Source organism: Mytilus edulis, chromosome 8 (assembly GCF_963676685.1).
Source record: "Mytilus edulis chromosome 8, xbMytEdul2.2, whole genome shotgun sequence".
NCBI classification, from domain to species: Eukaryota; Metazoa; Mollusca; class Bivalvia; order Mytilida; family Mytilidae; genus Mytilus; species Mytilus edulis.
In genome coordinates, this window is record NC_092351.1 from 74,733,070 (window position 1) to 75,021,427 (window position 288,358).

The 288,358-nt window shown below is 32.4% G+C and overlaps 6 protein-coding genes across 15 annotated transcripts in view; 4 read left to right on the forward strand and 2 right to left on the reverse strand.

Moving 5' to 3' along the window:
- The first annotated feature begins 1,192 nt into the window (after positions 1–1,192).
- On the forward strand, positions 1,193–32,870 carry LOC139484353 (E3 ubiquitin-protein ligase TRIM45-like). Its single transcript, XM_071268091.1, has 6 exons — positions 1,193–1,198; positions 1,591–1,650; positions 9,659–9,745; positions 16,428–16,502; positions 31,141–31,203; positions 32,061–32,870. Exons 1-6 carry the CDS (start codon positions 1,193–1,195, stop codon positions 32,868–32,870), a joined length of 1,101 nt encoding a protein of 366 aa, XP_071124192.1.
- Positions 32,871–44,377: 11,507 nt separating this feature from the next.
- LOC139486261 (uncharacterized) lies at positions 44,378–136,331 on the forward strand. Of its 10 annotated transcripts, none has more exons than XM_071271056.1 (11): positions 44,378–44,536; positions 48,050–48,220; positions 48,728–48,919; positions 93,744–93,890; positions 96,196–96,441; positions 97,674–97,892; positions 98,126–98,319; positions 99,077–99,287; positions 102,615–102,719; positions 103,457–103,555; positions 105,066–105,511. In XM_071271056.1, exons 1-11 carry the CDS (start codon positions 44,522–44,524, stop codon positions 105,345–105,347), a joined length of 1,881 nt encoding a protein of 626 aa, XP_071127157.1. In that variant the 5' UTR covers positions 44,378–44,521; the 3' UTR covers positions 105,348–105,511. The 10 variants fall into 10 exon arrangements, with proteins under 10 accessions (XP_071127157.1, XP_071127154.1, XP_071127152.1 ...); XM_071271053.1 differs by lacking the exons at positions 102,615–102,719; positions 103,457–103,555; positions 105,066–105,511 and adding exons at positions 133,955–134,062; positions 134,792–134,890; positions 135,887–136,331 and having other exon boundaries at positions 44,399–44,536; XM_071271051.1 differs by lacking the exons at positions 99,077–99,287; positions 102,615–102,719; positions 103,457–103,555; positions 105,066–105,511 and adding exons at positions 132,897–133,107; positions 133,955–134,062; positions 134,792–134,890; positions 135,887–136,331 and having other exon boundaries at positions 44,401–44,536.
- On the forward strand, positions 63,062–68,953 carry LOC139486653 (uncharacterized). The gene is made up of 5 exons (XM_071271578.1): positions 63,062–63,283; positions 65,425–65,488; positions 66,283–66,470; positions 67,203–67,993; positions 68,840–68,953. The coding sequence occupies exons 1-5, from the start codon at positions 63,062–63,064 to the stop codon at positions 68,847–68,849; spliced, it is 1,275 nt and encodes a 424-aa protein (XP_071127679.1). The 3' UTR covers positions 68,850–68,953.
- A 6,146-nt stretch (positions 136,332–142,477) lies between the features above and the next one.
- Positions 142,478–160,227, forward strand: LOC139486262 (uncharacterized). The gene is made up of 12 exons (XM_071271059.1): positions 142,478–143,299; positions 144,992–145,063; positions 146,248–146,385; positions 147,661–147,798; positions 148,364–148,501; positions 149,139–149,213; positions 151,686–151,805; positions 153,143–153,280; positions 154,376–154,408; positions 155,074–155,190; positions 156,226–156,259; positions 159,916–160,227. Exons 1-12 carry the CDS (start codon positions 142,488–142,490, stop codon positions 159,922–159,924), a joined length of 1,824 nt encoding a protein of 607 aa, XP_071127160.1. The 5' UTR covers positions 142,478–142,487; the 3' UTR covers positions 159,925–160,227.
- A 100,149-nt stretch (positions 160,228–260,376) lies between these two features.
- Positions 260,377–269,450, reverse strand: LOC139487104 (transcription intermediary factor 1-alpha-like). Its single transcript, XM_071272103.1, has 3 exons — positions 268,615–269,450; positions 262,934–263,002; positions 260,377–260,499 (listed from the first exon to the last, which is right to left on the reverse strand). Exons 1-3 carry the CDS (start codon positions 269,313–269,315, stop codon positions 260,475–260,477), a joined length of 795 nt encoding a protein of 264 aa, XP_071128204.1. The 5' UTR covers positions 269,316–269,450; the 3' UTR covers positions 260,377–260,474.
- Positions 269,451–284,360: 14,910 nt separating this feature from the next.
- The window catches only part of LOC139484354 (clathrin heavy chain 1-like), a 40,858-nt gene continuing 36,860 nt past the window's right edge, over positions 284,361–288,358 (reverse strand). The window contains exons 6-7 of the mRNA XM_071268092.1: positions 285,720–285,877; positions 284,361–284,561 (exon numbers count right to left, since the gene is read on the reverse strand). Of these exons, the coding sequence (XP_071124193.1) occupies positions 284,361–284,561; positions 285,720–285,877 (359 nt within the window). The remainder of the gene's footprint in view (positions 284,562–285,719; positions 285,878–288,358) is intronic.

The following is a 288,358-nucleotide window of genomic DNA, read 5'->3' on the forward strand; positions in this document are numbered from 1 at the left end:
AGACTGTCTTTTTATAAAGCAATTTTATAGGGTAGATGCCTAATTCAGATCGAACAGCTATATTAAAAGAACTTTTTTTTACGTCTAAAGTTAACTTATTAAATTTATCTAATACTTTTTCAGGTGGACTTTTGTCAATGAAATTAAGAGTATCTACTTTTTTTATTATTTTTATCTCCTCTAATTGAACCTTTATAAAAGTATGACTCCATATACCATATTTCACTGTTAATAATTTAATTTGCGATGTAACGCGTCTTCCGATTTGCTTCGTTTTGTTTATCAGACCATAGACACAATTTTGTCATGTGACCATGACGTCATCAACGTTTTTTTCATGAATTACGACGGTTTAAAATCGAATTTAGAATTAAACTATTAGAAATAACTGTAATATTTTGTCAGTCTATTCAAAATAACATAAAAAAATGTGGTGCATACTGTTAAGTAACCCGCTACGCGCGTTATTCAGTGTGCACCAAATTTTATTTCTTCATAGACAGAAAAAATATACAGTCATTCATTATTGGTCTAACCAGTGAGTTAAATAAATGGTTTGACAAAGTCACAGAGTCTGATGAATTAAATTACAATATGTTTTTACAGAATACAGCACTATCATAGATTTTTTGGCTAATTCTTGTGATGAATGAATAAGATTTCCATTCTGACTAATGATATTCCCAAGAAATTTAAACTTTTGCATTTGCTCTAATTTATCACATTACAATCAAAATAATGGTTAAGTTTTTTCCTACTTTTTTTTTTTTTTTTTTTTACAATTTACACTTAACTGCCATATATCACAGTATTTGGGACAAATGGTTTAAACTTGACTGAAGACACTCTTTAGTTTCAGACATTATCAAAATAACATCGGCAAATATGAGACTTCCAATATTTGTGTGTTATATTTTAGTAATCCTGTTTAAAAATTTGAGGTAGATCATATTTGTCGATCTGATCATAACCAGAAGGACTCGGTTAGCAGATTAAAAATACAATTTTGATAATCAAATGTTTTGTATCAATTGTTTTAAAGTTTTTCCTGTCTATTTGTCTTTATTAACGTATTTGACGATGGCACCAGCATTTCTTTTGTTTATATAGCAATGTGTAATTTACTATCCATATCCTTATGCTGAAAAATTAAGGTCATCATACATATTCAAATTTGTTTCTGGATATTATAATGGAAGTACTTCAGTTAACTCTTTAAGTAGAACCTTGGGCAATGTTTGAAAGTTGTGAAATTCTAAAAAAGGCTAAAAATTGCGGATAATGACTTGATGTATATGATGCTTAACATAAATATCAAAGGTACAAGTATGCTTTGTGTTCATCCTGCTTGTGTCTTGGTTGTTATTTTTTTTATTGTTCAATTTACTTTTACAAAAATAGATTTATATAGGCAAACGAGTACATGTAAGGTATGTGCACAACACATTTCTTTTCTGAAATTACTATCGACTTCTTAACAAAATTTATTCTATATTACCGTAGTGAGATCGTTTTAAAGTCTCATGCAGGTGATGTATTTACTTTTTGTCAGAACGAACTTGTTTAAAAACTATATATTTTTGTTTTCAGTTTAGACGATTTCTAGAAGAAAAGATACAATTAATAAAAGAATCGCAACCCACAACAGAAGTAAGACTAATCTGATTTTGCTTGTTATACATAGTGAGAATACGCCTCGACTTTTTTTTTTTTTTTTTTTTTATAGTTTCTGTCATGTTCATAAACGAATATGTTAGATAAACATTTTATTATCATTGAAAAGTAAAGAATACGAGTCTACAGCAAAAAAGGAAATAAAGAGATTGAATATGGAACGCCACAGCTGTCTTATGTGGAACTCCGATATTACGTTATGTTGTTCTATTATTACTTGATGATAGTTTGTCTTTACATAATATGGTTTTGACATGTATACGTCATGATGTTTTGATATAACTCAATATGGAATAGTCATTACATCATGCTATTTCGATATTACATGATATGGTTTCGTATTGACTTTATATAGTTTGGTCATTACTGAATATGTCATTACTCGATTTGGTTTCACCATTATTTAATGTGGTTATATCATAAGGCAATGTGGTTTTAACATTACTTGATGTGTATGTGAAATAACTTAATGTAGTTGTTTCATTACAAGATATGGTTTTGTTATTTCGTAATGATGATTTGTCAATTCTTCCTACGGCCTTAAAATTAAGTAATGATGTTTCAAAATTTGACGATTTTACACTACATGACGTGTTTGTTTCAGTATTTGATATGGTCATGTCATTCTTTGATGTGGTTATCCAATTACTACTGCGAGGTAAAACCACGTGACCATATATTTTTAGACCGATTTCTATATGTCGTTTGTGTAAATTACGCGTGCATTATGCGCTTTGGATGAGTACCGCTAACCATAAGGTTAAAGTTCAAATTAAAGTTCAAGTTGTTGTTCATAGTTATTTGGTATGAAAAAGGGGACAGACAAAATTATGAAAAAAGTACTAAAACATTTACAATAATCCAGACATAAGGGGGATATTCCAAAACCACTTGCCGGTTTTTCCTTAGGCAGCAACCATTTGATTTTCTAGGGGGGGGGCTATGTTTTTTTTTCTGGACAAATTATCAACAATCTATTTTTTTTCGCGACAAGTCGAAAACAATTTTTTTCTTTCAATTTTAGCATTACATATAGTGGCAGCTGAGGGTGAAACAAACCATTTTTTTTTTCTCAGAATCAAAAACAAATTATTTTTTTCTCCAAAATCTGGAAACAAACTTTTTTTTCCAAAAAAAACCATAGCCCCCCCCCCCCCCCCCCCTCGAAAATCAAATGGTTGCTGCCTTAGTTCTCAAATGGAAGCGCGTCATTATAATAAGTTCGTAAATGATTCCAAGGAACACTACTTTATATTGGTCTTGAAGAATAACTGCTATACAAGTTTTAAAAACAGAAGTAAGACTAATCTTGATTTTAATCTGATTTTGTTTGTTATACATAGTGAGAATACGCCTCGACTTTTAATACGACCGCAATAATTGATTTTTTTTTTGGTCGTATATTGGTATAACGTTGGCGACGTCGTCTGCGTCGTCGTCTGCGTCGTCGTCGTCGTCGTCGTCGTCCGAAGACATTTGTTTTTCGCACTATAACTTTAGTATAAGTGAATAGAAATCTATGAAATTTTAACATAAGGTTTATGACCACAAAAGGAAGGTTGGGATTGATTTTGGGAGTTTTGGTCCCAGCAGTTTACGAATTAGGGGCCAAAAAGGGCCCAAATAAGCATTTTCTTGGTTTTCGCACTATAATTTTAGTTTAAGTAAATAGAAATCTATGAAATTTTGACACAAGGTCTATGACCACTAAAGGAATGTTGGGATTGTTTTTTGGAGTTTTGGTTCCTACAGTTTAGGAATGAGGGGCCAAAATAGGGCCCAAATAAGCATTATTTTTGGTTTTCGCACAATAACTTTAGTACCAGTAAATACAAATCTATGAAATTTAAACACAAGGTTTTAAGGAAAGGTTGGGATTGATTTTGGGAGTTTTGGTCCCAACAGTTTAGGAGTAAGGGGCCCAAAGGGTAAAAAATTAAACTGATTTCGTCAAAAATTGAATAATTGGGGTTCTTTGATATGCCGAATCTAACTGTGTATGTAAATTCTTAATTTTTGGTCCCGTTTTCAAATTGGTCTGGATCTACATTAAGGTCCAAAGGGTCCAAAATTAAACTTAGTTTGAATTTAACAAAAATTGAATCCTTTGGGTTCTTTGATATGCTGAATCTAAAAATGTACTTAGATTTTTAGCTCACCTTTCCTAAAAGGAAATGTGAGCTTTTGCCATCACTTGGCGTCCGTCGTCGTCCGTCCGTCGTCGTCGTCCGTCCGTCGTCGTCGTCGTCCGTCCGTCCGTCCGTCCGTCGTCGTCGTCGTCGTCGTAAACTATTTCGAAGATCTTCTCCTCTGAAACTACTGAACCAATTCAAACCAAACTTCATCTGATTGATTCCTAGGGTATTTAGAATAAAGTTTGTGTTTTAATTCCCATTTCATCAAAAAACATGGCCGCCATGGCTAAAAATAGAACATAGTGGTAAAATGCAGTTTTTGGCTTATAACTCAAAAACCAAAGCATTTAGAGCAAATCTGACAGGAGTAAAATTGTTGATCAGGTCAAGATCTAACTGATTTTTAGATGAATTGGACAACCCGTTGTTATGTTGCTGCCCCTGAATTGGTAATTTTAAGGAAATTTTTGCTATTTTTGGTTATTATCTTGAATATTATTATAGCTAGAGATAAACTGTAAATAGAAAAAATGTTCAGCAAAGTAAGATTTACAAATAAGTCAACACGTCCAAAATGGTCAGTTGACCCCTTTAGGAGTTATTACCCTTTATAGTCAATTTTTAACCATTTTTCGTAAATCTTAGTTATCTTTTACAAAAATCTTCTCCTCTGAAACTACTGGGCCAAATAAAGTTGCCCACAATCATCATTGGGGTATTTAGTTTAACAATTGTGTCCAGTGACTCGGCCAACCAACCAAGGTGGCCGCCATGGCTAAAAATAGAACATAGGGGTAAAATGCAGTTTTGGGCTTATAACATAAAAACCAAAGCATTTAGAGCAAATCTGACAGTGGGAGAAATTGTTTATCAAGTCCAGATCTATCTGCTCTAAACTTTTCAGATGAATTGGACAACTGGTTGTTAGGTTGCTGCCCCTGAATTGGTAATTTTAAGGAAATTTTGCTGTTTTTGGTTATTATCTTGAATACTATAATTATCGATAGAGATAACCTGTAAACAGCAATAATGTTCAGAAAAGTCAGATTTACAAATAAGTCAAACATGACTGAAATGGTCAATTGACCCCCTAAGGAGTTATTGTCCTTTATAGTCAATTTTTAAAAATTTTCATAAAATTTGTAAATTTTTACTAACATTTTCCACTGAAACTATTTGGCCAAGTTCATTATAGATAGAGATAATTGTAAGCAGCAAGAATGTTCAGTAAAGTAAGATGTACAAACACATCACCATCACCAAAACACAATTTTGTCATGAATCTATCTGCTTCCTTTGTTTAATATTCACATATACCAAGGTGAGCGAAACAGGCTCTTTAGAGCCTCTAGTTGAATATTGGCCCAGTTTTCAAGTTGGTCCAAATCGGGGATAAAACTAAACTTTGTTCGATTTCATCAAAAATTGAATAATTTGGGTGTTTTGATATGCCAAATCTAACTGTGTATGTAGATTCTTAATTTTTGGTCCCGTTTTCAAATTGGTCTACATTAAAGTCCAAATGGTCCAAAATTAAACTAAGTTTGATTTTAACAAAAAATGAATTCTTGGGCTTCTTTGATATGCTGAATCTATTATTATTATATTAAGTATTGTGCAATAGCAAGAAATTTTAATTGCACAGTATTCAGCAAAAGCAAGAAATCTTCAATTGCACAGTATTGTGCAATAGCAAGAAATTTTCAATTCACAGTATTGCACAATAGCAAGAAATCTTCAATTGCACAGTATTGTGCAATAGCAAGTATTTTCAATTGCACAGTATTGCGCAATAGCAAGACATATATAATTGCACAATATTGCACAATAGCAAGAAATTTTCAATTGGAGTTATCTTTCTTTGTCCAGAATAGTAGTTGAATCAACTTAAATCATTGTTTTATGACTCTTTTATACAATATACAATGTATACTCACTTTTACTACCAACTGATAAATTAAAACAATCTTTACCATTCAGTGATAACAAGCACTTATTTTACATTTTAATATTTTATGATGTATTTAAATGAGTAGTTATTGTTGCATACTCTATTAGAAATTTGAATTGAGATCAGTTTTGGAATAAGGGAAAGGGGAATGTGAAAACAAATTGGGGGGGGGGGGGGTCATTTTTTTTTCATTTCAGATTTCATAAATAAAAAGAAAATTTTTTCAAACATTTTTTTGAGAGGATTAATTTTCAACAGCATAGTGGATTGCTCAAAAAAAAAATTTAAGTTCATTAGACCACATTCATTCTGTGTCAGAAACCTATGCTGTGTCAACTATTTAATCACAATCCAAATTTAGAGCTGAATCAAGCTTTAATGTTGTGTCCATACTTGCCCCAACCGTTCAGGGTTCAACCTCTGCGGTCGTATAAAGCTGCGCCCTGCGGAGCATCAGGTTTCAAATGTTTTGAACAATTGGGTATAAGTCCATGCTTACTCTTCGTTTTTTAAGAAAAGGTTACTTGTAACATATTGTATTTGATCATTTTAAAAAGATGACGTTTTGATGACGTCGCATGGTGACGTTTCAGCAGATTTTGCTTTTTCAGTAAACACTTCATCTGTTGATAAATAGAGAATAATACATTGCAAAATTCGTATCATATGTCGTATCATCCCGAGACACCAATATCAGCCCAAGGGCCTTTAGGCCCGAGGGATGATATTGGTCGAGGGTGATACGGCATGTGATACGGATTTTGCCATGTTTTATAAATACGATTTATGTCCTTTATCATATATTTCAACAGGAGAGTATTATATTATATGAACTGTTTTCTGATCCATAGCACTGGGTTACCTTCAGTTCTTCTTTTGTCTTGTTTTAAAAGCCTTAAAAGAAATGCTCAATTACTTATCCAAAGCACCTGGGTTACCTCACAATTTGCGTGCTGAATTAAAAATATTTTGTTTGTTATTGTATGATCTTGTATTCTTATGTGTGTTTTGTATTTTTTTATAGTTGCATTTAGTGTGCCAAAAAATATGAAAACTTGACGTTCGTGACGTCACATGTACTTACCAAACAATGACGTCATTCAATAAATTGCGTTCTATTGGACCTATTTTGAGGAAAAATATTTCTTAAGCTAAAATAAATAAAAACTGACTATGTAAATGAAAAAAAAAGTAGGGGTGTGATAAACATGACAAAGGGTATGCGATAAAGGGTGCGCATCAAAGTTGCTCAATATGGATTAAACAGCAGTCTATTTATCAAATATTCAAAACTACTGTATTTACCACTAAACATATGATAAATACTATGAACAATTTGTGCATATCTATCTTTTTACCTATGTTGAAAGATGTGCATAGACTTAGTATCAAATTATAAAAATACAAATTGTTTAGTCTCTTGGAAATCTTGTAAGATTTCCGCTACTATTTTCGCTAAAATGGTGCAATTTGGGTACCGTTACGTTATATATGTATATATATATATATATATGATAAATTGACTTGTTCTAGACATGTAAAAAAAAGTCTGCCAATGCATATTACCAATAAAATTTCTGGATCCCAACAGATGTAACTATGTTTAAACAAACCATACAGAATGTAATAATTTAATAATTTACATATATATACATGATATATTTAACATGCAAATTGACAATTGCATTTTATTGCCTATCTGCAAAGCAGATGTCTGAAAATATAGGATTTCAATTTTATTCTTTAAATATGTTATTGGTATTCAAAATTATATGACGATTAATATAAATTAAGCTGAAATTTTCTATAACTGTTACAACAGCTTTAAAACAGACCTTATTTCCTGTATATCATGTATATTTTTAGCTTAATTCATATATATCATCATGGACATCTTTTACAATGACACCAAACATGTCTCACAGTGACATAAGTCATATGAAACAAACTGTATCAGAGTTAGTTATGCTTTGTGATATGAATGAAATCAATTATGCTATATGTACTCCACTCCTTTTTATTCGATTAATTCGAAAGAAATAGAACATTTGAAAGGTTTATTAGCGGTAACAGGACTTTTGTATTAAATCAATTAAACATCAAATCCAAGATATATAGTTACATATAGAGATAAATTGCTTTTTTCATTGCTATTTTTAGGGATTTAAACATTTTACAAATTGAAATTTTTTTTTTAATCGTCTTCTAAAACGAAATGAATTAATGATTGGCGAGGATTTGAGATTGAAGTTAAAAAAAAATGTCCCATAATCAATATTGGATCATGCTAGTTGATTGATATTGAGTGATTGCTATTTTAGAATGATTGCCTAATTAAGGGCACAGGACGTTTTCGCTTTATTACCTGTAAAACGATAGGACATTTGCGCTGCAAATACTATGGACATTTGCGCTTTTAGTTTAGAATCACCAGTATTAAATTGACCGGACATTTGCGTTTTTTACCTATAGTCGACTACCTGTAATCTTAATGAGAAGTAATCATTACGTAAATAAATTTAACCTATATTTGTCATTAGTTTGTTCACATTTACACAGTCTTGAACATGGATTTTAAAGTTATAGAGACTAGTAAAGGAAAAAAAAAATGTATATGTCTTGATGAATTTTTATATCGTTTCGACCAAACCCTAAAATTGGAGACCTTTCATGGATATGTACCGTTAAAAATTTTAATGCAAGAATTAAAACGGACAATGGGACTTCTAATATTTTGAGTCAGAAAAATGATCATAATCATCAACAATGTGATGACAGAAAAAATGTGCGCCATCAGCTAAGAGTGTATGCAAAACAAAAGGCTGTACATACACTTTTAAACATATATCAACAGTGTGCTATGAGATGAATGTGCTATGAAATGATTTTTAAACTTTTAAACATCAATGATAAAGAATGACTTTAACTCTGCAAAGGTCAAACCTGCCGGTCCAAAGCCCTGATAAAAGAGGGAAGTCATAAATATCAAAAATGGCAAAGGCGCAAATGTCCCATGTAAAAAGCGCAAATGTCCATTTTTGAAAAGTGCGCAAATGTCCTATGTCTTGAAGCGCAAGTGTCCACAAAAAAGCGCAAATGTCCTATGAAAAAGCGCAAACGTCCCGTGCCGCTAATTAACTTTCATTTTATCAAACTACAGTGAAACCTACATCATGTACATTGTATACATGTAATAATAACTGGAACAGCTAAATCACTTGCATTTCATCAAACTACAGTTAAACCTACATAATGATTGTAAACTACATACAACAATAACAAGAACAGCCCACTAAACTTGCTTTTCTTTAAACGTCAGTGAAATATGTGTTATCACTGTGTTGAAGACCCATTGGTGGCTTTCGCCTGTTTTCTGCCTTTTTGTCAGGTTGTTGTCTCTTTAACACATTCCCCATTTCCATTCTCAATCTTTTTGTATATATTTGACAATAATATCTGGAACAGCCTTACTTACTTGCATTTCATCAAACAAACTACAGTGAAACCTACATTGTATATATATACAAACAATGATAACTGGAACCAGTTCTTTAGGAAATTATCTTGAATAAGCTCGGCTCTTTTTTCCTCACAAAATATTCAATCCTGCAGAGGTATTAGTTAATCTGGTTTCTATATGCTGTACTGTATCAAATTAAATAATTTGCATTAAACATTCGCATTAAAAATCTGTTTTTGATGATATGACCTAGTTAATTTTGCTTTAATTCAAATTAAACTGTGTTGAGGAAATTTTCTAAATTAAATTAGAATTTAAAAGATTTCCGAACGTTGACTATAACTGTGGATCAAATTTTAATTATGTTAAAGAGTTACTTCTGGTTCTTCTGCTTTCTTCTACTAAATAGTTTTGATATCAATGTTTTTCTATTTTCAGGTAAAAGTTTTATATGATTTTGATGGGGATCCAGATAATGGAGAGCTGTCTGTCAGAGCAGGAGAAGAATTAACAGTTACAGCACAGGTACGTCGATTGAAAAAAAAGGCACGTGAAAATGTATACTTGTCAAAGGTGAGGTTTTCTCTTGGTACTCTTGCTTTATCAACTAAATAAAAGTTGTTATTTTGATATAAAGATCATGTAATGAGATGCTTGAGATATTAAATTTCAGTCTTCTTCTAAGTTTCCAATTCTAAGTTTTACCATGAAACTTTCAAAGCTCAGCTTTTTTTGTCAACCCTTCCCCTCCAAAAAAGAAATAGAAGCCTATTTTGCTTCCAGAAATACAGTTTATAATTATTATCAAAATCGCAGTAGTTTACAGATGCACGTAGTCAATATTAGTACATGTATATATTTTTTATCTAGTAAACATGGTATACATGTGTTCTCATTGACTTATACCCCACATTTCCTTCGATGTATATCTATATATATTGATTTTATATATCATATAGACCTTTTGCCCAAGGAACAGTTATATTTTTGATACCAAGAAAAGTACTTTTAAAATGATATAACAGGAAGCTGGCTAATCCTTTGTTTTTTTTTAAAGTAAATATATAAACAATTGGATGAAAAAAATAGAACATTCAATAACCTAGAAATGCAATAATCGAAAAAAATCTAAAATTAAAAAATCTATTTTTTCGATCTTTTATTCTTTATGATCTTACATCACCCAGTTGTACCTATCCCCTGAATGTATTTACCAGATTTTGATATAAAAAAAATTAAGATCACAAAATACTGAATACCAATGAAAATTCAAAATGGAAAGTCCCTAATCATGCTAATCAAATAGCTGAAATGTAAATTAAAAGAAATACTGAACTCTGATGAAAACTCAAACATTGTCAAAAGGAAAAATCAATTGTCAGTTACCAGTCATTGTCTATTTTAAGAATAAGATAATAAAATGCATTCACTATGTTATAGTTATTGACCAAGCAAGTCGGTATATAGAATTTAATCTGCACAGCTCAGGTGACCCTTATTAACCCGAACGACGTTGGAGTTCGGGTTAAAGGGTCATCCTGAGCGCGTGCTGATTAAATTCTATATACCGATTTGATTGGCCAATAACTGTTTTAACACATGACGTCATTAATTTACGTGAACGTTTTAGATGTGGACGATGTTCCGCAATCCACGGATCCTAGGAAAGTTTATTGTAGGGTAAAGAAAGGGGAAAATACGACTTTCATTGGTAAGTTTCAAATTGATAACTTTTTTGGGGGTTTAGACTTATTGTAAAATTGCGATTTAATGGTAGATTTTTTTTAATGTTTCTGTTAAATCTATTCCCATTTTTATTTAATAAGTGACGTTTAAGACTTTGACAAATTGAGTACTTTCAAATCGTTGTATGAAAAAAAAATATAACCGGAAGGGTTATTGAGTTTAGATTAATTGCTTTTGAATTTCTTTCCATCAATGATATGCTTGAATAGAGAAAGATAAACCGAGGAAGATGTTAGTTATATTACCTAAATTTTTAATGTTGAATAAACGGAAAACACGTTTCTCTTTCCAATGTTTTACTCCCCCCTTCCCCAAATTTCTTTGTATTTACTGTATTAATTTTTAAGACACGTCCATTTAAATGAAGTCTGATTGATCTCCAGCTAATCTCCCTGTTTTCAAACAAACTTAAATATGATCCCCTTTAAATTCGATCCAAAAATATGGGGAATAGATATTCAAAAAGTCGTTATAAATTCCATTGAGTCTAAAACTAATCCAAATCAGATTTCTTTTATTCGGATATTCTTAGATACATTTCTTTTTTGGCGGAAATTACCAAAATTCTATCTTTCTGACTTTAAAACACTGATTTAAGATTTATGTTGTACGCAAAATATAATAAAACATTTTATGTTCAAGTTAAGAAGTAAAAAAAGAATGAGAAACCTTTCTTTTTTCCTATTTTGAAACTACGATGTTTGTACAAAGTTCAATTGTGTCGTAATTTCAAGGCAGATGGCGGATTCGGGGTGGGGACGAACATGTCGTTCACCCTAGGATTGGACAAAGTATCGTGTTTTGCCTTAAAATCGTCAATATTGTTTTTAGTCTCGCTACACTCGGTGATATATTTTTTTAATTTGATAGAATAACGCCCCTTTCAAATTCTAGGAACCGCTCCTAAAGGTAAAAATAGATTTGAACTGTGCAGTATATCTGAGTTAGTTAATGCACACCTTTGCTGTGCATTATCCAGATTATAGCACAGTAAAAACAAAGAGATTTTACCCATGTCATGTGTTAAAATTAGATGAAGATTTCTTTTGTACTTTAAAGCACCAAATTTCAACACATTAAACAAAAAATGAAAAGGTTAGAATTTATTTCATATACATGCGTATTGAATTAAAATCTTGGCTAAAAACAGAGTGCGATATTAGGGTTTTTTATGAGTTAAAGCTTTATAAGTTTAAGTTCCTTATTTCACGGAAAATAAATTTATCAATATGTTTACCAAGTTTAATATATATATGTCATTATAGAGTGTTTGAATTATATCTTTCTAGATAAGTAGCAGTACAGATTCGTAATTTCCTTTTCAGAACAGGAATAAAACACTTTTGTTCTGATTAAGTATATACTGAAGTACTTGAAATATTGAAGATGACAATTGACAGTCTCTTAGTACATGTACTGGTACTATCCACGCTTATTAATCTTTCCACTTAAACCATGTTTTATTTCTTATTTTTTTTAGTTCTCCTGGCCTAAATGGCAAAGTTAACTTCACTCTTAGGAGTTATTTCCCTTAAATTTTACCTTTTTTATCCTTTGCCTATTATCTTAAACAATAAAGTCTCATGATCGAAATAATCAGTAGAACCCTTATAAGAGTTACTGCCCTTTGATGACGATTTTTACCATTTTTTTTTATGTTTTTGCCTTTTATCATTGTTTATTCTTAAAATTATAATAGCCTTCTTATAATCGTCAACATATTGCCAGTGAGACAACTATGCACTAAAGTTCAAATGAAGTGGATGTTATTGTTTTATAATTGATGTTAATAGCTTTATTATTTACTAAAATTTTATTGAAATAGGGATTTAATTTTCCAATATTTGGAAGGGTCAAATTAAAGGATGACACTTAACAGACTTAATAGATATTATCTTCAAGTGATTTGTATTGGCCTTTATCAGGATTATCAATAAATCAAACATTGAATCAATGAAATCTAAAATAATAGTGAAAAGAGAGTGAAATAATATCCTGAAGATAAAGAACATGAAGAAAAATGTATTTGAAATGATATACAGCTTACAAATTTCATTTGAAAATAAACTATTTATAGAATAAAAAGTGTTTCCTAAAAAGGAATATAAAATTCAGCCCAAAATTTGATAGTGTTACTATAAAATTGCTACATGTAACTTTACTTACTTAATTATATTGTTTCTAAAGTCTAAATCAGATAAAACACAGACTGTCTACTTTGAAACATTTCAATCTCAGAAATGATTATGAGGTTATTATAAATGCAAATAATGTGACAGTGTATCGCAGTGATAAGAACTCACATTTTGATATTAGATACAAATATCTGTTAGCAAATTTTCAGGTTATGGCAATAATTAAAATTGCGAGATTTTCTCATTTCTCCAAATATTGCAATTATAAATGCTGACAATAATTTCTGAATTTACAGTACAAATCCATGGATCCATTAAAACGTTTAATCCCGCTGCAAATGTTTGCACCTGTCCTAAGTCAGGAATCTGATGTACAGTAGTTGTCGTTTGTTTATGTAATATATACGTGTTTCTCGTTTCTCGTTTTGTTTATATAGATTAGACCGTTGGTTTTCCCGTTTGAATGGTTTTACACTAGTAATTTTGGGGCCCTTTATAGCTTGTTGTTCGGTGTGAGCCAAGGCTCCGTGTTGAAGGCCGTACTTTAACCTATAATGGTTTACTTTTTAAATTGTTATTTGTATGGAGAGTTGTCTCATTGGCACTCACACCACATCTTCCTATATCTATTAACACCTGCATGGGTTGAAAATATCTCAAAACATAGCAACCATGTTAAAGATGACAGTTACCATGGTTATAGGGTGAAATAACTATGTCATGTCATGTCAGTCCTGATCACCAAAAGTCTCCCAACAAGATTGTTGTTTACAACTGAATGTTTGTGGTGGTTTTATTCCTTGTTTGTGGTCTCTGGTTGCTGGTTATTAATAAAACTCATAATTTTACAATGACAGTTTTTATATTAATTTTTGAAATTATAATTTAGATTTGCATAATCTTATTTTCTACTATAAATATATGGAAAATATAAATAGCAACAAATTTCTTCAAATATGAGACCACCAAATTTATTTGAGACCACCTGATTTGTATTCTTGGTGGTCCAAATAAAATATTTTCAAGAACTTTGTCATGCAATAGGACATTTCAGAATATAAAGGATTATGGGTTATTTGATTGTTCATACCCAAAAATGAAATTTCATGTCATGTCATTGGTTGAAATTCAATTGTTTACTAAGGACTAACCACAGCACTTTTGAAAAAAATACCCAGAATGCATTTGACTCTAAAACAGCCAATGAGCTTGAGAGGCCACTGGGGTCAGTTTAATTGGCATAGAAACTTTTCCATTTTGCACCTTCTTGACCTTTAATGACTTTGGATTTGGGTTTTGAAAAAATGTAAATTATTTAAATTATAGCTTGTTAATACAGTATGCAAATGATCTGTTTCTTCAAGCTATATATGTTACTGCGTAGAAATCAAATGACAACTTTTCATAGTTTTCTAAGTTTTGCAAAATTATGCATTGATGTGATCGTGATAGGATGGGAGGTATTAGCATTGATTTGCATTTCAAAGGGGTTCTGAAAATGCTACAAACATGAAAAGAATTCAAGAAAATTACCAGTTTATAAAAATAGAAACAGGACATATATTTTTATCTATGTTGGAAAGTTTGTTTCTTTTGTTGACATCTCAGGACCCACACACACATGATTGGATAAAAACAACATATTAAGTGTGAGAAAAGCCAGATTCAGTGTCTGGGGCCCAACATCAAACCAGATATCATTGTAAAGGTCATTTATTGGAATGTTGTTATGATTAAATGTGTTGTTAAACTTGACATGAATTAATATTACCAAAAAAGAACATGAAATATGTTAATTTAATTTTTTTCCCTAAATTTGACAAATTTTTATTAAAATTGAAATTTCAGGCTATTGTTTCTTACATGTCAGGCAATACATATTTAAGAGTTTTAGTTTTGGGTTTACAGAATAGAGGATAGATATATTGGACAAAAAGTTCAAAATACATGTAAGGTAAAACAAGAGAAAGTAGAAAAATGATTAAGACTAAGAGAAATATGGGGTGCTCAAATATAAGGAATAGCGAGAAATGGGCAAAATAATTAATAAGTAGAGAAAAATAGATAAAATTAAGAAAACAGAAATGAAGGACCCTAATGGTGAACCTGCAGTATTACAATTAAGAATGTTTTATAGAATATCAAATTAAAAGTTACTCAAAAAAGGCCATATTAACATGCACCTTTTAAAAAAAATGTTGAACTTAACTTTTTAGAGATTCTAGATCCTCATACATGTAGTTACATAATGATTATTACATGGTTTCCTAAATAAATTCTTTTCTTGACAATGATATAGAAGTTTTTATTCACCTATAGAACATTCATGACATAAGGAAAATAAAGAATCATTTTTTAAAGACTAAAACCTTTTATCATGTGTATTGATTTTGTCTGGAGAGGAAAGAAAAAAATCAATTTTATGTTTTTGAATTAAAAGCTTTCAAGTAATTATAAACATTTTTAATGAAGTGTTTTATGATTTTTATTGGACTAATTAATGCTAGGGTCAAGAATGAGCTGTTTTATGTTTTCTATACACGACAAAATCATCAGAAAACAGTTAATATATTTTGCCTCTAATTGAATTGATTATAAGCTTGATTTAACTTATAATAGTTGCTCTTACTTGACCAATACCAGAATATCCTACCACAAAGTAGAAAATCTATTGAAAATCTATATTCTTTAGATAGGTAAAGACTATAGGATACTACAATGAATGGTTTCTTTTCCACTCCTCCTTTCCTGTTTTTAAATGACCACTTTACATGCTTTCTTCAAATTTTAAGTGCATGAACTTTTACTTAGAACTACGTGAAAAACCCTCCTAATAATAATTTGCTATAGAAAATTCTGTTACAAAATGATATTGTAAATTATAAATTAATGCATTCTTTTCATCATTTGTTCATTATGTGTTTTTATTAATGCCAAAAAATTACCAGTAATTAGTCACAATAATAAATGCACCCATTAATTTTGTAATTTACAGTACATATCTAAAACTTATGTTCAACCCAATGCACCAGATAAATATATATATAAACCCAAACTATATTTTGTCTGATTTATTAACACATTGACTTTTTATACGGAAATATATTGTTTTTTTTAAGGATATTGAAGATTGTTGTAATTTACAATATACTAAAACTTATTTTCAACCGGATACAACAGTTATATATATATCAACCAATTGATCTATATTTTGTCTGATTTATTAGTGCATTGACTTTTTATACATGGTCTATATATGTAAATATTATAAGCACATCGACTTTTTATACCTGGTCTATATAAATAAATGTTCCTTCTTTTTTTAGGATATTGGAGATGGCTGGTGGGAAGTAAGAAATAGCCTAGGACACCAAGGAATTGTACCCGAGGCATACGTACAGGTGAGAATGACATCAAAGGTCACTGACCTCTTGACATGGATGTATTATGAGGACGATAATGATAACAAGATTTTGTAAATGTGTACTAATAACATTAACAGGCACTATACAAAATAAACATAAAAAAACACGTAATTTTTGGTAAAAGATGGAATTTACCATGATTAATTCTATTGCCCCCTGCCGCTCCCCCATTTTTAAATAACCATAAAAAACCACATAATTCTTGGTTAAATATTGTATTTATCAAAGATCATGAATATGTCACTATGTATTGCATATACATGTATACACTGCCATGATTGTGTCAAGTTTGAAATTTTTGTGACGATTTTTTAATTGCAAAAATTAGACAAAATAAAACCAGAAGTCAGATTTTAATTTTTATACGACCGCAAAATTTTTTTTCGTTCGTATAATGGTATGATGTCATCTGCATCTGCGTCTGCGTCCGAAGACACATTTGGTGTCCAGACTATAACTTAAGTTTAAGTCAATGGATCTCTATGAAATTTTATAAAAAGGTTCAATACCTCAAAAGGAAGGTTGGGATTGATTTTGGGGGTTATGGTTCATACCGTTTTGGAATTAGGGGCCCAAATGGGGCCAAAAACAAGCAATTTTCTACTTTCAGGATATGAACTTGTGTATAAGCTTTTCAATTGCTCTGTACTTGTGCCATCAATGTTTAAAACCACAGGTAGACTAGGTTTGGATTGATTTTTTGGGTTATGGTCCCATATGTGTGTAGGAATTTGGGGCCAAAAAAGCATTTTTTTAGTTTTCAGTCAATAACTTGTGTTTAAGTGTATTAATCTCTCTGAAATTATACCACACGTTTCCATACTATAAAGGGGTGGTTATGGTTCAAATCATCAAGCAACTATGGCAAAAAAGGGGGAAAACAAGGTTTTTTTAGCTTACAGAACAATTTAGAAAATTTAAAGCAGTGAAGGGGAGTAAGTCCAATTAAAATTTAAAAACACTGTTATATATATGTTTGATAACTTGATTACCTCCCTTACACTGCTTGAAAATTATGTATTAAGAAATAATCATTGTTTTGAGATATGTAGCTGTAAATTTATTTTTAGAAGTAGAAATGTGAATTGAGATTATTTCTTTTGATAATTAAACGGGGGAGGTGAAAAAAAATGTGGGAGGGGGTGGGGGGTAAGGGTGTAAAATTTTTCTCATTTCAGATTTCAGAATTCACAAAGAATTTTTCTACTAATATCTTTTTTTGAGGGGATTAATATTCAACAGCATAGTGTATTGCTCAATAGCAACTAGATGTGTCAAAGCGACACGAATGGCCCCGTCTCAAAAAGTTGAAAAATCTGCAAATTCAATAAAACATGTAGACACAAACATGATGGAAGTCTCACACATCAAAAATCAACTCAAAATCTGGATGCTTATAGTAAAAAAGTCTGTATAACTGTGATTTCAACAATTTTCAAAGTTGTAAAGCCTTAATTTTGGCAAAAATTAGTGGAGCGGAACGAAACTAAAACTTGATCTGTAACTCATCATTGTTAACTCACATGCCAAAACTCAGCCCAATGTGTGAAGGCGTTTAGAAAAAAAGTCCGCATAACTGTGATTTTCAACAATTTACCAAAGTCCAAAGCCCGTAATTTCACAAAAATTAGCGGAGGGGAACGAAACTTAAACTTGATCTGTATCTCATCATGGTCAACTCACATTCCAAAAATCACCCCAATATCTGAAGGCGTTTAGAAAAAAAACTTCGTATAATAGTTTGTTGCGGAATGACGGAATGACGGAATAACGGAATTTTGGAATTACGAAATTTCGGAATTACAGACAAGGGAAAAACTATATGACACCGACAACTTCGTTGCGGGGCCATACAAAATAATTTTAAAGTTCATTTGACCATATTCATTCTGTGTCAGAAACATATGATGTGTCTACTACTTAATCACAATCCAAATTCAGAGCTGTATTACGCTTGAATGTTGTGTCCATACTTGTCCCACCAGTTCAGGGTCTCGACCACTGCGGTCGTATCAAGCTTCGCCCTGCGCAGCATCTGTTTTTTTTTATAGTTTCTGTCAGTTTCATAAACAAATATGTTAGATAAACATTTTATTATCATTGAAAAGTAAAGAATACGAGTCTACAGCAAAAACGGATTTGTTTTGTATCAATTGTTTTAAAGTTTTTCCTGTCTATTTGTCTTTATTAACGTATTTGACGATGGCACCAGCATTTCTTCTGTTTATATAGCAATGTGTAATTTATTATCCATATCCGTATGCTGAAAAAATCGATTTAAGGTCATCATACATATTCAAATTTGTTTCTTGATATTATAATGGAAGTACTTCAGTTAACTCTTTAAGTAGAACCTTGGGCAATGTTAGAAAGTTGTAAAAAGGCTAAAAAAGGCTAAAAATTGCGGATAATGACTTGTTGTATATGATGCTTAACATAAATATCAAAGCACAAGTATGCTTTGTGTTCATCCTGCTTGTGTCTTGGTTGTTATTTTTTTTATTGCTCAATTTACTTTTACAAAAATAGATTTATATAGGCAAAATAGTACATGTAAGGTATGTGCACAACACATTTCTTTTCTGAAATTACTATCGACTTCTTAACAAAATTTATTCTTTATTACCGTAGTGAGATCGTTTTAAAGTTTCTTTATTCCTTCTTATGCAGGTGATGTATTTACTTTTTGTAGAACGAACTTGTATTTTTGTTTCCAGTTAAGACCACCAACTCCTCCACCATTAAGGAGACAATTAATAAAAGAATCGCCATCCACAACAGTGGACTAATCTTGATTTTAATCTGATTTTGTTTGTTATACATAGTGAGAATACGCCTTGACCTTTTTTTTTTTTTATAGTTTCTGTCATGTTCATAAACGAATATGTTAGATAAACATTTTATTATCATTGAAAAGTAAAGAATACGAGTCTACAGCAAAAAAGGAAATAAAGAGATTGAATATGGAACGCCACAGCTGTCTTATGTGGAACTCCGATATTACGTTATGTTGTTCTATTATTACTTGATTATAGTTTGTCTTTACATAATATGGTTTTGACATTTATACGTCATGATGTTTTGATATAACTCAATATGGAATAGTCATTACATCATGCTATTTCGATATTACATGATATGGTTTCGTATTGACTTTATATAGTTTGGTTATATGTCATTACTCGATTTGGTTTCACCATTATTTCATGTGGTTATATCATTAGCAATGTGGTTTTAACATTACTTGATGTGTATGTGAAATAACGTAATGTAGTTGTTTCATTACAAGATATGGTTTTGTTATTTCGTAATGATGATTTGTCAATTCTTTATATGACTTTAATATTATGTAATGATGTTTCAAAATTTGACGATTTTACACTACATGATGTGTTTGTTCCAGTATTTGATGTGGTTATCCACTTACTACTACGAGGTAAAACCACGTGACCATTTTAGAAAAAATATGTCCTATTTTTAGACCGATTTTCATATGTCGTTTGTGTAATGCGCTTTGGATGAGTACTCATCATGTTGGATGAGTATGAACAACAACTTGAACTTGAGTTCAAGTTGTTGTTCATAGTTATTTGGTATGAAAAAGGGGACAGACAAAAGTAAGAAAAAAGTACTAAAACATTTACAGTAATTCGGACATAAGGGGGTATCCCAAAACCACTTGCCGGTTTTTCCTTAGTCTCAAATGGAAGCGCGGTATTATAATAAGTTCGTAAATGATTCCAAGGAACACGGCTTTTTATTGCTCTTGAAGAATAAACAAAAAAACCCTTATATAGAAATAAAAAAAATGTGGTATGATTGCCAATGAGACAAATCTCAATCACATACCAAATGACGTAGAAGTTAATATATATGTGTGACTGTATGGTCCATAAGAATGAGCAAACACATAGTAAGCTTAAAAAGGTCCCGAAATGAAAAATATAAAAACAATTCAAACTAGAAAACGTACGATCTAAATGATGAAGACGCCGACGATACTACCGATAACGGCATATAGGTTTGTTGTAGGTACGACACAAATTAAAAGACTTGTACTGCATTTTCAACAAATGAGACACTTTAAAGTGAAGTGAAAAGGAAATGGGGGGGGAGGGGGGGGACTAAGCGACAAAGCATCAATTCTATAAAAAAAAAAAGAATTCTCCGTTTTTTTTAGCTTGTATGTTCATTGGAACATATGCATATTAAACTTTAATTTTTATTAATTGCAGTTTCTGATATACCACGCACTAATTAAATAAAAACTTTTTGAAATATCTGTTTCACAGGTGACGACGGATAGGTTCCAGTTGTCGTAAACACAATCCCGTCATCTTTTCCTCGAATGTAAACTACCAAATAACACCAAATCACTGGGTTTGTACTTTCACGAATAACACAACGGGTGTCACAATTTGATCAGAATCCGCTTACCGTTCCGAAGCACCCGAGATCACGCTGATGGATTGCTTCACATTTTCAGGTGGTGGTATTTTGTGGCCGACTATACGGTGTGTTGAAGGCTGTCCCGGCTGCCTATGATTGCTTGCATCCAATGAATTTTAACAATGGTGGATACTTTTCTCATTGACAATCACAACACATCTAACTTTATTTCAATTTCTATTTCGAGCAAAAGCCCTTGATCCGCGATAAAAAAATAATAGAACTCATATTAGATAACTCGAATTTCAACTCTTAATCTTAATCTAAATGAGACTCAAATAAGGGTTTACCTCGAACTCTACGTCAAAAGGTGATAATTTTTTATAAATTATTTTTGTAAGTTTTTTGCTTTATTGTTCTACTTTTGTTGTATTCACGATAGAGTTTGTAAAACTGTTTTTATACGACCCCAAAAATTTTTTGGGATCGTATAATGGTATGATGTCGTCGTCTGCGTCGTCTGCGTCGTCGTCCGAAGACACATTGGTTTCCGGATAATAACTTTAGTTTAAGTGAATAGATCTTCATGAAATTTTTTCAGAAGGTTCATTACCACAAAAGGAAGGTTGGGATTGATTTTGGGGATGATGGTCCAAACCGATTAGGAATTAGGGGCCCAAAAGGGGCCCAAAACAAGCAATTTTCTAGTTTCAGGATAATAACTTGTGTAGAAGTATTTCAATTGCTCTGAAATCATACCGCAATGTTTAAAACCACAAGTAGAAGGTTTGGATTCATTTTAGAGGTTATGGGGCCAAAGTTTAGGAATTAAGGGCCAACAAGGGGTCAAAACAAGCACTTTTCTAGTTTTAAGACAATAACTTATGTGTATATGTATGGATCTCTCTGAAATTGTACCACAATGTACCATATAACAAAGGGGAGGCTGGGATTAAGTTTTGGATTAATTGCCCAAAATATGTAGGAATTAGGGGCAAAAAAAGGGCCAAAAAGAAGCATGTTTCTAGTTTCCAAACAAACATGACAATAACTTGTAATGAAGTGTATGGATCTCTCTGAAATTGTACTACAAGGTTCAATACTACAATGGAAAGCATGGGATTTAGTTTAAGGGTTATTGCTCCAAGGGGGTTTCAAAAAGTTGGAGGGGAGGGGGAATTTTTTGTTTACCATTTTTTGAAGGGCTTCCTTTTTTTCAAAATTTTTCAAATTTCGAAGTTTGAAAAGTTTCAAGAAGAAATCTTCAATTGCACAGTATTGTGCAATAGATTTGTTAGATCTTTGACCACATTAATTTTGTGACAAAAACCTATATTATGTCAAAAATTTGATCACAATCCAAATTCAGACAGAATCAAGCTTGAAAATTGTGACCAAATTTGCCCCAACTGTTCAGGGTTCAACCACTGGGGTCGTATAAAGCTCCTGCGGAGCACCTGGTTTTACATATGGATCTTTGGGATATTTTGTAAAAACTTTTCCATAAATCATCAAATTTTGTCTCATAGTTTGCAGATCCTTATCAAACCATTTTTTGTACATAGCTGTATTTTTTTTTTTATTTTTTATAGCTTTTTTTAAATGAAATATCTGCTTCATGAGTAAAAATATAAGCCAATCTAGTGGACGCAGCATTAATATTTGTGATTGTATTTACTATAGGTTTATCTAAAAAATGAGTAATGTCTGTTTGTAATGATAATAATGCTTCTTGAAATAAAAAAGCTCAGAATCTTCTGACCAAAAATACCTTAATTGCATTGGAGAAACATTACAATGCTCCTGTGAAATAGGAGTTTCTATACAATAATTAGCAGACAATGCCCATGCTATATTACAAGAACATTTTTTTACTCCTAAAGTTAACTCATTAAATTTATTTAGTACTTTATCAGGTGGACTTTTGTCAATGAAATTAATAGTATCTAATTTTTTATCATTTTTATCTCCTCTAATTGAAGCTTTATAAAAGGATGTATCCCAGTATTTGGGACTCCATATACCATATTTCATTGTTATAAGTTAATAATTTAATTTTCGATGTAACGCGTCTTCTGATTGGCTGACATCGTTTTGTTTATCATATCATACACACAATTTTATCTTGTGACCATGACGTCATCAACGATTTTTCATGATATACGCCGGTTTAAAATCGAATTTAGAATTAAATTATTAGAAATAACTGTAATATTTTGTCAGTATATTCAAAATAACATAAGAAATGTGGTGCACACTGTTAAATAACCCTCTACGCGCGTTATTCAGTGTGCACCACATTTTATTTCTTCATAGACAGAAAAATATACAATCATTCCCAACATATCTAATCGAGTGAGTTAAATGGTTTGACAAAGTCACAGGAGTCTGAATTGAATTACAATATGTATTTACAGAATACATTACTTTCATAGATTTTTTGGCTAATTCTTGTGCTGAATGTATAAGATTTCCATTCTGACTAATGATATTCCCAAGAAATTTAAACTTTTGCATTTGCTCTAATGTATCACAATTACAATCAAAAGAATGGTTAAGATTTTTCCTATTTTTGTATTTTTTTTTACAATTTACAGTTAACTGCCATTTATCACAGTATTTGGGACAAATGGTTTAAACTTGACTGAAGAAACTCTTTAGTTTCAGACATTATCAAAATATCATCGGCAAATATGAGATTTCCAATATTTGTGTGTTCTATTTTAGTAATTCTGTTTAAAAATTTGAAGTAGATCATATTTGTCGATCTGATCATAACCAGAGGGACTCGGTTAGCAGATTAAAAATACAATTTTGATGATATACAAATGTTTTTAACCGGATTTTTATCGGTTACTGATTTGGGGATGTACGGCGGGCGGCCGGGCGGGCGGGCGGGCGACAATCAAATGTTGTCCGTGCATTAACTCATGAACCGTTCAACCAAAGCTTTTAAAATTTTAATATGTTATTCCTGACAACTATACGACGGTCAAGTTCAATAATGGCGATTTTGACTTTTACCATTCAGGAGTTATGGTTCTTGAAAGATTGAAAAATGGAGTTGTCCGTGCATTTACGCATGAACTGTTCTACCAAAGCTTCCCAAATTTCAATATGCTGTTTCTGATGACAAAATGGAGGTCAAGTTCAATAATGACGATTTTGACTTTTACCGTTCAGGAGTTTTGGTTCTTGAAAGATTGAAAAATGGAGTTTCCCGTCGTGTCCGTGCATTTTCTCATGAACCATTCAACCAAAGCTTTTGAAATTTTAATATGTTGTTACTGATGACAAAATAGAGGTCAAGTTCAATAATGACGATTTTGACTTTTACCGTTCAGGAGATATGGTTCTTGAAAGATCGTAAAATGGCGTTTCCATTCAGGTTGTTGCATGTACTGATGAACCATTCAATCTAAGCTTTTCAAATTTTAATATGTTGATACTGATGACAAAATGGAGGTCAAATTTGATATTGACGATTTTCACTTTCACCATTCATCAGTAATGGTTCTTGTGATATTGCCAGGACACAAATAAATGTTAATAAATCCGGTTTGCTGTCGTTGTGACAGCCTCTTGTGTATAAATTGTTTTAAAGTTTGTCCTGTCTATTTGTATAGCAAGCCGTTCTCGTCAAAACTATATTTAAAACATTTTTCGAAAATTTTACACACTGAGAATTAAAAAAAAACCCGCTGAGATTAAAAACCTAAAAACACACACTGAGAATAAGAAATTACACACTGAGATTTCATAAAGACGCACTGAGATTACGAAAAATGAAAAACACACACTGATAATTGAAAACTACACACTGAGATGAAATAAACTGAAAAACACACCTTGATAATTTGAAATTACACACTGAGAATTTAAAATTACACACTGAGGTTTGTGCGCACTTTTTATGCGCACATATTTGATTAGCATACGTAATCTTAATCTATTACAAGCTTTAAACAACTAGAGGACATAACTCGTTAGTCCTTCAATCTGGTGTCAAATGTTTTATAAGATACATTAACAATATAACGTTAAAGACAGATAGAACAAGAAAAATACCCACTTAATCTCATTACAAAATATAACTAGAGACATGTATTATATGTCTCTGATATAACCAAATTGTGAAAACTTTATTAAAATTATAAGAAATCATTGGAACAATCTACAAAAAGACAAACAATGCAATGACATGTTCACCCAAGTCACGGTGGGTATGGTTGTCCTGCGAGAGAATGTTCTGTGCTGGTGATTCGGTCCTGACGGGTGCTGGTGATCAATGAAAAAATGTAAACAAAGACGAAAATGATGATTTTTGACGTTTTCACTCATAAAAAAATGAAAAAAACAGTTGAGATTTTTCAATTTTGTTTCTTATGGGTTCATATGTAAAGCATTAAAAAGTTGACCCTCTAAACTGTTTCAGTAAGCGTAAATCAAAAATGCTCATTTTCAGAAAATCTCGAACTGAAAAAATAAAACAAAAATGCTCATAGAGTCCGCTTTTTATACCGCAATCCACACGACAAAACTATTTTGTGAAAAAAACATTGCAATTTATTAAAATTTAGCATTTTTTCAATTTATTCATGTCCTGATACTGTGCTGGTGGGTCCTGTCATTGTGCTGGTGGGTCCTGATACGGTGCTGGTGATTTTGGATAAGAAGTTGGTCATATTTAAAACAAATGATACAAAATCAATAAAATTGGGCAGATAATTATTGTCAATAGGATCTATGACTCCTATTTTAGCTCTTGTGCATCCATTTGGCTGTTTAATATGTGTTTTCAAATGATCGTTACTTATATTACACAATTACATAACAGGGCAACCTCTTTCGTCCAATATCAGATAACAATATATACTATCGGAAATAAAAATAGTTTTATTAAGATATTAAATGCCCCTTACATTGATGCTTCAACAATGATCAAAGCCCATGCTGCATAGACATGTTTGTTAGCGCTCCGCATACCCCTCCCCACTTACTCAACCCCCCCCCCCCCCCCCCATTTCCTCCTTCATTGTTACAGTGGTGTAGCAACACAACAATTTATCACAAAAATAATAACACAAAGACACACATTATTGAACAACAAATGCTCACAGGTACTGAAAGTTAGTTCAAAGCCGCATTTTCAACTAATAGATAAAACATGTTCTCATATGCAAAAATCCCAATCGTGTCGATTAAAAAAGTCTCAAAACTTAAGTTCACATTTTAATGTTTGATTAAGCAGAACTTTAATTAAAAGTGTGCAGTGAATCTTGTGCTCACAAAAGTTATTGTCATAATTATGTTTACATAAGACTTATAAAGGAATTAAGAAAGTACCAAGAAATATTTTACAGTTCAATTTAATGATCATGAATGGAAGGAACTGGTACGGAAGTTTACATAGGACAAAAAGAAATTGATAGTATTTTTTGGCGAAAGACTTAAACGCTTCTTTGCATTATATAGTAAAACTCTTCTTTAAAAGCATGCAAAAAATAACTGTGATTGACTTGCTTGCTATGTTTGCTCCAAGGATATTTTCAAACAATAGGTAGGCGGAGTTTCAATACATACTGGGATTTGATTGGACAAATACAAACTGACAGGAATTGAAGTTAATGTTTATTGTCCAAACAAATTCTAGTATATAGTAAACATACTACTTACCTGTCGTTTACAACCATCCAAACAATCATAGCAAGCAATTTAAACAAGGTTTGCTTTGCATGTATTTATAGAAGAGCTGTAAATTCTAAAAAAAAAATCTTGTTGTCGTGGATGGTTAAATCCTCAACAAAATATCATTAACTTTGTTGGAACGAATAAAGGTTTTAAATCAAATTTTCGTGGACTTTTTAGCTTCCACCCTGACGAGGCATGTTAGCTGTTCGTATGCTGTTGCACCTGACGCACCGAAACTTTCACATTTCCTTCTTCTTTTCTGAAATATTTTACCCAGCTCATACTTGACAGGATTGTTATTCTAGTAAAAGGTGTAACCAATGAATTGAACACAAGTTAAAAATTCCACAATACTATATAATTCATTTTATGTGTCAATTTGTTCGAAAAAAATCGAAAAGAAGAGAGTTTTTTAATGTCATGGTTATCTGTCGCTATCTAGATATATGCTTCATAGGCGGATCCAGGGGGGGGGGGCCTGGCGGGCCCGCCCCCCCTTTCGTGGGAAAAATTTGGTTGATTATATAGGGAATCATTGAAGCATGACTGGAGCGGCCCCCCCCTTAGGTCAGTCAGCGGGCCCCCCCTTAGGAAAAGTTCTGGATCCGCCACTGTGCTTAGCATTTATTTCAGATGACATGGACTCCTCACCCAGGTGACCCTGCTGCCTTTCATATCTTTATCCGTATACAATTATTTTAAAATAGATAACCAAAGGCTGCAACTCGTATTTTTGTATTTAAATGATTCGTTGTAACGAGAATATTTGTGGTGAATGGAAACTGTGAGGGTCAAAATCTTAAATTGCTTATAAATGTTGCTGGACCCAGTTTCGTTATCTGATCTGAATTTTCTAAAATGTGCAAGGTAGATAGACATTTAAATATTAAAATAATACAAGACTAACAAAGGCCAGAGGCTCCTGACTTGGGACAGGCGCAAAAATGCGGCGGGGTTAAACATGTTTGTGAGATCTCAAACCTCCCCCTATACCTCTAACCAATGTAGTAAAGTAAACGCATAACAATACGCACATTAAAATTCAATTCAAGAGAAATCCGAGTCTGATGTCAGAAGATGTAACCAAAGAAAATAAACAAAATGACAATAATACATAAATAACAACAGACTACTAGCAGTTAACTGACATGCCAGCTCCAGACTTCAACTAAACTGACTGAAAGATTATGATTTCATCATATGAACATCAGGCACAATCCTTCCCGTTAGGGGTTTAGTATCATACCATCATAACATATATGAGAAGAACATAACCCGTGTCATGCCAACAACTGTTTTTAGAATAAATGTGTTTAGTTCCGATGCAAAGACCTTATCAATGACTCAATATTAACGCCAAAATATGCAATCTTTAATGACTTGACAACAGTATCGTAATTATATCCCTTCTTAATAAGTCTATTCAAAGGTTTTGTAAGTTTCTGAGGTGAATACTGACACCTTTGTGCTTTATAAAGGATATTACCATAAAAAATTGGATGTGAAATACCTGAACGTATTAAAAGTCTGCATGTTGAGCTATATTTACGAATAATGTCTTTATACCGATGATAAAATTTAGTAAATTTAGTAGAAGCTTGTTTATGATCATAAGAAAGTATCCAAAGTATCCAGAAGTAAATTTTGTAAAAATAAAAATTCCATTTTTTCCGTATTTTACTTATAAATGGACTTAGTTTTTCTGCGAGGAAACATTACATTCACTCTGTGATTAAAGTTTTAAAAATTTTAATAACTTTCATAAACTATCCTTGATTTGTACCAAACTTGGACAGAAGCTTGTTTGTGATCATAAGATAGTATCAAGAAGAATATTTTGTAAAAATAAATTTCCACTTTTCCGTATTTTACTTATAAATGGACTTAGTTTTTCTGCGAGGAAACATTACATTCACTCTGTGGTGAAAGTTTTTGAAATTTTAATAACTTTCTTAAACTCAATCTTATTAAAATAAGTTCTCATCACTTGCTCCTCGATTTTTTATATGTCGCCGTGTGAGTTAAAGTTTTTAAAATTTTTATAATGTTCTTAAACTATCCTGGATTTCTACCAAACTTAGACAGAAGCTTGTTTCTGATCATAAGATATTATTCAGAAGTAAATTTTGTAAAAAAAAAAATTCACTTTTTCCGTATTTTACTTACCAATGGACTTAGTTTTTCTTCCAGTTAACATTAAATACAGTCTGCAGTTAAAGTTTATAAAACATTTATTACATTCATAAACTATCCTGGATTTTTTACCAAACTTGGAAGCTTCTTTCAATCAAAAGACAGTATCGAGAGGGACATTTTTATTGATGTTTTTCCTCATTTTGTTGAGTCTGCGATTAACAGCAAAAGTAGGCGAGACACTGGGTTCCGCGGAACCCTTACGAATTTTTCTTTTAAAATACAACTTTTAAATCTTACGGGAAACTATTCCAAGCTTAAAACTTTCACTGTAATCTCGCTTTAACTTATCCCCCCCCACCCCCCGAAAAAAAACCCAAAAACAAGCAAACCCGCAATACTAATGTCTTTCTTATAGTCAGCACTCAATTGTTCACAAACAAATGTGTTTAAAGCTGCTAAAGACATATGATTCAAACGCTCAGTAAGTCCTTTGTTCTATATTTTTGCTCTCCATTTTTATGCAAAACCTTTTACATTTTTATTTTATCGGTTATTGTTGAAGGTCGTACGATGACGTATGGTTGTTAACACATACTTTCTTTGGTATCTTACGGAAATTTTTCCATTGACAACAAACATACCACATCATCTGCATTATATAAGTATTGTATAAATTACAACGTATTTTGGTAATCTTGCAAAATGATCGTAATCCCGAAAATCGTTAACATATTTTTTTATCTTAAAAGGGACAAGAAGGGTTCCATCAACAGGCCAATAAATAAAATTACAGTTAATTTAAAAAAAAAAATTTAAAAAAATAGGTGTATTTTTTCTCTCATAATAACAGTAAACAGATTCACAACAATGTCAATTTCAAGAAAGCAGACAACAGTTAATAAGTCAATAACAATGCAGCATCAATGATCTTGAATATATGCTTCTTTTAACTAAAATATAAAGGCACAGAACCAGGACATTGGAGCACAGTACCAGGACCGTTTTTCTTATCACCAGCACAGCGTCAGGACAATTCCGTTTAACGAACTTGTACGACTTTTGCAATATAATATTGTTGTAATATACTTTGCATAGTACTTATGACGCATCAGAGAAAAATTAAGCAACAAAACAGTCGTTTTACTGCCGTTCTGATACAATGTAAACAAACCCACCAGCACCTGACAGGACCAAATCACCAGCACAGTACGTTCTCTCGCAGGACAACCATACCCACCGTGCAAGTGTCTATTATAACATATAAACGTAACAACAAAAATATAAAAGATTGCCTTGCGAAATCAGGGTAACAGTTGAAAGACTTTTGAAAAAGGACCTATGCTTAAACAGTTTTAAGCAAACATTCCCGATACACCGTTGGCAATAATATTAATCTGAATTATATTGACAAATAACTTATGAATATGAGTTAGCAAAAAACGATGTTAAGTCTTGAAATTTATTATGAACGTTGGTTGAAGGAACCGCATTTCATTATAATGACAAGAGTTATAGAGACCAAGATATTGATCTGTTGAATTATTCATCTCATGAATATTCATTAGTAATTTGCATATTAATCTCAATGTGTATTTTTGAAATCTCAATGTGTAATTAACAATTCTCAGTGTGTGTTTTTTCAATTTATTTAATCTCAGTGTGTCTTTTTAAAATCTCAGTGTGTAATTTTAATTTCTCAGTGTGTGTTTTTCATTTTTTTTAATCTCAGTGTGTAATTTCGATTTCTAAGTGTGTTATTTTAGGTTTTTTAATCTCATTGTGTAATTTTTTCGAATAAATTAAGGGTCTAAACATAGTTTTGACGAGAACGGCTTGCCATATATTTGTCTTTATTAACGTATTTGACGATGACACCAGCATTTCGTCTGTTTATATATGTATATAGCAATGTGTAATTTAATTTCCATATCCGTATGCTGAAAAATCGATTTAAGGTCATCATACATATTCAAATTTGTTTCTGGATATTGAAATGGAAGTACTTCAGTTAACTCTTTAAGTAGGACCTTGGGCAATGTTAGAAAGTTGTGAAAATTCTAAATAAGGCTGCAGATAATGACTTGTTGTATATATATGATGCTTAACATAAACATCAAAGCTGCAAGTAAGCAAATTTGTGGTCATCCTGTTTGTGTATGTTTTTTTTTATTGTGTAATTTACTTTCACAAAAAATGATTTATATAGGCAAGGAGAACATGTATGGTATGTGCACAACGCATTTCTTTTCTGAAACTACCAGTGACTTCTTAACAAAATTTATTCTTTATTATCGTAGTGTGATTATTTTTAAGTTTCTTTATTCCTTCTTACGCAGGTGATGTATTTACTTTTTGTCAGAACGTACTTGTTTAAAAACTTTACATTTTTTGTTTTCAGAAATATTCACGTTTTGAAGAATTTCCTCCAGGACCTCTACCAGAATCACCATCCACAACAGAAGTAAGACTAATCTTTATTTTAATCTGATTTTGTTGGCTATACATAGTGAGAAGACGCCTTGAATTTTTTGATAGTTTCTGTCATGTTCATAAACGAATATGTAAGATAACATTTATATTATCATTGAATAGTAAGACAACGAGTCTACAGCAAAAAAGGAAATACAGGGATTGAACATCTTCCCGAATATTCTTTTGAAAGTCTTCCCTAGTTGGACGAAATCGATACACTACGTTAAGTAGTCTCAAAATTCTGATGGATTTGATTTACGAATTGGCGAATTTCAGAGATGGACAGTTATGAATTACAAAAATTTATAAACTTTATTATCTATTTTTCCCCTCTCAATGTGAAATGAGCAGTTAAATGTACAAAACGTTACTAGGATACAATTTACACTATAGGTTTGGGCAACATTAGCTTTTACATAGTTGTTCTGCTTTTCTACAGATACACCTGTGTGTTTGCCATCTTCACATTGTAGATTAAGAACTTTATACCGTGTCACCAAAGAGGGTTATTCAAACTCATAAGGCAGCAACCATTTGATTTAATTGGGGGGGGGGGGGGGGGGGGGGGGGGGCTATGGTTTTTTTTTTGGAAAAAAAAGTTTGTTTCCAGTTTTTGGAAAAAAAAACAATTTGTTTTTGATTCTGAGAAAAAAAAATTGTTTGTTTCACCCTCAGCTGCCACTATATGTAATGCTAAAATTGAAATAAAAAAATTGCTTTCGACTTGTCGCGAAAAAAATAGATTGTTTCGTATCCTAAATAACACTTTCAATTTTTTGACTGTTTCACTCCCGGTGCGACATCGATTTCAACATAATTCACCTTTTAATATTTCTCTTTGTTTAGATATCCTCTACACTGACTTTTTCACCGCAGACGTCAATAGAAAAATGTGTTTTCTGTGGAAACAAAGGTATTTACTTTTGCTATGACTGCAAATCATCATTTTGTAAACCTTGTAGAGACACTCATGATAAACCACTACCTTCAAAAAAGCACACTGTAACCGATTTGAAAAGCGTTAATCCATCAGCAGTAAAATTAATGTGTGAGTTACACAAATCTGAGTATACATTTTACTGCATTCCATGCAACATTCTGGTATGCAATACATGCATAACATCTGATCACAAGGAACATGGCTTGTCTGGTATCATAGAAAAATCCGACGAAATTAAAAGACTCGCGAAATCCAAATTATCAGATATGAAAGATAAACTTCAGAGGATATCAAAATTGGCTGAGAAAACAAAGATGGTCAACATACCGGAGTTGGACGAGGAATCGGGAGCTGCTATTGCTAGAATCCGACATGTTAGTAAAGATCTGCAGAAATTAATTGAGACAAAGACTGATATCAAAGTCAATGAAGTAGGGGATGCAACTAAGTGGAAGAAGGAGGAGCTACAAAGTGCTTGGAAAAATAAAGAAAGAATTCACAGAAAACAAACAGCTGTGTATGAAAGTCTTAAAACACTTTTGTCAGAAGAGCACGCTGTTTCGTTTTTGGTATCATATCAGACCCTGAAGAGGGATATGTGCGATTTGACCAGTGAGGCAAAGGATGTTATAGAACCATATCACATTGAGGCGCCAGATCTAAAAGGATTTATCGATGAAACCATTCATTCCTTGCAGGAGTACAGAACAAAGTAAGATTCACAGTTGATATAGAAATCAAAACATTCATGTTATTAAATAACACGAATTTTATGATTACAAAATCCGTCTCACCTGTAAAATCTGGCTTTAAAAACTTTTCAAGATAATGAAAATGGTGTTACATTTTTTGAAGGAAAATATCTTATTATTGTGTGAAAATGACGTAAATAAACGTTGATTTTTACCTTCGCAATGGACCTGGGCACTATAAGGGATCAATCATTTAACTTTAAACGGGGGGGGGGGGGGGGGGGGGGGGGGTATGTTTTTTGTAAGAAAATGTAACACTATAAGGTATGGGGAAAATCTTAATTAAGATTTTGATTTTGTCATATTATGCTTGACCATAATTTTTCCTCATCAAATTAGGGATCAGAATATTTTTTTAGGTAAAAAAATAACCCCCCTTAAAGGGAAATAATCGTTCCCCAAATAACCAATGAAACAAAATGTAATAGGACTACAGACCAGTCACTATCAGACGATAAAATGCAATATGGAATTTCAAACTCAGCAGTCGAAAACAAAATGGTAACATCATGGCAAAAAAATAACCAGTCTACCACACATTGTTAACTAATAAATGAGCAAGATCTTGAGTTTGTATGAAAACAAGACGACGTAAACAAATTAAAACTGAACTCGATTGGAATTTGGAAATAGTTTTAAGATCAAAACTTATTCTAAGAAATCACTAACCATAGAATATTGGCCGTGCAACATTTGAACTATTGCGAGTCTCATTACCATACATCTGCATACACAATCACAATGACTATATGCTTACAACAAGTTACATGATATAATTGATTTGTCTTTTGTTAATATTAATTCTTATATTCAACAGATTAGAATAGAAGAAATGCCGGGAATGTGCAGCATACTTTGCAATGGATAGAAGACAGAATATTTGCGTCTAAAGTTGCTTTTTATATTTACTTTTAATTAGTTGTATATTTTTGGAGATTTAGTATTATTTGTTAATTTGATTTTATTGATTTAGTTATAGTAATTGTTATTTATACATTTTCTTATGTTTATTGACATTTTTAAAATTAGACTTGTTTTTAGTAGTATACACCTATTGACTGGTTGTGAGGGTAATAGCATGTTGGTATGCGGAGGGACAACAGTCTAGCTATTACCCACACAACCAGTCATTAGGTGTTTTATTATACTGAACAACACAGTCATTAAGTATTTTAAATACCAAATTAAATTTTCTAAAAGTACATATATCATCTGAAAGAAAAGAAAAATGTCACTTGACATGCACAAGATAAACTATACGTTTTTTTTATAGTTCGTGTTGTATTTATAAATATATCATTAATTGCATAAAGACTAGAAATACTTGTGGTAAAATTTCTGTGCATACAATAATTTCTAGCTAAAGTACACCAAACGCAAATACAATTTTAGAATACGGTTCTATATTTTAGATCATAAACAAATGCAAGAGAGGATTTTCTTTCTCTTTCATAATGCTTCTTGTACGTGAAATTACAATCAGATTATACCGTTTACGACATTAGAGTTTGCCGTTGCCAAGCACACAAATCCAAGCAGAATAGTTAATGACATCATTTTTGTCCAATGAAAAATAAAGCATGAAAAAGTACTGGAAATATGATTATTAAACTATTAAACAGCACAGTTATTTCATTATCTTTTATATAGAAAAAACATACTGAGGTATAACAATTTGTTATATTTGTCTTAGCGTCATTGTTTTCCTCAAATAATAACAACAGTACGTTTATATCAAAGCTATAATTATATGGATAAATATATAAATGGTTGATATTATAAAGTTTGTATAACACTTACATCGGCATTGTTTGGACATACTATTCCATATGCATGTAAATGGTTTAGTTTGTTTTGCTATAATCTAAACTTTTAAAGATTTGTAAAAGATTATTTGTCATCATCATATATATAAACAGATTTATATTTTGCATAATTTTCTATGATCAGTAGTGCTAGATTTTGCAATTGTCATACAATTTATTGTTTATGTTATATACACAAATGAACCAATTAAATATATTTTATTCTCGCATGGCGTAGTCACATAAGTGTCTGTTTGACCGATTCATCCATTACACGTTATCAAGATACTATGATCGTAGCTTCATGTGTGACCGTCTGTTAGCCTACGTACATTTTTATTGTTGATTTGTCGTCTTGACATAACTATGTGCTAATGTATGAGCAGTGGTGTCTGTTGTTCTAAGACTGTCTGTCTGTTATCTTTTTCACATTATGATTTACTTTCGACAACAATTAGGTGTTAACGTCTGCATATTAGAAATATATGAACTGACTTTTAATTTAAGATAGAAATTTACCACACTGGAAATAACATTGCTTTTTGTTCATAGTCTTCCAAATTGACGCTTGGTTTAGAAAGGGATTAGGGTAAACTTAAACTTAAGGCAGCAACTCAAAATATATTGTATAATATAATCATTAGATGTTTTGCTGGTAACACTTGTCTGTTATGGTTTGTTAGTGTTTATGTTCCTATGGTTGAATTCCTCTCTAGATCATTGTATTCGACCTGGGAACACTATATGTTCCTGATTCGACTAATAAATTAAATGAAAAATTCCCGTAGTGGATAAAAAAAGTAAAGTAACAAAAATACCAAACTCCGAGGGAAATTCAAAAAGGAAATTTCATGATCAAATGGCAAAATAAAAAGCTCAAAACACTTCAAAACTAATGGATAACAACTGCCATATTCATGACTTCGTTCATGTATTTTCTAATGTAGAAAATGGTTTTAAAGCTAACTTAACCTCTCACATGTATGACAGTCGCATTAAATTCTATTAGTTTATTGTTTGTTATGGTTTTTTTTATAAAGATATTCCGAATTTAAAATACATTGATTAATATTCTATGTATACAATAGTAAGTTTCGGAATTTAATTTCATGTGAACAGAGTTTTAATGTTAAGGTAGAAGTTAAGTGGGAAGGTTCAGTTGACAAAAGTAAAAATGACTTTGAGTGAAGCTGCCAAAATGAGTAATTAACGATTTGCTTAACATAACATTGTTATTACTTTGAGTAACAGCGAGTAGACTTTTTCTATAATTTTGTCCCAACAATAATACGCCACACTGTGATAATGTTAATTGACAAAGCGCAGGTCAGATTTTTTTCATGAAATGTATTGATTCAAAGAAATGTACTACAACTTAACTGTCAGACCGTATATATTAGACTTCCGCAAGGTCAATTTCATTATATTATATTATCAGATTGTTTCGTGACAATGAAGTCGGTACAAATAAAAAACTATAAAAAAATAAATGATGCTTTTTGTTTTGTTTGTGTGGTTTCCTTAGAGATCGTTTTTCACCAAAAACTAAATTTAATTTCAATCTATATTACCGAAGAGAAAAAGCTTAAATTCAACCACCGAAAGCCACGGCGGGTGGTCTAGGGCGGTTCGAATCGCGCTGGAGGGAAGAACAAAGAGTTCTAATGCAACTTGAAAATAGAACATTGTAGGGCAGAATTTGAGACAAATTGTATATAGTTTATGGTGTATATATCAGCTATTACATCTATCAGCTATTGTTCGAGAAGGGAATAAGACTTCTGCCCAATTCTAGGCGGTGTTGTAGTCGAGTTTTTAGGTTAAAAATATAAGTTCCAGCACCTGTTGAGCAGGAAGTAAAGAATCAGATCTACTGTAACATTGTTATGTTGATCCTCTCTGCACTGTATATATATTTATATGTAGAAAAAAAGGGGTACGTTCCTTCTCGCGGGGGGGGGGGGGGGGTCCACCTGCTATGTTTACAAGGGGATAGGACGTGCTTCTGGAATAGGTCACATTTTCAAGCTTGAAAATATGTGAATAGGTCTGGGAACCTTCAGAAATATATGAATAGGTCAATCAAGTTCCCATAACTTTTTCGTCTGTCATCTTTCGTGATGTTTCCGGCTGTTTTATTAACAACCATTTTTTTTCTCTTTTGGCACTTTGGTATTCCACTCTTAAATTACAGGCCATTACAAACCACACGACATCTAAACGATATGGGAGAAAGGGTTACATTTTTGCCTACGACACAATCCGTATCAATTAAGTATTGACGTAGTACCCCCCCCTTTCCGAACGTTCCTTATTATATTTGAGAGTTTGGATTTGATAGATTTTTTTATGAACTCTAAGTATTTAACAGAACTGCTACCCTGAATACATTTGAATCTGTTATTGGGAAATAAAAAAAAACCCTAAGAAATAGAACTTGGAAAGACATATTTTTTAATTATGGTGCCCAATGATATGACACACTTTGAATAAATGCTTGTTTCATCAGAAATAAAGGAAAGATAAATACCACCACCTTCGACTCAGAAAAGGAACAGACATACACATCTTTAATTTATTCAGACCATCACACAAATATCATGTTAAAGTTCTGAAGGCGGACACTACAAATTAGTAGACGTAGAAATATATAAGTACCAGTCATGGATAATGACTCTCTTTTTCAAGATGATATGAAAATACTTGCTTTTTTCAAAATATTAGGAACAAAGAACACTATTTACGGTGATAGTATACACAAAGGTTGCGTGGGGAGGGGCCTTAAACTTCTGTGATCTTTAAATTTCATTTACTTTTTTTTTTTTTTATCTTTGAGAGCTTATTCTTAAAACTTCATGAACATGCTTTCACTATCATTTTTTCTTCTGTATGAGTTAGATGTATTCTTTATAATGTACATTATTCATTTCTTTTATCGGTATTTTAATGCCTTAATGTTTTCAACACTTATTCGAGTCATCATTCTTTAATTTATATCTCTGCACCGGCTGTTGCTAAACGGCGGAAACGGAAAACGGAACGGACACGGAAACGGAAACGGAAAGAAATATTTATATAGACGGAATTTAAGGGGAGGGAAAAAAGAACTACGAACCTGCATAGATCTTGCTGGTAATTTTTGCTATTAAAAGTTTCTATCTATTTATCATATATTTCAATATAACAGGCGAACATGTAAGTGAGAAAATTCGTCAAATAAGGTCGATATCTCCTATAATTTGACCGACTTGACGTGAATGGACATAAGGTAGAGCTCAACATTCTTATAAAATTGACAATGAAAAATGTCAAAGAAGCAACAACCCGATGAAAGACCAGACAACATCAGAAGGCCACCAATTGGTCTTCAACGCAGCGAGAAAATATCGCACCCGGAGGTGGTATCAGCTGGCCCCTAAATAAAATTGTGTACTAGTTCAGTGAAAATGGGCGTCACACTAAACTCCAAAACATATAAACTAGACTAACAAAGGTCAGAGATTCCTGAAATTGGGACAGGTGAAAAAATGCGGAAAGGGGGGGGGGGGGGAGGGGTTAAACATATTTTGTGAGATCCCAACCCTCCCCGTATACCTCTAGCCAATGTAGAATTAAGAAACACATATGAAGCAATACACAGTAAACCTAATTTTAAAAGAATTCCGAGTCCGATGACAGATTAGACATGTTTTTCACACAGTTTTTAAACTAGATACACCGATGATAATTGTTGCAAAGTTTAACCAAAACTATGGGGCGACTCCTTAAAAGACATATATTCAATAACATTTGTTCTAGTAGTTTCAGAGATTGAGACATTTTGTAAAAGTTAACAAAGACGAAAATCGGACGACGAACGCCAAGTGATGAGAAAAGCTCACTTAGCAGGGCCAGGTCAGTTAAACAAGAACTCTCAAAGTATACCACTAAAGACTAAAGCAGGTCTTAGTACTAGCAGAAAACGACCATGACAGAGCAAAAATATTGAATGAATATATCACTATAATTGTATCAACTAAGAAGACATCAACTAAATACAAAATGTATGTACCACTAAATAAACCGTTACATCCAAATTGGAAAGACATGATAACTTAAGTATGAACGAACACAAATTTAGAATATTGATTCAATACATAAAAAGTGTGAGGGCCAGACGAAATAGGTTATATAGAATGTTAAAAAAAAATATAAAATGAATTAGCAGCTATCATATTATTATTCACCATTTTTTCAACAATCAGCAATTCCAGCATGATACGTGATGAATGGACAACAGGAGACATTTGTGCATTTTCGCTATTCAAGTATCTCAAACATGCATTCACTGCAGGATGCTGCAACATATAGTATGCTCTAACATAATGCGTTATCGTCAAGATTATTATAGTACCATCAATGGTTACGTCTTAGATGCATGATTTTTTTGTTTGTTGTTAATGGCTTTGAACTAGCTGTCAGTTAACTGCGAGTACTACCTAGTGTATTTTTGCTGTTGGGATGTACAAGTACCCGGCCACGTCCACTTCAAGTGTATTTGTGTCCATCTGGTGAGTTAAGCCTTTTCAACTGATTTTTATAGTTCGTTCTTATGTTGTAATGTTATACCACTGTCCCAGATTAGGGGGAGGGTTGGGATTCTACTAACATGTTTAACCCCACCACATTCTGTATGAATGTGCCTGTCCAAAGTCAGGAGCCTGTAATTCAGTGGTTGTTGTTTGTTTATGTGTTACATATTTGTTTTCCGTTCATTTTTTGTACATAAATAAGGCCGTTAGTTTTCTCGTTTGAATTGTTTTACATTTTCATTTGGAAGCCATTTATAGCTGACTATGCGGTATGGGCTTTGCTCATTGTTGAAGGCCGTACGGTGACCTATAGTTGTTAATTACTGTGTCATTTTGGTCTCTTGTGGAGAGTTGTCTCATTGGCAGTCATACCACATCTTCTTTTTATATATTTACATAAATGTCGCAGTTGTAATTACATGTATTGCGACAAAAAATCGTTAAGATATAACAGAGCTTTTTCTATAAAAATGGGAATCGTAGATACAATTTTCTCGTTTTGGGTTACAATAATTCATATTTTGTGAAGAATCACACTGAATCTTCCAGAAAATATACTGAAGATGATATTATCAAAATGCTGGACTTTTTGATCGACAATATATTTGTTGAGTTTGGAGGATTTATATTTCAACAGACAATCGGTATTCCAATGGGTACTAATTGTGCACCCCTGCTGGCTGATTTGTTTTTGTACTCGTATGAAGCAGAGTTCATTCAAAACCTTCTAAAAGACAAAAAGAAAAAGCACCTTGCGAAATTCTTTAATTTTACTTTCCAATATATTGATGATGTTCTATCATTGAATAACCCATACTTCAGCCAATACTTATATCTCATATATCCCAGTGAACTTGAAATTAAGGATACTACTGATACCAGAAGGACTGCTTCATACCTTGATCTTTTCCTCAATATTGACGTAGATGGACGACTTCACACGAAAATCTATGACTAACGGGACGATTTCAACTTCCCAATTATCAATTTCCCATTTCTCAGCAGTAACATACCATCTGCCCCTTCGTATGGTGTTAACATATCACAATTGATACGTTATTCACGTGCTTGTTCACACTATACGGACTTCATATACAGGAGTGTGCTACTTACGCAGAAACTTCTCCAACAAAGTTATGAAGAGGACAGATTAAAATTGACACTCCGTAAATTTTATGGACACCATCACGAATTGGTGGATCCATACGATGTGTGTTTAACCAAACTATCTAAGGACATTTTTACCACATGGTAGATTGTGGTTTGTCATTATGTCGTCTAATCTTTTAATTACCAAACGTGACTTATTCCCGATTGTGACTGTTTTGCTGAGTGTGAATTCGCATTACTATAAGACGTGTTACGGTACTTGTCTATCCCAAACTCATGTATTTAGTTTAAATGTTTAATGTTATATTTGTAATTCTCATCGGATTTGTCAAATGTGTTGACGTCTTTTCTATTATATTTATGTGTTATGGAAACAAAAATTAATCACCGCCGTCATTTATTAGATTTAATTTTGGTCAACATAATCTGTACGATAATTTAAGTTTGAAGTTGGATTCATAACAAACTGCACATATACATATTATAGTTAATTGCTATTAATAAGTATTGCAATATGCATTGTGTATTTAGTTCTATTTTAATCTTTAATCAATCCTAATTCTATCTTACTTTTGAGATATAGTTTTTCTTATGTGACGTAATTTTTCTGCTGTTTCAGAAATTTCATATGTTCAAATTTTTAATGCCTTTTCACCATCGTATGTGACGTAATTTTTAATGCCTTTTCACCGTCGTATGTGACGTCATTTTCATATTTTACTGCGTTGAGGCCTGGACTGAGTCGGGTGTGTCTATTCTGTGTTGGTCAATCATTATGTATTTGTGTTTGTTTTATGTAATGAGTTAATACTTCAGTTGCATTATGTATATCTGTTATATTCATTTGATAAAATTTACTGTTTGAAATAGCATTAATTGTTCTAAATAATTAGGATGCTCTTATCCCAAGCATACAAACTTAGCCGTATTTGACACAACCTTTTTCAACTTTTGATCTTCAGTGCTGTACAACTTTGTACTTTTTTTCGCTTTCGATCTTTTATATCTGGGCGTCACTGGTGAGTCTTGTGTGGACGAGGAGCGTTTTTGGCGTATTAAATTTTAAACCTGATGCTTTTTGTTATTCATTAATCATGAGTTTCTTTGTCTAATACGTTTTCCTATTTATTTGTATTGTAGTCCTGTAATATTATGTTGTCATTTCTATGTTATATTTAACATTGCCATTAAAGTGCGAAGTTTGGCATGCCACAAAACCAGGTTAAACCCACCATTTTTTCCTTTAAAAATGTCCTGTACCAAGTCAGGAATATGGCCATTGTTATATTATAGTTCGTTTCTGTGTGTGTTACAATTTAACGTTGCGTCGTTTGTTTTCTCTTATTTGTGAGTGTAAATTGACATTGCGATAAGACGTGTCACGGTACTTGTCTATCCCAAATTCATGTATTTGGTTTTGATGTTATATTTGTTATTCTCGTGGGATTTTGTCTGATAATTGGTCCGTTTCTGTGTGTTTTAGTTACACTGTAGTGTTGTGTCGTTGTTCTCCTCTTATATTTATGCGTTTCCGTCAGTTTTAGTTTGTTACCCCGATTTTGTTTTTTGTCCATGGATGTATGAGTTTGAACAGCGGTATACTACTGTTGCCTTTAATTATTAAGAACACCTTACAGATATATTTATTTCATATTTTGAAAACGCCTCATATAAACTATTAAATCAAAATTAAACAGCTACAGAAAACCAGGTAAAACACATGCAATGTTGGATTTACTTAAGAATTGAATGCTTCTTTTTGTAAATTTATTGGGGTGTAAAAGCGTTGACCGAAGTACATTTTTTATGAAGCGCGGATGCGCTTCATTCTAAAAATGTACGCACGGTCAACGCTTTTACAACCCTATAAAGTTACAAAAAGAAGCATTCAATACTTATAATTACATTTTTTAGCTATGATCATGAAAACACGAATTTCATATATTTTATTATTTAATTCACCTGTGCACTTTATTGTTGGAGCACGTGTTATCATGAGTGAAAAGTTGTATGGAGCAATGCAACTGCTTACGGAATAACACGTGATGTGCAGTTAGCCAATCAGAATAAAATATTATAATGAAACATACATCTAATGTAATTATTCATTCCTATGCTTCTGCAAGCAAAGAGTCGTGGTAAATTGAACAACATCAAACAGGTCCAACAGACCGTTGATTCTGGGGTATCTCAAGGAACTGTTCTGGTCAAGTAAACGATATCAGTGATATCTTGACAAAAATCGGGTGTATGGCCAAAAGAAACATCAAAATGATCAGATGCGTAGTGTGAAATAAAGTATCATTTCCGTCATAAAAAAGAACAGAGCAGAATGAGTTTTCAGTTGTCTTGACATAGCACCAAAATCTTTAAAAACTACCAAAATTAAAAGTAACTTTCAAATTTCAATATTTCTCTTGTGTGAATGAATATGTCTATGTTAACGGGTGTAACATGTGCAGCTGAATAAATTTACCCTTCCGGAGCAGCTGAGATCACTCCCAGTTTTTGGTAGGGTTCGTGTTGCTCAGCCTTTAGTTTATATGTTGTGTTTTGTGTACAATTGTTTGTCTTTTGGTCTTTTTTAGTAATGGCGTTGACGGTGTGTTTTCGACTTCTGGGTTTGAATAACCCTTTGGTATTTTCCACCTATCTTTCTACACGTTTTCTTCTATAAATATAGTAAAACAGAATACTGAATTTGTGACACTATTTTCACTTAAATTAATCTTATGAAACAAAATTAACGGCTACTTGAGAGATATTGAATTCTCAGAGAAGAATTAAGCAAGATATTTAAAAAGTAGCGTGAACAATTTGTTTTTGAAAAACTTGAAACATGACTACGAAAAACTTCGTGAGGGCACTGTGCAAATAGTATATATCCATGTAGGCTACTAATTGTTCGCCACGTTTTGCACATCAATTCGTATTAATTGATTTAAATTCTAGGAGATATAATGCTTTTCCTATGTTAATACCAAACACTGAACATACATCAGTATTGTAAGGATTTACTATACAAATCCTTGAGTATTGTAAATGTTGAGAAAGGCTTTGTATAGTGAGAGATTTTGTCATTTTTTTCTTCATAAAACTAAAGTATATACAAGTTTCTATTGTAGTTTCCATGTCGGATTTTGTCCATACACCATTGTCCTATTAGGTTTCTTTTAGGTTTTCTTTCCATTATACAAGAAAAGATACAACGAAAATCACCAATGAATGCAGAACAACGCAACAAGATACACCACATCACTAATTTTGTTTCAAGGCAATTAAAAAAAAAACAAAGAAGAAAACCGATACAAAGGATTTCCCCCTAGTTTATTACTTCACATTCGATTTTTAGAATCAAGGCCGATGTCAATCTTTTATAGGCCCATAGAGATTTGTTTCGTGTTGGGTTGCTATCTTATTGACATTGATCAAAATTTTAAAAAGAAAAGAAAAGTCGAACAGACAATCCTGAATCGCATGAACTATGTACACATGACTTTATCAAATATTTCAAAAACATAGTCTCATCATCTCCTGGTAATTATTTCAATACTTTATGCTTTGAAATCTTGTATTTTAAATTCATAATGGCGTTGACGGTGTGTTGTGGTTTTTTTTTCTTGTGAACATGTGAAATACTATATAAAGCATGCCTATGTAGATAAAATTAACAAAAAGAAAAGATGTAAATTCTTTCTGTTTCCGTTGACTGTTTCCGTTCCGTATTCCGTTACCGTTTCCCATTTCCGCCGTTTAGCAACACCCCTCTGCACCTCATTACTAGCTCTAACTAGTATTCTCTTTTCTTTTCTCAGTTTACTGAAATTGGTCAGTATGCTATTTTTTGACAAATAGTAGTTTTCATAAATGGGACATATGAAAGCAATAGAATAGTACGATTAAAATCTGGAAGAATAAAAACTGTTCCCCTCACCCTCTGTCCTGTGCAACACTAGAAAATAGGACAAAGGGAGATAATACTGCCAGAATATTGTTTGTTGATTCTTTATGGGAAATAACTATGTATGACAATCTTCAATATGAACTGTGTATAGACTTGGAACAACAAATTAGTTGAATATTGTCAGTGTTATAAAAGAAGCGGTCACTAAAAATTGCAGACGGAAAAATGGCAACTCAAAAAGTAAGATGGGCTAATTTTCTTTGGAAAACTACCCAAAATGAAAGTTTTATCCAAAAAATTAATAGATTTTTCAAGGAAGTAAATTAACGAAATCGAAAGTAGGAAAACATCAATGTTCGTAAGCAGTATGAAACAAAAGCCGAAATTGAGATTTTGAAATATAATTAAAGAATCTGCTACAATATAACTGTAGTTTGATAAAAAAAGAAAAAGAAAAAAAAGGACTGTCAGAGTTAAACAAAAAAGATGATTTATATACATGATATATATTCAAAAAATTTAACTAATAAATCTTCAGATTTATTAATGTTTAGGTGTACTAAGTTATTGGCTCCATGCAGAGTAGTTGTGAGTGGTTATGCAAGGGAAGCTCTTCTGTATCTCAACCTAGCTGACCTTTGTCAGCAAACACAGAGCTGAAGGGTTTGGTACTGGGATTTGGAATAAAAGGGGGGATTGCACACCAATGTATTCTTAGAAATGGACTTATCAAAAATCATCTATGCATTAACCTTATAAGAAACTCCATTAGGATCCTTCCCATTTCACCATTTCACATCTTATATGTCATTTTACTACTTGTTTCATAATTTGAATCCACTCTAGTTTAATTACATGATTACAACTGCATGACTGTGGGAAGAGGAAAAAGTTGTAGTAAGTATAAAATGGGTGATACATAAAGTGAGTCTCACTTTGGTGTGATTTCCATTTTCATTGAAATAGTACACATTTTGTTATGGCATTTGTATGGGGCCTTGTTTAGCATTTTAGGGGCCAGCTGAAGCCAGCCTCATTATTATTTTATGTGTGAGATGTTCATTAGACAAATAATCTTATCAGGTACATGCATGTTTGAGCAAAATATTTTTGATTTTGTTTTGCATACATGTATATTTTTGTATTTATGATATTATGAAAAAAAGGGGAATTGGACCTTTTGTTATTTTTGGGGCCCTTAATAGTTTGTTGTTTGGTGTGAGCCAAGGCTCCGTGTTTACGGCCGGATGTACGACCTATAACATTGTATAATGGTTTACTTTTATAAACTGTTACTTGGATGGAGAGTTGTCTCATTTGCACTCATACCACATCTTCCTATATCTATATACCAACAAGAAAAAAACATCTAAAGAAAAGCATACAATCATTGCATTCTTCAACAATAGATAGACCTGTGTTTATGGTTACAATGTACAAAATAAAATTACATGGGCGCAGCCATTTTATGAAGGGAACATGACATAGAGATAAAAATAGATGGCTCTCTGTGATTGGTTGTTATATCATTTATATACTTTTCTTCTGGAAAGCATTATGAATTAATTTTCATGCAAGCACAAATTTGTCCTTAAATGTATATGATGAAGGGCCGGAAATATTTTTTTTATGTTGATCAAAATTAGGGAAAATTTTCTGCGAAATCGTAAGGTATTGTGAAAAACCCCAAAATTCACCAAGAAAAGCCATGGGACCATATATATATTTGAGTGCGGTAAAATCACAAATAGATATCGAGCTTCAATTAGACAACAGCAGTTTTTCCATAATTAGTTTATTAAAAACGCCTTTTAAGGAGATAATTGCTAAAAATAGCATTGCCGGCAATGGGGCCACCATTTAGTACTTTATATTCTATATTCAATATATATACGTAAAGCTCTAAACTGTTCTGAATTAAAAAAGTTTAGTATTCAACCGTCTATCATTTACTACAAACATGACAAAACTGAAAGATTGCTGATATAGTCATATTTTTCGATCGGATCATTTTACTGATTATAATTATAAGCCACGGTCTAACCAAAAAAGGTATCCTGGAATGAGATGTCTTGAACAAGATAACTATAGGGTTAACATTTTTTGGAAAGGTCTTGGCTCATATCTTTATTTGTCAAAACCAATGTGAAATTGCCCATTTTATTTTAATTTTGACATGTTCATTGACATAACACTAACATCACAAGAGATATTTTTGCACTAAAATGTCTAGATCATATCAATTTTTTTCATTTATTAATTAGATTAACATAGTTTTTAAAGGCTTGCATAATTTATCTATATTTCTGTAGTTTAAAGGGCAAATGGCTCTCATATTTCTTTCTCTGCATTTGAAATTGTTTTCTAACATTTGAGTTTATTTAAAAAATCACTAGCATATTTTCTTCAAGGACCACCAGGGAAAAACTGATTTGTGAACTGTTCAGGTATTTACTAATTCCTTAAGCCATGATCTTACATGAGGAGATATATTTTGTAATAATCATGATAATGATTTTTAAATCAAGGGCAGATAATTTAGCTGGATATCAATTAATATTTGTTTTTCTTTTTTTGTTTGTACATAAATCTTTCTTTTATGTTTTTTTTGTGTGAATTGCTTTACATTTGCCATTTGGGGGCTTCATACTTTCTATTAAGTATTGGTTTTGCTTATTGTGAAGGGTTGTACAGTGACTTATACTGTATAGATTCATTAATATTTTTTGAATACCTGTTATCATGGGTTTCGTAGGTACAGGTGAACGACCAATTCAAATATTCTGTAATAATATACATGTGTAGGTGTACTATGCGAAATTTACAAACTATGAAGTGTTATATCTTTCTATAGTTAAGTCTACATAAAGACAATAGTTCAATCGATAGAACTTGTATACAGATGGTGTACATTTTAACTATATTGTTCCTTTGAAACATGTAACATACATGTGTTATCACTATTCTTTGATTTTTTAGTCCACAATAACAAATTTATGTTATTATTCTGTAATAACCCTATAGACTAAGAGTTATAACCGTGACTGACAAAAATTGATACCCCTAAAATATAATAAAATGAATCAACAGTAGTTGCCAACATATTCTCTATCATTTTTTCTTTGGTGGTCAGTTGTCTCATTTGCAATTATATGCAACATCATCTTATTATTATATAAAATATGCCCATGATATTGCGGTACAATTGGAAAAGTGTTGAAGTTTTAAAATTTTGTGGGCAAAACATTGAATGAGCATGCGCATAAGCATAAATATGTTTCTCGTTTCTCGTTTTTTTTATTTTATATAGATTAAACCGTTGGTTTTCCCGTTTGAATGGTTTTACACTAGTAATTTTGGGGCCCTTTATAGCTTGTTGTTCGGTGTGTGCCAAGGGCCGTACATTGACCTATAATGTTTTACTTTTTTTTTTAAATTGTTATTTGGATGGAGAGTTGTCTCATTGGCACTCACACCATATCTTCCTATATCTATGGATAAATACTAGTGGTCTCTGAATTTGGATATCTTCTCCTAAATTGACTTTTTCTGTGGAAAAAAGTTGTTTCAAAGACAAATTTAGGAAGTACAAAACACTACATTTATATTTATGTTACATATCACGTATATGTGTGACTTTGTATGGATAAAGAGAAGTTGCAGCTCAATGAAATTAATCTTTTTCTTTAGAAGTATAGATATGTATTTATATTTTCATGAACAATATCATTTTGCAGTACTTTAAAATTTTAGGTCATACCCACTATACCAGAATCATTGAAGGAACATGTCCGAGATAATTTATATCAATTTGTCAGTAACCTTGCAAACTTTGCAAGTAAAGCTGAACTTGATGAAGCCCAAAGACTTTACATAATAATGTTGAGTGCCGAGAAAGACCTGAAAGGCATAGTAAAGGAGAAGGTACCATTGTTTTCTTTCGTAATGAATTTATACTTAAAATAAAAAATAGCAAAAAAATCAGAATTTTCTAAATTTCTAATAATTCTATGTCTCTAGCTTGTACTTGTTCCAGTTATTATTAACTAGTCAAAGAGTTTATTATTTAATTATGTATACAAGTTCTTGTATTAAATAAGTTCATGCTCTTTTTTGAAATTCATTTTAAGTCCTAGGAATTAAGTTATACATGTGATAAAAAAGTGCAAACAATATTAACACGTTTCCATGTCCACTCTAGTTGTTAACCAACAAAAGGCAGGAAATAATTCCACAATATCTCTACCAAAAAAGGTGACCTCAATTATTCTTTAACCTGATTTTACTGAAACTCAATTTTATTGAGTTGTTTAAATGACAGCATGGGCAACAGCTTATCAATGCACATTTATTTTTGTTTCTCATAATTTTAATATTTCACTACAAGTGACTATATTTTATGGTAAAAATCCCATTTGTTTTTCATTACAGTTCGCACGATTACCTCTAGATCCTGTTGACAAATTATTTAACATGGAGCTGTTTAAAAAGACTGCTGATGATAATGTTCTGTCACGAGCAATACTAAATCAGTTAAACAAGGGTTCAATTACTTTAAAAGCATGCTGGGACTACTACGTATTAAAACAAGCACAGACGAAATTGGAGGTTTTGCAAGGAAAGGTAGATTAGCTACTTTGGCTATTTGATTCCCCATATAATGCTTGCTCATTTAACCATTTCTTCTGCTTCTGCATCAGACCTGTTTCTGATGTTAGATGGCTGCCATCATTTCTGATTATTTAAAAAAAGAATCAAAACGTGTAAGTAAAAACAACGGATTTATATTAATCAAATAACTCAGTCTTAAAAGAATCAAGACTCTCAGACATGGCAGTATAAGTGGGTAGAGCATTCAAATCTTTAATAGTCCTTGGATAGAGTAATCATCCCCTTTGGGCATTTGTACTGCAAGATGGTACTTGAAAGGCTCTACTATGCATATTTCGACTAAATTGTGTTGATGTAAATTTCATTTATTCTCACTTTTGTAACATTCCAGCAGCACCTGCATACGGGGTATATATCTCCCAATTGATACGATATTCCCGTGCTTGCATTTCCTATCATGATATTCTTGATAGAGGGTTACTGCTCACAAGGAAGCTATTGAACCAAGAGTTCCAAATGATGAAGTTGAAATCATCCCTTCGTAAATTTTACGGCCGCCATCACGAGTTGGTTGACCGTTATGAAATAACCGTTTCACAAATGATATCGGATATGTTCCTTACGTCGTAACTACAATCCCCTTCCCTTTCATGAATGTGACCTACCGAATTAGACTATTTACCGGATTTGAAATCACATAAGCAACACGACGGGTGCCACATGTGGAACAGGACCTGCTTACCCTTCCGGAGCACCTGAGATCATCCCTAGTTTTTGGTGGGGTTCGTGTTGTTTATTCTTTAGTTTTCTATGTTGTGTCATGTGTACTATTGTTTTTCTGTTTGTCTTTTTCATTTTTAGCCATGGCGTTGTCAGTTTGTTTTAGATTTATGAGTTTGACTGTCCCTTTGGTATCTTTCGTCCCTCTTTTGTAACAAAATATATGAATTAAATGGAATTACTTATTTTTGGAATGGAAATATTTCTATGGCTGTTTTTAGATATTTAAGATAGATTGCGTGCTTTTTGGTTATCCTTTTAATTCTGTTGACAGTTTTGACTTTTCTACTCGACACTAAAGTTGAGTGTTGGATGTATACTTATTAGTATTTTCGTCTTAGTTGAGTAATTCTTTTACGAAATCAAAAATCAAAGCGCTGTTAGCGCCGAAGAAAGTTAACCAAAAACCAAGGCAAACGTAGTTATGAAAACTGTGGCAATGTTGCTTCAACACTAAACATTCATGTATTGTACATTTATGTTTATCTAATTATTAATTATTAAGGCAAATAATTTATATGTTATCAAGGTTTCAAAAGCAATGCATATATCAATGTATATTTTTATGGTGAGTCTGCAGTGGTACAAGTTCGCAATAATTGCAGTTGTACTAGTTGGTAGTAAAATGGTTTTAAATGACTGTTAGTAGTACAAGTTGACTAAGTACAAACATGTAATAGTATGAATGGACTGGTTTCCCTGGAAAAAAACTGAGTTTGTGTTCTATAGTACAAAAGTTACGAGACACAAATCAGACAAATGTTCACTACTACAGGGATCAAAGGTGAGTTCTGACTGACCTGCCCATAGTAAATGTAGATGATTTGTTATTTTGTCCCATACATGAAAATATATCGTTTAGAGGTGGGGATCTCGACGGTTTTCAAGTTCTCAAACAGGACGGGGTAAAGTGACCCTAGGGACTTCCCCTATATTTGATTTGATTTTTTATATTGTCCCACACATGAATATATATGGTTTAGGGTGGGGATCTCATCGGTTTTCAAGTTCTCAAACAGGAGGGGATAGGGTGACCCCAGGGACTCCCACTATATTTCAATTTGTTTATCATATTGTCCAATACATGTATATATATAGTTTAGGGTGGGGTGGGGATCTCATCCGTTTCCAAGTTATCAAACAGGAGGGGGTATGCTGACCACAGGGACTTCCCCTATATTTCATTTCATTTGTTAAATTGTCCCATACATGAGTATGTATGGTTTAGGAGTTGGGATCTCATCCTTTTTGAAGTTATCAAACAGGAGGGGGTAGGGTGAATACAGGCACTCTTCCTATATTTCATTTTTTATATAGTACAGTACATGAGTATATATGGTTTAAGTGTGGGGATCTCGACCATTTCCAAGTTCCCAAATATGAGGGTGTACAGTGACCACAAGGACTCCCCCTATATTGCATTTGATTTATCATAATGTCCCATACTTGAATACATAGTTTAGGGGTGGGGATCTCCACCGTTTCAAAGTTCCCAAACAGGAGGGGGTAGGTTGACCCTAGGGACTCCCTCTATATTTCATTTGATTATTTATACCGTCACATACTTGAATATATATGGTTAAGGGGTGGGGATCTCAATCGATTCAAAGTCATCAAACAGGAGGGGGTATAGTGGCCCAAAGGACGCCACCTGCATATCATATGATTTGCTTACATCCAGGTATTATATAATGGGTCTATAATATAGTTGCATTATTTGAGGAAATAAAGTAAGAAACTTCAAGCTACTTTAACTGACCCTTCAAAATTGAGAAAAAAATACCCCTTCAAAATTGCAGTAATATGTTTACTTCGTACTTTATTTGGCCTTTTAAACATTTTTTTATTCGAGCGTCACTGATGAGTCTTTTGTAGACGAAACGCGCGTCTGGCGTAAATATCAAATTTTTTGGTCCTGGTATCTATGATGAGTTTATTTACATTTTAAAAGCATCTTACATGCATTATTATCATTTATCACTGATAAAGAATATGTATACTGTGACCAGGAACATATATACTGTTCCCAGCTGTCATATTGTATTGGATTTTGACATTAAAATTTGTCAGTAAGTAATTTTGAGTTTCTGTATAAAATATTTTCTGCTTTTTCTTTCTTTTACATCTTAATGGTTTTCAATTCTAGTGTTTATATTCATTTACCATGCATAGATGTATTTTGTCACCTGCCTGGATTTTGTAGTTGATCGCCAAAACCCGGAATTATCCTTATCCGCTTCCGGAATCGAATCCGATATTTTAATTGTCTTCTTCACGACAGCCATTGTTATTGTTGTTTTTGTCAGTCAGATACGCTTATTTGAACCCCTGCCTCCAAATTGTAAAGATACCAAAATTTCTTCTTCTAGTTTGAAATTGCCGCCAACAGCATGAACAGTTGAACTTATTATATAATAGATTACTGATGTAGTTGTACTACGTATTGACGACAAACAATATTCCTACGACTTTTGCCACTGCTTGTTCTAACAGATTTTCGGTGATTAAATATTTCATACAATTGTTCTTTGTGTTCAATTAGTTATATATAACATAGTAGCCAGCTAGATAATAGCAATGGCAAGTATTTCAGCATTTATTGGGAAAACAAATCTAGGATGCTCGCATAGTGCAGCTTAACTGCATAAAAATTGCTTGCGCATTTTTCTTGCTTCCAGTCAATAACTTGTAGAATGGTGTAAGAATCGCAAAAAGGGGAGAAAACATAAGTTTCCTAGTAAATGGACAATTGTAAAAAAGTACAAATTATATGTTTGGATACCTTCCTTACACTGATATTTACTTGATATTTAAAGAAATGTTATATTGTCTTGAGGTGATTAGCTGTTTTAAAAAAATGATTTTTTAGAAGCTACTATTAAAATTTAATGCTGATTAAGGAATATTAGTCTTAGCAATGATTTTGTATGTCATTTTCTATTAAGACTTTTATTATGTGTTTAAATAGCTTAATATAGTTGCAAACTCCATTGGAAAATTTTAATTGAGATTATGACCATATCTTGATGGAAAAGAGTTTTTGTTTTTTTGAAAAATTGGGGTGAAAAAATATATAAGAAGGGGGTGAGTAAAACTGAAATTAAGGGGGGAGGGGGCATTTCTTTCTCATTTCAGATTTCAGAAATTAAAAAGAAAATTTCTTCAAATATTTTTTTCCTAAAAAAAGGGGGTTAGGAAAGAGAATTTTATCTTTTGTGATGGGGATGATGGAAGTTCAACGAAATGAATGCGATAGTGTCTTGATCTGAAGATAAATAATATTGCCAAAAACAAATTTCTGTACATTTAGATGCACATTGAAAACTATTTAAAATACAAAAACAGTGTGTATGCAATGAAAAAATGTTCGACGAACAATATGAAATAATCAAGCCTTATAAGTTATAACGAGTGAAAATGAATATATTGTCTGTGCATAACTTCTTTGCTCGAAAGGCCAACTCCAAACCAAAATAAACTGGTCAATCTCTTAGCAGTTATATTCCTTTTCTCTTCTTCTTGTAGATATAAATAATTTGCCTTTAATTAACATTTGGTTGTCTTCTGGAGAGTTGTCTCATCAGACGACATCTTTTAAACTTTTGTATATATGTGTAATCAGTCTCATGAAATTAAATTTGCGATATTATTTACTTTTCCGGATTAGACATGTGTTTTTTATAAAAAAAAAATGTGTTCCAATGAAATCTAAAATAAATTGTTGCTGTTCAGTTTTTCTAAATAATTTATCGGTTGCTATGCACTTTTTCAATATAAATCTATGGTTGCTAGGCATTTTCCTAATATAAATAAATGGTTGCTAGGCAGTTTTACACTTTAAATGAATGATTGTTGACAACTTATGTGATGAGACCCTCTACACCTTTGAAGTTAGGTCTATGTAATAGTTTATATAGTCCTGAATGAAATCATGTATGGTTGCTAGGTACATTTTTTATCAAATAAGGGTGGTTGCTTAGCACTTTTGACATGACCTTGACTCTTTATTTTTAATATGTTGATAAAAAGTGGCTTCAAACATCCTGATAATTTTCTCCATGTATAGTAGTAGCCGCTTTCTATTATATTTCCTTTCAAAATTCAATAGATATTTATAAGGTCAAAGGTCAAGGTCATCAATGACCTTTGACCTTTGGACAAGTTATTGCTAATTTAATTGCCAATAGTTTGCACCTCATAGTCATTCAATAATATTTACTTTTTGTGGATTATTTAAAAAAAAAATGGCTAAATTTTAGAGGTAAAAAGGCAAAAATGACACATTTCTGTTTCCATAGCAACCATCCTAGAACCTAATTTTCCAAACATTTTGTTTTAATTTTTGGATGAGAAACATCGATACTTTTCATTCATAACCACAGGTTAAATGGAGGTGGATGCAAAAATGTCTATTTTCTTCATACAAAATGTGTAAAATTTGTATTCTGAACTATATTGAAAAATGACCTCTGCTTCTGCAGTTGTGACAATATTCAGCCGAAATATTTTTGTATATATGACATTGCTATTTTGTTTGTTAAGTTTCATGTTTCTAAAAAATATTTACAAATATCATTAAATAAAACCTAGTTTTGATTACGAATGACTGCAAATTAGTTGTTTTTTCGATGCTAAATTCCTCAAAATTTGCGGGAAATCTCATTCACTTGGTTGCCATGGCAACCATGACCTAGCAACATTTGGGTGGGCATTTTCTTACTTTTTTACATGATCACATGTTTTGGCTAAGTTTCATGAAAATCGGTGACTATGCGTGCCGGACCCCCTATATAAAAAGGTTGGTGGTTACAGAGAATTGCTCTTAATACATTCATATATCTGGTACTGGCATAACATAAATGATAACGTAACAACTGTTTAAAATTTAAAGTCTATTTAACCTTTTTATTGGGTCTAAATATAATATGAAACTCTTTTATATATAATATAGGCACTTTACAAATACAACTTTATCTTTTTCTTTCAAAGGGTCAGAAGACTGAGCATATTAATAAATTTTAATCATAACAACAAAAACCATCATACTTCTAATAATTTTAAGAGGGAAACTTAAATCACTGATTCAGCCTAATACCCTCACCATAAATCGTGTAGTCGTATAATTATGATATTGGTATGGTGTTGTTGTCTTTGTCGTCAACGTCGTCAGAAGTATTTGGATCTCTTTGAAATTGTACCACAAGGTTCAATTCCACAAAATAAAGCTAGATATTGATTAAGGGGTTATTGTCATATAACTATTAAGGAATAAGGACCAAAAAGAAGATTGTTCTTGTTTCCGGATAATTACTTGTGCATGAGTGTATGCATCGCTATGAATTTTTTCCAGAATGTTCCTGTCCTCAAAAAGAAGGTCAGGATTAAAATTTGGGGTAATGGCACAAACCGTTTAGTAATTTGTAGTAAAAAAAGGGCCAAAATACAAGGATTTCTGGTTTCGGGACAATAACTTGAGTATTTAAACCTGTGGATCTCTTAACGAAATTGTACCATAAGGTTTTATAAGAAAAAAGATAGGTTGAAATTGATTTCAGTAGTTATTGCCCTAACCGGTAAGAACAAAAAAGTCAAAAGCGATGTTTCTAATCCTTTAATACTTTGTCTGAATTGCTTCATTCTGGACCAATTCCAATGGAGTATAGTTTTAAGTCGTTCTTTAGAATGCTGTTTATAACCGTATATTAAGAATTTGGTTTTGAGGCCTTATTTTTGAATTGATCCACATGGAGGTCCAAATTATAGGTCCAAAATCAAGCTTTGTTTGTTTTTATTAAAAATCGAAAAATTTGGGTTATGTGATATGGCAATTCTAACCATGTATTGAGATTTTAAATAATTGGTGGTTTTCAAATTAACGCCCATATGGTTCAAAATTAAACTTCAGAATGAATTATTGCGGTTCTTTGATATACTATCGTATGGTGGCCTATAGCTGTTAATTTCTGTGTCATTTAGTCTCTTGTGGAGAGTTGTAGAGTGGTCATCATACCACATCTGCTTATAGGAAGTACACCACTAATTAATGGCCCCATTGCTTTCTATGTTAAATTCCTTAATTTCGAGTGGTCACAGCTCTTTTATCTTAAGTTCAAATAAAATGACAATCATTGCATGTCAAAGCAACACCTTCTGGTGTCCTGTACTGAAAAAATCAACATAACTTACATTGCATATAAGAAAGAACTGGTTCCCGGAACTTCGGATGTACCAAAACAGGTACTTCGGATCTGACAAAAAGGCAAAATGTACCCTCCTTTTTAAATTTCATGCCATTTTTTTATTATTCAAATTTATCAGTCAAAAATTGTTCTGAAATGATCACCAGTCATGCAGCTTTCATTTGATACCAAAATTAATAAAATATTCTAAATATATTGAAAGTTATGTCCATGCGTAGGAACTATTTTGTGTTAAATATGTACTACTTTCTGGTATGTGCTTTCTGGCCGGGCCTGAATTAGTGGTGTTACACCTATAATCATATTGACAGACTTTAAAGAGGCAACGCACATTTGGTTAATTTTTTGTTCATGATTGATTCTCATATATTTACTATTCATGCTTACCATACTTCATGATGTCTAGAAACATTCAATACAAGATTTTCCTGATGTTATTGGACATACCGGATGATTAAAGTCGCAGGAATTTCTCAAAGCCAAATTTTAAAACAACGAAAACATTTTCGTCGCTTGTTTTATTCATTAGTCAATTCTTTAAATCCATGCCCACATCATCTACTCTAGCCATTGGTTACGATCCACTTCCCTCCTCTCCACCCTAAGCAGATTAAGCCAACATTGTTTATAACAATGTTGAGCCATCTATCGGTAGATTAAAGTCACGCCCATTCCGAATACATTATTCTTGACCAATGGTAGCACTTGAACTCTTCAATTTGGAGGTAAAAACACGGTAGCGTCTAGATTCTACACACTTGGTAAAGCAGGAAACGAAAATATACGTTGACATTCATGCATTTGTGCAAGAAACATACATAGGAACTTCTATTAGTCGATAAAAAACAATCAAATTGTCACTAAATATAGTCGTATGTTTAGGGATGTAAAGACTTGTTGCACAATAAGCACTTGGCAATTGTTTACATACACTTTCTACATTTACACGTGATCATGTTATATGCGCTTTTTGATTGGATGCAGCGAGTTTCGACTGCAACAATGAAAATCATTACCTTATGTCTCCGAAATTCTATCCCAAGCCGCCAAGGGTGGAGAGGAGGGAAGTGGGTCGTAAGCCTTGGCTAGCGAAGATGTGCCCACACTTATTTCATTAAAAATGTTGCATTTCTATATTGCCGAGGTTGAGCTATGCAAACCTGAATCAGGCTATACAAATATTGCAAACATGAATGCGTAAACATGCTGTTACCAAACAATTGTTTAGTGAGAAACACGTCATCCTTGCAACAACAGCACAGGCAGAATAAGGTGTTTGTAATTGACCATCCATGACCAGATCAATATGAAGTGACAAAGCCACGTCAATACAATTTGATTATGCTACACCATTGTGAAACATGTTAACGGCCGTAACGAAAATTGCCAATCAAGTCTTTGTATGGCCATATACTGAAATACAAAATAATCAATTGCCAAAATACGTTTTAAGCCCTATCATATTTTAGCAAAAACTTATTGTAATGGATGGGAAAGACGCCGATAAAAAATAAAAACCAGAACTAAACACCTGCCCAACAGAATTGGTTTATTTGTTTGTCAATCATTTAAGCATTGGTCACAGACATTCAGTGCCTTCGACAGTACACATCCATTGACCAGGGGAGAACCACGGTTTTAGTACACACCACATAATTTTAATATCAAACAAGACGTAATCAATTCAACTTTCAAATAACAAACTTTAAGTAATAAATGAAATTTGATCGAGTTAAATGTCATCAGTTGCTGAACCAAATTACCAGATAGATCTAAAAATTTTGTAATACTCAGAATGTTAAAGCCTTCTAAAACACTGTGTGGTCCAGAAAAGCGTGAAGAATTACTGAACCAAAAGATCACTTAGGTGCAAAATAACCTGAAAGTCTGAGAATATGAAAGAGTAAAATGATATACAAATGATTTAGACAGTCAATGTTAGTAATTATTAACAGCTATTTTGTTTTTAATAAATTTATAGGAAAAATAAAAAGAAATGAGGTATTTTCTTTATCACTGTATCATTTCACCAAAGCTTTGAAAGTTTGAAATATGATGGCAAATTATATGGAGGCATATTATTTACCAGAAAGCCTTGATCCAAGCTTTTCAACTTTTTGCAACTGACATGACTGAAATTATTGTCCCATATTCATTTTCCATTGTTTTACCATTCTTTCGCAGCATCCAATTTGCTCTTAAGTGCAGTCCATGGCGATCTCTTTACCCAAACATCAAGACAGTAAGGAAAAACAATTACATCTCTGTTTCATTCAGTCTCTGCTCTTGGGTTATACCCCTTTATAAACATAAACATTGCTAATTTTTTCGCTTCTGTTCTCTAACTTTAGTATTCCTAAACCAAATGTTATGAAACTAATACACAATGCTTATATACAACATAATTGATATGAATTTTGGTGGTGTCTCTTTCACCATTCTAGAGCTATTACCCTTTATAAATGGAAAAAATCCTGAATTTTTCGTTTCTGTTCTCTAACTTAAGTTAGTCTCAATCAAATGTCATGAGAATTATACACAATACTTATTACGATAAAACTCAGATCAATTTATATGTTTGGTAGCTTCAATTTTACCGTTCTTTAGCTATGTACCTTCATAACTTATATGATAAGCAAGCGGGGGCATCATATGTGTCCCATGGACACCGAACCCATTTTTGTATACAACGTTTACCTAGACGATAGGAGAGACTTGTCTGTGTTAATAAAGTATTTAAATCATATATACATATATATAGTAGGCATGTATAAAAGGGTACAATATCACAAAAGAAAGAACTAAAGCCGCTAGTAGGGTCATGGTCAAGCTTTTCTGGTAGTATTACATATCCATTGTTAATGATAAACTGAGTGGAACAATCATTATGATAAACAAATGAACATACACATATATAAATTATATACATGAATATAAGCCAACGATAAATTTTACGGGTCGATAGGTCATATAATTATGATACAGTACATAGCAAAATATAATATACAATAAGCAAGTATAAAAGAGTGCGACATCACAAAAACAAAATAAGTGAAATCATGACCAATTGTTAAATATTTCGGATTACTAATATTCTTCATAAAAAAAATGTCAAATAATTTTAATCTTGACATGTGGTAGTCAAACTGAAATAACAATCTTGATCGTTGTACAAATTCACACGAATCAACACGCTGATAATTTTTTTCAATATTGATGTTTGGGAAGAGGAATATATTCCTCAAAACTGCAAGAGTCCTATACTGAAAGCTGTCGTGAGTTACTAGACTCAATTAAGTAATGGCGGGGACTCATTCTAGAAATCATGTATTTTCATTATGTCTTTTTGGGAAACTTTCCTTAACTTTCTTATCTAAAAACTTTCCCGAGCAAGTGTGTGGCAGCCTTTGACAAACCTCCGTTGTGGTCTATGTTAGTGATGGTAAGGTTTTTGAGATCAGCCTGGGCGTGTCTTGCAGTTCTAGTCACTTCGATGACCATTCTTGCGTTTTAAAAACGTTTCAAATTTAGAAACGTACAATGATCAAGGAAACGACTCCGACAGTTCGGACTCGGAGGAAGAAATAAGAATTCCGCGTTTTTAAAAGAAGAGTTTATGGATTCTAAAACCAAGCAAATCTGCTACACTGGAAAAAGTTATCGATAAAATAAATCGGATGTTGTTTATTTAGCAAACGACAAGTACTCGTCGTTTTACCTCTTCTGACGAGATTCTTCGCTGAGCAACCGAGATGATATTGTGATTAAACCAACAGACAAGGTAAGAGCTGTTGTGATAATGGACTAAGCTAACTACATCGCGGGGCAGAGTGTCAGCTCTCTGATGCGAGATTAATAAGAAGCCTGACCATGATCCTTCTTTCGAGTTTAGTTAAACTGTTTTGAAGATGTTGTACCCTTTTAGACTTGCTGATTAAATACATATATATGATTTTAATACTTTGTAAAATTGATAATCATGTTCATATTTCAGTCAAATTAGTGTTATGTTCTAGTATTTTAACTCATTACATTATTTTTTTAAATCAGGATATGCATGATATATATTTTTATGCTTTGTATTGAATTTACAAAAGCATTTACAGATTCTTATTAAAGATGACAATCGCTGACCATGCATAACGTTATGATGGGTATTTCCTGATTGGGGAATTTAAACAGTCCTTTGATGGATATTCCAATAGTTTGATCCAGAGTTGAGAAAATACACCCTTAAAAACTTGTCATCGCTAAGAGACATGGTAATTTTTTTTATTAATTTCCTTTTAAATTTATTTCTAGTACATTTGTATTTATAAAGCTGAGCTTTTTGCCTTTTAGATTAGTATTATAGTGTTGCCTGAAGCTCAAAAGGATCACCACAGACCCAATCTATCAAAGTTTGTTGGTAATTCTATAAATTTCGGTGGAAATGAAGATGAAAGAAAGGCTGCAGAATATATATACAGGGATCTTGTTGCAACAAAGGAATCATTGAAAAAAAAGCAACTGAGGTATCCATCATTAATAAAGTTATATAGTTATATTAGTATCAAAGAACAAAAGCGGTTTTATTCTGCAATGTAATATTCAGTATACCCTTTTTAATGATAGGTGGAAAGTATTGTGCTGTTATAATTATCAAAAATAAGATTTCTGCCTTAACTATTATAGCTAGGCAGATCACTGAAATTTTTGATTCCTATTTTATTTACATTTAAAATCATATTCCTTTAAACGTCTTAACTGTATTTATAAATATAGATTCAACATTCACTGTTTTCACTTCAACATTAATTTTGAAACAGTAAAAGTGTGGTCGAAAACTTATGTTTTTTATTGTCTCACCTGCGATTGATTTTGAGCAATACAATGAGACATATCAGGTATTTTGTTTCTTCTTCTCTTGAATTGTATCACAATTTGTCATGCATTTGCTATCTACATGGAAATCTACAGTAAAAAGGTTTTATTACTTTTTTTTTGGCCAATAAAATATAATTTGCAATTGCTGTTTTACTTATCTAATTAAACTTCAAAGTTTAAAACAGGCAGTTTATCTTTCAATTTCCGATAATTGGTAATTATTCAGAAGTTAAAATGGGTAAACACAGAAAATATAGCTACAGACCATTTATAGGTTTTTTTTTAATTTTTAATTTTAGTAAATGGATGATGTGTACTGCTTTTTCTTAAATGTAAATTGGAGTCAACTTAAAGATATCACTTGTCCCTAAAAACCAATTATACAAATAATCATAAGAATGTTAGAAATAATTATTATGATGAACAACTATCCAAATTTAAACAAATTAAACCCTGAAATAAAACATTATAATTATATTCAATTATATACTTGTTTGTACAATATTGACCTTATTTTCATGGTTAACTGAACAGAGCTAAGTTTTCGTGTTCAAGTCAGCTTCACAGTCACTATCAACATTACGATTTGGGAGAAGTGAATTGTATCAGGTTTACAGAATCATTGTGTGATACATATATTAGTCTTGTATAAACTATCTGACATTTACCTTATTTTAGTGGACTATTGGTAATAATAAGGTTTTTTATACTGTCAGTCAGAAATATTTTACAATCATTAGTATGTGAGACATATAATTTTTTTTGGTTTAAAGGTAGCTTTAGAGTTTCAATTTTAGGACTCCAACCAACAGTCTTTAAAGATAAATTTCTCCAAAACTACTCAATGGATTTAAAAAATCTTTAACTCATTTTAGAGCTGAAATATTACTCTTTCCTAATCTGATTTATATCAAAATATAGCTCATTTATTGCTAAAAAAATGGTCTTCCAACTTGGATGAAAATGGCACATTCAGGTCAAATGGTAGTAAAAAAGTGTTTTCATCCCTTTAATCAACTATACACCAGCTGCAAAACCGTGTCTCAGATTTTTGATATATGCCTTCAGTAAGATATATTGATTTAATTGCTGGTTGCCAAACCTCGTTTCGACTTTCATATTTGGAGACATATAATTCATTTAGAAACAAATTATCCAAAAACCGGGACATGGTATTGTAGAAAATACTCCCTTTAATCACATATATCAATGTCAAGTCAAAGGGGGTATCCGTATAGTTTTAATTTTCATTTTTTCCTAACAATATTTCATCAAAGAACCCCTATAAATGCAATATAAATACAAGCATTTCTCTAACCAGAAAAATAGAACCAGACACTTTGTGTCTTTGATACTCTACAGTTGTAAATTTTGCATTATATGTGCACTGCCCAACACAAGTTTGGCAATTGGCGGGAGTTTTACGTTACAGATTTGACTAACATCTGTGATGAAGTAATTAAATATAGACAAAACTCCTCCTCTGTCAAATCAGTCTACATATAAGAGACAGGATTGACCAGCTGCATATAAACAATATTTAACATAATTATTCTCACAGTACAGAATAATTTTCATTTGTATTTTAAAAAGAAATATACATGTTCTTTGACTGAAACTAGCTAGATCATTAAAATTGTGCATTAAAAGACATGTTCATGAAAAGATCAAGACCATCCCTTTTCTGAAAATAGACTGTCCTACATGATTTTTGAGATTTATCGAAATAAAAAATTTCACATAAACTTAAGATTGGTTAAATTGCAGAAAACTCCTAACCGAAGACACGTTCGTCTTTTAAATGTAAAAGACCAAGGAGAAGAACAGTATACCGACAGTTAGAGGCTTTCAAAGATACTTTCACACTTTTATCCATAGTTTTTTTCTTCATTTTGGTAGATTTATTACTTTTTAATATCTTTTTATTTTTCTCTGTTTACTTCAATGTTAAAAAAAGATATATTTGTTGCAATACAATGAGATAAGACCACAAATTATATTTATATTGTGGTTAAGGATTAACAGCTGGACACTGGTATCAACAGATGATTGAGAGATTAGCCCCTCCCTAATACCTATATATTTAGATTAATTACCATGTGTGTTTATTTACATCAGTTCATTATCAATTAACTCACTTTTGTGATATGATGATGACTTTGGGATTTTTACAAACTGTACTTACTTCAAAATTATGTGATAAAAAAAATATCTACAAAAAATCATTGGTAGCCTGTAGTGCTACCTTAAACCAGCAATTTCACTGAAGGATGTTGATAAATGAATTGTGCATGAAAGTTTGTAATCCATGTATCCACCAACATTTCAGTTTAGGAAACCACCTGACACTTCACCTAAAGACTATCCTTTCAACCTTGACATCTTCACAAAATCAACTGGTTACAACATTTTGACCAAGGCTATTAGGACCCAATTTGACAAATGTGGAGTTATTGATACAGCATGGGAGTACTTTACCCTAGCAAGATCATATGATCCATATCAAGCATTGAAAAGGAAGCCTGCAAAGGTATATACAATCTCATACATATCCAACGATTTAATTTTTCTATGTATATGCAGTCCTTTAAATTTTTAAGTATGCTTATGTAACATAATAATGTGTCCCCCGTAAAATATTGTCCACGGTCGTTATTTCATAATGAAATACTGTCCTTGTCCATGAGAACTTGTCACCTTCTTCTTGAGAAATTTCCAAAAATTTCTTCATAATTCCCATGACATTGTTAATTTTGCTGGAATTGTTTTTAAATATTGTTCATGAAAAGTATGTGCACATCCTTGGATTGCTGCATAAATAAGTTAAGCAGGTGTGTTTGTTGTTACCAATCAATATCTATTTCTGCCCATGTAAACATAAGTTAAAATTTCAAGGCCGCCCATCTTTTAAAAATGTTTCAATGTACAACTTTGGATATTCTTTCTTTAACAAGACAAAATTTCATACGGTTCATCTACGAATAACGTCTGTATATGGACAACATTTCATGTAGGAATTGGTCTTTTTCAGGACATTATTTCAGAGGAACGGACAAACTTTCATGATAAAAAGTTATAAAATTTTGCCTTGGATAACAACATTTCTTTGGAGAATATTTTTCTTTACCTTTATACTATCTGAATCCATGTTCACATGTTTCTCATTTTTGGAGGTTAAGTTTTCTTCATGCAATTAATACCCTTATGTTACTGGCTTGATATTTAATTTTTTTCAACTTTATCACCACTGTTGACATAAACAAAGCATAATTCATTGATACCAACAGTCGTCGACATCCTATCCATAACATTCAAGAAATTTACGAGACAAATAAGCTTATTTTAAAGGTTTTTACAAATGATATTTTTATATACCGTTTACCGTACTTTTTCAAGAAAATATATCACTTGTTTAAGGTACATCAATCTAGTATCTGGTGTATCAATCATAGCATTGTAGGAGTATTTTTAAAATTGGAGTTATCTGCCTCTGTTCATGATTGTAGTTAAACCATCTACAATGTTATCTCCAACTATTGCCTTCCAATCCTATTAAATATTTAAGTTTAGTTTCTATCGCGAAATGAAAACAATCTATACCTTTCAGTGCGTTCAAGCACTTTGATTTCTATTTATTAATCAAGTCAGCATAGAATAACAAAAAGAAAACTGGATGTACACGTTTTTTTAACTTATTAATCTGACTATCCATATAAAGCTTTTATCTTACAAACAATAAAGTTGGTGATTAAGTTGGAGAGGAATATCAATCGGATTGACAAATATGGACCATGAAGTGTTCATCCAATTTTGTCGTTACTTCATGATTTGTTTTTTTTTTTCTGGGATGGCAATGAAATAATGAAGATTTGTAAACGTTAAGATTACAAAAAATACACACGGTGGAAGCACCAGCGTTGTCAGAGAGTGTTATTTTGGAGTGAACATTACAGAACTATTCGATAAACTATATTTTTTTATGAATTCGATAGTCATCAAATGGGAAATCTCTATTAATTCTACTGAAAATATTATCGATTTAATAAATGTGTTGTGTACTGTGAACTGTTTTTATTATTTATTTGTTTAATTCTGCATGCATCCATATTATTAATATGGATGCATCCAGAATGTAAAAAACAATTGATTTTTACATTGCCGACAATAGTAATGTTTCTTGCTGTACTGATTTTATTTAGTTGATGTTTTTATAAAACCTTTTGTAAAATAAAGAATATTAAAGGCGTTAACATATTTCATAAAAAAAAAAAATGATATGGTCGCGTTGCTTCTAGGTGTAATTTACAGTTGTCAAGGGTGACTGTCAATCATTTTGTCATTGCTACAACCAAGAATTCATAAGATTTCAGGAAGAATTTTTGTTTTATTATTTGTGGCATACTCCACCCAATCAAAATCTGCCATGTTTTTTTAGTTTATGAATACCATGTTATGCTCATTTTCGACTGGTCCCAAAAGAGCTAATGACAGATTGTAACCTGCATGCTGTTATTTGGTTTCAATTTGAACAAGAGTTACTTCCCTTTGTTCAGCATGTTTGATGTCTTATTGTGAAAAATCTTTTAAAATCAGGTAAAATTATAATTCTTTTACTGACCACTAGTCTTAAGAAAGAGTTGTTGTTTTCTGAACAATTTTTGTTTCTTTTAGCCCTTGTTTGAATCCTCTTTACGTTTTTTTCTATCAGACATGGTTTTACAGCATGTTACAATTTGTAAAATAATAAGAAATCAACCATTAAAAATGGTAGCAAAGAGAAATAACTCAAACTCAAATTCTATCATATCATTTAGTCCGATTATCCTTTCTTTCAATAAATTAATTACTTGATTTGATACTAAACATTTCTTTGTATACATGTGTATGCAGACATTTTACATAGAAAAGTGATATTTTAGAAAAAAAACATAATTGTTATATACAGCTTAAGATTGAGATTTATTGAAAAAAAATGTATTGGTATAAACCAAAACATTATAGCTTCATCGTTTAAACTGGCATACTGTCTTCCTCTTTTATATGAGAAATTTCTTGACATCAAATAGTGTATCTATGATTTTTTTAATAACTTTTCCGTGTCGTCCGACAACAATCTGTTCCATGAACGTAACATAGAACGGAATTGTTTTAAACAGCCAAATGGCTATATTAAAACCTACAAACCAGTAAATTCCTTGTCCGACTTATCACCAAGGGAGATGGAGTGATGTCATTTGTGTGTTAAAATGATAGTATATGACTTATAAATGTTGTTAAATATGTGACAATCATCTTTCAATACCGGGTTAATTTCTTTGTTAAATTTTTTTTTCGGTACATGACTTATGTATGCATAAGTTAAGATTTGAAATCCTTAAACTAGACAGTATTATATTATTGTTACAAAATACTAAGCAGTAACCGTGAATATTTGTCCGTTAGAGATCTATAAACACTCAAAGTAGAACATTTCAGTTTTTAATTTTACTCCTATCATAATTTAACAAGACGTATTTTGTTTTGTTTCAGACCCGATCAATTCAAATGTCTGGACATCGTTTGAAACTGGGATTTGGAGCAGAAAGAACAGAAAAAATACTAACCTTCAGAAAGAAAAAGAAGGAAGAACAGATACATCTGAATCACAATCAGAAGGAGCTGTACCACAATCTCAAACACCAACAGAAGTAGGATTTATTACTGTTCGTTCGAACAGGGTGAAGTAAAATAAGTGTTCAATATCATATACTAGTACTTATTATCGTTTTAAATTAAGTTTCTAAAAAAAACATTTTGCATTATGTTATCTTGTCTTTGTCCCTCTATCAAATATTCCATCTTCATGTTTATCTGTAAATCTAATATCCCTTACAAGACAATGAAGTTGAACATATTTTAAGGACTTGGTGTGTAACCAAAGTCCTGGGCACTGTTAGATAAGGGAGAGCTAACTCGTTTTTTCCTGGAACAAAGGACAGGTGTTCAGTCTATCGTTAGACTTCATATTTTGATAGGTATAGAAAAAAATCAAGATAGGGTTTCATGATTTAATTACTGATAACAATTTTGATGAATGATGATAACAAAAGACAGCAGTAGTATTCAATCAGATACTAAAATATGTCCTCTATTCACGATTTTTGTACATTTATGACGAATCAATAACATAATATGATCAACAGAGAACATACCAATCAGTGAAAGGTTTGTTTGCTAATTTACTTTCGTGTTTTATTGACGAAGTATACCGAGCTGACTTTTAAATAAAACAATAATGACATAGTCATAGAGCACGTCAAAAATATGTGAGATGATAGACATACATAAGGGTGATGTTTGATTTTTAATAACATTTTTAGCGCCATTTAGTTGTTTAATGTAGAGTGACAGATATACGTTCGGTAATACGTCGATTTTAAAATAATTCAACTTCTTTAATCTCTATTTAGGTATGTTCAGCGCAGGCTTCAACGAGCACTTGTGTTTTCTGTGACAACAGAGGTATTTTCTTCTGCTATGACTGCAAATCAGCATTTTGTAAACCTTGTAGAGACACTCATGATAAACCACTTCCCTCAAAGAAACACACTGTAATCGATCTGAATTGCGTTAATCCATCAGCCGTAAAATTAATGTGCGAGTTCCACAAATCTGAATACACCTTTTACTGCATTAAATGCAATACCCTGGTTTGTAATACATGCATAACATCTGATCACAAGGAACATGGCTTGTCTGGTATCATAGAAAAATCCGACGAAATTAAAAGACTCGCGAAATCCAAATTATCAGATATGAAAGATCAACTTCAGAGCATATCAAAATTGGCTGAGAAAACAAAGATGGTCAACATACCGGAGTTGGACGAGGAATCGGGAGATGCTATTGCTAGAATCCGACATGTTAGTAAAGATCTGCAGAAATTAATTGAGACAAAGACTGATATCAAAGTCAATGAAGTAGAGGATGAAACTCAGTGGAAGAAGGAGGAGCTACAAAGTGCTTGGAAAAATAAAGAAAGAATTCACAGAAAACAAACAGCTGTGTATGAAAGTCTTAAAACACTTTTGTCAGAAGAGCACGCTGTTTCGTTTTTGGTATCATATCAGACCCTGAAGAGGGATATGTGCGATTTGACCAGTGAGGCAAAGGATGTTATAGAACCATATCACATTGAGGCGCCAGATCTAAAAGGATTTCTCGATGAAACCATTCATTCCTTGCAGGAGTACAGAAAAAAGTAAGATTCACAGTTAATATAGAAATCAAAACATTCATGTTATTAAATAACACGAATTTTATGATTACAAAATCCGTCTCACCTGTGAAATCTGGCTTTAAAAACTTTTCAAGATAATGAAAATGGTGTTACATTTTTTGAAGGAAAATATCTTATTATTGTGTGAAAATGACGTAAATAAACGTTGATTTTTACCTTCGCAATGGAACTGGGCACTATAAGGGATCAATCATTTAACTTTAAACGGGGGGAGGGGGGTATGTTTTTTGTAAGAAAATTTAACACTGTAAGGTATGGGGAAAATCTTAATTAAGATTTTGATTTTGTCATATTATGCTTGACCATAATTTTTCCTCATCAAATTAGGGATCAGAATATTTTTTTTAGGTAAAAAAAATAACCCCCCTTATAGGGAAATAATCGTTCCCCAAATAACCAATGAAACAAAATGTAATAGGACTACAGACCAGTCACTATCAGACGATAAAATGCAATATGGAATTTCAAACTCAGCAGTCGAAAACAAAATGGTAACATCATGGCAAAAAAATAACCAGTCTACCACACATTTTAAACTAATAAATGAGCAAGATCTTGAGTTTGTATGAAAACAAGACGACGTAAACAAATTAAAACTGAACTCGATTGCAATTTGGAAATAGTTTTAAGATCAAAACTTATTCTAAGAAATCACTAACTATAGAATATTGGCCGTGCAACATTTGAACTATTGCGAGTCTCATTACCATACATCTGCATACACAATCACAATGACTATATGCTTACAACAAGTTACATGATATAATTGATTTGTCTTTTGTAAATATTAATTCTTATATTCAACAGATTAGAATAGAAGAAATGCCGGGAATGTGCAGCATACTTTGCAATGGATAGAAGACAGAATATTTGCGTCTAAAGTTGCTTTTTATATTTACTTTTAATTAGTTGTATACTTTTTGAGATTTAGTATTATTTGTTAATTTGATTTTATTGATTTAGTTATAGTGATTATTATTTATACACTTTCTTATGTTTATTGACATTTTTAAAATTAGACTTGTTTTTAGTAGTATACACCTATTGACTGGGTGTGAGGGTAATAGCATGTTGGTATGCGGAGGGACAACAGTCTAGCTATTACCCACACAACCAGTCATTAGGTGTTTTATTATACCGAACAACACAGTCATTAAGTATTTTAAATACCAAATTAAATTTTCTAAAAGTACATATATCATCTGAAAGGAAAGAAAAATGTCACTTGACATGCACAAGATAAACTATACGTTTTTTTATAGTTCGTGTTGTATTTATAAATATATCATTAATTGCATAAAGACTAGAAATACTTGTGGTAAAATTTCCGTGCATACAATAATTTCTAGCTGAAGTACACCAAACGCAAATACAAGTTTAGAATACGGTTCTATATTTTAGATCATAAACAAATGCAAGAGAGGATTTTCTTTCTCTTTCATAATGCTTCTTGTACGTGAAATTACAATCAGATTATACCGTTTACGATATTAGAGTTTGAAGTTGCCAAGCACACAAATCCAAGCAGAATAGTTAATGACATCATTTTTGTCCAATGAAAAAAAAGCATGAAAAAGTACTGGAAATATGATTGTTAAACTATTAAACAGCACAGTTATTTCATTATCTTTTATATAGAAAAACATACTGAGGTATTATAATTTGTTATATTTGTCTTAGTGTCATTGTTTTCCTCAAATACAGTACGTTTATATCAAAGCTATAATTATGTGAATAAATATATAAATGGTTGATGTTATAAAGTTTGTATGACACACTATATCGGCATTGTTTGGACATACTATTCCATATGCATGTAAATGGTTTAGTTTGTTTTGCTATAATCTAAACTTTTAAAGATTTGTAAAAGATTATTTGTCATCCTCATATATATAAACAGATTTATATTTTGCATAATTTTCTATGATCAGTAGTGCTAGATTTTGCAATTGTCATACAATTTATTGTTTATGTTATATACACAAATGAACCAATTAAATATATTTTATTCTCGCATTGCGTAGTCACATAAGTGTCTGTTTGACCGATTCATCCATTACACGTTATCAAGATACTATGATCTTAGCTTCATGTGTGACCGTCTGTTAGCCTACGTACATTTTTATTGTTGATTTGTCGTCTTGGCATAACTATGTGCTAATGTATGAGCAGTGGTGTCTGTTGTTCTAAGACTGTCTGTCTGTTATCTTTTTCACATTATGATTTACTTTCGACCACAATAAGGTGTTAACGTCTGCATATTAGAAATATATGAACTGACTTTTAATTTAAGATAGAAATTTACCACACTGGAAATAACATTGCTTTTTGTTCATAGTCTTCCAAATTGACGCTTGGTTTAGAAAGGGATTAGGGTAAACTTAAACTTAAGGCAGCAACTCAAAATATATTGTATAATATAATCATTATATGTTTTGCTGGTAACCCTTGTCTGTTATGGTTTGTTAGTGTTTATGTTGCTCTGGTTGAATTCCTCTCTAGATCATTGTATTTAACCTGGGAACACTATATGGTCCCGATTCGAATGATAAATTTAATGAAAAATTCCCGTAGTGGATAAAAAAGTAAAGTAACACAAGTACCGAACTCCGATGGAAATTCAAAAAGGAAATTTCATAATCAAATGGCAAAATCAAAAGTTCAAAACACATCAAACGAATGGATAACAACTGTTATATTCATGACTTTGTACAGGTATTTTCTAATGTGTAAACTGGTTTAATGCTAGATTAACCTCTAGCTAGACTGTCTGACAGTCGCTTAAAAAAATCCATTAGTTTATTGGACATAATTGTTTTATTTTAAACACCTTCCAATTTAAAAACGTCTATTTATGTTTTATGGAGACATGAGTGAGATTGTGAATGAAATAATATGTAAACAGGGTCTTAAGGTTACGGTTGAAGTAAAGTGAAAAGGTTCAATTAAATAAAGAAAAAAGTATGAGTGGAGCTTCCGAACTGAATAATAAAAGATCTGCTTAACATAACATTATTCTTTAATGAGTTACAGCGATTTGACTTTTTTCTATCATTTGGTCCCAACAACAGTCGAGAAAGCGCTTTTGGGATTTTTGCTTCTTCAAAGGAATGTATTAATCTAATGAAATACACTACAACATAACTGACGGACCGTATAGTAGACTTCTGCAAGGTAAATTTCATTTACTATTGTACTGATTATATTATAAGATTGTGTCATGCCATTTTTCATATTGACCGAGGGCTGATAACGGTCCGTGTATATCTGCGTCCATTCGTTTTTCGTTTTGAAATATCATAAACAAAAAACAAAAAACGAAAGTGTTTTCATTTTTTGTTTTTGATTTCTTAAAAACCAAAATGAAAAACAAAAGTGTTTTCGTTTTTCATTTTTTATTTCACAAAACAACAAGAGGCTGTCACAACGACAGCAAACCGGATTTATTAACATTTATTTGTGTCCTGGCAATATCACAAGAACCATTACTGATGAATGGTGAGAGTGAAAATCGTCAATATCAAATTTGACCTCCATTTTGTCATCAGTATCAACATATTAAAATTTGAAAAGCTTAGATTGAATGGTTCATGAGTAAATGCAACAACGTGAATGGAAACACCATTTTACGATCTTTCAAGAACCATAACTCCTGAACGGTAAAAGTCAAAATCGTCATTATTGAACTTGACCTCTATTTTGTCATCAGTAACAACATATTAAAATTTCAAAAGCTTTGGTTGAATGGTTCATGAGAAAATGCACGGACACGACGGGAAACACCATTTTTCAATCTTTCAAGAACCATAACTCCTGAACGGTAAAAGTCAAAATCGTCATTATTGAACTTGACCTCCATTTTGTCATCAGTAACAGCATATTAAAATTTCGGAAGCTTTGGTAGAACAGTTCATGCATAAATGCACGGACACGACTGGAAACTCCATTTTTCAATCTTTCAAGAACCATAACTCCTGAACGGTAAAATTCAAATTCGTCATTATTGAACTTGACCTCCATTCTGTCATTAGTAACAACATATTAAAATTTGGGAAGCTTTGGTAGAACAGTTCATGCGTAAATACACGGACAACTCCATTTTTCAATCTTTCAAGAACCATAACTCATGAACGGTAAAAGTCAAAATCGCCATTATTGAACTTGACCTTCGTATAGTTGTCAGTAATAACATATTAAAAGTTTAAAAGCTTTGGTTGAACGGTTCATGATTTAATGCACGGACAACATTTGATTGCCGCCCGCCCGCCCGCCGTACATCCCCAAATCAATAACCGACATTTTTGTCACAAAAATCCGGTTAAAAATCGAAAAACAAAAGTATTTTCATTTTTCATTTTTGATTCTCAAAAACTAAAATCGAAAAATGAAAGTGTTTTCATTTTTCATTTTTGATTTCACAAAAACAAAAAACGAAAAACGAAAGTGACTGTTATCTTTCCCCACACTGTTTAATTGTCATTCAAAAATGACAATGTTGTCATTTGTCATTCATTTAAAGGTCGTTAAAGTATACATGCACAGCGGTTGTCAGATCAATACTACTTTAATCGAAGATAATGTCGACGGATGCAAAAGTCTTTAGCAATCGGAACAATATGGGTGCGTGAACTTTATACTTTATTTATGGGTGCGTGAACGTTATACTTTATTTATCTACGTTTCGCTATATAGATGATGTTCTTTCACTAAATAATTCAAAATTTGGTGACTATGTGGAACGCATCTATCCAATCGAGCTAGAGGTAAATGATACTACAGATACAGTTAAGTCGGCCTCATATCTTGACTTACATCTAGAAATTGACAATGAGGGTCGGTTGAAAACAAAACTTTACGACAAAAATGATGATTTCAGCTTTCCAATATTTTCGGATATGTTCCTTACGTCGTAACTACAATCCCCTTACCTTTCCTGAATGTGACCTACCGAATTAGACTATTTACCGGATTTGTTATCACATAAGCAACACGACGGGTGCCGCATGTGGAGCAGGATCTGCTTACCCTTCCGGAGCACCTGAGATCACCCCTAGTTTTTGGTGGGGTTCGTGTTGTTTATTCTTTAGTTTTCTATGTTGTGTCATGTGTACTATTGTTTTTCTGTTTGTCTTTTTCATTTTTAGCCATGGCGTTGTCAGTTTGTTTTAGATTTATGAGTTTGACTGTCCCTTTGGTATCTTTCGTCCCTCATTTATTACTTTTAAGTTTAGAAAGGTCGATCCAAGATTATTAGAATTGATGACCAAGGTCCATCTGCCAGTATTTTACGAACTACGAGGACGATAATGTATTTTGCTTGATCAAATTAAAAAAAATTCCGCAATTTCACAATCAAACTTGGATATTAAAGCCTTCAATTGGTTGCCATTAGAGCCTATAAGGTGTTAATTTTGCTTATTTGTGAAGACTATAAGGTGACATTAACTAGAGGCCGTTGACGGGGGATTATGGAATTGAGAATAGTGGACAAAAAATATAAATAATAGATACAATGGACTAAGAAATAAATAAAATAGCTAGAATAATGGTGTTAAAATGTAATGATAAGAGAATAATTGTCAAAAAGTATAAAGAATAGAGAAATATGGCCTAAAATATCAAATAATACAGAAATTAAGAACGTTAGTTTGTCTCTGGGAGATTGTTATTGGTTATCATACGGTTTTTCTTTATTTCTATGTCTATTAATTGAGAATATAAAAAAAAGGATATGTAGTATGATTGCCAATGAGACAACTATCCACAAAAGACCAAAATGACACAGACATTAACAACTATAGGTCACCATACGGCCTTCAACAAAGCCCATACCGCATAGTCAGCTATAAATGGCCCCGATAAGACAATGTAAAACAATTCAAACGAGAAAACTAACGGCCTTATTTATGTAAAAAAATGAACGAAAAACAAATAAGTAACACATAAACAAACGACAACCACTGCATGAATATACAGGCTCCTGACTTGGGACAGGCACATACATAAATAATGTGGTGGGGTTAAACACGTGCTTTCATTATTTGCCCACATTTTACATATCACATTATAAAAAAAGACTATTATTTTGCAAACTACCATAGATTTCCTTTAATTGTTCTGCATAGAATACACCACATTGGAGTCCCTGTAATTTTTTTTCAAGTGGACTTCAGTTACCCACCCTACCCCATCATTACATAAAAGTTAATAAACAAATGTCTACGGAAATACTTCTGTCCGCACAATGTGTAAAGGGGAGCTGGGTAGCTGATGTCTGATGGAGAAAAAATCAAGGTTGCTGTTTAGCCTATATTTTTTCAAAGATAGGTCCAAAGTTGGGGTCGAACACCCCACCCTTACCGAAAATGTAATAAGAATTGTCCTCACTAGGTGCAAAGGGAAGCTGGGTAGCTGGGGTCTACAGTAGAAAAATCCAGGGTGTTGTTCTGCTTAGTTTTTTTTTCTAAAGTAGGTCTAAAGTTGAGGTCGTATACCCTACCCAACCCTTACTGGACAGTTAATAAAAAAAATTCTGCGGCAATACTTTTATCTGCACTAGGTAAGAACGTAAGGTAGAGATCTAGGGCCTACTTGATCAAAATTACAAGTTAATATATAGCACAGATCAATCTTTTTAAGCTAATAAATAATTTACTTGCCCACCATACTTTGAATACAAAAAAAATAAACCCTTTGTCCAATCATATTTAAGCGAAATCCACTAGTTCAGAGGTAGAATGTTTTGTAAAAACAGTTTTGTGTGGCAAAAAAAAGTTAAAGCACGAGTGCAACTTTTTTTTCTTTCAATGCAGAACTATTATTACTTAACTGAACTATTTGACAGGATGCCGATAATAAGGAAAGCTATTTTACCCAATAGTGCAATTTTGCCATCATTAAAAAAAAAATCATAATTATTTACGATTCTATAAACACTCAAAGTGTTGACTATTTAAAATGTAAAGCAGGCAGTACGCTGTGTAATATATCGAAAGCGATTGATTTTGCCTTTATATAACTAATAATTACATAAGATGTATGTTTCATTATAATTCGTTATTCTGATTGGCTTACTGCACATCTCATGTTATTCCTTACGCAATTGCATTACACAATGAAATTCATGATGACACGAGGTCCCACAATAAAGTGCAAAGGTGAATTTATTTAAAACTTGATAAAAATCGTGTTTTCATGATCCTAGCTAAAAAATGTAATTATAAATATTGAATGCTTCTTTTTGTAACTTCATAGGGTTGTAAAAGCGTTGACCGTGCGCACATGTTCAAAATGAAGCGCTTCCGCGTTTCATACAAAATGTTTTTCGGTCAACGCTTTACACCTCAATGAAGTAACAAAAAAAAAGCATTCAATTCTTAAATGAACCAGAAATGAAATTTTTAAATTCATTGAATAGTGTCTTTGACTGCTTATAAGTTAATTATATATTAAAAACTGATGATATAGTGGTTATATATTAATAAAAACATTTGAAGCACGTTTGAGTCTTATGCAATATTTGTGTTTATATATTTGAAAACTGGCTGCTACCGACTGGCTGCTTGAGCCTGGTCTCACAAACTCCGCATTTTCATTACAGCCGATTACATTGAGTGTGTAGACAAAGGTAATATCTTTGGATCGCTTGTTTGTTAGCTGAACTATGAAGTAACTAGGTAAGGTATACCACCCTCCTGTAGAAGGAGCCTAGTCCTACAGACAGATTGATTGGTTATCTGTCGAACTAGTCTACTCTTAAAGGAGGGTAGCTTACCTAACCTAATAATATAAGCAAGCTAACCAAGGATATGCTACCTTTGCCTACACACTCAATGCAATCGGCTGTAACTTCTTTACATTACAGGTTGCAACCCCTTGCCAAATCATTGGGTTCTAATAAACGTTTGGAAAATTAAGTCAATGTGTTTTCCCATAGGGTTTTATGCAGAACAATTACCGGAAATCTATTATGGAAACTTGCAAAAACAATATCAAAATCGAAATCTAACTGAACAATGAAGTTACTCACATTAAAAAAGGTTGAGACATTGAAGGCCAAATATGTTTTTTTATTCTTGCGTGTCTTATTATAATCAGACGGTAATTTACAAAGAAATTTAATATTAAGACAAAAATTAATGTAGAGCTTCATTGGTGAAATTAACACTACGATACAAATAAAGGATTCTCAAATGATCATGACTTTTGCGTGTAGTAAAATGATCAATCAATCAATCAATCAATCAATCAATCAATCAATTGATCAATCAATAAAATTGAGAATGGAAATAAAAAACGTGTCAAAGAAACAACAGCCTAACCAAAGAGCACAACCGAAGGCCACCAATGAGTCTTCAACACAACGAGAAAATCCCGCAACCAGAGGCGGGCTTCAGCTTGTCTGTAAATAAAAATATATATTAGTTATGTGAAAATGGACGTCACACTTAACTTAGATAAAAAAAAAAAAAATGAAAAAAATAACCAAGATCAGAGTCTCCTGTCATGGGACAGGCGCAACAATACGGCGGGGCTAAACATGCTTTGTGAGATCTCAACCCTAGCTCCCGTTATACAGCTATATCTAGCTCATGTAGAATAAACAAACACACAACAATATGCACTGAAAAACTCAGTTTAAAAGAAATCCAGTCCGATGACAAAATAGTAAACAAAAGAAACTACACAAAATGAATATGATTCATAAATTAACAAAGAACTACTAGCAGTAACTGACATGCCAGCTCCAGACCCCAATTAAACATATCGAAATAATAAATAGATATAAGAAGATGTGGTATGAGTGTCAATGAGACAACTCTCCATCCAAGTCGCAGTGTATAGAAGGAAACTATTATAGGTTAAAATACCCTCTTCAACACAAATCCTTGGCTCACACCGAATAGCAAGTTATAAGGATCCCCCAAAATGACAAGTGTAAAACCATTCAAACGGGAAAACACAAGGTATAAACTATATATATAACTAGAGGCTCTAAAGAGCCTGTGTCGCTCACCTTGGTCTATGTGTTTTTGTGATGGTGATGTGTTCGTAGATCTTACTTTACTAAACATTTTTGATGCTTACAATTATCTCTATCTTTAATGAACTTAGCCTAGTAGTTTCAGTGGAATTTTTTTTGTAAAAATGTACAAATTTATGAAAATTGTTAAAAATTGACTATAAAGGACAATAACTCCTTAAGGGGTCAATTGACTATTTTGGTCATGTTGATTTATTTGTAGGTCTTACTTTGCTGTACATTATCGTTGTTTACAGTTTATCTCTATCTATAATAATATTCAAGATAATAACCAAAAGCTGCAAAGTTTTCTTAAAATTACCAATTCAGGGGCAGCAACCTAACAACAGGTTGTCTGATTCATCTGAAAATTTCAGGGCAGATAGATAATGACCCAATAAACAATTTTATCCCTGTCAGATTTGCTCTAAATGCTTCGGTTTTTGAGTTATAAGCCAAAAACTGTATTTGACCCCTATGTTATATTTTCAGCAATGGCGACCATGTTTGTTGATAGATCAAAACTTCGGATACAATTTATAAACTAGATACCCTAAGAAACATTCAGTTAAAGTTTGGAAGTATTTGGCCTGGTAGTTTCAGAGGAGAAGATTCTTGAAATAGTTTACGACGACAGACGACGACAGACGACGACGACAGACGACGGACGACGACGGACGCTCAGTAGTTTCAGAGGAGAAGATTTTTGTAAAAGTTACGACGACGGACGCCAACATATGAGAAAAGCTCACTTGACCCTTCGGGCCAGGCGAGCTAAAAAACAAGAAGCGAGAACGACATCAACAAACGACAACTACTGTTTTTTTTGTGTGATTTTTTTATTACTAGACCAAATATTTCATGATTTTTTATTATCTATTACTGTATTTTTGATTAATAATTGATTACCAAGTTTAATCAAACATATGTGTGTATAGCAAACATATTAACTTTGGCTTGAAAGACGTTTCTTTAATTGTTTTCGACTCGCTCTGCTCGGAAAATTGACAAGAATAAAATCCTAAGATTGAACGCGTTCGTTCAACAATCTTATTAAAATTAATATATTTATATTAATTTTCTCATACACATAAGTATAACGAAATCAGAGATATCCCTTTTAATTAGATTAGTTCGTCTAATTTACAAATGTAGTATTATCTGTAGTAAATTTACTGACTTCTTTAATAAAGGATTTGAATAAGAATGTGTCCATAGTACATAAATGCCCCACTCGCACTATCAGTTTCCATGTCTAGTGGACCGTGGAATTGAGGGTCAGAACTCTATATTTGGCATTTAAATTAAAAAGATCATATGATATAGAATATGTGTACTGAGTTTCAAAACAAATATATCTGTACATTAACTTCACTTTCAGGTATAGAGATGTGATTTTTTTTCTGAGACAAGTGCTTGTGACAATCCAAAAAAATTTGTAGTTATTCGATGTTCAGTACTTCAGTACTTTGATTGTTTGAAAACGAGGTAAAAATACCCTGCCACATTCGGTATGTTTTTTTTGTTCTGTTTTGTATCGATCTCATGCGTTAAGCCCTTTCCACTGATTTGTATAGTTTGTTCTTATGCTGTGCTGTAACAAAACTGTCCAGCTGCTAACAAGCATGTTAAACACCGCAATATATTGCATGTGCCTGCTCCAACCCAGGAGCATGTAGTTCAGTGGTTGTCGTTTGTTGATGTCTTTTATATGTGTTTTTCATAATTCATGTTGTTTAAAATAGGCCGTTATTTTTCTCAATTGAAATGTTTCATATTTTTCAATTCATGGACTATTGTAGCCGACAATACCGTATGTTTTTTTCTTATTGTTGAAGATTATATGGTTGCCTATATATAATTGCTTACATCCACCACATTTGAACTTTATGGGATAGTTGACTCATTTGCATTAATACCAAATCTCCTTATTATATACATGTTTATTTAATATACTCATATAAATATAAAAAGGAAGATGTGGTATGATTGTCAATGAGACAACTCTCCACAAAAGACCAAAATAACACAGAAATTATCAACTATAGGTCATCGTACGGCCTTCAACAATAAGCAAAGCCCATACCGCGTAGTCAGTTATTAAAGGCCCCGAAATGACAATGTAAAACAATTCAAACAAGAAAACTAACGGCCTAATTTATGCACAAAAATTGAACGAAAAACAAAAAAGATAACACATTAACAAACGACAACCACTGAACTACAGGCTCCTGACTTGGGACAGGCACATACATTTTAAATGTTGCGGGGTTAAACATGTTAGCGGGATTCCAAATTCAAGTCAAATTGATATTTTAAACCAATATAAAAGTAAAAAAAATGTTTTAATAAATGTTAAAAACATTATTGTGTTTGTGAGTGGAAAACTACTTAAAATTGTAGAAATATTCAAAAGTAGCTCTCGCGTTTTTGTTTTGCGGCTACGTTAACGGAGCACCAATCAAGTAATCGATCTTCATGACTATGGCTTCAATTTTCAATGGTATAAAATATCATGTTCTGCTTGTCGTAGACTAAAAAATACTTCAAGTTAGAATAGATCTACGAAGACTAAAGACCGTTCATGTGTGGTTTGGTAATTGTATATGCCCACGACACCGATGTCCAGATATTGTTCGGAAGATGTTTTGAGAAGTTACGATGCTACCGGACATGTAAAATTAAACTGTTACAGTATATTACAGAACACAAAACTGGCTATCTTTGCTGTAAATACAAGTTAAAAACCGGACATGGTTTACATTAAAGCTAAAAATCCCAATCCCACGGCATCAAATAATTTAAAAAAAACCAACATATGACCTTTAACATTGGAGGGCTAAACTAGCATTGAGCCGTGTCCAGGTCCTAAATAGAAAATAAAGAGATGTGGAGTAAATGTACACGGGACAAAATCACACACAATATATAGATAAAATACAAATTATTAATGAACAGGGCTTTTATTCCTGTTCTTCGTCTTGAAAGGAGCTGGAGGGTCTTCAACGAGGATCTAGACCATTGATCCTCATTACACAAAAGTAACATAGGTTAGTGCATCGGACTACAAAAACATAAGTTCCTGGTTCGATCCCCGTTCCGGGCAGAAAATTTCCAATCCACTATTAATAAATATGTTTAAACTAACAATAGCCACACACTTGACTTTGTGGATTACATTATTGTTTTCTTCATCCTACATATGTCTTTTGATATTGTTCATACATGTAAATACTCAAAGTCTTACACACTGTATCTATTTATTTTGCTCCGAGACCAGAACATAATAAAATAGATAAAACAAAACTTGCGCTTTAGATTAAGAAAGGGTCTGAAAGATTTTGTATCATTTTTTCCAGTTATTCTGGGGTCCTTGAGCCCTTCCCTCGCATACAATATATAGTTTGCTTTATTTGTAAAAGAGGCTAGTTACGCTTCTTTATTATCATCTTAGATTAACCTCTCCAAACTTAAAAGTAAAGATCACGCACCCTTATTGTTTAGATTGATAAAGACTTTTGCATCCGTCGACATTATCTTCGATTAAAGTAGTATTAATCTGACAACCGCTGTGCATGTATACTTTAACGTCCTTTAAATGAATGACAAATGACAACATTGTCATTTTTTGAATGACAATTAAACAGTGTGGGGTAAAGATAAATTGAATACACTTTCGTTTTTCGTTTATTGTTTTGGTAAAATCAAAAATCAAAAATGAAAACACTTTTATTTTTCGATTTTAGTTTTTGAGATATCAAAATTGAAAAATGAAAATACTTTTTTTTTCGTTTTTTGTTTTGTGAAATCAAAAACGAAAAACGAAAACACTTTTGTTTTTCATTTTGGTTTTTAAGAAGTCAAAAACGAAAATTGAAAACACTTTCGTTTTTTGTTTTTTGTTTTTGATATTTCAAAACGAAAAACGATTGGACGCAGATATACACGGACCTGATAACACATTTGATACGAAAAATGACTTGTAATGATCTTTTTATCATATCCTTCAACAATAGATAAATAAAATAACAATTTAGTAAATGATTCTATAGTTAAAAAGAGAAAAATTTACAAATGCCGGACACCAAATGAGATACATCCGATATGAAATCGTTCCATCAGGAGAAAAACAAATGTATAATATGTGTTTATATTGACGAAAAGAAAAAATCAAATGAACACTGTTTGGAAAATTCCACGTTTGAGAAGTAATATTCTAAATCATGCTGTAAACTTTGAAAAATGCATTTATGTCATCATTTGTATTTTGTATTTTATATATAGACAATAATAGTGCATTGACTTGACATATCAACGATATAAGGATGAGGCTTAGAAACGGGGAAATGAGAGGCTGTGCCGAGCATTTTCCCCGTTTCGGGCCGAATTCTTATATCGTTGATATGTCAAGTCAATGCACTATTATTGTCTTTATACTGCAATCTAAAAAAACATTTTCAATTGTTGTGTAATGTGTTAATGTTATTTATTTGATTTAAATATTGGGAAAAATCCCTCTTTAAAAAGGCCTCATATCACACAGACGGAGAATTCAAATATAAAACACGATGAAATGTACATCATTACCACAATCAATGATGAACGAATTCGTTGCAGACTAAAATATCATCAATAAACATAAAACATAATGATTTATAGGTTATTAATAAGTGAAATATGTTTCCCAAAATTTGCAAAAGAAACAAGTTTGAGTCGTTAAACGCACCGTTGTTTACATTGGAAACAAGAACAGGTTGAAGAGGTCGTATGAATAATTCAATATTATTTCGGCAATTTCTATTTAAATATTCATGAGGAAAAGTGATATCGGGTCAGTGACTGTATATGACATAGAAATATACAGTCAACGCATTTTGACTCAAATAGAACGAGTGCAGTATAAAATAAATTTACCTTTTTCCTGTGTTTGTATATTATAAAATATGTTATATCATGATTTACCCTAAATTGAAGCTTAATTTGGTCTTAGAATACATATTGGACGTCTCTGAAAGACTGAAACAAAGCAGCTGTTAACTATATACAGTGATCGTTAGTTCAATATAAAAAAAAGTATAAATTTGTATTTAGAAACAACAAACAAAAATATTGATAAAGTAGTACCAATAGACAAGTAACTTTTGATACAGCGAAAAATATGAAGGTTACAAATAAGATCCGATAAACTCATTTCAGATACAAGGCTAAAAATGTTAACGCCAGACGCGCATTTTGTTCACAGAATATTCACCAGTGACGCTCGTAAATGAAAAAAGTTAAAAATCTAAAATAATATTAACAATACAGCAAGAGAAAACGAAACAACATTGGTAAACAAAAGTCAACATTAGGAGGATTTTTTTTATTTTAACAAAAATGACATACAGTATAAAATAAAATTGAGAATGGAAATGAGGAATGTGTCAAAGAAACAACAACCCGACCATAGAGCAGACAACAGCCGAAGGCCACCAATGGGTCTTCAATGCAGCGATAAACTCCCGCACTCGGAGGAGTTCTTCAGCTGTCCCCCTATACCTCTAGTTAATGTAGAAAAAACAAACGCACAACAATACGCATAGTAAAACTCAGTTTAAGAGAAGTCCGAGTCTAATGTCAGAAAAGGTAACAAAAGAAATTAGAAAAAATGACAATAATACATAAATTAAACACATTTCACAGCAAAAACACTAGCTCGGCGAATGGAAGGATAAAAAAGTTCATTTTTTTGCGGATTTTTTCTTTTCATTTTGTTTATGACAATTAATAAGGATTTATATGATGTCAGTGATATTAAATGTTTAGAAAGTGTTGAATTTAACCATTAAACCCTGTCAGGTCATTAACGTATTCAAAGATCAAGGAAATCAAACTTGGATATGCCAGTCCTTGAATGTGAATATGCGCCATATTCATGTCCTGCTTGAATATGGATACATAAAATGAGAAGTTAACAATGAAATTATTTGCTATTAAATTCTAACCAAAGTCTAGATGTAAAGCAGACCTAAATGTATCCGTAGTTTTTTTTCGTCAAATAGCTTGAATAGATTGAAATTATCACCAAACTGTTAACATTCTAATGAGATGACAACGTCTTAAGATGAACAGGGTATTAAAGGTATATGACAGTCTCTTTGTTATTCGTGAGAAGGTCATGTATACATTCTGCTTGGACGAATCAAGGAAAAAGTAAATGAGTACATGAAAACAGTTTGTTATGATAGACATTCTGACTGTTTAAAAGCATGTTCATCTTAAGTAACAGAGAAATGAAGAGAGTGTGGACAATACCATAAAGGATAATTAAAGCTCCTAAGCTGAAAAGAAAAAAAAAACCGAAAATTAATCAACATTGTACAAAAACTAAGAAATTCTGGCACCTAATTAAAACCTAGCATCCAAATGTCAGTTTATTTTGGTTGAAAGATTATTCATTTCGTTAAGCAGCATCACGTTTATTTTGACCTTGAACATTACTGAAGAGGCATTTCTTATCAAGATGTGCATTTGGTGCATCAAAATTGGTACCGAAGGATATTTTATGTGGAATGTTGAAAGAAGAATGTTGGAGCATTTGCATGGCAAACTTAGCCATAAAATAACGTTGTTTGTAAGGAGGTTGTAATTAGACGATAACAAGGAAAGATAGAACTCAATATAAAAGAGAGGGTGATAAACCAAAGGGATCTTCAAATAAAACCCACACATGCTGAAAACGAACCGAAATTGTCATGGAAAAAAAGAAAAAAAAACACTAGACATCACGGGTCTTCAAAACATAACACAGCCTTGAGCAATACAACACGTACTATAAAAAGACCCAAAAAAACTGGAGGTATCTCAGGTGATCCTTACAGGTGAGCAGATACTGCTCTCCGTGTGGCACACATCATGTTGCTAATGTAAATACAACCATGGTGATAATTCTATAAGTGTCAGTATATGTAATTTAAGCACAGAAAATGACACTATTACAACAAAATAGAATGATATGAAGTAATCTAAAATAAAGATGTATTATCTAACTCATCTTATCTCAATGTGAATGTTAAATTTAGTATGGAAATTGGGAATGTGTCAAAGAGACATCATAGGCAACCCGACGAAAAAGCAGAAAGCAGCCCAAGGCCACCAATGGATGTTCAACACTGCAAGAAAATTTCGCATCCGGACGCGAGATTCAGCTTACCCTCTAAAAAAATGTGTACTAGTTCAGTGAAAATGAAGTCACACTTAACTCCGAAAAGATATAAAGGAGCTACAATAAAAAATGATAAAAAATGCAAGACTAACAAAGGCTAGAGGCTCCTGAATTGGGACAGGCGCAAAATGCAGCGGGGTTAAACATGTTTTGTGAGATCTCGACAGAATGTCTGCCTGCCTTATCATCTTCTATGAAATATCAAATAAACAGATTGCACACACAAAAAGATTAATTCGGCCATTCAGATAGTCCCGAAACATGCATTCACTCGCATTTCAAATTACATCCGGCAGAACACAATTTCATACGGCAACACTAATTTTTCTCCACGCATTAAGATAAGGGACTCCAGTGGGTTTCCATTGAAGCTATTTTAATATTTGTATCAACAGTGAAACCCTTTTTTTGCACCCTACTATTAAATCTCTTCTTTTTTTTTTTTTTACTCATTTCTCTCTATTCACTATTATTTGGGCAAGGTACCGGTCAGTGTGCTATTTTTAAAGGTATTTGTTTTTAAGAGAGCCTGTGTACGTATAATCAACATACATCTATCTAAATTCACTCATCTTTGGTGAGTTTTAACAAATGGGTATATGATGAAAGCATTTTAACAGTAAAATTAAAATCTTTGAGTTTATAATTACATTCAATACATATTTTTTCCTGTTGTACACTGAAAAATAGGAGAAAGGGAGATAATCCTGACAGAATATTGTTTGTTGATTTTTTTATGGGAAATAACTCCGTATTACAACTTCAATATGAACTGTGTATAGACTTGGACCAACCAAATAGTTGAATAGTTGAATATTGTCAGTGTAATTGAAGAAGCGGTCACTAAAAATTGCAGACGGAAGAATGGCTACCCAAAAAGTAAGAGGGGATGATTTTCTTCATAAATTCACCAAAAATGAATGTTTTATCTTAAAAAATAATAAAATTTTCAGGGAAGTAAATTAACCAAATCGAAAGTAGAAAAATATCACTTTTTGTAAGCAGTATGAAATAAAAGCCAAAATTGAGATTTAAAAAATAAATATAAGAAACTGCATACAATATAACTGTAGGTAGATAAAAAATGGACTGTCAGAGTAAAAAAAAAAGATTTATATACAATACATACATACATACATAACATACATGACATACAAAGATTTTAATAGTCAGTGTCGATATGAATTCTTTGATTTTAAAATGTATAGGACGGTCGGGTCAAGGATAGGTTCCCATGTGTATTAGATTCTTAGCAAGTAGTAAGTGGTAGAGCTAATGATGTACCTCATTATATGGGAGCGCACGGGTGAAGAAACAGCACCCAGGGAAAAGAAAAAGCACCCGGGAAAGAAAAAAAAAACCATGAAGAAAAGAAAAGCCGCCCGGGGAAAATTTATAGATAATTTATTGGCATGAGACAACTTTGTGTCATCATGGTCATTGAACATGTTGAAATAAGTATTGCACTTTGATTTTTTTCTTTAATTTTAGACAAGTAATTTGCAAATTTAGATATTATACATTTGTATTAAAGCACAAAAACAAGTATGAATGTTTCAATTTTAACAATAATATATGAGTACTATTTCGAAAGACAGATAATAATGGATCACAGTTTATGCGGAAGATTTATTTTTAAATAACAAAATATTCGTTTTAATCGAGGACAATATCGTTCATGATTCTTCTATATATATTCTTATTTATTTTTATTGACTTACTTATATACAATTTTGAAATCTAAAATGTCAAAATGCAACAACACTTTAGATGTAGCATTGTACATATCCCCATTTATATTAAGGACAAAACAATCAATGATTATTTTTTTAGGAAAAAATTTATTGTTATAAAATATTATTATTGTATTCTCCCAGGCGCTAATTTTCCTTCCCTGGGCGCTTTTTCTTCTCTCGGGCCCTCCCAGCGCTTTTTAGTAGGACCGCTTTATCATGTTTATATATATATAGCTCAGTCTGTTTGAGCTTTGACATGAAACAGAGGTGATTTAGGTTTGATGCCAGGATTTGGAATAAAAAGAGGTGGTGGTGAAAGTCGTCTATGCACTATTATTATAAGATACTCCATTAGGACCCCTCCCCATTTATCCATTTTATATATTTTATGTAATTTTACTACTTGTTTCATAATTTGGATCCCTTCTGGTTTAGTTACAACTGTGGGAAGAGGAATCAGTATATAATTGGCAAAATATTAAGTGAGTGTAATACTTTTGGTGTGACTCCATTTTCATTGAACTCCTACACATTTTTATGATGGGCCAGTTAAATCCAGCCTCATCATTATTTCAAGTGTGAGACAATTAGTCTTATCATGCTTATCAGGTACATGCATGTTTGAGCAAAATATTTGTTTTATTTTGTCTTTCATAAATGTATAGATTTGTATTATGATATTATGAAAAAAAGGGATATATATAGACAATACATATAAATAAATGAAACAGAAAACCAACAAGAAAAAAAAACATCTAAAGGAAAGCATATTGTTGTTGCAGTTGTCAACAATAGATAGTCCTGTGTTTACTCAATATGTATGACAAGATCTAAATTGAATAGAAAAAAAGTTTAGTATTCAGCCCGTCTTTTATTAACTATAAAACTGAAAGACTGCTGATATAGTCATATTTTCTGATCGTATCATTTGAGTGTTTTTAAGTGTAAGACAAGGCCGCACCTAAAATGGTATTCTTGTCTGAGATGACTTGAGGAAAGATAATTATATAGGTTAACATTTCTTGAGAAGGTCTTGGCTCATATCTAGATTTGTCAAAACCAGGCCCGTAGCCCGAACCCCCTCTGGCTACGGGTATGAAAAAACCAATGTGCAATTGCCCATTTTATTTTAATTTTGACATGATCATTGACATCACACTAACATCACAAGTGATATTTTTGCACTGAAATTTCTAGATCATATCATCCTTTTTATTTAGTAAATAGATTAACATAGTTTTTAAAGGCTTGTATAATTTATATATATTTCTTCAGTTTAAAGAGCAAATGGCACTTATATATATCATATCTCTTTCTCTGCAATTGAAATTGTTTTCATGAATTTGAGTTTATTTAAAAAATCTTTAGAGTTATAATAAATACAGCCAGTGGCAGATCCAGGTGTTGGCACCCTCTTTTTTTGTACAATCAAGGCATTTGAATTGGACATATAGTTGGAACCCCCCCCCCCCCCCCTTTATCCTGGGTTGGGAACCCCCCTTTTTAAAATGGCTGGATCCGCCCCTGATTATCGCTAAGGGATAAAAGTATAGGAATATCCATCATTTATCATGTACATCAGAATGCAAGTTCTTATTATTGCAATACTCAAGGACTCACATTATTCGAATTAATAAAAACCTCACATTAATCATGTTAATTTCTGAATTTACAATTTATATATGAAAGGTGGATGTAAATATATTTTTTGAAACATTGTAAATCATGTAAATGAAGACCTCTTTACAAAATGATAAAGTTGACCAAAGATTTTTTGTTTTCTGGTTTTCTATAACCAGAATAATTCAGTTGTCATCATCCCTTGATCTTTGATTACTTCAATAAATAAAATTGAGAATGGAAATGGTCAAAAGCCACCAATGGCCATCAATAAAGCATAAATGCATAGACAATGAAAAATCTTTGATCTATCATTCAGAATTAGCTCAAGATTTACCTATCGCAATAAAATTGAGATGACTACTGATTGGTCACCTTTCCTACAGGGCACCAATCACAATCCAGGTTTTGAAAAGAGTTTTTATGGTGTTAGGAATTTAGGCCCTTGTAAGTAGGACTCTGGGAACGTTTACCGGGAGGAACTGATTTATTCAGACTGATTTGTCTTTTTGACTGAGAAATATTGCACAAGGGTAATAGGCTAAAATGTGATCAACGCAATAGTGTGTACATACTTTTTAAAGATTTATTAAGCAGAGTTCTCAAAAAAGGGTGGTCTGAAGGTTTTAACCTTTAAAATTTTATTAAGGACCAACATAAGTTTGATGTTTTGCAATAGAAATAATAGTGTGCACCTGGAGATTTTGCTCAAAGGACCAGCAGGGAAAAACTGATTTTGTGAACTCAGTGAAGGTAATTACTAAATCATAAAGCCATGATCTTACAAGGGGGATAATATTGTAATAATAATTTCAAATCAAGGGCAGATAATTTAGCTGGATATCATTTAATCATATTTATTTTTCTTTCTTTGTTTTACTATATAAATCTTTCATTAATGTTTTCTTGTGTGAATTGCATTACATTTGCCATTCTTAGCTTTCTATGTAGTATGGGTTTGGCTTATATGGTCAAAGGTTGTACAGTGAAATACTCTCTATCATGTTGTCTTTGGTGGTCAGTTGTCTCATCTGCAATTATATGCCACATCTTCTTATTACTATATATAAGATGCCTGCTATATTGCGGTACAGTTGGGCAAGTGAACCTTAGTGTCATTGTTGTAGCACTAAAGGACATTGTTCTCAGTAGTGAAATAAAATATTTAAAGTTAAAAAAAAAAACCCAAAAAACAATTGGGCAAGTGTTGAAACAAAGAGTTTAAAATTTGTGTAGGCAGTATGTTGAATGCGCATGTGCAAGAGCATATATGACACTGATCAATAATGGTCTGAATTTGGATATCTTCTCAAAAATGGGCTATTTCTGTAGAAAACAAATTGTTTCATGTGTTTTTTAAAGACAAATTTAGGAAGTACAAAACACTACATTTATATGGGGACGAAGTCCCCAATAACAGTAGAAAATTCAATAAAAAAAAAATACGGGAAAATTTCCCGAATTTTTCATTGTACTAATGAACTCAAAATCGTTCAATTTTTTTTTTGTCGTGTTTTGAAATCCCGGACCTGCGCAGAAATGTACAATGTACTTCCTTTTCCCGGTCTCGTTTGTATGAAACTTTGAGGAAAATATATATTTATCAGTCTAGTATAAAATAGGAAGGAATGCGCAATACCAATTTCATTTTAAATAATTCCTTGATATGAAAAACGTTACCTGATGATAGCGTTTCTTTGTTTACATTGCATATGACGTCTTAATTTAAATAACGTCACAACCAAATCCCTAACAACAGAACCAAAATCGGAAACGTTACGGTATTTCCGTTTCTTTTTTTTTAAACTATTTAAGTTACAAAAAAATAATTCATACAGACTTCGTCCCCATTTACAGGTAATGCCTGCCTCATATTATTAATATGTCACATCACATATATCATTGTATATTTTCGACTTTGTATGGATATAGAGGTATTGCAGCTCAATGAAATTGGTCTCTGCTTTCAGAAGTATATATATGTATGTATTAACTATCATGAACAATATCATAGGCAGTACTTTGCAATTTTAGGTCATACCTACTTTACCAGAATCGGTGAAAGATCATGTTCGAGATAATTTATATCATTTTGTCAGTGACCTTGCAAATTTTGCAAGTGAAACTGAACGTGGTGAGGCTCAAAACCAATACAAAATGTTGCTAAATGCCGAAAGAGACCTTAAAGGCAGTTTAAAGGATCAGGTACCAGTGTTTTCATTCTTGAATCTTTATGAATTATTAAATCGTTATATTAAACTCGGTAAATAACTTAATATTGTTTCAATTTCATGACTTATAAACAAGTAATGTAAGACAATATAATATGTTTACAACTTATTTTTTTAATTGACTATTTTGAGATTTGTTTCTGAAGTATTTAAAAGATAAATTTTATTAAAAAAAGAGGAAACAATTTTAACATGTTCATTTTCAAGAGACAGCAAATTAGTCAACGAAAGGTTTAAAATTAAATAATGTAAGATTGCTTTAAAATAAATTAATTTTTAATTTAATTAATGGCAATATGCATATCAATAGACATTTTTTTCTTTTCTTATAGATTCATTAACTAAATAGTCATGTAAGTGCATTTATAAAATACAAAAAAAAACCAATAAAAACATTCATATGTTTTTAATTGCAGTTCAAACGATTACCAAACACTCCTGATGATAAATTATTTAACATGGAGATATTTAAAAAGACTGCTGATGATACTATTCTTTCAAGAGCAATACTAAATCAGATAAACAGGAATCCAGTTGCTTTAAAAGCAGCCTGGGACTATTTTGTTTTAACACAATCAGAAAGAACATTACAGGCTTTACAAGGAAAGGTAGATAACCCATTTCATATTTTGATTCCCCCAATCATGCTTGCTCATTAAACTACATGTATGTAATCTATGCTTTTGTATTAATTGGTTTTATCTGATATGGCTTTGACAACTACATAGCTGAGTATGCTTAATTCATGTAATTTAAGAATGAATTATCTTTGTAGATTGCAAAAACATATTTGTATAAACCTTAATAATAGTTTGGAAAATGGACAGCAATTTAAAAAAAAAGAATTGAAAGTCATCAATAAAAATTTACAATGACTTTATTTACAATGGTATGAATTTGAAAAAAAAGGTTCTTGAAATTCTTTTCTTTATCCATGTTAGATTAAATCATTTTACAATTGTACATTGAAAATGAAAGATATAAAGTAAGTTAATTGTACAGACTAATATTTATAGAGCCATTAGACCATTTACTTTGTTAATAGCAATGTCCACATTTTCAACAATCATCCTATTATTCTCTGTACAGCTAGTCATTAGCTTTCCTTGCTTTGCTCTGCTTTGCTCCTGTGATTCTTACAAGAAAATCACATTGTCTCCACAGTGACTCGAAAATCCTGAATCTATATCATGTATATGTTACAAAGCAGCACTTCCACTGACTGAACTAAAAAAGCACTTCCCTAGCTCAACAGAGCTCTAAGAAACTGCTAGTTATGCTACGGGAAACAATCCTGTCACACTTATCATGCTCATATATATTCCTTCTCCCTTATAAACCCCTAATCAGAATTTTCCCAAAAACTTTACCATATAATATTTTGGGATTTTCCTTATCAAAGATATAAGTTGTCATGAAAGACTTATAGTTCCTTCATATAAATTGAGGTTCAAAATGGAAGAAATATTCTATAATATTATTTCCACAAGAACAAATATTGCAATATTCCTTACTGAATTACAGGGTATAAAATACTTGTTTAATCTCATTAAAATCAGATGTTGTGATACCCTACACTCCTCTTAGGGTTGAGAGTATTATAGCAAAAACTAATTGCTGATTTTAATTAGATCAGGAACATATATAAGCTAGGCTTTGTTTATTACAAAGTTTTTATAGGGGAACTTCTGTTTGGTGGAACAAATAATCATTGAAAGACTTTGTGTGGGGTAATGGGTATCATTTTGTGAGCATTGCTCATTTTATAAGTATAATAAATAAATAAATAAATAATTTGTTTATTAAAGTGTCACATATTGATTGCAATAAAATAATTCATACACAATATACATCCATAATAAAACAACCAATATCCAGCCAAAAACTGACTTACGAGACACTGTTATACCAAATACATATTTACAAATTAAAATAGCGTAAAAATAAAATATTAAAAATAATATACATTTTTTTTCCCCAAATAAATAATCCTCAGCTTAAAACTCTAATAATTAGTTTTATATAAAACATATACTTATGTCACAAAAATGATAAAATTCTCAAAGATTTCCATATATAATTGAATATCAGTTCATGAATCACATTGTCTAATAAATAAAATAAAAATTTAACTATTTATAGAATATAAACTTATAAAATAAATAAAACCCTTTAATTTGTCTAAATTAGGCATAAAAAAAAGACATTGAGTCATTATAAAAATAATTTTCTACGGATAAAAAATTTGTGTAGACTTTTACAAAAATAATGCTGGATTTCAGTGCCATTCATAATACTTAAAAATTTGTCATTAATGTTCAGATTGTCAAAATTCGTAATGTGTTTACAACATTCGTAAAATAAGTCATATCTTAGGTCACTATACAAAGGACATTCCAGTAGGAAATGTTTTTCATCTTCAATTGCTCTAGCATCACACAATACACATAATCGTTCCTCTGTAGGAATAGGCGGCCTGGAGTATCTCCCTACTTCAATTGCGAGAGGAAGAGAGCCTGAGCGGAAGAGGGCCATAGTTCGTCTCTCCATTCTAGAAATGTTTAATTTAACGTATGTTTCAATGTTCACAGAGTTTTTGTACATACGAAATGTCCGAAGTTTGTTCCCATTTCGCGTGTTGTATTTGTCATTAAAAAGTTCTGTATACCTCTAGGTTTAAATACAATGTAGTAGCTATTAGTTTTTTTGTAAATTTAGTGCAAATTTTGGCTGTTCATTTCTGAAAATGCTTGCATTTGAATTGTGTTTGTACACACGGTACAGTGTGAAGCTCGTTTTAAATCTTTGATATTCAAGATCTCAATATTGATTATTCATGCATATTTAAGAGATATGATAAGATAAAGTTTCATTTCAAAAAGGGATTTTAAAAAAAAATGAACATATTTACATTATATAGAAATTATTATAGTTATACTGACCAACTTTAGAAATGCAACACTAGATTACTCTTTTTAATTCCCATATTCAAATATAAAATTTTTTGTAAACAAACTTATGAACGGAAAGTTCTTTCATTACTTCAATGATTAAAAAACATTCAAGTTCCAAAGATGAATTGATTACGTCATTTTCAATATTCAAATATTGTTGTATACACAAAAACCCTGGTTTACCCCTTACTAATGAACGTGTCACCATTTAAAGCAATGACTGCCTGTAACAAAGGTCAAAATAATTGTCAGAAAGGTCATTCAATTCTAAAATTGAGAATGGAAATGGGGAATGTGTCAAAGAGACAATAACCCAACCATAGAAAAATCTGTTTGGCACGTTTTGGGTTCTGTTTTGCACCTTCTAATTTTGCAGTTGTTCCACCCATTGATGGTTTTTGACAAATCCCGTCTACCGATATCATTGTCAAAAGGACAATAAGACCAGTTTCTGACCTCAAATTGTCTGGTTGCAGCACGTTCATGTTTTCCTGTTTGCAGTATTTTAATGGGTTGATTCTGTTTTTTTTATTCCTTAGTCTTAGCAATATGGGGATGGAACATTTTTTAACTGATTTATGTGTGGCCAAGGATTGAATGAACTGTTTCACAAAGATAAAAAAAATAAAAACATCTTTTATTATTTTGAAAATTTGGCTTTCTGAAATTCTTGCGATCTCAAAAATGCAGTATGTTTAATAACTACAGGTAGGTCAGATGTTGCTTTTTCCAAAGAGAAAGAAGCTCAATTAGTTGATGTATGAAGATCAAACATGATTATGTAAATAAAATCTAAAAAAATAGTGATGTGTTTTTATAGCCAGTCAGTATAAAGCTGGGTCAGTGGTGAATCTGGAACTTAAATTGTGCAGAATATTTCTGAAACTATTTTTTAAAGTAGTCGAAATGTTTCCAGGTGTACAATGTAATATTTTGTTTTTAAGGCATCAACGGGTAAAGGACGTCATGATTTTGGAGCAGCTAGTGCAGAAATGAACAAGACTGTGCTAAACCAACAGAAAGGACAAGAAAAAATGGATACATCTGGACCACAGACAGGTGGCGCCTCACAATCACAAACACCAAAAGAAGTAAGATTTATTATGGATCTGTGCATAATCAGTCCCCTACCGACAAAGTGTGCACTCTGTCAGTGTGTCTGTCTGTCTATCTATCAGTCTGTCAAATAAGGTTTCTACAATGTTTTCCTCATTTTTTTAAGATATTGATTGGATAATTGGTATATACATGTATAGTTATATCAAAATTGTCAAGAAACAGATCAAGTTCCAACTTTTTTCCAGTCTGATGATTTTGTGCAAAGTTATGATCCTTAGACATAGAAATTCACTAACATTATTAGTTATCCACACTTTTCATTGTCATGCTTATAGTTATTGGTTTGAAAAACATGGCGTTATGTTTTATCCAGACAAATTTTGTATCATGCAGTCTGCTGATTTTATTATGGTCCTTGAAGATACTGACTTGATACTTTTATAAGACGGCAACAAATTTTGCGTTCATATATTGGTATCATGTCCGCCACTGTGGCAGCTTTGTCCTCGTTGTCAGCGTCGTCTGAAAATGGATGGTTTCCAGATAATAACTTTTGTATAAGTTAATAGAAATCAATAAAAATTTTACACAATGCTTTTAACTACAAAAGAAAGCTTGGGATTGATTTTGTGGGTTATGGTCCCTAAGTTTTAGGAATTGGGGCCCAACGTGGCCCTAAACATGCATTTATCTTATGTCAGTACAAAAAGTTGTGTATAAGTATTTCAGTTGTTCTGAAATTGTACCACAATGTTTAATACCTTAAGTAGAAGGTTGGGATATATTTTGTGGGTTATGGGGCAAACAGTCTAGGATTAAAGGGTCAAAAACAACCATTTTTGTATTTTCAAGGCAATAAATTTGAGTTATCTTTCTTTGTCAAGAATAGGGTTATGCCTCTTTACAAATGGAAAAATTGGTAATTTCAAGGAAATTTTGCTTTTTTGTGTTATTATCTTGAATATTATTATAGAAAGAGATTATTTGTAAGCAGCAATAGTATTCAGCAAAGTCAAATATACCAATAAGTCAAGATGACCGAAATGGTCAGTTAAGGAGTTATTGCCCTTTAGAGTCAATTTTAACCATATTTTGTTAATCTTACATGTCTTAGTAATCTTTTACAAAAATCTTCTCTGAAACTCCTTGGCCAAATTTAACCAAACTTAGCCACAATCATTATAAGGGTATCTTGTTTGAAACCATAACATTTAGAGCGTATCTGTCAAGAGGTTAAATTGTTTAAAAAATAAATATCTATCTGCCTTGATATTATCAGATGAATTAGACAACTTGTTGTTGGATTGCTGCCCCTGATTGGTATTTTTTAAAGAAATTTTGCTGTTTTTGGTTATTATTGTGAATACTATTATAGATAAAGATAAACTTTGATCAGGAATTATGTTCAGCTAAGTAAGATCTTCAAATAAGTCAACATGACCAAAATGGTCAGTTGACCACTTAAGGAGTTATTGCCCTTTATAGTCAATTCTTATCAATTTTCTTTAATTTGGTAAATTTTCATAAATTTTTATGAAATACTTTCCTTTGTATCTTTAAAAGTTTATTATAATTAGCGAAAATTGTAAGTAGCAAGAATGTTTAGTAAAGTAAAATCTGCAAGCACATCACCTTCACCAAAACACAATTTTGTCATGAATCCTGTGTCCTTTGTTTAATATGCACAAAGACCAAGGTGAGCGACACTGTCTCTTAAGAGCCTCTAGTTTTGACTGCTCTTAGTAAAATGAGATACAGAAAACAATATTCTAAGTATGTTGGAACTACTGTTAAGGGCCTTCTTTCAATTTTTGTCCTGATATGAATAAAAAAGATAAGAGGTGTGGTTCAATATAACAGCAGCAATATTGCTTAATTAAACCAAAAGAGATGTTAACAATATGGTCTGGATAGGCTTCACAGAATAAACAATGATGTACCCAAAAAGCATAAAAAGAAAAAATTGGGCCCCCCCCCCAAAAAAAAAAAAGAACACAGAATAATGTGTGGGCTTAAATATAAAGAATAGATAATAATAAGCAAAATGATTAAAGAATGGGGGAAAATGTTTAAAAAAAATAAGGAATAAGAAATATTTGAAGATCCTCATCCAGACCCTCATAAATCTACACTGATGGTTCACAAAAGTTGTTGTATTTATATAAGAGGTTGTTTTATTTTTGGCTGTTTAACGACTATTGGCAAAATTTTATGTATGTTCAAAACTTAATGAAATGTATTACAGCATTGTTTATAGCCATTTGGAATTAAAAAAGTCTTTTATAATTAAAAAAAACCCCAAAATTGTGGAATTAAATGTTTTGTTGTCAATAACAGCAGGAGGCTCAAAGAATTTCTGAGCACCTTTGGAGAGCACATCATCATATGCATCGCTTTGCCGATGTTGGATTCCCTCATCCAGATGGTGAAAATTCAGACGACGAGAAAGAAGGAGATGATTCCCAGCAAGATATTCTTGCGTTATTATGGACACACCACGAATATTTTGAACCGAAATCGTTGTCACGTGCACAGGCAGAGTACAACTTTTATCGTCTGCTGGCAAAACAATGGCGCCGAACTGTAAGTTTGAAAATAAGTAAATTGTAGCATATAATTAATAGGCAATAACTCTATTTTACTTTCATTCAAAACTCATTTGAAATTCATTGATATAAGAAGATGTGGTATGAGTGCCAATGAGACAACTCCATTCAAGTCACAATTTATCAAAGTAAACCATTATAAGTCAAAGTACGGTCTTCAACACTTAGCCATGGCTCACACCAAACAGCAAGCTATAAAGGGCCCCAAAAATTACTAGTGTAAAACCGTTCAATTGGGAAAACCAACGGTCTTATCTATATAAAAAATGTGAGACAAGCAACACTTTTGTACCATATTAACAAACAACAACTACTGAATAACAGATTCCTGACTTAGGACAGGTGTAAACAATTGCAGCCTGTTTTAAACGATTTAATGGTACCAAACTTTCACTCTTATCTAAAACAAGTGTGTTACACCACAACATAGAAAGACACTCTATAAAATATCAATTGAAATGGCTTAACTCAATCAAATGATATATTAACAGGTATATAAAATAAATCACAAAAATTTTCCTGAGGGTATTAATGAACTCCAAAAAGAATGAACAGAACAGAGGTTTAATGAGGGACTATTTTTAGGACATTTGAATTAAGCTGTTTAATTCACGGGAATTTAGGAATAGCTAGTTAAATTATTGGGAATTCAGGATATAATTAGTCCTCTACCCACAAAGTCCCAGAGAACTTTAGGTTTACACTCTGTCTGTCTGTCTGTCTGTAAATCTGTTAGTCCGAACTATTTTTCCTAGATCATGCTTGAAAGTGTCAGATCAAGTTTGAATTTTGTTCTGGTTTGATGATTTTGTTCTTTGACTAAGAAAATTCACTTAAAATCCGGTGATAAGTCTCTTTCTGTTAAAATCGCGGAAAAGAGGATGTTTCTGATTTGCTTAAATAAGGAAAAGTGACTGTATTGTACAAATGTTGATAAATCTAATAGATACTGCCACAATGTTTAACTTTCAATGAACTTACAGAATTACTGTAAATTCAGAAATTATTGCAATGTTTTTATTAATGGGAAAAATGTGACAGGTTTATAATCGCAATAATTAAAACTCACATTTTGAAATATTTTATATTAATCAAAATTTTGAATTGCATTTTTAGTCAAAATGACAAAATCGCTATAATAAATGCACAAAACAATTTCTGAATTTACAGTACATGATTTGATTTCTAGATGTAATTTTTTTTTTACAGTTGAGAAGAGTAAAAATGGATGACATAAAATGTCCACCGTTCAACATGAATGAATTTCGGACTGTTCCAAGATTTAGACCTTTATATGCTGCAATATGCACAATACTTGACCATCCAAAAGACGACAAAGTAAAAAAAGCTGCTGTTAAAGCGGCTGAAGAATATCATAAACTGACTGTATTGGAACAGCATATGCTTTCACAGAAAATGATGGCCACCGTAAGTTGTTATTTCTCTTTACAATTAAGACAGCAACCCAGTTACATAAAAAAAAAATTCTTAATTTGAAATTAAAACTTAAATTAAGGGTCGTTTTAGGGCCTTATGGAACCTTCTCTTTGTGGTTTATCTGTACTCATGAAATCCACAAAAAAGGTTTTCCAGGAATAAAAGGAAATCCACAGAAACTAATTTTTATTCGACGTTTTATAATCGTTTCAATTTATCTGTAGATCCCGCAAGGTATAGACATAGAACAAGGGCAATATAAAGAAATTGTCAGTGAAATGAAATCTAGATTTAAGAAAGCAGCGAGTAAGGAACTCAGACCAATAGACAAATTCAAAATGCTTCCGTTGTTTGAATACCTAAAGCTTAAAGAAACCATTACTAGCCAGAGAAATCAGATTGAGGATTTAGCTAGCAGGTAGGATTTCTTTTTATAACTGTAAACCAACATTTGTTTTGCTGACAATTAAGTTATTGCACTTTCCCAAGTAAAAAATTAAGTAACCTTGATTTAAGTTAGAAAGCTAAACTAATAAATGAAATTATTGACTTTTAAGAAAAAATATTGAAGATTCAATGATTTAACTCCACACAAATAGCTGTTGTAATTAAATAATGGGCCAGGTGAACTTGCAAACATTTAAATACCTTGACATAAAAAAAAGTTATTTTGTGGAAAGGTTTCACAATAGTAAGGTCTTAATAGTTCATGGGGAACCTCTTGTTTGATTGAGCATTATTTGTTTTGAATATGTATTTCTTCCATAATCAGAATATATGTTAATACCAATTGGTGGCCATCATTTGTTTTTATGCCCCACCTACGATAGTAGAGGGGCATTATGTTTTCTGGTCTGTGCCTCCGTTTGTCCGTCTGTGCTTCCGTGGGCCCATTCGCTTCAGGTTAAAGTTTTTGGTCAAGGTAGTTTTTAAAGAAGTTGAAGTCCAATCAACTTGAAACTTAGTACACATGTTCCCCATGATATGATCTTTCTAATTTTAATGCCAAATTATAGTTTTGACACCAATTTTATGGTCTACTGAACATAGAAAATGATAGTGCGAGTGGGGCGTCTGTGTACTATGGACACATTCTTGTTTGCTCTTTGGTAGGGTTGTTGTCTCTTTGATGCACTTCCCATTTCCATTCACAACTTTATGTAAATGTTAAATAGGTTGAGTGGCATTGCCAGTCAGCAGTTGGCTGATGGGGACCCTGGATTTACAGATCTTGGAGACAAGAATAGACCCCAGAAACTTGGAGAGAGATTTGCGGAGCTGTTTGACGAGACATGGTCCAGTGCCTATGAATCTTTGAAGCCTAAAGGTATTGATGATGATGAGAGTGATGAAGGAACAATGGATATCTTACAACAAATTGTTCAGGTAAATTGATAAGTATGAAAATGAAAAAAAAACATATGTGTTTTTTCATGTCAGGGATATTTTATAACTGAGGAAATTGGAATATTTTAATAATTTATCAATAAAAAAAAGAAGTAAATTCTTCTGTGAAAAATAAACATATGATGCTAATGAACCAAATTAAATCATCTACCAAGACCTTGTAGGTAAAATGAACTATAGGTCAAAGCATTTAAAGATGCCCAAACACATGCCATATACAGTACAGTTTTCGTGAAAGCCATCCCATACTCCATATACCGAGTTTTTTTCTGGTGTAACACCTGGAAACTCCGACATCACTCCCTAAATTCTCGGAGAAATTGGGAGTATTCCCTCCGACTTTCGCGTAAATCCGTTACCTTTTGTTTATTGTATTAGCGACATCTCTCCCAGTCTGGAGTGACACGGTATCACACCAGGTTATTAATTGCCCTAATCCTTCTGATCTATGCCGGCAAGCGACAGTCAAGGTATGCGAGATTTCTTATGTAATTAAACAATTGCATTTCCTGTCTATTGATTATCAGTTTATATCTGATTGCTTGAAACAATTGAAAGATTAAATAAAAATCAAAACGTTGTTGTTAATTCTTTTAATTGCATTGACTCTGTACATTTAAATCAAGTTTTAAAAACAAACTATATTTGATTTTGACTTCCGTTTTTTATCAGTTAATAAATATTTAATTTACTAAAAGAGATATAATTGTGTAACACTAAACAGAGACTAACGCTGAATAAATTAGGGCAGTGTTAAGAAAAATTACAGGTCTCAAAATTGTTTATACAAGTAAAAAAGAAAGTATTATTCACTATCTGTTATGCTAATAAGTCTACGCAATTTCCATTTTACGATTACAAAATAAAAGTTTTAAAAAGCAAAAGGTTGTTGTTAATGCTTACAATTGCATTAATGTTTTATAAAAAATAATCTATACTTAATTATGATCTCGATTTGTTTTATCTGTAATTTATATAACTTAAGTTACGAAAAGAGACATACTTGCGTGAAAATAAACGGAAATTAACGCTGAAGGTACGTATAAAATGTGAGAAAGAAAGAAAATAACGTTTTAAAACTTGTATATGCAATATGCAAGAAAAAAAGGAAAAACCATTCAACATTCCTTATGCTTAATAAGTCTACGGCATTTTCTCTTCACGGTTTGTTATCATTACTTTAGGATAAATAATACATTTCGGCTACAACAGGATTACTTCTATAGCTGCATCAACTCGTCGTTGCATAATTTTCATTTACGCACAATGAATGTGAACTTTTGTGTTGTATTTAGAAGAGTGATCTTTAAATATTTTTAAAGCAATTAATTGCCGTGGGAAGAAGATACGCATCTCAGTGATCAACAGTGCGTAGTTGAACTTGAACTTGACTTCGCTCACAATATTGAATGCTAAAAATAGTGACATCAATTTTGTCCACGAGATTTTTATTTGGCGGGAAATAGTATCATGTAACAGGAAATTCAGGTGACCTTTCTGGATAACCGTGGGAAAGTTCATTCAAGGTTTAAACTTGCTTTGTAAATAATTGACATAAATGTGTGTGCGTTAAGATTGAGGCTCTAGAAGGTCCTTTTACAATTGATTAACCGGATTCTAAATTATATTTCTTTTCTGAATAAACCAACATCAGTCTTTTATTTTTACGTTTCTCAGTCAACAGAGGACATAAAACCGGACATTATTTATACATCCATAGTCAACACTATATATTAATGGTAGATGAAAACAGGAAGCATATATCGTTCAGATCCTGATGGGCGTTGGTAGAGATCCTCTGTGAAAATTTGTCGATATCGTAAAAATCCGATCCAATTATTTTTTTACATATTTCTTTCTTGAAATAGGATATAATTTCATTTTAATATTCTATTTTATAAATTGTTGAAATACTTCTTTTTATATTTCGCCGAGGATTTTAACAAGCAGTAAAATACGGACGGATTGCGCTAATCCAATTTTATTTTAAATAATTAAAGATCAATAACAGATCATTTTGGATAAAAAAAACACATGATTTTTTTCTCCATATAAATAATAATTATTGTGTTGTGTCCAGGCGGCGAATGTATCTCAGTATTTATGAATAAAGGGCTGCCACATTGCATACATACAAAACTATTTGTCACTTTACAGTTTCTTTTTTAAATTCAAATATTTCAAGTCGGTAATCTACCGAGGTAGTGAAACATAATATTTTACATTTCAAAATAAATTGAAAGTATTAAACAGAGTTCACTTGTTGATCTGATAAATTAACTCTTGGGTTTAATTTAGATTGAACATATAACTGTAAAAACATCATTCTGATTTAAGCCAGTTGATATTAATTATATAATATTGAACTATTAATGAACCGAATATTGCTCACTGAGTAGGTCATAAAAGGTTCTGATTGTGGTAAAATCATCTTTGTTGAAAAAACAAAAATTATGACCGGATCGGACTATAATGAAAATACAAAATAAGTGTTTTATTTGTATTTTTATACGTTGTACGTTGCCTGTCATAAGACAATGACATGAGCATATACATACAAAAATAATTATTTTATTTTAAATAAAAATGTCACACTTTTATCTGACAATGAAAGGACATTTGAATACCGTATTTTAAAGAACACAGGTGCAATCAAGATCGATTAAATGTACAAAGGTAATAAATCTGGCTAATCAGATGATGTTGTCACGCGTCATTAATTTTCAGTTCATACGATTGGCAATAAACCAATTAACAGCCACGCGGTGTTGGGAGAGAATCTTTGGAGGAAATTGGGAGTAGAATCCGTGATTCGCAGTGTCAATCCGCTACACACGGAAATCGGTGATTAGAGTTCGCGATTACATACTCTCTGGGCGTACTGTAGAAAGAGATAAAAGACACCCACAATATTTTAAAATGTAAAACATTTCAAAAGAGAAAACAGCCATATCAGCATGATGTATGTACAAAACAATAAAACAAAAACAGATATGATAGAGTGACCAAAAACACAAGCTCCTGACTTTGTGCTGGCACACATGGAAGGTTTAAGTTCAACCAGATGTAGAGGATATCAACTTAACAAAGAAGGTGGCCTTCAGCTGTTATCTGCTCTTTGGGGGAGTTGTAAAATATGAAGATTTCAAACATGTGCCACAATAGCCCAGGAAGCCATCGTCTTCAGAGTAGCTTCTGCCAGGGCAGCTATTGGTGAAACGGCTAAGAACAATGAATGTATTTGACAAAAACAAAATGTAACTGATTATGTTAAGTAATTCAGTGTTTTTCTTTATTTTACACTAGGTGATTTACGATTTCTGCCAGAAAGTTTCACAAGAGCAAATTGATAGATTGATAGAAGAAATGATTCCACCAGTAATAAATCCTGTTGATTCTGGTCCTGAAATGGTAAGAGATTAATTTATGTTTTCTTTTATGCCCCCAGAGTTGGCATTAAGTTTTACCCTCGTCTGTCTGTTTGTATGTATATTATGCCCCTTAACAAAACGAATTGCTTATTTTTTTCCCCTGTTTGCCTCAACCAAATATTATGAAACTTATACACAATACTTATAACTACAAAACTCAAATTGAATCAATAAAAAATTTGGGTAGCATCACTCTAACTGTTATGTAACTTTATATGATATGCAAGCGGGAGCATTATCTGTGTCATGGGACAAATTTTGTTTTATAAAGATCATTAATAAAGTTGACAATACATGTTATGATAACTGTTTTGAAATCAGTTGCAAATTTAGTTTTTCTGGTGACTCCTATGTGTGTTTGACTAGGATTGAAATTTTTACTAGAGGAAAGGTCTGTGGTTTTCTCCAAGCACTCAGTCTGCCTCAGCCAGTAAAAACTGACATTAGAGATCTATCCAAGAAAAGTGTTGAAAGGTGATGTTAAACACCAGCAATCAAATCAGTTCAGTTTATAGTATTCTCTCCACTTAACAGAGAAAATTATAGTGCGAGTGGGGCATCCATGTACTATAGACACATTCTTGTCTATGAATATATCCAAGTCATTATTCAGTGCAGTGTATAGACTTTTGTTAATAATGCATGTGTATAGATGGTATAATAATTTTGGTCATAAAATATAAAAATTGGGTTAAATTTATTGTCTTTTTTTTATAGGTTAAACCAGCAAGTGAGCAAATGAGAACTAAAACAGAACAGATGGCTAGAGAATATAGAAAGATTGTGGCTCCTGCTTCTGTTAAAGTGTTGCAAAAAGTTTGTAATAACTAATATTTTTATACTTAGAGCAAGTCAATATAAAATGACAAAATAAATACGTTTACACTAACCATACTAACACCCAATTTCTTAAAATAAATAACAGATATACAAGTTACCATTAAGAAAGCCAGCCTTGGTAAAGTCACAAACTGTTGTGGGATACTGTGTCTGATCCTCTATCCAAAAGACATAGGATAAATATTTTATCTAAGGTTTCTTGGCCTCTATGAAGGAGAATGAATTAATAGCAGGTTGATAATTTTGTAATGTGTAAATAATTTTTACATCCACAATGGAGTCACTTTTTGTTTGCCTTTTGATTGTATATTTGTAAAGTTGCAACTTATAATTTTGTCCTAGGAAACTTTTTTGTAATATTTTTAAAGCTTCTATTAAGGGGAGTTGTTTAATATTTGGAATGCAGCTTCATGACATGGAGTTGTAGCGTGTTAACAAATTTTCACCACTCTTTGCACTAGGAATGTGAAAAGTAAAAAAGTGATATCAAGCTACTTAATGTACAAAAAATGGAATAAAGTGTATGGTAGAACAGTTTATGTGTTAGCTGCTAAATATTTGAATTTCTGATAAACTCATTAAAAGGAGAGGTTCACAAATTTAAACTGATATTTTACTGTTTCTAATCAGATCAAAATACTAGAAATTTCACAAATGACTAGTCTTTTTTTTATATTTTAATACCTATAATAAAGCTTCTATTTGGCTCCATACACTATATAGGTATTATGTTGTAATATCAGTTTTAATCCAATGTTTTCAGTCCCCTACTGACGATTTGGAAGGTGGTTTTAGGTTTGCACTCTGTCTGTCTGGCAAATTTGTTTTCCACTTTGTGCTTGGAAGATATTGCTTTAATATTTGGTAATGACGTTTTATCATGATAAGAAACAGATCACGTTCTAATTTTGTTTCGGTCTGATAGTTTTGTGCAGAGTTATGGTCCTTGGACTTTGAAAACTCACTCAAATATTCAGTTATCACCTTTTGTCGTCACGCGTGAAGATATTGATTTAATAATTGGTTCATTGTTCTATCATGACAAGTTACAGATCAAGTTTGAATTGTGTTCTGGTACAAAGATTTTGTGGAGAGTTATGGTTCTTGGACTTAGAAAATTCAAAGTCACTTGAATAATCAGTTTTCCACACTTTTTTTCTTCATGCTTGAATATATTGATTAAATAATTGTTATATTGTTCACACCAAGACAAGTTATAGATCAAGCTAGCATTTTGTAACAGTACAACTAATTTTTAACTGGGGGGACTACATGTATGCATTGCAATGCAATGCTCTCAGAATACTTGTTTATTGCCAATTTATACCATAATATAGTTTGGCCACCATCCCTGGCCCAGTCAATTATTGTCACTTTGGATTCCTCTCAGGATCTTTGATCTTTTCAAATATACATTATTAATTTGATGATTTAAAAGACTTCATACTGTTTGATAATGCTAACATATGCATGTTCAATATTACAGGAAATTTTTGATAATCACATCAAAGGACAAAAGTTACAAGAACCAGTTAGTAAGGAGCTTGTGACCTATGTGGAACAATGTATTGACCTAATCTGGTACATGTGTATTCAACAACCTCCTATGGAAATAAGATGGGCTGTTAAAGGGGACAAGTTCAACAAAGAACAATTCAGGTTTTCAGGACGGAAAGGAAAGAAATACAGAATGACTGTGTGGCCTGCTGTATTTCTACATAAAGAGGGACCTTTGGTAGCACCAGGCTATGCTGTACCTGATAAATAAGATTTAACCAAGCAGATAAACACATTTGTAAACATGTAGACTGAAACTGTTTTTATTTGTAGACTCATATTTAATTGTATAGAATGTAATGTGATGGGTGGTCACTTTTCCATAAAAAAATCCTGTTACAGGTTCTGGATCTTTATCTAATAAAAAGTTTTTTTTGCTTACTGTTTTATTGGTCAGTATTTATTATGTGTTGGAAGATGAACATGTGGGGTGTTCTGAAGCTTGGAAAACCATCTTTTTTTTGCTCACCTGGCTCAAAGTAAAATAAGCTTTGCTGAAAGTCTTCTGTTGTCATTTTTTCTTATTAGTTTTTACAAAAATCTTCTCCTCTGAAACAATTGGGCCAAATTTATATCTCTAAAACCAAAACATATAGAGCAAATTCGACAAAGGGTAAACATGTTCTATCTGCCCTAACCTGTCAGATAAATCAGGCATCCCATTGTTGAGTTGCCACCCTTGAATTAAGGAAATTTGAAGATTTTATACGACCAAATATTTAATTGTATCAAATTGTTGTTGTCTGAAGACACTTGGTTTTTGGACAATAACTTTAGTTTTAGAGAATGGATCTCTATGAAATTTAAACACTAGGTTAAAAACCACAAAAGGAAGGTTGGGATTGGTTTTTGGGGTTATATAGTTTAGTTTAGGAATAAGGTACCATATCACAAAGGGAAAGCTGGAATCTAATTTTGGGGGTTATTGCCCCAAACACTCAGGAATTATTGGCCAAAAACAATCATTTTTCTAGTTTCGAGTGTATGGATCTCTCTGAAATTGTACAGTGAAGTATCATACCACAAAGAAAAAGCTGGATTTGAGTTTAAGGGCAATTACTGAAAGTGGGTTTAGCAGAAAATGGGGGTTGGGGAATATTTTTTTGGTCATAATTTGTTTTAATTAAATTTTCTATTTGTGCATTTATCTGTATTTCTTATTTGTATTTTAAAACAAAACATACTTATCATGCTCATATGACAGGAGATAGACACCAAATATATATATAAATATGATGTGTGAATTATTATATAAAGTATTGTGCAATACCAGGAAATCTTCAATTGCATAATTTAATGCTATAGCACAATATTGCTCATGAGCAAGAATTCCTTCATTTCACACTATTGTGCAAAAAGAGGGACGAAAGATACCAAAGGGACAGTCAAACTCGTAAATCTAAAACAAACTGACAACGCCATGGCTAAAAATGAAAAAGACAAACAGAAAAACAATAGTACACATGACACAACATAGAAAACTAAAGAATAAACAACACGAACCCCACCAAAAACCAGGGGTGATCTCAGGTGCTCCGGAAGGGTAAGCAGATCCTGCTCCACATGCGGCACCCGTCGTGTTGCTTATGTGATTACAAATCCGGTAAATAGTCTAATTCGGTAGGTCAAATTCATGAAAGGGAAGGGGATTGTAGTTACGACGTAAGGAACATATACGATATCATTTGTGAAACGGTTATTCCATAACGGTCAACCAACTCGTGATGGCGTCCATAAAATTTACGAAGGGATGATTTCAACTTCACCATTTGGAACTCTTGGTTTAATAGCTTCTTTGTGAGCAGTAACCCTCTATCAAGAAATCATGATAGGAAATGCAAGCGAGGGAATATCGTATCAATTGGGAGATATATACCCCGTATGCAGGTGCTGCTGGAATGTTGCTACTTAGAAATGGAAAGTTCTCAATTGGAAAGCTGAAATCATCTCTTTTGTCGTAAAGTTTTGTCTTCAACCGACCCTCATTGTCAATTTCTAGATGTAAGTCAAGATATGAAGCCGACTTAACTGTATCTGTAGTATCCTTTATCTCCAATTCGATGGGATAGATGCGATCCACATAGTCACCAAATTTTGAATTGTTCAATGAAAGAACGTCATCTATATAGCGGAAAGTAGAGTTAAAGGATATTGCTAAATTCTTATCTTTCTTCCTTAGAAGTTCCTGCATGAAGTCAGCCGCATAATAATAAAGAAACAAGTCAGCAAGTAGAGGGGCACAGTTTGTTCCCATTGGGATGCCAACAGTCTGTTGAAAAACACGCTTCCGAACGTAACAAATATGTTGTCAATCAAGAAATCAAGCATCTTGATAATATCGGTTTCAGAGAATTTTTTGTTTGAATCAGAATGATTCTTTACAAAGTAGGATTTATCCCTCCCTAAGACAAGATACTTGTATCTACGTTGGCCATTCTTTTTTATGAAGCAAAGTAATACCAACTCTTTTAATTTGTCTTTTAGTTTGGAATGTGGAATACTTGTGTAAAGAGAAGAAAAGTCAAATGTTTTAATACTGTTGCAAGATGAAAGAGAGTTAGATTGTATGTACTCTAAAAGATCTTTGGAATTTTTAAGTATCCACATCTGATTCACGCCACCTCTAGAATAGGCAGTTTCACAATAACTTTGAAGCCCGTCTTTGATTGCTTATAAAATTGATGTTAATAATTTAGAAAGGGGTTTCGTGGAGCACTTGGAAGACCCAGCAATATACCGTTGTTTGTAAGGACACTTATGTAGTTTATGTATCCAATACAGTGATGGAAGATCCAGTTCTTCATCTTTGGTTGAAATATCAAAGGAACAAAGAACAGACCTATGATTATCCAGGATTTCCTCTTTGGTAAGTGTCGTGAGGGTATATGTTGGGTTTCCAAGTGAATTGTCTATACCTAATTCGTTTATAAAGCAATTAATGTAATGACTTTTACAGACAAAAACAATGTTATTTGGGGCTTTGTCTGCGGGGACAACACCATATTTATCATGGAGGTCAGATAGGTGTTTAGCAACATTTGGATCTTTGAAGATTGACGTAGCATGGGCATTGATGGACCCATTCAGTTTCTTAATTCTGATTTTTATTAACGACCTCACTGCCTTAATCCATTCGGATAGAGTGTCTACGTCCTCCTTCTCGCGCTTAGCCCATTGCCTGGCATAATCCTCGACTGAATCCATCAAAATTTTAAAATTGTATTTCCAATTGATGGATTAGGCTCACGATATTTCGGAGCTTTCGATAACACGTTTCGTAGAGAAGTGTTATTAACAATGTTAAGGTCACCGGTAATAACGTGGCCAGCAGGATTGTATGTGAATTGGGAACTAGCACAAGTGCAATCAGGAGGTTAAGACTTTAACTCGTCAATATCGAGATCCTGCAAAACGCGTTTGTAATTGAAAATTTTAGTTGCAATAGGTTTGGTATAGGTATAAGAAATTATTGGTACAGACTGGTCTTTGAAATAAGGAGGTATTTTCGATTGAACTAATTTATGATGAAGGATATTGCCTAGGTTGACGCCATCGAGACCTTTGTTGGCAAAGGAAAGATTTAGAAAAGATCTTTTCTCTTTTTCATCTTTTCCAATGCGAACTGGCTTCAAAAGTCTGTGACTAGCAATATCCGAAATTATAGCTTGTAGTTTGTATTGGTTTGAATGAGGGTTTGTAACAGTGGATTCAAAACATAAATTGAACAGAGAATGAAGTTTTGAAAGGGGTAATAAAAAAAGTTTCGTGCGAATGTGATGAATACCTAACGGTTTTTGTATGCATGGCAGCAAGTCATTAATAGAGACATCATGCAGAGAGGGTGGTGTATAATGACGATGGCCATGACTACGTCTACGTCGAGGAGTCGAGTTGAAAATATTCATCACATTCACCGAGTTGCACGAAGGACTAGATAGAATACCTATACCATCAATTTTGTCATTGCAGCCAAACGGTGTTGCAGTTCCCAATTGTCTAATCCAGTAGTCTTCTTTTTGTCTACGGAGAGTCGTTGAAAGATTAGGATTGTTCTAGCTATGGTATATTTTTTTCGATAATTCGAACTGTCATAGAAACGATGGAATGATCGGGCTGATTGAAATGCTGGTATAGAATGTCGTTAGCATTGAGGTTAATGTCTGATCTATGACTGCACATACGTTTGTTTAGCCTTCCTTTCGTTTCACCGACGTATACCAATCCGCAAAGGTTGCACTCTAATCCCTAGACGACATTTATCGATTTACATTTCAGATCATCGTAACTTTTGGTAAAATATGACTTCTTGGTCAAATTGCTAGTGAATTCAGCATCTGTAATTAAAATAGCACAAGTTTTGCAGCCTTTGGTCTCACATTTTGAAATGCGACAGTGTTGTACTGTGTCATCAAAAACCAAAATGTCTTTAAGGAGAACTGAACAAGGCTGTATATGTGTAATATTGCTGTTGTCACTAGGACGATGATCTGAATGAGTCGTGTTTGGGATATTTGTCATGTCTTGTGGTGAGGGGACACCTGCCGTATCAGACGACACCGTGTCCATGGTGACGTGTGTTTCGGACCTTTTTATACTGGGCGACGTCCGAGCCAGTTTCCTGTTAGTTCTTCGTGAGTTCATGCAATTGTAGTTTTGCTACTGTGCGGATTATGTCCTCGGGGACAAAATGTCCACCAGCAGAGACATCGACTCAGTGGTAAAAAAAAGAGGGACGAAAGATACTAAAGGGACAGTCAAACTCGTAAATCTAAAACAAACTGACAAATTAACGCCATGGCTAAAAATGAAAAAGACAAACAGAAAAACAATAGTACACATGACACAACATAGAAAACTAAAGAATAAACAACACGAACCCCACCAAAAACCAGAGGTGATCTCAGGTGCTCCGGAAGGGTAAGCAGATCCTGCTCCACATGCGGCACCCGTCGTGTTGCTTATGTGATTACAAATCCGGTAAATTGTCTAATTCGGTAGGTCAAATTCATGAAAGGGAAGGGGATTGTAGCTACGACGTAAGGAACATATCCGATATCATTTGTGAAACGGTTATTCCATAACGGTAAACCAACTCGTGATGGCGTCCGTAAAATTTACGAAGGGATGATTTCAACTTCACCATTTGGATCAAAGGGAGAATCTTCAATTGCACAGTACTGCACAATAGCAAGAAATCTTCAATTGAAAATGAAAACACATATTTCAACCCATCTCAAAAATTTAAAATCTTTAACCACATTTATTTTGTGACAGAAACCTATATTATGTCAAAATTTTTATCACAATTCAAATTCAGACATTGACAAGCTTGAATATTGTGTCCACACTTGCACCAACTGTTCACACATTTTACAAGGCGTTTTATTTGTTATTATCTTCAATATTATTTTAGATGAAGATAAACTGTAAACAGCAATTATGTACAACAAAGAAAGATCTAGAAATAAGTCAACATGAATGAAAACTGTCTATTGACCCCTTAATTAGTTATTGTCCTTTATAGTAAATTTTTATCAATTTTTTGTAAATTTTAGTTATCTTTTCAAAAATCTTCTCCTCTGAAACTATCATCATGAGAGTATCTAGTTTTAAAAATATATCTGATGACCAAGACTTCAAACCTACATGCCCTTAATGGCTATAAATAGAACATAGGGGTAAAATGCAAAGGACAAGGTTAACTTATGGCACAAGATGGCTTAAATATCAATTTTATCATAAAACACCAACAAGGTTGCAATTCGATTCGTAAATGGGTCTATTTCAAAAGCCTTAATGCTAAATAAATCAATTCTTTTCATAAAAGTACATACTATTCTTTAAACTAGTGCCATTTTCAACATTTTGTTAAAATATGGTGATTTTGTGCAATTTTCAGAACTAAAAGCTTTAGGAAAAACTTGTCCGCCACTTACAATCCAAAATGTTTAAAACAAAAATATTCCAATTTTGATATGAAATTCATCAATATAAAATCTTTTTGGATCATTGATGGAGGCCAAGGTTAATTATGCCAAAAACTATTAAATTATGGAAAAAATAACCAAAATTGACCTAAAATACAAATAATGTTTATTTCAGGGATCATAGTTTCTTAAATTTCAAAGGAAGGTACCTACACAAATGTTTTTGTCTTATTACAAAAATTTCTATGCAAAATTTGTTATTTTGGCCCGATTTAAATACCGTCCAAAATTTAAAGCCAACTTTATCCTTCGTGAACCTTGTCTATCATCTTAAAAACTGCTTGTAGTAGAGCCCCATTTTTTTTTGGAAAAGATGATAACAAACATCCAGTCTAGAAGAAAAAACGAAGCAGAGAAAAACATGGTCATTACTTTACTATGACAAACAAATGGCAGCTTTACACATATTAAATTAAAACTTCTTTTAAACCGTTTAAGGTTGTCTCTATTTAGTGGAAACATTGTTCATGATTAGATTCAAGTAAAACGTATGCCTTTTGAATCTTAATTCAAAGATCAGGTCAAAATATTTAAAATCTACAAAAAGATTGACACAGTTATGATTTCAGTCTCCATAATGATCACTTACTTTACTGTGACAGCCAATTTAAAATCTTTAAATAAACATGGCAAAATCAATTCAGTTTTTCTTATTGATCATTTAAATAAAGGCAACAGTAGAATACCGCTGTTCAAAACTCATTCATGGTAAACAAATATATTTGAAAATGTATGTTCATGAGACAGCAGCACGTCAGACTTGAAAAGTGTTTAAAACTTCATAACGTAATATGATAATTAGACGATATACGTATAGTGTCTTGAAATATGAAATTTATTTGTATGAGGCTTAGAAAAGGGAAAATGCTAGGTTCTACCGAGCATTTTCCCGTTTTGTGCCGAATACAAATAAATTTCATATTTCAAGACACTATACGTATATTGTCTTTATACTGAAATCGAGAAAATATTTAAAAATGAAAAAACTAGGTAACAAAAATTGTTAAAAAAAGTGTTTGGAATTTCCCCCTTGGGGTACCATTTTGGGGTATTTCCCTATGAGCGTAGTCCAGGCGGTCAAACATTGACATATTAAGGAACTAGAAAGGGAAAATGAACTTAATTGATAACATTTGATAACCATGGTATATAAATAACCAATTTGAAGACATAAAAGTTTAAATTCATAAAAGTTTGACCATTGTTACTTTACGTTGTCATGGTCGTGACGTGACGCTGTTGATGAAATACAATAAGGAGGCGGGGCTTATAGGTTAGTTGGGGTCATTGACGAATAAAGCGTACGTTTATACGTATAGCTTTATCTGTATAGTAAAATAGCTGATTGCAGTATAAATTGGTTTTAAGCAGTTGATGTCAAGTTATAGTAAAAGGGTTATTTCACAGATTTCAGGAAAATTTTGCATCAATCTTTGTCTTGATGAACTTCATTTGAAAATTGAAAAAAAATTGCATTTGTTTCATTTATCATTAGAAGTATTACTGCTTGAATTCTTTCAAAATTGGTGAACATTTGTATAGAAAGCACATGATAACTTAAAACCCTTCTAAAGTTTGTCTTACAATCATCAAATCTCTAATTCTGTTCCAAAGATTATTTCTTTAAAAACTGTGTGATGATTTTGTATCATAGGTTCAATACTTTACCTTAATTACTGTTTGGCTGAAGCTTCATTTTATACATTTGTATAACATGTATAATACGTTAATAAACATAGAAGAAGAGTAAGATGTTTCGCGGGTAAAATTTGGGTGATGTCAAATGTAAAGAATGTTCCTAATGAGACTCAGATACTGGTATGAAGGCACTTTGGTAGAACATCAAATCTTCATGAATGGTACAATATATCGTGATTTTAAAACGGGTTGGCCCTTTATGACAAATATTTTACCCTGAGCGATAGCGAGGGGTAAAATATCGGCATAAAGGGACAACCCGTGGTAAAATCTAGATACATTCAAGCCCCCATGAATTATTTCGATTCTAATAGGTCAAATACGGCAATTCTGTTGGATCGAAGCGCTCTAGGTGGAGGTAAATATTTGCCATTCCCATAAAAAAACGCAGTATCAAATTGGCGTAAAAGAACGGAGCAAACTGAATTAGTGACATGCTTAAACTATTTGAAATAACGCATATAGATAGTTTTGAATTATTTTAAATCATAATTTACTTATATGTCTTAAATGTTTAAACAAATATGGCTTATAACACATTTTAGCATTGTTTGTTTACGTTGCCATGTTGTGATGATATTCGGGTTTTCAAGCGTGTATATTCCCGTAAAATGCTCATATTCTAACGTCATCGTATTATAACGTGGCGAAACTCATTCATAAAAAAGCATATGACGTGGGAGTACGATCGGAACAGCCCATGCAATATATTCAAATTTTACCACGGGTGTGTACTCAAAGCGTTTGAAGGACGTCATGTTAGAATGTACGTTAGAAGACGAAGACCTGAAGTACGGTACGTAGATATTCGAAATCGCTGGATCGTATATATAAGATAGTATTACTAAGTGTAATAAAGAACAGGTTGGTGCCTTGGACTTATAAAATGAAGATGTGGTATGATTGCCAATGAGACAACTGTCCACAAGAGACTAAAATAACACAGACATTAACAACTTTAGGTCACCGTACGGCCTTCAACAATGAGCTAAGCTCATACCGCGTAGTCAGCTACATAAGGCCCCGATACGACAATGTAAAACAATTCAAACGAGAAAACTAACGGCCTTATTAATATAAAAAAAAAAATGAACGTTGTACGTTTACAAGCTGAACCGTATTGTACCGTTTAGGACAAGTGTGAGTCTGTGTGATCACCTTGTAAAGTACATAATTGTAACAACAGAACAAAGACAAGTTTGCAAATTTGTAGGGTACATTATTGTTCCAGGAGGACAAGTTTGTTTCTTAACCAGAACAAATTTGTACCAGACTGAGTGTACATATTTTAAGTAGAATAGTTTATAGAAAGTTTATTAGAGATGGCAAAGAGCAGTTGTACATATTTTGGTTCGTTGACGTCAATTTATAAATAAAGATTAATTGCTATAATTTTAGTAAAAAGAACAATTTTGGATCCAGTATCCAACTGGTAAAGAACCCGTTCTAAAATAGAAAAAGACACGCTTACACTGATCTACACTGTGTACTCGTTACAACTGTATTTTCTTGAAAAAATAAATCCGTTTAAATTGAGTTAAAAAGATAAGGTCATTGTCTTTCTAAAATAAACTCACAATATCTCGAATATGTCGGAATAATTGTAATGTCATCGGGATGCAGGCCGTAAATAAAAGCAATGGTATACCACTGTTAGAAATTCATAAATCGATTGAGATAAAACAAATACGGCTAACAAACCAAAACTGAGGTTAGCACATCAACTGTAAGAAGAAAACAACAAAACAACGGAAACTCTTAAGTGCAAACCAAAACACATTAACGAAATATAAGATAACAATTTGTCGATTTATGTGAGTTTTGTTAACCCAAATCGAACCAATTTCTTTACAAAAAATGTAAGTTGACGTTTTTTGTTGGTAGTAGAAAGAAAAATATCTTCCTGGCATTTTTTGGAAATTGAGGTCCTAAATGCCCTTCAACAGATTTCAGCTTTAAAATTGTTTGGCTGTATTTGAACTATTTGGATCAGTAGACGAGACTCGTGTCTGGCGTAATAAATTATAATCCTGGAACCTTTGATAACTATTTTACAACACTGGATCGATGTCACTGCTGGTGAATGTTTCGTTCCCTAGGGTATCACCAGCCCAGTAGACAGCACGTGGGTGTTGACATGAATATAATATTGTCATTTTTATAAATTTACTGTTTGCAAAAGTTTGAATTATTCAAAATTCTGTACTATGGATTTTCTTATCCCAGGCATAGATTACTGGTCACTGATGAGTCTTATGTATACGAAACGCGCGTCTGCCGTGATGAATTATAAGCCTGGTACCTTTGATAACTATATATATCTGACTTGATACAGGCATTATGTAGAAAATGTTGAAATAAACCTCAGTGTTTTTTAGGTAGCTAAACATCTCTCACTTGTGTGGCACTCGTATCAAATTCCATTATCTTGACAACGATTCGTGAACAAAAAAAACAAACATAATAGATAAAAAATAGGGATACAGCAGTCAAAGTTGTGGCATTTAATCATTACAAAAATAAAATACAGATATAAACAAGCATTTACCATGACACAATAACACAGTGACGGGATGTATAGATACAGATCCATGTCATATGCAAGACAGAAACACATAATCGAAAACGAAAGACAAGAGCTCAGACATTATCATAGATAAATAACACAATTACGGGAGAGAAAAAAATAAAAAAACACAAAAAGGCTTACAGAAAAAGCATACCATAAAAATTGAAAGTCAATAACACAGTTACGAGATAGATCAATGCTGCTGTTTGAAGTGTTTCCCTCGGTTTTTGTGTGTGCCTCGGATCTTTTTTTGCTACCAGTAATTAATTAAAGACTTTTAACCAGGGGTATACAAATGTTACCTTTTTGAACTATGTCAACAGACGGCAACCACTTAACAACAGGCAGTGGCGTAGCCAGGGTTGAAATGATGTTGATGTTTTGCCGAGCGGAGCGATCCGATTTTTTTTAACCTTTTTATGCAGATTTTTTTTTCTATTTCAGCATATGTACTCACCAAGAATCCGACACTAGTTAAATTATTGTTTAAATTTAAAATACCCACCAATTCATATATTTATATTTTCAATCATATTTTATTGTTTCCACGAAACTACCATCATTCAATTCATGCATATTTTATGTAAAAGTTTCCCACCCAATCTTATATTTGACATATCAAAAAGGGACTCACAGCGGCACTTCTGTATAATTAAGGAACTTCGAAATATAGGAACTGAAGTGACTCCCCTTTCCAGGAACTTGAGTCTACAACCTTGGGTTTTTGATTTTTGATTACTTAGCTAAACGCGTTGCAGGAGACATAAAAAATACCGGACGTCCGACCGTCCGGTCTTGTATTCACTTTCATGTGTACAATTCTTGACAGATTTAGTGAAACTTATATCATCAGCAATGTCTTTATTAGTCGTAATCAAATATTTTTAACTTTGAAATATAAATTGTAATGGAAATCCCATTTCATTTGCTGTGAAGCTTTTATTTCGATATTGAAAATAAAAAAGAAAGAGAAAAAAGTGGATTTTTTTTTAGTTATTCCCTTACATAGATAAAATATGGCATGTATTGTGTATGGCGGGGAACATTGAAACTTTGTTCTTTAATTGAAAATAAAATTAGTCTTTGAACCTAGATAGAAACGGGAATTCATAAGCCTAGGAATTATCACGTCGTTGACCATGTCACAAGAAACGATATCAGGATATGGTGTTTTAGTTGTTAGTTGCTATAGTCAGATGAGAAGCCATCACTCCACTAGGTTAATTTTCAGATGAAACATGTTCATGGTCTGTGTATCATCATCCTCTCCGCTTGCCTTAGCCGATGACGTGGACTTTTTTTAACGAACAAAAGTTAACTTGAAACACTATTCTGCGATTGAACTGTCTTGTATACATAAACTAAATGATCCTAAATGAAAAACCAGACATACTGCTTCGAAAATGATACACGTTATCCTTATATCCTCAGCCTTGTTACATTTGGAGACTTCTGAGTTGAACTGCTGCTTTTTTATTTTTTTTTGGTCAAAATGATGTGGATGCTTGAGAATCTGAGCATACATTCAAGCTACGCCACTGACAGGTCACTGACGAGTCTTGTGTAGACTATCAGGACAGGGGCAAATAATTACAACAGGTTTAAACGTGATAACAGTCGCATACCGTCACATTAACCCGAAACATAGTGTTGCAGGATTTTCAAGTTTAGATTCTTTAATATATTTCGAGTTAAGCATGACTTACATTATCACTGAACAAGTAGACAGCTTACTGTTAGAAGCCAGCTAATACACGCATCCAGGTGCGGGATTTTCTCGCTGCAGTTAAGACCCATTGGTGGCACTCGGTTGTTATCTGCTCTTTGGTCGGGTTGTTGTCTCTTTGACACATTTCCCAGTTTTATTCTCAATTTTAGCATAACAACATAGACAAACACACTATAAATTGTCCCATTGAAATGGCTTTACTCAATTTTAAATTTATATTACAAAAAACAAGTAAACATTCACTGAACGAATAAACTTGAAAACGTATGTAATTATTTTAGTAGTAATATACAGCAAGTTAATCAATAATATATGTTTACATTCAAAACAAACATATTATCCAAACACGAACTTTGGCATTAACTCGACTGTATTTAAAATATTTTGTTTCACACAAAATTTATTTTCTAAGTATATTTTTGTTAACCATCTTAATGTTTTTCGCTATTGACACTTACTGTTAGTTGTATTTACAATAAACGTAGTTGACAACAATAACTAAGAATAAAATGATTTTACAATTCGCACGTTGTTATACAGTGATTGTATCGTTGTCACGGTAGACTGCAAACAACTTCCTTCTTCTTGACAAAATGGCACAGACGTCGACATCAAAATGTAGTCTTTGTGGTGTGAATAATGGTATTTACTTTTGTTACGAATGTAGAAAAGCTTTGTGTAGATTATGCAGAACACCACACGATAATATTCCGGCTTCGAAAAATCATACCGTAACGGATTTAAAATCTGTTGATCGCACTGCTTTTCAAAATTTCTTGAATTGTACGGTACATAATATGGATTTTTCATTGTATTGTACACAATGCACATCAATGATATGCGGAGAATGTGTGATATCTACGCATAAAGGGCACAATTTTTCCAGGATTTACCAAGTCGCTGATGAGATGAGAAAGAAAGCCACAATACAGTATGTCGAAATGAGAGATAAGTTGGCGAAATCATCAAAGATACTAAGTAAAATTGAAAAAAACCATTTGCCAGAAATAAAAAAGAAAGCAAAATGTACATCAGAAGAAATAAAACTTGCTATACAAGAGGTTCACCAGGTCATAGATTCAAAAGGCGATGTGAAAATAACCGAGGTTGAAGATTTTGAATGTTTGGAAACAGACCAGCTGAAGGTAGACTTAGCAAATAGAACACAGGCTCACTTTAGGTGTACGTCATTATTTTCTACTCTTGAACAATTACTTAAAGAAAAACATGCAATTTCATTCTTGAACGCATATATGAACTTGAAAGGTGATTTAAAAGATTTCCAAGACATTGAATTGGGAAACATTACAGACAAACGACCCCCTAACTTTGACAAGAAACTGTTCATTGAAGATCTCATACAGACCCTTACCGATCTAAAGAAGAGGTAATTAAAATATTTATTAGATATCGCTTGAAATACAACATGTACAATTTGATGATTTAGGTTGGTGAATAGAGTTAATATATTGATAAATGTGTGTTGTTGGCTTTTTTTGGCTTCATATTTCGTTTCTTGTCTCATAAAAGAATATCCACGTAGCTTGACCATTTACACCACAGGTAACCAGTACCTTTGGTCTTGGGACAATATACTGACAATCATCATAACCAACATACATGTACTAATAACATTACAAAATGTATGATTGCGAATGAGCCAACTATAAACCAAACTTCATAAGAAGTGTTAGTAACCAGTGTTAGATAACGTGGCCGGGTTCTTGTACATCCCAACAACAAAAAGACACTAGGTACTAATTTGAGAGTACTCTTCTAATGGATTTTGTGTAAAGACGTTATAAACAGTAAATTTTATGTGGTTCAATCCACCATTTTCTACATAAGACAATACCTGTACAAGTTAGGAATACGAAAATTCTTATCCATTCTTTTTGTGTGTTTGAGCTTTTGATTTTTGCAATTTGATTATGGACTTTCCGTTTTTAATTCTCCACGGAGTTCAGTAGTTTTGTGATTTTAACTTTTTTAGAGAAAAAAACATATATTACCTTAACATGAATTAGTGCTATTTAACTTGATTTCGTAAACAGTTATTTTCATGCAGCAGTTTTTTAAGCAACTCTGCAAAACAAAAAAGGCAGAATGACATTTTATGTAAAAAAAGTCAGGATAAATTAGTAAAAAACCCTGAATAGATTGAAAAACAAAGAAAATTAAGACAGGCGAGTGACAAAGATTACAATTAAAAAATAGAAAATTTGGTAAAATAATTATCCGAGCATAACCTACTAAAAAACAAATGGTACCTTCCCTAATAACTAAAACTTATTTTTTTATTTAAAATTATTTGATTAAAATCAATAGATAATTTTTTTTTCATTTCAGTATAGTATCTGATATTCCAAAAAAGGCTGAGGTATGTAAAGCTATTTTATTACAAATAAAACTATATAACATATTAAGACATTTAAAATATAAATACACATATACACATGTACAAGCATGTACATACTATGTATTTGCTTTCGTGACACTGTGAGATATAAATTAAATCTATAATAAAGTAGAACCGAGGGTTTAACATTGTGATACGGTAGAAGTTTTTATCAAAAAGAAATAGGACAAATAGATAGCAATCTTTTTGTACGTAATAGTTAAATGATCAATATATATATATAGGACTTGTGTCGTAAATGATGATTTATCAGCAGTTTGAAGTTTTGTCTGAGTCAAATAGTTTATAGCAAAGAGTGAAATTAAATTTATTATTATAAGATTTTGAATTATTTGAAGCACTTTAAGATTATTAAAAACGCACCAATGTATATAAAGCGTTCGTCGTACTACTATTAGGCAAAAACATAAAGGCAACAGTATTAAACCGCTGTTCGAAATTCATTAATCGATTGAGAAAAAAATAATCTTTCCAAATCTTTAGTTTTAATGCTTTTTAAGTTCTCTCTTGTTTTGGCTGTTCAAATTTTTTTGAATCGAGCGCCACTGATGAATGTGTATATAGATGAAACGCACATAAGACGTACACAATATTTAACCTAGTATCTATGATAATTTTTTTAATCCTTCTTTTGTTTACCCTTTCTTAGGGAATGTGACCTTTTGCCAACACTTGTCGTCCGTCGTCTTCATTTGTCCGTCCTGAAACTGCTAAAACAAATTTAACAAAACCTTAGCTGAATGATTCTAATGTCATCTAGAATGAAGTTTAAAGTTTTATTTTCTTTCTGTTTTCTCAGAAAACATTGCCACCATGGATAAAAATAGAACATAGGGTAAATTGCAGTTTTTGACTTTTATTCGAAAAACCAAAGCGTTTTGATAAAATCAGACAGAAGTTCAAGTGTTCATTAGGTTAATTTCTACCTGCTTTGAAATTGTAATCCAGGTTGGGTATCTGATTTTTAGGTTTGCCCCTGAATTGACAATTTTATAGAGATTTTGCGGTTTTTGATTATTATTTTGAATATTATAATAGATACAGCATTGACTCACCTTACTTTTGCAGACAGTCAATGTATGATTCTGATATTTACATGTAACAAGAAAAATAACCAAGGGCAATTCTCGAATAAATTAAAAATTACTACATATAAAGTAGATTTTGCAGTATGAAAAAATTGCTAACAGGCATTTAAACAGTTCATGGCGAGGACGGTACTTTTAATAACTATATGATGATTGGAAATGAATTATATGATAGTAATAATGAAGTCATTTTAGTCTCTTGTGGATACTTGTATACAACATCTTCTTTTTTTATAATCAATATTATTAAAAAAAGCAAAAAAAGTTCAACTTCAGTATGTCTCTATGCTAGTCACTAGCAGATGCAGCTGCTATCTTATTTGCGGTATAAATGCAATATAACTAATAATAGTAAAGCCCATTATGCATTGATAAGTAAATCATCTGTCGGGCAATTTATATATATATAACGTCAGGTTCTTCGCTTTACGATTGCTCATAATCACACGAGATTACATAAGCTTGAATCTAAGTACACATATATTCTTTATTAAGTCTCCCAAACAAAGTTTGGAGACTTATTGTTTTTGCTCAGTTCTTATTATTTTTATTATTCTTTTTCTACCTCTTCTTCTTCCGCCACTTTAAAAAATGAACTTGTCCGCAGCGTTTCTCCAAAATCGCTTGTCAGATTGACTTAGGATTTCATAAAATGGTAGACTAATATGTCTAGGTGAGCCATCAATCTTTCGTTTGTGCATTGGGGTCTATTAAGGGGTATTTTGGGGAGTAGAAAGGAGGGAGGAATAGGGGTAGAACCCTATGGGATTTAATTTTCTAAAATTTTCAAATGAATATAACTTGAAAACTGTAAGTGATAGATTCATGCAGTCTTCAGAAATGATTATAGGAAAATAAAACAAATCACATGAAATATAAGGGGAGTCCCTTTATTGAGGTGGTGTAATATTCGTTTATTTCAGTTTCTTATGTTCAGCATATTAAATTTAATCTGTCTTCTCGACATGAACATTTTCAATTATTGTTTTTACAGATGAAATGAGACACCTTTTAATACTTTCCCTATAACCCACACACTAACTCGTAATTTTGGTTTCATGTTAGTTCCATTATATACATTACGCATTGTAAGTCTCCCAAACAAAGTTTGTAGACTTATTGTTTTTGCTCATTTCTTCTTTTTTACTATTGAAATGGGTGCCGCTCGCCTGGCAATGGGGGAAGTATGCCATCCGCTATTGCTTGCAATGAAAAATCTAGTTCTTCTTTTTCTTTCTCCGCCACTTTTATAAGATGAACTTATCCGCAACGGTTCTCCAAAATGTCTTGTCATATTAACGTAGGGTTTCATAACATGTCTAGAATAGCCATCAATCTTTCGTTTGTGCATTGGGGTCTATAAAGGGGTATTTTGAGGGGCAACAAGAAGGGAGGGGATTACTATAGAACCCTATGGGATTTTATTTTTCCAGATTTTCAAATGACTGTTACTTGAAAACTGTAAGTGATAGATACATGCAGTCTTCAGAAATGATTATAGGAAAATAAAACAAATCACATAAAATATAAGGGGAGTCCCTAGGGGGTCATCCCCACCCCTTCAATTTGAGAATATGCTTTTATTTTGTAAACAGTCCAGATCCCCACCCCTAAACACTTCGGTGTTGACATGAATATCAATAATGTGGTCATTTTTATAAATTTCCTGTTAGTAAAACTTTGAATTTTTTGAAAAACTAAGGATTTTCTTATCCCAGGCATAGATTACCTTAGCCGTATTTGGCACAACTTTTTGGAATTTTGGTTCCCCAATGCTCTTCAACTTTGTACTTGTTTGGTTTATAATATTTTGATTTGAGCGTCACTGACGAGTCTTATGTAGACGAAACGCGCGTCTGGCGTACTAAATTATAATCCTGGTACCTTTGATAACTAACTAAACCATATATATTCTTGAATGGGAAGATAAAACAAATCAAATGAAATTAAAGGGAGGTCCCCGGGGGTCATCCCCACCCCGTTCAAAATGAGAATGTGCTATTATCTTGTAAACGGTCCAGATCCCCACCCCTAAACCATATAAATTATTGTAGGGGACAATAAAACAAATGAAATAAAATAAAAGGGAAGTCCCTAGGGGTTCACTCCACCCCCTCTTGTTTAAAGACTTGTAAACGGTAAACATCCCCATCCCTAAACCATATATATATTCTTGTACTGGAAAATAAAACAAATCACATGAAATTAAATGGAAGTTCCTGGGGGTCACCCGCCCCGTTCAATTTGAGAATGTACTATTATCTTGTAAACGGTCAAAATCCCCACCCCTAAACAATATATATTCTTGTAGGGGACAATTAAACAAATGAAATGAAATAAAAGGGAAGTCCGGAGAGGGTCACCCCAACCCCTATTAATTGAAAACTTGTAAACGGTCAACATCCCCACCTCTAAACCATATATATTCTTAAATGGGACAATAAAACAAATGAAATGAAATATAAGGAAAGTCCCTAGGGGGTCACCCCACCCCCTCTTGTTTAAAAACTTGTAAACGGTAAACATCCCCACCCCTAAACCATATATATTCTTGTATGGGAAAATAAAACAAATCACATGAAATTAAATGGAAGTTCCTGGGGGTCACCCCACCCCGTTCAGTTTGAGAATGTACTATTATCTTGTAAACGGTTAAAATCAACACCCCCTTAACCATATATATTCTTGTAGGGGACAATTAAACAAGTGAAATGAAATAAAAGGGAAGTCCGGAGAGGGTCACCCCACCCCTATTGTTTGAAAACTTGTAAACGGTCAACATCCCCACCCCTAAACCATATATATTCTTAAAGGGGACAATAAAACAAATGAAATGAAATATAAGGGAAGTCCCTAGGGGGTCACCCCACCCCCTCTTGTTTAAAAACTTGTAAACGGTAAACATCCCCAACCCTAAACCATATATATTCTTGTATGGGTCTATAAAGCTAATCAAATGAAATTAAAGGGAAGTGCCTGGGGTCTCCCCCACACCGTTCAATTTGAGCATGTGCTATTACCTTGTAAACGGTCCAGATCCCAACCCCTAAAGCATATATATTCTTGTAGGGGACAATAAAACACATGAAATGAAATAAAAGGGAACTCCCGAGGGGTCACCCCACTCCCTCTTATTTGAAAACTTGTAAACGGTCAAAATCCCCACCCATAAACCATATATACTCTCGTAGGGGACAATAAAACAAATCAAATGAAATGTAGATCAAGTCCTTGGGGGTCACCACCACCCCCTCCGGTTTGAAAACTTGTAAATGGTGGAGATCCCTACTCGAAAGCCATATATATTCTTGTATGGGACAAAAACATCAAATAAAATGAACATGGGACCATATGAATGGGGAGTTATGGGAGCTTTGTTTGGGAGACTTTTTAACAGCATCCTGTTACAATTACTTCTTGTTGTGATGTGAACTTTGTCTAGTACTTAACAATTTTAGATAAACCTTTTCTTTATTCCAAGGAAGTTGACAGCATTTTGCGAGCACATCATAACATGCATCGTTTTGCTGACTGTAGATTTCCTCATCCAGACGGGGAAAATTCAGATGACGAGAAAGAAGGAGACGATTCCCAGCAAGTTATTCTTGCGTTACTATGGACACACCACGAATATTTTGAACCGAAGTCATTATCACGTGCACAGGCAGAGTACAACTTTTATCGTCTGCTGCAAAAACAATGGCGACGTACTGTAAGTTTGTAAATATAAGTTAAATGTAGCATATAAATTATAGACAATACAGTCCATTCTGGTTATCTGCATAGCCAAATTATGCAATAAAACCGAGTATGCTTATATCCAAATTGCCAAATTACACAGCCAAGTAACATCAATAGAATAGATCAGAGAAGATCCGTAAAGGAAATTCCTGAAGAAAGATGAATGTTACCATTTTATTTTCATTTAAAACTCATTTTCAATATATCAATCGCTTTATAATGCCTGAAGGACACACCTAAACTCAAACAAAAAGTACAGAACAGAGGTTTATAGAGGGCGTTCAGTAACTTTTTTTTAGAGACATTGGGATTATGCTGTTTATTTCTCAGGGGTTAAGGTGTTGCCAATCAAATTGTTGGGAACATGATGTAATTATACTGTGAAGGCAAAACATTATTTTTGGGGAATTCTGGATTTGACAATAATTTTTCTCCTACCCCCTCAGGGGCGGATCCAGCCATTTTAAAAAGGGAGGGTTCCCAACCCAGTACAAAAGGGGGTGCGGGGTGCGTGTGAGTGGGGTTCCAATCATATGTACCCATTGAAATGCATTGATCTTCACATTCAACATATATATCTAAACATGTTGAATGTTCCTAAAACCAATCAAAGTTGTATAAATGTACATGTAAATATGCACTTGTATAACATGTATAAGGTCGATTTCTATCCGACGCAATTCATATATTAAACACTGGTCTGAATGATGCCTTATTGTACCCCACACAACGAAGTTGCAGAGGGTATTATGTTTTTGAGCTGTCTCTCCTTCAGTCCTGTTCTTGTCATCAGAACTTCTCTGAAACATTTTGTGAAACCACACAACAGAATTTCATGAAACCTTTTAAATAATAAGGACATACTATATGTAGATGTGCATATTGACAGGAAAATATCATTCAGGTTTTTTTCTATGAGTTATGCCCCTTTGAACTTATTTCCTTCAATATACTACTGCAACAGTTTGTCATTGCAACTCCTCTGATACTTCACAACAGAATTTCATGAAACCCTTTAGATTGTAAGGACATACTATCTAGATGTGCACATTGAGTATTATCAACAGGAAATAAGAATTCAATTTTTTATTCTTACTGTTAATTTATTTGTCCAGTGACAATGCTGGGGCATGGGGAATGCAGGCAGAAACCAGTGGTTGAAATAGAACAAAACAATTGAAGCTCTTTGTTAGAGAAGGCGATAAATGCTCACTGTAATGTTTACTATAGTGACCAAAATTTTAAAAGTTAATAGAAGCAAATAAGATGACAATTTTCTTCTCAATTACGAAGTGTTTTATTTTAAAAACACCATTTGCATAAGTTTTTAATTTATCTAGTACATAGTTAAGCAAAATAATTAGATATCAAATCAGGCCTGGGGTAATGGTAATTTGTAATTGTAATGCATTGTAATATTACATTTTTTTTTATGTAATGCAAAGTAATTTGTAATGCACATTTTCTGCATTACAATTACATGTAATGTAATGATTACTTTTGTTAAAAATCAATGTAATGCCTCCATTACTGTACATTACTGTACATTACTGTACATTACTTTTCATAACAAATTTGTAAAATACATGAAATTGAAGAATAGTGTAAAATAGAAATAAAATATTAACAAAAACACAAGAAAGTATTGAATAAAAGTATTGTCAAAGTTAATTACTGTATTAAATAAATTGCATCAAACATTAACACAATATTAAGGTAAGAAATGTAAAATTGTTAAAATCATCTAGTCTTAATCTTGGTTTCTGATATTGGTATAAAAAGATATTGGGAATATATTGTTGTTTACGTGGTCTATGAAAAAATCTTCTAAAAAAAATATTAAACAAAACTATATAGATGGATCTATAAATGGAAAAAATATGAAGATGAAACTTTTGTATTCTATACACACCTTACATGTATTTCAATGAAAGATTGAATATGTTAATCAATATTTTTACACCAAACTGGGGTTTGAGTCCTGTCTTTGTTGTTATTTACCTAATTAATATCAAAATGTTTTTATTGCAATCAAATCTTCTCAACTTACACCCCAGCTCTATTGTTATACTTCATAGTTTCTATTTTGGAAACACGTGTAAAATGAATAGATCTATTGTTACGAATAACAATGGATTTTGACCACAGGCTGTGACAAGCGGGGTTTCTGGAAACCCCTGCTTTTACATCCCGCAAACAAAGTCCATTGTTATTTGTAACAATAGAAATTGATTATTCTTTAAATAGCATGAACACAAGAAATTACTTACAGTGTTCACTACAAATTGTTTCAAGATACTAAAAAAACAATTTAATAAGGAAATTCCAATAGCGAAAAAAAAAAATTAAGCATTTATTTTTAATTAAAAAAATCCTTCAATTACTCCTTTGCTGAAAGTAATACTTTTTTATCCCAGTCATATGTTTCTATTATAAAAAAAAAGGGGGATCCTAACTCTCAACCCTGAACCCCCCCCTCCCCCCGCCGTTATCCAGTGGCCGATCCAGGGTAGGGGTTCCGCTGGTTGGACAAGATTTAAAGGATAAATGTATTTGACTTATTTGAACCCCCGCCCCATTCTTTTGAGTTGGGAACCCCAGCTGGATCAGCCCCTCTTCCACAAAAGAGAGAGTTACCAAAATAGTAAATCGTGTATCTTTGTTTGCTGAGCGTGCCTGGAAGTCGGGTTTCTATTGCAGACACACTTATCCCTTTGTAGGTCCGAATATGAATGTTTATTCATTCTCCAGAAGAGGGGGACTTTTTTTCCCTTATAAAACCGTAAAATAGAAAATATAGTTATGATTACCTTTATTAAACTGTTACAGGTAAGTACTTTGGTTTATAATATTGCCTTTATCTTTTAAATTAGTCTCATCTACCAAATCAAACGCTTGCTAAGAAATGTCGTCGTCTCATACCCTTCCATATTGACAACTGCATACAAGGAGCATGACATATTTTTTTTGTTTTTAATATGAATACACGATACGGTCAACCTTGACCTGCTGATCCATGTCAATCCAAGGATTTATTTGGAATATGCAAAGCAACCTTGACATTGTTAAAACGTACTCACTTGTCAAAATGTGAACGAAAATAACCAAAAAAGGTTACTAGTGGGTTTTCATGTAATAACAAAAAAATCTTTAAAATCATGGTTTGATATTGTCAATCAAATATATGCCATCGTTTTTTTTTCCATTTGATAATCAATATTAACAATATAGAGTTAATAATGGGGTGCAAGTTAGTTATACACCTCGGGATATGGCCTCCGGCCGACGGGGTTTCTTATCCAGACATACCTTTCCCTCGGTGTATAACTATTACTTATGTTTGTCTTCACAGAGCCCTTAGGTATTTAACAAGATAATCCTTTAATGACACATTTATTATATCTCTTTGAAATCCCTTTATGATGTCTTAATGATTAAGTGATCAATGATAAAAGAAAAATTATATGATAATTTATTTATTTTTCACCACTGAAGAAACTTTAAAGTGACTTTTTCATGCCTCCTACTACTCCACTAAAGAGTAGACACAGGTTTGGTGCAGTACATGATTTTGACATTTACTTGTCAGAGCCATGTGAAGAAATGTCAATCAATCCACTGGAATACTTGAAGTCAAATTCAGTGCATTTTTCTAAAGCTTATACAGCTATATCAAGTATTTAGCCATTTCCTCCACATCAGCTCCTGTTGAAAGGCTTTTTAGTATTAATTGCCGGAGAGGTGTAAATACCTGATCATTGTTCTCTTAATGACAGCATGTTTGAAACACTTATGATAATAAAGAGCAATGGACATGTAAATTTACCAGTATTTGTACTCTTGTGTCTATAACACCCCCTATATATATGTAGTATTATGTACATTTACATGTACCCCAGTAATAATTTCTTATAAAAATATGTTTTTGAAATGTTTTTAGTTTTTATATTGAAAAAGTAATGTGTAATGTAATGCATTACTCAGGCAAAGTAATTATAATGTAATGCATTACATGTGAGAAAAAATGTTATTGTAATTGTAATGGAAGAATCACAAAGTAATTGTAATGTAAAGCATTACATTGCAATGTAATGACCCCAGGTCTGTATCAAATCGACGACATGGGTATCTTTCAAGTTGAATGTAGAAAATGCATAACCTCCAATTTTTTTTTTTACCATGGACGGAAAATATATTTATCTATTATTTCAGTAATTGTCTTGTCTGCCCTTCCATTATGTGACTCAAGAAAAAATTCCAAAAAATGAGTAACAATTGTATCAAAAAGAGAAAATCGTGTGCACCTTTTTATGTTAGGGCGTGTTTGAGTTTAATATTTAGTCTTACTATTATACAAAACAAGAATATTTCATACATCTTCTTGCTTCAGATTCTATCATTTTTATATATCAAAGCTACAGGTTGACTTTATAACATAAAAAAATCACAGTACTAAAAGAAGAAATATATGGGTCAAGTGAAATATCTATCCAATGAATCACAAAAACAGAGTAGGTATGTTCGAAAAGCTATTTTTTTTACTAAAAGTACTTGACAACAGTCTTTCAAGTTGGATGATGAAAATGCATATCTTTGAAAAATTATAATTTTTTATGTGCGATAACTAGGGTTTATAGTCTTCAACCACTAAAAAAATCTAGTCTGCCATTCAACGAAATTTTTAATTAGATTTTTTTTTAAATGTTTATGAATTTTTAAAATTCCAACTGACAACCGATCAGACAATAGTCTTAAGTTGACTCAGTGCAGACAAGTTCATTAACTGATGCTCATTAGCTAGTTGGTACATTTGTCTTTTATAATACAACTGACATATAAGATTGGTAATGGTGCAATGTGGATACATTTATTGGTTTCAAAGAGCAAAATTGGCAGCGCGTCATCCCTACATATGGTACCTATTTCTACGATTGTGAAAATAAACTGGCGAAATGGGGAGATAATTTTGACAAAGTAAAATCCTGACTGTCTGTGAGCCTGTTCACTAAGGTTCTTTAATTTTATTATGTATCAAATTTTCTATGTTTTTTGCAGATTTGAAAAATAAATTCAAAGTAACTAAATTAAAAGTTAGAATATATTGCTTCACTTACATGTTGCGTCATGCTTAAAAAACAGCTCAAATCCAGTGAAGTCTTATTTGATAAATCTTGGATAAAAAGAATAATCTAATTTCCTCAAATAAGTAAAAGTAACTGTATTTTTTCCAATTATAATTCAATTCTCATAAATCTGATAGAAAATGTGTTATAATGTTTAATTTCTGTTTGTTTGTTTGTCAAGATTTTACTCAGCTGTAATTACAGATCTAGAGTTTAACATGATTTCTAGATTTAACATATTACTTTTGTTTACAGACTAGAAGAGTAAAAATGGATGATATAAAATACCCACCATTTGACATGAAGGATTTTAGGGGTATACCAAGAAATCGACCTTTGTATGCTGCTATATGCACAATACTAGACCATTCAAAAGATAAAAATGTTAAAGAAGCTGCAGCTAAAGCAGCAGAAGAATATCAGAAACTCACTATATTGGAGCAGCATATGCTTTCACAGAACATGATGCAAACTGTAAGTTTTTGTTTCATTTTACAGATGAGACTGCAACCTAGATGTATAAAAAAAACAAAAACATTTTGTTCTACTGTAAATATAGAAAATGCTATTCACTTTTACGGCTAAAACAGTGCCACTTTACTACTACATTTTGTAAAAATAATATATCCTAGAATAGAAAGTTCATATGCACTTCTATTTTTTTTTGAAGCTCAAAATGTAGGGATTGGCAGTAAATGTTTAACATTCATCTGCCCCAAACTTAGGAAAAAAACGCAGATATCTGTGAAAGGAGTAGGTCCGGTAAGAACCCTTTTTGGCCCCAAAATATAGCAGTTTTACAAAATTGTTAAAATGTAAACTTTTAGTTATTTATTGGATAGTAGAATGGTTCCGCTACATAAATATTGGCTGTTTTTGGCAATACAGTGCACATATATTGAGTACTAGCACCATTAAGTCATGCTAAATTACTGAAATCATCAAAATTCAAGCATTTTAGTTAAATTTTAGACGGTTTCCGTGTAAAACGAAAGTGGCCGCATTTGTGTTCATCCAAAATATTAAAATGGAAGTTGTATTTGATGAAAATACATAACATATATAAAGATTGAGGATGAACACAGATGTGGCCACTTTCGTTTTTGACAAAAACCATCTGAAAAGTGACATTTTTTCGCATATTTGGTAGATTTTTCATATTTAAGCTTGAATCGGATCGTTTTTTATGACTAAATGAGTTAAAATCTTTCACAAATAATAATTGAATCAAATGAAATAGACACTTAAGTGTTTAAAAAGTGGTCAAAATCTTTCGTCAGATGAAACTGAAATTTGAGGCCAAAATAGGTCCTTACTGGACTTACTCCTTTGACAAAATTGTTCAGATTTGAACAAATTGAAGGACCAAGGAAAACATAGGAGTGTTGGTGTCAACAAGCTCAATTTTCAAGTGAGATCTTTTAATTTTTTATATAAACATGTTAAAAAATTTTTGTTGTCAACAGATGCGCTCTTTTGTTTCCAGTGTCATGACCAAACATTCAATGGGAATTTATCTGATTTTATTGCATTTTCAAAAGCTCAAAATGAGTGCTACTTGTGAGGTCATGCATAAAATGCAAGTACCGCTTATCTTTAAACGAAATAAATATTATTTTAGTCATTGTTTTAGCTATTATATAGGAAAATAAATCCTATTTTGAAATTCAAACTAGAAATAGGGGCCATATTGGGGCCTTATTAACCTACTCCTCATCAAATCTACCAAAACTTAGGTTTTCATGAATAAAAAGTAATCCACAGTAAGTAATTTTTATTTGACATTTTATAATTGTTTAAATTTATCTGCAGATCCCACAAGGTATAGACATAGAACAAGGGCAATATAAAGAAATTGTCAGTGAAATGAAATCTAGATTTAAGAAATCAGAGAGTAAACCACTTAGAGCAATAGACAAATTCAAAATGCTTCCATTGTTTGAGTATCTTAAGCTTAAAGAAACAATCACAAGCCAAAGAAATCAGATCGAGGATCTAGCTAGCAGGTAAGTTGTTATGCCCCGTCTACGATAGTAGTAGGGGCATTATGTTTTCTGGTCTGTGCGTCCGTTCGTCTGTTCGTTCGTCTGTTCGTTCGTCTGTTCGTTCGTCCGTCTGTCCCATGTCAGGTTAAAGTTTTTGGTCGAGGTAGTTTTTGATGAAGTTGAAGTCCAATCAACTTGAAACTTAGTACACATGTTCCTTATGATATGATCTTTCTAATTTTAAAGCCAAATTAAACTTTTGACCCCAATTTCACGGTCCACTGAACATAGAAAATGAAAGTGCATGTTTCAGGTTAAAGTTTTTCAGGTTAAAGTTTTTGGTCAAGGTAGTTTTTGATGAAGTTGAAGTCCAATCAACTTGAAACTTAGTACACATGTTCCTTATGATATGATCTTTCTAATTTTAAAGCCAAATTAAACTTTTGACCCCAATTTCACGGTCCACTGAACATAGAAAATGAAAGTGCATGTTTCAGGTTAAAGTTTTTGGTCAAGGTAGTTTTTGATGAAGCTGAAGTCCAATCAACTTGAAACTTAGTACACATGTTCCCTATGATCTGATCTTTCTAATTTTAATGCCTAATTATATTTTTTACCAATTTTCACGGTCCATTGAACATTGAAAATGATAGTGCGAGTGGGGCATCCGTGTACTTTGGACACATTCTTGTTTTTTTTTTAACAGGCAAGCTTCCAAAAAGATTGTTATCTTCTTTTTTATGCCCCACCTACGATAGTAGAGGGGCATTATGTTTTCTGGTCCGTGCGTCCTTTCGTCCGTTCGTCTGTTTGTTCGTCCGTCTGTCCCGCTTCAGGTTAAAGTTTTTGGTCGAGGTAGTTTTAGATGAAGTTGAAGTCCAATCGACTTCAAACTTGGTACACATGTTCCCTATGATATGATCTTTCTAATTTTAATGCCAAATTAGAGATTTTACCCCAATTTCACGGTCCACTGAACATAGAAAATGATAGTGCGAGTGGGGCATTCGTGTACTGAGGACACATTCTTGTTTTTATAATAATTGAAAAACCAACATTTTTTTGCTGGCAATTTAGTTATTGCACTTTCCCATGTAGAAAATTCAGTTGCCATAATTTAATCTAGAAAGCTAAATTAATCAACGAATGGTTGACTTTAGAAAAAGAAATTTAAAGGTTCCACAGAGAACAAGAGCATATATGTTTATACAACGGGACATGTGAACTTGCAAACATTTAAATACAATGCAATTGCTCATCAGGAACCTCTTGTTTGATTTTGAACATGTATTTCTCCCATACTCAGAAAGAAAAACAAGTTTACATGTTAAGACCCATTGGTAGCCTTCAGCTGTTTTTTTTGCTCTTTGGTCGGGTTGATTTCTTCTTGGTACATTCCCCATTTCCATAATGTTTAATAGGTTGAGTGGTATTGCCAGTCAGCAGTTGGCTGATGGGGACCCTGAATTTACAGATCTTGGAGACAAGAATAGACCACAGGAACTTGGAGAGAGATTTGCTGAGCTATTTGACGAGACATGGTCCAGTGCCTATGAATCATTGAAGCCTAAAGGTATTGATGATGACGAGAGCGATGAAGGATCAATGGATATCTTACAACAAATTGTTAAGGTAAGTACTATTTTTATGCCTCACATAAGAGCATAATGTTTTTATGCCCCACCTATGATAGTAGAGGGGCATTTTGTTTTCTGGTCTGTGCCTCCGTTCGTCTGTCCGTCTGTGTGTCCGTCCGTCTGTCCCGCTTCAGGTTAAAGTTTTTGGTCAAGGTTTTTGATGAAGTTGAAGTCCAATCAACTTGAAACTTAGTATACATGTGCCCTATGATATGATCTTTCTAATTTAAATGCCAAATTAGAGTTTTGACCCAAATTTTACGGTTCACTGAACAAAGAAAATGATAGTGCAAATTTCAGGTTAAAGTTTTTGGTCAAGGTAGTTTTTGATAAAGTTGAAGTCCAATCAACTTGAAACTTAGTGTACATGTTCCCTTCCATAACATCATTCTAATTTTAATGCCAAATTAGAGAGTTTATTCCAATTTCACGGTCCACTAAACACAGAAAATGAAAGTGCGAGTGGGGCATCCGTGTACTGTGTACACATTCTTGTTTAAAATTTGCGTCTATCCGTCTGTCTGTCCTGCTTCAGGTGAATCTTGAAAACTACAATCAAGAGAAACTTTAAAAGCAAAATTGGGTCAGGAGACCAACATTGTCATCATCAACATGATCAAAGGACTTGCGATGAAAACAGTACAAAACAAAGAAAGAAGCACACTCTAAAAAAGTACCATGAAAAATGTAAAATGTTATAACATATCAAAATAATATTGCTGAAACTTACTCAACAATTTCAAAGAATTTTTCTGCCAATCTGAAATCATGATGTCAACAGTCAAATATTAGTTGATATACTGCATTAAAGGTTTTATATTTTTTGGGGGACTTTTTTGCAGGTTATTTATGACGTCTGTCAAGAAATATCACAGGACCAGATACAGAGACTAATTAAAGAAATGATACCTCCAGTTGTAGATCCCACTAGTGGCAATCCAAAGTCGGAGGTAATTATGTGTTCAAGTCATATGAAACCTCAAATTAAAAATAAATGATGCATATGATTTTTATAAATAAATGGCTGGTTTACATTATAAAACTTATGTACATATTATACTTTTTTTCTGAAGAAAATTCTTTAATTACACATCCAGTTGAAGCTATCTGGAACCCTGTTTAAACAATGCATCATGCATGATACTTTTTAATGAGACATTTTTAAACCATCGTAAATATATATAAACAAAAATATATAAAGAGATTGTAAGTTTCTCAGGAATAATTGAAAATAGTGTAGCTTTTGAAATTCGGTAAATTTTAGTCTCAAAAACTTTGAACTTAAACTATCACTCAAACAGAAAAAAAAAACAACACATAAAACTTTCTTTGAATACAAGTCCATAAAGATCTAAACTTGAGTTACAATGGTCAAATGAAAAAAAAAACATGCACCAAAAGCAGTGGGTGTTGGCACATTGATCAAACAACAATATGACTTAGTTTGATATGAGTAGTTACTGCTCACCCCGACCAGGCATTAAGTATTGCTCAGTTTTTATTCAAAGCTTTTTCTTTTGAGTGTTATTTTATCCTTTATTTGTATAATTTGATTGTTTTTTTTAGAGGTTTGAACATTCATCAACTACTATTTCCATTGTTTAAAAGTATCGTGACTTTATGTTGTATTTAAATATAACTGTTACTGATCACTTATGATTGTTAAAATGTTTTTATAGGGATATCCAGCAAGTGAGCAAATGAGGGCTAAGACAGAACAGATGGCCAGAGAATATAGGAAGCTTGTCGCCCTGGCTACTGTCAAAGTGATGCAAACGGTATTTCATACTCATTTTTATTTAGTATATATCTGGACATAGACTTCTCAGAAACAAAATTTAATTTTTCTCCCCACCTACGATGGTAGTAGGGACAATATGTTTTCTGGTTGGTGAGTCTGATTTTTCGTTCATACGATCGTCCATCTGTCCCACTTCAGGTTAAAGTTTTTGATTTAGGTAAGTTTTTGATGAAGTTGAAGTCCAATCAATTTGAAAATTAGTACACATATTCCTTTTGATGGGAGCTAACCAAAGGTCAAGGTTCACTTATGGCATAAAATGGAATAAAATACTTAATCATAAAAAAACAAAAAGGTCTCAATTTTGGTTCATAGATGGGTCTTTTCAAAAGTCTTAATGCTAAGTGTACATAATACTCTCCAAAGTAAGCCCATTTTGGACATTTTGTCAAAATATGATTATTTTGTGCATTTTGCAGACCTAAATGATTAAGAAACACCTTGGCTGCCACCTACGAGCCAAAATGTGTTGTAACCAAAAGATTCCAATTTTTTTTTTTATAGATTTCATAAAATATAAAAAAAAATTGAATCGTAGATTGTGGCCAATGTTAATTATGCCAAAACAATTAAAATCATGGAAAAAGGACCTAATTGACCTTTTACAGGGTCATAGCTCCAGAAATTGTATAGGAAAGTGCCCAAAAAAATTATTTTATGTTAAAAAGACCGAAAACATTGCTGTATTAATTGCAAATAGTTCTGCAAAATCAGACATTATATATCTATATACTCAGCACATTTTAACCCAAAAGTTCTTAATGTTGTCTTTAGATGTTTTTAATGAAATATTTATGAAAACTTCCACAATGAAATCAATTTTTGATTCTGATTGGCTTGATATTAGTAATTTTCTTCTTTGAAGCATAAAAGCTAGTCTAGAATTAGCAAATATGTTGATATTTTATAGATATATGTTTTATATACAATGTGTTTAGCAAAAAGAATAAAACATTCAAACGCTTTTTTGCAGGAAATATTTGAAAATCATATCAAGGAAAAACTTTTAAAAGGTGACCAAATAAGTAAAGAACTGGTATCCTATGTAGAACAATGTGTTGACCTTATCTGGTACATGTGTATTCAACAACCACCTATGGAAATAAGATGGGCTGTTAAAGGTGAAAAGTTCAATAAAGAACAATTCAGGTTTTCAGGAAGAAAAGGAAAGAAATACAGAATGACTGTCTGGCCTGCTGTATTTTTACATAAAGAGGGACCATTGGTAGCACCAGGTTATGCTGTACCTGATAAATAAAAATCCATGAACACATTTGTAAACATGTAGACAAAAGTTGTTTTTAATTGTAGACTCATATTTAATTATATAGACTGTAATGTGATGGGTGGTCACTTTTCTATAAAAAAAAACCTGTTACAGGTTCTTAATCTTTATCTAATAAAAGATTGTTTTTTTCTAATTGTCTTGGTGGTCAGTGTTTATTATGTGTTAGAAGAAGACAACATCACTTTATGATGTCCACAAGCTTGGGAATCTAAATTTTGTTTACATAATATAAAATTGAAATTGAGAATGGAAATGTGAGAATGTGTCAACAACACAACCAAAGAGTAGATAACAGCAAAGATTGCTTCAGCAAAGTCTGCTTCAGAACTTAATTTTGTTAAAAGCATTATAAGGTTTATAAATAAAAATTATTCTAAGTCTATATGCTGCACTTCAGTGTATATGTGATGAAATTACAGCAACAATGTTAATGCAACAGATGCACATTTTATTATCTGTATTATCGTAAACCAATGTAAAATGGTATAGAGACACATATACAAATAAATTAACATACATACATAGTATCTATTTTAAATACAAATGTAAAGTAGAGGCATAAAGTGGTTACCCAGAAGATTCTAGGGCAGTAAATATCTTTTCAATGATCCTCCAGGATAAAAAAGATAATTTCAAAGTTTTATAAGTGATAATTCAGATTTAACCAGGGAAGATGGCTGTGCAATGAACAAACGTCTTTCTGTTTGGTACATTTAACATACATTTTCCTCTTCTTGCATAAGAAAAGCAAATAAGACATTGATATAAGATTAAGTAAAAATTTCTTTATATAGTGACTATTCTTGAGGGTCAACTTATCCTCTGTTTTTCTGTCATATAAAAAGGGTCCATTGTGAAATGTTTTGAGTTCATCATTTTGCTAGATTGAAGACATTTTCATTCACATGTTGCTCTAAAAAAAACTCTAGCATACTAAAATGTATTTCCTCAACACATTATACTGTTGTTTGCATACCTAGAAGTAAATTCCCATTAAAAAAAATCTGGTTCTTGGTTCAAGAAGGTACAGGTCATAATAAATGTTTTTTGTGTTAAAAACCTTAAATTGCTATAAAAAAATAGGAGGTGTGGTATGATTGCCAAACAACTTTCCATCAGTGAATAAAACAGCACATAGGAGTCACCACAAATTCTTCAATAAAACCCTTACACATACATAACCTAGTCAGTTTTAAAAGGGTCTGGACATGACAAATGTAAAACAATTTACAAGAAACTAATATCCTGATTTATGTTAATAACAATACATGAAAAAAAAAATGATATACATAAAATGAAATCCGGGTTACAAACTAAAACTAAGGAAGCGCATCAAATATAAGAGGAGAACTACGACCCAACTGAAACAAAACATTAAAATGTAACACACATAGAAACGAACTATAATATAACAATGGTAATTTTTCTGACTTGTTACAGTACATTTTAAGAAAAAAAATGGTGGGTTGAAACCCTTTGTGGCATGCCAAACCTCCCGCTTTTATGGCAATCTTAAATATAATATTAAAACGCCAACATTACATGACAGGACTACAATACAAATACATGGGAGAATATATAGGACAGAGAAACACACGAATGATAGAAAGTGTCCAGATTACTAGTGTGAAGGGAGTAGCACAGCCAATATCAATTAGTTCACTATGTAACGAAGTGGTTCAGCAAAATCTCACGGATAGATTACAGACCAATATATTTGTACAATATTACTTACAGTAATACTCCAACTTATATCTTATTAATAATCTACCTGGGTGGGTAAAACAAATACACAAATATAACACGAGTAAAGTTATGCTTTTCAAATTTAATTGTTAGATCAACAGTATGTTCCAACTATATTTTTATCTACTCAACAATGTAATCCAGACACCAATATATTATAACACTACAGTCTTTTTAGCTCACCTGGCCCAAAGGGCCAAGTGAGCTTTTCCAATCTCTTTGCGTCCGTCGTCCGTCATCTGTCGTCGTCGTTAACTTGTACAAAAATCTTCTCCTCTGAAACTACTGGGCAAAATTTAACCAAACTTGACCACAATCATCATTGGGGTATCCAGTTTAAAAATTGTGTCCGATGACCCGGTCAATCAACCAAGATGGCCGCCATGGCTAAAAATAGAACATAGGGGTAAAATGCAGTTTTTAGCTTTTAACTAAAAAACCAAAGCATTTAGAGCAAATCTGACATGGTGTTAAATTGTTTATCAGGTAAAGATCTATCTGCCCTGAAATTTTCAGATGAATCGGACAAGCTGTTGTTGGGTTACTACCCCTGAATTGATAATTTGAAGGAAATTTTGCTGTTTTTAGTTATTATCTTGAATATTATTATAGATAGAGATAAACTGTAAACAGCAATAATGTTCAGCAAAGTAAGATTTACAAATAAGTCAACATGACCGAAATGGTCAGTTGATCCCTTTAGGAGTTATTGCCCTTTATAGTCAATTTTTAACCATTTTTCGTTAATCTTAGTAATCTTTTACAAAATTATCCTCTGAAACAACTGGGCCAAATTAAACCAAACTTGGCCATATTCATCATTGGGGTATCTTGTTTAAAAATTGTGTCCGATGACCTGGTCAACCAACCAAGATGGCCGCTACGGCTAAAAATTTGAACATAGGGTTAAAATGCAGTTTTTGGCTTATAACTAAAAAAACAAAGCATTTAGAGCAAATCCGACATGGGGTCATGTTGTTTATCAGGTCAAGATCTATCTGCCATGAAATTTTCAGATGAATCGGACAAGCTGTTGTTGGGTTGCTGCCCCTGAATTGATAATTTGAAGGAAATTTTGCCGTTTTTTGGTTATTATCTTGAATATTATTATAGATAGATTTAACTCTAAACAGCAATAATGTTCAGCAAAGTAAGATTTACAAATAAGGCAACATGACTGAAATGGTAAGTTGACCCCTTTAGGAGTTATTGCCCTAAATAGTCAATTTTTAACAATTTTTCGTAAATCTTAGTAATCTTTTACAAAAATCTTCTCCTCTGAAACAACATAATTAAATCAAACCAAACTTGGCCACAATCATCATTTGGGTATCTAGTTAAAAAATGTGTGGCCTGACCCGTTCAACCAACCAAAATGGCCGCCACGGCTAAAAATAGAACATAGGGGTAAAATTCAGTTTTTGGCTTATAACTCAAAAACCAAAGCATTTAAAGCAAATCTGACATGAAGTAAAATTGTTTATCAGGTTAAAATCTTCCTACCCTGAAATTTTCAGATGATTCGGACAATCCGTTGTTGGATTGCTGCCCCTGAATTGGTAATTTTAAGGAAATTTTGCTGTTTTGGGTTATTGTCTTGAATATTATGATAGATCGAGATAAACTGTAAAAAACAATAAATTTCGTCAAAGTAAGATCTACAAATAAGTAAACATGACCGAAATTGTGAGTTGACCCCTTTTTGGAGTTATTGCCCTTTATAGTAAATTTTTAACCATTTTTTCGTAAATCTTAGTAATCTTTTACAAAAATCTTCTCCTCTGAAACTACTGGGCCAAGTTAATTATAGATAGAGATAATTTTAAGCAGCAAGAATGTTCAGTAAATTAAGATGTACAAACACATCACCATCACCAAAACACAAATTTGTCATGAATCCATCTGCATCCTTTGTTTAATTTTCACATAGACCAAGGCGAGCGACACAGGCTCTTTAGAGCCTCTAGTTTAATCCTTCTCCGGTTTAAATTATTCAAAAAGTAAACGTACAGATAAGTTATTTTATTATTGTGGTTATTTTAATATTGGTGTTATTTTAATTTTGTGGGTATTTTTATATTGTTTTAATATAAAAAAAAACATATACATTGAGTTAAGTCTGCCAATTGATATTTTATCGTATGTTTTTCTATGTTGTGATGTTATGCTATTGTTTCAGAAAAAGGGAGAAGGTTTGGATCCATTAAAACGTTTAATCCCGCTGCAAATGTTTGCACCTGTCCTAAGTCGGGAATCTGATGTACAGTAGTTGTCGTTTGTTTATGTAATATATACGTGTTTCTCGTTTCTCGTTTTGTTTATATAGATTAGACCGTTGGTTTTTTCCGTTTGAATGGTTTTACACTAGTAATTTTGGGGCCCTTTATAGCTTGTTGTTCGGTGTGAGCCAAAGCTCCGTGTTGAAGGCCGTACTTTAACCTATAATGGTTTACTTTTTAAATTGTTATTTGGATGGAGAGTTGTCTCATTGGCACTTACACCACATCTTCCTATATCTATGTAATACAAGGAATAAGAATGAGCTATAGCGGTCTAAAAACATTTTATGCCAGAAACATGATTATATTCCCAAACTGTTTTTGTAGAGAAATTTGAACACTTTCAAGAACATAATTTATCAAAAGCCGAATATTCAATATATCTCGCCACAAAAACAAATATGTTACTTCTTGGCTTGGATATCAGTAAATCAAAACAAATTTCAATTAAAAGGACTGCAAAATCTTATTAATTAATACCAATTGATTCATATCCGAACCTGGTCACTTCTCCCTTCAAAAGAAATATTGTCCGTAATACTGTCATTTTCAATATATCTCTCTTCTCCCCTTTGAATGAACATTTCATGCAGATAAATACACATAGGAAATCAATTAATGATCTTTTTTTAGTTTAATGTACACACATTTTATTCATACATATTCGTGTTCTAATCTTACAACATGTATTTTTGAAAATAGTATATAATAGAGAACTGCTATTGATTACGAATCCCATTTCAGAATTACTTCGAAATAAGACGACGTGGTATGAGTGCCAATAAGACAACTCGCAATCCAAGTCACACGGTGTAAAAAGTAAACAATCATATATCAAGTATGGCCTTCAACTCGGAGCATTGTCTTACATCGACAAGCAAGCTATGGTCCCAAAAAGATTACAATTATTCAAATATAAAACAAACAGTCTTTTCTATTTATAAATATATTCCCTTGTCGATAGTGATCATTTATCTATATGTATACCTGTCATGTAAAATTATCATCTAAGCGGTGTTTTAAACATTGCCATATAAGCAAGATGTTTGGCTAGCCATAAAACTAGGTTTAACCCATTTTTTCTTAAATGACTTATACCAAATCAGAAATATATGACAGTTAGTATAAAATTGTCCGTTTCTGTTTATGTTGACGTTTTTTTGTTGTAGTAGTTCATTGATTCTGTTTAATGAGTTCCCCGGTTTTTGTTTGTGATCCGGATGTGTTATTGCTTAATCTATTTATGACTATTGAACAGCGGTATACTACTTTTACCCTCATGAACCACATCAACAAACGACAATTTTTAACAACAGGTTTCTAACTTATAACAGGTGCAGCGGGTTTAAATGTTTCAACAGGCACAAACCGTCACCCTAACCTGAAATATTTTTTTTTTAGTTTAAACATATTTATTTAGAGTGGATTGGGAAACAAGTTTTTGCAACTTATATTAATCCCTTTTCACTTTGCGGGTGCGAGTGCTGCCTTGTAGCGGCATTAGCCTACTCTTTTTCAAAATCTTCAAGGGTGTCTTTTAAGTGCAAGAGATATGGCTCTTTCTTAACACGGGTCAGCCATTTATCGTCCCCTACCGACGGACTATCATCGTTTCCTTAAGACCACACTCGCAAATGGTGTCAAAGGAGAGCCGAAAATTGAGTTCCTGAAATTTTCATCCCAAACGGAAATCGAACCAGGAATCTTTGTGTTAGTAGTCCGATGCACTAATCACTACACCACGGCTCTCTAAACCTGAAATAGTATATAACTTTAGACAGATATAATATTAAAAATAATTCAAATGGCTTAAATCAATAACATTAACAGATAAACAATCACGTGTTATCATACACTGAACAGATAAACTTCACATCCAAACACAAACACTAAAATTAATTTGAATATTTTGGTGATGTTCGTGTTGCAGAGCCTTTAGTTTTCTATGTTGTTGTGTTTTGTGTGCTATTTTTATGTTTGTCTTTTTATTTGTTAGTCATGGCGATGTCAGTTTATTTTTGACCTATGAGTTTGAATGTCCATCGGGTATATTTCGCCCCCTCTTTTAAACTTTCTGATTCACACAAAGCATATTTTAACCACATTCATGATTTCTCTACTAAAACTAAATGTGAGTTGTATTAACCTAAACGTGGTTAACAAACATAACCAAGAATAAATTGCCTGTACGATTCACCCGTTGTTGTACAGTGATTATATCGATGTCACGGCATGCAAACAACTTCCTCATTCTTGACAAAATGGCAACGAACGCACAGGTCTCGATACAACCAAAATGTATTCTTTGTGGACAAAATAATACTATTTACTATTGTTATGAATGTAAAAAAGCTTTGTGTAAACCATGTAGAACTAATAAACACGATTGTATTGCTGCAAACAAAAAACACATTGTTACGGATTTAAAATGTGTTGACCTCACTTCGTTAAAAAATATACCAAACTGCAAGGAACACAATACAGATTTTTCATTATATTGCACAAGTTGCAAAGTATTGATATGCCAAGAATGTGTGACAACTACACATAGTGGGGATACCTTTTCGACAATGAAAGACCGTGCGAAATTAATGAAAAAAGAAGCAGAAGTACATGTTGTTAAAATGAAAGAAGAATTAGCGAAATCGTCAACCATTATAAATGAAATTGAAAACAATCATTTACCAGAAATAGAAAATCAAGCAAAATATGTTGTGAAAGAGATCAAACTTGCTATAACAGAGGTAAACCAAGTTATAAATTCGAAAAGTGACATGAAAATAACTAACATTGAGGGTTTCAAACATTTGGAGGAAGAACGGCTGAAAATAGACTTAGCCAATAGAAAACATATTCATAACAGATGTTTAGAGGTGAAATCTTCTTTTGAAAAATTAATTGAAGAAAAACATGCATTAACGTTACTCACGGCATATACAAACTTGAAGGGCAAAATTGTAGATTTTGAAGATCTTGATCAAGGACCAAATAAATGCAAACCACCATCACACTTCGACAGGAATTTATTTGTAGAAGATCTCATAGACGGCATAACCAGTCAATTCGAAAAGAGGTAGTATATTAATTTGTTCCATTCTAAAACAAGGTTTATTCCCCTTGTTGGTTAGAGGTGGAACCATTCCCCTTTAACGAGCATTGTAATTTGAAATTTTATATTGGAGAAAAAACGTACAAAACTTCCTTCATCGTCCTTAGATTTCGACAGACTACTTACGAGGCTATAATAACTTTTAATGATCCCTTTAACAAATATTAAAATAAATGCATAAACAAATAAATAAATAAAATTGTACATGAATGAAAAAACCCAACTGATTACCACAATGCATCATATAAAATATACAGGTTTTTGGCAAGCTAAAAAAACCATGCACATGTATAGAATTTGTATGACTAACTGTAAAAACAGTTGCCTATTTTGCAAGCGACTCTATGGGTCATTTTCTGGGACACGCGGCATAAGTTCAACAGTGAGAAAAATTTTAAGGTTTAAAATAACCAATTGGCAATAGACATTATCAAAGGAAAGAAAGACTAATAGTATAAGGTCATACTTCTCTATTAAGCAACCGTGACTAAAATATTTAAATCAATATCAAAATTTATTTAAAATACCATTCATAACTGATTTAATCATTTGTTCACTGACACGATGTTTTATTGATTTTATTACAATTATTATTAATTTGATTAATGATGTATACATGTACAGCTGTATAGTTGACAAATTATGTATGAAAATGAGGGATATTTGGAATATTTTTGTTAGATTGCGGAACAATTTTCGGTTTAAAAGTAAAAACCAAAACAGATAAAGAGTGTCATATAAGTAAATCATTATAAATAGATTTAGACACATTTATTCTAAAACCAGTTGTTGTTATGATACGGGTTATGTTCTTCCCATATATTTTATTAGGGTACAATAATTAACCCCTAACGGGGGGATTGTGCTTAATATTCATACGATGCAGATATAATCTTTCAATCAGTCTGGAGCTGGCATGTCAGTAACTGCTAGTATTCCTTTGTTCATTTATGTATCATTGTCATTTTGTTTAATTTCTTTTGTTACCATTCTGACATCAGACTCAGATTTCTTTTAAACTGAGTTTTACTGTGCGTATTTGTTGTGTGTTTGGTTTTTTTTCTATTTTTGTTTCAGGTATCGGGGGGGGGGGGAGGGTTGCGATATCAAAAAACATTTTTAACCCCGCCGCATTTTTGTGCCTGTCCCAAGTTAGGAGAGTATGAACCTTTGTTAGTATTGTATGATTTTTAATTTAAGTTTCTTTTATATATTTCGGAGTTACATAATTATGACGTCCATTATCACTGAACTATAGTGTACATTTTTGTTTAGGGACCATTTGAAGCACACGTTTGGGTTCGGAGGTGGATGTTGTCTGCTTATAAGTGGAGAGAAAACGATGTGACAAAAAAGAAAACAGAAAGAAAACATCACTGTGAAACACAACCCATAACTGGGTGTCTTTGGAGGGTAAACATATCTTGCCCACACATTGCCCCCGTCTGGTGTCTCACCAAATTAAAAAAAAATCGTTGATAAATCCCAGGCAGTGATGTACGATGAAAAAAGTATCGGATAGTAGTTTCGGTAATTGTTTGTAATATTGTCCGGGATTATCTTTCGCCAAGACAAAGCAGGGAAGACTTCAATGATTTATGTATATGTATATATATATAACCAATGTCATATTCCTAAAATTTTTATTTCTTTCAGTGATTCTGCACAGATCAAACCATACCACTTCTACAAAGATCAACTACCAAGGTTAATAAAAGAAAACGAGAGGTATGATACAATTAAGACTGATCATCTAAAGATAGAATGGTAACTAAATTTGTTATAGTTAATGTTCTAACGACAGAACAACGATCGATCTACCCTTGTCTTTAAGGTATTTCACAAATAGAAAAAAAAGTTCTTGAAAGCTTCTTCAAAACATAAAAGAGATACAATTTGATCTTTTCTAAAAATTAACTGAGTGCTTCGTAGTATCATAAATTACGTCAATATGAAGTAATAACTAATCAAGTTGGGAAGACCCATACAACACTTTTTTAACACTTATCAACTTAATATGTTTATCCTGGCCAAAATAAACAAAATACTATTTTATTGTAGGCAATATAACATGAGCTATAGCATAAGGCAACAAATCATAAGATATATTTGTTCAGTGATAGTTTCAAGATGATATGAATGTTGAATTAATTCTAAATTGTTGGTCTTATGAGAGGCATAACTCATCAATCATGTACAGTTGTATGCAATTTCGATTCATAGCAGGCTTTGAATTAACTTGTTACTAAATATATGAAGGCAACTGTAGTATACCTCCTGGTTAAATATCACCAAAAAGATATGTGCGAAAACCATCAAAAATCTATTCAACGTTTTATGAAGTGAACTCATATAAAGAAAGCCATTTGATTTTTGCCTACACTCTGGATTCATTTTTTTTTGGGGTAACAATTTTTGCAGTTTGCTGAAAACTTCCATTTTCGTTGATAATTGATTTCGTGGTTTTGTGAATATCTTTATACAAAGCCTATTACACATATATTATTCGTTTACTATTTGAATTTTTGGATCAGCTGTAGCCGCAAAACCCACGAAAATTGGTATCCAACGAATAAAAATGTATCCACAGTAGTTACTTAAGGAATGACTGTAATATGTTTTCTGTCTATGAAGAAAAAACATAAAAAAATATGATGTACACTGAACAACCCGCGTGCTTACACTTTTTTGATGTAATATCAAATAGACAGAAAAAATATTACAGTCATTCCTTAAAATTTGATTCTAAATTCCATTTTAAACCGGAGGAAATCATGAAAAAACGTTGGTGATGTCATTGTCACATGACAAAATTTTGTCTATGAGCTGATAGACAAAACACTGTCAGCCGATCAGAAAACGCGTTTCGTTCAAAATCAAATTACTTTCAAATAAACACAATTTATTTTCAGGTTAAAGCTTTCTGAAAAACAATCCAAGGAGATTTTGGAACAGATCGACGAAGAAATGAAGAGCTTGAAAGACACAACAAAAATACTGATAACAAACACAGAATCTTTACATGATCTTTTAAGTGATATGGGAAACAAGTAGGTACCCAATTTGTATTATATAAGCCATCTGGTATATCAAATGAGGGTCAGGAAGTGGTAAAAACTATGTAAAATATTACTGTCTATTTTTGAAACTTTTATAATCAAACAATCACTTTTTAGTTTTGTCTATAATTGTGGATTGAATGTTTGTAGTTAGAAAATTCTGGCTACGGTGATTGTCCTTCTTATTACGATGTACTCGTCTGGGCTTCCTTATGAAATATATTTATTTATGGTGCATGCAATAATATTACTAGAATTTCACTACAACCTATGGATGAGTTGTATAGAGTAAATAAGAGTCCGATCATCACAGTAATACACTACTTTATATTTCAGAAATAATTCATGGGGGCTTGAAGATATCGTTATTTTACCACGGGTTGGCCCTTTATGACAAATATTTTACCCTGAGCGATAGCGAGGGTTAAAATATCGGCATTAAGGGACAACCCGTGGTAAAATCTAGATATATTCAAGCCCCCATGAATTATTTCGATTCTAAAAGGACAAATACGGCAATTTTTTTGGATCGAAGCGCTCTAGGTGGAGGCCGTTATTTGCCGTTTCCATAAATTAACGCACTTTTAGATTGGCGTAAAAGAACGGAGCAAACAGAATAAGTGACATGCATAAACTATTCACAAAACTTATATTTAGATAGATGTTGATGAATTTTAATGATAACCTACTTATATGTCTTCTATGTATATAAAAATGGTCTTATACCACATTTTAGCATCGTTTGTTTACGTTTCCTTGTTGTGATGATTTTCGGTATCAAAAGCGTGTATTTCCCCGTAAAATGCTCAAACTATAACGTCATCATTCTATGACGACGGGTACTTCACTCATAAAAAACATATGACGTGGGAGTACGATCGGAACAACCAATGCAATATATTTATATTTTACAACGGATGTGTACTCAAAGCGTTTGAAGGACGTCATGTTAGAATATCTTACAATTGTATATCAAAAGAACCCGAGATTGTTTTTTTTTAAATTAGTAAAGTAATAAAAGTAGAAAAAAGTCGAAAGTCGAAAGTATATGTAAAAACAAACATATAAGCAGAGTTGCACTATAAAATGCTATTGTCCAGATAGAAGTGTAACTAGCATAGATTTTTGTTCTTTAATATTTTTGGACTGACATCTGAAATTTCAAACCTGTAGATCAATTAATTTTTTTTTTTATAAAATGAAACAAATATGTTCTGAAACATCATGATAATAGTTTGAAAATGACATACCTTGCTTTTTTTTAAGGTTGAAGCTTTCCGAACAACAATCCAAACAATTATTAGAAAAGAAAGAACAAGAATTAAAGACATTGGAGGACACTCATGAAGTAACGAAAGCAGAAAACGAGACTCTTCATGATCTGTTAAATGATATAGAAAGACAGTAAGCAACCGTTAATAAGTTTTAAATGCTAAGCAAAAAAAGAATGGGTAAACCTCAAAACTTTCATTATACTACATTAAACCAAATGATCAGAATAAGAAAAGCGTATTCATGTTTGAATTATTAGATTCGTATTGATCGTATGTTTTATCATGAACATAGGTGATTATCTGTGCCTTATGACAATGCTAGTTTTTACCTTCTAAGGTATACTTTAAGTTTGACTGTCCCTCTGGTATCTTTCGTCCCTCTTTCAAGTGGGGTTTCTTAATAATAATATCTTACTTTATCCATGGCAATTATAACGAAAGGTATGGTATCAAATATGCCAGTTCCGTAGAGTGGAATACGTTATAGATAATAATATTTTTTAAAAGAAATGTTGGAGTATTTGTATTTTCACGCTAAAAAAAGTCTTAAAATAAATTTTCTAAGTTCAATTTGCAGTAGATGTTCTTATTGATTTCTTGCTTAACCAATGTGGTCATGTATGTCAGTATCGAAGCGCTGATTTCTCAGCCTATATACAATTATACTTAGTTTGCAATAAGAGGTTGTTTTACAGGTTAAGGCTTTCTGAAAAACAATCCGAAGACGTTTTAGAAAGAAAAGACAAAGAAATAAAGAGATTGGAAGACACTAATAAAGTGTTGAAAGTGGAAAAAGAGTCTTTACAAGATCAATTGAGTGATATACAAAGCAGGTATGCAACCTTTAAAAATATTAAAGGTGAAGTGATAACCAATAAATAAACTTGTCATAGACACTAGGATTAATATTTTGTATTTGCGTCAGACGGGCATTTCTTTTTTGTTAGTAGCTGAACAGCATTGAGAACCAACATTTCCGAAAACTGTTGCCAAAAAACAACTATGGTAATCCATTTTTGAGGTAGAAAAGCCTTAGTATTTCAAAACTGCAATGTTTTGTGAACAGTTAATTAATAATTATGACCATATAAATGATATAACATGTATATGGCATATACCCCAAACTTTTATAATATAATATTTAATAAAATAGTCAGAATCAATAAGATTCAATTTTAAGTGAGAGTTTGTCAGATTGACTTTTGATCGTATAATTAGTTTTTTTTTACATTTGTAATTTACTGTTGCCTTCTTTTACCAAACACAAAATCCCTTAAGAATAATAGCCAAATCCCGCTTATGTCGATTTTGAAAAGGTTTTCTTAATTATATCTTAACTCATTAATTGAAAATTTAGAACGGTATGGGATCAAGTAATAAAATGTATATCAATACCGAAGCACTGATTACTAAGCTGATGAAAAAGCTGATACATGTATCAAAGTAAAATAGTTTGCTGTTTTCTTTTAGGTTAAAGCTTTCTGGAAACCAATACAAAGACGTTTTAGAAGAAAAAGAAATAGAACTTAAGAGATTGGAAGACAGGTATGTAGTGATGAAAGCAGAAAAAAGTCTCTACAAGATCTACTAAATGATACAAAAAGCCAGAAAGCAACGATAGGCAATCTGTGTCTAAAACCAAATATATTTCATAATAATTATAGTACATTTACTCCAATATTCAGAGTCAATAACGTTTTATCCTAGATTTATGAAACTTTACATACAAATCGCTCAAAATGTGCAATTGTGCCATTGCTATCATTTAATCATTTAATGGTTTTATAAGTTTACCGTAGACAATAGTTATCACAGGTAACAGGATTATAACTTGGTACACGCTTTTGAAATTTTAGGTCCTCAATGCTCCTCAGGTTTGTACTTGTTTGGCTTTATAACTATTTTAATCTGAGCGTCACTGATGATTCTTATGTAGACGAAACGCATGTCTCTCGTATTGAATTATAATCATTGTACCTTTGATAACTATTGTTCCTATTTTCATAATTGGGAAATTAGCAGTTTTTAAAAAAAAATATTACCCAATGTGGTATCTACATGTGTATTTTGTGTAATCTACAACTCATGTACAGTTTTAACTCAGATTCCATGACAATTAACATAAACATAACATTCTTAAATTTATAACAGAATTGGTTCACATGCTGTTTTCCATATTTGTAAAGAGGATTTGATATTTTGGTCATCAAATTTAGAACAAGAGTAAACTATGGTTTCAGTTACTCATATCTTTAGTGTTGTATTTTGTGCTGAGCTATTGCTGTGTTTGCAAATTTGTCTTAGTTTAATTTTTACCCCTGGTGTAGATTTGCTGCCATTAAAAATACATTTGCCATATCAATTTGAAGATGTCAAAGTCACGTAACAAAAAAATTAGCTTAACTAGTCCCATAAAAGCCTGATCACTAAAATTGTATGCTAGAATTTAAGCTACATAGATTGAAAATTGTGATCAAATTTGATTTTTCCCTCATGTTTTTAAGTTATTTATCTAACATACATAGTCATTGCATATAATACCTATCAATGTTACCTAGTATGAGTCAAATGAAAGTCCAAAGGACATATTTCACCTTGCTTAAATGTGGACATTGATTTAACAGAGCAACATAACATAAAACTATACAAATATGTGGCAACAGGCTATACTCATCAGATGACACAAAGCTTTCCACAACTTACCACAAATTCGAAACAAGAACTACCCAAATGACTTAAGGAGGTTTGCTACTCAGTTTCAAAATACATCACACAAGTATATATTGATAGAGGATTAATAAAAGGAACCATAAAAGCCAAAAAAATAAATATATAGGTCAATGTGCTTATTTTTGAGATATAAGCCATTGAAATTTTGGCGGGAAAATGTTCTCTCTTAATTTTTCAAAGCTTTATCATTGAGAAGTTTCCCTCGGTTTTGGTTTGTTACCCGGATTTGTTTTTTTTTCTATCGATTTATGAGTTTTGAACATCGGTATACAATGCCTTTATTTCTGTTCTCAAAAATATATAAAAAAAAAATAACAAAGATTTTATAACCCTGGCCGTTTTTGGCACAACTTTTTTGAACTTTTGGTCCTCGATTCTGTTCAACTTTATACTTGTTTCGGCTTTCAAACTTTTGTATATGGGCGTCACTAGTAAGTCTTATGTGGACAAAATGCACTTCTGGCGTAATCAAATTTTAAACTTGTTGCCTTTTGTTTGCTAATATTCGTGTGTTTGTTTGTCAATTATGTTCTCCTATTTATTTATATTGTAGTCCTGTAATGTTGTGTTGTCATTTTAATGTTATATTTCACATGACCATCACAGAGGGAGGTTTGGCATGCCACAAAACCAGGTTCAACCCACCATTTTTTCCTTTAAAAATGTCCTGTACCAAGTCAGAAATATGGACATTCTTATATTATAGTTCGTTTCTGAGTGTGTTACATTTTAACGTTGTGTTTCCGTTGTGTCGTTTGTTTTCTCTTATTTTTTAGTGTGAATTCAAATTACTATAAGACGTGTCATGGTACTCATTTATCTCAAATTCATGTATTTGGTTTTGATGTTATATTTGTTATTCTCATTTTGTCTATTGCTTAGTCCGTTTCTGTGTGTGTTACATTTTAATGTTGTGTCGTTGTTCTCCTCTTATATTTAATGCGTTTCCCGCAATTTTAGTTTGTTACCCCGATTTTGTTTTTTGTCCATGGATTTATGAGTTTTGAACAGCGGTATACTACTGTTAAAATTGAGAATGGAAATGGGGAATGTGTCAAAGAGACAACAACCCGACAATAGAAAAACTGTTGCCTTTATTTATAAGACTTTTACAGATGACTTATAATTATTCATGTAAAAGATTTATAAAACGAAAAATGAGGGTCAATGGGCAAATATTGTTAAGGCATTCAAATGGATAAAACCCTAAAATTCCGAAATTCGGACAAATATCCCAAAACATGGCAAACGAATACACTTAAGACACAAAGTATCATTTATTTTTAGATTCAAGATTTCTGAAACAGAATCCAAAGAAAAAGAGAGAAACAGATTAGAAGACAATCAAAACTTATTAGAAGCAGAAAAACAATCTTTACAAGATCTGTTAAATAAAAGGGACAACAAGTAAGTGTCATTTTAGATATGTCACGTGCATAATATACATGATAGCAAAACAAGTAAGCAAACATTTAGATATTTTACTTACTAAGTGAAAACAGTTATGTCCATTTAAAATACACAGTAATATATTTGTTATACGTTTACTAAAATTTGCGAAATCGAGTAGTTTTTAATTTAAGTAGGAATTACTGTATGTATGGCTCATGTCTGGAATGTTTTATGGAGTGCTGCTTTAATGTATGTTCTTTTTTTCAACCTCTGGTCATGTTTCTGTCTATCGTAATTTTGCACACCGAACAACAAGCTATAAAGGGCCCCAAAATTACTAGTGTAAAACCACCCAAACGGAAAAACCAACGGTCTAATCTATTTAAAAAACGAGAAACGAAAAACACGTATAAATTACATAAACAAACGACAACTACTGTACATCAGATTCCTGACTTAGGACAGGTGCAAACATTTGCAGCGGGATTAAACGTTTAAATGGTACCAAACCTTATCCCTTTTTCTGAATCAATAGCATTACATCACAACATAGAAAAACACACGATAAAATATCCATTGGAAGGCATATTATCCTCTAAGAACTGAAACACTGAGATGATGAACTAGCTGTTATACACTATTTATGAAGTTTCGTTTTTGTCTGTAAGGTTACGTCATATCGTGTGTAGTTTGGTTTTTGTATTTTCGGTACATTTCACATATGCCTCATATTTTGTTTTTTTACTTAATTAAAAAAATTGAGGATAAAACATTGTGTTTAACTTATTATGACGTCGTCATAACATTAATTTTGAATATCCTTTTTTGACCACCATAATTATGACAATTATTTCTAGAATTGCATGTATTCTGAAAGTAACTGTGATTTTTTTTTATCTCGTTTCATATAATTGTAGAAATTTCAAATTAACATTGAAAATATGTCACTTTTTGTGATTTTCTTTGCTGTCGTTAATCAATTCAAGATGTCCGGTGATATTTTGCGGCTTACATGTTGTAATGTACTATCATATTATTTATTCATGTGTTTCTCTGTGCTGAGTTTTCTTTCGCTCGTTTGTACTGTATCCCTTTCACGTAGTGTTTTCATTTTAGCGGTTTTCTATAATTTTGCTTTATAAGCGGGAGCCATAAAACCAGGTTCAACCACCATTTTTCTTAAAATTCCCTCTACCAAGTATAGAATATTGCACTTGTTATCAATTATTCCGTGTGTTACCCGGATTAAATTCTCGTATTCGATTTATTACTTTTGAACAGCGGTATACTACCGTTGCCTTTATTTATGCAAATATGCTTATATTTTGTAATAAGAGGATGTTTTGTTTCAGATTTAAGCTTTCTGAAAAACAATTCAAACAAATTTTAGAAGAAAATGGAAAAGAAATAAAGAGATTGCAAGACACTCATATAGTGATGAAGGCAGAAAAACGGTCTTTGCAAGATTTGTTAAATGATATAAAAAGCCAGTAAGCAACAGTTTTGACATGTTAAGCACTAAAAGAAAACAAAGATGTATCTTATATATTCTTTCATAATATATTACATGTACTTTTTTGATATTTAAAATTGAGAATGGAAATAGGGAATATGTTAAAGAGACAGCAACCTGACCAAAGAGCAGATAACAGCCGAAGGTCACCAATGGGTCTTCAACGCATCGAAAACATCCAGCACGCGGAGGTGTTCCTCAGCTGGCCTCCAAAAAAATGTGTACTAGTTCAGTGAAATGGACGTCATACTAAAATCCGAAATATATAAATGAACTTGAAATTAAATATTCTACAAGACAAACAAAGGATAGAGGCCCCTGACTTGGGACAGGCATTACCATGTCGTGTGAGATGTCAACCCTCCAACTATACCTCTAGCTAATGCTACCAACGGGTCTTCAACGCAGCGAGAAAATCTCGCTAATGTTATCTTATATTGCAAAACATATGAAATGTATCAGTTAGTTACAAAAACTGGGTTCAAGAACATACCATTAAATTTAAGGTAAGTCTGTTAAATAGTTGTTTCGCTGGCAATCTCCGAAAGTTATATTAAAATAAAATAAAATAATTGCTAAGATTTGAGTTAAGCATCTAAAATTTTGTCTTTTCATAAACCGTATTACCTTAAACATAAACTTATTGTGGAAACATTCATTTATAACCATTTTTGTTTACATAATGCAGAAATAAATTATCACAATAATGACAATTAGAAATAACAAAACTACAAAATCAATTTCATATTAATTTCCGGTATATATTGTACTTCTGATCAAATTAATTTCAAAAACATAGTAACAAAACTAACCCTATTAATTTTTCATAAACTCTCCATTTTGATTATGATTTAATTTGGAATAACTAAAAGACTATGGTACGTTGTACAATGTATTTATTGTTCTGTATTATTTAAAAACCAACAATTATTTTCATTTAGAATGATATTAGATTGATATATCATTTTGAAAAAAAATGTTTCAAAATAAATATTCCAAATTTATGGCGTGTTTTAAAAAAAAATATAAAGTCATATGTATCTTTCATTTCTCTCTTCATTCTGCTTTTCAGACTAGAAAAAGAGAAACTTAAGTCAAAAGAGTGGTATGTATGATTATTTTCCTAATGTAATTTCACTTTTTTCAGATGGAATTAAACTACTCATCAATTTTATATATTTTTATTAACAGTAGAAATCTGCTTATAATATTATATTAGGTTAACTATAATGCATGTTAGTCAGAGTTTTTAAAAGAGAGACGATGACACCAAAGGCCCATTCAAGCGCATAAGTAAAAAATGAACTGACCATGCCATGGATGAAAGAAGAAATACACAAACAAATAAAAATATTAAACAAAACAACATACAAAACAAAAGACTGGTCAATACAAACCCCATCAAAACTGGATGCTCTTAGGTGCTCCGGAAAGGGAAGCAAATCTTACTTCTCTTGTTCCCTGTCGTGTTGCCTATATATTTCGTATTCATAACAGTGATTTGTACTCTACATAAAGAGGACATTAAGCACAATTAAACTTTTGTTTAGAACACTATCTTGAATAAACCGAATACGCCAGGGCTAAAAAGAAAAAGACAAACAGACAAACGAGAGTACACAAAACTCGTCTTTCAAATCTAAATACTAAGCAACACGAACCAAAAACTTAATAATGATATATTATGTCAGTACCAAATCCCCGATTACTGATCTGATGCAAAATCTATATCGGATTAGAATTTTAAACTAGAGACTGTATTTGCTTCAGGGTAAAACTTTCCGAAATACATTCCAAAGAAATTTTAGAAAAGAAAGAAAGACAGTTTAAGAGATTGGAAGCTGAGAAAGAGTCTTTACAGTACATTGTAAATGATTTAAATTCACAGTAAGTTATCATTTACTTATAATTGAGAATTGAAATGGCGAATGTGTCAAAGAGGCAACAATCCAATCAAAAGGCAGATAGAAATCACAAACAGAGGTGCTCCTCAGCTGTCCCCTCAATAAAAGTGTGTACTAGTTCTGTTAAAATAGACTTCACACTAACCTTCAAAACATATAAAGGAACCAAAACTGAAATAACGACTTCATTAATAAAAAAAAACCCAAAAATGTGTATGACTATAATGTTTACAGCGATTTTGCTAAGTAAAGGCAATAGTAGTATACCACTGTTCGAATTTTCATAAATCGATTGAGGAAAAAACAAATCCAGGTTACAAATTAAACTAAAGGAAACACATCAAGTATAAGAGCACAACAGAAACCCAACACTTAAATGCAACACACACAGATTTGAACTATAATATAACAATGACCATTTTCTTGACTTGGTTTTAACAAATGGTTGTTTGAACCTGGTTTTATGGCTAGCCAAAGCTTGCACTTTTTTGGCGATGTTAGATACAACACTAAAATTACACCATTAGATGACAGGAATACAGCACAAATACAAGAACATCAGGACAGAGAATTACGCAAATAAACAATACATTGTAGTACATTTTGACACCGAAACAACAGAAACACTACATTGAACTAAAAAGTGTGCACTTTTGAAAACATTAACCAGAATTCATTCGATTCAAAAACGGTGAATATGAATTAACGTTTTTCATTAGGTACAGTTTTGACAACATAGTTTTTTTTTACAACAATCCATAATTTGAGTAAATTCCCTATTGAAAAAATGAATCGAATAATTAATAAAAGACAACAATGTATGTTATTTTTTAATTCTTAAGCAATCAAATATACTTGGTTGTTGTCTCTTTGACACATTCCCCGTTTCCATTCTCAATTTAATTGGTTCAATGATTTTAATATTAATCATGTTTCCATTAATTTTATCCTTATGAATGTAAGGTGATTTCATTTTAATTATATTTATTGCATTAGAATTTATCATTCGTTTTTTTAGATTAGAAAAAGATAAACACAAGCAACAAGGACGAGTAAGTAATTTTTGATCCAAATATGAGAATACACTTAATTGACAATAAAAAGAACTTTTGTCGGGCTGGTAAGGTCTTCAAAGGTTATACCAACGCTTTAGATTTTGAATATTTTGTAGTGTCAAATATTGTTGGAATGCGAGTCTTGTGCAGTAAAGTTGGCATCGTTTATATATAGATAAAAATGTTCTTTTTTCAATATTTTTAATATTGACCATTTATATTTTACTTTGTCTACCTCCGGTATTATCTCACTGATGAAATACAACAGTTTTCTTTAGTTGCTATTTTACAATGTACAAATCACACTGTTTGATACTGGGGATGTGTATCATAGAAAGAACAGAAGGAATAAATTATCATCTCATACCTAATATTATATGTTATTCAGGTCTCAGACAGGGTATATAGGTGTCATACCACTAATTACTCCCTCAAATTTAGAACGTATGTGAAAGTAGGCCTACTCGGACAAAAAATAGTGCATTTGATGTCATTGTTCACCTAAACTAACCAACAAATTTGCAGAAAAGAAACTTTTGTTGAAAGAGAAATATAGTAAGACCATTTTGAGCCAAATTTTACCTGTCTAGGAGTCTGCGTGTAAAATTGAGGATTAATGCGCTCCATGGTATACTAATTTAAGATTTCCAGAAAACCAGGGGTTATTTTTAGTGGTACCTCCTTTCGGGAGGTCTCTTCTTTCTTATATGATTTTGAATGCATGTTGAAAATACGCATTCAGAAAGGTGAGACAGGTACAATTCAGGATATACCTAGTTTCTATGAAGTTAAACTTAAGGTAAAATATTTAGAAAGCTGTGAAAATTGGACTAGTTTGAATCTCTGTCTATTTTTGTAATTTATTCTTACATACTTTTGATTTTCGAACCCTGTATGCGTTCATTGCCTATGTAAATTTTAAAATTGTTTATAATCCTGGTACTTTTGATAACTATTGTATGCACATGTAACGACAAATTTATGTGACGTATATAATTTTTCTGACGTCAGACACTCAAATCAATCCATGTGTTCGTAGATAGTAGATGTTTTTGTGTCCTGTTAAATTGTTCCTTTTAAAACTGTTATACGATGACGACTGATGTACCCATATTTTGACGATTTTATTAATTGTGACTGTTTATTTAACGCATCATGTAAATGTAGCGGAATTTGATGAGACTGTTATTAAAGTGAGAGGGTTAGCGCTATAGAACCAGGTTTAATCCACCATTTTCTACATGTGAAAAGGCCTGTACCAAGTCAGGAATATGACAGTTCTTGTCCATTCGTTTTTGATGCGTTTTGTTTTTTGATTTTGCCATGTGATTATGGACTTTCCAAATTGATTTTCCTCTGAGTTCAGTATTTTTGTGATTTTACTTTTTGCAAAATTTGGTTGAACAGATAGGGACTTTTAATTGGTGGTATGACACCTATATACTGTGACATTCCCGGCTTGGAGTTTATATCCCCTGAGCCGAAGGCGAAGGGGATATAAGCCCTAAGCCGGGAATGTCACAGTATATACCCTTTCTGAGACCTGAATTACACATATATTACGGATTACCCCTGACTTAATGTTATTTTCCAGTGCAGGATTTGTTGACAACACATATATAAGTTGAAAAACACAACCTGATATGTTCGGCGTACGCGAAGGATTTTCTAATTTGCTGTGAACGTAATTTTATCGTGTATATAATAATTTATAATAACACTTTCAACATTAAATTTAAGTATTAAAAGTGTTAATTGCGTGATTTTGTATCAAAAATGAATTATTGACTGAAGCAAGTCATTATTTTCCCTCTGTGAGCCTCTGACAGACTGATATCTTTTGACTACGTCACATGGTAACCGGTGTTATGATGACGTTTATGAGGTTCCAATTGGGGATAAAAACGTCGTATATACCCCGGCAGTTTCCTGAATGTATACTGACATCTCTGTGTTGTTATCAAATCACAAGCCTCGACACATTTGTAATCCGTAACATAAATCATTACATTGTAAATCTTTGGATATCAAATATTTTAGCCACAAGCATCACTGACATGTATTGTCGAAATACGCATCTGGTGCAGAAAAATTGGTACCGTTAATGTTATTGTGCATGTAATCTGATGCAATAAATAATGACAAAAATATATTTCAATCAGGAAACTTCTTAAAACATGGATGTCATTTGAAAGAAATATGAACAATTGATCCTTCTTAATTCGACTTCAACAGAAACAATGGTATCTACAAGGATGAAATTATCGAATACAAGAAAACAACATTCATACTCAATCGGATGCATATTTGCATCAAATTAAAATTACTACATTAAATAGTTATGATTCAAAACATTGTAGAATTTTTATAGTTCTCAAAATTGCATACAGAATAAACTTGCGAGGAAACATGAAAAATGTTTTGTCTTGAAAAAAGGGATGTTGCTGCGGGAACATCTTGTACAATCTAAACCCTAAGATTTTGAGGCACAAGGTTTATAGAAAAATTCAACAATTCGTCAATTTTAATTGAGCTTATATAAACTGCTTTTTTTAATTAGTACGATTTACTAGTCAACTGCTAGAAATTAAAGTTTTGCGTTAAATAAACAAAGAAAACTCAAAAACATTGTTATTGGTTTTATTTTGTGACATTTTTTTTGGATGTCATTTGGACAAGTTGTGGTTGAACTGCATATCCTTGATTAATTTCAACATCGTTCAAACTAGACACGATGTAAAGATAGGCATATTGTGTATACACCTATCTATCTAAAGAGGTCTTATACTCATTACGCAATTGAACTATATCAATAACGTTATCCCTTGAAATTCCGTTGTCGTAAAGCTCAACGAAGTATTCGTTTCTAAACACCAGCCGCAGCGGACATACAGCTAGCATTATTCTTACGTTCTTACGTAGGTCCCAAAATTGATTTTTATTCTCTTATTTCAGTTCCATAAAACAACCAAATAGATAAGGATCAAATCTCAGATTCATCTGACGAAGGATTTTGACCACTTTTTAAACACTTAAGTGTCTATTTCATTTGATTAAATTGATTTAAGTGAAAATTTTTAACTAATTTAGTCATTAAAAACGTTCCGAATCAAGCTTAAATATGAAAAATCTACCAAATATACCAACAAAAATGTCATTTTTCAGATAGTTTTTGTCAAAAATGAAAATTGCCGCATCCGTGTTCATCCTTAACCTTTATATGTGTTATGTATTATCATTAATTACAACTTACATTTCAATATTTAGGATGAACACGAATGCGGCCACTTTCGTTTTACACGGAAACCGTCTAAAATTTAACTAAAATGCTAGAATTATGAAGATTTCAGTAATTTAGCATGACTTGCTAGTACCCGATATATATGTGCATTGTATTGTAAAAAACCCAGCCCATATTAATGTAGCCGAACCATTTTACTGTCTATTAAATAACTTAAAGTTTACATATTAACAATTTTGTAAAACTGCTATATTTTGGGGCCAAAAAGGGGTCTTACTGGACCTACACCTTTGACATTTGTGTTATACTGTTATACTATACTGTTAACATACATGTTATCTTAGTAATTATAGTACATTTATAAGTACCGAAATGTTATTATCTAAATGTATTTAATCTTCTTTTTTTTCAGAAAAAGTGAAGCTGAACCTTGATGGAAGAAAACAAAACATAAAAATCGGCGTCAAAAAAACATAAATAAATCTAAACTATCTTTTACAAATCCTCAGTTCAGCGTAGAACTTTGTATTCAAATTTTGATGAGACTGTGAAGACTAAGTAATTGGATTTAAACTATATGTTATTTCTTTCAAATTTATCTTTCACATATTAGACACATCCAATTACCGTGGGAAAAACCTTTTGATTTTGAACTGATTATTTGTATTTCTTTCGCCTTATTCTTTTCTTGCTCTGTATTGTTGTTTGAAAAGAAGTCTCTAGTTTGCACGCATTTGAATCTGACACTGCCTGACTGGACAATTTACTGTGAAAGAGATATTTTCCCGATCACTGTTTTTCTTGCGCAAACTACTTCTGTGCAAAAGTCACAAATTACGCAAATATAATTACCAAATTGCTCGTTATATTCTCAAATGGTCAAGAATAATGTTAAAAAACTGGCAATATTCATTTTTAACGATAAAATACGTTACAAGAAAATAGGTTTTGAAAGTACATAAACTTAAGAGATACAAGAATGATTTACCGACTGTACTGCATTTTAGTTTATGACACTCTCTCTTTGGCAAAAAAGATAAAAAAGGATCACACAACCACGTAAAAGTTTTCCCCTTTTCATAAAAGAATTATTACAAACAGAAAAGTGTTTAATTAATTAGTTAGTATATAGATAAAGGAAGATGTGGAGTGAGTGCCAATGAGAAAACTCTTCATCCAAATAACAAATTATAAAAGTTAACCATTAAAGGTCAATGTACGGCCTTCAACACGGAGCCGTGGCTCACACCGAACAACAAGCTATAAAGGGCCCAAAAAATACTAGTGTAAAACAATTCAAACGGGAAAACCAACGGTCTAATCTATATAAAAAAACAAGAAACGAGAAACACGTATACATTACATAAACAAATCTCAACTACTGTACATCAGATTCCTGATTTAGGACAGGTGCAAACATTTACAGTGGGATTCAACGTTTTAATGGTACCAAACTTTCTCACTTTTCTAAAACAGTAGCATAACATTATAATCTATATAAAGAAACGAAAAACGAGAAACACGTATAAATTACATAAACAAACGACAGTTACTGTACATCAGATTCCTGACTTAAGACAGGTGCAAACATTTGTAGCGGGATTAAACGTTTTAATGGTATCAAACCTTCTCCCGTTTTCGTAAACAATAGCATAACATCACAACATAGAAAAACATAAAATAAAATATCAATTGACAGGCTTAACTCAATTAAAAAAAAAACACGTAAATCTATACACTATGAACGAATAAATTTGATGTGCGATATCTGAATGCAAATGCACAGGTAATAAAATATTAGAGACAAACATTCAAGGCCAAAAACCAAACAAACAAGTCCAATCAAATCCATGGCAAGACACCACTGCGAAATATTTAACCCTTTGTAAATAATCACTTAAAAAAACACGGTTTTGATAATACAGATAAATCTTGAAGTTTATACAAATGTACTAAGAAGAAGTGAAAATAAGAAGATATTACAAATAATCAAAGCTTGTATATAGACAAGATCCAGATGAATATGAAATAATACAAAATTTAAAAGAAAATACGATTTGAGAGTGCTCGGAGTTACTGACAGCTAGTTAAAAGCCAAAAACAATTAATAATAAAAAATCATGTATCAGAGACTAAAATCAATTAAAACACTTCCCAGGGATTTAGTAATTTAACGTCATTAACAGTCAGAGAAGACATGACGTTTGCAATGCAAAAAATAAACGTATCGACAGGTAGTATGATAGTGAGGAGCGACTTCTAAAGAGGTAAAAAATTAACGTGTCTTTGTCTTTATACATCCCACCTCAAAAGAAGATACAATTTATTAATGTTTTAATTTGGTTATGACAAAATCGATATAAGTGCCAATGTAAACTATATTCATAGATCTACATGTAATAACAATATTGGTACGATAACCCTTACTTATAAGCTTGTTTTAAGGTTCGATAAGTTTACATGGATCACATAGTGATTTCCTCGCTTTAAATACAATATTACCATACAATTTAGGATGTGAACTATCATTTTTTAATACGTTTTCTACAGGTACAGCCAAATTTACTAATCAAATATTTGTATCAGAATTCAGTAAAAGTTTTAAGTAATGTATGGTATCGAAATCCCTGACACAACAATTTCCCAGTGATGCATTGATTATGTTCGTTAAAATCCATGTCACCAGAACACACACGGGCAAACAGAACGAGCTGGGATATATAACACCATATGATGAAGCGAAAGGCACATCGTCGGCAAAAAAGGAAAATTAACAATAGGAAATGAAAAATGATCTCTTTTGTCATTAATTTAAGTATGAAGTTTTCCGTTTCAAATTGAAATGTCTAAATCTTGAAAAAGACAACTGCTGCTGTGTATGTTAGATTTAGTTAAAGTAAGTTCTTTTTGGTATAATTCGGAAGTATATTTAGAGAACTGTGGATTATTCAACGAAAAAATATCATCCAGATAACTTTAACGGTAGTATTTTCGAATGTACCAACCAAATATAACAATGATGGGTCTTTACTGAGCTTGGTCATAAACTGAGATTCATGGCAATATAGAAATAAATCTACTATTAAAGGGACACAGTTAGTGCCCATAGGAATACCTACTACCTGACGATACACTTCATCGCCGAAACGTACATAAATGTTAACTTGCAAAAAATTTAAAGCTTCAATCATATCCTCACATTTCCAGTAAGTGTATCTAGCATACTTTCCTTTTTCGTTGCAGAAAAGGGCTTTTCATGTTTAACCCCGCCACATTATATATGTATGTACCTGTCCCAAGTCAGGAGCCTGTAATTTAGTGGTTGTCGTTTGATTATGTGTTACATATTTGTTTTTCGTTCATTTGTTTACATAAATAAGGCCGTTAGTTTTCCCGTTTGAATTGTTTAACATTGTCTTATCGGGGCCTTTAATAGCTGACTATGCGGTATGTGTTTTGCTTAGTGTTGAAGGCCGTACGGTTACCTAAAGTTGTTAATGTTTGTGTCATTTTGATATTTTGTTGATATTTGTCTCATTGGCAATCATACCATATCATAATGTGTTGTTCTATATCAAAATATAGAGGCATTAAGCCATAAACAGAAGAGTCATTGAATATGCTAGACAAATTAATAAAATCAAACCCTCTATTTATATATTTAAATTCAAGAAAATGTCGTTCATGATTTTCGGGTTTATAAATACTAGGAAATAGCCTGTGATGACAACAGGCTGTAATAATACAGATGTATTCATAAAACGGGCAAAAAAAAAGGAATTTTATCACACTCCAGAAAAATAGCATATAATTTACTAATAGGTATCTGACCCAGTTTGCATAATACTTGATGTCTGACATTATTCTTTATTAAAGATAACAGATCTGTTTAATTTATACGATGTTTAATACGTTGATTACTGTATTTGTGTTTACCATGAGTATCTAATTAATAAGACATACATATAGATGTACAATTACAAGGAAACCTCCAGTTGAGTTATGTAGAACTGGAATATCCAAGGAAAACTATAAACTAATAATATGATCAATCCAGTTAAATTCTTTATCTTTTCACAAACAAATGAAACGCAATGCATTAATGGTAGGTTAATCTAAAATGATCGCAAAAGAATACCAAAAAGAGGAGCATTCAAATTCATAGATCGAAAATAACTGACAACGACATAGCTATAAAAAAGAAAAGTCAAACAGACACACTATATATATATATATATATAATTCAAACATAATTTCGTTTGAATTATTGCATTGATTTTAAATCTGAAGAATCTAAAACTATTCTGAAGAATTTTAAATTATTCTGAAGAATAGAAAATTATTCTGAAAAATCGAAAATTATTCAGATTTTATCTTTTAAAAATGTATCGATTTGCCGTGATGTTATTGTGATGTACGTAGAGTCATGTACTACCCTCAGAACTAAAAAACCCGAGAACACAGAGGTAGTTTACCCATGATAAGAACAGGACGCATAGACCACAATATTTATTTTCGGTCAACGTAGATTTGTTTCTCATGATTTAAGTTTTCGTTCACCTTATCATAAACAAATTCGTATCCAGTCATGTTGGAGTTTATATCTTACATACACTTTTGTCTGTGAATAGCAGTGTGCCATACGAATATTCTTGGACTTAAACAGTTAATAGTTTCAGGTAGATTTGTTTTGCTGTTTATTTACTGTGCACTGTATTGATTGTTGAAAGAGAAGATATACACATGGTTTATAGAAAACGTAAAACTGAATAATTTTGATAATGAAACATACCAAGGAGAAATATTTAGCACCGCCTGAAAAAAATGGACCTTAGACAAAAATCGAGATATCCCGTTGTACACTGTAAAAATAGTGTTTCGGATCTAAACATAATCCTAAATGCCAAATTTGTTCACAATTGGGAACCTGTTTAGGGCTAAACATGTTTAGGATTATGTGTATTTCCTAAACATGTTTAGAAAGTGTTTATTTCCTAAACACCATTTTTACAGTGTAGTCTTACAATAGTAACTGTAGACCTGAAATATTTTTTTAGATTAGTTTTCAACCTTTGAAATTGAAAGAGGGAAGAAAGATACCAAAGGGACAGTCAAACTCATAAATCTAAAACAAACTGACAACGCCATGGCTAAAAATGAAAAAGACAAACAGAAAAACAATAGTACACATGACACAACATAGAAAACTAAAGAATAAACAACACGAACCCCACCAAAAACTAGGGGTGATCTCGGGTGCTCCGGAAGGGTAAGCAGATCCTGCTCCACATGCGGCACCCGTCGTGTTGCTTATGTGATTACAAATCCTGTAAATAGTCTAATTCGGTAGGTCAAATTCATGAAAGGGAAGGGGATTGTAGTTACGACGTAAGGAACATATCCCATATCATTTGTGAAACGGTTATTCCATAACGGTCAACCAACTCGTGATGGCGTGCGTAAAATTTACGAAGGGATGATTTCAACTTCACCATTTGGAACTCTTGGTTTAATAGCTTCCTAGTGAGCAGTAACCCTCTATCAAGAAAATCATGATAGGAAATGCAAGCACGGGAATATCGTATCAATTGGGAGATATATACCCCGTATGCAGGTGCTGCTGGAATGTTGCTACTTAGATATGGAAAGTTCACAATTGGAAAGCTGAAATCATCTCTTTTGTCGTAAAGTTTTATCTTCAACCGACCCTCATTGTCAATTTCTAGATGTAAGTCAAGATATGAAGCCGACTTAACTGTATCTGAAATAGTTTTCTTTTCTAAAATTTTCCCATTGATTTCTATAGTTTGAGTCTCCTAGGAGTTAAGGCGAAGACATACTATATCTTCTTCCTTTAGTGGATTTGCAAGTCATTTAGCATTTGTTGATTCTGAAAAGAAAATAGAAACAAGCATTGCCCCCCTTTTCACCGAAAAATAATTAAGATTTTTTTTTAATAATTTTATATATATTCCTTTAATCAAATAATACCAATTGCATGTGTGAATATACTTTTTTTCAATATTCCACGTGATTAGTTTTAAAAGTCACATACAATGCGTATGTCTTGCTAAAAATAATTACGCCTTACAGTGTATCAAACACACCCATACAGGTAACAAAATATGAGAGAGTATTTAAACTTTTGGAGATGACCCTATATATCATATAGTATTAATCTTCATCCAACACGAGCGCCAGCAGTACTGTCGACTTTTCTAACACGTATATTTAAACGTCCTTTAAAACAAATTGTTATCGTATTTTAATCTTTCATTCTTAACCGCATATCTCAGTTGTCACGATCTTTATAAGAAAGCAAGTTATTTCTTATTCAAGCTAATGTTCGTTTTTTATTGAGGTATGCCATTTTCAAATATCTTTAAAAGCTCATAAGGTTGAATCTTAGTCATTGTGAAAGTAAGTAAAATTTTATAAATTTTATTAGATTAACATAAATGTTACAACTTGAGTTGCAATAAGCATTTCCTTTTATACAATACATTTGATGATGTAAACATAAATGTTACAAGTTGAGTTGTAATATGCGTTTCCTTTTATACAATACATTTGATGATGTAAACATAAATGTTACAAGTTGAGTTGTAATATGCGTTTCCTTTTATACAATACATTTGATGATGTAAACATAAATGGTACAAGTTGAGTTGTAATATACGTTTCCTTTTATATAATTAATCCACAAAAGACCAAAATGACACAAACATTAACAACTATAGGTCACCGTACGGCCTTCAACAATGAACAAAGCCCAAACCGCATAGTCAGTTACAAAAGGCCCGATAAGACAATGTAAAACAGTTCAAACAAGAAAACTAACGGCCTTATTTATGTAAAAAAAATGAACGAAAAACACATATGTAACACATAAACAAACGGCAACCACTGAATTACAGGCTCTCGACTTGGGACAGGCACATTCATAAATAATGTGGCGGGGTGAAGCATGTTAGCGGGATCCCAACCCTCCCCCTCACCTGGGACAGTGGTATAACAGTAAAATATACTAACAAACTATAAAAATGTATGCATATATTATATTCCGAAAAATACAAATGCACTTTAAAAATGGGGAAAGGTGAATACTTTGACTATGTACATATTTGGTTTCAGAGAAGATGTAGTTTAATGAAATCAGTATAGATTACATAAGATATTAAAATTTCAAGTGTCCTGTACTCAGAGTTTCTTAAATGCGATTATGATTATAACACTTTGGTAAACAATTTAACATGATTAAAGAAAAAATAATAACATTAACTCAAAAGTTATAATCATAGTCAAATATAAAAAGAATATGTGGTATGATTGTCAATGAGACAACTCTCCACAAGAGACCAAATTGACACAGAAAGCAACAACTATAGGACACCGTAAGGCCTTCAACAATGAGCAAAGCCCATACCGCATACTGAGTAATGGAAGGCCCCGAAATGACAACGTAAAACAATTCAAATGGGAAAAGCATTTTTGAATGGTCACTACTGAATTTTCATTACAAAACACAATATGTCGACTCCAAAAATAGATAACATGTTTTTTTTATACTGCTGCATGAATAAGAGCATGCTAATCTGAAATCTAAACACCCGGGAAAAAAGGGGAAAAGACCATGTAACAGATGCCTGTAAGAGATACACCAGACAATATGTCAAAAATAAAGGGTTTCTGTTAATAACTGGTTCTGTTTTTTTTTCTTAGAACGAGCAACATGTTCATGTGAAGAAATGTTTTATTAAAAAAAACCTGTATGGTCTAAATACTCATATGATTTAGCACGGTAATAACCACACGAGTATATATATACATACAATTAATAATGGAAACGAGAAATGTGTTAAAGACACAACACCTTGATCTTAGAGAAGAAAACATCCGAAGGCCACCTAAGGGTCTTCTACCCAGCGTGAACATTCCCAAACCTGAATGCGGGGCTCAGATGGCCCCATACAAAATGTGTTCTAGTTTCTGACTTGGAACAGGCATAAACATGTATGTGAGATCTCAACCCTCGCATAGAACGTTAACATTACACACGAAAAAAACTAAGTTAAAAAAAGTCCGAGTCCGGTGTTAGATAAGGTAACAAATGAAACTAAGCAAAACGATAACGATGCACAATGCATTTGCAAAGAACTACTAGCAGTTACTGATATTCCAGTACCAGGACTCAATTAAACTGATTGAAAGATTGTGTCTTCATCATATGCATAACCATGGTTATGTTGAAAACGTCGTAACCACGAATCTGTACCCTTTACTGTATATTCCTATCAATTTCCGATATTATTCCTTTTACTAGAAGTAACATATTGCTTAAATATTGCAATTCTTTTGATCTTTATTTCCATGTGTTTATTAAAAGATGTCCTATCACTTATTGTGATGATTAAATCAAAGTTCGACGCATCTATTCGTTCGAACTAGAAAGAAAGGAGACAACAGATACAGGAAAGTCTATCCCATATATTGATTTACATCTAAAAATAAAAAAATTCAGCTTCCTAATTGGGTAATTTCTATATCTATGTAGCAATATTTAAGCTGCGCCTGTATATGGGTTATATTGTAATGCCGACATTCCCCCTTTTTATAGTAAACCTATTTCTGTATAGTTTCTCGAAATTATTGAGGATAAAACGATAGATGTTAGTGAGATGTCTAATGTTACAAGTAGTGTAAGACTTGTCATTGTTATTTTGGCTGTTGTTTTCTATGGAAAGCCAACGGGGTCAAAATTCTTAATTCGTAACTTGTCAATTCGTAACTTGTAACTGTGCAATTTCTAAATTGTTAATTCGTAAATTGTTAATTTGTAACTTGTTATTGTGAAATTCATAATGCTTAATTCGTAAATTGTCAATTTGTAACTTGCACCTTTGTAGTTTCAACATTCTTAATCGGTAAATTGTCAGTTTGTTACTTGTAACTGTGCAATTTCATCATAATGCTTCATTCGTAAATTGTCGATTTGTAACATGTATCTTTGTATCAAAATTCAACATTCTTCATTTGTTAATTGTCAATTTGTAACTTGTAGATTTCAAAATTCTTTATTGGTAAATTGTCTTTTTGTATATTGATGTTTTGTAACTTGTAACATGTGACTTGTCGATGTGTGAAATGTCGAAGTGTTAAATGTCATCGTTGTATTATGCTAACGATCATTATGACGACAGATGGCGCTCGGGTTCTTCTTCGGTGTATAAGCCTCCTGTAAGTAGGAGCACCGCCATATGGAATACATACCAAAGGAGTATAAATCAATTATGTACAGCACATACATATAAAAGATAACAAATAGATAAATACATTGTTTATTTTATATGGCATGTATAAAAGGGACTCGGTTTTGTATTGAGGTAACCTCGTATAAACATGTTTGTTTACTGTACTGGTCACCAAACCTGCAATGAGGTGTGTCACTTCCTTTATTAAGGTATATAGATGTGTCGCTGGAACGGGCTTCCTTATCAACTTCGTAAATATATTACTGTCACTTGGCAAGAAATTTCTACTTAATATTTAACCGGGTCAAAACAAGACTAACAAGAATGTGTCCCCAGTACACGAATGCCCCACTCGCACTATCATTTTCTATGTTCAGTGGACCGTGAAATTGGGGTAAACCCTCTAATTAAAAAGATCATATCATTGGGAACATGTATACTAAGTTTGAAGTGGATTGGACTTCAACTTCATCAAAAACTACCTTGACCAAAAACTTTAACCTGAAGCGGGACAAACGGACGAACGGACGAACGAACGGACGCACAGACCAGAAAACATAATGCCCTTCTTTTATCGTAGATGGGGCATAAAAACTTGAAATATAAGACGGTGCTGGAAAAATACTAATATTGTCCTGGGCCCGCACATTAGGACTCAATGTATAATGGCAGAAATGGTTTGACAACCATCATTCATTAATATTATAATCTCAATATTAAAATTTCAGAAAAGAATGTAATTTATTCTAATGATATGTTTTACTACAAGAAACAAATGGACGAACAGTCTTTATTTATTTGGCTCCTGAGTAATGAACATAAATCAGGAATCTGATGTACAGTAGTTATCGTTTGTTTATGTAGTTCATACGTGTTTCTCGTTTCTTGTTTTTTTTTATATAGATTAGACTGTTGGTTTTCCCGTTTGAATGGTTTTACACAAGTAATTTTGGGGCCCTTTATAGCTTGTTGTTCGGTGTGAGCCAAGGCCCCGTGTTGAAGGCCGTATCTTGACCTATAATGGGTTACTTTTATGAATTGTTATTTGGATGGAGAGTTGTCTCATTGGCGCTCATACCACATCTTCCTATATCTATAAAAAATGTTTAATGATATCATATAAGTTTTTTATAAAACAAACTGAATGAAAACATATTTTAAATGAGCCACTTAGTTAATGTATACTATATATCAAAACTGTGTTGAATATGCACTATTTTGTAATAAAATCTAAAGGAATCAGAAAAACTAATCGAGGCCCTAAAATTTGAAATATTGTCAACCGGAATGCGAGAAAACCGCATATATTTTAATGGTCAGGTCAATAATGAGATATCATATCGTCAATAGTAAGGGACCAGTTCACATCTTCAATCATCAATAAGCTTGAAAGAATACAGTGACAACCTGTGAGATTTATAACAGGAGAGTACATGCAAGGACGTTCAAGTCAGAAGCTAATATTTCTGTACGAGATGGTCGCAGTGCTATAGAACCAGACAATTTCAAAAAAAAAAAGCTCGTCCAAAAAGAACACTAAATTGCTGTCAAGGGCCCGATTTGACAATTATCAGTCAAGAATTGTTGTGAACAAACATGCAGATAAAAAACTACACGAAGTGTTTTGAGATTTCAACGAGTAAAATACAACAATATTCTAACTCATTTTTCGTATAAACAGTATTCGAATAGGACCACATTGAAGAAGCGTAGTGCGTACAACGAGCGTTGACAGCCGTTATGTAACTTCTCTCGAGCATCGTCATACATCGACGGCGCTCTCTCTACCGTTGTATTAAAGCCGGTATTTGTATCCAAAACGTTCTCCTACAGATACAGATCTAAAAGGATCGTGGTACAAGATCGAAATATACTAGGAGGTGTCCCCTCTATATTTTTTAATGACCATGATCGTTAAACTACGAAACTGTTTATTTTTTACTACACGCGTCACCTACATAAATTTGAGAATGGAGATGGGGAATGTGTCAAAGAGACAACAACCTGACCATAGAGCAAACCACAACCGAACGCAACCAATGGGTCTTCAATGCAACGAGAAACTCCCGCACCCGGAGGACTCCTTCAGCTGGCCCCTAAACAAATATGTATACTAGTTCAGTGATACCGGACGTCATACTGAACTCCGAATTATACACAAGAAACAAAAATTAAAAATCATACAAGACTAACAAAGGCCAGTGTTTTTTTGAAATCTCAAACCCCCGGGCCTTCTTAATACTCCCACTTTTAAACAAATTGACGCCCTCTCCCTCTGACTTGTCAGAGAAAAGAGCTTGCCATATCGCCATTTGCATGAAAGAGGCAATTATCTCTTACTAGTATATGCTTACACTAATTATACCCCACGCAACGAAGTTGCGGAGGGTGTAATGTTTTGACCCGTCCGTCTGCCTGTCCGTACGTCAGTCCATCGGTCCTGTTTCTTGTCATCGCAACTCCTCTCAAACCACACAACAGAATTTCATGATAATAAGGACAAACTAAGTAGATTTGCATATCGGCAAGAAATTACAATTCATTTTTTTTCTAGAAGTTACGCCCCTTTGAACTTATCCTCTGAAACCACACCACAGAATTTCATGTAACCTTGTAGATAATAAAGACATACTATGCATAGGCGGATCCAGGGGGCCCTGGGGGGCCGCCCCCCTCCCCCTTTTCGTGGAAAAAAATTGGTTGATTATATAGGGAATTACTGAAGCATGACTGGAGCGCCCCCCCCCCCCCCTTTAGGTCAGTCAGCGGGCCCCCCTTAGGAAAAGTTCTGGATCAGCCACTGCTATGTAGATGTACATATCAACAGGAAATTATGATTCATTTTTTTTCTTATACAACATTTTTTCTTACAGTTATTTTATTCCTCCACACACAATGTGGGGACGTGGGGCATGTAAGCGCGCTCACTAAGGTTCTTTAATTTTATTTCTCCACGAAAATATTTGCACATTATTTGGGGTTTGGCCAAAGGAGTATGTATTTGGTCATTTTTAGAGTAAAATGATAGCCTTGGATCCTGGCTGACTGTTCGACAGAAGAGCTAGGCGGAATACAACCTGGTTGTCAATAGGATATTAGGATGTTACGAATTCATTGCAAATGATTTTTTATTTTATATTTGACATGCAAATTAAAAAAAAAATAGGTATATTGATTAACATCGTGAATCATTTCAGTTAATTAACGATTGACAACATGTTAGATTTAGTAAGGTTGCCGGGCTATAAGGAGGTGTGGCACCAGATGGGGTTCATATCGGGAGTACGGGGCATTAAGCAGCTTTTGAGATCGAGGGACTCGTAAATATTTTGGTCTTTTTGGTTGTACATTTTTATTGTAGGAAATCTGGTAGCGGCAATTTTTAAGCTTCTTGTCCAGAAAATTCAGTAGGCTTTATATTAATACATAAAATTGAGAATGGAAATGGGAAATGTGTCAAAGAGACAACAACCCGACCATATAACCGACAACAGCAGAATAGAATATATATGTCAGCCCTTCATGTCAGAATAAAATGGTCCGATAATAGCATTTTATGATTAATAGAAATCGTTTATTACTAGTACCTGGGGTTTTCAGTAATGATGTAGCCTTTTAAAGCCGACTATATGGTATACGGTTTTGTCATTGATGTAGGCAGTAGGTTGCCTATAGTTGCTTACATGGACTTTAATTGTACTTCGCGTTGGTGGATAGTTGTCTCATTGGCAATCATACGGTTTATTACCACATCTCCTTATTGTATATACCTGAATAATCCAGTCGTAATATTCCACTGACCAACGACTATTTCATTAACCTCGTAATTAGGAGAGATCAATTATTTTGAGGGACTGAACTAGTCGGGATGTTTTTTTTTATATAGTTTCCGAACGAAAGTCCACGTCAGTAATAAAAATAAAACTGGGATCCTGTAAACATGCAATTTTTGTTTTTTTAGACGCATTTGCTGTAATCAATGGATTAAAATTACTTAGGTATATATTCCACATGGAGGTACTCCGACTTACAGGAGGATTATACACCGAAGAAGAACCCGAGCGCCATCTGTCGTCATAATGATCGTTAGCATAATACAACGATGACATTTAACACTTCGACATTTCACACATCGACAATTCACGAATCGACAAGTCACATGTTACAAGTTACAAAACATCAATATACAAAAAGACAATTTACCAATAAAGAATTTTGAAATCTACAAGTTACAAATTGACAATTAACAAATGAAGAATGTTGAATTTTGATACAAAGATACATGTTACAAATCGACAATTTACGAATGAAGCATTATGATGAAATTGCACAGTTACAAGTAACAAACTGACAATTTACCGATTAAGAATGTTGAAACTACAAAGGTGCAAGTTACAAATTGACAATTTACGAATTAAGCATTATGAATTTCACAATAACAAGTTACAAATTAACAATTTACGAATTAACAATTTAGAAATTGCACAGTTACAAGTTACGAATTGACAAGTTACGAATTAAGAATTTTGACCCCGTTGGCTTTCCATAGTTTTCATGATACGACAGATTTGTGTATGTTAGTTTGTTAAGAAGTTTTAGTGCACGTACTGATTCCGTATTTTCGCGGCAGTTACCTTATTATACTTTAAACTCAAATAAAACTGTTCTAATGATCTACTAATAAATTTAAAGTCGAAACCCATCTTTATTGATGAAGATCAATCGTTGTTTACAAACAGTATCAACATTACGGGAGTTTCCCTAATATGATCCATGGTTGCCGATTGGTAAACAATATGTAACAAGCTCTGTCATTGGTCAGTCGAAAGTATAAATACCAAAACAACAACAGAAACGACGGAGTGTTTGGTTGACAAGAATGGGTAGTGACAAACTTTAATAAATGCTGGAAGATGTAGCTTATTGAACGTTAACTTTGTTTTAGTTTAAGGTTGTGGGTGCTGGTGCTAAGGGTGTCGGTGACGGTTCTAAGGCTTGTCGGTGACGGTGCTTAGGGTGCCGGTGACGGTGCTAAGGGTGCCGGTGACGGTGCTGAGGTTATAGGTGCTAAGGTTGTAGGTGACGGTGACAAATAGTCACCAATCACGGTGACTGTGCTAAATACGATTACCGGTGACGGTGACATTGCTATTGAAGGTGCACATTTAGAGTTCTGTTGGCGGTTTTGGCATGATTAATATGCAATTTATAAGGTGTTATACTAAGTTGTTGTCTTCTTAGTTCTATAATGTAGAAGGGTGTTTTTTTTATCCTTTAATTGAGATTATAAATGATACAAAATAAGTGGCAACATTGTTACTTGAAAATTGAATTAAACATGTAGTAGTTGTGTGTGTCTATGGAAGACCATCCTGAACCAGGGACCTGACCCGACCAGTGACGAATCCTGCAAGACCAATTCTCTCCAGCGTGGATTATTATTGATATTAATAAAATATGAAACTTTATATTATTCAGATATTTTATTTCATAACTAAGAATTATATATAAATACAAGTATACGTTTTCCCTTTCTGTAACGTGTTTTGGTCCGACGGTTAATAGTGGACGCCGAATCTTACACTTTATAGATCCTTTAAATCCCTTTTCTTTGTGACCCTGTGTTCTCTGGTGGCCGACTCTAACACCAGGGAGGCGGCGTTACAATTTGGTGGCAGCGGTGGGATTGATTTATAGAGTCTTAGTGTTTGCACTTTAAGCAAATTAACTATATAAAATGGATGATTCAAACGTTATTACGTTTGGCCCACATCTCAATGAGATTGGGGATGAAGCTGATGCAACTATGCATGACAATTTATTAGGGAAACAAAGTTCTGAAATTTATAGAACAACGGAGAGAATGCTAGCAGAAGCACATTAAGAAATGAAACTTCGGATGGACAAATGTTTTTCCGATTTTTAAAAGGATATGAATCAGTTGTTTGCCAAATTTGAAGGGCAAGCTATGGAAAGTAGGTCCACTCCAATTTTAGGAAGGGGAGTAGAAACTCCAGCAAGTAGTCTGGAACACATAACACGGCAGGACAGAACTGATAAAAATAACAGTCATATTTTCCAAATATCCGACGGTCAAAATCTGATATTTCTTGCAAAATAAAACCACAAATCTATGACGGCTCGGATGATTTGGAGGAGTATTTGACCCAATTTAATTTATTGGCAGAACTAAATGAATGGGACCATAAAACTAAGGCCTTACTTTTGGCTAGTAGTTTATCTGGAAGTGCTCGGGCTATATTAAATGAAATCACAGACGGGGAACTACACAATTTTGACAGTTTGGTCACCTCTCTTAAGAATAGGTTTGGTTCAGTCAATAGAGCTGAAGTGTTTAGAGCAGAGTTGCAAACACGAGTACGATTTAAAAATGAAAGTTTGCCTGAATTAGCTCAGTCTATTAAGAAACTGACACGTAGGGCTTATCCTGGTACCTCTCCACTGGTTAGGGACACATTAGCTTTAGATTCTTTTATTGATGCAATACCTGAGACAGAAGTACGTCTCAGATTAAGGGAGGTTGGACCCAAATCAATAAATGAGGCAGAACATATTGCTGTCAGACTCGAGGCATTACGAGTTGCCGATATACGGAAAGGCCGAAATGTTCGCATTGTCGATATTGAAACGGTTCAAGAGCCTGATCTGAAACGGGAAATAAATGAAATCAAACAAAGTATTGAATCTTTGACGAATGAAGTACTTATTATCAAAAATCAAAATGATCAGCAATTCCGAGGAGATAATAATTATAGAGGAAATAAAAATAATTTCAATAGAAATTCTAACAATAGAGGAGCATTTCGTCGTTAGGAAAACGAACAAATGTCCAGTCAGGAGCGAGAATGATTTCTCGACACTGTGAATACTATAATTATTTTAATTTTGTGTTGTTCCATCAAAACAGTTGTTTTGTTTTGGCTACTATAGATGTATGTATGCAATTAAAAGTTCCTATGTTCGTTTTAGTTGGGACTAGTTTACTTATTTTTTTCATTTTGAAGACCGATTTGTTCTGGACAATTATTATACCGAAACAGATGTTTTATGTATAGGTATCATGTTCATTTCCTTTCACTACTAAGGATTGTTTAATAATTAAAGATGATATTGTCATTTGTCTAAAAATCAGAGGTAATGCCTCTTGCTGTAGAATCTCCGTAGCAGAGATTGTAGAAGTTCCGCTCTAGATATAAATGATTAATAAAGGCAAAAACTGCAGTGGCGCTAAACACTATATTTTTATAATTTGTTTAGAACTTATGAACACGTTAAGTGAATATACTGATCTGTACTGGTCATTTCTGATGCAGAAATTATACCAAAATAGAAGGTCAACTGATAAAACTGATAATTTGGTTAGTAACTCTGGTTTATACATGCCAATTGTTGAGCACACTAATATGTTGCAAATATATTATTACGATCTTAGTCGGTAGCCCTATCAAGAGAATGTTCTCAAAACTCGTATTATGAGTAAAATGTGAAAAAAATCATAGAAGAGTATGTAGAGTTGAGCTAGATGATAAAAGCTCAATACATGACAAGAATGTCTCAGTTAAATACTGATATGTAGATATTTTGGCTTGGCCAGTCAAATGTATACCTTGAAGGTATGATTCTTGAGAATTGAGCAATTAGAATTTAGTAGACATTTGATCTGAAGATAACGAGAGGTACACAACGAGGCACCTTCCGAAAGAAAGGCTGCGTGTACATGTCATATTTTCCTGATCAGATAGTAAAGTTGTAATTGATTGCTCAAAAGAGATAGACACAGGTTTGACCTAATTTCTGGTCAGTGCCTATGGAGCAAAGCTTGACAAAAGCGGGTTTGCTTAAATATCTTTACAATGTTTGCAAGCCCGAATATTAGTACATGTATAAAAGAGAGAAATAGTCTAGGCAATGTCAAATAATGTTGTCAAAAACTGCAAAAATAAATAGTAAAGAATAATAAATTGATAGAAAGAGAAATTTGCTCAATAGAGATAAACACCAGTGACCAGATTATTGGTCGATGTTTATGGAGTAAAGCTTAGTAAAAGCGGGTTTGCTTAAATATCTTTACAATATTTGCAGGCCAGAATGTATAATTTAAAGTGAAATAGGTATATGTAATACAAAATAGGGCTGTATAGTAAACTAAGAGAAAAAGAAAGTAATAATTATTTAGGGATAGATAGAAACGACAGATTTGTTCAATAGAGATAGACACATGAGTGACCTAACTTCTGGTCAGTGTTTATGGAGCAATGAATGATCAAATGGTTTTACTGGTGAAACATTTTACAATGTTTGCAAGCCTAAGTATCAGAAGTAAAGGAAAAACCTGAAACCAGAGTGGACAGAAATCAAAGTACAAAAGTTCTTTAAGTGTAGGTCGTTGACATGAATGAGTTTATTCGTGTAATTCTTTTTGTATGTTCGTCATCTTAAGAATAATAATATAATGAATTGGTTCTACTTTAATTAAACCATACAAACGAATGTATTTGGGGACCAAATCCTTAAAGGTGGGGGCAATGTAATGCCGACATTCCCCCCTTTTTATAGTAAACATATGTCTGTATAGTTTCTCGAAATTATTGAGGATAAAACGATAGATGTTAGTGAGATGTCTAATGTTACAAGTAGTGTAAGACTTGTCATTGTTATTTTGGCTGTTGTTTTCATGATACGACAGATTTGTGTATGTTAGTTTGTTAAGAAGTTTTAGTGCACGTACTGATTCCGTATTTTCGCGGTAGTTACCTTATTATACTATAAACTCAAATAAAACTGTTCTAATGATCTACTAATAAATATAAAGTCGAAACCCATCTTTATTGATGAAGATCAATCGTTGTTTACAAACAGTATCAACAGTACGGGAGTTTCCCTAATATGATCCATGGTTGCCGATTGGTAAACAATATGTAACAAGCTCTGTCATTGGTCAGTCGAAAGTATAAATACCAAAACAACAACAGAAACGACGGAGTGTTTGGTTGACAAGAATGGGTAGTGACAAACTTTAATAAATGCTGGAAGATGTAGCTTATTGAACGTTAACTTTGTTTTAGTTTAAGGTTGTTGGTGCTGGTGCTAAGGGTGTCGGTGACGGTTCTAAGGCTTGTCGGTGACGGTGCTTAGGGTGCCGGTGACGGTGCTGAGGTTATAGGTGCTAAGGTTGTGGGTGACGGTGACAAATAGTCACCAATCACGGTGACTGTGCTAAATACGATTACCGGTGACGGTGACATTGCTATTGAAGGTGCACATTTAGAGTTCTGTTGGCGGTTTTGGCATGATTAATATGCAATTTATAAGGTCTTATACTAAGTTGTTGTCTTCTTAGTTCTATAATGTAGAAGGGTGTTTTTTTATCCTTTAATTGAGATTATAGAAAGATACAAAATAAGTGGCAACATTGTTACTTGAAAGTTGAATTAAACATGTAGTAGTTGTGTGTGTCTATGGAAGACCATCCTGAACCAGGGACCTGACCCGACCAGTGACGAATCCTGCAAGACCAATTCTCTCCAGCGTGGATTATTATTGATATTAATAAAATATGAAACTTTATATTATTCAGATATTTTATTTCATAACTAAGAATTATAAATAAATACAAGTATACGTTTTCCCTTTCTGTAACGTGTTTTGGTCCGACGGTTAATAGTGGACGCCGAATCTTACACTTTATAGATCCTTTAAATCCCTTTTCTTTGTGACCCTGTGTTCTCTGGTGGCCGACTCTAACACCAGGGAGGCGGTGTTACAATATATCTCCTAGTCCATACGTCATTCCAGAGCTTGCCTTTACTTTTATGCTTTCCTTCGTTGAATTCGGTGCTCACATAGAAACCATTGAACAAAGTGTTCCAAGTAGAGGAGTGTAAAACATTCCTTCGAAAATGTTACGGGCAACATCACGATTAAGTTGACAGTTATGCAATATCTGTTTTGCAAAAGACGACGAATATCTTCATATTATTCAAGCCACAGTATCGGTACGCCCTCTTTCCGTCATATGTTACCTAACGTATAAGAATCATCGACTTGTATGTATTTACGTTAGCACTACGACGGACATCACATGTACCACATTATTAGATGCATTTCCTGACTACCAGACATCGCCATCGGTATTTGTTGTCATATTGCGTAGTATAATATCAGAATATTACATGACATTTTTTATATCGCATGTATTTTCAGCCCTAGGTTTAATATCAGCCCAAGAGCCGCATGGCTTTTACCGAGGGCTGATAATACATGCGATATGAAAAATGACATGTTATGATCTTTTTTTTTATCATATGCTTCAACAATGGAGAAAAATAACAGATTTATTTATGGATCCTTTTACGTGGTTTTCAAAAAAAAGTTCAAAGAGTGAAAAGTTCACGGACGTCGGACCCCAGATGTAGTAAATTCCATATGAAATCTTTCAAGAATTTGACTCAACAGAGAAGAAAGGACGATAAAAAAAAAAATTCAACAAATATACATAATGAACACTGTTTGGAAAAGTCAACATTTATAAAGTAACTTTCTAGATTATGTTTGATATTTTTAAAAATGCATTTATTTTATCGTTTGTTTGTAGTTGGTTTTTTCATTTTACACAATATACTTTCCAGTATCCAAACACCATTTTGGAAAAAAATACGGAATTCACGTTAATTTAATGCTATTATCATACAGTCAAAAATATATGTTATTTTCTCTAAGTATATGATAAGGTTTGGTATGTCATGATTTGTCAGATGATATCGAGTTTTGAGTTTGAAAGTCCCTTTTTAGTTTCGATATGGCGTGTTTTTCTTTTATCAGATGGCTATTCAAAAATGACCTCTCTATTTATTTCTAGATATCAAGGTCATTGAAGATGTTTCAAGAAAATAAGGAAATCCCACAAAAAAACGAAGGTTCCAAAAGCATCGGTAAGTAAAAATATCTGAGCGGATACCCGTAGTTTAAACTGTTTTGTTGTTGTTTTACTATCCCAATTGTTTTGATATTAAATACCCTACTCAATCGATCACAAAATACATAAATGGAAATGCAATAAGCAACAGAACACAAAAGTATTTATACATCCTTTTCTTCTGACTTTTATTATATTGACGGTTCTTGCAAAGGTTTATTGGAAAGTATCAGTCGTTTAAAATGTTTATCCATTTAAATTCACCTAAAAATACAACGAATGTTTTAATAATCACAATCTTGGTCAAAACAAATACCTGGAAGTGTAACATTTTTTAACAGTTCAGTGTCGATCATTGATTCATATAAACTTGTAGTTGGTGTTTTAGGTGAAAATGAGAAATCAAATAAAAACCTGAAAGTGTACCAAAACAACAAGTAAGTTTATATTTATTATATCTCAGTGAAATTGATTAGTTATATTTGCAAGAACTACCTACAAATCTAGATAATAGGTTACAAAAATTAAAAATCTGAAGAATTGCTTTGGAACCACAGACAACGTTCTGTTTAATTTCAAATTAATTTGGTTGATCATTTTCAATTCTATAAATAACATATCGTCAACAATATCAGATACAAATAGTTTATAGGTTCATGGTTAAAATTGAAGTTGAGGAAATTATATCAATTAATTAGAAAATAAGAAGTTGTGGCATAAACATGATAAATACTAATGGCGCAATTATCATTTATGTCATACACTAAAGGTATACAAAAAATTGACATAGATTTTTATAATAACAATAAAGGAAGATGTGCGAAATACATTAATGAAACAGCAACCCGACATTCGAAACATTTTGCACATGGAGGTCATTTTATCGTTTTCCAACAACAGACACGTGTCCTCTAGAGCTCTAAAGCTAGAAAAACTGTGATTGAGTTCTAAGTAGTTTATTATTTGCAATCAGCTTTCAGTTCTTAAAGAAACATATTTCAATTCAGTTATCATGTTATTATTGATAGTAAAATTGAAACAGTGTTTCTTTCATTTTTTGCAACATAAATATATAGTGGCAACTAAATGTTTTGCAGAAATGATAAAAAGACTAACGCATTTTCGAACTCAATGGTGAGTATAAATCACATAAGCACAATACTTTAATCAAAACAAATTTGCCGGAGTAAAAACGTATTGGTATGACAAGAATGTTAAAATTCTAGCTACTTATTATGTGATGCTCCGCCTGGTTTCTGTTTGATGCTCTAATACATGTAATCTTTGGGTTTTGTTCAACCAATCTGAAGATGACCAATTTTTAACGGAACGAGCATTGTGATCTAAACAACTCTTATAAGACTGAACAAATAAAGTCATGTTCCGTTTTTTCTAACAATTATCAGACATATATACTGTGCTTAAGACTGTACTATTCAGATAGTTTACATACTGTCAATTAATATCTGTTCCCGCAAATCTAGAATATGACAGCTTTTATCCATTCATGTGATGTGTTTATGCTTTTGGTTTTACATTTTGCTTAGAGACTTTACGTTTAAAATTTTCATCGGAGTTCGGTATTTTTATTATTTTACCTTTGATAGTTAAAGTTGAATAAGTCTAAGCTTTCATTAAATTTGCACACAAAAGAAATTGAAAATGATCTACAATTAACTCTTGATGGTTTAATTTCGCGGTACAATTTATATACATCATTATTCTCAATTGTTGAATAGAACTTTATGTTTGGTTTTACATTCTGGTCTGTCAAAAAGTTCCAAAAGTTGACAAATAGTTCCAATATCGAAAACTATTTCCTCAATGTATGTTTTACATAAATTATTAACGTCTCGTCCTTTTTCTATGAAAATAAATAAATTGGAAGGTAGTATCGTAACAAATAATATCTTTTATTTTCCTTTATTCATATTATTTTTACGGTTTCTTCTGTCTTTAATGATATCCATTTGACGTGGCGCAGTACTAATGCATCCCGTCAATGTGTTCTTTGAATAATCCATCATATTTGCTAGTTTTCTTTGTCCGTCTTTTATATTTTTTGCACATTTTGAACGACATCACTATTCTATATCTCTGTGTGACGCATTCAGACTTCTAAATCAGAGTTGATGTTTATCTAGTCATAACGGGTTGCTTTCCACATACTTAAATAAAATACAAAAATAAGTAAGTTATGAACGTGGTTGTTAAATTTAGTTTATGCGTTTACGTATTGCGTCTGTCTTGTTTGTTTACCGTTGTCAATATAGTGGAAGTTGACGCGACTGTCATGCAAATAAGCGGTTAAGCACTATCAAAACAGGATCAATTAACCGTTTTCTACAGACAAAATCCCTGTAACATGTCAGGAATATGACAGTAGTTATCAATTCATTTGACGTGTTTTATCTTTTGTCTTTCCCATTTGATTAGGGACTTTTTGTTTTGAATTTTCCTTTGTTTCTTTGTTTCTTATACAGCTTACAACCATTCAAAATACGAGTGATCAAGAAAGTACTTCAAAACTAACAGCTGGTAAGTTGTAGTAAAATGTATTGTTTTAGCAAAACCATTTTTAGATGCCTTGTAGGTAGACCAAATGGATCTTCCTGACACCGTCATTTTTTTAAAAGATATCATTTTATCTTCTGGTTTCCACATATGGACCGCTGACTATTAATCAGAGGGATAGGCAGGTGCATTTTAAACATTGTTTTATCAAACGTGTTAATGCCAATCTTTTCTAATTCTCAAATAGATGTAATTGCCCTTTCAAAGTTTTATAAAAAATCAGTTATTACCCTCAATTTTTTGTTTGTTTAATATTTTGCACGTTGCTAATTAGGAGATAACTGTATTGTATTTTAAGCTTGGACTTCGTAAAACGTAGATTTTACTGTCGCAAATTGAGTTTACCTAGCGACGCGGAGCGGAGATAGGTAAACGGATATTTGCGACAGTAAAATCAAGTTTTACGAAGGCCAAGCTTAAAATACAATACAGTTATCTCCATTCTAATGCCACATATGAAAATAAATGTCATTTGATAAATATTTTGGCTTAAAAATGGCATAAATGAAAAAGTCCGTGAAACTGTTGCATTGTCTTTAGCATCTAAACAATGTGACGTCATGTGTTTACTCTGGATGTTAAACATCAATACTAAACATATTTTTACTTTTTGTACGCTTCAGAATTGTTTCAATATAGACTAAAAGAAGATTTTGAGGCTCAAAATGCGAATATCTTGTTTATTTTTGAGAAAATACATATCCCAGAATTCAAAATGTTGGCTTTCTTAGTTACGGACTGGTAGAACGTGGAATCTAACCCCTCAAAATATTTATCAACGTCCAATGAAAATTATCGTTACAAACTAATTGCATTAGAATTGTCATTGTGTTATTACTGTTTTTATATCAAGGATACTAAAAATCCTTTAAAATGTACACAAAAATGAAAATTCAAAACTCTTTAAGAATATCATAACATTTTAGTGATTATTGTTATAAAACACTGATTTGTACAGCTCCGAAACTGCTTGGATAACAATGGACAAGAAAATAATTTATATGGATTTATTGACATATGAATATAATCATTGTTATTCCATATTTTTTTTTCAAGTAGGTTTTTCTATATGAATGGGATTTTGAATAAAAATGCATATTCACCTGAGAAAGTATTAATCACCGCGCTAAACGTCACGCGCATTAACTTGCAACGTTATAGTAAAACTGTTTCATGTAACATTTGATTTGGTATAATATGTTTGACTTTAAATAAAAAAATTTCTCTCGGAATATGGAATAAAACAATTACTGTCTTTGGTTTCGGTAAATATGGGGTTTAATTTACTTTTGAAAAACTGATATTCACTTCGGCCGTTAGCCTCAGTGAATATCAGTTTTTCAAAAGTAAAAAAAACCGCATATTTACCTCATCAGAAGACAGTAATTGTATACTATTTTCTAATCAAAGTGATGGAAATCACTAATGGAAAGATTAGAATTGTAGTTTTAAATATTTCATATTAATGTATGGTGGGGGGTAATGAACATTAATAAAGCACTTTTGCTGAAAATTGCATTAAAAGGAGGTCTTTAGAAGGAAAAGTGCTTTCCAGTATGAGGATAAAATTAGCTCAAATTGAATTATATGGGTCTCTTAATTTGCGCAATTTTATTTAAACTGCAGTTTATATCTTATCCAAATAGTTTTCCCTGCTCTGCACATGTTGCAAACAAACAAAAAATTGCAAATAAAAAATACTTCCACTAAATAAATGTTACTAACTATTCTTGTAAGACATAAGATCTTGACCAACAGCTAAGAACTTTACAGTGTCAACAAAAATGATATAAAAATGTTGTTTTGGGGCATTTTGTAAGTTTGAACATAGGTTATATGACATTCAAGATTAAAATTTGTTGAGTGACTTTTGATCAATTTTTAAGGCATTTTCAGCACAGAGCATTGAAAACGTACTTTTTCAACGTAAAAAAATTAAAAAAAACTTATTTTATTGAAATGTGGATTCTTTCTTGATTGCAAACATATATGTTCACTTCTAAATTCAAATGACTAAAATAGATATTATGATTGATGAGGAAAAATAAATTTGGCTATTTACTTTCATAAAATATTGACAACATATTAACTTTGACCCTTTGACAAAAATATTAAGATTTAATAAAAAATTTAACCACTCACTTCTTGGGAAAATTTCATTGGATGGATAGCAGTTTGACAAACACTTATTTTGAGCATTGGGAAGCTAAATATATTTTTCAATGTAACTTTATAAACGTTTCGCTGAATTTACAGTGCATGTTATATCCCTGTCGTGTTAGGTACCATCTTAACTGTTTCCTACTCGGTTTTAAAATATGAAAGAAATACTGATGTTTCAAATATTTAAAAAAAAAAACAAATGTTGCTATAAATATATATATATTGATCATTTACATGTCTAAAATATTAATGTAGAATACCATCCAAGATATAAAATTGTTATTGAAACATTTATAAAAAAGAGGGAACTTTCTGTTATCATTTAAATAACAACCATAATAAAAACAAATAAAAACAAAAAAAACATGTGCTCTTGAAGTTATATTGTCATTTGGGAAAATGTATATATACGTTAATATGCAAATCTATCTACATAGTTATCTAATATTTAAAAGCATTGATCAGAAGCTATACACTAAATATACAAGCCGTAATACACAGGAGATAGCTCAAGTTATTTGAAAGTTGTTGGTTAATCAACATTTAATTTTTTTTAATTTTTTTTTCATGTTACATAAAAAGAGCAACGAAAAACACTTATGATTTACACTACAAACATCAACAACTGAACGAAAGGTGCCTGACTTAGGATACATGCAAACAAATGCAGCGTGTTTAACTTCTTAACAAGCGTCTACCTTCATACTGAATTTAGCTAGCTTTGCTGCTAAAATATTAAAGGTGCACGATCACTTTTATACAATAAGAGTTCCTAATGTCTTATTTTCTGTTGATCAGTGCATACGTCTGTCTCATTACGGGAACAAACTAAAAAAAAATCAATCTAATTGGTAAATGAATTTCATAAATAGTTGGTAAGGATTGTAACACGCTCATTTGTTTTCAACGAAATAGGCCTGGCTTATTGAATTATCATTAATAGACAATGTAAAAATGGTTACACGTGCAAAAAATGAATTTTGGGAAAGACTTATTCATTGAGAGTATTTTATTGACAACTATCGTTATCCCATAAACAGTTGATGTTGATCTACATATAACTGCAAATGAACAGAACAAATTGCAGAAGACAAAAGAATCAGGACCGGTAAGTTAGATGTTATAGTTTAAACATATTTATTAACAGTGGTTTTGGCAACTTATATTTGTCGCTTTCCACTTTGCTGGAGCGAGTGCTGCCTTGTTGCGGCATTAGCCGGCTTTTTTTTCGAAATATATAAGTGTGTCTTTAACGTGCAAAAGATATGGCTCTCTCTTAACACGGGTCAGCTATTTATCGTCCTCTACCTACGGACTATCACCGTTTTCTCAAGACCATACTCGAAAATGGTTGTAGGGAGAGCTAAAATTAAGTCCATGGCATTTTCATCCCAGAACGGGAATCGTACCAGAAACCTTTGTATTAGTAGTCCGATGCATTAACCACTACATCACAGATCTCTAAATGTTGAATACAGTTGCTCATGATTAATAGATCATTCCTGTTATTTAAGCAGTTCAAGACTAAGCCGATAATGAAAAATGAACAAAAAGGGAACGTAATTGATTTTTAGTACTTGAAATAACAATCATCGATAACCCGCTATTTTGTCATTGATTTCGCTAAACAAAATACTATTGGTTGGAACATTCACACCTACGTATTGTAAATTTTTGAAAAGAAATGATAAATAGTGTTTATGTGTTGTTTAATGTTAAATCATGACATTTATTTTCTACAGACTACATCCCGCCAAAATACGAGTAGTCAAGAAGTGAAGTATAAAAAATCTAATGGTGAGTCCTATTTTATGATAAATTACATTGACAATGTTTTATTTGATGTCTTATATTTAAACAAAACTTTATTGGACATAATAAAATTGAGAAAGGAAACCTCAAGTTCCCACATTGCATTACATTTTTTGTGTGCCTACACTTAATATTAAAAACCTATATTATTGTTGTTGTTAGTGAACTTTTGTGCAATATTCATTTGGGGAGATTGCAAACACTGTTTTAGTCAATTTTATCTAACCCACTCAATGAGAAAGGATAGGAGATAAATTATATAAAAAAAGGAAAACACCCATATTGTCAAAGCTGTTGCTTATGTTGCTTGCCTGTAATCTTTTCAGAAAATAAGTTTTAACATAGAAATACAAAAATATATTTATACCTTAACGATATCGTGGTAAGCATACACAGAAGGCTCTAAACCAATTTCACTTAGTGTTTTTTAAAGTAGAACTACTGAATGAAATAATTATATAGCTTTCGTAATTCTTGTGTTTTTTATTCCTATGCAATAGTTGGACCTTCACAAACAGATAGTGTTGAGCAGAGAAAAGCAGTAAGTTTTAAATATTTAATGATAATTAACAATAACTGTTGCTTTATGTTGCACTTGAAGATGTAATTGTTTCTATGAATATCTAGATGGTTTCAGACAAATAATCTGTCGTCGATGAAAGTGATTTTGCAATGGTCATCAATCACTATGAAAACAAACAAATGTAACAAAGGAGAACAAAAAGCCAGACATCAAATTTAACAACCTCATTTTGCTTGTTTACTATACGATATTGATCTATTGCTATGTATCAACTATAATTTTCGCATACATGTGTGAAAAATTTCAAGTAGTTGGACCAAATTCTTACCCTGACACATACTTAGTTATATTTATATCGACTCGGTCGTAGAATTGCGCGCTTGATGCCACACAAGTAGATATAATAAAGTTGTCTTCCAAAGTATGACAGGATTCAAATGTACAGAGTCAAGTCAAATTGATATAACAAAAAAAAAACCAGACTTAATAGTAAAAGCTATATCAATAAAGACTGATAAAGGAATACTATAAAAAAAATATTAGATGATAAACTGTTTAAGACTTCACACTTAATGCACCGAGTATTGTTATTTGTTGCTTAGGAAGAAATACAGCTTATGTTTGTTGTTAAATTGAAATTGGGGTTTATTTAAGTAAAAAATAATGATGTTAAGTTTACAATATATATAGAAAATAGATCGGAGTATTTTTTCTACAGGTTACAATCATTCAAAATACGAATAGCCAAGGAGTTAGTAAGCAAAATAGTTCTGGTAAGTCTTAATGCAGAATAAATGACTGTTTCAAAGTATTTTGGATGTTCAGTTTATATAGTAGAAACACTAAAATGAACATAACACTAGTAATTTTGGGGCCCTTTATAGCTTGTTGTTCGGTGTGAGCCAAGGCTCCGTGTTGAAGGCCGTACTTTAACCTATAATGGTTTACTTATTAAATTACTGTGCATAAGATTCCTGACTTAGGACAGGTGCGGGAGTCGACGTTTAAAATGGTACCAAACCTTCTCCTCTTTTTTGTCTCTATTCAAATTATGTGAATGTCATTTGCTATAAAGAAGGCGATACGTTAGGCAGTGTTATTTCAAATTTAAAACACATTATAAGACATTATACAACTTGATACTGTTGCATTTGTTATCCAAATATATCTTTTAAAATGTCAATAGTATCGTCTTGAAATTTGTAATTTTCTTTTGTTTCACTAATTTTGGCATTTATATTGACAATGTGTAAATAGTCAATAAACATCAAATCAACTATTACAATTTTGTTTTTATACCTGTTCATTATTATAAGTTATATATAATTTATTCATTTTGTTAATATGATAGTTATTTGCATATATAATTATTTACTATTATAAGATTATTTATCTTATTGGAAGATTAAAAACTAAAATATTGTAGAAGACAGTTGGTTTAGATATAAACTTTTTTGTTTCTTGGGTTACTGTCTAGATTTAACCTCCATGATGTTTGATGAGGTCGAGAAATGTAGGTGTTGTTTAAGTCAAGATGGAAGGTTGGATCTGAAACTAATCAGATGTCGATACATTTTAACACATGCAACTGAAACCACTGTTTTAAAGGCTTATCACATTTGTCAAAACAATTATCAACTATGATCAGTCAGGGGCATTACTTAAACAAGTAATAATTAAAATTACCTATACAAGTAATGTTAAAAACGAGGCTAATTTAAATATAACTTATATAAGTTATTTTTCTGAACATTATTTTTATAGGTGTCCAAGAATACAGATTGTACTAGCTTTAAATAATTTTCATAGTTATCTGGTTATTTTTCTCTTGATATATAAAAACTAATTCTTCTGAAACACTAATTAACTTTCCGACGCACTTATCTTTCATACCGACGCTTCTGGGTCAAAGATTGGTCTCTTGGGACTATTAAATTATCATTTTCCTCTAAAATCTTGAAGGTAGACTGATATAAATAGATAGATACTTGTGAATTAATTAAGACCTGAAGTTATTTATAATTTGTAACCTAAATCAATTAAATATATGCCTTATATATTGCTATTTTTTTTCAAAAATGTTTAAAATAACTTATTCAGGTAATATTTTTGTCATTATTTTCAAAGTAACCCTTTATCTCTTTACTCCTCTCAAATCTGATAAATTCTTTATTTTATGATATGAAATGTTGTTTAAAATCATGAAAACTACATTAAGTGTAAGTTTCTATTGAAAATTAAAAAAACTCTATTAAGTAATTTTATTATTTTTAAAATAAAAAAATACTTATATAAGTAATTAAAAAAAATAACTTGTTTAAGTAACGCCCCTGACTGATGATGACATAGCGTTACCTTGCATGGTAGTGATGTGTAGATACACTAATTGTAAACGATATTGATCTCTCTGTTTTTTCCTTTTACCAGATATATATATAAATGCTTTTATCATGAACAGATCGCATCCCCTTTTTCTGAGATAAAAAACCTCCCGTTTAATATGTTATTTTAAGGTGAATAATTGGTTTCGATATCTTCCTTTCAATATTTTTGTGTGTGTTGCTTTTGTATTATCTTGTATGAACACTAATAATCTAGACAAGAAAATTGATGTTTCCATAACTATGCTTTCGTGTGTAAGAGGATTGAATTAGCCGTGAGAGACGGGATAGAATGTTAAAACATAATGTTATTTATTCACATGTATGTTTACAAGAATTGAGGTCAGGTGTTTTGGTTATTTATGGATAAGTCTTAACTGTGTACCAACATATATGATTGGTTCAACAAACTTTAACTATGATATATATAAAAAGAAAATGTGGTATGATTGCCAGCGAGAAAACTGTCCACAAGAGACCAACATGACACAGACATTAACAACTATAGGTCACCGTACGGCCTTCAACAATGAGCAAAGCCCATACTGCATAGTCAGCTATAAAATGGGCCCGATATTACAATGTAAAACAAATCAAACGAGAAAAATAACGACCTTATTTGAATAAAGAAATTAACAAAATAACAAATATGTAACACATAAACAAACGACTACAACTGAATTACAGGCTCTTGACTTGGGACAGGCACATACATAAATAATGTGGCGGGGTTAAACATGTTTGTGGGATCTCAACCCTCCCCTTACCTGGGACAGTGGTATAACAGTACAACATAAGAACAAACTATACAAATCAGTAGAAAAAGGATTAACTCATCAGATGGACAAATATACAACTGGACGTAGCCCGGTACTTGTGCATCCCGACAAAAAAAGACACTAGGATAAGATATGAGAGTACTCGCAGTTATCTGACAGCTAGTTCAAGGCCACTAACAACTAATAAAAAAATAATCATACATCTAAAACTAAACTTTCAATCCGTACACATCCAACAATAAGAATAAGTTTATTTAAAGGAGCGATAAGTTTATAAGGATCATTAATAAATTTCCGGTCACGGTTCAAAACGTTTCTGTGAAAAAGAGTATGTGCTTTCTCGTTTGAAATAAGTTTTTTACAGGTTCAACCAAACTTCAAAACCAAATCGTTATATATATATATATATATATATATTTGTAGGATCCTTTACTATGAATGTTATGAACGTCGTTATGGGGAACACATTAGTATTATGACGTAACGTCATTGTTCGTAAAATATTAGTAGTATGACGCAACGTTATTGTTCATGTAACAACTAAGCATTAAGCTTGGCGTCAAACACTTTTATAAATTTTCTTTCTAGTTCTTTACGGTATTCTTCTGTTGGTTCCGAACATTTGAAGAACGGGGAAAAAATTGAATTTTCCTCCTGCACAAATGTCTAAATGTTCGCTCAACGGAGTTTGTCTGTATTCGGGTTGCCGTATTTGCTGTTTATGGATCCTGACCCGTTCACACACACTATTTCCTGTTTGACCTACGTAGTTTTCTTTACAGTTGACACATGTTATACAATAGATTACATTTTCTGATTTGCAAGTCATATTTGCGTTTACTGTAAATTTCTTACCGTTTTTGAAATATTTCGTACTGCCGATTTCTAAGTAAATATAATTGTCTCTGGAACATACTCCACAGCGTGAATCGCCACAAATTTGAACGGATGATATCTTTTTAACTATATCAAATCGCGCTTTTGTAAGTTGGCGTTTCAAATTTTTCGGTTGTCTTCTACTATAAATGATCGATTCTTCTGTTACCAAATTTTTCATTGTTTCACTTTGATGTAAAATCGGAAAATTCGATTTTATAAACTTGAAGGCATTTGGTAATGACGGATCATGAGTAGGCCTGATTTTTGGACAGGAATTCAAAACTTATGTTTATGAACAGTGGAAAAGATTTCTAGACGATTGTTTTATATTATGGAGTAAATCAACAAACGACTTACACAAATTCCATGAAATACTTAACTCATTGCATCCGTCAATAAAATTCACTATTGAAAGTAGTAACTTGGAACTCCCATTTCTAGACATTTTGATTAAACTCTCAAACAATAAAATCATTACGGATATTTATTACAAGAAGACAGATACACACCAGTATTTAAATTTTGAATCATGTCACCCATCACATACAAAAAGAAACATTCCATATTGTATGGCAAGACGAGTATGTTCAATTGTATTAGATAAAACTCTTCGCAAAAGAAGGTTAGAAGAACTGAAGATGTACCTCTTATAGCAGAAATATCCATTAAAACTTATAGATGACAGTATCGAGAAGACAAATAATATGTCTACAAATCAACTAAGGACACCGAAGGAACAGACAATCGATGATGATATCCTCCCGTTTGTAACTACTCATGATCCGTCATTACCAAATGCCTTCAAGTTTATAAAATCGAAATTTCCGATTTTACATCAAAGTGAAACAATGAAAAATTTGGTAACAGAAGAATCGATCATTTATAGTAGAAGACAACCGAAAAATTTGAAACGCCAACTTGCAAAAGCGCGATTTGATATAGTTAAAAAGATATCATCCGTACAAATTTGTGGCGATTTACGCTGTGGAGTATGTTCCAGAGACAATTATATTTACTTAGAAATCGGCAGTACGAAATATTTCAAAAACGGTAAGAAATTTACAGTAAACGCAAATATGACTTGCAAATCAGAAAATGTAATCTATTGTATAACATGTGTCAACTGTAAAGAAAACTACGTAGGTCAAACAGGAAATAGTGTGTGTGAACGGGTCAGGATCCATAAACAGCAAATACGGCAACCCGAATACAGAAAAATTCCGTTGAGCGAACATTTAGACACTTGTGCGGGAGGAAAATTCAAATTTTTCCCGTTCTTCAAATGTACGGAACCAACAGAAGAATACCGTAAAGAACTAGAAAGAAAATTTATAAAAGTGTTTGACGCCAAGCTTAATGCTTAGTAGTAACATGAACAAAAACGTTGCGTCATACTTCTAATATTTTACGAACAATGACGTTACGTCATAATACTAATGTGTTCCCCATAACGACGTTCATAACGACGTTCATAGTCTTGAAAAGTCCCAAGATGGATGAAAGCGCTAGACAAGGCTGCTTTTAAAACTCTTTTTGTGTATTTAATTTTTAATATATAATTCTGTACACCGCTTGAAAAGAAACTTTTTTTGTATTTATATATATATATATATATATATATATTACAAAATTTAGTAATGGTTTTAAGTAATTAATGGTAACGATAATCCTGTTTTAATAATTTACCAGTAATACATAGATTGCGTTCGTTAAAATCAAAAACGTCACAACAGACACAGGCATAACGAACAAGTTGTGAATTATAAACACCGTACGATGGTGTCAAAGGAACATCACCATCTAAAAATGGAGATTTAACAATACGGAACGAAAAATCGTCCCATTGTCGTACATTTCAGTGTGGAGTTTCCCATTTAAAACCGAACTTGGAACAGTATATGTGACCTGGATAAAGTCAGCAATATCTTCTAATCAGAACAGATAGATAGTAAGAAGCATTAAGTTCGAAGACTAGCCATCTTTCAATTCTTAATATCGTTTCCGAGGAGACAATAATCAATTATATACATTGTATTTCACATACTATTAGGTAGTTTTAAACGTCTTTCGTATACATAACCCAAGATAACCTTTAATTATGTAGAACTCACATGCATGTATTATCGAAATGGCGTATCTTCAAAGCAGATTAGCTTATATTATTTTGTTAGCAGTAAGTAAGAAAAAAAACATCTTACAAGATGACAAAGCAGTTGCTCTTGTTGTTGCTTGTCTTCTCTTCGGTAAATGAATTTAAACATATAGAATATCCTTGTAATATCGTAATTATATTAATCTTAATGACTAAATGAAACGCCTTATACCCGTTGCATTATGTGTTTTTGCTAGAGGATTTGATATATATTATATTGCATTGATTGCTAAATCTTGTTGTTTATTGCTGAAATAGAAGAACCTCCACAAGATACTAATGCTAAGCAGGGAAAATCAAAGGAAACAAAGCAACCACCGCCAGTAAGTTGAAAGTTTTAAATATAAGTACTCAAGGGTGTTGTATTGCACATGGATATTTTGACTGACTGATCTTTTATTCTTATGTGACTGTCATACAAGTCAGAGGCTAAGCTCTTTCCATTTTCCGATTCAGCAAATATCTAAGCAGAAAATGTCTGTAGAAAGTCAGCAATATGACAGATGTTATCCATTCGTTTGATTTATTTCAGATTCCGATTAAGCTTTTTAATTTTTTTTAATCGTACTTTTCGATTTGAATTTTTATTTGATAAAGGCAACAGTAGTATACCGCTGTTCAAAATTCATAAATCCATGGACAAAAAACAAAATCGGGGTAACAGACTAAAACCGAGGGAAACTAAGAGTGCGGTATTATTGTTATTTTTGTAAGAACAATAAAAAACAAATAATATAGGGTATACCTCCATGACACAAAACCAATCAATATATAGCACTGCTACACCACAAGCTAAGGAAACAACGCTTGTATTGCTGGTCTACATATCAGTCATAGTCAAACATTCAAGAAGCGGTAAAAATTTCCAGCTTATCGCAAATTTAAGACGCCTCTCAGCTCTGGTTTAGCTAAATAATGATTCTAATGCCATAACATTGAATTGAAGACCAAACTCATGGAAAAATATCAACAGAGAAATCTGTTAAAGCAAAGTAAATAATACTGTCATAATTTAGCCTGACGATATCACTAAAACGTTCAAAAAGTTATATAAACATCAGTTAATCGTATCGAGATACATGGTTGATGACATGGCAGGAAATTACGTGTAAATAAGGTAAATAGCTTGAGTAGAATTTAAAATTTGTTATATAGATTTCGGCCGATGTGGTGTTAGTGCCAATAATACAACTCTCCTTTCAAATAAAGATTCATAAAAGTAAACCATTACAGGTCATGGCACGAGAAAAGAAAAACAAACGACAACTACTGTACAACAGATTTCTGACTTAGGACAGGTCTATATATTTGCAACAGGATTAAACGTTTTAATAGTACCAAACCCTCCATTGTTCTGAGACAATAGTATAACATCACAAAATAAATAAAAAAACATGTACATTTACCACTATCAATAACCAAAAAAAACCATATGTACATTTAACACAATCAACTAACAAAAAATATATGTACATTTAATAATATTAACTAGGGCACTCTTGAAATGAACCTACACTATTGTAGTATTAATTTAAAAAAATAATTCATACGCAAAGATAAATTGCACGTCAGTGTTTGAATGATAATTGTATCATCATTCAATTATCATTAATATTCATTTACAAAATTGCTTATTATCAGACGGTAGAGAAAATTCAAAAGCAATAGCAATAAAAACTACGATTCTGAGTTGTAACTTTGAATTTGGATTTGGTTGATCGAAACGACGTACTTTTATGTAATCGTGAGATTGTTTATCAGATTTTTCCCGTTTGAAGCAATTTTTACTAAACGAGGAAAGATCATCTTGGATAACCTGACAACACTGGTTCAAATCTACTAAAAAGATGGAGGACGATATTTTGGTTCTTAATTTTCAAAAAGTTTTTAAACTCGCTGTCCTGGAAACATTTGAAGTGCCCCCTGATAATATAGCCATAGGGAACAAATCTAAACTTCGATGATTCAGTGTTTTAAGTTTAATGAGTATTATCTTATAATACTAACGTCTTTTGTTACCGACATAACATTATGAAAAATCAAACTTCTGCATGTTATTTTTTTTTTGCATGTGTATGAAATAATAGGCTGTTCTGTGTTATCAAAATAGGGAGGTATAAGGTTTTGAACGGTACAGTTATTTAAAAACTAGATAACTTAAGACTAAGACTGTTAGACTTAACTCTTAATAGAACGAGTATTGTTATCTATTGCTTAGTACATTTACGAGATACAGATTGTGTGTGTTTTTTTAATTTAAATTGGGGTTATTTGATGAAAAATGATATTTGGTTAACAATATATATGTCGTGTACAAGTTGCGATTTTGTACAGGTTATAACATGTACAAAAATATTGTACATGTTATAACTTGTATAATGCAAAAATACAAGTTATAACATGTACAAAAGTACCTCATACATGTTATAACCTGTACAAAATATTGCTTAAAATGGTTTCAACTTGTACAAAATTTAAAATAAATCTTAATGAAGTAAAATAAACATTTAAATTCACCAATGCATAAAGAACAACAATAAATAGGCCAGAACGTGTCTTTTTCTGTAGAGGACAATGAACACAAAGTTTCAGAAATATATGTTTCATGACTTATGTTGGCAAAATGTGTTATCATGTAATTGTATGTTTTATGCAGTCCATCATGGCTTAAATAAGTGTGAATAGTTATCAAAGGTACCAGGATTATAATTTAGTACGCCAGACGCGCGTTTCGTCTACATAAGACTCATCAGTGACGCTCATATCAAAATATTTATAAAGCCAAACAAGTACAAAGTTGAAGAGCATTGAGGATCCAAAATTCCAAAAAGTTGTGCCAAATACGGCGAAGGTAATCTATGCCTGGGATAAGAAAATCCTTAGTTTTTCAAAAAATTCAACGTTTGGTTTAACAGGAAATTTATATAAATGACCACATTATTGATATTCATGTCAACCCCGAAGTGTTGACTACTGGGCTGGTGATACCCTCGGGGACGAAACGTCCACCAGCAGAGGCATAGACCCAGTGGTGTAAATAGTTATCAAATGAACCAGGATTATAATTTAGTACGCCAGACGCGCGTTCGTGTGAAACTATTTAATACTAAAAGCTTGCATTCCTCAATGACAATTACATTAGATACTAGTAACTAAATTCTTTCAAAAAATTTAAGAACGATTCCTAATAATTTTGGGAAATACTCCTCCCTCTCGTTTTTATAGCATGCAAAGACTAAAACAATGTCTTATATGCTTACTCTGTAAAAGCAAAAGAGAGCAGAAATAGTTTTCATTGCACCATGCTTCATTATCAATATCTTTGGATCTACTCTTCAACATTTTTGGCCTTCAGCATGACTTATGTAAAATTATAACTCAAATTTTGTTTATAAACTATAAGATCATTGCATGAGGCCAATGTCATTTTGATGTTTTAAATATATATCCTCTACTTTGAAAGCATGTATTTGTGACCTTTGGATGTTGTCTGCTCCATAGACAGGTTGTTGTCTTTTAGACACATACCCCATATCAATTCCCAATTTTATCTGTAGACACATCTATCTTGGCTATCCTCTTTTAGTCTTTTTTGTCTTTTAGTGTCAACTAGAAAGAAAGTATTTTACTATTGCCTTCAAAGTGGACACTGACAATTATAATTCATCAAATAAAGATAGTCATAAGAGGATCATAAGACATGTCCTCTTAGGAATGCTTCATAATACCGACCCCTGGACATTAACTGTATCAAAAAAAAAGGACAAAACACCCTTACATGAAGGAATAATACAAAAGTTATGAAAATGTTATTCAGGTCAATATCACCTGTTGCGATAATAGAAAAAATCCTTATTTTTCGATTTTGTACAAGTTAAAACCATTTTTAAGCAATATTTTGTACAGGTTATAACATGTATGAGGTACTTTTGTACATGTTATAACTTGTATTTTTGCATTATACAAGTTATAACATGTACAATATTTTTGTACATGTTATAACCTGTACAAAATCGCAACTTGTACACGACATATATATAGATAATATATTAGAGTATTTCTACACATTTGATCTTAAGGTTATAACCAGTCAAAACACGGATAGTCAAGGAGTTACTAAGCAAAACCCATCTGGTGAGTCTAAATGTAGAACAAATGACTGTTGCAAAAGTATTTTTGACGTCCAGTTTATAGATAAAATTAAATGGGACCTCAAGTTACCTTTAGCTAAAAGGAACATAAATCGGAAAACAATTTTACCATACAGTATTCATTATCTATATCTAATAGGTATAGGCAGTTTTAAACGTCGATTATATACAAAATTCAAGTACAACCTTTACTTTATATTTAGAACGCACAGACTATCTTAATGGCATAAATGGGACCTCATGTTACCGTTAGCTAAAAGGAACATAAATCGGAATACAATTTTACCATACAGTATCCATTATCTATATCTAATAGGTATAGGCAGTTTTAAACGTCGAGTATATACAAAATTCAAGTACAACCTTTACTTTATATTTAGAACGCACAGACTATCTAAATGGCATAAAAGTAAAGCCGATTAGTTCATATTGTAGTTTCTAAAATTTTATAATAAAAAAGAAGAACAATATGAAAAGCTGTTTTAGTTGCTTGTCCTCTTTTCGATAAATGATTTCAACCATACAGAATATGTTCATAAACTTGAGAAATCGTTATATTCATAATATATAACAAAAAATGGCTAATTCTTGTATTTATTGATGAAATAGAAGGACCTCCACAAAATGATAATGCTAAGCAGGAAAAATCAACAGAAATAAAGCAAACGCCACCAGTAAGTTGAAATTTTAAATCAATGTACTGAAGTTTGTTGTAATACACAAGGCGAGGCAAACTGATTTATCTCTTAATTTTATGGCCTGTCAAACAAGTAAGCTATAAAATTAGGTTTAAGACAACATCTTCTGCTGAAGAACATAGCTTACGTATCAGGAATATATCAGTTGTAATCCCTTGTTGTTTGATGTATTTGGATTTTGATTTTAGCATGTAATGATGGACTTTCAGAATTAATTCAAATTAACTGGGAGCTCGGTACTATTGTTATTTTTGTTAGATTAATAAAACAAATTATGTAAGGTATTCGTCTATGACACAAAAACAGTCCATATACAGCAAACATACAACAAAAACAAAGGAGAAAAACACTTGTACAAACATGTATTTGGTCTTACAATATAGATATAGATAATAGAATAGATAAAATTGGGTATGGAAATGGGGAATGTGCCATAGAGACAACAACCCGATCATAGAAAAAAAACAACAGAAGAAGGTCACCAACAGGTCTTCAATGTAGCGAGAAATTCCCGCACCCGAAGGTGTCCTTCAGCTGGCTCATAAACAAATATATACTAGTTTAGTGATAATGAACGCCATATTAATTTCCAAATTGTACACCAGAAACTTAAATTGAAATAATACAAGACTAACAAAGGCCAGATGCATCTGACTTGGGACAGGCACCAAAATGTGTCGGGATTAAACATGTTGATGTGATCTCAACCCTCCACCTATACATCTAGCCAATGAAGAAAAGTAAACACATAACTATACGCACATTTAAAATTCGGTTCAAGAGAAGTCCGAGTCTGATGTCAGAAGATGTAACCAAAAAAATAAACAAAATGACAATAATTCATAAATAACAACAGACTACTAGCAGTTAACTTACATGCCAGCTCCAGACTTCAATTAAACTGATTGAAAGAGTATAACTACACATTTGTTCTTAAGGTTACAACCAGTCAAGGTACGGGTAGTGAAGGAGTTACCAAGCAAAAACAATCTGGTGAGTCTTAATGTAGAACAAATGACTGTTGCAAAAGTATTTTTTACGTCAAGTTTATTGATAAAACTAAATGGGACCTCTTGTTACCTTTAGCTAAACTGAATATAATTCTAAATACAATTTTACTATACGGTATCGATGATCTATATCTCATAAGTAAAGGAAGTTTTAAACGTCGATCATATACAAAATTCAAGTAACCTTTACTTAATATTATGAACGCACAGATCTATCTTAATGTAATTATAGCACATCCGATTAGTTTTAGAATTTAATAATAGAAAAAAAAAACAATACAACAAAGCAATAGCTGTTTTTGTTGCTTGTCCTCGTTTCGATAAATGATTTCAAACATACAGAATATGTTCATAACCTTTAGAAACCGTAATATATTCATAATATATAGCAAAAATAGCTAATTGTTGTATTGTATTGATGAAATAGAAGGACCTCCTGAAAATAATAATCCTGAGCAGGGAAAATCAACAGAAATAAAGCAAACGCCACCAGTAAGTTGAAGTTTTAAATCAATGCACTGAAGGTTGGTGTTATACACAAGGAGAGGCAAACTGATTGATCTCTTAATTTTATGTGACTGTCATACATGTTTGCTATAAAATCAGGTTTGAGCCAAAATGTGTTGCTGAAGAACTTGGCTGTATTTATCAGGAATATAACAGTTGTAATCCCTTGTTGTTTGATGTGTTTGGATTTTGATCTAAGCCTTTAATGATGGACTTTCAGAATTAATTAAAATTAACTGGGAGCACGGTTCTACTGTAATTTTTGTTATATTAATAAAACAAAGTATGTAAGGTTTTCATCCATGACAGCAAAAAATACACCAAAAGCAAAGGAGAAATACACTTGTACAAACATGTATTTGGTCGAACATCTAACAAGCGGCAATCTTCTTAATCCACTGTAAATGTTTGACGACTCTTAGCCCTGGTTAATCGAAATCCCTTGCTAACTGATTATCTTGCGATACCATTAAATAGAAGACAAAAGATGACTGTTAGCCTGACGATTTCAAAGAAGCGTTCAAAGAATTAATATATAAACATAAGACAACAACGAAGCACATCGAGATACATGTTTGATAACATGACATGAAATAACGTGTGTATAATGCAAATAGTTTCAGTAGGTTTGTAAGATGAAAAACTATCAACTACGGCACTGTCAAAAATTGAAACAAAACATTTAATAATTCAATGCGTCCGAAGCAATTTTCTGTATATTTAGTCATCAGGAACGCTTAAAGCCAAACGAACATACCGTATAAAAGTATTAATTAAAAAAAAATATTCATGCGCAAAGGTGTTAGTTTTGTTTTTAAATGACAATTTGATCATCATCGAATACTTATAAATATTCCTTTACAAGATTGCGTATTATAAGATGGAAGAAAAAATTCAAATCCAATATCAATAAAAACTCAAATTCTGAATTATGACTTTAAATTATGATTTGGTTGATCTAAACGATGTAGATGTATTTAAACTAGCCAATGACTTTTTTACAATCTCTTAGGTTGTGGTTTAACATTTATGTCGTATGTCTGCTAAGTACAAAACGTGACATATTCCCGATATGCATTGCTTTACGACATGTCGCGGTATTTTGTACATCCAACATTTATGTATTTATTCTTTATCTTACTTCTATGGTTTTGGTTTAATAATGTGTATGTTATTGGAGTCCAAATTTTTTTTTATATAAAATTGCCTTTCAGTACCACCATTTTTTATATTTGAAAATCATTAATACTGATATAGTGAATATAATAGTATAAATGGATGAAGCTCAAGAATGCAAGTTCGTTACGAATGGGCGTCCCTGTATGTGGTGTCCGAATTTGATGGATGATTTTCGTTGTTGCACTGCAGTTTTTATAAGTTGTGTGTCTACTGTTGTATAAGATGTTTTGCGTTTCCCTGTGATGAGTTATCTTGAGAGTTTTTGAGCTGTATTTTTATATAAAAAGCTATCCAATAAATACTGCAAAAAGTATCAAATTCCTATATTTGAACCGTCGAATTAAAATATTATTAAGTTTCTCTATTTTTTATTTACTTAACGGTTTTACAAATCGAGTGATACAACCAATATCTCAAAAAAGCCTCTTTTGCTGTAAAATAAAAACAAAATCTCGATTTGTAACTGATTAAGACTTTACACTTATTGCAACGAGTAGTATCAATTGTTGCTCAGGAAGAAATAAAGATTGTATTATTGTTTAGTTGAAATTGGGGTTGTTTTGATAATAAAAAAAAGTAATGTTCAGTTTCCACTATACATAGATAAAGATTAGTTTATTTTTTACACATTTGTTCTGCAGACAAAACCCAGTCAAAATGCCAGTTGTCAAGGAAGTACTAAGCAAAACCCATCTGGTGAGTCGTAATGTCGGATACATGGCTGTTGTAAAAGAATGTATGATTTCCAGTTTAAAATTAACATTAAATGTTATCTTCGACTAAATAGAACCTTTTTAATATGAATACATTTTTACCATATCATATCAATTATATATGTCACATAGGTAGTTTTGAACGTCTATTATTTACATAATACAATTTACCTTTGCTTATATAGAATGTACAGAAAAGGTTTATGGCATAACAGCAAAGCAGATAAGTTTGAATAATCTTTTTCGCAGTAAAACGAGTTAGTAAAACAAGACAATACAATATGACAAAGTATTGCTCTTGTTGTTGCTTGTCTTCTCTTTGGTAAATGAATAAAACAAACATTAAATATCGTTATATATTCATCAGAATAAATAAAAGAAACGCCTTAAACCAGTTGCATTTTGTGCTTTTGTAAGAGGATTGTATATAGTACATTGAATTAGTTGCTCATTTTTATTGTTTACGTCTAAAATAGAAAGACCTACACAAAGTACTTGTGTCAAACAGGAGACGTCAACGAAAACAAAGCAGCAGTCACCAGTAAGTTGAAACTAAATATAAATACTCAAACTGACTGATCTCTGTTAAAACCAATGAGGTGTTTCGCTAACTATAAAAGCAGATCAAATCAAATATTTTCAACAATAAAACATGTCCTTACTAAATCAGAAATTTGACTGTTGTTATCCGTTCCTTTGATCTGTTTGATCTTTTGATTTTGCCATTCAATTACAAACTTTCTAATTTGAATTTTTAATCATAATTCGGTATAATTGCTTTTTTGTATTTATAAAAAAGCAGAAACACTATAGGGTATTCCAGTCCATATACAGCAAAAGCAAGATTTGATTTGATTTTTGGTGTTTTAACTTCGCCTTTACCACCACATTTAGGCCTTTTCGTAGCGGTAAGTTTTTATTGGTGAAGGAAGCCAGAGTGCCCGGAGAAAACCATTGACCTTCGATATGAAAACTGAAAATCCTTGTCAATAACGATTGGATTGGAGTGCGTCTTCACGGAGTGGTTGAAGAGCAAGAGAAACAGCGCTTGTATTGCCTTTCTATGTAGCAAAGTTATAGTGAAACCTTCATAACTTAATTTAACTTCTCAACTCACTTCAAATTTTTCGGCTCTTAGCTCTGGTTCAAAGAAACTCCTTGCAAACGGATGATCGTGCTTTTATATTGAATTAATGAACAAAACCATGGAGAAATATATGTAAAAATATTAAAAAGCAAATTTCATAATTTGGCCGAACGATTTTACCGAAATGTTTAAATATTGATATTAACACGTAACTAGAAGGTCGCATCGAGATACATGTTAGATAAAATGGCAGTAAATAACGTGTGTATACGATAAATAGTTTGAGTAGAATTTGTAAGATGAAACACTATCAACTACGGCACTCTCAATACCGTATAGTAGTATTGAATGAAAAAAAAACATTTATGTGCATAGATAGTATTTGTAATTCCTGTATTTTCCTTAGTACTTTGTTTCGTGGATTGATGTAAACTTGCATTTTCGTGGATATCTAATATCGTGGTTGTACTGAAGACTACATGCAAACCTATAAAAAAGATCATCATTCGTTCAACATTTAGTTAGCGTGGTTTGACTGTATCCACGAAATCGACGAAAATTGGTATCTAACGAATAATAATGTAGCATATTAATCTATTGCAATAAAAATTCATAATTTCAAATAAAATTTGTAGATTTAGCTAACTTAGTCCTTATATTTGTATAAAATAACATTCGTTTATAGTGGAACATTGCTTTAACAATGAATTAGCTACAATTAAAATTTGCTTGCTAGTCCCTCTCTGTCATCACAAATAGATAACTCTGTCTCATTTCCCAATCAATCTATCATGAAGGGAAGTAAATTCATGCAATTTTCATTCATAGTCTATTTAAAAAATTATAAAAAGCTCTTTGTATTGGTATGTAAAAATTTTAACGTTTCAAATTTATGAAATTATATTCGTACATCAATTGTTTTGATACATTAATAACAAAAACTGAAATATATTGCATTGATTCATTTTGTAATTATTCAAAACTATATCAGAAACCTAAACATAATTATAAAAAAAATGAACCTGGTAAGGGGAGACAATTCTCGTATAACTTTTTCGAATTGGCACATAATACCACGGAATGTCACTCATCATACAAATGACACATCCCTATTATTAATTAACTGCGCAATCGTGCTCCACCTTCAATGATGATGCTGAATTCTAAATATAACCAAAAGTTGTTAATCTATAGATAGTGAAGACTAATGAAAGCTAACCCAATGTAAAAATATTTTTTTGCACTTTTTTAAAACTTCCTCAGAAAAATTCTCGAGCCACTTGACTTTCATAGTTCAAAATTAACGTTCTTACAGAATATTTGAATAAAGTAGTTACAGATTATTCGCTTCTCAAAGTGTAAGACGCAATAAAAATCGAATGCTTGCAAAATATTACCGAAATACGGATTTAATTAAGTCCTAAACATTTTGACATTTCTTCGTATATTTTTATCGAAAACCGGTTTAAACAAATCACAAGTACGTGTTAAGATCCGACTAAATACCTATTTTCCGCGGTGGTCAGGTAAAATTGCTAAATAAAGAATCCACATTAACCTGTTTTCGTATGATAGTTTGAGCATTATTTACTACCCCTAAACATTCATTTACAAGATCTCTTAACTTGAGAAAGTAGTGAAAATTCAAAAGCAACATAAATTAAAAATACAATTCTGAATTGTGACTTTATATATAATTTAGTTAATCAACATGATGTGTCTTAACTAGCTAACTTCATTCTTACAACGTCTTAGATTATGGTTCAATATCTTTGTCGTACGTCTGCCCAGTGAAAATGACCTATTCCCGAATATGACTAAGTGATTGTAAATGTGCATTGAAATACGATGTGTCTCTATTTTAGACATCAAACATTAATGTTTTTAAACTGTCGGTTGTGCTATCAATATAATAATAATGTGTTATGGCTAACCGTTTGTAGTCCGAATTAATATAAAATAGCCTTTTAATACCAACGTCGACCTGAAAAGTATTCAAACTGATATCGTGATAAATTGTAAAAATGCATGAAGTTCGAGATTGTAAATTAGTTACGTACGGCTGTCACTGTGGTGTCTGATGTTGATGGAAGATTTTTGTTGTTGTTCTGTGGTTTGCATGTCATGCGCGAAAATGTAACCAAATTCCTTTAAAACATTCTTTACTATTTTTTTTATTTTTTTATTTTTTTTAAATTTTTAATGATATAATGAATTGGTTTAACAAAATGTTTCAAGGTAAAGTTACACATTCGTTTAACAATTTTGCGCATACGCAGACTATCAAAAGCCATTAAGAACGATTTGCATGCACTACCAGGGCACACTGGTATAGATCGCAGTTGATCGCATAGCTCTAAAAATCGAGGTTATTGTAGAGCTGTTCAAGTAAGCGGTAATTCTATGAGGCGATTGTTTGACAACACGCCTATTCAGGTGCAATGATCTGGTAATCGATGGATAAGGGGAATGGAGAAACATCAATTGTAACTATAGATCAGCAAATTTTGTCAATTGCTAAGCAAGTTAAGCTGGAATATACGTTTATTGTCATGTTTGATTGATAACATGTTAGAATGACTTGTGATAAAATTATGGGTGATATATTGCGGGATATTAAATGGACATGTGCCCTCACGAAAGTCGATATTGAAACCACCCCTAGAACGTCAGATTCTTTTTGTTTTAGTTCGGGTGTACCTAGGAGTAGACACGCGCATCAGATAACTGCATGTGTTTTGCTTGAAATGTTGATGTCTTCTTATGGAAGCTAAACGACGAAAATATAATTATGTCATTGCTGTGTGACGTTCAATGATTAGAATGGTGCAAAGAAAAAGAATCATCTCGACCACCATTTAATTCCTGACGTTCAATTATAAAAAGATATAGGAAGATGTGGTGTGAGTGCCAATGAGACAACTCTCCATCCAAATAACAATTTAAAAATTAAACCAATTAAACTGTTTCTGTTTTTTGGAAGTATTCTCATTTCATGAATCAGCTTTAGTAATTTAAAAACAATAAAATTGAGAAAGGAAATGGGGAATGTGTCATAGCTACAACAGTCCATATAAGGCATGATATCGTAATTTTTGTATGTCTTAATCGTGAAAATTAAGCTTGATCGTAACCGACCCCTCTCCGAGATATCGCTTTCATTCCCTAACATCACCCACAATGACATTTGAAAATGAATTCACTGTACGTAGGACCAGCAAATGTTTTGCTTATAGCAGAACTGATCAGACACAAACACAGAATTATACATATGTGAAGGGCGATGTTGGTGCCATAGATTCTACCGAAGATCCATTTGAGACAAATAGATGGTAGATGGACTAGAAGTCAGTAGACTAGAAAATTAATTTTAAAGCTCTAGGGATTTGAGTCATTCTACAACAGATAACCGACATAATGAAAACTCTACGAAAACACAAAAGGATTTCCTTTAAAACCTTCAAAAGCTTTGTAAAGTAATGAACGGATCGTCAGATTTGTAAAGTATGATTCTATTGACAAAAATGTTGATTCGTAAGCAGGTAAGATGTGTTATCAACTCCAAGAACATTTAGAGACTAATAAAAATGTGTATGTTAATCATGGTGAAAATATTTTTTTGCAATTTCATTAACAATACTTCCCAGCTATTCACTTGTAATAATGAAGAAGCAAATATATGAATGTTTGTCCTTGTTCATCATGATTATGAAAATTGTTAAAAAAGTAATTTTAAGTAGTACATTTATGTACAGACACAGATGTATGAGTATGAGGAATTGCAGCACTCGCAAAATAAGTTGGAACAGGTTTTGGCAGGAATAAAGTCTTCTTTTGATGGCTTCCTGTACGTGACACATCAAATGCGTTTGGTACTCGTGTAGCTGCTCTTCCTTTCTGCCATGCATTTAGTGGATGTGTCACTTTTTCTTTTTTTTTGGTGGAAAAGGGAAGAGGTCAGCTTGACTGACAGGGAAAGCATTTACAGATGTTACGGATGTTTTTTTCGCTGAAGACACAGACATGGACATCATAGAAACATTTGATTGCATCATGTATGGCAAACAACATCACATTAGCTGTTAACGAGGCACGATGTGAATGTTTGCCAGAAAACAGCGGCTTTCTGATGCATTGCCGTGATGATTTCTTTTCCGGGAGCACATCAACGAGAAGCATATCAAGGTGAACATGTTTGGGCTCAGCCTGATTCATGTATTCGACAGGTACATGTACCAAGTCATAAACACTGGGTTTGGATGAAAGCAAAAAATCAATAACAGTTCGAAACCAACATTGACTTCTTTGGCTGCTGTTGCGTCCTCGTGTCAGTAACCTTTGAAATGCGGAGGAAACAATTCCAACTATAAATGGTGCCGTTCTGGCCTTCCTTGTACGGATGTTAGTATCAACAACTGTCAGATCAATATAAAATAAGCAACATGTCTTTCTTACCAACGAGGTAATTTTACATTTAACAAACAAAGTTATATCACTTGTTAATTTGATTGAAATCCTAAAAAAACTCATTTTAAACGTTTTTGCCGCCATCATGGAATCGGAAGTCACTTATTTTCTTCATCTATGTCTTGTTTAGTTGTACTTTAGGATCCGTTGATTACGTTTTATCAAAACTTATATTAGATTGTACCTCTAACATAGGTGGCCATCTTATAAAAAAAAGTTATGGCCAGCAGCTGACTTTTTTTCATTATCGTTTAGTTTACCTTCATACCAATTGTTATACTTGTATCACGATGTGCACAATTATTTCCATAATATCTGCTACTATGATATGTTTAATCAGAATTGGGGATCATTTGAGTAAAAAACTTTCCAAAAAATATAGATAATAAATGAGTGTATGTTTTACAAATCTTTTCTGCAGGTTACAACCAGCCAAAGTACGAATACCCAAGGAGTTGGTAAGAACAAACCATCTGGTAAGTCCTAATGTAGTATAAATGACTATTGCAAAGTATTTTTGTCGTCCAGTTTATAGACAAAACTAAATTGGACATAATGCTATCTTCAACTAAAAACAACATAAATCTGAATACATTTAAAGTCATATGAAACAAGTGACCGATGCACTATAATGTAACTCCAATTATTGTACCAATGCATACAAACATCATAAACTAGTCTTCTGTGTACGATGTTATCATTTTTTAGTATAAAATTTCGTATAATCATAATTTTTTATTAATCGGTCAATGTTGTTGTGAAAATATGGCAGGTAATTAAAGATCGTGTTGAAGCCAAAGTTTAACAATCGTCACCTGTTTGTCAAAAATCAACAAAATGCATGGTTATTGAGCACGTTTTTAACATGAACAATCAGATAATTATAGTTTATTTTACGGACATCTATGCGTATTGCGATCAACGGATTTTTACGAGATGGGTCACACTGAGGTCAATTTGCATATGGAAAATATATCGGGGAATTAATTCCTGGAAGCAAGCAATGAACATTAAATAAACTTCTTCTAAATATGAACAGATTAAAGAATTTTCTTCAGAAAAAAGTATATGTACATATACAAATTTTATTAAAAACCACATGCTATTTGAAATACTGATCAATAATGAACGATGAAGATAAATTTGATAAAAGACAAAACAAACATATTTTCAATGCAGTTGTTCTTTTTGCTTTTTTGTACTTTTTTTTACTAAAGGTAAATCATAAGTATATACTTTTTGAGACAGAATTTTCTTATAATTTGCCAAGATGAAGATTTTACTATGCTTTATTCAAAAATATCATAAAAAGTATGACTCCCCGTGCTATTTTTCAAGCTATGAGTCGTTGAATATTGCCCAAAGATTGTACATGAAAAAACACATTGCTGTGCATAAAAACAATTCTATGAGATAGAATTTTGAAAGAAATTGTGAGAAAAAATGGTTTTATTACATGTTTTACGAAAATATAAAGAAAAAAGGGAGTCACCGAATTTGTTTTCTTGCTACAAGTAAAAATAAAAAAAAATCCCTATTATTCCAGTATAATTTTTTTCTAAAAGAGATATCTCCCTTTAGATGGCTCATTCAAAAAATGAATCTAAAATCAAAGGAAAGTGATATTTGATTAAATATTTCGGAAAATACAATGATTTTGCCATGTGATTATGGACTTTCCAAATTGATTTTCCTCTGAGTTCAGTATTTTTGTGATTTTACTTTTCACCAAGTTTTCCTTATGTATAAAAAACAGTCTCTCCATTAAATTGCAAATCTGTCTCAAGATTTGCAGATTTGAACAAATAACAAGACCATTGTTTTTACTGTGATTGTACAATCCAAGATGACGGTTTACCATGTATCTACCTTAAGTTAATGAACTTAAATATACATAAGAGGACAATATTAATGCAATTACGATATAAAAAAAAAGGAAAATATGCATGCTAATAATTAATCAGCTATACAAATGCGAGTTTGTTTTAATTAGATAATCAGTTACACGCATTCTTCGCAAAATAGATTTAAAAACAAATCACAATACTTTCTGCATTTTCAGCGATTGGTTTCGAAATACATATTTATTATGAATACTTAGGTGTAATGGTCCAACAATAGTGGATGGAAGAAATCTCTGTTAACCCAGCAAACAGAATTAAAGCATGTGTTTTTGAATGGTTTAACTTACCCTTTTTCACGCAGATGACAATTTAACTTGTGAATATTTTCTTCAGTCGATCATCACTGATAATACCGTCGTCACACATCAGCGTATAGCTCCGACTTACGCCGGGCGTGTTTAAAAAATATGTACGCTGCCAATACGCTTTTAATTTGAGATGCATTCAACCTGTCAATCATATCTTTAACGTATACAATACGAATTTTAAGCGTGTTGTTGGCGTACGAGAAACATACCTTAGCGTTAAAGTTTCTTGAACGTATTTGAGACGCGTCCCGGTCGTGTCTTGAACGTTCTATTATAGGTAGTTTGTTACAAACACATACGCGTACTTTTTTGTTAAAGTCGAACGACATTGAAGCGTATACAACGTGCCTTAAAGTGTCTCAAAAGTATCTGTAGCGCGATTGTAGCGTATATATAACGTACATGTAGCGTACAGGTATACACACACGCTTGAGCTTGATGAAAATTGTTATGCTGCAATGAAATTTCCACGAGTTCTAGCGTTCACCAAGCGTATACCAATGTATTTCGACGTACTTCAAGCTTATGCAGCGAGCGTTTAACAATTGCTTAACGTTACTCCGCCGTGTAACCAACGTATAACGACTTTGTAAATTTTCTCTGTACGTTTGGTGCATGCCGGTCTTTACGCCTATATGTGACGCCGGCATTATAACTTAAGTAGACGAAACGCGGTTCTGGCGAAAGTAACAAAACTTCATTCTTTGTACATATGATCAATTTATTTATAACTACTGGGTCGAGGTTGCACTTTGTAAATACAGCTGTTGCTTAAGACGCGTCTCTTTTGGGGAGAAATTGAATATTCATAGAAAATTAATTTGGTTTACATACTGGTTTCCATTATGCTCTCTGTGTTCCATGTCGCAGAGACAGAACTTGGGAATGTTACCAGTAAAAATACACGTGCATATTGTTTGCATTGAAATCTGTGGTAACCTTTCATTCGAGGTAGGGGTAGTTAAGAAAATTAGTGTAAGTTTAAACTCTGAGAAGTTCAGGGCATATACACGTTGAAAATATGCCGCACAACCCTATACTTTGACCTTGGAAAAAAAATGTGGTGCATATGAACTTTCAATTGTAGGAAAAGGTTTTTCAATACTTTATAGTAAAGTGGTACAGTTAAAGCCGTAAAAGGAGTTCCTATGGGAAATTGCATTGTCAATATTTACAGAAATGCAACCTCGATGCCGCTGATGGAGGTTTAATTCTGATAGGGCATCACCAGTCCTGTAGTCAGTATTTCTGCGTTGACATGAATTATCCTTGATATGGTCATTTTCTTAAATTCACTGTTCCAAACTATACTTGAAATACTAAGCTTTTCTACTTTAGGAAAAGATTACTTTAGCTGTATTTTGCCAAACTTTTAGGATATTTTTGTTCTCAATGCTCTCCAACTTCGTACATTATTTAGCCATTTACATATTTTTTTTTCTTCTTCCGTAGAGGAAACGCTCGCTTGGCCTAAAAAAAATCATTACTGGTACTTATGTTGAGTGTATTAATCTGAAATATGTTTGTCTGTTTATTTGTTTGTGTAAGAGATTAGCTTCTTATTTCTAGTAATGTTAGAATTTGGTCATATAGTTTCTCATAATACTTAAAGATACATATGCCTAGTTTTCTCTCTTGATTTCTTGTTTATTCACATTTGTATTATAATATTATATTCATGTACTCGCTGTGTCATTTAAACTTACATTTCGTCATTTACACGAAGAGATTCATCCATCTTTGAATTTGACTACAATTTATTGTTCGTTCACTACCAAAAATATATTTTCTTAGTTTTCAAGGATGTTGAATATTAATAAATAATGTCGGAATGGAAACATTTGTGTTAATAATCCATTAACGTACATTTCATGATCAGTCATCTGCGTTTTCCTTCATATTTCTGTTGATATCACAAACTTGGATATGTATGATGGCTCGCTTTGAAGCTTATAAATATCTTCTATTTGTAGATATTTCATTATACACACTTCCGCTATTCAATTAAATCACACAGACTTGTTCACTTTTATGTCATATCCAACATCATTGCAAACTTTTTTTTCTATTTCTATTTATAATCGATTACTCAATAGAAGCAGAAAGTCAACTTTAAGCAAAAATATTATTAAACTGTGTACACTTATTGACTTTTCACTTGCTGGCTTTTCAGGGTTTTCTCTTTTTGTAAAAAAAAAAATGTTTTACAGACATGTTTATTAATATCTTTTAAACATTTTTTTCAACAGAAATGTTGACTACAGTTCCATCAAGTGTGGGTACTAACCAGCAGATAGACGTAAGCTAAAATAATCAATATAATTAATGAAGAATACAAGATAACACTATATTCGTAGTAGTAAACTGTAGGCAGTACTTCGGTTCTGAAATTAAGTATAATAAACCTTTACTTTTTAAATTTTACATTTATAAAAACAAAAATGGTTTCAAATCCATCACTTAAAGTTGACATAAGACGGATTTGTGTTTTTGGGGGATAGTTCTGTCATCACTGTTTCAGTACTTATATATCATCGACATTAAATGTTACCAATGAAGGAAAATCAGGAAATTCGTTGACGTATTAAATTAGGTATAGTGTTGTTTTATATTTTTAGTAAACAGTTGGTATTGCAACCATTTATATGAATGTGAATGCAGCAAGCTTGTTTGATTTTCAAAAGGAAAAAATAAACAGTTCAATAATTCAATAGAAATATCAAACGATTGAAAGATGCTCTATTTTAAAATGATTTTCTCAAATTTTGAATGAAATAAAGTATTCGTTATAATGATCCTTTTATATTTTCCAAGTTTTAATCGCTGCTGTTTTTAATATATTTTCCTTGAATGTTAAGCTTGCAACAATAAAACGATAAATCAATCAATCTAAGTTTACACTGTTTATGGACCACCTTCAATGCACGAATGATTATATGAGGTGTACATCAAAAACCCAAAAGTTTATTGTATAAATGTACTTACAAATGTCCAGTTTTTATTGACCTAGAGTAAGTCGCACGTCCGAATAAAATGCAGACGCATAATAAATTCTTCCATTTGGACATTAATTCCGCTGACAATTAGGAATAATAACACACTATCAATCAAAATCTATGTATACTTACATTTTTATAGGAAGAAACAACATACCAAAGAGTTGATCAAAAGGGTTTCTTATTGATCATTAACTTTATGTTTGCTAGTAATGAGCAGATGATAAGAAAAGGTAGGTTTTTGTATACAATTAATTTAATTAACATTTTACATTTTTTTAAATCTGTGAAGCTTGAACCCCTTTCCTAGCATGATGATTTATGGTCAGTAATTCAGAATATGTAGCATTTTTGCATATTAATAGCCAGTTTGGAAGTATTAATCAGTCAATTCAGTCATGTTTTCTCTAAATTTTCGAAGGGCCGAAAAATGTTTTATCATCGACTTCGAACATGTCAAACATTGAATCATAATCCCAACGTCTTTGTAAACCTACTAAACTAATGTTTATTGTTTCATAAAATAAAATGCCAAATAACATTAACGGTATTTTTTCTGCACCAGATGCACATTTCAACAATACATGTCTCTTCAGTGATGCTCGTGGCCAAAATATTTGAAATCCAAAGCTTATATAAAAGATGAAGAGCTTTAATCCAAAAGGTCCAAAAATAATAGCCAAATCCTAAAAGGAATCAGAGCTTTGCATGAGGAGATACATTCCTTAATTTATAATAATTTCTAACATTTTGTAACAAAAATTTTTATAACACAAAAAAATCCGTATTTTCATGCCAGTACCGCAATACTGCCTACTGGTCTGGTGATACCCTCGGGGACTTACAGTCCACCAGTAGAGACATCGACCCATTGGTAGTAATAACCTTAACGGTACCAATTTTTCTGCACCAAATGCGCATTTTGACAATCCATGTCTCTTTAGTGATGCTCGTCGCCAAAATATTTAAAATCCAAAGTTTATATAAAAGATGAAGAGCTATAATCCAAAAGGTCCAAAAAGTATAGCCAAATCCTAAAAGGAAAAACCTGCCCGTCTATGAACCATTATTCTTATTTTTGAATTAGTCGTACTATATGGAGTTTTATTACTGATGATACCTGCATGAAACAATGCTATTCTCATTGTTCAGTGAATAACATTGTTTCTTTCGATCTGTAATATTTAGGTTATTTATCGATACTTATTCATGTTAAAAATGATAAACAAAGCCAAATAGGACTTTCAACAACAATTGTTTTAATTAACTGTTAACAAAGTAAACACGGGTAAGCATGACACGATTTATTTTCTTCTCAAATATGTTATGATGGTATGATACTAAACCCCTAACGGGAAGGATTGTGCCTGCTATTCATATGATGAAATCATAATCTTTCAATCAGTTAAATTGAAGTGTTTAGCTGGCATGTCAGTTAACTGCGAGTAGTCTGTTGTTATTTATGTATAATGGTCAGTTTGTTTATTTTCTTTGGTTACATCTTCTGACATCAGACTCTGACTTCTCTTGAATTGAATTTAAATGTACGTACTGTTATGCGTTTACTTTTTTACATTGGCTAGGGAGAGGGTTGAGATCTCACAAACATGTTTAACCCCGCCACATTTTTGCGCCTGTCCCAAGTCAGGAGCCTCTGGTCTTTATCAGTCTTGTATTATTTTAATTTTAGTTTCTTGTGTACAATTTGGAAATTAGTATGGCTTTCATTATCACTGAACTAGTATATATTTGTTTAAGGGCTAGCTGAAGGACGCATCGGTGCGGGAATATCTCGTTACATTGAAGACCTGTTGGTGACCTTCTGCTGTTGTTTTTTATGGTCGGGTTGTTGTCTCTTTGATACATTCCCCATGTCCATTCTCAATTACATTTATAAAAATAGTGTTTTCAGCAAAAGTTAGTTCCGAAACCTCTGACTAAATTACAACCATAGCTGCTATTCATTCAAATCCAAACACAAAACTAAAACCACAAGCATGGTGCTAAAGTAATATCGATGTATGTACACAAATGAAATTAGTCAATATTTCGTAATTTATGACTAATTTATACTTTCAGGTTCAGAGGTAGACGTTGGAAATTTGTGTAATTTTTTCACAAAACTAAACTATGACATTATTTGCCGAGTCGATATGACTAAAAAGCAACTACTTGCATGCCTTAAACATGTGAAAGACATTTATCTGAGTAAGCTGTCCTCACAGTACCATTGTTTTTTTTGCATCATCATGAGTCACGGAGGACAGGTAAAGCTAATTACAATAAGAAGAATGTTACTCAAGTTAGTAAAAAATGTTTTAATATACTATACGAAAGGTTAACTAACTCCTCCAAATTAATAATCCGACAATATTTTGTAAATTATTAAGTTATAGGAAGAGTTGTGTGTGTTTATAAATTTTAGATCATAAAGAAACTGAGGTTTCAACTTACTCACGCAAAGTTGATATTTAGTGATATGGCTATTTGTAGGGGTATTTTATTTTCTTAAGCTCCTCTGTTTCTGTACTGTTACTTCCTCAGGTTTCAAATATTCAGCCTTGAACGACTAAAATCAATTAATGTGTTGCTTTAATTTTTTTAGCTTTAGCATATGAAAAATATTTTATTTCAATTAAGGAGCCCGAAGGGCAGTAACATTATAATTTGACGACAAAACAAATAGCATTGAATAAGAATAATGTGATCACCGTGTATCATCAGTACACCGGATTTAGGTACTAACCAAGCTGTCATGATCGATTTTGACCTTACAAGGTAACGAAAATCTTTGTTTTACTTGATCAATATTCAATGTACACATCTCAATCTTTGAAATTCCTGCTCCCAAATAATTTTCGCGTCGATTTTTTTCCTAGTCATAAAACAAATTTGATATTCTAATAAGAACAATTGACTTGTACATGCGCAAATAGTTGTGAATGTCAACACCAACTTTCTATTTCGATACTGTTGTTGAGACATTTTCATGTTTTATCTAAAAGAAACCTAATACAGGGCAAGAGTAATAGTCACCAATCATAAACTTACCTGTTATTACTCATTCCTTAAAACTTTTTGGGTAATAAACGAATATAAAAATAATGCTTTTATGTACGGTGTACAACTTAACTATGCACCGTACACAATGATTTATGTGGGCAGCCTAAACACCGTACAGAACACTTTTTAAGGGATAAAATGTCATGAATATCGAAAAATAGCAAATGAAGGAAAGTTTTCAATGCCAATTATTGAAACAGCTATACTTATTACACACATACATTGACCTTCTATCAGAAAAAGAGTTGCAATGAATATAGAATTATTTCGGATGAGACGAGGGCCAACTTCTTTGACAAGTATTTGCACATGCTTTTATGATGTTTTAGTAATCCCTATTGTTTTAATCATCAACCTACGTCCAAATCAATTCTTAAAACAGCAGTTATGTTTAGATTGAAGTACACATTGATATTATGTATACACAGCAAAGATTTTCGTTACCGTGTAAGATCAAAATCGCTCACGCCCGCTTGGTTAGTACCTATATCCTCTGTACAATGATACACGGTGATGATATATATGTACATATTTACCCTATATATCAACACAATAATGTAAAATCTGCTATTTTATGATCTTCCTACGCCGGGATTCGGACTCTTGCTATTGGGATATCGGGACAATACTTCTTGAAATGTGTCCAGTGACAACTGTAGGACAGATTTATTAATTATATATCACCAATAATAAAGTAGGACCGAAAAGTAAGAAAAGAGATTTGTCTTTAAAATTGTGTTAATTTCATTGTAACGTTATGCATAACTATGAAACTAGCTGCTATATTGTGTTCCCCAAATACCTCAGTCACATGCTCCAGCACCACATGTGGCTGAATATCTATCGGCCTTATGGGGAAACCCTGAATAGGGCACTATTGCAAGGTGTGGAAGTCGCTCTCCCGTGGTGTGTTGTCGTATTGGGGTGTCCTCTGACCTGACACATCAGTCTCCCTCTGGGAGTTGGGTCCGTAGGAAGTCAGTATTATGCCCTCATAACTAAAAGACACTTAAGAGAGACTGCACAAGCGGTTTGGTTTCATGGCGCTCCCTGAGACTGACAATGTCCAGTTTAACAATGCCCGGCAAGCCCATCAGGAGTCCATTTGCAGTACGTTTAGAATTTCTTTAACCTGGTGGCCAAATTGTCCAAAATTGAGATAGTTATGAGGGTGAATTTTTCGGATGGGCCCCTTCAGACGAGAGGGGCCGAGACAAAACAAACGCACTATAAAATCTTGTTTTTAGTTTTGGGCTTCTAAATGGAGAAGACCCTTTTTGTATGTACAGGTATTGTGATGTCAAAACTTCAATGAAAATAGCTTTATTGTATTAAGTAGAATACCAAAATACTAGATATATTCATGTTAAACAGTTTTACTTCCAAAAATCAAGTCTCGATGTTTTCCTTTTGTATTACATTCTTTCAAAAACCTTCACTGAAGTTTGCAACCTCTTTTCGAAATAAATAACTCAATTCAATGGATATGAATTTCTTGTATTGATATCATTAGAAATCAGAGGCTTTGATTTTAAGATAACTGGAAAAGGATCAACATCTGTTAAAATCAAGCATATATGGGGCACTCATCTCGGAGCTACTTAACTAAAACAAACTAAAACTACATTTTTATGTCAAAAATGAATTTGTCACAATGGAATAAACAAGGATTTTTCTACTGGTACTTAGTTTAATTCAATACAAGTCTCTATTGTAGCATAGGAGTACTTCAGGTTAGGCCTTTGATCATATATCAATTAGGTGTTGACCAGGATGAACGCATTACATTTAAGTTATTCTAAATATATAAAGAAAATGAACACCATATGCATCAAAAACCAGATCTAGCGGGAGATGATATATTATTGTTGACCCTGCTGTAAGTCAGTTGATACTGATAAAGTCAACGTCTGGATACACATTGGTTATTAACATTTTTATTTATTACATTGGTTGCAATAAATAACATTGATTTCCAAGTTACATAAAAACCGATAATTTCATATGTGAAATAAACGTGGTTATTTCACTCTCTGACGTCATACAACAATAGGCGTCATTAATTAATTGGTCGATAACGTCGGATCAAAACAAACTGTGAATGCGTAGGAAAAACATATAGTTCCTTACATTTTCTACATAAATTTCATAAAATAAAAACCATTAGCCAATGAAATAAAAAGTTTAACCAATCGCCGTATTTGAATATCAAAAATAAAACAACTTGTGCTGCGCACTCGTTTAATCCATGCGTCGTTCGGTCACGCGTTGTCTTATTTTTTATATTCAAATACGGCGATTAGTTATACTATAACTATTACATTGGTTGCAATAAATTATTGATTTCCCAGTTAAATAAAAAAAGATAATTTCACATTTCAAAAACAATTCTTTCAATTTGCTTGTTCACTCATCATTATCAAATGACGCGACTGTCATACAAGTAAGAGATTAAGCGCTGTAAAACCAGGTTCAATACACCATTTTCTACATTTGAAAATGCATGTATAAAATAATTTTTCATAAAAAAACCCATTAACAGTGCAAGAAATGGATAATTATTTTCCCTATTAGGTGTTAGAATATTAAGAAGAAACAAAAACAACTGGAAACGAATTTTCGTTAACATTTGGTAGATTTTGTATTGTGCTATCTTCAATCAGAATTTATAACTTTTTCTTGTCTTTCTGAAAATATTATTTGTGCTCTACAATGCGCACGTATTTAAAGTGTTTCATTGAACGCAATTAAAGGTTTGAATGTTGTTTTAAATTTAGACTAATTTTAAATGTTTTAACACAACACTGGTTGACAACTGATATACAGTATAAATAGGGTTAATTAAATTCTTTACTAATTTTTTACAAAATCTTTGAAATATTTTGATATTTATGAGATGTAATATGATACTGTTAAACCTTTTCGGTATTAAGTTTTCATAAAACATCATTAAACGCCAGTCGCAAGTTTCGTTTACATTAGAGTTATCGGTGGCACTAAAAAATGAGGAATCAAAACAATTGACAAGTCATTGTCACACTTTGCAATGAACTGATACAATATATTGTCAATTAGAAAAATCTTTCTGTTAAGATAATTCGTTTTAATCTAAGTGGATGCTTTCCGAATCAAGATATTTGAATCTACATCGATCAGTGTTTTTTTAGATCCTAAAATATGGAGATGAAAAGTCAAACTATTTTATTTTAATACGAACAATTTTATTTATCATATTATCTATAATACGAAATTAACGAGTTCTTATTTGTCAGCCGTAATCACGTAAAAATGACGAATCAAAGAATTCAACTTTATATATAACTAAAATAGAACAAAGGTGTAGATTAAAAATTTCACCACTCCAGGCCCTTGTGTTTTCCAAGTAATTAATATTGCCAATAATTAAGAAATTCCGTGTCGAGTCCGACATCGATACCAATATTATATTCACCTGTTACCTATTACCTTATCTGTTCGTTCAACATCTGACAGGCGCACCACCAAACGGTGTATTTAGGACTATGCTATTTACACGGGTCATAATCACAGGGTTCACACTGTCAAATTTCATCAACCATTGTCAAATTGTTACATATTGTAGTATTTTAATCATTAAGACTTTCTAAGATACCAATAAAAAGTGAATACGAATACTAATCACAGTTCCAGTTCGACGAGTTCAAACAGAAAGATTTGAAAGCAGAGAAAACTGTGTATCTAATAATCAGCATGACTTTATCAGATGACAATAATAATGCTGAAATAAGGCTTACGCATAGTTATAGACTTAAATTCAGTCAAGTACCTGCGATATCACGGGTGTGTTCTAGTATCTTTAGAATATTCTAGTTTTAACATCTTCTTAGTATTACGTACATGTAGCAATGTTTGCATATGTTATTTAACGGTTACCTTTAAAGTAAGTTAATATTGTTGTTGATATAATAACACATAGTTATCATTTTAAGTGGCTTTTGATTAATTGCAATTCTCTGCATTATGTTTTTAGAGCGGTATCGCTACCACCGATGACCTTATAAAAGATGATGAAATAGTTAACTTCTTCAGAAATAACAGATTAAAGAAATTCATTGGTAGGTTCATTTTTCGTTAAGGCACCTGTTAAAAAAAGGAACAAAAGAATAACATCTTAAAATATAAGTATTTAAAAATAAAAGTGTATATAAATAATATCAGCGATACATCGGGGATATCTTTCAATGCTTATGCTTCAATTGCGAATGATATGAAGAAAAAAAAAGTAAAATCACAAAAATACTGAACTCAGAGGAAAATCAATTTGGAAAGTCCATAATCATGGCAAAATCAAAAAACAAAACGCATCAAAAACGAATGGACAAGAACTGTCATATTCCTGACTTGGTACAGGCATTTTCAAATGTAGAAAAAGGTGGATTAAACCTGGTTCTATAGCGCTAACCCTCTCACTTTAATAACAGTCTCATCAAATTCCGCTACATTAAGAGAATATATTTACCATCTAGAATTTTGGCAATAATAGTGAGTAGGACAAACTTATCTTATATACACGGATACTATACTTTGGTAAATTTAGTTAACGCTTCAACTAAAATAAACCATGTTCTACTGTTTCCAAAATTGTTCTTATTACTTATTAATTTATGTGCTCAGATGTTTCATTATGACAAGCACCTACAACGTATCGTCTTCTGGTAAACATTCGAATTCTTACAGATACCAGTGTATTATTGGTTTTTATCTTTTCGAAATAGTTAAATTATCAATTCCTAAGTCGGAGCCTTGGCAAGATTGGATAATTCCGAAAATCTATGAGTAAGCGTCGGTTTCTCCCTAAATCGAAAATTTAATTTTCATTGTTTTGTTGTGTTAACGAAAATACCATTCGAGTGCCTACCAGATTCCGTAAAATTATCAATTTCATTAACACCTGTTGGTATATTTTGATACATCCGATGAGAAGATAAACGTGTTTTACCACCAACTTATGATACGTCACATATGTTGTATACGAACATTGGCCGAAAAAAATGTCCATGAATTTTACAGGTGTATGTAGTTAATCATACATTTAATTACAGTAAAACGTTTTCTGTGTCAAAAACATAAGTGTTGGGTATAATTTTTTAAGGGGGGGGGGGGTGTTTCTATGGAATATATTGGAAACTAGAACTTACATGGTTACTTCAGCTTGTTCATAGGTTATATAAGGGGGGCATTTGCTTGGTTTATTTCCAGTGATGATTATTCTTATATTCAATGGTTTTTTTTCTATAGTACTGTACAGGATAATATTCAGGCCAAACATTTCTTTTTTTGAAACAATGTTTTGAAAAGTGCAAATTTATCAAATATTCATTGGGACAATCATTGGTGGTATTACACCTAATATGGTAACCTGTACATGCATCTTGACATTGTGAGTTATCTCATGTGTTAAAATTTCTTGCTACTTAAGTGAAATATTACAAAAATTGAAATATTCTGAGTGGGTTGAGTCTCTAACATACATTTTATTACAAATATTCCTTAAAAAAGTACTCTATAATGAATATTCAGTTGACAAAATAAGCCACACCTGGTGTTTTGGGAAGCTCTTTTTTTTAATTTCTTATATTCTTCTATGAAAGAACATTTTCCTAAGAAATATTTTAACCCTTTCCCTTTCAGGCATTTTATAACTTTACTTATCGAAAAGACATTATCAAAGCTTAAATCAATACTGCATTTGCATCAGTGGTCATACACGTGCCATGTTGGGCTCAAATGAAAGATAATTGATAGAATATTTACACAAATTAAGTATGAAGATAATTCGTCATTTTTGGTGACGTGGTAGATTTCCAAATGTCACGTGACTGTTGGAAATAAAGTGAAAAACTACGAAATCCTTGGACAACCAGTCGCACAAAGTCATCTTGGTGCACTAATAGGGTCAGTGTTGGGGGGAAATCGATGCCTCGAGTCTATACTTAAAGCCATATAAGTTATCATAGTGGTATAAAAAGACGCATAACGTGCTATAGGCCTTGAAATATAGCTGTCCGTAACATTCCAAATAACTGATTTTAGACGCTCTTTTTGTTCGATTTCAAAATTGGACCCTAGTTATTTGTCTAATTCGTTTTCAATCGATCAGGAATCTAAAACTTTGTTTTTTACAAGGGACAATTCATTGAATTACCAATGCTAGTTTGATCTGGGACACCCTTGACCGAGCCCGATGGAGCACAGGGGGTAAAAAGGGGGAGGGGCAATTTGGCACACCCATTCTTCTAAAAAAAATTCGTAGGTTTTCTTTTTTAAATTGAAAGTAACGTTAAGTTAAGTTACATTTCATATAGGAAATTATTTTTCCAACTCCGGCAGTGAGATTCGAACTCTTAATCCTAGCCTTGGGATAGATCAGCATACCCCTGCGCCACCGGCATTGTAATGAAATTATTGAAATTTAAGTACTTAAGTCTACTTTTGTACTACTACGGAAGAAATAAAAAAAAATATAAAGATTCTCACCCAGTTTGTTTTCTTTTTGGAATTAGGTGTTCAGATTATAATTTTTTGTTGCCAAATGCATGATTTTTACGCCAATCTAGGAGGAATCCACTCTTTAAAATGTCATTTTTTTATTGAAATATACATGTTCCTCTATTCAAACAAAAGGGTTTCAACTTTATCATACCGCAACACTTACGAAACCATATTTTGTTACATCTATTTCAACTTTGCAAAACAATTTCAGAATATTTTAGTGGTTTTTGACTCTTTTCTCATAATATCTTTAAGAAGTGACTTCGGATTTTTAACGCATTTCCAGTTTGTGGTTACTGATCGCTGCTATACTAAAAATTACATTTGCAACTAGTGTACGAGTCAGAACTATTAGTTTAATACTGTTCTTAAAAACTTACTGTACAGTTATTAAAAAAAGTCACAAATCTTCTTAAAATAGCAGTTTTCTTTGCACTTCTTTTTGAGAATATTCCTCAAAATTCGAAGAAAAATAAATGGTTTTTACAGAAAAATTACACATCAGTAAGGGGCGACTTCTTTATTAACTAATTATGATAGTGTTTTGATGCCCATTCAAAGGCATTGCTGGTTATCTGAGGATTAATTTGAGCCCTTCACCACATCTGTACGTCAGCAAATGTCGATGGAACAAGTCTAAATGCCCCCAAAAAATTGAAATTGGCTTCAACGGTAAGCTGTTTGAAAGGGAAAGGGTTAATAAATATCAAATCAAAGATGAAATACTTTTTTGAATGCTGCACCAACACCTACTCACTAAAAGAGAAGCCTTTTATGTACTCCTTTATGGGTTAAGGCAGATCCGTATTTGAGTTGAATGGTGGAATACGTTGATTATAGGATATACCTGATGGACAACGTGTTCAGGTTTTTCCTGTTTATGGATGGTAGGAGAGAATGTCGAATCTGAGATTTCACCATACATGCCATGTGTAAGAAATAAAATTTTTGGGTTATATGTTTTTGGGCCAAGTGTAACATAAAAAGTCTATGGCTACAGAAGTTACCAACATATTAAGTACGATGTTTGTTAATTATTAACTCAAACCAGTTTTTCTATGTGTTTCAATTTCATCAATATTCCAAGTTTAAAATGTCTATGTCCTTTTCTTGACTTTAAAACTGTTCAGTAAAAGAAATATTTTACATGTGAACAGTTGAATTTTTAATTCTTATATTTCATGATGTGTAACACTTTGTGAAAAAAGGGACGTTTAGATACCAGAGGGACATTCAAACTCAAAGATCGAAAATAAACTGATAACGCCATTGCGAAAAAAGAAATTTATTAGTAAACACGACACAACATAGAATACTTAAGACTGAATTGCTAACTCAACGAAAAAATGGGGTAGAATTCAGGTGGTTTGGAAGGGTAAGCAAATTCTTCTCCACTTGTGGCACTCGTCTTGTAAAAGTTATGCATTAAACATTCTTCTGGTTTTTTTTTGTTCTTCATTAGTGCATAAATCTACCAGAGGTACATTCAAAATCATGTAATGAAAATAAACTGCTAACATCATCAACATTCTGTGTGTATGTTCCGCTCCCAAGTGAGGAGCTTGTAATTCAGTTGTTGTCGTTTGTTTTTGTGTAACATAATTTTGTTTCAATCATTTTTTATACATAGTGCTATTAGTTTTCTCGTTTGAATTGTTTTACACTGTTTTTTGTGACCTTTTATAGCTAACTATGTGGTATTAGCTTTGATCTTGTTGAATTGACTACGGTGACCTACAGTTGTTAGTTTCTGTGGTATTTTTATTTTCTTGTAGAGAATTGTCCCGTTGGCAATTATACCACATCTTCTTTTTTTGTATGGCTTAAAAAGAAAAAGTCGAGCAGACAAAAACAGTATACAAGACACAACATAGAAACTAAAGACTAGGTAAAAGAAACACCACGAAAAACTGGGGGTAATGGCGAGCGATCAGGAAGGGTACGCAGATTCTGTTCCAGATATTATTTTTTTCAACATTCCTTTTCAATAAGGGTAGTTATTTAAAGATGAAACAAATTAAAAACCTACAAGAATTTGAATAAGGCATTAGATATGGGGAGCTTTAACAATTAGATATAAACAGAGGATATGTATTTGTTATCAAAGGTACCAGAATTATAATTTAATATTATCTTTATGTTTGAAACAAGCAGATATAATAAAATATTGAATTCGGAAAACAGTTTGAAAATTTGAAGTTGAAGAAGAATTACATAAGATGTTCTTAATTCAATGATTTGATGAATGAATATTTTCAGAATATTTCACATGTTTTATATAACAATTTCCCGGACATTGAAACATATGGAATTTTGGTCTTCACTGCTCTTCAACTTCGTACTTTATTTGGCCTTTTTAACTTTTTTGGATTCGATACTCATGTATTATGAAATTTATCCACTCTCGACCGTTAAATTTTAACTATTTAAAAAGCTCGGCAAAACCTTGCGCTTTTAATATTACAATTTAACTGTCTCGAGAGGAGAAGTATCGTAACACACTTGTTGCAGTTGTGGAATCTATATTTACAAAACGAAAAACGACCAAATAACAAATAACCGCATACAAGGCACATCATAGAAAACTAAACAACACTAACACAATAAAATTATGTGTTGCTATCAGATGGTCCGGTATACGTATACTGCGCCATATTTTGCACGCAATGCGTTGCTCATTTGAGTACAACTACTGCCATTAGTCGCGTTCGGTAGGACTCGATTACAGTTTTCAAAAAAATTATATCATCTGCCAAATAGATGAGTTTAAACATATTTATTTATAGTGGATTGGGAAACAAGTATTGCAACTTATTTTAATCTTTTTTTCACTTTGCGGGTGCGAGTGCTGCATTGAGGCGGTATTTATCCTGCACTTTTTCGTAATCTACAAGGGTTTCTATTACGTGCAAGAGATATGGCTCTCTCTTTACACTGGTCAGCCATTCTGCCTTTCAATAGACTATTATCGTTTCCTCAAGACTTTTTCTCGAAAATGGTGTCAAGGGAGAGACGAAAATGTAGTCCCTGAAATATAGATATCCAATAAAGTTAATCCAGTTTACTCGTAGTTTCATTCTAAAGTATCTTATCTAATGCAGTGTATTCTTTTCGAAATTTTTTATGAACAAGTGAGATTATCGGTATGTTTTTTTATTAAATTCTAAGGTAATATAAACATTGATTTCGTGAGGCATTGCTTTATTTTATTGCACTATATTGAGTTATTCTGATGCATCCTATGTATTTCAATCAATTATTTCTTAATTATATCAAATCCATTTTTTCTAAACTAAGGAAAACCGAAGATATTTATGTTTCAATTATGTCGTGGCGAAGATGATCAACGAAAGCATACAAATAATGAGTCACCAGAAACTGTTTACGACGATTCTTCTAGTGTGATACACGGATCACCAACTGATGCAGATATCCTATTGATTCATGCAACAACTCCTGGTAAATATAACAACACATTTCTTCAATAATCAGCTATAAAAGGTCCCGAAATGACAAATGTAAAACAATTCACACAAGGAAACTTACGGCCTTATCAATGTACAAAAAAAATGAACGAACAACACATGTCACACATAAGCAATCGACAATCATGTATTGAATACAGGCTCCTGATTTAAGACAAGCACATACACACAGAATGAGGCTGTATTGCACTTGTTAGCGGGATCTGCACCGCCATCCTTACCTCCGAGAGTGGTGTAACAGTACAACATCGGAACGCATGATAAAATTGTTTGATAAGATTTCTTTTTGTGATATCTATTTGACTTGGATCGGTAATAGTACATCCCAAAATTGAGTTATTGTGCTTTGGTATCTTTTTGCAAACTTGTCTTTCAGTTTTCCATATGTGCTTTGTTTGTGTGCTATTTGCGTTTCTATGTTACATATTTGTTTGTTTTACAGTGATTAAAATTAAAACACAATTTGAATGTTATGCCTTTTTTGACATTTGTTACATATTATGTTTGTATGTTTTGTTCACAAGTCGTTGTCAATATAAATATTATTTTATGCAACTGATATATCAGGGAGAAGTTTAGCGAAATTTAAAACCATGTTTAAGTCATCCTTTTCTACATAGGAGAATACCCGCAGGACAGAAAATATGACAGCCGTTTCTTCATTCGTTTCATGTGTTTGAGCATTTGATTTTGTTATTTAATAATTGACTTTCCGTTTTGAGTTTGTGATTTTACTTTTTTTTCCACAACATATAGGATGCAAGGCATTTAGAACAAAGGAGGGATCCTGGTTGATAAGATCTTTCTTAGATAAAGCAACTGGACTACCACATGCTCATCTTGAAGATATAATGGTGCATGTGAGAAGAGATTTGGCGACCAATACAAAATATGAAACCCAATCGGAAAGGTGTCAGATATCACCATCTACAAGTTTACTTACCAAACATTTTTATTTGTAGAATTTTGTAATAGAATATATGCCTCGTTTTGTTTTCTTCATCATCAGACATTGAAATACAACGAAAGTGGTTAGCATAAGTCTTATTACATGAATGATCACATTTAGTATTTTGTGCAGTCATTAATGTCACACAACTTAAATATACAGATATTTAGCTAAATAGTTTATAAAAAAACTAACAACAAAATATTAAATAGACATGTATTTTAAAAAAAAAATATAGGAGTAAAATGTGAATAAGTGACTGGTTCTTGGAGTTATATATATATTGAATAATTTTAAAGGAATTAAAGAGAAAACATCATTTACATACTTTGTAATAAAAATATGACTACAATACCTTTTTTATTACACATGTTTTTTATGAAAATCCAGGTATTCTTTATAATCTATCGACGCTTTTTGGCGTACTTTAGACAAGACAAAACATAGTTATCGATCGAGATATGTGTAGTCGGGGAAAGGATAAATTTAGAAAAGCAAATTACCTACATACCTAATTGCATTATAATAGATACTTCTGTAAACAAATCACAGACTCAAATCAATAATCAATTCAATAAATTATATTCGTTATCATTCATTTAGTTCTGACTCGATTGTTTCTTGCATTCCGTTGTTTCCTCTTATAGTTGATATGCTTCCTTCGGTTTGATTTGTTATCTAGATTTATTTTTGCTTAATCGAATTATTGCTATTGAAGAGTGTTGAATTAGTATGTTCTTCATATGATAAATAATTACAGTAGAATGACTTTGATCTTTGAAATCGAAAAATTGAACTTCTGGCCAAATATACATACAAACAAGAAAATCAGATGATAATAGAGTATATTACATACATTTCTGATAAAATCGAACAATATGTGATGTTCGTATAAGTTTTCCGGGATTCGACATGTCACAGAGCTTTCTTTTAAAATCAATTAAATGTATAAGTCTCAATACCAGATAATTTCTCTAATAATAGAAGCATGCGTTTTTAAATAGGAAAATTAAATTTTCTTCTTTTATTAGACGGTACCGTATAAAATGCAAGCAGCATTATCTATGAAAAATTTAAAAAGTAAGACATAACAGTTTTTACGTAAAGAATGACACGTTTAATATTCGTATAGAAATTTAACATTCGAAACCCCAATTTAAATATTCAAAATTTTAGAATATTTCCTTTAAATAATGTTAATGATATTAAATATGTTTGATCAGCGATGTCCGCTGATATGGTATGGACATTTTTACAACTACTTTTGTTTTGACAAAACACACATATGTGCTTGCAAGATTGATTGTTAAACGTCTAGTAGCAAATATTCAAAGCAAATTAAGGAAGATAATACATAAACAACAAATACAGTAGGTAGGTCCTCTAACACATACGTTCTGGGTAACGGTCGGAGAATTTTAACTGCCACTGGAATATGAGATGTAATCGAAAAGATGTAAATGTGTCGTGCAAAATGTCACCTATTACTATCTTAAAAAATTTCCCGTACCAAGTAAGGAAAAGGGCCATTGTTGTATTATAGTTCGTTTCTCAGTGCATTACTTTCTAATGTTGGGTTTCTGTTGTGTCGCTTGTCTCCTCTTATATTTGTGTGTGAATTCGCATTGCTATCAGACGTGTAACGGTACTTTTTTTTTATCCCAAATTCATGCTTTTAGTTTTGATGTTATATTTGTTATTCTAATCGGATTTTGTCTAATGCTTAGATCGTTTCTCTGTGTGTTAAATTTAATGTTATGTTTCTGTTGTGTCGTTGTCCTCCTCTTATATTTGGTGCATTTTCCTAAATTTTAGTTTGAAACCCGGATTTTTTTCTGTCGATTTATAAGTTCGAACAGCGGTATACTACTATTGCCTTTATTTGGAACATCTTAATTGAATTTAACTTATGCTACAATTTTGATACCTTCTCTTATCTAGCTATATCATTTTAGCAATTAGTTGCTCTTTGCTATACAACCACCCACTCAAATGGCGAATTATTTATTACATTTTTGTAATAAAAAGACAAATCAACTATAAATTGCTGTTCTTGTATCAGACTTGTATGTTCAGTAGTATAACGCTGTACAAGCATTCAAGCATTAGTGTATGAAGTGCCATGCTTCCATCGCAAGAAGGTTACATACTTATTTTTTACCGAGTACAAGAAAACTTGAATTTTAATTGTTTCCACAAAAGACAAGATCGATCGGCAGATTTTGCAAAACATAGCTCTTCTGCTCGTCGCTACGCATCACTAGAAAAACACAATAAACGAGAGTAAAATCTACGTTTTACGTAGAGTTATCTCCAAAATTTGATAGTCCTTTTACCTGATCTTGAAACAGATCAACACATCTGATAACTTTCACTTACACTGTTGAAATCAACAAACACGACTAGGGTCTTTTTTTAGCCTATTGTTCTTCTTGGGTTTTTCGCTTTGTTAAATGTATGATGGTTACACAGCTACTTTTGCATAGGTACTATTTCTGTACCAAAAATCTGTAGTACTGGAAATGTACTTTTAACTACTATTTTGTTTCTTAAGAACTATTGTAATATTTATGTACCTTTATTTTACAGTACTTGATTGGTACTTTAGATTTTAAGTTCTACAGATTTTTGGTTGCACGGTCATATTTTCAGCAATTTGAAAGTTTGTCTTTTTCAAATCTCATAAAGTTATGATGTTCAAACATGGAATACTGTGATCATTGTTCGTATTATTTTTGTACCAATATTCTAAGTACAAATCAAGTACTGGAAAATACAAGTACCTAAATATTACAATAATTCTAAAGTAAAGATATAGTACTAAAAATTAAAAGTAAATTTCCAGTACTACAGATTTTAAGTACAGAAATAGTTCCTGTGAAAAAGTAGCTGTGTACCTACTATTGCTTACATTCACTTTATTGGAACCTCGGTAAACAGGTGTATCAGTGGCAATCATATCATACCTCCTCATTTCATATTAAACAACAATACCTCAAAACATAAATAAATCGCAAATGCATCTCTGTTTTTTTTTTTTTAAAGTTCCAAAGATTTTGAATCTTTGGCAATTCTAAAAAAAAACAAGAGATACGCATGATAAAAATTTCAAAAAAACATCGCAAAACTTCATTCTGTGGGCTAATGAGATCTCACAAATTTGTTTAACCCTGCCGCAATTTTGCGCCTGTCCCAAGTCAGGAGCCTCTGGCCTTTGTTAGTCTTGTATTATTTAAATTTCAGTTTCTTGTATACAATTGGGAAATTAGAATGGTGTTCATTATCACTGAACTAGTATATATTTGTTTAGGGGCCAGCTGAAGGACGCCTCCGGGTGCAGGAATTTCTCGCTACATTGAAGACCTGTTGGTAACCTTCTGCTGTTGTTTTTTTCTATGGTCGGTTTGTTGTCTCTTTGACACATTCCCCATTTCCATTCTCAATTTTTAAAATCGGGAACCAGAACAGTTTTGGTACAAATACCCAGAATTGTAATTCTGATAAAATGAAGATATTGGTTATTCATCAATTAATAGATCGGGTCGATTGAATTATTTTCGAAAGGCCAATCAATCGTACCTTTACAGCCCAATTTATTGCACGTGCAAATTAAGCTATACGAAAAGTGTGTTTGGTGTTGTTCCCAATAATTTTTAGATGCGCTCTGCTTAATATATAGAAATAGACATTTATGAGTTATTTGATGCATTGAAAGTGGACAATCATTAGATGAATCTTTCGAGTTTGGTGTGTTCAATGTAACGTCAAAAAAATAAATTCCGAAGATAAATATGTTAGATTACAATTCCATATGGTATTTATGTAATTTAATCTCGTCAACTAACCTTCATCGGATGTATTCCAAAGACTGCCGACATTGTTCATCATGATAACTTGATATGAACATAAACTTGAAAATAAGTAAACAGATCACGTTTGGATAACAATAAATGACTTTCGCAAAATTGCTTTATGTGTGATAAATATCCACATATATATAATAAACTTACTTTCAATTTCTTTTTCGTATGTTTTCCCTCTGAACAAACCCCAGTGCAATACATCTTTTTTTGCTGTTTGTGTTTTTGTCCATTCATAGGCTGCCATTAATTTGTCAGAACTGTTTTCAGAATGAATGAAGTGTTTTAAAACGGACTGTTACAAACGCTATAAACACGATATTTGTTTCACTATTCCAATGCGTATGATCCTGACGCATATTTTGTTAACGTTATATGACGTATGTTGAAAAAATAAAACAATGTCACAATCAATTTGTGCAGGGGAATACGTTTACAGATTTAAATCAATGTTTTTGTCCAGATGTTTGACTTAATACAGATGTTTTAAGATTTAATGACTGTATACGTGTCTTTCTTTGTTGCGTTTGAAGAATAAAGTTATTACAAATCAAATTGCAATAGATCCGAATTGATCCATAAAATCATAAGAAGTGCTGATTTCTTTAAACAAGCATATGTAAAGAAAAAAAGATTGCGTAATACATGTAATTAGCCTCAAAATGTACAGGAAGAATCAGTGTTAATACATTTGAATTCGGGGAAAATTTTGTGTCCTCTTATCATAAATGTGTTTCCCTCGGTTTAGTTTTTTACCCGGATTTTATTTTTTTCTCAATAAATTGATTAATTTGAACATCGTTATACTACTGTTGTTTTTATGTTGTCTCCGGACAAAGGTTATACCACGAGAAGCGCAATGAAGGCACGTGTAGTCATTTGAGCGTACACGTGCTGATTATACACAAAATTACTCAAAGTACCAGTCACAATACCCGTGGCAAGATTACTATCTTCAATGTAAATATATTTCTTCAAGGATAGGTTCAGCATTGTTCAGTATGCATTGTTATTTACTTGCTGAAATGACAAATTAAACAACTTGTTTAAATGCTCAAATCATTCGACGCAAATCATTGCAGTTTTCAAAACTCATAAAATGTTTGTGAAAAAAATACATTTCGTTGTCAATTTATTCCTCCATTTCTGATAAATGATTATCCAGGTTAGGAGTTGACAATTACTAGTACTTTCAAATGATTACATGCTACTCTCGTGTAAAGAATGCCTTTAAAGCCTTAATTGTTAATTATGAAACCTTGTGTGGTGTCGTGGACATGTTCGATGAATATGACGTGAAATATTTAACAGATTCGGCAGGAAAAAAAGGTATAATTCAAATGTATGTTGTTAGATTATTAATGCAAGACAAATCCACTAGATACCAAATGACGTATAAGTAAACTACTATATATATATTACTGTACGGCTGTTAACAATGAGTTATATACCGATAACCGAATAGTCGGTTATTAAACACAGATATTCAAAATGCATATTTTCAAATATATTTATAGATTTTGTGAGGTTAGTATTGCTTAGTCTTAAGTGCTTAATTTGAATACCACTTATGTATCGTTTGAAACAAGTAAAAAGAAAATAGCAGCAGTCAAATTTATGTACACAACAACAAACTAAAACCTGAAAAGATGGACAGTGACAAACGAAAACAACTGCTACTGTCTCCTTATTGTGTTTACTCTTTCAACGAAAAGAAATCAATGATAGCTTTGATCTTGGTTGATTTCGGTCAATATTTGTATTTTACTGTTCTGGAAACACAGTTTTGTATACTAAAAATACATGCATTAAGATATTATACATGGTCGAGGTGACAAAACAAACGTCAATTTGACTTTGCATCAGGTGAAGTCACGACCAATTAAAGTGGTTATCAGAAGTTTAAATTGACATGATTGAGACGGAAACGAACACATAATTACTGAGAAAAATATTTTGTTATTACAAAAACTATAAAATTGTATACCTCTGAAGAAAGGAAGACTGTGTCATATTGTTTATGAGAAAGAGATTTTGTTATTATGAGCCATGGAAATCGACAAGATGGGGCAATCAAAATCAAGAATATTCTTTTAAAAATATTATATGACATGATTTCAGTTACTTGTCATTAAAATTTTGAAAGTCATCATAAACCATAGTTTTATTGTTAAATATTTTTGGTCACACAAGTTTAGGTTGTAATCATTAAACAATTATCTAGTTATGATAACGTAAAATATTGATTAAAAAGTAAAATCACAAAAATACTGAACTCAGAGGAAAATCAATTTGAAAAGTCCATAATCACATGGCAAAATCAAAAAACAAAACGCATCAAAAACGAATGGAGAAGAACTGTCATATTCCTGACTTGGTACAGGCATTTTCAAATGTAGAAAATGGTGGATTAAACCTGGTTCTATAGCGCTAACCCTCTCACTTTAATAACAGTCTCATCAAATTCCGCTACATTTACATGATGCGTTAAATAAACAGTCACAATTAATAAAATAGTCAAAATATGGGTACATCAGTCATCATCGTATAACAACTTAACAGGACACAAAAACATCTACTATCTACGAACACATGGATTGATTTGAGTGTCTGACGTCAGAAAAATTATATACGTCACATAAATTTGTCGTTCAATGTGCATACAATCAAAAGTACCAGGATTATAAACAATTTTAAAATTTACATAGGCAATGTACGCATACAGGGTTAAAAAATCAAAAGTATGTAAGAATAAATTACAGAAATAGACCAGATTCAAACCAGTCCAAAAGTTATACATAGAAGGTATACTTCATACAATCAGCTTTCGCCGCTGACGATGAAGGAATTTCCATTGTTATTGTTTTCAAACAACAAATCGTCTTAAAATAAAATACTCTTAAAAGACTGTTTTTAACTTACATTATTCGGTTGAAATTATTCAATGGAATGTATCAACATTAAGAGAACGTGTTTATTTAGAAGGTTAACTGACATTTGTTTAAGCAACTGTCCTCTGAACTTTCTGTGAGTATTTATTAATTCGAAAGACTAAAAAGAATAACCTATCTTTAATGTTTCATTGTACGTCTATTTGACTAAACTTTGTTGACTTTGGAATTTTTTTCTTTCAAATACCTGGTTTATAACGATAAAAGAGGGACAACAGATACCAGAGGGACAGTCAAACTCATAAATTGAAAATAAACTGACACCGCTAAAAATGAAAAAGACAAAGAGACAAACAATATTACACATGACACAACATAGAACACTAAAGAATAAACAGCACGAACCACACCAGGGGTTATCACAGCTGCTCCGGAAGGGTAAAACCTCTAATTGACCGATAACTTATTTCTACGACATAGTAATGTTGCCACTAACATCATTAAAGACAAATGCATAGTGAACAAGTTCAAACATGCATGTCTACAAATCAGAAAAGGAGGAAGAAATAACAATTTCTAGAAAGGCAAAATCATAATTGATGTTGTTTGTATAAATTTATTTATTCTGCTGAAAGATATAGACTATTGTTTTGCTATCAAAGTGATATCCTTTTCAATGATTACTCTGATCTTAGTTGTATAGGAATAAGCATTCAATGTTGATATGAAAGAATTATTTAGCATTTGTTGTCCTTCCATGTATGACTGCTGTCTGGTATTGTCATCAGACAGTTTATGTTATTTTGAATTTACATAACATTAAAATCCAATTACTGAAACAGGTACTCACGTCCAATTTCAGATCGTAATCTTTACAGGAACAACTCAGTATAGGGAAAACGGTACTATTTCATTTCCCAGCCTTAGCTTGGCCTTTGGTGTACCCAGGACAAGTGATAGAAGTCAACTTATGAGGGCTGTGATTGGATGTAAGGGTACACCATATTTTTTTTAATTTATCTATGAATAACTGCAGTGTGTAAATTTACAATATAAATTTTAAAACCTATTGAAATATTTTCTAGAGAATTTTTCGAAGAGGATTCCGAAATTTCATAAACTTGGTGTAAAATGACGGTGGGCATAGATAACATAAACCAGCTCCGTTGGAAATTGGTCATGATACTATTTGGCTTCAATTCTTAAAATAGAGTTATTAAATACTAACACCACACTTAACTGTTTTATCCAGGTTTTTATGACAAACTGATAAATTTAGAAAATGTTAGTATTGTCGCCTATAGCAGAACAAAAAGTACCGTTTTCCCTATACTCAAGATAGCAAGGGAAATAAAAATCAATCAGACTTCAGTCATATTATACTATTTAGAAACATTTGATAAGCACGTTTTTTATCACAAAGAATAGAAATTTTGATCTCAGAACAGTACTGTGTTCAGAAAAGTGCTGAGTCATCATATTAAGTCAAATTGATGGGTACTGATATAAAACTTTATTCTAGGGTTTAAATATTAACTATATTGTATAAAACGCAGCAAACTACTGTTCTTTTGTATTTGTTTTCCCCTTTCGCAATGATTAACCCAATTGAAAAACCCAGAATTCAAGTCGCGGCAAAGTTTTTAAACTGAAATATTTGCCTTTGTGCGGTGCAATTCCCTAAATGTATCAAATGGGTATTTCCCTTGACACAATATATTAAAATTGGATATTGTCTGGTTAAGTTTGGACTGTTCATATCGTAAGGAAGTATTTTGTCATCCTAGAAGCAATTTCACTGTTAAAATTCTTCGTTAATAAATTTGCCATGCTTTAGATTTTTGTTTAATCATTATTTGCCATTTTGGAGGTTATTTAAAATAACTTTACGATTTTCTTGAAATGATTCATATAAACGCCTGAAATCGATACGGTGTTGTGGTTGTTTACTGACACTGGGCTGTTACAACTGTTAATTAAGAAATTGTTATACTGTATATAATCATGAACATTTTGGTCCTACACCATGTAATTATATTTACAACTTTATGGAATTTTGGGTCCTCAATGCTCTTCAACTTTGTATTTATTTGGCTTTTTTAACTATTTTGATCTGAGCGTCACTGATGAGTCTTATGTAGACGAAACGCGCGTCTGGCGTATAAAATTATAATCCTGGTACTTTTGATAACTATTAGTATTGGACAGTCCTTGTTATAATCCCCCCAAAAGGGTTCCTGGGAAATAGAAATATTATCACTCTTGATTTATATGACTCGTGTTGATAGAGAACAACGCTAGTTTTCACGTTAAGAACTCTGCAGCAACTCTCGTAAGGCTATGTATATTCCGTTGCATGGTTACATTTCTGCCCCTATCAAATGCATACTAATTTTACTGGGACGATCCAAATTTCCAACCAATTCATCACGAACGGCCTCTATTACATAACGTATCTATTGTATTGACCGTTATATAAATGTTTGATTGGTCTATAACTAAAAATGTAGATCACAATTATCACTTATGCGATATTGCTCTACCAGGCAAGATAGCATGAATTGTCCTTGGTCTTTTTTGCTGTATTACACAATGCAATGTGCCTGTCCCAAGTCAGGAGCCTGTAATTCAGTGGTTTTCGTTTGTTTATGTGTTACATATTTGTTTTTCGTTAATTTTTTTACATAAATAAAGCCGTTAGTTTTCTCGCTTGAATTGTTTTACATTGTCTTATCGGGGCCTTTTATAGATGACTATATGCGGTATGGGCTTTGTTCATTGTTGAAGGCCGTACGGTGACCTATAATTGTTATAATTTCTAAGCTAAGAAATGACAACGTAAATAAAATTCGAACAAGAAAACTAACGGCCAACTTTATTTACATAAAATGAAAGAAATACAAATATACGTTTTGGCTACCTCACTGAGAGGACTCTGTCGCTGATATAACATTTTCCGTTGCATGGTTTCATTTGGATATATTTTTTTCTAATGGCCTGAATTCCAAGCCATATGTCAATTGTTGAGCAGAATATACCTTCCAGAGATTGTGGAATACAAAAGAGAAAAACTAATACTTATATAGAATTCTGCAATAGTCGCGTTTCCTAATTTTAGTTTTTCATCAATGTCAATTGTATTCTTTTCATTTTTGGTAATACCTTAACGGTTTGCAGTTTCACTATATATTTTTTTTAAACCAATTCAAAACTAAATACCGACAGTCAAATACATGTACAAAACTACAAACGGTAAACAATTAAGATCGAAATTATGAAACCAAAAAAACTTTTATTTTTGTGAAATGCGTGTATTAACACATTATACACAACAAAGATAACGAAACACCCACATTATATCGATTATGTTTTCAGGAAAGCCAACGAACAATTTAAGTGTTTATTCGAAGTTAAAATGTGACCAGTTTGAGAGGGAAATATTTTTGGACACATAACATGTTGTAGGTTGTAATCTAGTTATGATAACGTAAAGGATTGGCTCATGCAATACCTTATACAATCAGGTTTACACCAATCACAGTGACGGAATTTAAAATTTTATCATTTTTCAAACAAGGAGTCGTCTTAAACAACATGTTGCTAAACACTTATTTTCACTTATATTATTGGGTTGAAATTATTAAAAGGAATGTTCAAATTAATTAAAAAAGGGAACAGAAATTTATTTATGCAACTATACTGTGTGTGAGTATCATTGATTAAATTTACTGAAGCTATCTTTTTTGTTTTAAAATCTGTTTTTTACAGACTTGACGGGTTCCGAAAAACAGTCATTCAACGTAATAATTAATTTCAAATAACAAGACAATCTTTTTTAAAGACAAAACGAGAAAGAGGTAATTTATGAAAAATGCTAAACCATTTATTAGTATGGAAAATGTAATTAACTGAGAATTAAACTCAGTGTCTATGAATGTACGTCATATGTAGATAAAATTGTTAATATCTCTTAAAATAAAGCACCATAGTACATTAATATTTTCTTCATAACTATACTTGCTGAAATGAAATTTAATGTAGACGTATCAGAAATTAGTATCCGCCAATGTTCTATAACTTTCGTTTGCTCTTGAGTAATAATTAATAATCTGAAGGTATGTTTTTATTGAAAAATTGCATTCGTTATCTGAGCTATATTTGGAAAAATATTTAGGAATTTTTGGTCCTGAATGCTCTTAAGTTCGTCCGTTTTTGATACAACGCGCGCCTGACAAATACAAAATTTCATAACCGGGTATGTATGATATGTTTATTTATATCCTTTCTTACTTGTTTAGCCTCAGTGAAGGGCAATTGTCGATATCGTACAATTTAACCGCTTAAATTCATACTATAACGAGACTTTTATCTTGACTCTTAACCTATTTCTGAAGTTGACATACTTTCTATCTAATACAAACACATAAAACGAACTTATCTGCAACCCAGTTTATCAGTTCATAGTGAAAGATACAATGTAGGAGATATCCTTGATGTTGAGTGTATTAAGTAGGGGAAAACGTATGTTATGAAGAGAAAAAAGCTTATATTGTTCCGACGTCAGTCTTGCTGTCAGGTTTACTATGGTATTATTATCAATGTAAGGAATTAATTGCAATTCTTATTTTGTTCACTTGAACAAAATAATTTTAGAAATAGAGTTTAAATAGTACACTTTGGAAAACACTGTGTGCCATGCTATGTTTAATACAGGTATTCACATCCAAATTTTCACAGCTTTCCATCTTTTAAAATGCTCAGCTAAGGAAGTTCACTTCTCATTTTTTGGATTTTTTGTCATTTTTTTTTTGGAATCCTCTCGTTTTATCCATTTAAATGCCTATAACAATTTTCCCATTGACCCTTATTTATCTTTTAATAATTTTTGATCATGTATAATGATAAGCCTTCTGTAAAAGTCTTATAAAGTTTTAACTTTTTCCCACAGTTTTTGAGAAACCTAGACTTGTAAATAATAAAGCTATGAAAAGCCAAGAGAAATATTATCCCGCCAAAATTTCATATTGCTTATATCTCGAAAACAAGCACACTGACCTATATATTTTTGTTTGGTCATTTGATTCCTTTATTAATTCTCTATCAATATAAACAAGTGTTTTTACAAACCTAATTATTTTGAAACTGAGAAGCGAACTCACTTACAGTTTTTTTCAGTGGTTTGTAGTAAAAAAGTAAATCACATAAAAACTGATCTCCGAGGAAAACTCAAAACAGAAAGTCCCTATGTAAATGGCAAAATCATAAGCACAAACACATCAAACGAATAGACAACTGCCATATTCCTGACTTCGTATAGGCATTTACTTATAGAAAGGGTAGATTGGACCTGGTTTTATAGCGATAAAACTCAAACTGAAACTACGACTTAATATGTTGTTATAATCATCATTAAAGACACGATCATAGTGAACAAGTTCAAACATGCGAGTCTAAAGATCAGAAAACGGGGAAGAAACAACAATTTCTAAAAAGGTTGAAAAGATAATTGATGTTGTTTGTATAGATTAATAATCTCACTGAATGAAATGGAATATTTTTTGGCCATCAAAGTAATACCCTTTTTAATGATTTCTCTGAATTTAGTTGTATATGAATATATTGGCAACGCTGATATCAAAAAATTATTAAGCAGTAGTTTTACTTCTATTAAGGATAGCGGTCAGGTATTGTCATCTGAACATTTATGTTTTTTTTAAATTTGCATTTCAGTTAAATGTAATTAATGAAAATGATGAACAAGTATTGCTATTTGATTTTGCTCATGATTATTCATTGTTTTTCAGAAGGTAAAGCAAACTGTTTCTTCCTAAGAAGTAAAGAATAGTTTGAAGAGCAGAAACACATAGTAAGTACCTGTTTGAATACCAACTTTATACCACATCCCCCTTTATATCTTGTTTTAAGCAATAATTGTAACATCACAAATAAAGCCAATAGTAGTATAACGCTGTTCATAAAATGTTTTGCTGGTATAAATGGTAGAAAGTTGAATATTAAAAGATTTTCAAAGGAATGGAGCGCCTTTCAATATGTGAAGCCCAGCCTCGTTGTATACTAGTATATAGGTGACCAAAATCAAGAGGCTGTAACTCTTTAATTGTCCTCGTATCAGCGAATCAAAATCTGACATTTTAACATGAAGTATAATAAAATATTTTGCCGCATATTTTACAAAACACCATAAAAGTTTATTATATACAAGATTGGAGTAATAATCTATGAACCTCAGATTTAAATTGTTCAACGGTTAATAATAATCATATCAGATGATATTAAATTGTTTTAGACCAAATGCAAAGTCAGTGGACAAAAGTGAGTTCCCACTCCAAACGTGTCCAATCATTTCAGTTAAAATCTATATTTTTCAAAAAATATTATACCAGATACTACATGAATGATGTATCTTAAAAGTCTAATATAAAATACTAACAAAAGCAAATGTGAAAATTAAAAAAAAACCATAACTTTGACCCAATTTTTCTTAAATCGGTGTCTTATATTTTCGGTTCATATGATACATAAATAAAGGCAACAGTAATATACCGCTGTTCAAAACTCATAAATAGATAGAAAAAAACAAATCCGGGTTACAAACTAAAACTGAGGGAAACGCATTAATTAGAAGAGGAGAAGAACGATACAACATTAAAATGTAACACACACAGACACGAACTAAGCATTAGACAAAATCCATTGAGAATAACAAATATAACATCAAAACTAAATACATGAATTTGTGATAGAAAAGTACCGTGACACGTCTTATAGTAATGTGAATTCACACTCAAATATAAGAGGAAACAAACGACACAAAAGAAACACAACGTTAAAATGTAACACACACAGAAAGAAACCATAATATAACAATGGCCATATTCCTGACTTGATACAGAACATTTTTGAAAGATAAAAATGGTAGAGTGAACCTGGTTTGTGGCATGCCAAACCTCCCTATTTTACCACATTTTATTTTTTTTCTTTTGTTTAAATGACTGACAGCTCATGATAGAAGTAGCTTAGATGAATTCGAAATAAGAACCCATTTATAAGAAGGTGTCGTTTTTTTTGTTCATGAGAGAATGTAACAACATAACTTTATAAGTACCTCTTAATTACTGACAATTATAAATGGTTTCATCATCCAACATCTCAAGGATTTCTTAAGCCCTAAATACAATGAAGGTGTAATTACTAGTCCTGTTTTTTATGTTAATCAAAGCCATTTGTTTTATAATTTTTAAAAACAACTCAGTACACATTTGTTGCTGACTTGGAATGCTCTCGCGTTGGCGTATTGATTTTTGCATGTTTTGTTGTTGATTAAAAGATACTTTTATTGCGTTATGCTTTGTATTCTTTGTGCATTCCAGAACGACATGTTCTTGTTTTTTTATCCTTTATAGTGACTGACCTTTAGATATCTTATACATCTAATACAGTTTACAATTTCCATATTCAACTATCTTACAGTTTTTGGTACAATTGGATAATATCAAATGCCAAATGCAAGTACAATTTATTATATTTACCCAACATATGATATTCATATATCTATTCAAATACATCCAAACCTCTGAGGAGTGATAGTATCCCGTAATGGAACTATTTTCGAGAGTTGTATGCGGATCGGAGCTGGAATTTCAGGGGAGTTTGTATACATTCTATATGGTATAAATAACGTTTTTGCTTAAATCTAAATGTACTTACCAAATTTCAACTTTTATGTTTAAGTATTTGATGATGAGAAGAAAGAAAAAATGAGTGAATATATCTGAGTGATAAAAGATATAAGAATATCAAAATATAATCATTTTTTCTCATTTATGGATTTTGAACTCTTCTTTATCATCCATCATATTTATGAATCAGATAAGGATAAAAACGTTTCAAGTTAAGTTTAATTATACACATTGTTTATATTTTGAACGCTTCATTTAGATGAGCAATATACTAAAGAAAAATGCAGCACACACCACACGGACAAGAAACCGTCCACCAGACACAAACGAAAGTGACTATATAAGGCAAAACGAGACGTCATCAAGGCTACCGGTGAGTTTTCTGTTTTACTTGATAAAAAGTAATAACATTAATTTTAATGAAGGTTATCATCTGTTATCATTAACGTTTTTTTGGATTGCATTTGAATATGATTATTGAAACGTTATACTCTTGTTGTTTTCTTCCTCAACGCATCTTTTTTGATAGTCGAAAGAGTTAACATATTTGATAAGTCTATATTTAAGCCTGATATTTTTTTTATTTATCAAGAATGCTATCTTTACAGTCCTTTTAATAATTTTTATACTCTGAGTTTATAAACCGCCTAAAAAATAGAGTACAACCTAAGACAGGTATGACAAAATAAAATCGGAGATGTGAAAGACAAGCTTATGAGACAACGATTAAACAAGAGGATTAATGGAAGGATGAGATTTGGTAAATTAATAAAATAAAAATATTTTTAAAGTCTTTATAAAAACAAGTAGAATCACAAAAATACTGAACTCCGAACTCCGAGGAAAATTCAAAACGGAAAGTCCCTAATCAAATGGTAAAATCAAATGATAGAACACATCACACGAATGGACAACAAATACAATATTCCATGACTTTGTACAGACATTTTCAAATGTAGAAAATGGTGGATTGAACCTGGTTCAATAGCGTTTAACTGCTAACTTGTATGACAGTCGCATCAATTACATTATATTTACAACGACGCGTGAAGAAAACTTACAAAAAAATCGCCAGGATATATTTAAAAGTGATAACAAGGACAACGTGTCAAATGTATTTAAATTGAAAGGCCCTTCTTTAAGTCAGATACTTTTTTTCAGAGTCCAAGCATATTGGACAGTTCAACCTTAATAGACTTAAATGAGAATGGATCTAACAGATATGGACCATCGTGGTTCGGGGTTGGAATAAAGCCTTATATCCATTTCATTTCAGCAAAATATCTTTCTTAATGAGGAACTAATGTCTAAAGACATTTATTCAAAGTCTAAGATAACAGGTATGGGCCGGGGTAGTGCAAATTTGTAATTGTAATGCATGGTAATGCATTACATTTTCCAAGTAATTGCATCAAATAGCATTACTTTTTTCACATACTAGATATCTTTCTCATATTGTTGGAGATTTATATAAGGCAGAGTTTGTTTAGAACATTGCTGTAAAAGTGTTTTATTGTTTTCAAAACATCTTTTGAATACCATGTTCTGATCAAAACTGTAAAAACAAAAATACTGACCTCAGAGGAAAATCAAGTCGAAAAAGTCCATAATGACATGGCAAAATCAAATGACAAAAATACATAAAAAAAGAATGGGCAAGAATTGTCATATTCCTGACTTGGTACAGACATTTTAAAAGGTAGAAAATGGTGTATTTATCCTAGTTTTATAGCGCTAAACCTCTCACTTTGTTGACAGTCTCATCAAATTCCGTTTTATTTACAATGATGCGTGAATGTCTGTAATACATCTATGTACAGTTAGATATAGGATCACGTGATTTCAAAATTATGAAATTGCAGTTTTAAAAAAGTAAAATTGCAAAAATACAAAACTTCGATGTAAATTCAAAATGGCAAGTTAACTCCTAATCAAATGGCAAAAGCAAAATATCAAACTCAATCACATCAAATGTCGAAAATATGCCGCATTTAGTGTCAAACCTAATACAGCTGTGAATAAGTATAATAATTTATGGTATTACAACATGTACAATTTATTGAAACAAACTGACAAAAATTATTGTTCAAGTGTATTATCCTGTTAAGACAATATCTCCACAGAAGACGTCTGCATAAATGATTTGAATTATAAATCTAGTTTGTTAAAATTTAATTGTATCTTTGGAAATTAGTAATGGACATTTTCATAACATGTTGATGTTTATTGATTATTTGACAGGTAACATCAGCTAGTAATAGTAAAAAACCTAACCTTCGTAAACGAAATAGTCATGGTAAGTCCTTGTGTTTGTTTTCAGATTAACAGCAATTTTCATGTAATTAGTTTATTTTCATCTTTCAACAAACATCGATTATTTGCAATTATCAGACTTACATAGAATTATTTTTTTTCGGTATATTCATATACTAATTTTACATATCAAACATATTTTGACAATTAGTGAATTATTGCTTCTTTTCTTGTGATAAAGATTGATACTAACCAGCGACCTTTTAAAACCTATATATTTCATATTATGAATATGTGAGTCTCTTCATTTGAGTATCGCTTGAATATCATTATTGAAATAAACGTTTTTGCTGAAATATTTATCAATGAGAAAAGTTATCCAAAAGGCTAAACTAATGCCAAAATTATTCAGATGTTTGAATACACGTATGCTAGTTACGCAGATAAAATGAAGCACTTGGATCAAAACAAGAGAAATTTCAAAATTAATTACGAAGTTCGAGAACACTGTGACCAATCATTACACAAACTGCGCAAATTTTTTCTAAAATTTTCTACATATCAGAGTAGAAAAACCTAGGTGTTTTTAATAAATTCACTTTACAGTAAATGTACTAAAGTACCAAACTGAATGAAATTTGTTTTCAACACACGTAAAGTAAAAATCAGTTTAGAAAACATCTAGTATATATTTTAAAGAATAGTTGTTTTATCGCATATATTTTGAAACACTTGTTACATGCATAGAATCAAACTTGTACATTGTCAGTGTATGTGTTGAAAATTTCTTCAGGTGGGCTAACTGGAGATGTCGAACGACTAAATGCAAATTTGAGAATTGTCAACGCTAATCCAGTAAGTCGAAAGCTTATTAGCAAATCCTAAAACTATATAAAACTCTTCGACTTAAAGGTAACTGGTTCAAGTTTGATTTGGCATAGTTGATAATGTTTGAAGACTATACATTGATATTGATGCCAATAACATAAAACATAAAAAAAGGATACGGTATTTACCGAAATACGCAACGGTCTACTTATCATCATTATGCCATCATAATTTTATATTGTAACAAGACAAAAGTAACGAATGTAAATCAACCGTAATGTTTTTGCTTGTGTTTGCTGCCAGGAAAGGGTGTCTGTACATAAATGTTGATGTTATATTCCGAATGAGCTTTTTTTGGTTATCTTGATGGAGCCTTTTTTACAACCTTGAAAGAACAAAGCAACAGAAGCAAAAAAATAAACAGAATGTAATCTGTTTGCTCAGTTAATGAAATCTTTATATCGACCCAATAAAGCATTTTCTAATCGGTATGCTTTTCATTTTGACTTTATCACAAATTGACCAATATTTTTTTTTATTTATCTTCAGGTTGATTGCGAAATTGACCAATGACCCCTTTTGATAAGGGCTCGTTATTTGTAAGTCAAGATGCGTTATCTTCTGATTAATATTATTTTTTATTAATATTTTTGTGGTATGTATTAGAATAAAAATAGACATGAAAGTGACCTTTATTCTTTCCATTTATTCTTTTACAGGTTGTTTCTACAAATACTTGCCGAATATTGAAACGTCAAAGATTAGATAAACCTGGTGAGTAAGATTTAAATGCATATATGTTTATATGTTTATATCAAAATAAAAATTTTATTCTTTAATTTTGTTTTTAAAGCTGGTATGTGTACCTATCTATATACGTGTCATACTTTGTTTCAAGCTTTTTATAACTTGGATTATAAACCTAAATTTCAATCTATCAAAACTGGATTCTTCTAAGACGGGGAAATGATTTGAAAAATATAAAAACAAAATATCATTACTATTGGTTAAAACTGTGGACAGTTTGAGTACATATACATTTTTTGGGCGCAAATAAATACTTCATTCTAAAAACCAATGAAGCTCATTCAAATACTAGTCTTTTTTTATTTAGTTAATCACGTTGTATGATACAAAGATAACTGTGATTTTAACTAGTTATATTTAGTTTGTTATTATGTAAGTTAAAATCCCACTTATTTCTTAAATAGGGGCATTCGTGACAGAAAGGGAACGGGTAAGTAAACAGCTCTGCACTTACACTCAAACTTGATTCTTTGAAAAAAGCTGTATTGGAACCGCAATGCACGTTTTATTTGTTCTAGACTCTAAATTAGCGCTTGAAGTTTGATTGTTATTGTCCTTAAGCTGATATGAACAAACTTGTTTTGATCAGAATAGTTTTGGTCGAAATAAACCCCCACTAGAGAGTAATTTTACTTGTAATTATGTACATCAGGTATACGTGTTATCAACAAAACACTCATCATTAACACGGGTCACAAATTTGACTAGAAAAACTACTTTAATACGAATAAGGATATTCTATTTGAATTAATCAAATGGTTCTTATAGTTATTTTGTATAAACCTAATCTGAAACTTGGTAAATAAAGAACTATTTACACAAAATTGATTTTTCGGATCGTGAAAGATCACGTACCGCATTTTTCAAGATCGTGAAAAGGATCGTGAAAGATCTGATGCTACGAAGACGTTCAAATTAGTCTTCAATTATATCATAATTAATATTTGTTATTGGTATTGACTCTATATAGGTCAACATCCTCAATAGGTTTAAGCATTTTAAAGTATTAATATTTTCAAAAATTGAAATGTAAAATAGTTGGATGATTGTAGGATAACGCTTTTTATTGTCATTTGAAGTACTCACTTATCACGAGTTATAGGATACCCACATTTTGTATATTAGATCCTATAAACTACATGTCCAGTGGCTGATCCAGGGGGGGGGGGGGGGGTCGTAGAGGGCGTACCTTTGCCTGGACTGTTTGTCATGTGATTCGCTATGGTTGAGTTGACCAGTGCGTCCCTCAGTCATTTTGAAATTCAAATTACAGTAACACATTGCTTAGGCTGAGAATGACAACCATGGTACCTTCAAAGCAAAACAGGATTGAGCCAAAACGTATAGTAGTGACTTTTATTTCATAATTCAGTCAAACAGAAAGTTATACTCTATTACACTGTCATGAAAAAAAAAAATCCACAGCAATATTATTTACCTACGAAAACATGTTTTACCCCAAACGCCCCAATCTATTTTAGAATAACATGATAGCTGAATAATGATCCCCAGTCAGTATCAGCTCTATAGATAGATGTAAAGTCTAAGGTACGAACCATTTGATTTGAGGAGGCAGTCTAAGGTATCTGAGAAAAATAATCTGACTCCGATTTTTGCATTAAATTTTTAAAACTTTTTTGCTATTAGAAACGAAAATTTCCCACAGAATTATTTAGCATTAAATGAACATGATGAATAAAAAAACAGGCGTATTTTTATTTTAGGTCGGGGGTTTGTATGTCTGACCGGAATGTCTGTTTCGCCAAACTGATATATTGAATACTTTTTTCAAGACAAGACTGCAACCTGACTGCTGAGAGTGGCTTTTATGTCTCCATTTGTCGACGGTCATTCATAAATTCGTCGTCATTTCAGACTCATTCGTAGCCTTTGGTTGATTTTGGAACCCCTCACCTCCCTTGATTTTATTGAGTGAAATATATCAACCAAACATTTAGATAAAAATTGGTTGTTTGACTTTTTTAACTCGTGTCGGTCGTATTGTAAATTTCACCGAATAGCCCGGCGTATTTCTTGTTTACAACAAGAAATCTGTGAGGTTATGCTAACTTAACATACAACAAACGAGAATTTTCCATGTCTATTTTTTACTGACAATGCAAGTCCCACATCAAATATATCAGTACATAGCTTTGGATCCATATTATCATTTTATTATAGACAATCAATAGGGAGAATACAGCATAAAAATGTCCAACCCTCACACTTTACAGCAACTATAGAATATACATGCCCCACGTCAGGAACCGTTTAAAAATTGCATTTTACACTTCTTTTATTTTTTATAGTCCAAAAAAGGTCCAACAAATTCCCTTTCTAAATTCCTGGATCCGTCCCTGATGTCCGTCATACAGGATTCACCTGACCCCGAATTTGCCTCATTTCATGGATGAAGATTCAGTCCGTATCGCGGATTCGTTAAGCTTTAGGATAAATGTCTGTTGTTATGATTGTAAGGTGTACATTTTCGACTTCTGCAAGGTTTCATATAACATCGAGCTCATTATCATGCATCATTCGGCAATGTTCGTTTTATGTTGTTAAGCCTTTTGGATATATACCTGTTTGCTATAGCGCCATGGTATTTCATGTATGGTGTACATGTCTGTCTGAATGTTCCATATATGACCATGATGACGTCAATTGTATTTGATATATTGAATGATAGTAAGATGTCTATGTCTGGCTGTCGGTCAGGGTTCATATACTTTTGACCTTATGTTCCGAATCAATTGGCCAAGCATAACTTTTACATTTGTCATTTTCTAAGGCATCGTAAGGATCGGAACACATATATTTGTTCTACGGGATATTTGTAGAGATCTGTATGTCATGGTTCATCTGTTCTTGCACTCTTTTTATGAACCATTTACAATCCTAATTTAAAAAAAAGAAGATGTGGTATGATTGCCAAAGAGACTACTATCCACAAGAGACCAAAATGACACAGACATTAACAACTATAGGTCACCGTACGGCCTTCAACAATGAGCAAAGCCCATACCGCATAGTCAGCTATAAAAGGCCCCGATATGACTATGTAAAACAATTCAAACGAGAATACTAATGGCCTTATTTGTCTAAAAAAAAAATGAACGAAAAACAAATATGTAACACATAAACAAACGACAACCACTGAATTACAGGCTCCTGACTTTGGACAGGCACATACATGTATATAAATAATGTGGCGGGGTTAAACATGTTAGCGGGATCCCAACCCACCCCCTAATCTGAGACAGTGGTATAACAGTACAACATAAGAACGAACTATAAAAATCAATTGAAAAGGCTTAACTCATCAGATGGACAAAAATACATTAAGCACATTAAGCGCATTTGACACTTCTATTAAAACCCTTGATATTATAGACGTTCAAAAAAATTACTATCATAACTAAAGCAGACGAGATTAACTCAAATTACTCATGAAAGATGCTGTTTTGCTGAAAGTTTTTGTTTGATAGATATCATTTTGGTTTAAACGTTGCATATCCATATTATTGGCTAAATAGTGTCGGTCTGCCTGAATTGCACTTGACCGATTCTCAGAGCTGAATCTTTCAAACTTATTTAGACACGTTTTTAGTTGTTTTGTTTTTTAACTTTCGAGGTAAAGTGTTGAATAGAAAAAAATAATAGCTTTAATTTTCTTCCTTATCAAAATAGTAACAGGCTTCAACCAGTTGCAGGTTTATCAAATGGTTAAAAAAATACTGATTTCTGATTACTAGTAATAAGTCTGGTCACGCATTATCTTTCACGATCAAAATAATGCGTTGCCTGATCTTTCACGATCAAGTTTGATGGATATTCAACAAATTCAAGGTTTTCATATACAAATTAATGCTTTTAAGGGAAGAACATACCTTAATTTTGCTGTACTATCATATACACCAAAGATTAAATTTCAAATATATCACGATAAACTGAAATATGACCATTATAGGTACAAAAAGCGTGTTATTTGTAATTAATTTCATAGACATGCATGGCGCCTTTTGTGTTTTTTTATAAAGTACTGCATATATTCTTTATCTTATTTCACAGTTATGTTGAGGAAGTTAAACCATTTTGACAGACATATTTTTTTGTTCGGATTTGTTCCGCGTTTTGAAAATTAAGCGATTTTTTCAAAGATTCTGACCTAAAATTTTCATTAAATGTCTTTCACGATCCGTTACCAGAACTTTCACGATCGTCTCTCAATACTTGACCGCCGTTAGATATTCTTTCACGACCATTTCTCTCGATAAACCGAATGACACCCGTGATTAAGGAAGGGAAGGAACTACAAAATACATAGTCTTGACAACCATCGAAATGTGCATCTATTCCATTAGAATTGGTTCCGTTTGAGAATGATAAAAATCACCGGGGATCTTTATAAGTTGTCGCTACTTTCACGGAATTGAATAATTGAGGTGAAATAATAGTCAATATATATATAAAAGAAAACAAACAAAATGATTAACTGTAGCGTAGCAAATAACTACTTACCAACTATTTCTAAATACGTCATACGTAAAAATTAGTTGTCATTTCATTACAATGATAGTTGTGCATATTTCAAAATAAAGCAATATATGACTGGATATATTCTAAAAAGTAACATCACAGAAAAGCAGAACTCCGAGGAAAATACAAAACGAACAGTTCCTATAATAAAATGGCAAAATCAAAAGCTAAAACACGTCAAACGAATGGGCAATAACTATCATAAATTATTGTTGTCTTATAGGCAATATCGAAATTCGACAAACTCAATAAAAGAGGATTTCTACTAATCATTAACTTCATGTTTTCGGATGAAAAAGAACGAAAAGGTATGTAATCTATGCTTTATTTCAATTAGCCCTATGATATGTAAAAATAAGTGGTGAATTACAAAATGTAAAAGACGAAAAGCAGTTGATACCACAAATAGCTACAAAAAGAAAGTCAAATTAACTTCATTCAAAACCAGAGGATTCGTAACACGAATCTCACTGACATCACTTAATACTAAGTATTTCATGTGCTGCTAATTAATGAGAGAAAGAAGAAACTGCATTCTGACAATAAACTGCGTAAAACATAGCTGGAAAGAGAAATATCCCCTGTAATGAACTTTTTTTTGTTGGTCCATTTTTAAGAATGAGGGTTTACTGAATCGTATTAAAAACCTATTTAGGTGTGCGCAGCTGAACACTTAACACACAAATATGAATTTATAGGGTTTCCTACTGTATGCAGATTAAAAAATATTAAAGTCTTTTCCGTCACAGTCATATATGACAGGTTATTCCATTGATCCACTACTCTGATTGAAAACTTATTTAGGCTGTGAGTCGTCTTACACTGTTTTTTTAAAGTTTTAATAAGTGACCTTTAGTATTATCAGATGGTGCAAAAGTAAATAGGCTCAATCAGTTGATATCATCGATACCATGTAACGCTTTGTAGACATGATCATATGATTCCTATCCCTACGATATTCCAAGGTTGTCAAACCCAATGAACTTAATCTGTCTTCATAATTAAGATGATATATATTTTGAAATTCCATTGTCGTTTTTAGTTTACACCAACTTATTTTAATGATGTTCCTTTACATGATATTACATCCGAGCGAAGTTTCATTGGAATCTTTGTAAATATTTATACTTGGTTTACTATGAATTATTAAAAAAAAAACAACACCAAAATTTCATGAAAAATAAGCATCGACCAATAGCACATGAAAATAAGGTCAATGTTAGATGAACCCCGTTCAATATTCTAGTAAAACTAACAAGCCCTGCATACACTAATTGTAATTGACCCATTGCTTAAAAAGCATCAGAAAAAAACCCGAACCATAAAAATAGAACATTGACAAAAGGTTAGTTGAAACCTACCGGTCGGACATGTGCACCCTACAATCAGCCTATGTATACACAAACGAAACAACGAAAATTAAATCAAGGACAATTGAGAATTATGTCATTGAAACATAAAGCTTTAGTATGCAAAATTTGAAGCATTCGGATCTTCTTCACATCTGAAATAAAAGAAATGTATACCAACAGATAATGACGTCGGACTTGCATACCTATATTTTGCATTATGTTGCGCTCTATCTTCTAAAACTTTTCCAATGAATCATTTTAAACGTAAGTGAACGGTAAATTGAGAACATATTGATCATACTAGTTGGAGAGTAGTTTCATTGGCACTCAAACCACATCTTCTTATATCCAGTGAAAGAAACTAATATCTCATGTACAAATCATTCATAAAGTGAGTATGGTCTGTATTTAACTCCAAAAAGGGCATGGTGTTTCGAAGTTCAAAGTGAAACCTGCAAAAAATATACACATTTTTATATCGGACATTAAGCAAAATCAGCGGAGAAAAAAGCAAAACGGACAAAAAGCAACGGACAAAAAGCAAAAGTGTCGGACATAAAGCAAAACGGACAAAAAGCAACGGACAAAAAGCAAAATTATCGGACAAAAAGCAACGGACAAAAAGCAAAATTATCAGACAAAAAGCAAAATTATCAGACAAAAAGGAAAAGCGGACAAAAAGCAAATTGCGGACAAAAAGCAAATTGCGGACAAAAAGCACCTTATCAACATTTTATTAAGCTAGACATTGCTTTTAATATCGAATCTACATCCTGGCGAACATATGAGTTCTTCGGGTATATATAATTTTTTATGTACATTTCTGTAAATAAATTTTGTGCATGTGCAACGTTGCGGTGGAGGATTTCTTTTCAACATTTTAAATTTGGAATAACTTTTTATGAATACGTACGCGTTAACATTTTAAATCAATCCGTTAAGGTAACAAAGCTAGCTGTGTGTGCTCCAACGCTGGAGGGATCTACTTAAAGAAGAAGAAGAAAATCTCCCCTTGGAGTTATTTCCCTCTATCTTACATTTTGAAACACTATTATAAGTCTCCATATTTCTTATTTTTTTCTTTTTTACAATGTGTAACCGTTGTTTTTCGAACGAGAACACATTGTTAGACCATGTAGATTCTTTTTACCTTTTGTTCAGAAAAGGGGGGGGGCGGTACTTCTCATGTTTTCTTTTTTTCGGGGGAGCTGTAACTCATTATTTTCGAAATAAATAAATTCAGACTCCCATTATTCTTCGATTCAATAATTTAATAGGTCTGTACAATCTATAAAAATGCAGAGAAAAGCAGTAATATGATTCATTTCTGTAATCTATTGTGGCCGGATGCGGCCATTTCCCCTTTTCGTGTTTTCGCGTTTTCTCCTCTCACTTTTCCAACGCGAAAACGGGAAATCGAGAAAGCAAAATCGGGAAATTGGGAAATCAGGAAATCGAGAAATCGAGAAATCGAGATATTGGGAAATCGGGAAATCGAGAAAGCAAAAATGCGAAATCGAGAAATTTATTTCGCGTTTTCGCGATTTCGCTTTCGTGTTTTCGCGTTTTTGCTTTCTCGAGAATAGGTGGCCAGATGCGGCCATTTCGCCTTTTCGCGTTTTCATTTTTTCTTCCTTTACTTTGCAAACGCGAATTCGGGAAATCGGGAAATCGAGAAAGCGAAATCGAGAAATTGAGAAATCGAGGAATAGAGAAACAACGAAATCGGGAAATCGAAAAATCGAGAAAACAAAAACGTAAAAACACGAAAGCGAAAACGCGAAAACGCGAAATGAATTTCTCGATTTCGCATTTTTGCTCTCTCGATTTCCCGATTTCCCGATTTCCTTATTTCTCGATTTTGCTTTCTCGATTTCTCGATTTCCCGTTTTCGCGTTGGAAAAGTGAGAGGAGAAATCGCGGAAACACGAAAAGAGGAAATGGCCGCATCCGGCCACCATAGTAATCAGTATCATATAAAATATCAAAGATTACAGACAAATGATGACCAAAGCGCTCCTAGACTTTTAAATAGTCAGGTGAGAAACAAGATATAAACTAACTTGGCTTGGTATATACATGTACGTGTATCAAATAAAGTAAACACGTAATTCAAGATAAAATGATATTTTACAATAACATAAAGTAATAAAGTAAAAAAAAAATGTTTTTATATATGCTGAAAAAAAGGAGTAGTTTCAGTAAGACCCCTTTTTTGGCCTCAAAATATAGCAGTTTTAGAAAATTGTGAAAATGTAATCGTTTAGATATTTATTGCAAAGTAGAATGCTTCTGCTACATAAATATGGGCTGTTTTTGACAAAACAATGCACATATATCGGGTACTAGCATCATTAAGTCATGCTAAATTACTGAAATCTTCACAATTGTAACATTTTAGTTAAATTTTAGACGGTTTCCGTCTGAAACGAAAGTGGCCGCATTCGTGTTCATTCATAATATTGAAATGTAAGTTGTATTTGATGATAATACATAATATATATAAAGGTTGAGGATGAACACGGATGCGGCCACTTTCATTTTTGACAAAAATCATCTGAAAAGTGACGATTGTTGGCATATTTGATAGATTTTTCCTATTTAAGCTTGAATCGGGGCGTTTTAAATGACTTATTAAGTTAATATCTTTCCCATTAACTAATTGAATCAATTGAAATAGACACTTAAGTGTTTAGAAAGTGTCTAAAATCTTTCGTTAGATGAACTTGAAAATTGAGGCCGAAATTGGCTCTTACCGGACCTACTCCTTTGTGCTTGTGATTGGCCATGAAAAAACCCAAACATGTTTCCTGTTCTAGGTGAGAAGAAAAGATTGACTTGGGATACAAATTCCTGCCCCTACCAAGAGATTCAAATGGTTGCTCGATCCCTAATACTATCCAACACAGAATCATTAACAGGATCAACAAAACTTGGAACTGTTTAATCCAAAACAGGATTTTTTTATTTTTTTTTTATAATATTCATAAAGTTGGAAAACGACCCCATATATTAATTTATGTAAAATAAAATATGGCAGATCAGTACTCGGTAAATTTAGAATCAGTGACTATTCCTTAGCAATTGAAAGGGGCGATATTGTAATATTGAACGAAAACACAGTGTTTGCCTATCTTGCAACAGGGGAAAACATGAAGATGAATACCATTTTTTCAGACTGTCCATGTAATTCCTTTTTTAGAGGTGCCTATGTAAATAATAAACACATACATGTATTTAAACTGTATGAAATTGAATACAGTAATAGCACTGCCGCATATGTCCAAACTATTGAGCAGCAGTTTCCAGTCATTATAAAAATAATTGCCAAATACATCAATGATTGTCTCTCATTAAGAACAAGAGAATTAAATTTCAGGTTTTTACCACATGACAGTAAATTGATGTGTATTTATATACATGTTCATTAATGATCATTTAAAAGTACGCTTAAACTTGTAGATATTTATTGTATATATATATGCACGGCTGCAGTGTAGACGATTTGGTGTCACGATATCACAGTAGCATGGATTCGAATCCCGGCGAGGGAAGAACCAAAAATTTGCGAAAGCTTTCGCAAACTTTTGGTTCTTCCCTCGCCGGGATTCGAACCCATGCTACTGTGATATCGTGACACCAAATCGCCTGCACTGCAGCCGTCCCGCTAGACCACACGACCACCTGGGCTCTCATAAAAGAGCTTTTGCTGGCCGTGTGTTACCTTTCCTCGTCAGTTTTAATCTAGCGGCGTACTACAGTACATGATATATAAGGCATGAAGATGTTATTGTTACAGATCAGCTAAATTATCTATAGTAAAGGATTCTACAAATTAATGTAATATACAGTCACAGAAAGTAATTATATTTATAAGTACGTCTGAGTCAGTGACAACTCTACAACATATTTATCCATCGGATCGCCATCAATGATGGTGATACATGGCTGTGTACATATATATATATATATATATATATAACTCGTCTAAACATCAACCCAACAATGTTAGATCTGTAAATTTGCTTTCGCAAATTTTTGGTTCTTCCCTCGCCGGGATTCGAACCCATGCTACTGTGATATCGTGACACCAAATCGCCTGCACTGCAGCCGTCCCGCTAGACCACACGACCACCTGGGCTCTCAAAAAAAGAGCTTTCGCTGGCCGTGTGTTACCTTTCCTCGTCAGTATATAATATTTTGAATTCTCACATGAAAGCCTCTGCCACTCTCTCTTTTAACTTTACAATTATCTTTTTTATTTAAAATTTTTAATCATGCCATAACCATTTAATGACTTTAATGTAAATTTGTTTGTGCAAATAAAAAAAAATTGTCTTTTGTCTTTATATTAAGGTATACATGCATACATGTACTTATACACTAAGGTTACATACTTATACACTAAGGGTACATACGTATACACTAATGCCACATACTGATTCACTAAGGATTCCTGCTTATACACTGAGGTTACATACTTATACACTCAGGGTACTTACTTATAGAATAAGGATATACATACGTATACACTAAGGATACATACAATACACTAAGGTTACATAATTATACACTGAGGATACATACTTATACACTAATGTTACATACTTATACACTCAGGGTACATACTTATACACTAAGGATACATACTTATACACTAAGGATACATACTTATACACTAAGGTTACATACTGATACACTAAGGATACATACGTATACCCTAAGGTTACATACTTATACACTCAGGGTACATACTTATCCTATACACTAAGGATACATACTTATACACTACACTAAGCATGCTAAGGGTAAAATTGAGAATGGAAATGGGGAATATGCCAAGGAGCAGATAACAGCCGAGGGCCAACAATGGGTCTTCAACACAGCGAGAAAATCCCGCCAACGGAGGTGGGCCTCAGCTGGCCCCTTAATAAAAATGTGTACTAGTTCAGTGAAAATGGACATCATGCTTAACTCTAAAACATATTTTATAAATGAAATAAAATTAAAAAAAAACATACAAGACTAACAAAGGCCAGAGGCTCCTAACTTGGGACAGACGCAAAAATGCGGCGGGGTTATACATGTTTGGGGAGATCTCAAACCTCACCCTATACCTCAAGCCAATGTAGAAAAAACCAACACACAGTAATACGCACAGTAAAACTCAGTTCAAAAGAAGTCCGAGTCCGATGTCAGAATAGGTAACAAAAGAGACTAAGCAAAATGACGATACATAAATTAACAAAGGACTACTAGCAGTTACTGACATGTCAGCTCCAGAACTCAATTAAACTGATTGAAAGATTACGTCCTCATCATATGAAAATCAAGCACAATCCCTCCCGTTAGGGGTTTAGTATCATACCATCATAAAATATATGAGTAGAACATAACCGTATCATGTCAACAACTGAATAAATGTGTTTATTTATGATGCAAAGACCCAATGAGTGAATCAATATTAGTACCAAAATATGCCATCCTTAATGACCTAACAACAGTATCATACATCTTTTCTATAATTGCGGTATTCAAGATAAAAGCAAATCTTGCGTTTTACCCCTATGTTCTATTGTCAGCAATGTCGGGCATGATGGTTTGCAAGCCGAATCCTTGAACACAAGTTTTAAACTAGAATGATGATTGTGGACAAGTAGGTTCCTATTGGTGCAGTAGTTTCAGTGGGGAATATTTATGGAAAGGTTAACGGACAACGATGGACACGGGTTGATGAGAATAGCCCACTTTATCCTTTTGCTAAGGTCAGTTGAAAACGATTGCTCTGGGATATTCGGAGCAGATGCTGATGATTGCAAAGTTATTATTACAAATTTCAAATATTGGATCTTCACATGGGCCAGTCTCGACTCCAATGCAAATGGTTCTTCTCTTGTTCTTAGAACTATATTAAATAAAGGAAATTGATTGATTGATTGATTGATTGATTGATATCAATATTGATTTATTGATTGGTGTTTAGCACAACTGTAAGCACTATATATACTGTGTTATTTGGTGGCGGTCAGTTTGTATTGATGGTGGGAGCCGGAGTGCACAGAGAGAACCACCGAACTTCGGTAGGAAAACTGACAATCATGTTCAAGTAAGATTGAAGACGAGATCAACTGCCACGTGCGGGATTTAAACTCACAAACTCAGTGTTGAAAGCCTAGCGATACAGTAGTTTGACTTTCGTAGACCACTCGCCACACCGAGCCTCCCTTTTTCCACAGAGGCATATCTGAGACAATTCTTTTACAAGTACATTTAATTGGTGGTGTACCGTTGTTCGTAGTATAACATTCAAAACACAATTTTATGGCACGAGATATAAATATAGAGTTCCAATTATTATTGATACTGTAAACTCATTAAAGTAAGTTTTAAACGAGCTCTTGTAGTTTATCCTTGCAAGTAGCTTCAACTTTATGTGCAGAGGGATCACGAATTAACATCCGGCACATGCACAATGTATACGTACATGAAGACTATGACAGTAAAAATACATTAAACTACACAAATTGGAAACAATACATGGACTGTTTCTGTCCTAAACATGAACGACGAAACTGGCATGAACAAATAATTTTTATAATTGACATGTTGATATTTGATATACTGATCTTATAAAATTTTGTTATTTTATTAAATACAATTAAACTTTATCTCAAAAACGTTTAATTTGGAAAAGGGTATAGTAGCTTGATGGCGGCCGAGTGAAATTCTAAATTTTATTTTGAAATATCAAGAACGCTCAAAAACAAACATTTCGAAAGCCAAAGAATGTGTATGAATTTCTAATCAATAAACACAATATAGATGCAGAAAATCGTACCAAGTTTATTATCCCGAGACACGAGTATTCTAAAGAGTGTCCTCGCGTGTATTTGCCTTTTTTTTGTATTATTCTAGGTAAAGTGGTTTTTTTAAATTGTGAACGCGTTGCACGAGAGAGTGCAGGCGATATTGTCACAAACTGCTCGATATATTTTATAAGTTAATTTCAGATATCAGGTTTATATCCCCAATTTTATTAAAAGGAAATGCCTTAAAAAGTCAGGAGTACAGCGGTTGTTTTCCGTTTGTTTAATGTGTTTAAGCTTTTGATTTTGCCAATTGATAAGCGAATTTCTGGTATAAATTTTTCGTTGGATCTCTGTATTTTTGTTATCTCAGATAAATTTAATTTGGAAAAGAGGAGCTTGACGGTGGCCGATTGAACTTCTAGATTGAACTTTAAAATATCAAGAACGCTCAAAAACAAACATTTCTCAAGCCAAAGGATATATATGATATTTCAAATTAATACATACATGTAGATGCAAAAACAATTGCAAGTTTTAATATCCCGCGACACGAGTGTTCTGAAGATTGTCCTGTGTGTTTGCGTTCTTTTTTGTATTATTCAAGGTAAAGTGCTTTTAAAATTGTGAACGCCTTGCACGAGAGAGCTAGTGCAGGCGATATTGTCACAAACTGCTCGATATCTTTTATAAACTAATTTCAGATGTCAGGTATAATCCCCAATTTTATTTAAGGAAATGCCTGCACCAAGTCAGGAGTATGACAATTGTTTTCAGTTTAATTGTTTAATGGGGTTGGGCTTTTGATTTTACTAATTGATAAGGGAATTTCTGATATAAATTTTCATTGGATCTCTGTATTTTGTTAGGCATATTTTACCCTTTTGTGTGTTGTATTAACCCTTGGGTTGCTCTTTTATTAGTGTATTCACAAGCAAAGGATAGGTTTGATTGGTATATTACGAACAAACAAAATCGAAATTGATAAAGAAAATGAAATCCATTCCGCTTTTCACAGACTAAATTGTAAGGTCGTCCGCCAGGGTCAGACGGTATCCGTCTGAAACAAAAATATAAAACTGTAATTATTGATGAATGACGCAAACTGTTCCAGGGCTTGGAAATGTTAGTTTTGTTGTCATGTAAAATAAAGTCCTGGCTATGAGATTACAGAAACGCAGATGGATTGTACTTTAAACGGTATAATAATTCAAATACGAAATATGCATGATGTGTAGGTTTTGTTAACTCATGTTTTGCCTCAACGCATTTGTTTTCTTGTTAACCTTCATCTTTATCATTCTTTATATGCTGTTCTGAGACCAACATATATCACTTGACTCGATACTAATAATGATAACACATAAAAAAGAATACTGTCTAGTAAAAGAAATTAACAAAATTATTATAGACCGAAAACAGACAACATTTACATGTATCAGCATTGTACTCCTCAAATAAAAGTGGTTTTTTTTCTTCAAAACAAACGGCAATGAAGAACACATGTTATTGTAAATATGCTACCTTATTAAGCTTACATGAGTCAACAATTACCCCAAATTGGCCTTGTACCATATGTCTAAACAGACTACAAGGAGGGAAATCAATACAGGCAACGTCTGACATTGATATAATGCATTTAAGAAAATAATAATAATCACCATTTAAGGGCAGTAACCCTATCAACACGTCTGACAGGTCCAACTTGTGTGAACAATAGATAAAGCTAAACATTTTAACAATTTTTGCCCCTAAAAGATTTTCTCTATTTGTACCGATTTTCAAAATAATAGACAAAACTGTATTTTATCCTATGTTCTGTTTTAGCCATGTCAACCATTTGGGTTGGCAGGCGGGATCATCCCACACATTTTTAAAACTAGATATTAACCAAATGATGACGATGACCAAGTTTGGCTACATTACGCCCAGTAGTTTCAGAGAAGATATTTGTAAAAAAAATTACAGACAGGAGACACCGACGAACGACGGAAGCCACTTATCATTTATCCCAAACAAGCTTAAACACACAAAAACAACACAAAAAACGTTTTATTCGTGTCATTGAAAAAAAAAAGAAAACAGAGTTTTTGAATATAAATTTTTATTTAGTTCTCTAATTGGAATTATATGCAAACAGTAAATTAGAGATACGTGTAACTAGTAACAAATCAAGGTCTATACAGACAACGGATTAATTTACAATGTAATAAAAACATTACATAACACATTTAATCAAATGATTAACAAACAAATGAATAATAAGAAAATAATGAACTTCAGTTATTTGAATAGGACTGTATGGATGCTTATTAGTGCATGTAATAGAGTCAATGACACATCACTGTCAAAAGTAAAACAACTTGCACAATATGGATTGAAAATTCGTCCTGTTTATAATAAAGGATACATTTCGGCTTCAGTAGATACATGTTATTCTATAAGATATTCATTTTAACTTAGTACATGTGTATTAAAATAACTAGTCTGTCTTGATGTCATTAAGATGACACAATTTTCAATATCGTAACTGCAATTGAAATATAATTAAAAGGTTTAAAAGTAGTTATATTTCAAAGATATATCAGTAACACAGAAAAGTAGAATCAAAATGTTAAATCTCCCATAGGTAACATACATACCTGTACATAATGGTCTTTCCTTATACAACTATCAGCATTTTTAAATTTTCTATATGCTTGAATGATTAAATAACAAAAAAATATGTATCACATGGCAAGAGACAAATAAAAAAAAATAAACAATAGAAAAGAATATTTAATTTTTTAAATATTAGGAAGCAAAGTTCCTATGCAAAACAGAGTACTAGACAAAACCCTATTATCATTCATAAAGTTCAAATATAAATCATCTCTTCGTGTTTAAAATCACCGATTAATGATGAATTATAAGATCATAAAGGATGATTGCGTGATTGATTGTTTGGTGTTTATCGCCCTTTTCAGCATTAATGGCTTTTTCGTGGTGATCCTATTTCATTTTAAGAGGAATCAGAAATACCTTGAGGAAAACTGGCAATCCTTGTCATTTCAGATTGGAGTGCGGGATTCCAACTCACAATCTCAGTGTCGACAGCTAGTGATACAGTAGTTAGGACTATTTAAACCACTCAGCCAACTAGTAAGTAGGGTCACAAAGAAATATCATTTTGTAAGCTGCAATTATTTATGCAGATATTGTAAACTTTATAGAATTGAAGTTTTTATTATGTTTTATTGTGATTAAAAACATTTAAAAAGAGAAGATGAAAGAAGCTTCAAACTCAGAGTCTGCAGCTTTATTTTAAAGATATAATAATAAAAAAAAAACGTTCCGATTATATAATATAATTAACTAAAAACAGAGTTGGGTTCGTCATATATACTGATTATATATTTTGTTTACTTAATCTAATCGACAGTTTATCTTGTCCTTTCTCAGTTGGCTTCATTATTTTTCTTTCTGAAACAAGAAGTAATAATAAAAAAATAAAATGGTAATTAATATAAGTTCGAATAATAGTAAAGTTTAATAACTAGACGTACTGATTATATAGTGTTTTGTCCAAACAAATTTCTTAAATACCTTTCATTTGTTTGCTGAAGTTGTTTAATTTCATTTTTATGCAATAAAGACCTAATTATATCAACTTTAATCATATTAACTGTTTACAGCACATGTATATTCACAGTCATATACAAACAATTCCGCTGCAAATGTTTGCACCTGTCCTAAGACAGGAATCTGATGTACAGCAGTGTCGTTTGTTTATGTAATTTTATAAATGTTTCTCGTTTCTCGTTTTTTATATAGATTAGACCGTTAGTTTTCCCGTTTGAATGGTTTTACACTAGTTATTTTGGGGCCCTTTATAGCTTGTTGTTCGATTTGAGCCAAGGCTCCGTGTTGAAGGCCACACCTTGACCTATAATGGTTTACGTTTATAAATTGTGACATGGATGGAGAGTTGTCTCCTTGGCACTCACGCCACATATTCTTATATCTAAATGTACGGAATTGTTTTTAAAAAATAAAAAAACAGGTCAATACAACCAATATGAATTAGATAAACTGTTTTATTTGTAGATGGTGGTGGTCATGTTGGGTGGCAGGCAGAACATAATCAATCATATCACATCTTCTTTTTTATAAAGAACATATTTTGAATATGAGATATATTAAGGATGATTGTGACCTCGATAATTTCGAACTGGCCGAGGAGTTTCATAGAAGATTATTTCATTTACTGACAGCGGACGATAACGGAATGGCAATATATCACCCATATTAAATATACGAGAGGGACCAAAGATACCACAGGAAGAGTCAAACTAATAAATCGAAAATAAACTGACACTGCATGGCTAAAAATGAAAAAAGACAAACAGACAAACAATAGTTCACAAGAAACAACTAAGAGAACTAAAGACGAAGCAACACCAAAAATTGGGGGTGATCTCAGGTGCTCTGGAAGGGTAGGCAGATCCTGCTTCACATGTGGCACCCGCCGTGTTTCTCATGCTATTACAAAATCGGTAGGTCACATTCATGAAAAGGGAAGGGATTGTAGTTACGACGTAAGGAACATGTCCGATATCATCTGTGAAACGGTTATTCCTTAATGGTCAACCAACTCGTGATGGCATCCGTAAAATTTACGAAGGGATCATTTCAACTTAACCATTTTGGAACTCATGATTTAAATGCTTCCTTGTGAGCAGCAACCCTAGTATAGAACATCATGATAGGAAAGGTGTGCTAAAATTAACAAGTTTGTATCTGAAATTTGAACACATGACAAATGTACCTTATTCATGTAAACTTACAAAAGCAATTGCGTGTGTACAAAATATCTTTTTCAATAAAGATACAAACCCAACGTCAACACAGTTGAGAAAAAAAGGTTAACGGAACATACTAGGTAGATATAAGGCCAAATAAAAATATATGTGTGGCTCCAGTAACCCTACCGTCCCTACTTTTTCGGCTTAAAAATAGCCTACCCTAAAGATTTTATTGTCATTTTTCATTAAGCACTGTTAAAGTCAGAATGTTGCTCCCATAGACTCAATGTAAAAAAAAAGCATAAAATAAAAAAAAAATCCCTACCTACCTACCCTAACTTTTTTTCAGATGTAACTGGATTCACACATACTTTTTTATATGGCCTAAACAAAATTGTAAGTTTCTTCTGTTCGTTAGATTGCATGATCATGTTAATCAGTATGATAAAATGACATTGAAACATCATATTAGTTACATGGTGTGTTAGTGACTTAATACGATATATATGAGGTCAGTAAATTCCATATGGGGTAAGAGCGAGGTGTGTTAGTGACCCAATACGATATATATGGAATTTACTTATCCCATATATATATATAGTATTAGGTCACTAGCACACGGTGTAACGCATTTATCTTACCGAATGTCTTCACGTGTGGTATTTAGACTATCGGCATAGCAAAGTGATTAATTAAGTCTTCGATACTTAGTTTTAATATGTTTAAGAACCTACTTCAATTTGTCTTTGCAAAAAGCAAATGCCAACAATAACAACGTATTAGCTTTAAATTTGTTTTATGAATGTTTTTCAATCGTTCATTATCAGTTTCTTCGTCTGTTTAAATCTTTCAGATTTATTTTTTTGTTTTGAAAGGGAAGTAATTCCTTACTAACCCCATATGGTTGCTAACCCTATATGGTAACTAATCATGTATTTTTTAGGGCACCCTATACCAAATATATATAGTCACCACGTGTAGTCCGTTAACTAATCATCTCCCCATAAATCTATAGGAGGCAAGATCATTACATATGATAAGAGGAAATAAAGAATCAAAATGATAGCTCTTATTCTACAAGAAAGAAAAATAAAACCATATTATATTCTTACTTTGGTTTACTCGATCTTTTCGTTTCAATAAAGCGCAAAGGTTTATACCCTATAGGTTGGTCTTCTATTCTGAAATACAACAAATTCATTCATTAAATAGATTAAAAATTCGAATGGGAAGGTTGCAAAAGAGTGTTGTTTAAAAAATGATAAATTGTTTATAATGAGCATTTTAATATATGGAAATGTAAAAGTGCAATTAAAAAGTTGTAATTCTGGTCTTTAATTTTTTTACTTATGTACTTTGTCTTTAGAGTGTCTATCATTTGCCATTTTGTTTCTTATGTTGAAATAGTTCTTTGTTTTCATAGTGATTACATATAAGAAAGCACCCTACTTTTTGCCATTTTTACTATTTATGTCTGTTTGTTGTCAATGTAATGTTCCAACATAATGGAAACACAGCTGTCATACAAGTGAGAGGTTAGGCTAGCTATAAAACCAGGCTTAATCTACCATGTTCTTCATACGGAAATGACAGTCAGGAATATGACAGTTGTTTTCCGTTTATGTGTTTGAACTTTTGATTTTGGCCATTGATAAAAGATTGTTGTTAATTTTCGTTGGAGTTTGTTTGTTTGTTATTTTGCTTATAACCAAATATGATCCCATGTCTGAACAATTGATAACAAAATTCATCCTTACGATTATAATATCACAGTTGCATAACTTCCATATTTATGAATATTTTATCCTACAAAATGCAGGACTTTCTAAGCAATAGTTGTGTACAACAAGTGAAAATAATGTTTGCACTAAATAAAAGCCGGTGTTATCTACATATGTAAAAAGAATATCACAACTCACTGAAAATCAAATGGTCCATTAAGGCTATTAGACCTATTAATTTGACTTATTGATACAATTATAATGTTTTTTTTTTATTTAATGTTTCTCGATTTTTAATATAAACCACCTTTTATAAGTGTTTAGTTAACTATAAATTTTCACTTCTGTTTCTCGAACTATGAATTGTAAAAATATTTCCGTTCTCCATTTATACTGTATACCTTACAACAAAATCATTTTCTTTTACCTGTGTTCAATATTCTATCTGGCGGCACGGTTATGCGTTGAAGGTGATGGTTTACTTTCTGTTATCATTGAACATTTTACAGCTGTATACTACTGTTGCCTTTATTCATTCAACCCTTATTTTATTTTATGTATGTATGTACTAAGTCTGGTAGATTTCTCCGTTTTTCGGAGCACCCCTCGAGAGCTGTCAGGGTACAGTAGAATCCGTGTACACTCCCTTTTAGGATTAATGGAGATGTGTCACTAACATCTTTACAACAATATTTACAAGGACAATCCCCACCTCTACACAAAGGGAGTGCTAGGACACCGGGACGTCTGTTATTATGGTGAAGGAAGCCGAAGTACTCGGAGAGAACCACCGGGTACTCGGCGGGAACAGACAAACCGAAGAGATATCAGTAGATTGATCTCCAGGTCAAAGTAGGGGGCAACTTTGACCAACCAAGGCTCCCAAAGTAATTGATATGTATTTACATTGTGTCATAGATCAAATTTATTGGTTCAGTGTATGTTCACTTGTGTTTATATGTCTTTTGATTGAGTTAAACCGTTTTAATTGATATTTTATATTGTGTCTTTCTATGACTGTGATGTTACACTATTGTTTCGGGTAGGGGTGAAGGTTTATACCTATTAAAACGTTTAAACCCGCTAAATTTGTTTGCACCTGTCCTTAGTCAGGAACCAGATGTTCAGTAGTTGTCGTTTGTTGATGCAGTTCATACGTGTTTCTCGTTTTCGTTTTTATATAGATTAGACCGTTAGTGTTCCCGTTTAAATGGTTTTACACTAATAATTTTTGGGGCTCTGTATAGCTTACTGTTCGGTGTGAGCCAAGGCTCCATGTTGAAGCCCGTACTTTGACCTACAATGGTTTTTCTTTTACAAATTATGACTTGGATGGAGAGTTGTCTCATTTGCACTCAAACTACATCTAATTATATCTATTAGAGTTTAACCATTTATTTACTGCACACTTTTTGAGTTTTCGTCATATAAAAAAGTAAATAACTGAATTCATAAAATTATTATAACAATTTGTATTCAATGAATATAACTTCCTAAAATATGTATGATAATAGTTATCAAAGGTACCAGGCTTACAATTTGATACGCCAGACGCGCGTTTCATCTACATAAGATTCATCAGTGACGCTCAAACCAAATAGTTAGAAAGCCAAAACAAGTAAAAAGTTGAAGAGCATTACCCAAAATTCCAAAATGTTGTGCCAAATACGGCCAAGGTAATCTATACCCAGGATAAGAAAATCCGTAGTATTTTGAATAAGCCAAACTTTTGCAAACAGTAAATTTATAAAAGTGATCATATTAATGATATTCATCTCAACACCGAAGTGATAATATCAAAGTTTGTAATAGTTAATGCTATGTACACTTAACCAACAAAATACCTACATTTACTATCGACTGCATGTTGTCAAAACCTGATTTAGGCAAGTAAACAATGATTTTAATCAATGGGAACGTTATAGATAGAAATAAGAATATGTGGTACGATTGATTACCAATGAGACAACTCTCCGTCCAAGTCACAATGTGTAAAAAATAAGACATAATAGGTCAACACGTTGCCTTAGCTCACATCGAACAGCAAGCTATAAACATGATAAAGGGCCCCAACATGACTAGTGTAAAACAATTCAACCAAAAACAACCCATGTGCAACACGTCCCTCACTTATAGGACAGGTGCAAACAAATGTAGCGGGTTTAAAAATTTTAAAGGCACCAATATTCACCCTAACCGGAAATAGTAGTGTAAAATTACAATATAGAAAGACACAATATAAAATATCAATTGAAATGGCTTAACTCGATCAAAAAGATATAGTTACAAAAACAAGTAAAAAAAACACTGAACGAATAAATATAATCTATCATTACACAATATCAATACAATATCAAATAAAAAGGGAGGGAGATATAAAACAATGCCAAAAAGACCAATATAACCTTGGACACAATGGCGTTAAATAAAATAAATAGCACAGGTAAATCTAAATATGCAAATTATTTTGTTAGGGGTACGGAAATATTTCTTACAAAATAAAAAAAATAATGTTGTTTATAGAACGAGAACAGAAGTACTTATACTTATCAAAGACGGTACATATTAAAAATTGGGAGACGAGACGAGATTTAACACAAAAGAGGTAAACATTGAATAACAAAAATGCATTACAAATTGTGTCAACAGGTCGAATTAAAACGAGTGTACGATTTGAGAGTACTTGCAGTTACTGAAAGCTAATTGAAAGACAAAAACACTTAATAACAAAATCATGCATCAGAGACTAAAATCGATTTAAACACATCCTAGGGATTTAGTGTTTTAACGACATGGACAGTTAGAGAAGACACGACTTGTGAAATGCTAAAATAAAAGTATTAGAATTTAACCTTATAACAAATATGTATCATGTCATATTTGAACAAGGCAATCTCTCTCTCTCTTGACCGAGGAGTAAAACAAGGGGACAGTATTAGTCCCACACTCTTCAATTTATTTATTAATGATATAGTTGAAAATTTTGACCATAAAGGTTCAACACCCTTGAGAATATTAAATTCTGATATAGGAAGTCTTTTGTTTGCTGATGACCTTATAATTTTATCGGAAAGTAAAGAAGGTCTTCAAAATAGCCTAAATAACTTATCAAATTACTGTGAAAAATGGCAATTATGTCTAAATACTAAAAAAACAAAAACAATGATCATTGAACAAAGAACTACAAAACTGGAACCATACATTGTAAGGTTCAATAATGAAAAAATTGATAACGTTACAGAATATAAATTTCTGGGCACTCTGATAAAAAATAACGGAAATTTAAATGCAAGTTTAACAGATTTAGCCAAAAAAGCTAGGAAAGCTCTGTTTTCATTAAAAAAACATGCAGCCTTTTGGGGAAATTTCCCTGTTAATGTATCCTGTAATCTTTTTGATTCTCTTTTAAAACCAAATTTAACATATAATGCTGAAATATCATACATGGATACATATCAATCTTATTATAGAGCAAAAGGCAGATTAAAATCTCAAAACAAAGATATAGATAATTTCCAATATTTGGATAAGACTCCCTTTGAAAAGGTTCATGTTAATTTCTGTAAATATATTCTAGGTACTAAAAAAACATCTGCTAATTTAGGCGTTAAAGCTGAACTTGGTAGACAACCAATAGAAAAATATATAAAAACACAAGCAATTCTTTATTGGGCTAGATTAAATACTGAAAACATAAACCCGTTACTAAAAGAAAGTTATACATTAAGTAAACACCTTGATTCACAAGGAGTTTATACTTGGTTCACTTTTATAAAAGACTCAACACAAGAAATGAATATTGATACACAAAAAGTAATGTCCTGTCAAAACATGGAACAAGTTAACAAATTAAAGACTTGGATTAAGAATACTACAAGTAAATTTTATACAGAACTACTGGAAAATAAAATAAATAGTTTGAACGAAAATAACAAACTTTTTCTTTACAAAAGTATTAAAGTCAAACAAGACCAAGAATTTTATCTTAAATATCAAAATTTTGAAACTAGACGTTTATTTACAAAAATCAGAATTAGTGACCGTAATTTGCTCATTGAAAAGGGCAGATATCTAAAAAATACCTCGAGACAATAGAACATGTCCAACTTGTAAAACCTTAGAAGATGAAAATCACTTTCTCCTCCACTGTCAAATTAATAACGTTTTACGTATAAAACTTTTTAATGACATGGCAATAGATAATCCTATGTTTCCAAATCTATCTGATACACAAAAACTAGTAATTCTACTAAATCCTTCTAATATAAACCAAGTGAAAAAAACAGGTTCCTTTATAAAACAGTCTTTAGAGCTGAGGACAGGGGACTCTTAGTTAGTTTTACTTGTATATATATAGATATGTGTGTGTTCAACTCAGTTATTTTATTGTTGTTGTTACTTTTGTTTATGTCACAAGTATAATGTTACTTATATGACAAATAAAGATTAATAATTAATATATTATATATAAAATAAACTTAGATGTTTATTACTGCATCCTCACAAAAAAAAAATATTCGAAAAGAATACAAATTTTACTAAGTTTTAATTTGCTGATGACAAAATCGATATTCGTGCCAATGTAAACAATATTCAAGGATCTTATTACAACATTAATAAGATAATCTTTACTTATAAGTTTGTTAAAAGTGTAGCGGGATTGCTTCAACTCAATCAACTGAGCAAGAGAATCGATTATTTGGCTCAGTGGGTTAACGCACTGACTGTCACGCAGACGACCGGGGTTCGAATCCCGGTGGTGACGATATGAATTTGTAGAGAAGATACGTGCTCTCCGATTACAGAAGGTTCGATTCTTTAACACGGATCATATTGTAATTTCTGCGCTTTTAGTAATATTTTAAAATCCAACATGTCAACCTATTACAAAGGAGGGCTAGTATACATATACCATTACTTGTACCATGTTCTTGTCCTGAATTTGCCTTATATTTGCCACAAGGACGTTAATAACCATATTCGTGATCACATTTTGTCTCTATTGTTTTTGTTTTTATTGAATTTTCACCTCAAAGACAACTACGATAGACGGAATTTTAGTATTTACTTACTTCTTTTTGTATTCTTGTACAGAATAAACAATTTCATCTAGAAAAGCAACTAGGTCAGGTGGCTTAATGGCAATTGGTTCTGTGTCTTCAAGTATCTCACCAGTAAGCTCATACAAATCTCTCTCCAAGGTCTGGTATGATACCAAAAATGAAACAGCGTGTTCCTCTGACAGAAGTGTTGCAAGGCTATCACAGACAGCAGTTTGTTTGTGGAAAGTCCTTTCATTATTGTGGTATGTACTTTGCAGCTCCTCCTTTGTCAAGTGCTGTTTATCTTCTATTTCATTGGTTTTAATGTCTGCTTTTGTTTTAATAATTTTGTGCAAATCATTTTCAATTGTACGGATACTTGTAATAGCATCTTCTGATTCCTCATCTAAATGTGGAATGTGTACACTCTTTGTCTTCTCTACCAATTTCGACAGTCGCTGAAGCTTTTCTTTCATATTGGATAATTTACTCCTGGCAATCTTTTTGATTTCTTCCGCCTTTCTTTCGATTTCCGACATCTCATGCCCTGTATGAGCAGTAGTCACGCACGTACTGCACACCAAGGTCTTGCAAGAAACACAATAATACGTGTATTCATGTTTGTGTTCACTACATACTAGTTGAACAGCTGACGGATTTACACTTTTAAGGTCCTTCACAGAATGGTCTTTCGATACAGGTAGTTTATCATGGTAATTCGCTCGACACATTTGACAAAAAGCTGCTTTGCATTGGTAGCAAAAGAAAACTGCATTGTTATCACAAAAGACACATTTTCTGAAAGACGTCTGTGCTGATGTTACACCACAGTCTATATTCTTAAACAAATAATGAGAGTGATATGAATTGGCAGAAAATATCTAAAAATTATGATTTATTTATCTCTATACATTTAAAACATAAAAACTTAAGACACTAATGGTATGCCATAAATACATTCATTCAACATTCAATATAAATTTTGTAGATTTCAAGATTCTGTTTTTGTTTTGTTTTCAGCAGATAACGTATTGAGTTAAACAATTATACCTTTAATCCGATATCATATATTAAAAGTTATAAGTCATCTTATACTATTTCTTATTATGAATTATTTAAATGGTCTAAATAAAATAGAATGCTTCACAAACAACAGTAATGAACCGTGCTGAAGCTTTCTAGTAAGTCATATAATATATCAATATACAAATGACTGTTTTATAAATATTATCAGATTATGGCATTTTTTCATATCTCATGTATTATTAGCCATAGGTTTAATATTAGCTGTTGACGGAGGGCTGATAATACATGCGGTATGAAAAATGACATGTTATGATCTTTTTAGCAGATTCTTCAACAATGGAGAAGAATAATTACAGATTAATATATTGATCCTTTTACGTGGTTCTCAAATAGAAGTTCAAAGAGTGTTCACTGACGTCGGTCCGCAAATATAGTACATTCGATATGATTTTTTTTTCAACAGAGAAGAAAAACAGCAGTATGATAAATCTTAATATGGACGTTAAAACAAATAATTTTACTATATTGTTAATGACCATTGTTTTGAAAATTCATTATTTGTACGGTAACTTTCTAAAGCCTCGGTCACACCTTACCGGATAGCGCGAACGGACGCCTAACGGATGAAAATCAAAGTTGTCCGTTGACAAAATTGTTATCCGTTGGGAGTACGTTGATGTACTGACCGAATAAAACGGACGTGTAACGGATGCATAACGGACACACACCGGATATGCAACGTACGAGAAACGGAAACGTACCGGACAGAACGGATGTCGAACGTGTACATTCAACGGACGAGTACCGCGTAAAACGGACACCTAACGGAAGCGTACCGGATAAAACGGATGAACAAGATATACGGAAAAATCACAGGCGACAATAATAATACATGTAAATCGCATATATATTCAAAATGTTTCTGTGTAACTGGTTTTAGTTTATTCTTCAAAATTCCGCCAAAAGGGCAGTGTCTGGCCTGAATAAGAACTGCTTGATTGTGAAGACGTGCATATATACTCTAAGATCGATTATGAATAATAAGAATTCATGAACCTTAAGAAATCTGACATACCAATAATTGGCATTTCTGACGCGAAATTTTCAATTGGCATTTATCCGTTTCAGATCCGTTTTATCCGTTATACGTCCGGTAGAAGTCCGTTTCTCATCCGTTCAACATCCGTTTTATCCGTTAAACGTCCGGTAGAAGTCCGTTGGTGAATTTATCTTCCAGACCTCCAACGGATGTATAACGGACACGTAACGGATACAAAATGGAAACGAAACGGACGAGTACCGTACAAAACGGACGAGTGCCGTACAAAACGGACGCCTAGCGGACGTTCAACGGACATTTTATCCGTTGGACGTCCGTTCAAAGTTTTGAACATGCTCAAAATTTTCCACCGGACAGAACGGACACCGACGGATAAAACGTACGCTTAACGGACATGCAACGGATATGGACGGACGTCTAACGGATAAGAACGGACGTCTAACGGACATGAACGGATTGAAAAAAAGTTATCCGGTAAGGTGTGACCGAGGCTTTATGTTTTAAACTTTTTAAAAATGCATTTATTTTATCATTTGATTGTTGTTGTTGTTTTTTCTCCATTTTTCACAATATACTGTGCGGTATCAAAATAATTGTTTTGTACCCTACTTTGTAATGTTTTTCACTGAAAACGTACAATTCAGGTGTATTTTACGGTATTTGCCGATTATCACCAGAATGCCATGTGATAAAAGTCACTTACTTCATTTCTCTTTTAGGCTTGTTGTAAAGTCGATTTGTGTGTTTTAAATAGTCCAGTTAGTTTGAAGAATGTTGTTTTGTTTAAGGTAATATTTTTTTTTTTATAACTTTAATTGTGTTGTTGTTGTTTTTATAATTGTTATAATTGTAGTATACAAATTAAATCCTTCGGTCACGATTCAGACCCGAATATGGCACACATTCACAGTCCTATTTAACTATACCCACCAACCCTAAACGAAGTAGGAATGCAGTTTCAGGATTCTTCTACTAAATTGCTGATTAATATGCGAGGAATTAGCACAAACAAAAACTAAATCGAGGCTAGGGGAGGATGGAAGATCATGTATATTTTAGTATATTGCATGATGCTTCAGACCTAAAATATCTTCGTTCTGATGATTACACAATTTTGCATCACCATTCTTGCTATAAATCTTACACAAGTAGACACAACTGCAGTTATTATAAAGCTGAATCAAGTTCCTGTTCATCTGTAAAATGTGTCAGGTCATACATAGAAGGTCGTCAGATTCCTGCCTGGAAACAGTTTCTTTGAGTCAGTGATAATCAGCTTAATCCAATTTCTTGGAGAATTGATTGTTTAGCATCATGATAGATCAACAGTTACTATGATACACGAGGAAGTCGTTTATTTAGCTAGCACTTCCAAGGACCCAAAATCTGCTCAGAATGAGTATTCAGATTTAAATAATTATTTTGTACGATGAAGTAGATATTCGCATGATTTTACATGCTATTCATGTAGACAAAGAGTTCGGTGTGAAAGGAATCAAGGGTATGAAAATAATAAAGTCACAAGATACAGATGTTCTGCTCATATGATGTCATTATTTACCTCCATGCAGCATACGCATGAGCTATGGTTTCAAACAGGCACTATAACTTGCACACAAGATTTGCGCTGCTATATACCTGTCCTCGAAATATGTAAAAGTCTTGGGTTGTTATCTGTAACATTCTACAAGCCCCACATGCTGTAACAAGATTCGATATAACGTCATTCCTGTTTATGACGCATGGTTTGAAGTCTTGAAGGACAACCCAGATGATTTCACCGATTTGGCAAACCTTGCTAATTGTGAAATCGATGAATCTATAAATGCAACTCGAGATCTTGTTGTTAAATTGAATGGTCTCAAGTCAAAATAGATCACATTGACGTAAACAAATAGAGCGTAACATTGGCTATAATTTAAATCTGCTCCGTTGTCAAACTTCCTCCTTGTGAATATACTTTTAAACAATATGTACTAAGAGCTTCACTCCAGACATAAAATTGATGTCTTCTCATATAGCAGAACTAACCTAAAATTCTCCTCTTCATTTCGGATGGGATAAAAATGACTTGTTTCTGTCTATCTCGAAGGTCAGATGTCATATGAGTTTCTGCAAGATTTAGTTTGGACTTTTAAGGGGAAAACTGTGTATTCAAAATGTTACATTGGCTTCAAACAAAATCTATCATGTATAGATTTATGCCAATGTCAAGAAAATGATATCTGTCAAAATGTAAAAACTCGTCTGGTTGCAGTTGTCTTCCATTTATAAGTTTTTAATGTCACTTTGATTTCTCACGCCTTTTTTGTTAGCAATTGTTTGTTAAATACATCGGTGCTTTACATGTACATAACCCCCTAACTTATTATCTTTTCGGGATAGTTGTAAACATTTTAGCCAATTCTTGCTCATTTAGTGATCTGTATACGTATGATGGGTTGTTTCCTTGTTTCTTATATAATAGACGTTTTGTTTGCAAAATATATAAAAACATCTTTAGGTTGCACTTTGTAAATACAGTTGTTTCTCAAACCACGCCTCTTTTGGGGAGATTTAGAATATTAATATGAAATTAATTTTGTTTACATACTGGTTCCCAGTTATGCTCTCTGTGTTCCGTCTAATAGAGACATAACTTTTGAATGTTACCAGTAAATATACATCTGCATATTGTTTACATTGAAATCTGTGATAATCCTTCATTCAAGGTAGGGGTAGTTAAGAAAATTAGTGGGAGTTTAAACTCTGAAAAGTTCAGGGCATATAAACGTTGAAAATATGCCGCACAGCCCTATATTTTGACCTTTGAATTAAATGTAGTGCATATGAACTTTCAATTCTAGGATAAGATTTTTTTCAAAACTTCATAGTAAATGTGGTACAGTTTTAGCCGTAAAAGGAGTTCCTATGGGAAATTGCATTGTCAATATTTACAGAAATGCAACCTATATAGGGTGAAAAAACAGAACATTCAGAATTTAACCAAATTGGCCTTATCTCACAGATTTTAAAGAAATTAACTCAAATATGAAGTTTTACAAATATTTCTGCAGATTGATAGAATCCTGGGCCTTAGATATGATGACTCAGCATAAATTCACAGCTAACATTATGAATAGTTTACTTAAAGTCCTGAATACAAAATTAATTCATAATTTTTGCACATATGTAAGTTAAATTGTTAGGAAGTGCTTATATTTACTCTTCGCAGTCGTTGGAACTCATCGATCCTTCCTGAATATTATTTATGGGGTGTTTGTGTCCTATCGATAACCAAAGAGTAAGCCGTAACACCTAAATCTGCTTTTTTGTCACCACAGCATAAAAACATACAAGCTAGAAATACAAAAATATCTCAACGAAACTTACAATAGTGTGTTCTATCCTGAATATGTTCTAAATATTCCAAATTACTAGATACAGCAGAATAAGTTAGGAAATTTGAGGCCCAAGGGCCAAAAAAACATAGAAAAATGCCTACCCCTGAATCATAAAACAAATAGTTTAACTTGTAAATGCTATGATTTTTTTTTTAAGTTCTTGATATAGAAAACAATAACTATGCATGGAAGTTATGCAAAAATCCGATGTGAGCAGTCATCTCTATAACATTTTAAGTGAATTTATATCTCAGACTGGTATCTGCATACATACAACTAGTGCAAATATGGCTTTGTTTGAACACTTCTAGTATATGTATCAGATATATGGTTACAGATGATACTGTTGTGACCAGAATTTTAAATTGACCATTTAGAAAATGTGAACTTTAATTGACAAATAGGCATACAGTAAGATGTGGACTGGAGACAGAGTCAGGATTGGATACTTTATATAATCTTGAATGTTGTACTGATTGACTGCTAAACATTACATTTATAGTATTCTGATATGCTTTCAATATGTTATCAAAACAGTTTTAAACAGGTTCTAGGCATTTTATATCAGAAAATATGCAAATAGGGTATGCTGGCAATAATTAAAGTCTTGGTTTCAAATTCTTTTAAAAACTGAAACAGGGGAGGGGGTATAAAATGTTCAGTAAAAAAAAACTTAGAGTATACACAGTGATTTCTTTAAGGCTATAATTCTGATAAATGAGTATTAATGTGAGAAAAAACTGGTTTTTTTTAGAGAGTTTTCTATTTAAAACAAAAAAGTCAATCTTAATTAAGTCATTTTTGGCAATAAAAATATAAAATAAGTTCTAAATGTAGAATCAAAAGACATTTTTTCTATAAATTTGTTGTATTTATTTTGCTTCAAACGCATATATGTAGGAGATACAAGCTATCTAAATATAACTGCATTTTTCTGGAATTTTTGCATTGACTTTTGACCCGGACGTGACCACGGCAAACAACGACGACACCGATACTGCGATGAGGCTTGTTTTTTTCTCTTTCAAGTGATATAGAATATAGCCGTGTGTTATTCCGTTAGTGTAAATCGATCAAATTATTTGATTGGGCACCCTACTAATAAAAACATAGGTTATATAGTCTAAGTATATGATAAGGTAAGTTATTTAACATATGTCATGTAAAAATGTAAGATATCGTTAATTGTTATCATAGTATTAACAATAATAACAATTAACGATATCTTGAATGACGTGTTATAATGATTTAAAGAAAGACAAGGAGTATAGTTCAAAGTGTCTGCATTGTTTATTTTCATTGTTTTATTTATGTAAGCTGTATATTATGTATAATGTTTTAAGCCATTGGCCCATATGGTCGTAAAGTGCTTTCAATAAATTTTAAAATAAGCTTTTTTTGTCTTGATGAAAAAAGTAAAATCACAAAAATAATGAACTCCGAGGAAAATTCAAAACGGAAAATCCATAATCAAATGGCTAAATCTAATGATAAAACATATCAAACGAACGGCCAATAACTGTCATTTTCCCGACTTGGTACAGGCATTTTTTATTGTAGACAATGGTGGATTGAACCTGGTTTTGTAGCGCTAAACCTCTCACTTGTTATTACAGTCGCATCTAATGTAATTATATTTACAACAATGCGTGAACAAAACAGACATAATAGGTAAAATAGTGAAAATATGGGTACAATAGTCATCACTGTGTCACAATCTCAAAACAAACTAATATAAAACAAAAAAGCATGAAAAACATCAAACAAATTTGAATCCACCATTTTCTACATGTTTAGGCCAATGCCTGTAACAAGTCAGGAATATGAAAGTTGTAATCCATTCGTGTGTTGTGTTTCAAGATTTGTTTAGGGACTTTCAGTTTTGAATAATCCTGGGCGTTCGGTATTTTATTCCGATTTAAGTCTTCACAGGTTTCCTTATTTACAAGATACTCAACTCTACATTTTGTATACATATCTCTTATATTATATAGAATTTCTTAGAAATCAAAGTTTATTTATCTTAAGAAATGGTATTAGCTGCGAGATATGAAAAAAAAAATTGAATATGATTTTATTTTTGTTCGATCATTTATAAAACTAAATTCCTTAGCTGAAGATGGATTACCATCTATTGAGTTATTCAAAGTCATGTCAATATTGAAAGTGAAACAAGGATTAACCATTTGGTTTAGTAGTTCAAGCCACAAACAATCAGTTATGTTTCAACAAACACGATAATCAAACAGAACTTGCACGTGGTGGCTATCTGTTTATATTCATATTCATGTAAATATTGGGTTATATGACCGTCGGCAGTTTTCGGAGGTCACCTTGATAATAAATTAGGTTGCGTTTAGTCTAAAATACACGCGAAATGCCGATACATATAATCAAGTTTGTGCATTGTTTTTTTGTTTGTTTATTTTATACTTTTATGTTTGAAAAAACGTTATTGTAAACGTTTTATATATATAATTCACTTTTTCAGTTTAATTCTTAGACTGGGTAAATCAGTTCACGTCTTCCAACACGTTCCGTGCATTTTCCATCCATATTTGTATCAGATGCGATAAAACAAAAAAAATGCGAGAGAGAGAGAGAGAGAGAGAGAGAGAGAGAGAGAGAGAGAGAGAGAGAGAGAGAGAGAGAGAGAGAGAGAGAGAGAGAGAGAGAGAGAGAGATGTTATAGCAGACGTATATTATGTCTGCAGGGGTGGAGCTTTAAAATGCAACGTAGAATTGACAATTTCTTTACTACTAAGAACTTTGAAAGTGCCATAACATCTGATAGTACTGACACACAAGATGATTCTTCAATCCAAAATCTTGAAAGTCAAACAAGCAGTGACATTGTCTTTCTGCTGTGACAAATTGAAAAATAATCACCAAACCAAAAATTCAAATCCCGTATTTTTGTATTTAGATCAAATAATTGAACTGCCTACAAATGCTGTTTTTATTATTATTAGATTCCGTCACCATGTTTCGTCTGTCCTTGATTGGTCTCATTGGTGTCTAAGCGTGACGCGGGATTGCCGATTTTATGTAAGCGTGACACGTGAAAGTCAAATTATTGTGCCGTGAAAAACGGGAAATGAAGTCTAGCGGGGGACGGGAAATTACAAAAAAATGAGAATTACTTACGTACATAGTGAAAGCTGGATACGGGAATCTGACAAAACAGTAAGCGGGATCCGGGATCAGAACCCCCCACTGAGACCCCTTCCTTGGGGGTCAGTCATTTTGTTCGACTAATGTTTTGTCTCCAGCAGGTATATTATAAAATTTTTAATATCAAAATTGATATAATATGGAGTATGGTGCCCATGGCATGACGATTAAAACCGTCAACCCCGCACGTCTGACTGTCCATCAGTTGAAAACTTACCTTTTGCGTTTATGTAAAATGTTCAGCTTGGGTAGTAGAAAATGAACAACCGGGTTTACTACTAGAATAGTCACGTTACCTAGATTTTCCGCGTTGAACAGTTCCGTGGTTCTTGATATTGAGATGGGACACGTACCCCCTGTCTCATAAACTATTAAATAAACTATATGTTTTCCTTTTTCCGTGTGATTTGTTTTAAAGAAAATTATAGATTAAGAGCAACTTTCAACAAATTGAAAACATCATTTTGAGATAAAAAAAAATCATATTTCAGAACAGTACGTGGGAGGACGGCCGTGCATGCCAGTTGTCATGGTTGATAGGTAAACCTTGGCTGAAATATGTTGTATCCTTGACGCATTATACTGCGCTCCATGTGTCTTTTTTTGGCTAACAAAGATCCGACACTAAAGAGAAAACATTCGGGTCCCAGTCCCCGTGTACAGATTGGATCAATGTCGGTCGATCTATCAGCTGTCACCTGCAACAGGGCTCTTAGCATCACGAATACGTTATGTCATCGGAGGAATTCATTCGTATAAAAAGTGGAAAATCACAAGATATTTTGCAGTCACTTTCTACTAGCTATAACCAAGTAATTACAAAAAATCGAAATAGTTTTAGAGTATCATTGAAGTAATCCTGTTATGCGGCAAACATAATTTAGAGCTCAGGGGCCATTCGGAAAAGGACAGCAGTTTCATTGCCATTCTACACGCCACGGCAAAGGGTAACGAAATTATGGCTAACCATTTAGCATAGTGTGATCCAAGAACAAAATATACGTCTCCCGACATACAGAACGAACTTATTATGCTGTTTGCGGATCAAATACAATAGGACATAGTTTCCCCGATTCAACAGTTCTCGTTACTTCGCATTTCTTGCGGACGAAGCAACTGACTGCTCCACCAAAACAATAATTTCACTTTGTGTTAGATTTTATGATAGAAAGGACAAATCATTCATGAAGATTTCTTAGGTTTTGCGGAAGGTAAGAAAACTACAGGAGAATCGTTATCTGATATCTTTCTCATCCAACTAGAGAAATATGGCATTATCATAGCAAACACGAGAGCACAAGGATACGAAGGTGCTGCAAATTCATCGTGGCGTCCAGGCTAGAGTACGCGAAGGAGACCCGCTTGCTTCTTATGTGCACTGTAAGCACACAATCTTAATTTGGCCATAGTACATGCTTGCAAGAAACCACTCGTTCGAAACCTTATGGACACCGTGCAGGCGATCGCGTTCGCTTTTGATTATTCACCGAAGCGTTTGACATCATTCAAAGAAAGTTTAGGTACTGCCCCAAATGTGGTAAATGAGGAAATGGGTAGACGACAGAGGTTGAAGACCTTATGCGAGACAAGGTCGGATAGTAGGTCAGATTCTTTGTTCGCTTTTCTTCATGCATACTCAGTGGTATGTGACTCTCTTGAGGATCTCGAGCAAGATTATGATGCTAAAGTTTGAAGTTACCGATGTTCAATAACTAAATTTGATTTCATTGTTGGTCTTGTTGTCGCTCAGGCTATTTTAAAACCTTTGGCTCCTCTGTCTACAATCTTGCAAACTAAGGACTTCGACTCAATTCATGTTGTCGAGGAAAGCAAAGTCGTTGTCGAAATGCTGCAAAGAAAACGCGAATCCGACGACGATTGGGACCAATTGTTCAACAGTGCCGTAACTCTTGCAAATAGTGTTGATGTTGTATCGTCGATGCCACGAGGGGCAACAAGACAACAGCATAGGGTAAATGTTCCAGCTGCCGGACCGGAGGATTATTGGAAGCGAGAATTATTCATCCCGTTCATTGGTCATCTTCTTCAGGAACTAAGAGATAGGTTAAAGAAAAATGAAGACCGGTTTGTAGTACAATATTTGATTCCGTCAAAATTGGAGAATTGCTCTTTACAAGTTGTTGACCGCCTTTGTAATACATTTACTGAAGACCTTCCATCAGACCATGATACCTTCAACATCGAGGTGGAAATGTTGAAAGCAAGATGGTCTTTAGCAGAGGGACAAATCCCTGGTACACTTGCGGAAAGTTTGAATCTGTGTGAAATGTTGACCTGTATCCAAACATTAACACTTGTTTGCTTAATCTTTTGACAATGCCAGTGACCACTGCCACCGCTAAACGCAGTTTCAGTGTAATGCGTCGTGGAAAAACATATCTGCGTTCTACGATGACAACAGAACGACTTTCGGGGCTACGTATAATGCATGCATACAAGGAGACGCCTATTGATATTGACAAAGTTATAGACTGCTTTGCAACCAAAAAGGACAGGAGGCTGGCTTTTTTGTTTAAAGCCACTGGTGAGAGAGACTGACTCATGACTCTATGTATTTTGAAATAAAACAAGACACATTATTTCGTTTATTCACTGAAAAACATGACAGAAAACTTATGCAAAATGATGTGTCATAACTTGCTCAGCTTTTACACAATGTTTGCGTAATACAGCCGAAGAAAGATAAAGCCATCACCTATATATCCACTTATTTTAATCTTTTTTCCATATAGTTGATTTCGATCGTTGTTTTCTGCTGCCCATCAGTAGGTATAAAATTAAGATGTCATTGTGGTAATGAATGCCAATTAGACAACTCTTAACAAGAGACATAATGACACAAAAATTAAGAACTAAGTTCACCGTACCACTACAGCCTTCGACTATGAGTAAAACCAATACCCACTTAAACAGGTACAAAAGTCACCGAAATACCAAATTCAAAACAATTCAAACGAGAAAACTATAATTGCCGGGATTTGTACAAAATAATGAAAGAAAAACATTTCAAACATGATATACAGCAGCAAACGACTATCAGTACATTGAATGACATGATAACTGTCTGGATATATTGTTTGATTTAATCTCCAAACCGAATTAATTATGTTGTTATTTTTATCATACTAGTCTGCAAACAGTAGATATAACTTTTTTACCCCTCTGGAATCTCCTGGTTTTTACAGTTTCTTTTTTTTTCACAAAATTATCCGATTTTTCAAAAAAAATTGCTTTTGGCTACACCTTAATATTCATAATATTTTCAGTTCATATTTCTGGTTCAAAAACTCTAAAATGCATGAGCTTCTTCAACTTCAACATTTGTCTAGCTACGCCACTGATTTCAAACAAAGATTTCTCTGACACTAACATTATCAAGATGCTTGATTTCTTGATTGACAACATATTTGTTATTTTCGGTTGACGTGTTTTACAACAGACTGTCGGCATTCCAATGGGAACCAAGTGTGCCCCTCTTCTTACCGACTTCTTCCTTTATTATTATGAGGTTGACTTCATACAGAAAGAAAGAAGAGACGTTAGCGATATCCTTTAACTCTACTTTCTGCTATATAGATGATGTTCTTTCACTAAATAATTTAAAATTTGTTGACTATCTTGAATGCATCTAACCCAACGAGCTAGATATAAAGGATACAACAGATATAGTTAAGTCGGCCTCATATCTTGACTTACATCTAGAAATTGACAACGATTTCAGCTTTCCAATTGTGAACTTTCCATTTTTTTAGTAGCAACATTCCAGCAGCACCTGCATACGGGATATATATATTCCAATTGATAATGATTTTCCTGAGAGAGGGTTGCTGCTCACAAGGAAGCTATCAAACCAAAGTTCCAAATGGTGCAGTTAAAATCATCCCTTCGTTAATTTTACGGACGCCATCACGAGTTGGTTGACCGTTATGAAAAACCGTTTCTTTCACAAAAAATATTTGATATGTTTCTAACGTCGTAACTACAATCCCCTTCCTTTTCATGAATATGACCTACCAAATTAGACTATTTACCGGATTTGTTATAAAATGAGCAACTCCACGGGTGCAAAATGTGGAGCAGGATCTGCTTACCCTTCCGGAGCACCTGAGATCACCCCTAGTTTTTTTATGGGGTTTGTGTTGCTTATTCTTTGGGTTTTTTCATGTTGTGTCACATGTACTATTGTTTGTCTGTTTGTCTTTTTCATATTTAGCCATGGATTTGTTAGTTTATTTTTGATTTATGAGTTTGACTGTCCCTCTGGTATCTTTCGTCCCTCTTTTTTGACACTTATGGTATGTCGGTTTTCAAATGAAACGATGATGTTCCAATTGTCGTCCTCTCTCCTTTTATGTGACATCCTTAAACAATATTTATTACCGAACGTTAAATATTTATGCATAACGACTAGTGCAGGATATGCTCAACCTTACCTCGCAGATGCACATTTGACATTTTGTGTGTATAAGAGCGAATCAAGTTCGTATTGCTCAGTCGTTTGTAGACTGTAACTTGTGTGTCATTTCGTTCGTTCTTCCTAAGCGTTGTCAGTCGTTTCAGTAATAAGTTATAATATCACCTCAGTATCTTCAACCTCTCTCTATGAAAATTGGTGTTAACCTCCTAACTTGTCTCGTGGTGGTATGCTCACCCCGATTGCGTGTTTCTTATAGGCGCGGATTAAGTTATCACTATTGTTTTTAAGGAGCTCCTGAATTATTCCAGAACCCCATTGCTTCGAATATAGGTATCCATAAATCATTTAGAAAATCCTGAAATATTATTTCAAGACCGCCTTAAGGATGTTTGCTCTCTTTGTTTTTGAATGTTTAACAGATATTCCGAATGCTTTGTTTTTTTTCAAAATTTGATTAAATTCTTATTAATTTTTTTTTAACGTTTTTAGGAAGAAGGTATGAAAAATCTAGCGAAAATCATTTCCCCACCAAATTCCCAATATCTTATATCTCATAAAACAAGGACACAGATCCTTAACTGTTTCTGCTTTTAAAGTTTTTTTTAACAATTTTATATTCTATCAATTTATACATTCTTTCAACATGTTCAAAAACTTGTTATTTCAACATCATTCAATCCATTTTTTTTATAATAAATCCACTCCTCTCAGGTCACAGTTTAATCATAACGTGTCATTTCTAGCCCATGATTACGATCCACTTCCCTTATCTCCACCCTTGGCGGATTGAGATAGAATTTCGGAGACAAAAGGTAATAATTTTCATTGGTTGCAGTTAAAATCGCTGCATCCAATCAAAAAGAGCCTGTATCATGAGCACGTGTAAATGTAGAAAGTTTATGTAAACAATTGCAACTTGCTTATTGTTCAACAAGCCTTTACATTCCTAAACATACAACTATATTAAGTGACAATTTGAATATTTTTAATCAACTAATAGAAGTTCCTATGTATGTTTCTTGAACAATTGTATGAATTTCAACGTATATCGTCATTTCATGGTTTAACTTGTGTGTAAAATCTAGACGCTATCGTGTTTTACGTCTAAACTAAAAAGTTTGAGTGCTACCATTGGTCAAGAATAATGTATTCCGAATGGGCGTGCCTTTAATCTACCGATAAATTGCACAACATTGTTATCACAAATGTTGGCTTTATCTGCAAGGGTGGAGAGTAAGAAAGTGACTCGTAATCTTTGGCTAACGAAGATGATCATAACATGACAATTTTTCGTTCCTGCTTTCCTTTTTTTAAGCAGTATTTTTGGGTAAGTGTGTTCTTTTTAGCTATATCTACACATTATTTTAAACGAAGATATATACTATTTTTCGTAAAATAATAATAAAAAATTTGATTAATTTTTTGGTTCACCTGGCCTGAAGGGCCAAGTGAGCTATTCTCATCACTTTGCGTTCGTCGTCCGTCGTCGTCGTCTGTCGTCGTTAACTTTTCCAAAAAAATCTTCTCCTCTTTAACTACTGGGCTAAATTAAACCAAACTTGGCCACAATCATCATTTGGGTATTTTGTAGTTTAAAAACTGTGTGCAGTGACCTGGCCAACAAACCAAGATGGCTGCCATGGCTAAAAATAGAACATAGGGGTAAAATGTAAATTTTGGCTTATATCTCTAAAACCAAAGCATTAAGAGCAAATCTGAAAAGGTAAAATTGTTATTCAGGTCAAGATCTATCTGCCCTGAAATTTTCAGATAAATCAGTAATTTTAAGGAAATTTTGACGTTTTTGTTATTATTTTGAATATTATCATAGATAGAGAAAAAATGGCCAGTTGACCACTTAGGGAGTAATTGCCCTTTATAGTCAACTTTTAACATTTTTTGTTATTTTCTCCTCTTAAGCTACTAAGACAAATTTAACCAAACTTGTCCACAATCATCATTAGGGTATCTAGTTTTAAAAATGTGTTGGATGACCCCGCCCGGGAACCAAGATGACCGACATGGCTTTAAATAGTATATATGGTAAAATGCAGTGTTTGGCTCATATCTCTGAAACCAAAGTATTTAGAGAAAATCTGCTGTCGATAAAATTGTTTATCATGTCAAGATCTATCTCTATCTTATATAGTTTTTAAGATAAAAGGCATAAATATGAAAAAAAGGTAAAATTTTTCATTTAAGGGCAATAACGTCTATAAGATATCGTCTGACAGTGTTGAAATATATGGACAATTATTAGAGCTCAACATTCTGAACATTTCTGCCCCTGACAGATTTTCTCTTTTAATAACGGTTTTCAAAATAGTAGACAAAACTTGCATTTTAACCCACATGTTCTATTTTTAACCATGGTGTCCATGCTGGTTCGTAGGCAGGGTCATTGGACACACGTTTTAACTATCTACCCTAGTAATACTTGTGTCCAGGTTTGGTTAAATTTGGCCCAGGAATATCAGAGGAGAAGATTTTTGTAACAGTTAATGGACAATGATGAAGACGGAGGACAGACGACAGACTTGGCCCATTGGGCCAGGTGAGCTAAAAATTGAGCACCTATGTTAAGAATGTCAGAAAACAATATTAACTCAATTTCCACATCATTAGTTTTGCCTATTATCAAAGAATATTCAAAAAGGAAAGGAAATAGCATGCAATGTATACAGTAGAAGTGCTTTCACATATTTTCTATACAGTCAAAAGAAAGACTTACTTCTTTCCAAGTTGTTGTACTATTAGCTTTACTGGCTCCATCAATTGCAGCTTGGTTTTCTTTAAGGTGGACTAGGGTAATAGCCAGTCTATCATAGTTAGATAAATTATTGTATAGAAGCTTAGCAGGTTCAAACATCTTGTCATCAAAACATCTGTCTGCTACCTGTCATTACAGAAAGTCTTAACGTTATAACAAGAGTGCACACACTGAAATGTCTCGCCTTTTTTACTGATTATTGATATTATGTTGATAGTTCTTAGTATAAAGCTTTATTACAACTGTCACATAAACTTAACATTAACCAAGATAGCTACACAAAGACCAATGAACCATGAAAATGAGGTCAAGGTCAGATGACACCTGCCAGTTGGACATGTACACCTTCCAGTCCTTCCATATACCAAATATACTAGCCCTATTGCTTATAGTATCTGAGATATGGACTTGACCACCAAAACTTAACCTTGTTCACTGATCCATGAAATGAGGTCGAGGTCAAGTGAAAACTGTCTGACGGGCATGAGGACCTTGCAAAGTACACACATAGCAAATATATTATCCTATAACTTATAATAAGAGAGAATTCAACATTACAAAAATTCTGAACCTTTTTTCAAGTGGTCACTGAACCATGAAAATGAGATCAAGGACATTTGACATGTGACTGACAGAAACATCGTAATATGAGGCATTTATATACAAATTATGAAGCATCCAGGTCTTTCACCTTCTAAAATATAACCTTTTAAGAAGTTAGGTCACGCCGCCGCCGCCGAATCACTATCCCTATGTCGAGCTTTCTGCAACAAAAGTTGCAGGCTCGACAAGAACTACAATTCATAAATACATCGATCAATCAACAAGATTTTATGCCACAAGACACAAGTACATGTTTCAGTGTGAATTCTATTAAAACCAGAATACCCTATAAACATGGACAAGTAAAATTCTTTCATTCTTGCTGTACAATGCTGTAATATGAGCGACTCCAAATATACTTTTAAGTTGACACTGAGAGTTTAGCAATTAATGGAAGGACAACTACGGAAACTACTTAGCAGAGAACGTAAAAAGGATCACAGAAAATAAAACCTGCTTAGAGGCACACAAGTATGATTTTCAATGATTTATTTTATTAAAATGACCTTTTATGGCTATGGATTCAGTTTTATATTAAATCACATCCTCTTAAATTTTACATCAGCTTGTGATATTCAATCTGTAAAGAGCTCGTATTTCTAATGAAATTTAATTTTTACATGTTAGTTTCATCAAATAGAATAATTCTACAAAATTTTAAAAGGATATGTTCTACTTCACCTGTGTGATATTGGCTTGGTTAGGACCAGATATGAATTCCTCTAAGTCTCCCAATCGGTTTGTCTTTGCATAGGCATATATCAATTCTGTTTCTATGAATGTTTCTCTTGCTTTTTTACGAGCCATCTGTAAGAACTTGACTAAATCTTCCCAGCTATCTGTAAACAAATAAAAAGATCAATCATTTTTAAGTCATTGACTGAAAAACACCATTTCTAAATCTAAGCAATCATTTCGTATTCAAATGTATACCTTTTAAATTATCTTTAAAACATTTCTTAAGTGAGAATAATTTTTTTGGATGTGTTAAAAGAAATTCATCATTAAGTGATACATAATTCAAAACATTAGTCAGCTAAAACAATAAGTACATGAAATGCTGTTTTCTCAATACAGTTAACTCACTTTGTCTCAAACTCGTTTGATTCAATAGGAGTAGGGCCTATAATGGCCTAAAATGGCCCCAGATTTACAAAATAATAAAAATTCTAACAGGTTCATTGACGTCACAATGGTAGGTGCAAATGACGTCATAATCGGGAAAATAAGCAACTAGAGGCTCTAAAGAGCCTGTGTCGCTCACCTTGGTCTCTGTGAATATTAAACAATGGACACAGATGGATTCATGGCAAAATTGTGTTTTGGTGATGGTGATGTGTTTGTAGATCTTACTTTACTAAACATTCTTGCTGCTTATAATTATCTCTATCTATAACAGTACTTTCTGTGGAAAATGTTATTGAAAATCTTCAAATTTTAAGAAAATTGTTAAAAATTGACTATGAAGGGCAATAACTCCTTAGGGGGTCAATTGACTATTTTGGTCATACTGACTTATTTTTAGTTCTTACTTTGCTGCACATTATTGCTGTTTACAGTTTATTTCTATCTATAATAATATTCAAGATAATAACAAAAAAACAGCAGAATTTTCCTCAAAATTACCAATTCAGGGGCAGCAACCTAACAACCGATTATCCGATTCATCTGAAAATTCCAGGGCAGATAGATCGTGACCTGATCAACAATTTTACTTCCTGTCAGATTTGCTCTTAATGCTTTGGTTTTTGAGTTATAAGCCAAAAACTGCATTTTACCCCCATGTTCTATTTTTAGCCATGGCGGCCATCTTGGTTTGTTGGCCGAGTTACCGGACACATTTTTTTAACTTGATTACCAAATGATGATTATGGCTAAGTTTGGTTAAATTTGGCCCAGTAGTTTCAGAGGAGAAGATTTTTCTAAAAGCTTACTAAGATTTACGAAAAATGGTTAAAAATTTACTATAAAGGGTAATAACTTCTAAAGTGGTCAACTGACCATGTTGGTCATGTTGACTTATTTGTATATCTTACTTTGCTGAACATTATTGCTGTTTACAGTTTATCTCTATCTATAATAATATTCAAGATAATAACCAATAAAGGGCTGCGCTTTAGCGCATGATACGCCCGTTGCTCTTTTAACTTGTCTTTTATGCTTTAAATGAATTTATATGATCAACTAGAAATATATATACAAATCAAAAGGATGTTACATTAATATATTCACCAAAGTTTCATAAAATCCCCCTTTTTTAAGTATAAAAATTCATTACTTAAAAAAACATAAAATCTAAAATTTATAAAAATAGAAAGGGAGCTTATGTCAATAGATATAAACAATTTATCAAAGTTGCATAAAATTTTGTGAAAGTGTTATTGTCCCAAAATTGGAAAATCCCCCCTTTTTTAAGCATAAAAATTCATAACACGGAAAATTAAAATCTGAAATTTATAAAAATTGAAAGGGAGCTTATGTCAATAGATATAAACAATTCACCAAAGTTTCATGGACATTGGTGAAAGCCTTTTTGAGTTATTGTCCGAAGTGTTGAAAATCCCCCTTTTTTTATGAGTAAAGCCCCATAAATCCAAAACTTAAAATCTGAAATTTATAAAAATTGAAAGGGAGCTTACATCAATAGATATAAACAATTCACCAAAGTTTCATGGACATTGGTGAAAGCATTTTTGAGTTATTGTCCGAAGTGTTGAAAATCCCCCCTTTTTTATGAATAAAGCCCAATAAATCCAAAACTTAAAATCTGAAATTAAAAAAAAACGAAAGGGAGCTTACGTCAATAGATATAAACAATTAAGTTTCATGGAAATTGGTGAAAGTGTTTTTGAGTTATTGTCCGAAGTGTGGACGACGGACGGACAGACGGACGGACGGACGGACAACGGTATACCATAATAAGTCCCGTCTAAAAGACGACGGGCGTATAAAAACAGCAAAATTTCCTTAAAATTACCATTTCAGGGGCAGCAACCCAACAACGGAATGTCCGATTCATCTGAAAATTTCAGGGCAGATAGATCTTGACCTGATGAACAATTTTACCCCATATCAGATTGGCTCTAAATGCTTTGGTTTTTGAGTTATAAGCCAAAAACTGCATTTTACCCCTATGTTCTAATTTAAACCATGGCGGCCATCTTGGTTGGTTGGGCGGGTCACCGGACACATTTTTTTAACTAGATACCCCAATGATGATTATGGCCAAGTTTGGTTAAATTTGGCCCAGTAGTTTCAGAGGAGAAGATTTTTCTAAAAGATTACTAAGATTTACGAAAAATGGTTAAAAATTGACTATA

Excerpts from the sequence above, each read along its gene's own strand:
- LOC139484353 (XM_071268091.1), top strand. Across the intron at positions 1,651-9,658 it reads AATCGCAACCCACAACAGAA|GTAAAAGTTTTATATGATTT; the intron begins GTAAGACTAATC and ends TTCTATTTTCAG. Across the intron at positions 9,746-16,427 it reads AATTAACAGTTACAGCACAG|GATATTGGAGATGGCTGGTG; the intron begins GTACGTCGATTG and ends TTCTTTTTTTAG.
- LOC139486261 (XM_071271053.1), top strand. Across the intron at positions 48,221-48,727 it reads AAGGCATAGTAAAGGAGAAG|TTCGCACGATTACCTCTAGA; the intron begins GTACCATTGTTT and ends TTTTCATTACAG. Across the intron at positions 98,320-99,076 it reads ATTGAGGATTTAGCTAGCAG|GTTGAGTGGCATTGCCAGTC; the intron begins GTAGGATTTCTT and ends AATGTTAAATAG.
- LOC139486653 (XM_071271578.1), top strand. The coding sequence starts at position 63,062 with ATGTATCCACCAACATTTCAGTTTAGGAAACCACCTGACACTTCACCT. Across the intron at positions 65,489-66,282 it reads TTTACAGCATGTTACAATTT|ACCCGATCAATTCAAATGTC; the intron begins GTAAAATAATAA and ends GTTTTGTTTCAG. Across the intron at positions 66,471-67,202 it reads TTACTGTTCGTTCGAACAGG|GTATGTTCAGCGCAGGCTTC; the intron begins GTGAAGTAAAAT and ends ATCTCTATTTAG.
- LOC139486262 (XM_071271059.1), top strand. The coding sequence starts at position 142,488 with ATGGCAACGAACGCACAGGTCTCGATACAACCAAAATGTATTCTTTGT. Across the intron at positions 147,799-148,363 it reads TTAAATGATATAGAAAGACA|GTTAAGGCTTTCTGAAAAAC; the intron begins GTAAGCAACCGT and ends GTTGTTTTACAG. Across the intron at positions 155,191-156,225 it reads GTAAATGATTTAAATTCACA|ATTAGAAAAAGATAAACACA; the intron begins GTAAGTTATCAT and ends TCGTTTTTTTAG.
- LOC139487104 (XM_071272103.1), bottom strand. The coding sequence starts at position 269,315 with ATGTGTCGAGCGAATTACCATGATAAACTACCTGTATCGAAAGACCAT. Across the intron at positions 263,003-268,614 it reads GTACAAGAATACAAAAAGAA|AATAGAAGACCAACCTATAG; the intron begins GTAAGTAAATAC and ends GTTGTATTTCAG. Across the intron at positions 260,500-262,933 it reads AAAAGATCGAGTAAACCAAA|AAAGAAAAATAATGAAGCCA; the intron begins GTAAGAATATAA and ends TTCTTGTTTCAG.